The following is a 288358-nucleotide window of genomic DNA, read 5'->3' on the forward strand; positions in this document are numbered from 1 at the left end:
TTCCATATTTACATCTGGAGCCCAAACTGATTCTTTCCAGCAGCTCTTAAAACGATCAGGTTTGACTGTTTGTATATATCTATCTACCCACTTATCTGCTACATGTCTGTTTATCTGATCATTGTTGCTTTGAGTGATCTTATACCTTTTCTACTCACCTGACCAATGGATTCTTCTTTCTTTCAACCTTGTGGCTCCTGGCCCACTGGCTCTCACCAAACTATAAATCTTGCTTTGCTCCCCTACCCCTTCCAGCTTCTATTTATTTCCCTGAGCTGAATGTAGGCCTATTTTATCCTTTAGTTTATTATCACACTACCATGTGGGATAATAAACCAAATTAATAACCTCATTTCTGGTTGATCCCCATTTCTGAGATCCTAATCCTCTGCACCTGTATACATCACAGCTGTTAAAGAAAATGGAACTCCCATCTTGGCAGGTGAACTTAAGGAAAGCCACTTCAGTGTGATCCCAAGGATCCTTAATAACTATGTTTGCACTGTGCTTACACAGTGTGGACCATGTTCTAGGTGCTCCATACATATGAACTCATTGAATTCTCTTCAAGGCAGAAGGCACAGAGCAATGTTATCCCCATTCACAGTTAAGAAGCTGAGGCAAGAAGCATAAGTAACTTGTTGACCATGCAAGTCATCAGTGAGGAGCCAGGTTTGACCCAGGAAATTTGGCTCCAGCGTCCATGATCCAAAATAGTGCTTCAGTATTTATTGTTTCTGCTTTTCATCTCTTCTCCTGGTTTCACAACCTTCTATAGTCCCAGGCTCCTCAATTGTCCACATTCTGAAAAATCAGAGAAAATGAGGATTCCTTCTTTAATGCATGAAATCTCATGACTTCCTCCTATGCTCCATGCTCTAATTTCTTTGGGCAAATTGCACTCTGTTCCTTTATCTTGTGACTACCCTCTAGAGCCTTGCCTATGACTCATTATAACAAATATACACTTGTAACCCTCTTGCTGACATTTCCTGTGTCAAGAGGGACAACCTCAGAGAGAACACGCCCTCTCCAAGGATAGTCACTGCCTCATCTGAGCTTCCAACACTTGAGATCTAGAATGAAAATTCTCAATGCCCTCTTTGAGTCATGTGGCCAGTGCTCACTTGAAGTCATCTTAAAACACACAAGACCATTTGTAACCCCTTGCTTTCTCCATCAGGGGCTGAAAAACAAACACATATGGTAAGATGGCAGCTGGTAAGATGGCAAAGGAAGGTCCCCAGGAAATAGTGTGAATTTAAACATCTTAAGTAGCTAAATAAAATGTTTTCTTTTCAGAAAGTAGACATTTGAACTTGATAATACAGTAGCATATGTTGTGTAAAAGTTTAGTGGCGTGAGATTAAAAGTCTCTTCTTGGCCTGATGTGATGCTACATACTTCCTCTCCATAAGAGAGCAGGAGTCTTTTCCTACTTTTTCTTTGTTTTTGTAATAAAATTGCATGGACTTAGTGACTGAGTATCAATTCTTCTTTTTCCTTTCCTCCTTCTTCCAGTCTATCAACTTTCAAAAACTATACATTTCTCTGGTCTATAAAACCCATGATCCCTTAGTTCCTGACTTATTCTCTGACTTATCTCTCTCCTTTCCCCACACTCTGCTTTCTGTTCTATGACCATTTTCCTCTCTTCATAATGATCTTGCCCCTTATCTTTACAAAGCTCATTATTTCATGTCAGTAGAAGCCTTCTTGGATGACTCAATCTAAAGATTCTGTCCAGGGACTATAGTGAATAATATTTCAATGTCCTTCAACATTCGAAAGTAAGATGCTAGACACCTGTGCAAGACTTGTAAGAAATGACAATCTAATTTTACAGCTCTTAGTTAACCACAACCTATAATCTATAAAAGGAGTCAGGCACCAAGAGAGGCATTGGAGAATAGGAATTATTTTTTTTCAGAGGAATTAATGTTGTACTAAGAGCTCCTGTCCTAGAAACAGACACTAAAGAAGAAAGGTCATGTCAGGGCAAGGGATGGGTCGTCTTTCTGCCCAGCTGGAGAAACTTGAGTAAGACTTGGTGATCTTGACCTATGTCTCCTGGAGTCATGAGACACAAACTGACACCTGGAAATGCTTAAAGGCAAGGGGTAAGATGCTCTGATAGAGGAGCAGAAGTCAGGAATGGACTGGTTCCCAGAATTGATTAGAACAAAGGGCACATGAGTGCTGCCTTTTGACCAGATGATGGTCACAGGGAGAGTGCCAGCCAGGAACCCTTTTAAATCTTACCAAGTGTGCATCTCCATAGGAGGAAGGTAAGCCTAAGGGGAGGTGGGCTTGATTCCCTACAACTGAGAGAAAATGTATGTGGTACTCAGAGCAATTCAGATCACTCACATCAAAAACAGAGCAATGCAATTCTTGCCTTCATCCACTGTGACAACTACAGTCCTGACTGTGATTTCCCCCTGGTTTCTTCATTTCCTTGCTTTTATATAGCCTGTTGCCCACAACTAGGAAATAAACTTGACACAAGTAAAGGACCTTTTGCTATCTTTTTATGATTAGCTTCAGCAGTATGTGGCATATATTTTGAATGGGCAATTAATAAATATTGTTTGACTAAAATAGGTGAAAGACTGGGAAATCATAAACTGCATTCTCTTTCCCCAGTGACAGGCCACTAATTCCTAGTACTGTGAGTGTCCACTAATCTAATTCAGCTCTGACTAACCATTAGAGAGGGGAAGGCAATAGCTGATTAAAAGTCTTACAAGCAGCCCTTTCATTGCTTTCTCCTATATTAATTTTTTTGTTGCTGTTTTTGCTTTTTTAAAGTGGAGGACCTCATGAGAGATCATGTTCTATTACAATGTAACCATTGATTTGGGATATGGTAAATTTCAACCTACTTACAAAGGTCAAATAATTTTAATAGTAAGTTACATTTAATAGTAAGCTACATAGTAAGCTACATTTACATTAACTATATGTAAATATAGTTAACAGAGTGATAAACATCTACATTAAGAGAGAACCTGATTTGATCATTATGCATTGTATACATGTATTGAATTATCACATGATGCCCCAATAATATATACAATTATTTTCTTTCAATTTTTTACATGAAGAAAAATATTACACAACTTTATGTCTCAAGGAACTAGAAGAAAAACAAAGCCCAAAACTTAAATAAAGAAGGAAATAATAAAAACTAGAGCAAAAATAAATGAAATAGGAAAATAAGAGAAAAAAAGCAATGAAATTGAGTTGGTTGGTTGGTTGAAAAGAATAGCAATATTGACAACACTTTAGCTAGATTAAGACAAGAGGAAAGACTCAAAACAGTCAGAAATGAAAAAAGACATTACAACTGTCACCACAGGAAGAAAGAAGATCATGAGACTATTATAAGTCTACTCTGAATAATTTAGAAAAAAAATGGATGAATTTCTAGAAACATACAACCTACCAACACTGAACCATAAAGAAATAGGAAATCTAAAGAGAATTCTTAACTGGAAAGAATATTCAAACAGTAACCCCAAACCTCCTAACATAAAAAGCCAAGGACCAGATGTCTTCCTTGGTGGATTCAACCAAACATTTAAAGATTAATTAATGTAAATTCTTCCCTTTCAAAGATGGAGGAGGATGGAATACCTCTAATTTTATGAAATTGGCTTTACCCCGATACCAAAGTCAGAAAGAGACACAAGTAACAAAAACTACAGGTCAATATTCCTGAAGAATACCCATGGAAAAACTCTCAACAAAATACTAGCATACCTAATTCAACAGACCACTAAAAGGATTATACATTATGACCAAGTGAGATCATCTCTAAGATGCAAGTATTGCTCAATATAGGAAAATGTATGTCTTGCTCATGCTCTTCAGTGATTGACCAGTGAAGGTTCACTGAGTGGATCTTCAACCAATGTTTCATGAATGACTGAATGCTTGTCCCAGTTGATTTATATCAAGAAGTTATCACCAAGTTCACCTTCCTTGACTGAACATTTGTTACTTTGTCATCAGAAAAATGAACTGTATCTTTATTTCCAGCCATAAACCTTCTGTACACTGAATAGTTGTTGCCATCACCTACCTTACTCATTAGTCATGAACGAAAGTGGGCAAGAGAATGATTCTCATTTAATATAATCTATTGCATTTTTAATATATGTTTGGACCTTTATTTTATTCATTTGTTTATATGTGGTGCTGAGAATCAAACCCAGTGCCTCATACATGCCAGGCAAGCGCTTTTACCACTAAGCCACAACCCCAGCCTACAATTTTTCAATAGATGATCACAGTGTCACCTTCATAAACCAAGTCCAGAGTAGCTGTATAAGTATATTTAGCTAGAATGAGATAGACAGATATATAGATAATACATTTGCATAGTGAATACATACATACATATGAATGCTATGTGTCTACAAATTTAAAGATGTGGATCAATATATTATTTGTATAATAAAGTCTTATGATTACATGAGGAAGAGAATTAGGATCCATTATCATAGGCCTGCTATACACTATTGGATTTTGAGTGTGAGTTCCGAAGAGATCCTGCTGAAGAGCCCAATATATTTTAAGGTAACAAAAATAAAGGGTTATTTAAAAAATTGTGTTGAAGATCTTTGCACAACCGCATTTGTCCCACTTTCTGTCAAAACTTTATGTGCTTCCAAGGGAGTACAGCAATGTGTGCATTTTCTATTTTTAATGAATTTTCTATTTTTAAATCATTCATTGTTCTAGTTAAATATTATGAGTGTATGACAATTCCTAAAGGAGTCATGCAGAGATAGTAGGTGCAATTGTGTTGTACTCAAAATAAATTCATGGTTAAAGCAAATATTTAACAACTTTTAAATACTGGATTGCATGTAGAAAAACTAATCCTGTAGAGCTCTGGTAAATTAAAACTTCAATCCAAACCTTCCTTCTGTGCCTGATAATTAGAAAACCAAATGAGGAACTTTTCTGGGCATTCTGGCTAGTTTAAGAAACCCACCTGTTTTCTCCTTTTGAAAATATATTTTTAAGTTAATATGTTTAAATAAAGGAGTTGGATGACTCAAAAACCAGACTGAATTGTAGTGTAAAGAATACCCTCTCATATTTAAATATGACTATATATTTGTGGTACACTACAATTTGATAAGTGGCTTATAAGGAATTATAGACAATATGCACTGAAAATCAGTTGAGCTCAGTGTATGCAAAGAAGCCATCACCTGAGGGAATGGTAACCCATCAAGCGTCATGTCCACCACCCTTACATTTTCTCTATGTTAGTATTCACCATCATACCTTCATCCTGGCCCTTGTGAATATTCAGAAGAACTACACTGAAATGTTATAGTCGTACATTCAGCTCTTCATTCTACTCCATTAGCACCTCCACATCTGTCTTGAGCTTTTCAGAACATTTAGTTCTTTGGATTTAGTCTTCTCTCTTGACTACTACCCTCTTGTGCAAATTAAATTCCATCTTCCATGGTTCCAAATAATTATTTCTTAATTCCTCTACTCTTTTCTCCTATTGTCTTTCAGTCTGAGTGTTTAGAAGAAAAAAAATTCACACTTGGTTCAATTTAATTCTACACCATTTTGATGAAAATATCCACATTGCTTCTCTGCCTCTGGAAGAATTTCATTTGAACTTGAATATTCGTTGCGGACTGAATGCATGATTTTCAAGCTCAATTAGATTTTTAGAGTTCTGGCAATCCTATTTTTTTCTAAAATATTTAGAAAGTTCTCCTTAATTATTAAATATCTAACCCTGGCCAGGTGTGGTGACCCATACCTGTAATCCCAACCTTTCTGGAGACAAAGGCAAAAGGATCACAAGTTCATTTATGAATGCTATAACTCAGTGGTAGAGTACTTGCCTAGCATGTGTGAGGCCAAATTTAGTCTCCAGTACTGCATAAATGAATAGATAAATAAACTTCAACTCCATCAATCATTATCACTTTAATGAAATATCCTTGCTTTCAGCTTCAGGAAGAAAGAGTAGTCTTCCAAGTAGAATAGCCTCATTCACCCATTGAGATTACAGCTTTCCTGCAGTTTCAAACATACTTTCTTCCTGTGACTCAAGAATGAGGTCTCTTCTTTCTAGGACTAGCCTTCTGTTGAGGATCTCATTTTCTCTCACCCCTTAGGGGACCATGCTCCAATTGTAGCCTTATTTTCTGCTGTATCCTCAATCTCCTTTTCTCTACTGTTACTCTCACAACTGTGACCTTAAGTCAAATGATCCATAGCCTGAGACAAATTCAGAGAGAAGAAGCTGGGGGAATGAACATTCGCACTCATTCTCTTCTCTCCTTCTCTCTTCCTCATCTTCTGCCAGTGCTCACCATTGGTCTAACTCAACCAGAAGACAGAATGCAATTGAGTCAGTCAGGCCATCTCAACTTCTTCAACTCCTGGGCCATGGAGCAAGATGAAGGATGGAGGCAAACAAGATAACCAACACAACCTCATTGATAGATCTGTTATGACCTCTGGGTCTTTATTTACTTGGGCTCTTGGTACTATTTAACAGTGTTGGCTACTCCTTGAAACATTCCTTTTTGGGACACTTCTATGGCCATGCAGTCTACTTATTGTCTACTTCAAACTCCTGGCAATTTCTATATTTTATGCCTTTATTGAAATGCTGGTACTCTTCACGGCTGTTATGCTTATTCAATGCCTGATTTTCCTCTCATTGATTCTTGGTGGATGTCACCATTCCTATTGCTTCAGTCACCATCTATTTAGCTTCATAGTTTCTAAGACTATATATTGAACACACGATTTCTTCTGAGCTTCAGGCCTACTTCCTCATCTGTCTATGAGCATTTTCCCTTAGAAGTCTCATAGATGCCTGAAGATTAACATGTCACAAATAGAATCATCATGTAGAACTTGTGTCCATTCTGTTTGCATTTCCTATCTTAGAAAATTATACCGTTACTCTTGCAGTTGTTCAGAACAGAAAATTGGGATTCATCCTTGGTTGTCCCATTTAGAATTAATTAAAATTCCTATCATTTTTTATCTCAAATGTTTCTCAATTTCCTTGATTTATAACCCCATTCTCACTGCCACTACACAAGTCTTGGCCACCATAAATTCACATCTGGGTTCCAGAAGCAGTCTCCAAACTGTCCTCAGCCTTTCTTTGTGGTCCATTTTGTACCCAGTGGCCAGAGTGATAAATTTTCCTTCTTCAAAACTTCCAGTAGCTCTACATTTTCCTTAGAATAAAGTCAAAATTTCTTGTCCTGACTTGGAAGACTTATTCTCAACTTTCTTGGGCACCAGCATATCCGACTGAGCATATTTGCTTTTAATTACATATATTAGCCAAGCTTAGTATAGGCTGTGGATCTGCACACCTATTTTTAAAATATTTTTTTAGTTGTTGATAGACTTTTATATTATTTATTTATATGTGGTGCTGAGAATCGAACCCAGTGCCTCACACATGCCAGGCAAGTGTGATGCCGCTGAGCCACAGCCCCAGCTCCTCTGCACACCTTTTTATTGCATCTACTTGGGATACTGCTGGATGACTCTTCACCTGGAATATTCCTGCTTTGTCTTAATTCCTCAGTATAAATGTCATTTCTTTTCAGAAGTCTTCTTGGACAATCTAAGCCTGAGTGTTATGTACCTCTCCTATCCTATAGTATCTGGTATTTCCCAACATGAGACTTATTTGACTTGTCTGTAGCCACCCCACTTCCCCTGCCCAAGACTCCAAATGACATGTACTCAAGGGTCTGTCATTTTCACTGCTGTATCCCTGGCATTTACCAAAGTTGCAAGAATTTTTAATGAATGAATAAAATCACCTTTGAGGACATGAAGGTACTTTATCGTATCAAAGTACCTAATGGGTGAGGCTTCAAGAGGCTGTGACACACATGGATGGTGTTATAATTCTGTCTCAAGGGTTATGTTTATTCTGAGGGTAGTATTAGAAATAGAGTGATAGGCTGAAGTATTATAGAGAGCAATTTGCTTTCTGAGTGGGGTCGAAACACAAGAGAGAAGAACCAGGAGATTGGGAGAAAAAATTCAGGTAACAAGTGAAACTGGGTAAGACTAAGAAGCAAGATACAGCAATAGGAGCTGTTTGGAAAATATAAAGAGCAGGACTTGTGCACTAAAGGCCTAGTCAAAGGAGAAGTTAAAAAAAAAAACAAAAAACAGCTATGATTTTGGTCCTTAGTAACAAAGAAGAACAGTACTGTCATTTACCGGAATAGGGAAGTTGGAAAGAGGAATTATTTGAAGAAGAAATTTTTAAAAAAAGAATTAGATGCAACAATGAGGTTATATCATCCAAGTAAAAATATTCTGAGAGATGGGATGGATATAGGACAGAACTATGTGTCTCCCAGGGCTTCTCAAGGGAGAACACCATTTTGTGATCCCAAAGTAGAAACACTCTGAGACCAGAGTACTTTTTGTGGGCTGCTACCTATTCTGAGTCCTAGAGAAGGCTATTAATGGTGGTAGCCGAGGACCAGGATGTATGAACAGCCTCATGGATGCATGGCCCTTCTCTAGGAGAGACTTAGCAGAAGAGCAAGAACAATCCAAATCCTTGCTATTTCTACTGTCAGTCTCTACCCAGCTGAAACTCAGGTTTCAATTACAACTGTAGTTCATGGCACACTGCCTTCTCTTAATGCTTATTAATTAGAGAAATTAAAACTAGAAATTAAAACACACAGAGGCATGTTCTTTAATATTTAAATCTTGGTAGCATGTGTACACATACATGGTGCATAGGATGTTTTGGTAAATGACCTCCCGGGGCTCTCTATGTGATAAGAATTAAATCTTTACCTGATAAAAGGATGTCTACTACATGTAAAGAGATTTGTGTTATTTTTTAAAATAAAGTAAAACATATTTACAATTAAGAAAAGAACTTTTTTATATTCCCTTACAGCCACTGGAAGATGTTTTGTAGGGCTAGTGCTTCCTGCCCCCCAAAGGGTCTTGACTTTTCCATTCTTTTAGACAAAATACTGAAAACCACTAGTAATTTGGCAGATGTTTAAAAGGACTCCTTCTCTTGTGGGTATTTTTGAGGACTCTTCTGAGATCCTCATTGCTAGAGGTATCTCCCTTTACTTCTCACCTTCTAACTGGTTCTCTGTCATCTGTCCCTCCATCTCCAGATATCTAGCAAGTCACTTCCAGACTTTTCACTGAGGTCTCTCTGATCTCCAGTCTTCTTGAACAGAACCAGAGGAAACCCCAGATGGCTCTGGGGCATGGTCTCTGCAGGCCATGCAGTAGCTTCTGAGAGCAACACTTTCCTCAGTCATCATGAGTCACTTCAGCCAATGGCCTGTCCTCATAAGACTCTCAGGCATGACTGCAGTCCACCGGTGTTCACAGTTAAGGAGGGACTTATGAAACACTGCATGACCTTCTCTAAGCCCCTTACACTTTAATTGAGGTAACAAGGACACGTCTTTCATTTTTCTCACCTAAAAGAATCATCATCATCATCCAATGACATTTCTCTCCGGAGACTCCTCCTTCCTATAAATGCTTTTCTCCCTCTTGAGCTTTTTAAACTTCTTTACAAGCTAGAATCATGTAGTTAACTAAGGGTAGCAAAGTTCTTTCCTGTGCCAGTCCAACTGAAATCACTCAGCACCTCATTTGGGAGGTGAAGTATGCTTGTCACCACTAGTTTGAGCTCAGCTGAAACCCAAACAGGAAGAGCTCTATTTTATATCCTGTTACAATGAAAAGGACTTACACTTTAGGCACCAATAAAATCATTAAATTAATATTAGACTGTAAGACAGATCTGGGTAAATAATGCCTAGAGAAGGCTAATGAGGAAAACTATAGCCAGTGGGATGACAGATGAAGCCCAAGTGCACAGGACACGCACACCTCATCTAACCAGAGCTGTGGTGCTTGTTTCCATAGAAACTGTATTTTCAAACCCATATTGAACTTCAAAGGGGGAAAGAAACTGCTCTCTACACCTATGAGGCTTAATTGAAAGAGAAAGAAATAAAGCATGTGATTGTACTTGAAAACATTTGTGTGTTTTTCATGGCAAGCTGAAGAACAGATGAGGAATATTTATTCCAAATATATATGAAATATGTTCTAAAAATTATTCAGATATTTTTAAAAATAAAAAAATTTCAGTTTTATTTCTTCTTCTTTTTCTTCTTGGTAGTTTCTTTATACATAGGAGAATTTACATAGTCTGAGAAAAGACCTACACCTGATATTTTTTTCTTTATTACCCAGTATAAGGGATTGAACCCAGGAGTGATTTACCTCCTGGGTACATCCCCAACTATTTTAATTTATTTTTTCATTTGGAGACAGAATCACATTTGCTGAGACTGGCCTTGAACTTGTAGTCCTCCTGCCTTAGCCTCCCAAATAGCTGAGATAACAGGTACATGCCACCATGCCTGGAAAGACTGAGCCCTGAACAGGTGACCTCAGAGGAACTCATTACTCTTTGGAAGTCTTTAGATTTTATAGCAGAGGCTCAAGCATGGAATTAATGACTCCCAAAGATCCACACTATTGTGTGTCAAACTGTGTTTCTTCCACAAGATGTGTCGGATTCCTATCTTCTGCTCTCTGTGAATGTGATCTTAGTTGACAAAAAAAAGTCTTTGCAAATACAGTCAAGTTAAGATAAGGCCACAGGCACACAGGGAGATTGCCATGTGAGGACAGAGACAGAGCCAAATCCAGGAATACCCAGTGTGACAGCCACCCTTGAAACAGGGAAGAAATAAAGGAGGATTTTATCTAGGACCAGAATGGGAGTACAGCCTTGCTAACACCTTGATTTCAGATTTCTAGCCCCCAGAGCAGTGAGAGAATAAATTTCAGTTGTTTTAGACACTCAGCTTTTGGTACTTTGTTAGGGTAACCCTAGAAAATTCATATGTACAGCCAAGAAAAATTCAGTGGCAAATGCAGAAACTGTAGGGAATTTTCTTATGAGATTTGGATCTCCACTAAGTAATTGCCTGATTTGAGAAAGACTCTTGGATTGATGATCTTTTTCTTGAAGGGTGGCATTTCCAATTTTGGTGCTGATATATAGACTGCCATTGCAAATAGTTGTTTCAGTTGAGCAACTGGTCTTGTTCTTTCTGACTTGAGTATTGATCTAAATAGATTCCAAGCCCTGCAGCTCTTCAGTGGTCATAATAAGAAACAATCTCATTTCTCAGAATGATTAAAGATCAACTTGTAATTGGAAGGGAGATGAATTTTAAAATATTTTCTTTTTCTTTTTGTAGGAAAATCTTGCTCAACTTGAGCAAGTTATGCAACATAAAAGTGATTCAGTTAAAATTTCAACCATCTCTATGGTTTAAAAAAAAATCCACAACAACCACATTTTACCCCCAAATTTTTCAATTCAGTGATAACTGATATACCAGGATATTACTCTGACTACAAAAATTACAAGTTAAATCATAGCTTCACATTAGAACATTTTTTTCAATATTGAGAAATCATGCTTATTTTTCATTTATTTCTTATTTCTAATTTACAAATAACATTAGAACATTTATAATAGTGTTTTTACATTATATTCTTAAATAAGAATCATTTATTTATGATTGTGGTTTAACAAATTTAAAAATCTAGGAGTATTTGTGGGGTGATAGAAATGTTCTGTAATCAGAGTGTAGTGATGGTCACATGGCTATAAATTTATGAAAATCATTCTAGTACACACTTAAAACAAGTAGATTTTGTGACATGCAAAGACCTAAATAAAGCTGCTTAAGAAACAAGGATTCTGTTCTCATGGTAAAAAATATCAGTTTCACAGAACTCCTTGCAGATTTAGTGTTTGGTAAATGGCAATTGGTTACTGTGTTCACATCACTCTGGTGTGGGTATGCTGCAATTTTGTCTCAGCCAGAGATGAATGTGGATAAAGCAGGGTTATGTTGGATGAAAGAGATTCCAGAGACAATGACCCTCCAGAGGATAAATGACTGATTCTCCTACCATCTATCTAGAGCCTGAGATTAATCTTTCAAAGACCTTTCCGGGCATTATCTTTACCAGAATTTGTAGAGAGGAAATGTCTCCAAGAAGACTGTTTATGTCAAATACATCAATCCACGTGATACTCAATTTCAAACCAGTTACATATGCCAGCAAAAATGTAAATAAAACTTCACTCTAATGATATGTAGTATTTGAAAATAATTTGCTACTACCTAATAGAAATTGGAAAAGTGAGTATTAACCTGAATGCATTTTTTACTATATTGAGATATAAAAAGCACGTGGATCCTTTTTTAATTGTTTAGCTAAATTATACGAATCTTAAAAATGGCAAATGCTATGAATCCATAATCAGAAGTAAAACTCATCTGATGTAAGGAATCTACACAAATGAGGTTTTCTTTTTAACCAAATCCACTGTGAGTACATTTTCTTACTCTCACAAATGCAGCTGCTTTCACTTTTAAGAATGGGACAGGGATATTGACTTACCTCAGTGAGGTTTGGGGAAGTCCTGATTTTAAAAACCTTCAAAGGTTATAATTCTATGAGAAATACTGTGTATAGGGCAGGTAGAAACCAGATTTTATTTCATACCACATTTAACTTTGATCACTAGTCAGGCATTGAGTTAGGTGAGATGGGACTGTCATTAAGCTCTGTGTGACCCAGTATCCTCATTTGTAAAACTAGACTTAATAAAATTTGGCTAGTCCACCTCATAAGATTGTTATCAGTGTTAAATAAGAAGTTCTATGCAAATGTAGAGCACCCAAAGAGAACTACTGTCAGAATTATTATTAAAGATGATATTACTCTACTAAGATGGGAATGCATTTTTTTAAAGAAGACATTGTATTGACTGGTAAATCCTGGGAGTCAGTATTTAATCCCCTCTTTGAACTGTTCCCAACTTCACTCCCAACCCCAGTTCATGTGAGAAGGGTTTATTTAAGGAAATTATTGAACCTGGAGTCTTGGAGCTGGTGGAATATTTAGGTGAATGAAGGACTCAAATCGGTCTCTGAATGCTAATCAATTGACCTATTTCATGACCAATCTTCTCAGTCATGTTATTATACCTTGAGCAAGTGGGTTGGGAAGAAGGAGAAAGTGAGGTTGATTTTTCAGGGATTAAAATATATTCTATATTTTCAGGATGGTGATGTCCTACCTTTTTAAAGAAATTGGACTAATTGATAAACTAAAAAGATGTCACAAGCACCCCTTCAGAAACACTTGACACTGCCCTCCATAAGCTTTTATTCAGGGCATTTTCTTTTACAAAATGCTCTCAAGTTTAACTTTTAGGAAATGCAAATGTATTGGACAGTCTTTGCTCCTCCAGACCCATCCTGCTTTCACCTCCATTCTACTCTGGCTGTCAAGAGGCCAGCTTCCACAGGCTATCTTAAATGCATCCCCATCTTTAGACTTCTGGTTGAATCTTAGCCATTGGGAGGCCCTGGCAGAAGATTTTCAAGTGGAGAAGAACTGGGGGAGGGCGCGGGGATTTTATCCTCTGGCCGACCTTGGGCTGTGGGGCAGCTTGGTTCCTCAGTAGTTACTGCTCCTGTTGGGTAGCTGTCCAGCAGTGATGTCAACATTCTCTTTGGGACCAGTAACTGCTTCCTTGCCTTGCTCTTTAAATCTGGGGATAATACTGGAGTCTCACCACCCCTTTTTAGCTACCTATAACCCTGACCTCACACCTTTAAATAGTGCTTTGATCAAATTCTCTTCAATTACCCATTTTGAGTGTGCCATGTTGTTTCCTGGCAGGATCTTTATTGATACACTGAAACCTGTCTTTTAATAGAAAATTTTTGTTTGCTAAATATGTTCCTTGGGCTGATGATTGATGTTTCTTGAGCCTTGGAATACTTGGGACTCAGTCTGCTGTCAGATCACCAAGGCTAGTCTTTCCAAGGGGGTAAATTGGCTTTGTTCGAATCTATTTTGGAGAATACGAGAATACCACAAAATTACTGAGCATAACTGAACTGACAGCTCCTGGATATACCACTGCTTACATCTTAAAATAACAAGAAAATGCTAACTCAAAAAAATGTCTTTCAAAGTTCAGAAGCAAACTTAAGAAATGTTTTTAGGGAAAGAAAAAAAAAATCTACATTCTTGGAAATTTCTTCCACTTATCCACCCACCAAACCCTCACCGATTCAATGATCTACCAGGTGGGGAGGCCAATGCACTAAAAATCTCCTTGGTGCTTTGTAAAGAAGGCCAAAGCACTAAAAACCTCCTCTGATCCAAATTTATTAGAAGGAAAGCAGTGTGTGAAAAAGTAGAAGTATTTACTCTATAACCCAGCAGGACCCCAAGGGCTACTGTCTAGAGATCCTGTTTTATTAAAAGATGAAGCGATTTGTGGTTTCCATATCAAAGGGCAGGCAGAGCAAGCAGGGAAGCCTTTGTTTGTGTGACAATTATAGTGTTTGTACACTTATCCAGTGCTTGAAAACAGCCCTCCTCCAGTGTGCTCATTCATTTGCTTAACAAGCTGCTTTCCCTCCAGCCTTGCTTTTCCCCCTCTCTTCCTTTCCATCCCCTCAAAAGGTAATGTGAAAAGATAAACTGCACCCTAGGCCCTATGTGAGAGATCATCAATTTTATATTACAGGAGCCTGAAAAAATATACTCTTTTATATTTGCAAATTTCAAATACTTTTTGTGCCTATTCAGTGTCTTCAACTCATATATATTGTGGTGAAGTTTTAGTGAATATGTAAAGTTTATACATTATTTGAGAACCATTTTTCAATAGTATTATATAGGGAAAAGGGAGAACAGTTCGATAAAACTTTCAAATCCTCAGTAATTAGCTCTCAATTTCAAGAACTAAGATTACGATTTTAGAATAAATTAAATTAACCAATTCTTAAGACTCAAGTTTTGATATTTTATCTTAAATTGCTACTTTTCAGCAAATGAATGAATTTACAGGTTATTCTCAGAGAATGGATTTCTAAAAAAACAAAAAAGAGAGAATATTTGAGAGTTAAAAAGTTAAATCACTTTTCCAAACATTATAAATATTTTCCTCTGTTAATTCAATCATGTTTGTGCTCAGATTTTTCTCCTCATTGTAGAATAGACAGGGATGCAGATTATTAGTTCAGCTACTGGATATGATCATTCATAAGACAAACTAGTGTGTCAGTATTTTTAACTAAGGCAATCAGTCAGGAGTTTCTCCTTTCCTTTGATTTATGTTTTTGAGTGTGTTGGTGAATGTTTTATACATTTTAATATGTATAACAATTAAATAAATGCACCTAGCTATAAGTAATTTCATCTGGAATAAGAACAATACTATGCATGGAAATCTAAAACCTAAATGTAATATGCAAATAATTTTACTCAAGATATTTGAGTTCCAACAAATAAAACCTATTTTTTTTTACTTAGAATAAAGAAAAATTATTTCCTAAACTCTTCCCCCAAAAGATAATCTGTAGCAGAATCTACAAACAGACCCGAAGCTGAAGCTGAGAAAGTTATTTTATTGAAATAAATAATCCTATCTTCTAAGCTGTTAAATTGTATTATCCTTTCCCAGGAAGGATCTGTTTGGTACTTTAAAAAGTTATAGCATGGGATTGTCTATGATTAAGGTGATTTAAAATTAGAGAGCCACATGTTTAATCCATGTGTTAAATTCACTTAGTGACCAAGAACAAACTTACATTGAGGGGACATTTTCTTTTTCTTTGTCAACATAGTGTTCTTATGCAGTCTGCAGCAGTGTTGAGACTTGGGGATTTATTTTTACAAAATCAGAGAGAATTCAGTAATTTTGTAAAAAGAAGGCTTTAGCCCTGAATCCCTGATACATAAATGTATAGTTTATGATTCTATGACATTAAAGGGCTTAGAGATTAAGTCAGGAGACTTGGTTCAATGATGCTAAGACAATGGGCAGTTACCCACAAAGAGGAGCAACCCTGTTTCCAAAATGAGGTGAACTAAAGCAAAGTTTTTCAAGACTTTATTTTTAATAGTAAGACATTTTGTATCAAGAACAACTATTCACACATACTCACATTCATAAACAACTGTAACTAAAGCTTCACAAAACAATACCTACTGAAATTGTAACAAAAGCACTGGTATTCTATTCTTTGAATCCTCTTTGTTTGTTGACCATGACCCAGTAGTTACCTCATGTCCCCCTAAAGAGCTGCATCGGGATGTGGAAAGCTCTAGAGTGCTTCACGCAGGATGACCTGTGGAATGAGCACCTGCTATTCTCTGGTTTATAAGTCAGGAGGTTGAGAGAAAATGAACTTTCTTTGAACAAGCCATCTACAATTTCTTTCATTTCCAAACTCACAAAGACAGATTAAGTTGAAAAATCTAAGGCAGTACTTAGAAACGTTCATCTTCAAATTTGTTGAAATGAATAAATGGAAAACTATAAAACCTAAGGTAAGTTGCAGAATCTCCTTAGTTAAATTTACTTACAGATAGTGGATAGGAACCAATAGGTATTTACTTCATGACTGTTTGAAATGATAAATTAAGCCTATGTTTTTCAGATTAAAAATTGGAATGATCTCATACTTTCTATTAAACCAGAGAAATAATGGCAAAGAAAAAATAAAAAAGCCGAAAACCCTAGTTTCTCTTTTTTTTTTTTTAATTCTTTCTCTTTTAGGGGAGACTGAGCCCTGCTCTAGCCGGGGAATCCGAAAGGAAAAAGGTTCTTTTTCATACAGAAGAGGATGCCTAGCTTTATATAATACATTGGACAGATAGTGTCATGATCTGTGGGCTTCGGCTTCAGCTGCCAATAAAAAAAAAAAAAAAAAAAAAATCCATTCATTTAGATTAAGTCACCACTCTCAGGGGAAATGAGGGCCTGTAGGAGAAGAAGTGGTCTCTAAGCATTTAAAAAAAAAAAAAAAAGACTGAATTAATTGGAGCCATTTGAAAGAGCCAGATAGCTAAATATAAGTGTACTGAGACTTGAGACTTGGGAAAAAAAAAAAAAAAAGAAACAGGCAGAGAACATAAGGAAAAGAATCCAGAACAGACACTCACTCAGGTAGCTTCCCAGGTGCCTAGTGAATGAGCAGGTACCAGGATGGGAGGAGAACGTGAAAGTGGAGTAGGAGTTTACGGAAGAGGCCCAATGCCATTTAATAAAAAGGCAAAGCTGCTAAAATGTGATCCCAGTGAGTCTTAACAATAGAGTAGCTTTAAAATTGATTTACTTCTATTCCACAAATCAATCCAGAACAAGTAGGCAGGCTGCTGTGTTCCACATGGTCATTCAGAAATCCAAGTCTTATCCATTTTCTTTTTCCATCATCATCTGGGTTATTTTTCTTATCTCTGTAAGGAATGTTTTCAAAAGAAGTTCCTTTAAATAGAATTTATTCCAGTTCAGGGGAGGAGGTCAAGAGCATCAAAGAACAAATGCCCAATGTTTTAAGTCCTAGGAGTGGAAGAGGCATGTATCACAGGTATCATTTAACATTCAAATTCTATTTAAATGAAACTTCTTTAGAAATATCATCAATTGTTAGATCATATAAAATCTAACAATATCATCTATACTTAAAATGTTCTTACATATAAGAAAAATTAGTTTGGGTTCTTTATGTGTAAAACAATATACAACCCATACAAAATTTTCAGGTAAGCATGAATAATTTAGAGTTGAATTTTAATTTGTTAGAGGGTATTTCTAAGGAATTTTCCTTTAAATAGAATTTGAATGTTAAATGAGTACCTGGGAGTAATGGAGTGGTGGTAGTACCTGTAGTACCTGGGAATAATGGAGAATCACTGTTGGTTAACAGCCAGCAGCTCCTGCTACAGTCACTTCTTAGCCAGTTCCAGCTTATTAAACATTTCTGTGTCTACTATCCAAAAGAAGACTGTGTGGTGCCCATCCTTGGAATAAAAAAAAAAATATATTGTCTAAACTCTTCCCCCAAAAGATAATCTGTAGCAGAATCTACAAACAGATCTGAACCTGAGACTACAGTGATTACGTATAAAGCATTATTAATGGTGCAAATTTTACTTGAACATTTCTCATCAGGCCACTGACAAAACTACAAAGCATTTTGAAAAATAACCTCTCATTTTAATTTGAATCCAATTTTTCTAGTAGCTCAGAAGGCTTTACATGGCTAATATAAAATTTCTGGGACTAAGGCCATAAGTTAAAACTGAATGTCTTTAATTAGTTCCACGTTTTTAATCTAACTTCTAATATAAATCTTGTTCCTTGAATTTGATATATAGAATAATAGACAAAGTATGATAGATAAGCAATAAGCTTTAAAAACAGAACAGAAATCAGGCTAAGTGTTAAGATCTAATAATATCATCTACACTCAACATGTTCTTACATATAAGAAAAATTAGATTCTTTATATGTAAAACAATATACAACCCATACAAAATTTTATGGTAAGTATGAATAATCTAGAGTTGAATTTTAATTTCTTAGAGGGTATTTCTAAGGAAGTTTCCTTTAAATAGAATTTGAATGCTAAATGATGTATCACTTTTTAGTAAGTGGAAAGAAAACTGGAATTCAAAAACCCAGAAGCTGGAAGGCATCTTAGACTCTGTCTAATCAAGAGGTATTTCTTTGTCCACTTGAATTTGTGATATTCTTTAAGAATTGGTCCTTTCTAATATTTTAAAGTGTGCTATCATTTATATTGATTAAAAAACCCCTCTCTAATTCCAATATCTAACATGATAGTGATATAGATACTGGTGTCAGCAGAGGGCCTAGATAGAGTCTCAAGTAGGTTTGAATGCATAGAACTTTAAAATCAAGCTTTATATAAATGCAATTTATTTAGTTTTGACAATGTTTGATGAATTCAGTCTCATCTTCAGGTTTAAATGAAATGGAACATGTCAATAAGGTTTTATTTTTTGTTTGTTTGTTTTTGGCACTAGGGATTGAACCCAGGGGACTTAACCAATGAGCCACATCCCATCCCTTTTTTATATTTTATTTAGAGACAGGGTATTACTAAGTTGCTTCGGTCTCAGTAAGTTGTTGAGGCTGCTTTAAACTCATGATCCTCCTGCTTCAGCCTCCTGAGCTACTGGGATTATAGGTGTGCCCCATTGTGCCCAGAGCCAAACGAGACCAACTCATGTTTTAATATTTTAGTGCAGGTGACAGAAAAGAAAGTATAAAACTATCTGACAAAAATGAGCATATGATGAAAAGAAAGCAGGTGCCTTAGCCTGATCAGAGAGGTTGTCTATAAGAAGTGGCATGTGCAGGGAATAAAGAGAAAATAATGTGAAAATCTAAAGAAACAAAATTTCTGGACAAAAAAAATGAAAAGTGCTGAGAGCACAAGGTTTAAAAAAAAAAGGAAAAAGAAAAGAAAAGCTTGGTAGTTTGGAGGAACAGAAAGAAACCAGACCTAGAACAAAGCAAATAAGGCATGAGTTGTGGTTGCAAAAATCCACAGAGCCTGTTCCTCATAATAAAGGGGATGGAAGTTATGCTAAATGAAATGGCAAGACATTGGAAGGGCTTGGGTATGGAAGTAACCTAACTTGACTTATGCTTTCAAATGGTTCATCTCAGCAGCTGTGTGGAGGACTGAACAAGAATGAAAGGGGACAAGAATGAAAGCATCAGTAAAATTGGTTTTGCAGAAATTTAATTTCATGACTGAAGCCATACCAAAGTAGTGAAAGCAGTAGATTCCTTCATTTTGCAAGTCTATAGGCACTGTGAGTTGCTTCTCAGAAGCCTTTCCCTCTTTCCTTCTATCATTGTTCCAATATTATCTGGTGCCTCAGCTCCACCAGATAAGGTTCTGCTCCAATTGCATCCTGACTCCCCTTTCTCTTTTTACCCATTCCCCTGCTTGGCATTCCATATAGCTCAGCATGTCCTGATTGTCCAAAAATATGTCTCAGAGAAAGCCAGCTGGGGATACTTTTGCAAAGGTTTTCTTTTTCTGATGATAGGAGGGGAGTCATTCTGTCTATCTCACCGCTAAACCAAAAGCTTGACCAATTTGGAAAAAGCTACCTTCTCCCACAAGTGAAAAAAGCAGACATTCCCCCAAATGTACTCTGTGGACAAACAAATTTGAGAAGTGCTGTGATAAATAGAGTGCAGCACTTTTATTTTCAGAAATTTTCAAATATTAATGTGATCTATGGATGTCCAAGAGAGAACCCAGATACCTAAATTTTTCCAAACTTATATGACCACAGAACTCCCACTTGCAAAATAATAATAACCTGGTTCACAGAACTATCCTCTTCAGAACACCATATGGTAACACTGGACAAAGGAATGGTTTTATAGAATCAAATAATATTCTTCAAAATCATGGTGCATCAGTGATGTGCTTAGAGAGTTCACAGCAGGCTGCCAACATCTAAAGATTTAGGTGATAAAGCTTTCTGTGATGAAAAAAGATCAACTACTTGGGAGAATCCACCAAAGTAAACGTTTGATGTTAAGATTAGAATTATCAGAAATCTTATTCATTATCAAGAATTAGAGGGCTTTTAAAAATCAAAGTCCTAGTAAAGATACAGCTAGAAAATTGCTTCCTGTATTTTCCCCTTTTATTATTAATTAAACTCATTATGAACTTGAGTTACTATGGAAGCTGCTACCCTCTCCTCCTGTCACCTCCTTTTCTCCTTCTCTCCTTCTTCTTCTTTTTCTCCTCAGCCTTCTCCTTCTGGAAGGAAGGAAGGAATAAAAGAAGGAAGGAAGGAAAGAAACAGATAAAAGTCTTCTACAAATAGTTTAGTTTGGTGGTATTAAGAAAAAAGAAGCATTTAATTTAATTTAAAAGTGTGAAACACACTAGAAATTTTACCACGACAATATCCAGACTGAGAGACATGATTTCCAACAATTCATTGATTCCGGTAGTAAAAGATGGCATACTGTGAAATTTTATCTCATCATAAAAAAAAGATTAATATGGCTTATAACTAAATGTCAAAATAGATTTTCATTACATAGTCTAATTTAATTTCTTAACCACAGAAAAGAATGATTTATACTTAGCTGCTCAGTTCAGATTTTTTTTTTCTGGCATTTCTGACAATAGGCTTTATACTTTACTAGGGTAACTGTCTAATGAAACTCAACTAAGAGTGCTGTCTTAAAACTGTACTCTTCAAGTGTGATCCATAGCCTATCAGGTAGGGCATCACCTAGGCACCTGTCAGAAATGCAAAATCACGGCCCCCACCCCAGACCTACTCAGAGTTTGCATTTCAATAAGATCTCCAAATGGTTCATATACATGGTAAAGTTTGAGAAACACTTAGAAGACATCCTCTAGGTGTTTTGCTGTCACTGAGGACTGTTTTGACTCTACCTGGTGGTACCCAGTGGGTTTTCCTAAGAACCTATTCCTGAAATTTCAGCTCACCCCCTTTTACTCAGAACCCACTTAAAATTTATGATCTACAACTAACTAAAAATACTGTTTAGAGTGCAATGCTTGTGTTCTATTTTTTGTGCAAATCTTATATACAAATATTAATAGATAACTAATTCCACAATTTATCTACTTTTTAATCACTTTAAAAGGACACCAGCTTACAAAGCATGTTGTGTGTGCGTGGGTTTGTGTGTGTTTAATAGTCACTCTACATCCTAGTTGACAGCAAAGCTGCCTTGGCTCCAAGTCTGTTTTGCCAATTAACAAAAATGCAAAAAAAGCCATGTCTTTGTCCAGTGGGGTTCTCAAGAACAAGATCCCCACTTTATTAGAAGATTTTAGTTCATCCCTTTGAAATGTTTCTACTATATATTTGAATCAAGTTTCTCAAAAATCCCCAAGTATGTCCAAAACTCACCATGCTCTCAGTGCTCTCAAACATATCAATAGATCACATGGGTGTTGGAAGCGCACTTAAAATTTCCAGACCTTCTGATCTTCTCAGAGATGGACCTTTCCATCCCTTACCTAAAATGTAAGCAACACAATCACATGCTGATTACTCATCCCAGCACCATGACACAGGGACAGTGGCACCAGGAAGATTGAGAGTCTGATTATAGGGGCTGTCATGTTCTGTTCAAATACCACCATCTGCTTGGCTGTCCTCATTCTTTCCCTATTGAGCCTACGACTTGACCTTCCCATGTCTTGCTGACTCTGTTGCTTCCCTGCCTTATCAAATACTCCTTAATATGGGTATCATCTCAATTAACAACAAGATACCTACGTCCATCACCTCCTCTAAAGAATCATCTTTTCCAAAATTCAGAGTCTGAGTAGCAGGAATTTTGGGCAGTGAAACTGTTCATAGTCAGGTGTCATCTAAGGATGAAGCAAGAAGGATCTAAGAAATGACTGAAGCTGGTAGAGAGGGGATTGGTGAGAGGGCTTGGTATTTGGTAGTAATAGGAGAAGAAGAGGAGACATGCTGGTCTTATCTGCTGGCAGAAAAGGGTGAATAAGGAAATGGGGAAAGCAGCTATATGGAGAAATAATCCTTATGGAGAGGAGACTTCCTTTCCCAGGACTTATTTTTGGTTTTAATGTTGGTCCGGAGAATAAGCCTGTGAGATCTGAGAGAGCCCTCCTTCCGGCCCCTCTCTTGGACAGAGCAGACAGGGTCATTGCCAAGACTCATATTTCTTGCTCATTTTCCCTACACACTTTAGGCCTTACATAGCTTATATCCTCAAAGAACCCCTAATTACTAAATTCCTACTATGCTTAGCCTATTAATCACATATTGCATGCAGTCATTTTCTTATTCTGACTCTACTCTTAGTTTTCAGAGACTTTTCCTTGGTTCTCTTACCTCTAATGAGTTTTTCTTGTATCAAATTATGGGTGGCTTTTCCTCTGTCTGAGCCAAACTTTGGTGTCCTTCCAGATTCTCCAGATTCTTTCCCTGGTCCTCTCAATTCTCCTTCCACATGTTTTCTCCCATCCACCTAAATGTTAGTGGAGCTACCAAAATAATATCTTTAGCACATGCCTCCCTCCTGAGTTCTCAGACAGTAAATACTATTGTTTCTGGAACATATGCACATGGATGCCTCCTGGAAAATTCAAACTCAAGCCTATCAACCCCACCTATCTTTCCGTGGATATCTGCTCCTCTTCTTTACAGTTTTTCAATTAAAGGTGTTACTAAATTGCCACCCATAATTTAATGCAAGAAATACATGATCCATGCCAAATGTATACACTTTTCTAAATGTACCATGAGATTTCATGCCCTTTAGTGCTCCACCATGTCTGCTTACCTGTTAAGCACCTATTCATGCTCAAAGATCCAACTTAAGTTTCTCCCCTTGGATAAAACTTTTGGCTCCCATAACTGACCACTGCTTTCTTTATTCCTACATGGAATGTTGTATTTTTTTTAAATGTAACTTTTGTTCATTTTACATGAACTTCATGTATATATGCAGTGATTTCCTTGAGTGTAGGATCCTGTATAGTTTGCATTTATAGCTTGAAGCATGGTGCCCAGGAAAGGATGGGTGTCAGTGGGTAATCACTGAGAGAAAGAATGAACATACAGGCATGGATAAATTCAAAGAAAATGGAACTTAACTGTACTTTACTTGCTGAAGCCTAGAATGTGTTTATGGAGACAAAGCAGTTTAGAAATAAAATACCTCTGGTAGACTGGACAGCACTCACAGCACAGGCAAATGGGAGGATATCAGAGCCATTCTTGTTACAATGGGGGATCCTCCAAGTGACAGATCAGTCCTGAGGTTTCAGGCACTGATAAGTGGTCTGGGAGGTTCCAGAAGAAGAGAGGCCAGATTTTATCTGTTAAAAGGCATCTAAGTTACAAATACAGAAGGACATAAAATACCAAGGCTTACCCTCAGAGAAGTGTTTCTTCAGTTCAATTCCCATACAGGACACCTTTTGATGTCGTTTACAAGTCAGACTATCATCTCACTTCAAACAATATTCTCGGCTTCTTAACTGAGTTCTTTCATGGAAAATAAGGCATTCCTCTTCTTTGGAGTCAAAACACATTTGGGATTTCTGTCTGTGAAAGATTATCAAATAGGGTTATGAAATCTGGGAGGGTTTTTTTTTTTTTTTTTTTTTTTGCTAAAGACAGTTCTGAGGGCTTAAAAAATGCCTGCTCCTTTTGATAGTCTGGTTTAGAAAAGCAGTCCGGACAGTGGGAAAAGTTTAGTCCTGCCCCATCCTCATTCTGCTGTATGGCTTTTATTTTGTATACCATTTAGGGAACTTAAAGTTGCAAAAATGCAAAACTACCCATTGGCACTATCTATTGTCAATACCATCATGGATCTCATAACAAATATTCATTTCATTTAAGCCACCAAAATTTAATTTGATTCCATGAATTTTTTTTTCTATGGAGCTATGAAAACCCTTTTTACCCATTCTTTAAACTATTAACAAGCTGGAAACAAATTGGATTTCATAAAGATTTATGGGCACTTCCAAAATCACTTAACAGTCAAAAGCCATGCAGTAACTTTTTCCATTTAAATAAAATGTGAGGCTTATAAAAATGACAGTTGTGAAAGAGTTGTGAAATTAGATTCAGATGGTTCCCACCCAGACCTTGCTTATCTACTGTAGAGATCATGGCCCTGCTGCTAGTCCATGTCTGTAGGCCCTAAGAAATTACTTGAGGTTGCTGAAGCCTTAGAGCATAGCCATTATAATATTAGCTTATGGACATTCAATTATATTTTACTATAACCCACTTATAATTATTGCTATAATATAGAAAAGGTAATTATGTCTCAAGTGTGAATAACCTGAACATCATCCTGAATAAGTGTGGAAATAGATTTATTTTCTACTTATACTTGAATATGGGTAGGTCAGGTATTCAGGAATTATTTTTAATAAAAGTCTCCTTATTAAAACCAAACTGACATGGATCTAGAAAGCCATTCTGTCTAATTTTGTTTCTCTAGAAATACTGGTTTCTAAAACCAACCCAATAGACAAAAATGATGAAGTTTTTAATTCCTAAGAATTCTTTAATTTATAACAGAAACACTGTGACTCTGAAATAAGCTAAGATAGGAATTAAACAAGTAGGTTCTGTCAATATTTGAAGGCCAGATTTCTTAAGAGTAACGATGGATGATTACTCAATGGACCCTTACTTGGATGTCTTCAGAGCTAAGCTCTTTCTTTCTACAACTACAGATAGATTAAACCTGAGCTATATTGGAATGAGAGAATGAAAAAATAGAAAGTGTAAATTCAGATTAGACATTGAATCTTACTTACTTTTATAACTTATTCATGTTTTAATATTCTCCCCCAAAGAAATCTCTACATCTTTAAGACACCAAAGCCATTCATACTTGATCTCTTCTTACAGCAATTGCCTGGGAACATTGGGCCTGCTCCTGTTTGGTTGGTTTCCTGAGCCTTAGTTTCGTCTTCTCCCTGCCCCACTCCCCCTCCTTATTTCTACTCTTTGGTTGGACTGACTTATCTTGGTTTCTTTAATGCAAATTTGAGAAAGGTCTAGGCTCTTCCTATTTTGGCACCATTTCTGTTCTCAGAGACCTGAGGCCTGGCACCCACGTGATGGCTTTCCCTCTAGAGGGGCCAATTCAGTCTCTTCATAAGGCATTGTGAGAGAGTCAGGAATATGGTTACTGGTCTTGAGCAAGCCAGTTAACATTTTGGAAGTCTTTGTGTCATCTCTAAATGAAATGAAAAATTCTACTTTACTCAATACTTTTAAGTATCAATGAAGTTAGTGTATATAAACACATAATCTGAAATTTACATAAGGAACTAGGAATAAGCCTTGGTAAGATTGCATTATCTGCTGTTTGCCTGGTGTATATTTTGGGTAGCAGAGTATTGATTGCAATTTTTAGTTGAGATGATGATACTTTAAAACAGGTATCTCAATACTACATACTGGCAATAAAAGCAGCATCTAAAATTGACTGTGCTCACAGGGAAATATAAACAGCATATGATTTATATGTCTATTTTAAAAATAAACTTCTGATAATAATTTTACATCTCTTTTCACTGAAGAATCAGTGATAATTTTTACTCTGCTGAAATTGTTGCTAGCATGGTCAATGTTGTTTCATATCTGTCTTCCTGAACTCGTTCCTGTACAGCCTTTTCCTCCATGTGCCAGTTTGTACTTGAATTACATTAATAGTGCCTGGGGTGGTACTTCCTTTTATTAATATAGTTAATCAGAAATACGTAGACTCTGTAATCTTATAATTTATAGAGTCACTTAAAGCTCAATTCTCATTAAAAGGTGCCACTATTCTCCAATTACACTACAGTGTAATCTTTAGTCAATTCTATATAGCTTTAGGAATGTAGAGCTTCTTATAGATTCTCCCAGTCTGCCATCAGTTTTGACTCTTTTGTCTCTTGAGTTTTGTAGTGCTGATATTATTGATCACTTATTGATAAGAACAACAACTTCCAGAACAAGCCTAAAATTAAAGTTCATACATTGTTACATGCAAAGTAGAGGTCTCAGGAAACAGTGTAACATGGTGAAATTTGAATGCCATGGACAGTGAGCAGAGAGGAGACAGGTGGTTGCTGACAAATGGTTCAGGCATGAAGAACAGTTTCAAGGCCTATACTCAGGTAGAAGGACAGGGAAAATGGAAGATTTAATATAATACAATGGAAAAAAATCCTGACATGATATTGTGTAAGTGACATAGAGAAACTAAGTATGATTGGCATTTTTAGGCCAGATGACTGGGATAGTGTTAGCACAATGAAACAAAACAAAAACCAACCAAAAGGAGTTCCAATTGATGAGATCACTTACTGATAAGAACAATTTCCAGGTTAATCCTAAAATGAAAATCATGTCCCCACTTTTTTTTTTAAAATGCTCTTAACTATCATCATGCATTTGGTGTCTGTTCCTTTTGCATCTCTTATCTCAAGCTTGATTTTTTATTTTTTTAGAGAGAACTTTTTTAATGTTTATTTTTCAGTTTTCGGTGGACACAACATCTTTTTTTAATTTTATGTGGTGCTGAGGATCGAACCCAGCGCCCCGCGCATGCCAGGCAAGCGCGTTACTGCTTGAGCCACATCCCCATCCCTCAAGCTTTATTGTTAATAACTTTGTATCTACTTCAAATAGCTTAGTAAAATAGCTTTTTGAAATTGTAAAGATCAAGATCTATGCAATAGCAATTTGTTTTTTTTTTGTTTGTTTGTTTGTTTGTTTTTTTTTTTTTTGTCATTTACCAGAAAGCCACACAATGTGCAAATATATAAGGAAAGGAATCCTAGGAAAGGTGATTGTGAGTCACCAGGAAAGAGTTTTGTCCAACAGTTCTGGGAAGCTAAGTTAAACTTTTCTATTTTGCACATACTTAACTAAGCCAGCACATGAGATGGATGGTTGGGAGAGATACACAGCTGATTACAGACATTGATGTAGACATTTGGACATTGGCTTTCCAGATTCATTTCTTTCTACTCACAATTGCATCATTTCACTTTTTTGAGTAGATTATCAATGAATTGAGTGCCCTTCATCTGTTTATTTTATTTTATTTTTTTATGTGTTGCTTCTTGATTCCTATGTCAGACTGTGAAAGAGCAGGATTCTCCTACTTTCTGTGGAAACCAACAATAATTGGGAAATGGATATAACTTTACTGACAATTTAAGTGAACCCTTCATTTTAATAACAAAGAAATCCAGATCTCTGGAATCTCTTTTTACTTTCTAAAACTGGTTTTAAGCAAGCTTGCAGATATTTATGTAAATCATGAAAGGAGTAAGAAATATCACTAACAATCTATAAGGATGATTTTTATATTATTTTGGTGTTGAATTAGTGTTATCAACCTTTTGGTTAATGATAAAAAGATATCTCTAAAATTATTTTTTTCTAGTCTTGTCCACAATTATAATAAATTCCTTATGAGCAACACACAGTTTTAAAAATAAAGGTTTTTGTTTACTTTCTGTAAACAGAGGAAATTTACTTTACAGGGTTAATATACAATACAACTGTTATAAACAAAGCTGATTTACGATGTGCACCAAAAATAGAACATTCAAGCTTTCTGCTCTTCCAATGCATAGTTATGGGACAAAGCTGATATTGCTTTTTGCCTTTATAATAATATTCATTATATTTTACTAATCCAAATTATAAGTATCTTTTCAAAGCTTCTGCTTGATCTGAAATAGTTTAGGGAACTGCAGTGCATTAAATTATTTCTTTTATTTCCCACTATTGTCCTTACAAAGTGGCATATCCTCATTTTGCTGTTTACATTCTTCCTTTCAACTGCTGATATTTTGGTCTCCCCTGTTCTGTTATCTCTTATCTGGTCCAGAAAGAGTAACCTCATTCTTCCAGTCTGGCATAGAGAAAAAAGAATAGGGGGTGGGAGTGAAGAAACAAAGATTTAGGATTAAGCTAAATTTATTTTCTGAAAATACCACTATATATTGTAAAATTTGTGCTATATTCACAAAATATTTTGCAAGTAGCTTTGAAATGGTTTTCTAGTTTCAAATTTGTATGTGTTGCTTCTCTGGTTAGAATGCCAGCTATTCAAAAACAAGATCATGTTTTTTACCCTTTTTGTGTCTTCAAAGTGCATGGGACATCTACACATAAATGCTTGTGTGATATCACTTTATCCACAATCAACCAAATTTATACCTTTTATACCATATTCTTTTCCAAACTGCCCAGGAACGCTGTTTTGTTTAAAGATGGGGTCTTGAGTACATAAGACCTGAGATAAAAACTTGTATAGCATGTTTGCATGGATTCTAACCTCTGATAAAAGAGAATGATGTTGTAACCCTGTGTCTCCTGAACCTTTGAGATGGTGCAAGAAGCAGTTGTTAAATCACTCCAGTGCATAAATTCAATCTTCCAGGTCAGATTACTTATGAGATACAATGTTGTCACATAATAACTGTGTGCTCTGAGACTAGAATGGCTTTATACAAAGTCCTTCATACATTGTAACAAGAGGAACAATTGTTTTTGCTTCTGAACTGAAGCATGAAATAGATTAGGTTTAAAAAGTTATAAAATATCAATAGCTTCTAGAGTTTTGAAAAGACTGGTAAAAAATGAAATTTATCAACATTGTCCTTATACTGCAGAAAAATTGCCCTAAACACCCCAACCAGAAGAATACTCTTCATGTGTTGAATTTCTCTTGTGCACATCCTCCATGGCATTTGACACTTACATATTGGTGTAGATAGAGGTGATTTCTTGATTAAGGAAAGTAGGCTGTGTTTGGGGTGTGTAGAAAATTATTTTGAGGTCAAGTCTGAAGAGTGTTAAGTCCCAGGCAAGAAATTCAAGTTTAACTGGTTGAGTTGAATTTGGGGAGGAGCCATTCAGAGCCTCAGAGGAAGGAACTAATGTATGGATAGTTGCAGTGTAGGGAAAATATCTGCTTGTATATGTCAATGTACTGGAAAATGACAAAAATTAAGATTTGGAAATATTTATTATTTATCACTGGGTTATCTTACTGAAATGCACATCTAAAGAAGACAAAGATGCCAACTCTTTTTATCATGTTATGTACAGCATCTGTCACTAAATGTGTTGAATGAGTTAATAAATACAAACAAATAAGAATAGTGTCTAATAGTATCATCAGGATAAAAGAACTGGAGGTTCTTATTTCTAGTTGGGAACTTTATTTCTGAGCAATGGGATCTCCTAATTGTTCTAGTTTGGATTCTCTAAGAGCAGACCTTAAGATAAGACTTAGATCAGATAGCTTATCGTGCACACCTTTAAAGTTTGGATTAGAGGAAGGCAGAGAAAAATAATAAATTTTTGTGAATCTCTAATTGCTTTCCATAGTATTTTAAAGATAAATAGCAAAGAAAAAGCTAAAAACATTACTTGCTAGATATCTACATGAATGTTCCACCAGTATCTCAGACATTTCTAGAACCCAGCTAGCATTACCCAAGTACACTCTCCAGTCCTCTACCCTGCACTTTCTTCTATTCCAAGTCTTCCTTTTGGTTATTTTGTTTTTATTTCCTGTTGTTCTGGGTTTTGTCTTGTTTTATTGCTTAAGATTTTGGTGAAGAAGGAGGAAAAAAAAAAGAAAAGAGGTGGGAGCTCAGATCTGCATCTTTGGCTTTACAGGTGTCTGGAGGGTGTGGGAGTGGTTTTAATATCCTTGTTTCCCAAGCCTTAATTGCAGGTTCTGTGACTGCAAAATAAAGACTTACACAATACAGAATAATTACAATGTTATCTAGATATAGTACTGGGTTAAAATCAGCAAGTATGTTTACTCAGAAACAAAATAAAACAAAGCACACTGTACTACTGCACAAAGAGAGCAGGACCAGTGGCTTTCTGGAAGCCACTTCATTTTAATAGTAGATTCACCACATACCATTATTAGCCTTTCCTTTGTTGCAAATAATAAGAGAAAGTTAATATTCCTCTTGTGGGGTTTTTTTTTAAGAGTAAAAATAATTGGGTTGGGTCTGGCCAGAATATCCTAATACTTCACAAACATCTCAAACTCTGCATATCTAAAGTTGAATCCAACAGTGTCCCCCCAACAGTGTGTATGCATACACATCTTGAGGTTTTTATTCCAATATGGTTTTTTCTTCTTGAATGGTAGCACCACACACTTACTTTCCAAATCCAAACCTTTGGCTTCTTCCTGACTTCTTCATCTCAACCTCATACTCATTAATCAATGATGCTACCAAGTTCTATTGATTTCTCTCAGATACCTCTTGAATCTGTTTTTCCCCCCTCTGTCCTTCCAGCTACTTCAGTTTAAGCCACCTCTGCCCTGATTCATTGCTCTAGAAGTCTTCAAAATCAAGCATGTTAAGCAAGTGCTCATGCTGCACACCCAGCCTTTTTTGTAATTGCTGCTGTTGTTTTTAATTTGTAGACAGGATCTCCTTAAATTGTCCAAGTGGGCCTCCTATTCAGTCTTGCTTTCAAATGTCTGAAATTCAAAGCTGACTAAGACAAATCCTTCCACAGCTTCCTCTCAGCCCCACCACAGAGGTTAAAGTTCCTAACCTGCCTTGTGGAGTTCAACAAGTGTACCTGAACCCTAGTCAGTCTCACAGAACTAAACTTGTGTGGGGGCAGCTAAATGCTCCAGCCAGCAAACTCTCCTCAGTTGCTCTGCCTGGCCAGACTGGAGCCCTCCCTTGTCCTCCTAACAAAACCTGACTCAAGCCTCTTTGTCCTTCAACTCTCTCTGCAAGCGTCCTTAACACATCTGAACTTTCTCTGGCTAGTAAAAGTTTGCCTATGTTTGACTGAAAATCTTAAAGGAAACAGGAAAGTCCTACCCTGTTCATGTGGGAATCCTGAGGGTCCAGCAAAGTGTCCAATGAAATATACTGAATCAGCCAGCAGGTGATTTACTTGTGTGTCTGCCATCACAACTTAAGATGTGCTATTTCAGTATAGTTTTACTTGCAGACAAACCCTTTGACGAAGCCTCTTCTTTCTTCATTTGCTTTTTTTTTTTTCATGTAGCAACAGTGAATGACGGGACCTGCCCCTCCTGCAAATATCAGCCTAAGTAACCACCTATGTCTGTCTCTGGTTGGTCGGGCAGGCAACTCAAGGCACATCTGGATTGCGTTAGGATGAGAATTCTCATCCCATACAGGTGTGTTGTTTTATGGGTCTACAGCGGATTCTCGGAGGTTCATTATGACCTTGACCTCACACTAGGTCTACACCCCTAATGGCTTGTGTGTTTCTTGGCAACTGCATGGTTGTGAAGAGATCATGGAGAAGCAGGGGGTGGAATCTGTTAAAGTGAGGCTATTCACAGCGGTTCCTCAACCCAGCCTCTCAATTGGGGTCAGCAACGGCACGAGCTGCTGCTGCTATTTAGATTGAAGCTGCTGCTTCGCCTGCTCACTCAAACGGGGATTAAAAGGAAGTGTGGGGAGGAAGGAAGTGGGCATCAAAGGGTGCAGGGCTGTGAGTTTTGAAGAGACAAGCCATAACGTCTTTGCCGCCATAGAGTTCCCCAGTCCCCCTCAGGGAGTTCTTTTTTGTTATTATTTTGCTTTGAATTTATAGCCCATTGGGTAATTTCTCGGGTGGTGGTGGTGGGGGGGGGGTGGCGATACAGCACTGAACTATCAAAGAAAGATCTGCGGGTTCCTGGTTGTAGTCCCAGGCTCCGGGTTTGAGGCTGGCCGCGGAGGCTGAGAGTTCACAATAGGGGCGTGCACCGGTCGGAGCCACTTGGCGCCGCACGCAGGTCCCAACCACTGTTAAATTGAGAAGCCCTGTGTCACCTCCAGGTCCCTCTTTGCAAAGCCTCAGGAGGCCCCCGGCCATCCCGCGCTTTGTGGGCTGGAAGGCCCAGGCCAGGACGCGCGTCCTGCGTAGCCAAGGTCCCCCAGCGCCCCCTACAGCTGCACGTGGGGGGAGACAGAGCCAGACCCTGCGCCTCCACACCACGCCCAGGACCCCACCCAGAGGCCTGCGCCCCAGGACCGCTCAAGCACCCGCACCTCCAGGCCTCAGAAACCGGGCGTGGGGCCCGGAGGGCGCGCGGCATCCCACGGCGCCCTTGATCACCCCGCCTGTGGCTGGCCAACTCCCTCTCCCTCCCTCTGTGTGGCTGTCCCTCCTTCCCTCTCGCCTGCCGGCTCCGGACACGCTGTGCTTCATCTCTTGGGGCGCTCTTCGCTTGGGCCAACCGTCGCATCCAGTGCAACTTCGGTGAAGTGGCCGTTTGGTGTTGAATGTTCCCCACCGAGAGCGCATGGCTGCGGAAGCGAGGCGCGGACCCGGTCCCCGAGGGGCCGCCGTCGGGGAAGCGGTGATGCTATTGCTGTGCCTGGGGGTCCGGACCGGCCACCCCTACAACGTAGACACTGAGAGCGCCTTGCTTTACCAGGGACCCCCCGGCACGCTGTTCGGCTACTCAGTGGTGCTGCACAGTCACGGGGCGAACCGCTGGTGAGTGGAGTAGGAAGGATTCCAGCGCCCTCAGCATCTAAGAGTGGCAAGAGAAAGGGGGCACCCCGGGAGAGTCTGTCCAGTTCCCCAGTTCAAACTTTCCTCCCTTCTGGAGTAGGCAAGAAGCGAGCGCGGCTCCCGCCAGCTTGCTGGAGATCTGCCGGGGAAAACTTATCTTGGGGTGGCAGCGCCCGTGGTGGCGTTGTGGTTCCAGGCCCTGAAGCCGCGGGTCGGGGGGTGTCTGGCCCCTTGAGCTGGGTGGTGGGCGGAGGAGGCGGGGAAACTGCCCCACTATGTACTGCACCGCCGCTGAAAGCTGGAGTTGGGTAGGTAGCCCCGCTCATGTCTCAGCGCACGTGCACGGTTCTCACTTTAGGCTCGTCGTGGGGGCGCCCACTGCCAACTGGCTTGCCAATTCGTCTGTGGTCAAACCCGGGGCGATTTACAGATGCAAGATCGGAAAGAATCCAAACCGGACTTGCGAACAGCTCCAGCTGGGTGAGTTGGGTCTGGGACTAGGAGTTAGTGACCTCTTTCCCTTATAGACCCCACTGTAGGGCAAATCCTGGCCGAAGTGGAGATGCCCATTACTTCTAATTTTCAGTTTTAACTGCATACCACCCTTCTTTCTTAATATAGAAGTGGTTGCCTTCTTTCTGTCAATATTTTTCTCCTTTTTTTTTTTCTTGCTGATGACAAAAGTACTAAGATAGACTCTGTTGGGGAATGTTTCTTAACTATCTCTTCCTCCCTCGTTGTAAAGCATGTTTTAAAGTCTCTCCACATATTAGGCAAGAACAGGATCCAACTAAGTCAAAACTTAAGATTTTATTTCCATCTTTGACCTATCAACTATGTTAAAGAACAGGCTAAGGGGCAGGTCAGGAATAGTAGTTGGCATTGATCCCATGTCCTGCCTTTTAGCCTAAGGACTTTTTAAAGAAAGCTATATAGTTTTACTTAGAATATACCATGTGAAAGAAGGTCGCAAGGGAAAATTGGCATCTGCATTTGTTAATATAGTTTGCATGAGGTTTAGCATTAATTTGGAGAGGAATTTTTCTCTCCCAAAACTCTCATATTACATAGATATATATTTTTTTGCAGTCATTTCTTAATGTCTTAAGTTTGTGACCACTTAAAAAAAATGTGTACAGATGGGTGGAGGGGAGAAGTTTCATTTTTCAAAGACAAAAGCACATTTACTGCACGTTAGTGCATGGAGAAAGAAAAGGGAACTAATATTAATTTAGACATATCTTGTTCCTAACTCTTATACTGCTGTAGTTGCTTACCCCACCTCCAATCAATCGTGAGATATAGTTGCTATTGCTTCTAATTTACATCTGAGGGCTCTGACTCAGAGAGTTACAAGTACTTTTTCTGAAGTTACTAACCTAGAGAGTGGTAGGTGGGAGCCCTCAAGCCAAAGTCCTGCCTGCTTAGGCACAAGTCTAAGCATTTTCATCCCATGTATGCATCTTCAGTGCAAATTAAACTAAATGAAGTATCCAGTATTTTGTGTGCTGAACTGATGGATCATCTGTAAGTGGTGCATAAAAGTTCACAACTGGTATTTTCTCATATTTATCTGTGCTATAAATGGACTTTTGAGATTAGCTAGTTATTGAATCTTTAACTTTTTATAGTGGTCTTCACTTTTTCTCAAAGTGTAAACCTGGCTTCCTTCATTCAGATGAATTCAAACAGTGCATGGACATAATGGAATTCTTGCTTTTAACTCAGCACCCATAAAAGCCCAGGAGTTGGCAGTAAACATGTATAACAGACCCTAGCCTTTTGTTAAGCATGGTCCACCTCAATGAGCAGACAAGAGATATAAAAAACATTCACAGACTTATATATTTGGAATTATTTTGCAAAACATAATTTGCTAATGAGCTGTGGGATGAAGAATTAGGGAGTGAAGCATACAACCTTGATCTGCCAGGGGATCTTGACAAGGTCTGTAAGGGAACAATTTCTGTTCTGCTGTCCTGCCAGTTTCTGGATCCATGACATTATAACTACTGGTATTTAGCACCTACTTCCTTTCTGGAAGGGGACTGAGCCTATTTCTGGATGTCTGTGTTTAACTGGAAAGCTCATGTCATATATTATATAATTTTAAAAATGGCTGTCAATTGAAGGAAAACTTAACTTCATTGGGCATGTAGAGTATAGTGATTGACTATAGAAATAACCTCAGAAAATGTGAACATGGTAAATATGTGATAAACATAAATTAAATAAAGATTTATTGGATGGATGATTAAAGGTAAATTGAAAGTTTGAATGTCATCAACTTGATGGATGAGTAAAAGAATTAGAAATGATAAGCCAAAGTGATATTTTTGTCTTTGAAAATTTTGGTCAATAAAAATGTATTTACTGAGATAAAAGGCAAAAAGAATACAAGATTGCTAGTTAGTTAACTGGTTAAAACATGAATAGCTTTGAATACTTGTAAAAGTTGACTGAAGTTAGGGGCTGGGGATGTGGCTCAAGCGGTAGCGCACTCGCCTGCCATGCGCGTGGCCTGGGTTCGATCCTCAGCACCACATACAAACAAAGATGTTGTGTCCACCTAAAACTAAAAAAAAAAAAAAAATTTAAAATTCTCTCTCTCTCTCTTCTCTCTCTCTCTCTCTCTAAAAAAATAATAATAATAAAAAAAAGTTGGCTGAAGTTATTTTGCATGTAGCATTTTGAACAATACATGTTGTTGATCGAAAGAAACACTATTCAAAACAAATTCAGAAGAAGTATCTATATACACACATATATAAGAGAGGGGGAAAATGCACACTGTACACATACACACAGAATCTTCCATAGAAGATTGCTTCAATTGTCTCATGTGGAAGAGTGTAATATTTGGAAAACTATGAAATTAGTACTGAGCTAAGGCTCAATACCTGACACTTAGTAAACATTCAAAAATATGTGTTTTTTTTTTAGTTCTATCCCCTACTCAAATCTTTATCTGTAAGTTATCTGTAGTAAGTATGTTGAAGTTAAGAGGATGAATGAATAAACTAAACCAAAAGTTTAAAAAATTTAAAAATTATAAATTAAAAGGTAATAGCTGAAATATAACAGCTCATCAAAAATGTTATGATAGCTAAAGATTGGATTATGAATGTTATGTCAATGAAATATCCTCTTTCATTTGGAATAACTTGTTATTAAGAATCTAAGAGTGCAGGGTCTCTTAAAATAGTGACCATCTCATGTGCATTCAAAATGTCCATATGAACCCTTCTCCAAGTCTCTGCAGCATGTTAGATCAGTAGCTGACTCAGATAGACTCCTCAAAAGAGAAGGTCATTAGCCCTACCATGTTGCCCTATCTCTGTGGATGATATTGCATATGAAGCCATATTCACTGTAGTCATAATTTCAATTGAGCAGCAATGACCATTTATCTAAAATGCTCAGGATGGGAGATGTTTGCCACTCTTTTGGCAAAGTGAATTTATTACAGAGGTGATATCAGAAGAGTTTCCTGGATTGGACCACAGTGTGCTTTTCTTCTTGTGTGTGATCAGCCACCTTCCTCCTCCTTGGCTACCCAAAGAGAGAGTCCTGTTCTCTCACTTCCTTGGTGCTTCCTTCAATGAACCAAAGCAAAGTGGTCTGCCTATCAGGAGGGTCCAAGTCTGGTCTAGCTCCTGGAAACTGTGTCCCAGGAGGCTGTAATGATTTCCAATGTCCACTTACTTTTCCACTCAGGCACTCTGCATCCTCCTTGAGTTTTGTTTAAAGGAAACTTTGATCACAGCTGTTCCTGAATCAGGGAATTACAAATAATGACACCATTAATAGAGTTCAGCATGGTCTATCCATGGACTACCCATATTTAAAGAATTAGAACATAATAAAATATGTGATTATCAAATTATACCAAAAAGATGATCTTTATTTGATTATTCAAAAGATAATCTAAATCTTTCATTACTTCAGGGTTATCAGTAATAACATTATCTCTCTCTCTCTCTCTCTCTCTCTCTCTCTCTCTCTCTCTCTCTCTCACACACACACACACACACACACACACACACACACTTACCTGGATAATAGAGTCTGAAGTTTCACAGTTATAATGTCCAATAAAGTAATCTCTAGCTACAGTTGACTACTGAGCACATAAAATATTTGCAATGAGGAGTGCAGTAAGTTTCACACTAGATTTCAAAAAGAAACTAAAAAGAAAGCATCTTACTAAATTTTAAGGTATTGATTACATATTAAATATTTAAAAATCAATATTGATTACATAATATTTTGGCTTTTTAGGCCAAATAAAGTATTTTACCTGTTTTTCCCTTTATAATGTTGCTATTCTAAAATTTGAAAATATCACACAGGGCTGGGGATGTGGCTCAAGTGGTAGCGAGCTCGCCTGGCATGCGTGCGGCCTGGGTTCGATCCTCAGCACCACATACAAAGATGTGTCCACCGAAAAACTGAAAAATAAATATTAGAAATTCTCTCTCTCTCTCTTTAAAAAATAAATAAATAAATAAAAATATCACCCAGATTTGCATTACTTTTCTATTAGATAGCCCTACTTGAGAGAAACATAATTTCCCTGTGAAATAATACTGCCTTTTTTTTTTTTTTTTGGTACTGGGGATTGAACTCAGGGGCACTCCACCACTGAGCCACATCCCCAGCCCTATTTTGTATTTTAGTTAGAGACAGGGTCTCACTGAGGTGCTTAGCACCTCAATTTTTCTGAGGCTGTCTTTGAACTTGTGATCCTCCTATCTCAGCCTCCAGAATGGATGGCATCACAGGTGTGTGCCACTGTACCCAGCATAACCCTGCCTTTTAAACAGGTGCTTTCCCAGTATTTATGAATAAGTGAATAGGAATTTTACCTTCTTTTCCGGGTTAAGTGGTTTGGTTACTTTTAAGCATTCTGCCTGTGCCTTTTTTTTCCCCCTTACTGGAGAGACCAATGGTCCATTATAAGTTAGTCACTATTATCCCTCTTTGAATTTCTTTCTGGAAGTTATATTGCCTTGGCAACCCTCCTGGTTTATATTCCACAGCCTATTTGGCAGAGGTTAAGCTAATAAGCATTGCATCATTAAGCTAATGATTACCTCACCCCCACTTCTGCCTGATTTACAGGAGTTATTAGCTTAATATTGAAAAGCAAACATCTCAGTGCTGAATATTCAAATACGTTCTTCTTGATAACTTTTCTTTTTTATTCAAAATATGCTTAAAATACAGCTTATGAAGCTATATTGGTCATTTTGAAAAATTGCCCTTGAAGATAGTTTTGCAGTTATGTAGAAAATCAAGACAGAGAGCTTTATTAGTCAATTCTCAGGCTAATGGCTAGAACTTCCCCAATAGCCCAAACTTCACCTCCCAAAGGGTGGTGTTCTTTCCTAATGTGACAAATTAGGCTTTCTAAAGGTATTTATTTTTTGCTTTCAAATTACATGGTCACTGAGTAGCATTCCTGATGAGTATGAAATATCTGTGATTAGCAATAGTTCTGGGACTGCATATGGTAATCCCTTGTACATAATGGTAGTATATTCATTCAACCATTTATTGACAGGTGCATAAGGGCCAGGACCTGGGCACACAAAGAAAGTAAGTTATTATAGGAAAAGAGCAAGTTATTATAGTAACGAGAAGAGCTAAGGCAAGCTAGGAGAACAGGTGACGTCCTGTTCAAGTGAGGAACTGAATAGCAATCAGAAGTGAGACAGAGGAGGAGGTTAGGGAAAAGTGTGCCAGACAGAGCAGTGTGCATGGTGACCCTGAGGTCTTTGAGAGTATGATGTCTTTGAAGACCTGAAAGAAAAATGTGTATGGTTGGGCTGCAGAGTGTGAAGTGAATAGTAGGTTGGAGAGGTAAGCATGAATTATTTCTGGTACAGCCTTGTACATATGAATTTATGATGCTTAAAACTGTGCAGTGACATGATCTGATCTGTGTTTGACAAATTCCTCTAGGTGTAAGGTAGTAAATGCTTTGGAATAAGTGGCTCAAGACTGAAGAAGGCAGTGAGACAATTATAGGACGATGCTGTTATAATTTAGGCTGCAGATGATAGGCGACTATCCTATACTAAGTCCATGGCAGTAAGAATGGAGGTAAAAAGATTATACAGATATTTAGAAGACAGATTCAACAGCCCTTGGTAATTATTGAATGAGAAAGATGAAGGAGAAGTTTTCAAAGATGTTACCCAAGGTTTTGACTTGGGCTATTGGATTACATAGCCATTATGGTGCTATGTACTGAAAAGGGGTTTCACTGGCTCGAGGTTCCTGTGAAACAAAGAAGTAAATGTCAGTGATTGGTTGAGTGAGTGGTTTTAAGGGGCAGGAGAGAGGTCTGTACTGGCAATTCAGAGGTGAAAGTAATTAACATGGAAATTATAATCAGAGCCAGAAAGGTGAAAGAGCTTTACCTGGAACTCTCTAAGTGAATAGATCACAGAGGACCAAGGGTTGATCCCAGAGGAATCCCACAATTTGGGATGTGGCTGGAATAGTGGTGCTCAACTTGGCTGCAAATGAAATTCTTCTGCTGAATTTAAGAATACCAATTCTAGCCGGGCTCAGTGGCACATGCCTGTGATCCCAGTGGCTTGAGAGGCTGAGGCAGAACGATCACTAGTTCAAAGCCAGCCTCAGCAAAATCAAGGTGCTAAGCAACTCAGTGAGACCCTGTGTCTAAATAAAATACAATATAGGGCTGGGGATGTGGCTCAGTGGTCAAGTGCCCCTGAGTTCAATCCCTGGTACCCCTCACCAAAAAAGAATACCAATTCTAGAGGCCCCATCCCAAATTAATAAGATCGCTGGGACTAGGTAGGGCATTGGGTATTTTCTGAGGCTCCCAAATGAATGATTCCATCATTCATCCATGATTGAAAGCCACTGAAGAAGAAAGGAAAAGTCTGAAAATGACAGAGAAGAGGAAGCCATAGAGGCAGCAAGAAAATCAGGTCAATGTAACATTGTGGAAATCAGAGGAGGAGTGTGTTTTGAGAGGAGGTGAGTGGTTTCCAATGTTAAAAGTTGCTAAAACATTACACAAGATAAGAACTTATGTGACTTATTTGGATTTAGAGGGAATCAGTTTATTAATATCCTTGGTAAGACCAGTTCTAAACAGAGAAGGCAGACTGCAGAGAGTTGAGAAGTGAGAAATGAGAACAAGTCGGTGTCTATTTTAACTGGGTTTTCCCTCACTAATTCAGTACATTTTATCAATTATACTGTATATTAGAAACAAAAAGTTAAATAAGCTACAATTACAGGCCTTCACTCAATCTAGAAGACAGAAGAGGCATGTAAACTGATAATTATGAGATAATAATAAGCATGATGATAGAGGCAAGGTAAGCGAGAAGAAATTGTTTGAATAATGAGAGAAGGCTTCCAAGGGGTCTAGGTCTGCCTTGGGTTCCAAAGACTTTACCCACTCCCACCAGGCAGTCCCACAATAACACTGACTCCTGAGAATAGACATTCCTGAGACTCGACCTTGGAAGTGATCATCTTTAGAAACAGTTGGTTTTTGTTTGTTTAAAGAATAACTGGAAACATCAAATAAGAATATAGAAGTGCATTTGCAAGTGACAGGACTGAGCTTAGTAAAGCCAGTGTTCTGATGTCCTCATTTCACTCCCATGAATTTTTATTTTCATGATATGTGATTTTTTTTTCCAACTAAATTGCATGAAATCTAATCATTCACAATGAATATGTTTAGAAACAGTAAAATGGTAAACTTATTTTTCCAATGCCCTGTCCTTGGGACTCCTTGTGTGAAGGGAATTAGCTGTTCTTTTGAACTCATACCCTGTGTAGAAGATTGTTGCCAATGTATACGCATACTGTCTGTGAAACCTTTCTAGTTCTCCCTCACCCTGATACTGTTCTTTGTTTCCTTGTAAAATTTTCCTAGTAGTCATTAGATATGATCATTTTTATCTGCCAATCATAGTCATTTGATATCTTATTCTACCCTTAAAACTGTGAGAAGGCCTCGGTAACTCCTCTTCTTAGCGTGACCCTCCATTGGTCGGGACATTGTGATGGGTCCTTTGTTGATTTTTATTTCTTTCACAATTTTTTAGACCTTGCTATCTTTCTGACCTTCTTCAAGTTTTTGTTTTACATATTTCTTACCCTGTGACTTCCAAAACCAAACACAGGATGTGAATACTGACCACCCTTGCATTAAGTGCAACCTGGTTTCCCTAGAACTCCCCTCCCCCATTTATATTTTTGTGTTATTATTGTTTTGAAGATATTCAAAAGAGTATCCATGTAAGTTTTAAAAATAATATTTCTCTCTTAAAAATGAGTAAATCTTAAGATTCTTTTTTGTTACTATGAATTGACTCTTTGTGACTAATGTCAACACTGTGTCATTTGAATAAATTCTTTAGATTAATTAATCAGTCTCGACTTAGGATGGTAACAAAAATCACTCAACTGAATAAAAATAAGAACATACTATTTTGATTTAAAATGTTATATATTTTGTGTTCAATAAATAGCCAAAAGAAGAAGAGAAATACGTTTTGCTTTTATGTTTAATAGTTTTATGCATGCTATCTGATTTTAGCATGAATTAAAAATGAATAAATTTTATAAATTCTAAAAAAAAAAGAGTATCCATATATTTGTGGTAGCTCTTTCAAATGAACCCTCAAATACAAGAAATTAACTGTAAAGCATGGGTGTAGAGAATTTTTTAAATTTTTCTAACATTTGAAGTTAATGTTATAAAATTTAATTGGCATGGTATAGGATTACTAATATTGTCAATATTTGGATTCTGGGTTTTTTTACTTCTTTTTTTATATTTGACAACTGGATGCATTATAATTCTTCTTACACATATAGAGTACAATTTTTCATATCTCTGGTTGTATACAAAGTATATTCACACGAATTTGTGTCTTCATACATGTACTTTGAATGACAATGATCATCATGTTCCACCATCATTTCTAACCCCATGCTCCCTCCCTTCCCTTTCAACCCCTCTACCCTATCTAGAGTTCATCTAGTCTTCCCATCCCTATCCCACTATGAATCAGCCTCCTTATATCAAAGAAAACATTCAGCACTTGGTTATTTGGGATTGGTTAACTTTACTTAGCATTATCTTCTCTAGCCCAACCATTTACCTGCAAATGGCCATGATTTTATTCTCTTTTATTGCTGAGTAATATTCCATTGTATTTATATGTCACTTTTTTTTTTATCCATTCATCTATTGAAGGGCATCTAGGTTGGTTCCACGTTTAGCTATTGTGAATTGTGCTGCTCTAAACATTAATGTGGCTGTGTCCCTATAAATGCTGTAAATGCTGTTTTTAAGTCCTTTGGGTATAGATAGAGGAGAGGGATAGCTGGGTCAAATGGTGATTCCATTCCCAATTTTCCAAGAAATCTCCATACTGCTTTCCATATTAGCTACAACAGTTTACAGTCCCACCAGCAGTGTGTGAGTGTACCTTTTCCCCTGCATCCTCACCAACATTTATTGCTGTTTGTCTGCATAATAACTGCCATTCTGACTAGAGTGAGATGAAATCTTAGAGCGGTTTTGATTTTCATTTCTCTAATTGTAGCGATGATGAACATTTTTTTCATATATTTGTGAATTGATTGTGTATCATCATCTGAGAAGTGTCTGTTCAGGTACTTGGCCCTTTTATTGATTGGGTTATTTGGTTTTGTGGTGTTTAGTTCTTTGTATACCCTAGAGATTAGTGCTCTATCTGATGTGTGAAAGGTAAAAATTTGCTCCCAAGATGTAGGCTTTCTATTTACCTTACAGATTGTTTCTTTTGCTGAGAAGAAACTTTTTAGTTTGAGTCCATCTCATTTATTGATTCTTGATTTTAATTCTTGCACCAATGAAATCTTATTAAGAAAGTTGGAGCCTAATCCCACATGATGGAGATTGGGGCCTACTTTTTCTTCTATTAGATGCAGGGTCTTTGGTTTTATCATTAAGTCCTTGATCCATTTTGAGTTGAATTTTGTGCATGGTGAGAGAGAGGGGTTTAATTTCATTTTGTTGCATATGGATTTCCAGTTTTCCCAGCACCATTTGTTGAAGAGGCTATATTTTCTCCAATGCATGTTCTTGGCACCTTTGTCTAATATAAGACACTTGTAATTTTGTGGGTTAGTCTCTATGTCCTCTATTCTGTACCATTGGTCTACCAGTCTATTTTGGTGCCAATACCATGCTGGTTTTGTTACTATTGCTCTGTAGTATAGTTTAAGTTATGGCATAGTGATGCCATTTGCTTCACTCTTTCTGCTAAGGATTGCTTTAGCATTTCTGGGTCTCTTGTTTTTCCAGGTGAATTTCATGATTGCTTTTTCTATTTCTATGAGGAATGTCATAAGGATCAAATGTCATTTGATCCTTAACAAGGAGAAATACTAATGAATCATTGTAAGGTGGTGACCGATGTGAATTTTAACTCATCCTTCCCCTACTTGTTAGCTCTGTGACCTTGGACAAGCTGGTCTCCCCTCATTGAAGCTTTTCCATCTGTAAAACTGAGATACTGATGATAATACCTCAGAGGGATGTTACGAAAATTAAAAAATGTGTATTTATATGTGGTGAAACTGTGCTCAGTACATATCAAATATAAGAAAAAATAATTAGAAAATAACTTTCCTTCCTTGAATTATGCTCTCCAAATATATCAGTTGGAGTACATTTTTCTGCTGTAGTTTTTAAAGAGTTGCGTTGGCTTTCTGGAGGATTTTGACGAAGTCTGGGAACAAGGGCTCTGGTAGAGATGCTGAACCTAGAACTGAGCTCATCAGGGACCTTGTTTTTCTAGAGTACTGAGGCCTAGTGATGACTGAGAATCAACCCAGATCTATCAAGTTTAAACCTTAAAGCATGGTGCCACTCCCTGAGTGTATTCACCTCTGTGTTGAGCCCCTTTTCAGAATAGAATAGAATAGAATAGAATAGAATAGAATAGAATAGAATAAAAACAAAAGGACAAAGAACTGAAATACCTGGCCTTTTCAAGTCTATGATTATATGAACTATTGCTCACACAATCTGAACATGACTATTAGCCATTATCAGATTTGGCTTAGTCCATCTGAGGTGATAATTAAAGACCTGATTTTCCTAAAGGAAAAAAATCTTACAAGAATGGTTTCTCATTTGGATGTTTAATGTGGTTTTTGATTCTTGTTTGCCATGAGACTCTCTGACAGTAAAAGTGTTGGAAGTTTAGAACATTTAGGTCCTGTGTCACCGTTAAAACTTGGGTATTTAATTTTTAATTACCCAAAGTTATTTTTATTGCTGTCAAATTCATGAACATCACTGTTATCTCTTAGAAACATCACCGCTGTGTTTAATTAGATTTTTGAGAAAAGTACATAGTTAATAATATAATAGATTTTGTAGTAATTAGGATTTGATAGGAAAAGCTAAATGAAAGAGCCAGACCTGAGGTCTGCTGTTCAAATCTCATAGCACCTTGATCACCCTCTGCTGGCTTAGTCCAAACCAATGGCATGTAGATACCCTGGAGAGCAAGAAACATCTGCCATTTATTGAACACCTACTAGGTACCAGACACACTTGTATGTACAGGGATAAATTTCTGTAATCCTCATAGCCCTGAAGTGGTAGGTTTTATAATGTTATCACGCTTGAATTGATTTGTTCATTTTTAATTCCAGGTATGTTTTTCTAATATTCTGCTTTTAGTAGATAAAGGAATTATAAAAGTATTTCCCTCAATGATTATTACTCCTTTTAAAAAGATAACTGAATGATTCTTCATAAAACATAGAATAGAACAAGAGTCTTTCATTTTTTCAGAATATTTAAAAGAAATGTAGATTGGAAGAGTTGGAAAAACATAGCATACATCTTTCAGTGGCCTAGAACTTCAACTTTTAAAAGAAAGTAATTTCTGGAGGTAAGGGCTTTTGCTGTTTTCCTGAAAATCGTGTCATGGGTTTTGAAAGATCAGAGAAGTTGCACATTGTCTTAGTATAGAGAAATTCAGACTGAGTGCCTCTGACAAGTGTCAGATGGGGAAGCCACGGTGCAGTGGTGCAGGCATTTAGAGCAGACATAAAACTGCATCAAAAAGTCCCAGGCTACCCCACCCACATGGCATGACTGGAACTGTGAGCAAGTATAGAAAGAACTTTGAGACTGACCTTTTCCCTTTGGTCCTTATGTCCTCAGTGGAAATACCAAAATGCTGAGAACTGATCACAATGGAGGAAAAGGGCAGGGCAGGATAAGTGACATATGTCACCATAAGGGACATTTTTATTGAAAAATAGAAAGCTGATTTACAGGCTGGGGGCAGATTTGTGATATTTCACATATTTTCAGATGAAATAAGATATAAGAAATGACATAGAATTCAGTTAATTCATACATCTGAAATATTTGTAGAGCTCTATGGTATATGTTTTAGAATACTGGGAAGTTACTTAAAGATCAAAGATGTTATTTTTATTCTGACCTTTTCCATTTATCAGCCCCATACTATAAGTGCTGGCAGGTTATTTGACTTTTAGAAGTCTTGATTTTCTCATCTGTAAAAATGGGTCGACAATACAGTCCTCTGGTACTACTGAGAGAATAAAAAAATGAGCTACTGTGTATGACAAGGCTTCCCCAACAGATGTGCTACCTGTGTTTTATGGGTGTGGATGTATGCTGTGGTATATGTACAGCTTAATAATGTTTAGCTTTAGCCTTAAAATAATAGTGGTAATGATATCAACATCAATTAAGGTTTTCGTGTTTTCTCTGCCTGGCTCTTGTTCAGGTGTTTCACACATAGCTCATTTACTCCCACCGCCCTTGCAGAAACCTGGAGATAGGCGCATCCTGTGGGCTCTAGCTGATTCTCCATCTTAAATCCTCCTCCTCATAAGTCACACTTGGTAAAGATCTTCAAACTCACACTGTTTCCCTTCAGACCATCTGTTACTATCTTGAAAGTTAAGGAAATTATGTTTTGGTAGACAAGTAGAGAAGAACAGTAGTAAAAGGAAAAGACCTCTTCAAAGTTCTCTTTCCATCCCTGAGAGTTTAGTGACAGTTTTGCAGAAGTACACTGTAGTAAGGAATTTTTCTGGTGATGTAAGGTATTTCCATATTCCCTCCATCAGCAAATACACATTGAGTTCCTGACTCCTTTCTGTAAGACACTGAGTCCTGGGAATGCTACTGTCAGCAAAACAATCTTCCCTCTGTGGAGGCAACACCCAAGGTTGAGTATCTCATCTCTCCTGGTGCCTATCTCAGTTTTTACATTTGGAGCAATGGTGATGTGAATACTAAGAAAAAAAAAATGGGGCTGGGGGTGAGAGTTTACCTAACTGGTCTTGTACTAAGATTCTTTATATTCATTTCTCAAAATTACCATCTATTTACATTTACATATACATTTTCATATACTGATAAAAGTCAGTAGTTGGAAATAAAAAACTGAAGTAGTAAGCATACATTTTTTTTTCTATTTTGTTTCCCATACTGGGAAAAAAAGGGAGGAGGGGAATAGAAGGGTCTTCGTTTTTAGAATAAGGAGAATGGGTTTTATGTGGCTTTGTTATTTTCCAGTCTACTGGGAAAATGCATTGAACTATGCTAGGAATTAGTCACTCTAGTTGTACAGACACATGGAAAATTATCACATGTTAATTTCTGCTGACCTCTTTTATGTTAAACCATGTAAAGTAGTTTTTCAATTATGGAGCTGATTTGATTTACTGTGAGTTTAGATTAGTAATGTATGAGCTGAACTGAAAACCAGATTATAAATCATTGCTGCATGACATTTGGGTAAAATATAGAGATAATCTGAGTTTATTTATGGTGTTCTGTCAGGGAAATTCACGAGAATTAGCTTTCTCATGACAGTTCTAATAATCATCATCTTTGACCAAATTAGAAATACTCTATCTCTACATGAAGAAAGTTTGCTTTACATTTGATATTCTAGTTTAATATCTATCTGAAGCTTAGGGAGATGAAAAGATACTACAATTATTTTTGAAAGAACAGTCTTACTTTCCCAATATTATACAATACAGGAAAAGCCATCATCATCTACATTGCAGAATCATTGCTCAGAAGCCCAACTGCACAGTACAGCTTCCTGGGGAGCGGTTTAAAAAATTGTCCCGTCTGGGTGTTGACCCAGTCACAGGGCATGGGACCCAGGTGTTGGTATTTGTTTAAAACTCCCCCAGGTGTTGCTGAGGTCCAGGCAAGGCTGAGGAGCACGTGAAGAGGGTGGAGTCTGGAGCTCACAGGTTTAAGGGAGAAAAGCATTTCATGATGTGAAGGTCTGACCTGTTCTGCCAAGATTTTGCAGGCATGACCACACAAAAGGGGAAAATGTTCTCAGAGATTAGGAAATACACCTAGAGCAGTAGTGGGGCTTCTAGGTTGTTTTTTGAGCTGATCCTGTCTGGTAACCAGTGCTGAAAGCCTCAGTACTGCCATTGCTGTTGAGGGCTCTCTGTGGTAGAAGCAGAGGAAAAAGAAGGAGACACAGCTACATGTGAGTATGTGGGTTTGATTACTTAGTAGGAATAGTTATTTTTATGTGTGTGTGAAAGAACAGTTGTCTCACAATTTCATTGTTTTCATGAATTTTCTTTTTGCCTTCATAGTCATACTTTTGTATACATATTTTAAATTAACACAAATGGAAAAAGCTTATTCAAACCAGTCTAAGCTATGAATTGTTTCCTGTGACAGACCCTTCTGCTTTCAGCACACACTTCTGGGCTGTGTGTTGGGGGTGAGATAATGATGAACAAGATACAGTCCTGGCCCACATAAAGGAGGTCACTCTTTACTAAAGCTTGGAAGGAGGCCAGAGAAGTTATAAACAAATAAATGTGGCTAACTCCAGCAAAAATGAAAATCGTTCTTCCTACAGGATATTAATTTCATGGAAAGTTCCTGAGTGATCACATCCTGTGTGTCTAAGGGCCCTTGACTGCTGATGCTGGGAGGAATCTCTGTTATCCAAGAGTAGATTAACAATATATGTGACAGCTAATTACCAAATACCAGGAGCTGGGGATATAGCTCAGTTGGTAGAGTGCTTGCCTTGCATGCACAAGGCCCTGGGTTTGATCCCCAAACCAGAAATCTTATCTATGAATTAGAAGTCATTTATTGTTTGGAACCACACCGTAACAAGTACACGTGAGATTACTTCTAGTGCCGTTTAACCCCCCACCCCCTTGTATTCCCTACATGTGAGATTACTATGTACATGTGAGATCACTAGAATTACATGTTACATGTGAGATTACTAGAAGTAATCTCACATGTAACAAGTACACGTGAGATTACTTCTAGTGCCGTTTAACCCCACCCTTGTATTCCCTGAATACACATCTACCACATGTTTTTCTATTTGAAATCTCTTTCCACTCAGGGGTAAATCAGCCTTACCACTAGATTCATGAGAAAGCTTTTACTACATTTATTCTTGGGTAAATAATCTCTTTCTTGTGGCTTCTGGAGGGTTGTTCTTCTGTTCCCCCAAATCATTATTTTTAACTTAGTATCAGGAGGAGGGAAGGGAAAGGGCATGAGCTACTTTGGAAATAAAGACCCAGAACTTCATTATGAGATTCATTCTAGAATAACCCAATGACAGAGCAGCCCTTCTCCCAGAGGTCTGAGGGAGGCTTGGGCATAGAGAGAAAGGGATTGGAGGGGAGCAATGTTAAAGTGGGACAGGGTAGCAGTTAAGTGTGAGACTGTGCAGGAAGGACATTGTAATGTCACTTGGTGAGCAAATTCAAGGAGAAGGTAGCACACAGTATTAAATTAAAAACAGCTCAATGCAAGAGTGTCTCTGGCCTTCATTTTTTAAAAGAGCATTATAGTTATGCATAATAGTTGGGTTCATTTTTGACAAAATCAACAGGCATGGAATTTGATTTACTTTACTACAGTCCCCAGTGACTCCCACTTTCCCTTCTCTTCCCTTTCCCTCTGTTCTCCTTCCTTTACTGGTCTTCCTTTTACTCATTTGTTTTTGGCTAGTGCTATATGTAAAGGTAGAATTCACTTGGTATATTCACACATGCATATGGTGTGATTTTAAGTAAGTTTGTTCCATATTTCCTCCCCCTTTTCCTTCCCTCCTTTATCCCTCTCAGCCTTCACCTACTCCACTGATCTTTCCTGTATTTTTATGATATCTGACCCCAGCCTCTTTTCCCTCGTTTTGCTCTAACATCCATGTGAGAGAAAACAGTTGACCCTTGATTTTTCCGAGTCTGGCTTATTTTACCTTAGCGTGTGTTCTAGTTTCATCCATTTACCAGGAAATTCCATAATTTCATTCTTTATGACTGATTAAAACTTCATTGTGTATACATACACCACATTTTCTTAATCCATCTATTGATGGGCACGGGGTCTAGCCTTCCTTTGAAAACTCAGGAAACAGCTCAGCTATGAAAGGGATGATGACCATACTCTGTTCTTTCACATAAGTACATTTTGGACATTTTCATCAAGTAATTTTCATAGTGTTTTGTTTCTAGACTGTTTGTTTTTAAACTTTTGGGTTGCTATCTGTAGAAGAGTAAATTTGTTACTAGATATTGAATGCAGTCTCAATAATAGCATCCATTATGTTATAGGCCAGGCTAAGTGGGCAATGACCAAACAGATTCCATTTTGCCCTGAGACTCCACATCAGGTAAGAAATGCTTCTTCCATGGGAACACTCCACCTCTGTACCCATCAACAGCATAGCATGTTTGGCAACACAAAATGGCAATTCTTATACAGTGTAAAAGTGTTCTCTCTTTGGTTCCCATTTTTCTTGGACAATGTACCCAATCGAGATTAGATGTTAGTAACCATTCTTTAACTTGTAGTCAACTAGGGACATTTTGAAACACTCCCCCTTCTGCTTAGGATTTTAGATGTCATGACATTTGTTTATGGTTTGAATCATAGCAACAGCCATTTATGAATAATATGGTTTTGGACTATAAAAGGTGTACACAAACCCCAGAGGGGGTTGAAGTGTGTAGACTTGCAGCCTGACCCTTGGCCTGCCAGCTAGTGGATCCAGACCACTGGCTGGTGAATAAAGGTTCAGTCTCCTGCTTTAAGATCAATTCAGTGATTTATTGCAATCTCACCTTAACACTTTGGAGGCCCTAGGAAAATGATCACCTCAGTCAAAGCTGTGGCTCTCAGGCATACCTGAGTCCTAAATCCTCTGAAGCAGACAGAGCTCCCGCCCTCTCTAGTTGTGAGAGCTCTCTGCTTTGTGAGGGTCTGGATCTCCTGTGGTGACCCATTTGAGCCTGCCCATGAAAGCTCTGGTGTGGCCCACATCTGTAAATCCAGAGGCTTTGAAGGAGGATGGAACTGCATGTGTTGGGAACTACCTCATTTCTTCTCTCCCTTTGACTTGATTGTAATTGCTTAGACGTTCTGAGCACCTGATTGTCAGGGGCTCTGCTTTGGGGGTTTATCAATCCACTTGACTGTATCAAGTGCTTGACTGTAATGCCCAAGGTGATCTTGAGCCTGAAGAGGTCTTAGTCAAGGCCCAGAGAACTCTGCTAAATACACCGTGAGGGCAGCCTGAAGATTGGGGTCCAGTCGAAGAAGGAGATAATGTCTGTCCTGTATTTTTGACTTGTCTTGGTTGTTATTTGTTTTTGTTTGTCCCCTTTTTGGTTTGTGTTAATTTCTACCTCAGTTTGCTTTCAGTTTGTTTCTAAGATTATTTTAAGTGTTTGCCCTAGAGAGACACTTTCCTTTTATTTTTACAGACCTGACCCATCAGTGACTTGCCACCACCTTCAGACTTGAGTCACACTCAGTGCCTTGTTAAATTCTTGTCTCTCACCTTCCTTTTATTTCTTTTTTTAAAATTTTTTAATATTCATTTTTTTAGTTGTAGTTGGACACAGTACCTTTATTTAATTAATTAATTTATTTATTATGTGGTTCTAAGGATCAAACTCAGGGCCTCCCAGGTGTTGGGTGAGGGCTCTACCACTGATCCACAACCCCAGCCCTAATTGTTAGCCTTAAACCTAATCCAAACCAACCTGGAAAAAAATGGTTAAAAAGGTTTTAATTGTGCTCTGGAAAGCTTGCATTGAAATGTAAATGGCTGTCAATAGGTGTCCAAAGTAAAAGCTAAAGGTAAAAAAAAGCCTTCTAGAAATTGCTTTCATTTAGGAACTGGGCCAGGTGGCCAGCACAGTAGACAATATCAGTTCCTATAGAGGGCAGATTAGAATTAGAGTTTTATAGGATTATCATTTCTAAGGTATGTAAAAGCATCATTTTGTCTAGGAAATTTGGCTTTTGTCTCTCAATCAGTCCCAGATATTCGCAGAAAACTTCAAAAATAAAAGGGTTTTCAGAATAACTTCCAACTATTGGAGGTGACCCAAAAGTTTTTTAACTGTTGACAGTGTAGCTGATAAATTTTTTTCAGAATTCCAGGCTAAGATTTTGGTGGCCACCATCCAAGAGACCAGAAAAACCGGTTTAGAACAGGACCCCAACTGAGGGGGTTCTCCTTAGGAGACCAATGAAAGCAGGCTCCCTTGCTATCTTCTGAAATTCCTTCAGGGAGGGATAGGGCACTGGCCTTTGTCACTTAACAATTTTCACTTCCCATGAGAGGGACCACATCAGGATGGAGACCAGGAAGGCTTTTAAAGTCTATATTTTTTAAGTTCATAATTTTAATCTGCCACACCTAGATTAATATGTTTTTTCTGATCAGACTTATTTTATCCAACTATGAAGGTTTCTTTTACATTCTGATTCATTCACAGGCCAATTTACAAGGGTTAGCTCTCAATCTAATAGGTTTTGAAAAATAAGCTATGGATGTCTTTGTTTTGTGTATGTATGTACATTGGTGTATTGTCATGACTACATGTGTTTGGTACCAAAATTGACATATAAACTCATAAATTAAAATTAAAAATTTAAAGAAAAGGGAACCAAAAAGAGAACAATTTTACATTGTATAAGAATTGCCATTTTGTGTTGCCAGACATGCTATGCTAAGCAATTATTGATGGGTACAGAGGAGGGAAGTTCTCATGGGAGAAGCATTTATTACATGATGTGGAGTCTCAGGGTAAAATGGAATCTGTTTGGTCATTGCCCATTATAGCCTGGTCCATAACAATTAAATGTACCATATTTGTGACCTCCATCCTTCCCAGTCCTTAACAAAGGCGAATTAGCAGGAGGAAAATCAACTCTGTTGAGTCTGATTTTAGAAATGAATGATATTTTCTGAGAGGAAATTCATGGCTATGTTTATTGGGTTAAATAACAGGAACTTCAACCTCAGGTAGATGGAATTGAGCACAGATGAAATAAAATTGTCAAGAGTCAACTAAGAGGGATGCAATTAAGTAAAAAAAAAAAATCTGGTTCAGGTGGACATAGAGGGTTCTTTGTTAAAATTAGGAAAAGAAGGAAGGTGGGAGAGAGGAGGGGGGAGGAAAGGGAAGCAGGGAGAAAATTAATGAATCTTATTCTTTCCTCAAATTACTTATGACTGTTGATTATATGTCTTTGATAGTAGTAAAAATAAAAACTGGTGATTTTAGTGAAAAGTCAAACTGAAAACTGCATCACGATGAAAACTAAAATTTCTTTTTGCCAACTTTTTTCAGTTGGGTTTTATTGGCTTGGCATCATGTGGACCTAATAACCCCCTATGTTAAACCGTACCCACTCAACATTCTCTTTTTTTCCTCCCTACTTCCCTCTTCCCCACTCTTCACCTCTCTCTTGCTTTCCTTCCTACCTTCCTTCGGTTCCTATATTGACCACAGAAACCTGTGTCCTCCTGGACCCTGTGCTTTATGAAGGCTTGACTTCCTTCCTGTGCTAGAAGCAGACATTGCTAGGTTGCCCAGGGTTCTTTTTCCAGGCCTGTCCTTAGTCTCCATTCCATTTAATCCCCACTAGAAGCCATTACCAATGAGTGGGAGTTGTCATTATTCTCCAGGAAACCTGGCCAGAAAACCATGATCCGCATTCCCTTCTAACAGTGTTCGTGACCATCACAACACCTGGGGCAGCCAGGGCCTCAGCTGGACCCCTGACTCAGCCTCTCTGGAGGAATGGCTGGGAATCTTTCTTCAGTTCAGCTGTGCTTAAGGATAGTATTTCTCCTGAATTATGTTTTGGAGGCACACAAGTGTACTCATAAATATCTTCCCATTGCTTCCCTTGCAAAATCTCTCCTACCCAGGAGATTTAGTGCACATTGTTTCTCTTCCAAAATATTAGCCTTATCTATGTAGATATTCCAAGTGTGCCCTGGATGTTGTAAGTAAGGGTCAAGGTAATAAGGTTAGAGAAAACATTTAATGATATAGAGAAGGATATAAAGAGTTTCACTATAGATGTATAAAACTTGGTACCTGGTAACAGTGTTTAAAATTAAGTAAACAAACACAAGTCCCACATCTGTATTCAAATTTATCCTAATGTATTTACCTGCCATCGGAATTGAGCACAGATGAAATAAAATTGTCAAGAGTCAACTAAGAGAGATGCAATTAAGTAAAAAAAAAAAAAAAAAAAAAAAAAAATCTGGTTCAGGTGGACAAAGAAGGTTCTGTGTTAAAATTAGGAACAGAAGGAAGAAAGATAGGAGAGAGGAGTGGGAGGAAAGGAAAGCAGGGAGAAAATACTATATCTTATTCTTCCCTCAAATTACTTATTTAGAATCAGTTTGATAAAAGTTCTAATAGGATCCAGCTACAAATGAAGTCATGCAAATAAATGAAAAAGATCATCACTGAAAAAGATCACTTTTTATTTATGGTTTAGAAGTAGGAAGCAGCACATGCATATTTTATCTAGATTTGAGCCCCTAGCTATTTATGAATTTGCCTAAATGATGACTTGGGAAGACTTGGGAAGGTGTTTTTTTTTTAATACTTAAAATAATCTAGCTTCCCAAGTCTTTTTATCTTTATTGAAAACATGAGTCACATTCCACTAAATGTGAAACATAGAGCAGTTTGTTTTAAATTGCTATGCGTTATTAGTATGCTAATTGTATGTTCCACTTTGTGCATGCTCAGTCATCACTTTCCGGATTCAATAAACTGTGTCTTAATTGCTGAGGACCATACAGGAAACATTTTACAAAGTGCTCTGGTAATGTTGCTTATTTCACTAGATAAATGATTAAAACTAAAACGCAAAGTCTTTTCCAGGTATCAAACACTGCATTTGTGTTTGTGGTAACTATGCTGGTTTTTAAGTGGGCTTCCCCACAACCCATATCATTGAGGCTGTCTCTCTATCAATTGGAGGTCATTTCTTTTTCTTGTCGTTTCACTTATGTATTTATTTTTTGATTAGTGCTTCATACATATGCATAAATATGGAATTCACTCTAGTATGTTTATATATAAACGTAGCATGATTTTGTTAAGTTCATTTTGCATTTTCTCCCCTTTCCTGTCCCTTCTCCCAATTGGAGGTAATTTTTACAATTCCTTCTCATGAGAAAAGAGGTTATTGTTCTCTTGCTTGAGAGACAATATGTTAGCACAGAGTTGACTCACATTTACCCCCAAACTATGCACTGATTTTAAGATGAGAGAAGCAGTTGAAGGGAAAACATTGGGAATGAGTGTCTACATTTATTGTCTCCGCTCTTGTACAATAACATTGTTTTTAAGACAACTAATGGAAAAACTCCTGTTCAAATGCTCTAGGTAGCCCTCATGGAGAACCTTGTGGAAAGACTTGTTTGGAAGAGAGAGATAATCAGTGGTTGGGTGTCACACTTTCCAGACAACCAGGAGAGAATGGATCCATTGTGGTAGGTATTGAAATTGGCCCACTGATCAATTCTAAAATCAGATATCATGGATGCAATTTTCACATAATTTGTTCTACTTTTATTTTATCAGGCTTGTGGGCATAGATGGAAAAATGTATTTTACATCAGGAATGAAAATAAGCTCCCTACTGGTATTTGCTATGGAATGCCTTCTAATTTACGAACAGAACTGAGTAAGAGAATGGCTCCATGTTACCAAGGTAAGGCATAATTTTGATATCAACTAGATCAAGAGAAATAAGTGAGCAATTTTTTTTTTTTTAATTTTCAGATTTGGAAGTTTAGCAAGGAAGATGGAAGTCTCTGAATTATTTGTTGTATTTTAAACTGTTCAAAGTATTCCTTTACTTTATCCAATAAAAGGTAGCATTAGTCTTCACAATTGCATTTCTTGATTTTAGAAAAAGAAATTCTACAGTTCAATTTGAGAAATGATGGAAGCTAGTTTGTAATTACCCACTTTTGCACTAAATTTATTTTTAATTCATTATAAGTGAGTATGATGCCCAGCAAATATTGAATACTTTAAATTATAAAATTGCATTTTAAAAATCTGGTTGGAAAAAAAGAGTAGTTTCTTGCTTTACCTCTAGCTTCCAGCAGTAATCAAAAGGATCCAAAGCATAAGTGTAAGCATTTCCTTCTCATTCACCATTTCTTTTTTCCCCTCCAGTTCATATGTATTCCTTGAACAGCAGGAGAAAGATCTTAAGTGTGAAAGATCTTTCCTGTGGGATTTCTATCTTATAGGTATTTTACATACAGAACTAGAATATAACAACTGTGGAAAACAAAGTGAGGGGCAAATGTCAACAGACCATTTAAAATGGTATCTGTAGATACCTGGCTAGTTCAGTCAGTCGAGCATTAGACTCTTAAAATGTTATTTGCAACAAAACTAAAACTCTAAAAATACATCCTTACAAAACCAAGAAATACCAGGAAAAACCAAGAAATTTGAATGCCAATTTCCAATTTTTCTAACTGAATAAACAAAACCAAAAACCTAGCATCTAAAGAAAATTGGTATTAACAGGAAAAACTTAGTAGGCCAAGTACTTATTTCAGTTACTGATTCTGAAGCTATTTGAGATCTTTCCTTCCTGGAATTTGATATCATGGAGAAGTTTATATTATAAATATTTCTATTTTACCTGTGGACACAATAAAATAAAAAAGAAATATTCTCTATTATACAACTCAGTCTAAGCATCTGTAACACCTCTGTTGTCTGTTATGATTTAAAAACTTTTAAACATTTTCATGGTAGAATTTTAGTTTTGCTTAGATATATCTAGCCACATTTTACCAAAAAATTCAAGATGGCATAAACCTAAAACCATACCTAAAATTGTAGAGTACAGGATCAGGTAAGATATGAAAAGAGTGATAAAATCATAGCAGCAAAAGGTAATATAAGTGCCATAGCAGCTTCTTTAATTTTTCTGTTATCAAAACTAAAAAGAAGATGTTTCCCTGATCCTTCTTTTCATAGAGAGAGGTTCTTATGTCAGTTCTTCAGAAGAAGCAAAGCTGTGTCTCTTTCGTGAATTCTGAAAGCATTCATTCACGAGGGCTTTGTTAGCTAGACACCTTCCATCTCCCTACAGGTCTTGAATGTTTCAGCTGGGAATAATCTAGGAAACAAAGACAAAGTTGCATTAGTGAGTGAATCCAGATATCTATAATATACAGCATGAGGACTATATTTAATATAGCATAGCATGTCCTATAATTTTGCCAAGAAGAAGGATTTTGGTTGCTTTAGTCACACACACAAAAGGTCCCTATGAGGGAATGGATGTGTTGATTTGATGAAGCACCCATTTTACCATGTATGTGTATGTACATCAGAATATAATGCTCACCTTGAAATTATAAGTGGAATGTGGGCTCATTTACAATGCCTGCTTCTGCCTCAGGTACTTGCTTGACAAATTTTCTAGCATATGCTTCATCTTCTTCCCATGAAGAAGAAGTACCAAGAGATGGGTTTTTATTAACCTTTCATGGTGATATTTTAAAGGTTAATAAAAGATTGTGAGATTTTTAAATTACATTAATTACTATTAGTTTTAATGAAGTAGTATGAAATGTAGAATTTAAAAGGCATATTTGTAAGTATTTCCAAGAAAAAAATTATGGAGGGTTATATTTTTACCTTAAGATGTAATACTGAATTGTTTGTATCTCATTTTAGATTATGTGAAAAAATTTGGAGAAAATTTTGCATCATGTCAAGCTGGAATATCTAGTTTTTATACAGAGGTAATAATTCAAAAATTAACTATTATGAATGATTACTTTTGGACCTTTAATTCTTCAGAAAGTTAGAGGAATGTTAGGCTTTGAAGTAAAAATTCTGTAACATCTTAATAATGTCTCTTAAATTATATTACAACTTGACTTTTACTGCTAAATATTCATACATATTTAGATGGCTATAACACAAAAAACAATTAAGATTTGTATTAAAGAATATTATTTTCATCTAGAATTTAATGAAAATCAAAAGTAGCAAGTTATTTGTTTTATTAACTTAGGTATTGAGTATATCCATGTATTTAAGTTCTAGTTAAGGGGAAAGAAGTGTGATTCCAAGATTTTCAATTAAAATGATAATAGTTAAGAAATTTAAGAGTTTAATAATGTCCTCCTAAATCAGATATATTCCCAAACTCTTATTCTCCTTCTAAAATTTGAGGGTGTACTATGATAGGTCACAGTTATACTTCACCACTAACTCTCTCAGTTTCTTTTAAAAGTCTATTATGCGTGCATAAATGTTTTTTGACTCCATGGAGACCAGGCTGTATCAAGTTTTGGGCTAGCAATTTCTGGACATGTTAACTATTAATAAATGCTTATACTGCTGTCTTTAGTTTATATGTAAGTTGACTTTTTAAACTTCATGATCAATTGTAAAATCTAGAAATATGCTTTATCAGTTTGATCACTGCAGGTTTCAGAATAGAATATACCAGACATAGTCCACCTTCCTTCTGTTGGAATTTGCCTCAATTCCTGTTTAGTCCCAAATTCCAGGGGACTAATTTATTTCCTAAGCCAACATCATGAAGGAAATCATCAGTGGTCTTTTGCAAATTGAAATAAATTAAGTCTTGCTTTTATTCTCTGGCAGCACATGATTATTTTCATAATGAGCATTAATGAATTATGTTCAATTTTCTTTAACAGAAACCACATTACCTTTCTCTCCAAAGCTTACTCTAGTGTTCAGTGATTCTATCTTTGCTTTTTAAAGCCCACTGATAAATGTAAAGTGAGAGTTGCAGTGTTTCTTCTTTGAAATTCTTTTAGGTGGAAATCTGTTAGCTTCTTTGGCTTTCCTCTGATGTTTTTGGTAAAATGTTCATATTTCAGAAATTCATTCTAAAAAATATATTCTCTTCATTCTTATAATCTTGTATATCTGGAGGAGGTTTTGGGTGGTAACATTTAACTTTCAAGTGATGATATTTTTTTTTCTTACAGGATTTAATTGTGATGGGAGCCCCAGGATCATCTTATTGGACTGGCTCTCTTTTTATCTACAATATAACTACAAATAAATACAAGGCATTTTTAGACAAAGGCAATCAAGTAAAATTTGGAAGTTATTTAGGTACTGTGAAAATTGACAAACTCTATCTATGCCTAAAGTTAGTAGTAAGTTCAAATAAGGAAAATTGTTCAAAAACTCTCTGAAGGACACATTCTATGAAACTTTAGTTAACTTGATGTTTTACATTGACATTGGTGACTCCAGTTGTCATGCTAGAGTTCTTAGACTACAATTCCTGGCTCTACATTAAGTGACTTTGCAATTCACTTTTGGAAACAGACTTGTACTTTTATGAGGTAAAGTGATTCGAAAGGTGGTCTCAACTGAGTGCACACTATATCCCAGAAACTTTTTGTAAGACTTGTATCTGAGTAAACTCACTTAAACATATGTATGAAAATGTAAAAGCAGTTTCTTGAAAGACCAAATGAAAGCCAACAGTACTGTCACCAGCATTTTGGATAAGGGGTGACATTATGAAGCATCATGTAAAAATTGCTCCTTAACCTTTGCCTTACGTGAGTTCTTAGATATTTTCCAGAACGTAACTATTTTTATCATTGTTCTCCCAGTGCTCGTTATTATTTCATCAGTCAGTGGTAGAACAGTTTATCATCTGTGTTTCTACAGAAATGCAAAATGTTCTGGTGTTAATTCCCATAACAGTAAAATAAATACTTTTCCTGTAGATTCTTAGAAAATAGATTTGCTTAAATTGTATATGCTTCAAATTTGAGCATTTTATACTTGGAAATAATTACAATAAAACAAGTAGTAACTAACTCTCAAACCCATTCACCAATAATTTGTCATTTTCTTATGATTGAAGGATATTGTGAAGTATTATAAGAAATGCAATTGGATATTACGCCTTTTATCACATAAAAAATCTTACCATTAGTGTTATAAATCACCACAGCAGGAAGATTTCATGGTAAAGGCTGAAATTTAGGAAGATTATTATTCAAAGCTTAAAATGTTTTATATCCTCTCCAGTAATTCAGCTATAATCCCAGAAGTTAATCTCTAAACAGAGACTAACAAACCAAATATGAAGATAATATTTTCAATTTCTAGAACTTGAAAATATAAACCATATTATTAGTTTCATAACACATATATCAAAATTGCTTAAAACATAATAAATGTTTTATTCAGCATTATGCTAAGCCTTCTTAATGTTCTGCTTAATATAGTTGTATTGAATTTGGTCTCATATTTAATTCTCTGAATTAGTGTTTATTTAACTCACTATAAATGATGATCCTCGTACTTTCTCCTGTTTCTTGAAGGATACTCAGTTGGAGCTGGTCACTTTCGGAGTCAGCATACTACTGAGGTAGTTGGAGGAGCCCCTCAACATGAGCAGATTGGTAAAGTAAGAATTCCATTTCTATCTTTATTTCTTCAAAAAGCTTCAACTGAATTGCATGAGGCAATATGATATCAAAGGAGGAATTGCAAAAATTCTAAGGAATAAAAGATTAGAAATGATGAACAGTATATTGCATTAATGGGATTTGGGAAAGAGAGATGGTTTTAGAAGAAATCTAGCAGAAAATCTTTAAAGAAAATTATGTAAGTTAAATGAGGCTTTTCTCATAAGTAAATAGTTTGTAATATAAAGTTCTTGAAAGCTGTCCAGGGAATACATTTACTGGTTAACATTTATCCAAAAGAAATGGGAGTCAGCTACATGTCCTTTGCTAAGACCAGAAGAAAGAAGAAAATGTTATTTTGATTTATTTTTGCTTCATAACTATGTGAACATTGCTCACTCAGTTTTTCTGAGTCTTAGCTTTGAACAATGAGGCAAACAATATTTTCTGTTCCTTCTATGGGATCAGTAAGATAATTTCTGGGGTCACTTTTTTTTAAGTGAGGCACATTAATGTGAAAATGGATTCCTAAACTTTTTCTTGTAGCTAAAATGTTTTTATTTATTTATTTATTTATTTATTTATTTATTTATTTATTTATTTTTATGGGTGCTGAGGATCAAACCCAGGGCCTCACATGTGCTAGGCAAGCACTCCACTCCACTGCTGAGCCACAATCCCAGCCCCTAAAATGTTTTTATAAAAATTTTGAAACTACACTTTTTTATATTTGAACAACTACATGTTATGAAAAATTGCTCTTCAAATAAGTTGCTTTTTTTAAAGAGAAACTTTGATATTAGTATAAACTTCCCTAATTCTTTCTCTAATTTTGCAGGCATATATATTCAGCATTGATGCAAAAGAGCTAAATATCTTACATGAAATGAAAGGTAAAAAGGTAATATATCTCTACCTTTGGTATACCAGGGGCTTTTTTAAGTACTTGCCTTTTTCTCAATGACTGGGTATGATTTACTTTGGGACAGCTTGGCTCATACTTTGGAGCATCTGTCTGTGCTGTGGACCTCAACGCAGATGGCTTCTCAGACCTCCTCGTGGGAGCTCCCATGCAGAGTGCCATCAGGGAGGAAGGAAGGGTGTTCGTGTACCTCAACTCTGGTTTGGTATGTATGATTGCCTGCAACTGGAAGCCACATGTGAATTACCACTGAAACTGAAACTCTTCTTATTCCAAGATTTTGAGACTGTAGATTCTTAGGCTTATTGTATTGACAAAAATAAAAAATTTTAATACTGTCTAAAAGAGAAATGGAACATGGTTCTGAGTGGCCAGCCAATTCATTTGGATACCCCAGAAATATGACATGAATCGGTATGGAATTTTTCCATTCACAGTGAACACACTGTATACTTGAAATTTCATTTAGTTTTATTTTGACACAAATCTAATTCAAAAGAATGATTTTTATATAGCCTTGAGAATGTGGACTTTTAAGTGGTTCTATAGTTAAGGTCTTTTTGATTCAAGAAATTATAAAATATTACCGGAAGTAGAAAATAAAAATTATAAGTTTTTCATGATTTGAAAACAATTAGAAATAAGATGTTTTGATACAATGTTAATGCACAATTTATGTAGATAATGTTCTTGATAAGAATTTGAAATTGTCATGATTTATTCCAAAGTGGGTATATTTTTTAAATAGATGATTAGTGACTATAGTTAAATTTTAAATCATAGGCAGTGTGTTAGAATAGAAATTGATGACTTGATGTTTAAATTTGAAGAGTTCTGCTGGTCTTATCTTGCCAGCCTTGCTTCTTGACATTAAATCAAAACAAAGAATTGATAGGGCCTTAATGGGATCTTCTTGGCCTGTTCCTTTGATTTGAAAACAAGCTCAGACTTGTGAGAAAATTGGTTCATTTCTTAGGGCACATTGTCTTTCAGTAGGATTCAAAAAAGTAAAATCTGTTTCAAGAAGGTACTTGTGCCCTTGTTTAATCAATGGCTTCATAGCACTTAATAAGTTCCTATTCTAAGTGTCAGACAAAGATCTGTGTAATTTGAGTGAAGACACTCAAGCCTTGTAAAGCTGGAGAATCTCAGAGCTCAAGATAAAGAGTAGGGAAGTTACACACTGGGATTTCATAGGCTGTGTTTAAATCTAAATTTAATAGTAAAGGCATGCCATGTATACAGTGATCATTAGAATGCATTAATAGTGACTCCAATTTTTCTTCCATAGACATTTCACATATCAATAAATGGTCTTCCTTATGCCCACTACATGTTCATGCTGCAAATGTCTCTCTTTATGACTATTTGAGGAAAATTTAAACAGTAGCTCAATACTCCTAAAATAAAGTAACATAGGAACTCTTTTCCCATTGAGATTTTAAGCAAAAATCCTTTCCTTAAAGAGCAAGGGAGGACCCGTGCCCACTAGGCCACCCTCTTACCGGAGGTCCCACTCTTGAACAATTAGTAATTGGATTTGGCTTCTAAATCCTCTTATATAGATGAGCCTACCTTTGTTACCGTCTACCCTCCTATGTCTTTGTCTGAAGTGGCACTAACCACTAAGTGGCATAACATATTTATTTATCTGGTTTGCTATTGTCTATTCTCCTGGAGTACAGACACTCTGTAGAGAGGAATTGTCTGTCTTATTTATGTGACTGTTTCCCCGGGTCCTGGAAAACTCCTAGTCAAGTAGGTACTCCAAGATTATTTTTGAAATGAACTGGAGAAAGAATGACACTCGAATGACTCTGTCTTCTACCTACTTCTACTAAAATAGCTCTTGGGTATCCCCAGAGAACTCTTGGTCACTGCTCTCTGTGACTGGAGAATACTTAAGGGTGATAGTTACTTCAGAACTGCACTGTCTTATACATGTATCTTGTCTATCCTCACTGGACCCTGTCTCCCTTCTATATAAGTTAGCATTTCCCAGGAGCAAACAGTTTTACCCCTCCTATGATTTAATCCCTCACTACTTTGATGTCAGTGATTGCATCTACAGAGATCTTTACATCCTCTTGGTTTGCTTAGAATAAAATAAATGACATTTGTGAATACCTGGAATATAACAAAGACCATAAAAAGAGCTGAGAATAATCTTAGTCCTGATGCCAGGACCTCAGGATCTGGTGAGGACATCAAACATTGGATAAACTGAGTTGAATGCAACGTGGCAGATGGCATGTTGTAAGTACAAACAAGGTGGAACAAGCGATTGATTCCCTTTTGGATCTATAATGCTTCACAGAGGAAGTAATATTTGAGCGAGACAAGAAAAGGAATTTTTCACTTAGAAACTGAAAGGTGAAGGACACATCACAAGGGGAAGATTATATGTGTTTAGGGAATGACTAATAATAGATTTGCTTGAGAAGAGGAAAGGATTTATGATGAGTGGTACATTTTTTTTTTTTTCTTGAACACAAGGGACTAGGATGATCAGAGTTTGCAAGAGGACTGGTAGCTGTTCTTACAACAGCTCATTTTTACATGTCTTACTGTAATAACTCATTTTCCAACTTCTGAAGTATCAGTTGACCAATCCATGCTCCATTGCTGCTGGGATCAGGTTCCAAAGGCCAATTTGAATCATGTCACTAAACTCAGAAACCTCCCAGTGGCTTCCTATCATTTGCTACTGTGAGAGTAAATTTTCCAACACAATCAAATTTCTATACTGTAAGGTTGAAATCTGTTGATATTTTGGTCTCATTCATTATACTATTCATTAACCAGTTATTGTAGCCAAATCCTTTGGAATTTGGGTTTTACTCATAGTTTTTTCTATACATCAAGTTTATACCTTTCTTTGGGTAGCTACTTTGCTTGCCATTGTCTTTAGGAAATCTCTTCTAGATCTTCTTTTCTTGCTGCTCATTATTGACATTCTGTGCTTGCTTCAGTTAAATGTTTTTTCTTGACTTCTTGCTATTGCAAAGCAGTTTGTATTTCCAAGTCATTTGCATGCTGCACTAAGCTCTCTGTGTAACTGTGGGTGTCTTAAGGAAAGAGAGAGCCTTTGAAACACACACTGCCTTGTCCTTTTTCACCTGTTCACTCTGTACTGTGCATTGTCTTTAGTAAGAGCTCAATAAATATTTGTTAAATTGAATTATCAAAATGATTTATTGAATTTTTAAAGCGAGGGATCATGAGTTTGACAATTTTTTATGTCCTCTGAGTTCTAATCATACTATTATATGTGTTGACATACTCAATAAATATTTATTGAATTGAACTGAGATGTGTGTACTAAAGCTCTGTCTGTAGTTTGTCCAACTTGTTTGACACATTAGAAAAAAATCCATATCCAATTATAGCAGTAAATCATGTGTTAAGTTGTCAGGGAGTGTTATGATGACACCTTTTCTCTCCCTTCCTATCTAGGGAGCAATAATGAATGAAATGGAAACAGTGCTCATTGGAAGTGACAAATATGCTGCAAGATTTGGAGAATCCATAGTTAATCTTGGCGACATTGATAATGATGGCTTTGAAGGTAATTAAAAGTATCTAATTTGGTATTTGGTTTCTACTTTCAAATAGTTCATGGGCTGGAATATGATTAGAGCATTATAGTGTTTGCCTTTCTCCTGAAAATGGAGCCAGAATGGTATGCTAAGTTTTTTTTTCTTTTCCTTTTTAGTGTTACATATGACTTCCTAATTGTCAGTTATTGATCTTTTGTTTTGGTTTGTTTTTTTTAGGGTAATGGGGATTGAATTCAGGGCGCTCAATCACTAAGCCACATCCCCAGCCCTATTTTGTATTTTATTTAGAAACAGGGTCTCACCGAGTTGCTTAGCGCCTTGCTTTTGCTGAGGCTGGCTTTGAACTTGTGATCCTCCTGCCTCAGCCTCCAGAGCCATTGGGTCAGTTATTGATCTTTACCATTATTAATGATGATATTTAAAATATTTTACTTCACTGATTCTAAGGCACCATTGATTATAAGTTGCATTATTATTTTAGCTGCCCCTGAAAAATGCTGCCTAATAAACTGAGACACCTACTACTTTTTGATTTTAAGAAAAATCTCCTGATTTCAGAAATAAAATGTGGGGGGAAAGTTGCATGATAAATCATTGGACCATGGTATTTAACACTTGGTTCAGTAAAGACACCAACCAAACCCAGCAGAGCCTGGCTGCAGGGCTGGAGCAGATCCCCCAAGGCCCTGCTATGCTGGGAATTTCCTGCTCCACTGCTGCCTTGTGGTAGGATTTGGGGAATTCCAGGAAAATGTCCTGAGCACTGGTGAGGGTCAATTGGGAGGCTTGGGGATGGCTGTTTACCAACTGCTACTGAGGTATCTCCATAATTAATTATACTCTCTTAACTGTCATGTTACTCTGTATGTCAGCCCTGTTATTGAAATATCATATTTGACTGCATAATCATCATAGCACGTTAACATATATTCACAAGTTTCTATGCATCCTAATCTTCACCAAGCACAGTTTAGTAATAAATTATTTTTTATTAAAAATAATTGCTCAGGGTTTTTTTTTTTTTTTTTAAATCACATAATGGTCATACCCCACTCTTTTGCAAAAAAAAAAAAAAAAAAAAATGGCATTAAAATGGCAAAATACAGGTACCTGCCTCCACCAGTGTTCCCTTTGCTTTGCTCTTTTCACTCTAGTACTGAGTGGTGACCAAGTCTGTAAAAATTGTGCATGCAATGATAAATGAGTTTGAAAGGAGAATGCACAGTCTCCAAGCCACTAGGTCTTTTCAGGGCTCAAGATTAAGTCTTCTTGATGTAGTCATTAACATTATTTGGTTATATGAGGCTAAAACTTGGATACTAAAAATAAGTGAGGGAGTTTAGTGTACTTACCTCAATTTTCTCTTATACATAAATGCTACTTTAAATGTTTAAATGCATAATTCTGCAAAAAAAAAAAAAAAACAGTTATTGAATACAGTATTGAGTATGCACCATAATTAATGAAAATGAAGGAAGTACTGGCACCTTTCTTATAGTTATATAATCAAATGAAAATAAGACATAAAAGTAAATCTCATTTGTGGTGGATTTAGGATCTTACTTAATAAAAATCTACAGATGATGCCATGTTAATGCACCTTACTATTTTATATGTATCATGAGATAATGATTCTTTTAAAAACAAAAACTACTTTTTAGTAAATACTAAGTTATGATTCCTCTACAGCTTATTTTAATTGGTACATTCAAGGAAGGCCACTCCCCGTTTGGAATATCCTAAAATACATAAAGAAGAAATTATGTGCATTAAAATTTCAAACCTATATTCTTATCAGAGTTGTAAAGCTATTATGGACAGTAAGCAAGTTTCCTTTTCAAAATCACCCTAGTACCTGGGAAAGTCCCAATTTCCAAGTGGTGTGAAGGACAAAGTGTTCTATTGATGAGACTTAGGAAGAGGATTTTTGAGGGGACCTTCCGAGGATAGTGCAGGTTTTCAATCTGTGTGTGAGAACCAAGGTTTCAGATGGCACTTGTTTCCTAGAGTCATGGGCTCTTTACTCCTTTTTTTTTTTTCTGGTACCAGCAATTGAACTCAGGGTCACTCGATCACTGAGCCTCATCCCCAGCCCTATTTTGTATTTTATTTAGAGACAGGGTCTCATTGAGTTGCTTAGTGCCTCGCCAGTTACTGAGGCTGGCTTTGAACTCACAAATTCTCCTGTCTCAGCTGGGATTACAGGTGTGTGCCACCAGGCCTGGCTCAGCCCTCTACTCCTAAAGGTTCCTTCTATGTCTAGAAGACTATAATTACAGTAGTTGTAATATTTCTATACTTTTTGTGCTATTTATAATCTCATTTATAACCCACAATGTATTTATCCTTACACTTTAGTGAATGTTGATAACACCTCATATCTTTTTCTACTTAGTCCAGTTGTAATTTTATTTTCTATTTTGCCCATAAGTAAGAGTTTTCTACATTTTAAATATTAGCAAGACCATGGTGATTTGGAAGTAGAGCCATTGTGTTCAAGCTCTTCATTAAAGTCTTAATTCCATTTTACCACATCTGCTTGAGAGAGACAGCAGGGAATCTACATGTTATCTTTCTTTAAAAAAAAAAATTTTTTTGTGGGTCCCAGGGATTGAACCTGGGGCCTCAAGCATGCTAGGCAAGCACTCTGCTCTGAGCTAAATCCCCAGCTCTAGACTATTTTTATATTTCCCCATCCTTTCCCCCATCTTCTATCTTACTTTTCTCTGGTAGATGCAGATCCTTTGTGTTCATGGCTGGGATTGTGAGACTGTGTAGACCGGGAATGAATACCCAACCTGTTCTTTTTTCTATCTTCTCCAGTTAAATCATACTCAATGCCCTTTGTGCAAAACTTTGTGATACTTTGCATAGAAAAACTGTTATTTTGACATTTGTCACATCATTTTTGTATTGTTCTTTAAAAGGAAAAATGTTGATGATCCTATTTCCTTAGAAAAGCAAAGCAAGCCATTTTCTAAGGAGATGACTGGTTAATTTGGAAAGTACAGTGTAAAACTTGAATCAAAAATAAAAAGTTGTGGAATAGGCGGGTACATAGATGGACAGACTGACACGACTAATAGGCAAATAGGTAACATTTTGGATCGTATAAGATAGATTTGGCAAAACTACTTATTGGTTTAAGTTTCTTTTTTTCTTTTCCCTTCACCCTGATACTCATCTGGCTTTGAGACTATTATGTTTGAGTATTTTTTAGAGTAGAACCTTATTAATATTCTCTAATTATAAGATATTGTGTTATTATTTTGTGTGCCCCTGAAATCAATATTGGCATATTATCACACCTTTCATTAAGCACTGCTTTGACACCGAGCAGAAACAGGTGCTAAGAGGGGAAACTCTGGGGCTCACCTATGCTGTATATGACCATATTGTGGTGATGGAGAGCAGGTCTCTGGAGCCAGGCTGAAAATTTTGATCCCTACAGCACTTCCTCCTGGCTCTGAACTTGAGCAAGTTATACTTGGTGCCTCAGTGTCTTCACCTGTAAAGTGTGGATTAAAAAGTTCTTATCTGATGTGGTTATTCTGTGAGTTAAATTAGTAAGTATGTATAAATCCCCAGCACCATGTCTGCATTGCAGACACTATGTAAATAGAGATGATTATGTTCATACTATTAATTGCTATGGTTTATACCAACAAAATAACTGTTCAGATGCAAAGCAAAACCAGTTATCAAACATCTCAATGTTCTGTATACTGTGTCCTAAATAGAGTTGCAAAGGCATAAAAAAAAAACATTTTTATTAAAATGTTTTATCATTCCTTAATGAAAGCTAAAACTTTAGTGCATTTTATATCATATCTATGTATAATCCTAGGAAGTAAGAATTTGAATCTGTATTAGCCAGAGATTTCATATCCCCAAATGTCCTCTGCACAGAAAGAAAATTGATCTGGGCCTTTTGTATACCTCAGCTGAAAAGGCTTGTCTGTAATCTTAATTTAGATCACTAGTACTAATAATTGATTCTGAAAGGCTTTTTGTATCACCACTTCATAAAGCAGGCTTGTTATTTTTCCTTGTGTGATGATCATAAATCAAGATATAGAATTTTATTTATGGTCTTAGGCCACATGCTGGATTATAAACCCAACCCTGACTAATGAAACTGCTGTGGCCAGAGGAACTTCTCTCCAGCCCTTCCCTTCACCTCCTTCCATTTTTCCTCCTCTTTCTCTTCCTTTTCTGCCCACTGTGTTCCTGTGTGCATCTAGTCTGTGCTAATGTGACTCCAGCTCTTCCAAACCAATTGCCATTCGTCATGTGTACCATGATGAATGCTGCCCCCCACCTTGTGTGCAGAGGCTTTTCCATCTGTCTAAACTGCATTTCCCCCTTTCTTAGCCTAGCTGTGACCTATCAATACTTAAATCTCATCTCTGGCATCATCTTCAATAAGGAGCCTTCCCTAATGTCCACCACTTTCTTGGTGTATGCTGTGTTATTGCTGTATTTTTACTTCTGTTCTCACCAGTAGACAGAGTTCCTTTTTTTTTTTTTTTTTTTTTTGCAGTTTTGCCCTGTACTGCCTGGAATACAGTAGGTGCTCAATAGTTATCCAATGAATGAATAAATTAATTGGTATATTTGTATATCAAAGTTTAAAATAGTTCATACTCATCAAAAGAGACTGGTTTTAGCATGTCTAAAAAATAAGGATCAGTGTCTACCATTTCTTTTTAGATGAAAATAGAAAAGCTTTTGCATTTAAAAAATGTACAGTATTTAACATAGTTACATATCAAATATGTTTCTATTCCCATTGAAATAGTACAAAATTACCATTCTAGTTGTTAGAAATGTTTTTGATTTGATGAACAGTAAGAAATACCACGAGAACAAGCTTTCTCTACTTTAGGTGTCAATGAAAGCTGTTAAAAACTGCATATAAGTAAATATTTGAATAAATTCAAGCAGACATCAAACTTGAGAAAGTAATGAAATGCTCTTGAAACTGTAGATTAGCATTTTCCCCCTTTCTGCTGTATATTTATAGCATGTAAACAATTGTGTCAATTGTTTGTTATTCTTGGGTCTTTTATCAGTTGACCGAATTTTTGTTCTTGGTGTCATAATCTGATGTGACTCTCAAACTCATAAAGGAGTTGCTGTCATTATTTTATAGCACAAATCCATTTATTGAAATCCTGAATATATACTTTAATCACTTTCATTGGAATTCTAATTAATTTAAAAGTAATGTTACAAATAAAACGTAGAAGCTTGAAATCAAGATTCTAGTGATTACAATATTTATAGGTTATAACAACTTATTACATAGATGCTAGTTTAAGCATTTGACACAAGCTACATACTTTTATAGTGTTGCTTTCATGTTGATCCCATTCTTTAGGTGGGGAGCCAAGACATGGAAGCTGAGAAATGAGCAGAGCTTAGTACAGAAGTGCATTTTTGAATATTTGTTGGACTCCTGGGGTCTGACTATGGGGCAGACATCCTTAGCTTCTTTGTGAAGAGAGTCTCTCAGACCTGTCTCCTCTGCTTTCTTCCATGCAAAGACTATTCTGTGTAACCTTGTACATTATGATGATAATAGGTTTTTTTTTTTTTTTTTTTTTTTTTGAGAAGAGTGTTCTAAGAGAGAGCTTTCTTATGTCACGAATTGGGGATCATGAAGGTTAGTTTTCAAAGATAATTCTTTCTTTCAAGAATTTATTTTCCCACTGCTTCCATCCTTGAATAGATGTTGCTATTGGGGCTCCCCAAGAAGATGACTTGCGAGGTGCTATTTACATTTACAATGGCCGAGTAGACGGGATCTCAGCAAGCTTCTCACAGGTAAGATACTATTCTGTGTTCAAAAGAAGCATCGTGACAAAGGTGCTCTGAACATTTACAGTGTTTTCATAGACTTATTTTTTTTTTTTACTTTCTTTCAAATGCATTTTATTTCATTTTATGTCACCATTTTCTTATAGTAATGATAAAAGGTCTTATTGCAAGGGATTAATAACCCTTTAAAGCCATTTTTTCCCCATAAATAAGAGTTCTAGTTCACTTCCATTCTAGCTTGTCTTTAGTCTATTAAAGATTTATTTCTGCATTTCATCAAGTTTGTGTTGTTCAGGAAATACCACACTATTCTGAAATATGCCCATTTGGGTTTGATTAACTGTCTTTTCCTTGTGACTAACGCCTCATATTTCGTGAAAATTGTGCATGGGGATCAGACATGCATATGATACTGTGTTTCTTTCAGTGTAGAGTAGTAAGATGATAGCATTTTAATGAATGTTCATGGTTGAACTCTGATCTTACTTTTATATCTTGAAAAATCAGGGCACTTCAGTGCATAGAAAAGACTACAATCACAGGCAAAGAAGCAGTTTCTCCAAAGACATTTTATGGAAACATTAGCTAGTACTGTTATGTTTGCTTTGGCAAAAATAGGCATGTACATCTGTATTTTTAACCTGAATGACATGTTCTTGCCCAGGAGCAGATCCTGATTTTGCTTAGTAGGAAGAACAGCCTGATATTTCCAAATACTATCTGAATGTGAATTAGATATGGAATAGAAGGCAGATAACTCACTTGGTCTGTTCTTTTCAAATGCTAGGGAGCAATCTGGCTTCATAAGTAGCCTTTCATCTTATGGCTGAGTAGTAGGGTCCACTATGTGATTATAGATATTTTATTTTCCAAATACGTTGTTTAGCTATTTGTGTTGGTTAAAGAAGTAAATACAGAACCTGAAAAAAAAAATTGAGGAAAAGGAATAAAAATAGTTTTGGAAAAATCTGTGCCATATGATTTTCCCTTTGTTCACCAAGAACTTTAATTTTAAAGTCACAATATAGATGTTAACTGCTTTTTTCAAGGTAGAAAATTTTGCCTCTTTTACAAGCATTTAACTAGAATACATTTGTTAGTCAATGTGCCAGGAATCATCTGGTAAGACTTACGATTTAGCTAAATCATTGCTTCTCTGGAATAGTAGGTATTCAAAAACTATTTCCTATGCAACTTGCCTATTTTTCAGAGAATTGAAGGACTTCAAATCAGTAAATCATTAAGTATGTTTGGACAGTCTATATCAGGACAAATTGATGCAGATAATAATGGATACATGGGTGAGTATAAAATCATCATATTTTATAAACTGGAGTAAACTTTATTGTGGATACTGCTTTGTTGTGGAGAACTATTGTGGGAGATGTCAATTTACTGATTATTTTTTCTTATGTTTTTAAAACTTTCTTAAATTCAAGGTTGGGTCAGAAATAATCAAGTAATTTCTCAGCTTTATACTGTTAGTTCCTTAATATTACATGCCTGTTCTTGAAAAAATGAAGTACCCGTGACAATAAATCAAACATACAATAATGAAAAGAAATTTCTGGATGAATATTTGTAGCCTAAAAATCACATTTTTAGCATGAGTATCTTTATAAGTTTATATTATAAAGTTATATTAGCAAGGAATGAATGCTGTTTTAAGTGAATAGATTCAGACAAATGTACAATGAATCTCAAGGTCTTTTCCAATTAATTTACAGAAGTAAATAGTGTTTTGATAAAGTCCAAAGGTGATGTGCAGTTAAGTATTTATGGCTGAAAAGTAATTCTCTTTGAGTAATGACGATCATTAATCTGGGTGGCTGTTTGTTATCCTCCAGATGTGGCAGTTGGTGCTTTTCGGTCTGATTCTGCTGTGTTGCTAAGGTAAGGTGGATACATTTCATTGCTTAATGACAATTGGGCTTAATTGTAAATGATGGGAGACAGTTTTTAAAAACAGCAGTGATAGTGGCCTCACGATGCTCTTTTTGGTATCCTGAAATTTAATTATTGAACTTTAGTGTATGTTTCCCACCTTGCATAGACATAATTAAACAAATCATTGAAGTCAGTGTTTTTAGACATTTAAATGAAAATTTCTCTTGATCTGTGCACAGACATTGAGTTGAGTACATACACACATACTGGTAACAGAGCAGATTAATGATATTTCTTAGTCAATGAAAACTGACAATAAGTGCAATTATCTTCCTAAGGAAAAATAATTCTGCAACTAAAATTGCTTATTTTATTTCCTCCTTAGGACAAGACCTGTTGTGATTGTTGAAGCATCTTTAAGCCACCCTGAGTCAGTAAACAGAACGAGATTTGACTGTGTTGAAAATGGATTGCCCTCTGTGTGCATGGATCTAACACTTTGTTTCTCATATAAGGGCAAAGAAGTTTCAGGTTACATTGGTAAGTGTAGTCTGCACAAATAATGCCTGACAATATTCAGTTCACTGATTAATATTACAGTCATCTTTTGAGCCCTCACTCTTTGTCACTATGAAGATCTTCTTTAGAGTAGAAAAGAGCAGCAATTGTTGTGCACCTATCTTGCATGATTTTCAAGTTGTTCTAACCAAGGAGTAGGGCACATTGAAAAGCTGTAGTTGTTTAGAAGTTGTGGCACGGATCAGAGCAAGAGTGTTGCTAACTGTACTAGTTAAAAGTAAACCCCCTGAGCTTAATCTGTGAAATCTCTCTAAGATAGAGGGAGAATCATTATAGCTCCTCTGATTTACTGAGCTCCTTATGTTTTGGTACCAGAGATCAAACTCCCTCTCATGGGTGCTAGGCAAGTGCTATCGCTCCCTACTGAACTCTTTAAAACCTGGAGCTGGCTTAAGCTGGAAGGCCCAAGAGGGAGAAGTTTCCTTTTTAAATTTGTCCTGTTAAAGCAGTATGGAGATTTCTTGGAAAGCTGGGAATGGAGCCACCATTTGACCCAGCTATTCCCCTTCTTGGTCTATTCCCTAAAGACCTAAAAAGTGCATGCTACAGGGACACTGCTACATCGATGTTCATAGCAGCTCAATTCACAATAGCAAGACTGTGGAACCAACCCAGATGCCCTTCAATAGACGAATGGATTAAAAAAATGTGGCATTTATACACAATGGAGTATTACTCTGCATTAAAAAATGACAAAATCATAGAATTTGCAGGGAAATGGATGGCACTAGAGCAGATTATGCTAAGTGAAGCTAGCCAATCCCTAAAAAACAAATGCCAAATGTCTTCTTTGATATAAGGAGAGTAACTAAGAACAGAGTAGGGACAAAAGCATGAGAAGAAGATTAACATTAAACAGAGATGAGAGGTGGGAGGGAAAGGGAGAGAAAAGGGAAATTGCATGGAAATGGAAGGAGACCCTCAGGGTTATACAAAAGAACATACAAGAGGAAATGAGGGGAAAGGGAAAAATAATACAAGGGGGAGAAATGAAGGTCAGTAGAGGGGGTAGAGAGAGAAGAGGGGAGGGGAGGGGAGGGGGGATAGTAGAGGATAGGAAAGGTAGCAGAACACGACAGTCACTAGTATGGCAATATGTAAATCAATGGATGTGTAATTGATGTGATTCTGCAATCTGTATATGGGCTAAAAATGGGAGTTCATAACCCACTTGAAGCAAAGTGTGAAAGATGATATATCAAGAACTATGTAATGTTTTGAACAACCAACAATAAAAAAAAATAAATAAAATAAAATAAATTTGTCCTGTTGAAGAAGCTTATCTGGAGTCTAGATTCTGATTGTAATTGATAAATCTATAGATACAGAGATCTTAATGATTTACTAGTGCCATCAGCTTTTGAGAACCATGCACGTTTCCATATATATATATTTCATTTCCATAGCGAAAGTTGCCTCTTTCTATGTATATGTGTATATATAGAAGAGAGAGGCCACTTTTAGTTGTCAGCTCTGAAGAAAGTAGCGCTGATATTCTTCCAGAGCAAGGTTGTCTGTAAACGCCAAAGCAAGTACTGATGGATATCCTCTGTCATCTGTTCTTCACAATCATGCTGGAAGGATTTCATACAAATTGTTTAGAATAGCGGCATGAATTTATTAGAAGGGACAGCAAAAGGGAAAAATTACTCTCAAAGGAAAAAGGGTCCTCTCAGAGGGAAGAGGGTTGGTGGTTTCTCCTGTCCCACTGTTTTATTGGGACTCCCAGGGAAGTTTCCACAGTCTTGCCCAGAGGCACCTTTTGACTTTTGACTGACAGCAGGATTGCAGTAGACTTACTAATAGTCCCCACTGTGTGCGGGCCTACTTCAGGGAGGGGAGATTTTACTGTCATAATGACATGCTAAAGATGCAAGCCTGGGTCACCTGCCCCATGCTGACCAATTCTAATTGAAACTTGTTCTTACAGATTCTATGGTTGTGGGGGCTTTGCTCTTAATTATCTTGTCTCCCCAGTACTGGAATCTGGTCTCTGTGTAGGTACCAAAAGTACCCCCTGCAGAGTACCTTGTGTTCTTATCAGCAGGGAGGAGCCTTTCAGCTTGCATTTCTATGTAGAAAACAGGTGGTTTGCTTAGGAATGTAGCCTATCTTATTGACTTCAGTCAGGCTGGGCAGAGTGGCTTCAGGCAAGTTGCCTTCAAAAGAAAGCATGTGGGGGTTAGTACCATAGGCCCAGTTTACAGAGCCATCCTGCCAACCTCCTGTGCTGATTGCTTATGTCAGCCTGTCACCTATCAATATGATTCATCCAAAATTGTGGTTAATCCATATATATATGTGTGTGTGTATACACACACACACACACACACACACACACACACACACACACATATATATATATATATATATATATATATATATATATATATATATATATATAAAACTTTGTAAGTATCATATTTTTGTCAGCAGATGAATGTCCCTTATTATGTTTTATTTAAGGTAGTATTAGAATAACAGCTAGTGGAAACAACCCATGGTGGAAGATAAGTATTCCTGGGTTGTTCATCATTTGGATATTAACAATTCACAGAAGTTCTGGTCTCCAGGAGACTTATAGTGATTGTACTTATGGCCCTGCAGACCACTCTCATACAAATATCAGCAAGGGCTGCAAACATTTAGTGAGCCAAACTATCAATGTATAATAGAGATCTCCATCTGAATCAGCTTATAATAAGATGTACAGAATAAGCCTGGTATCTCTACTTCATCAGACTCATTTTAAATAGTGGTCTGGAAGATTCTGGCCAAGCTTCACTATCAAGGAGGTGTGCAAAACCTTCATCTGGTTATTGATCGAAGAACTGGCACCTTCAGAGCATGGCCCCAAGTGAACTACACATTAGCATAGACAAATGGATAGATTATCTGAAAGAAGCACATTGAATGGATAGGGTTGTTTCCCTTACACAAAATCAGTGTTCCTGTGCCACCAATTCCGGTGCACTAGGTAGTTTGAAAAAACGGTTGAAAACAAGTACACGAAACTCATAAATAATTATAGCACTGTTGCAGAAGCCTGCTTTATAGTTGTCATAAATGACTCCTTGGGGCAGATAATTCACATTGTAATCATCTTTAATAAAACCAGGACATTTTGCCTCTTACAGGAGTAGGTTTTAATTCTCCCCTTTTTCATTTTTTTCTGAACTCTGGGAGATGAATTTGTAGATGGCTATTTCAATTGCAGCTCTCTTGTTCTTTGAGTTATTGAACCTCAGTTATTGTAATTTTGAAGTCAATTGACTTGTACTTTATTATTTCTTAAGTAAAAGGATGGTTGAAAGATTTATTTGAAATGTGTAAGAGTACTATAGAGTTAATGTTTATGTTTCCTTGAAATAAGTAGGTGCAGTCTTTCTAGAAGAGTAAATTACTCCTAGTAAGTTACTTCTAGAAGAGTAAATAATTCCAGGAAATATATATTTTATAAATGCCACTTGTGAATTATTGTTCCTGTGTAATGAATGACACCTCAGCAGACTACTAGATTTAGCTTAGTTTGTGAAGAATTCACTTATAAGTTCAGGATATGTGAACAAAAGGGAATCCAGAAGTTTTACTCACTTTTACTATTAGTAACAATTTCGGTATTGTACTTTTGAAACTTTTATAAGTAGGAGGAATAAGAAAATAACTAAAGAAGCTGATATTGTTAATAATAGAAACCTAGAAAGAAGTTTACAAAATGTTTTTATGGAATTAATTTTTGAAATTTATATTTTTAGTTGTTCCTTCTTTCATATTTCATTTAGTTTTTAAAAAGCTATCTAATGAAGTGAATTTAAAGTGCTTCCAGTATTTTATATAACTTTTTCCTCAAAAATAAAATAAATGTATTTAGATAGTTCCTTAAATTGATTGCAGTTCTTGACGTGTTTTTCAGTTTTGTTTTATAACATGAGTTTGGATGTGAACAGAAAGGCAGAGACTCCATCCAGATTTTACTTCTCTGCTAATGGAACTTCTGACGTGATCACAGGAAGCATTCAAGTATCGAGCAAAAGAGCTAATTGCAGGACACATCAAGCATTTATGCGGGTAATTATTTTTTATTAATGAAAATGTAAACTTCAGAACTGTCCATAGAGATCTATTGCATTTGGTATCTTCTTATAAAATATAGTTAAAAGTTAATGCTCTCTCCTCCTGAGCTGTGGCCTATTGTTCCAGTTGAAGTATTAGTCCCAACCTGAATGGTTCAAAGTTCACTTTTTGCAGCATCTTTATGTCACATTTCTTACACCGCATTATTATTTCGAAATATATGCCTTTTTCTTTCCACAATTGCTATTTTTCCCATCTCTGTTTATTCACTTGTTCAGAAATGTACAGACCAAGTAGTTTTGCAGAGCCCCAGATCTATTTGGTGGCAGGTTTTTTAGGGGTGGGGGAGGTGGGGAAGTGGTTTGTTTTTCTTATGACTCCAGCAAAGCAGAATCCAACATGACTGCTTTTGGATGATGCGCCTGTTTCCACGCCAGCTTTGTCAGTGGTGTCAGTGGGAACTTGCACAGTTGTGGCACGGTAGGGATCATCTGTGGGCCAGGATGACAGCTCTCATGATGGTTTGGGGTATGTCCTGCCAAAGCACAGCCGATTTCATGTTTCTTTTATTAAAACACTCATTCCCAAACTGATCATCACACTCCTCACATTGGTCAAATTTTAGCATATGAAGCAGTGCCCAGTCTTTTTCATTAGGGAATGGTGTACTTCATCAGAAATCTATTGTCCTCCCCAAAGCCAAACTATTCCCCAGAGCTCTTTCTGGGATTTCAAATAGTAGCCTCAGCTTAGAACTTAATTTTCCCTTGGATACTTATTCCAAGCAAATGCAAACAAGCATCAAGACTCCAATACACTGTTCAGTACTAACAGCAATAATCCCTGTGCTGTTTCCTCATTTCCCTTAACGGTTTTTATTGTTTTACTAGAAAAGAGCTATTAGATGGTTCAGAGCCAGAAGTACAGAATGATATTAATGTAACCATCATTTATATGGTAGGAGAGGTTTTTTTTTCCTTTGGCATCCTTCATAGATGTGATTTTACTTAACATTAGTCAATTGTAGAGACAACTGCTGAGACTATTTTAAAGATGATTAAAGGTCCAACATTAAATGTTCACAAAAATGCACATCGTGCTAAGTTGTAAAAATGGCAGCCAGTTGACTCTGGTTTACTCGGCCCTCGGTTTCTTGGCATCATTCATATGAATAAGGAATAATCCATGTTGTACACATTTTTCATAATAAATTTATAATAGAAATTATAATTTACTTCAAGTTTTTCCATTTTGTGGCACATATACTTATAGTATTATGGGGGGTTCATAGGAGACTGAATCAGTCATTGGGGGCTATGTCGTGAATGTTAGTCAATGGTATTTAGTGCTGGTACTTATAATAAGCAAGGACTTTTTAAAAAAAAGTGTTTCTTCTAGTATCATTTTACCTTCCCACCTTACTTTATCTTTGGTTGAAATACTTTTAAAACTTCCTTATAGAAAGACAAAAAGTCTACTTCAACCCTTTCATCTGCAGCCAGCCAAAGGAGGATGTAGGAACCAGACTTAGTTGCCCCAGTCTTGAGTTCTGTAAGGAGCTCTAGCTGCTACCAGGAAGGTGTGCAACTGTTAAGAGTTATACTTTCCCATCTCCACCAGCATGGCAGAGGCATTAGGAAGCACTCCTGTGCTTCTGTATATGAAAGCACAGGATGGCTACCTGGATTCTTCTATGTTCTTAATAGTAATAGAAAAAGAAGTTGGATAGTGGTCAGTTTATCCGGGTGGTTCCTGTGTTCCATAAAACATGCCCAGTATCAGATGTTAATATGCATATGCATTTTAACTCAGCACCTCTTACAGTGAAATGAGGTGGCACTTGCTAATCATATACTCAGGGCTCCAACCCCCAACTCTCAGCGGAATCCCCTATTTACTGGTTGAGCATGCTTTACTTATGATTGCCCCTACTGTGCATACCAATTAAGCTCAACTTTTATATTCCCCCAATTCTATAGATATTTACTAAAAACTTACGTTGTGTCACAGTCTGAGACATTTACGTATTGCCAATGAATGAAACATAAAAAGATTGTTACCTCCAAGGGGTTTAGTCAGGTGAGATGGGACAATAACATGATAATAAAGGAAATGGAAGTGAAGAGAATGAAACAGAGGAAGAGGGCGTGATGGCATTTTCAGAGATGCTGCTTGGTAGAATAAGATGAGGCCTGAGAACTTATCATTGGGTTTAGCAATGTAGAGGCTCTGGGTGATTATGATAAAAGCATTTCAGAAGGGTAGCAGGGGGAAAGAAGGAAAGGAATGAGAAAAAATTACAAGTTATTCTTTCAAGAAGTTTTGCTCCAAAGGTGACCAAGGAAACCGGTTACATCTTGACCTTTCCAATAGTGGAAAAAAGCAAGTAGAGTGAAAAGCTGTTTTTTCCCCCTTTAAGAGATGAAAAATAACATGTTTGTTCCAATAGGCATGCTCCAATAGAATGAAAATAGTTGGAACAAAATTTTTGAGAACGTAAGAGGGGTGAGGTTAATTGCATAAAATGAGAGACCAGCTATCTACATAGACACATGCGTATTTCTATTTATGTGCCAGCAGATGCTGGGCAGATGTGGAGCTAAGGGCTGGAGGTTCTCATACTCTCATTGAAGTGAGAAGTAAAGGCATCATCTTGTGTAGGGGTGGGGTAATTGGTGTTTGGAGTGTGGGAAGAAGAAATACTCTGGGAGAATGGTATAGTTGTCCGATGGTGCTGAGCTCACAGTCACAGTGGCTAGTCAGTATGGCTGGGGTTTCTTTCCCATTACACAGGAGGTAGATGAAGAGTTTGAATTAGCCAGGGCTGTGGCTTTGCCAGGAGAGTGAAGCAAATGAGAGACAAATGAGTTGAGGGAGTGTGACAGAGAATGGTCATATCTGGGGTCATGACATTTCATCAGGGTAAAAAGGGAAGGAAGACATCAAGAGGCTGAGAAAATAGGAGAATAATTGATTTGGAGAGTCACTCACTGCCTCCCCCCCGCCCCCCAACTCCCAAGGGATCAGCTAATTGTTGGAATTGAGGGAAGTTAGTTGGAAAGATAAATAATACAATACATAAAAAACCTTGGAGACTTGAAAGTGATAAAAAGATTGATTTAAAAAAATGTTTTGTTCATAATTCTTTGATCATTTCATGCAAATGGAAGTCTTTCAACTCACTTATATATTTTTTAAAACCCATTGTATTATTTGATGATGAAGAATTTGGCTGTAGATCTTATTATAAAACTTGAGCTTTTGTTAAATATTTCTTTTAATCACATATTCTCTAGTTTCATGTTAGAATTTCTTGGAAAACAAGTGACAGTTTGAACAATCTAGTAAGTATTTACATCACTAACATGTACATCTTCTGACATGTTATTTTTCAAGGCCTATGTGCTCATTTATCTAGTTGGCAGGCACATTTATTTTCCCATCTACTTTTAATTATAACAGTATCAAATAGGATTATTTTACATGGTCAAAATTTGTTCTTCATAAAGTAGAAGAGAAAGAAGAAATTGTTTTTTTATTGAAAAAGTTTTGCTTAAAAAATACTCCATTGTGGAAGTTTTACATAGCATAATTTCATTCACCTTTATGACTATTTGCCAGTAAATGGATGGAACTGTAGAACATCATGGTAAGTGAATTAAGTAAGACTGAAAATTGAAGGCCATCTATGTGTTTTCTCACATGGAAGGCAGCAAGAGTTAACGTAAAAAAGGAATTTCCATGAAAATGGAAGGAAGACCTAAAGAGTAGAGGATAGAGATTGGGGTGAGGAGAAGGAGGGCAATGGAATTGACCAAATTTCATTATGTGCATGTCTGAATATATCACAATAAATCCCACTACTTTCTATAATTATGCTGCACAAAAAAATTAAAAATTCATCATAGTTTAGTTGCTTACAATTATATTGAGCTTTGAATTTTTAAAAAATTTTATTTGTTCTTTTTAGTTACACATGAAAGTAGTATATTTTTAAATGTATTTATATAAACATGGAGTACATCTTATTCTAATTAGGATCTCAGTCTTGAGACTGAGACTTGTGGATGTACACAATGTTGAGATTCACTCTGGTGTATTCATATATGTACATAGGAAAGTTATGTCAGATTCATCCCACTGCCTTTTCTATTCCCATCTCTCCTCCTTTTCCTTCATTCCCCTTTGTCTAACCCAATGAAGTTCTATTCTTCCCTTACCATCCCTCTTGTTGTGTGTTAGCATCTAACTATCAGAACATTCAGCCTTTGTTTTTTGAAGATTGGTTTATTTCACTTTGCATGATAATCTCCAGCTCCATCCATTTATCAGCAAATGCCATAAAAATTCCATTCTTCTTTATGGCCGAGTAATATTTCACTGTATATATAAACCACATTTTCTTTATCCATTCATCTGTACCTAGGTTGGTTCCATAGCTTAGCTGTTATGAATTGAGCTTTCATAAAAATTGATATGGCCACATTACATTACTGTTGTATGCCAAGTTTTAAGAAGAGCTTCCCTGTCTTGTTCCAATTTTTAGATGAAATGCTTTCAACTTTTTTTCCATTTAGAATGATGATGGCCTTGGGTTTAGCATTTATAGCTTTTAAAATGTTGAGGTATGTTCCTAACTCTGTAGCCTAGTTTTTCTAGTGTTTTGGACATGAATGGATGCTGTATTTTTTCAAATGCTTTTTCTACATCTGTTGAAATAAATCATGTGATTCTTGCCTTGAAGTCTACTAATGTAATGAGTTACATTTATCAATTTCCATATGTTGAACTAAACTTGCATCCTTGGGATGAATCCCACTTGATCATGGTGCTTATTATTATTATTATTGTTATTATTTGTTCTAATAAGTTGTACATGACAGCAGAATGCATTTTGACTCACTGTACACAAATGGAGCACAACTTTCATTTTTCTAGTTGTACACTAGATGCAGAGTCACACCATTTTTGCAGTCATACATGTACATAGGGTAATAATGTCCATCTCATTCTACCATCTTTCCTACTCCATACCCCCTCCTCTCCCCTCACTCCCGTCTTCCCAATCCAAAATTCTTCTATTCTTCCTTTGCCCCCCTGCCACCATTATGGATCAGCATCCACTTATCAGAGGAAAACATTTGGCCTTCGGTTTTTTGGGATTGGCTTATTTTGCTTAGCATGATATTCTCCAGCTCCATCCATTTACCTGCAAATGCCATAATTTCATTCTTTATCAAGATTGAGTATATTCCATTATATATATGTGCCACAGTTTCTTTATCCATTCATCTATTGAAGGGCAGATAGGTTGGTCCCATAGTTTAGCTATTGTGAATTGAGCTGCCATAGCATTGATGTGGCTGCATATGCTGATTTTAAGCCCTTTGGGTATAGACGGAGGAGAGGGATATCTGGGTCAAATGGTGGTCCCATTCCAAGTTTTCTAAGAAATTTTCATACTGCTTTCCACAATGATTGCACCAATTTTCAGCCCCACCAGCAATGTATGAGTGTGCCTTTTCCCTCACATCCTCGCTGACATTTACTGTTACTTGTATTCTTGATCATTGCCATTCTGACTGGAGTGAAATGAAATTTTAGCATAGTTTTGATTTGCATTTATCTAATTGCTGGAGATGTTGAGCATTTTTTTCATATATTTGTTGATTGATTATATTTCTTATTCTGTGAAGTGTTTGCTCAATTCCTTAGCCCATTTATTGATGTTTGGGTTTTTTTTTTTGGGGGGGGGGCGGGATTAAGTTTTTTGAGATCTTTATATGTCCTCAAGATTAGTGCTCTATCTGATGTGCATGTGGTAAAGATTTTCTCCCATTCTGTAGGCCCTGTCTTCATTTTATTGTTTCCTTTGCTGAGAAGTGGCTTTTTAGTTTGAATCCATCCCATTTTCTGATTCTTAATTTTTTTTTTCTTTTTTTTTATTGGTTGTTCAAAACATTACATAGCTCTTGACATATCATATTTCATACTTTAGATTCAAGTGGGTTATGAACTCCCATTTTTTACTCCGTATACGGATGAGTAACCGATGTGATTCTGATTCTTGATTTTATTTCTTGCACTTTAGGAGTCTTGTTAAGGATGTCAGGTCCTAAGCCAACATGATGAAGATTTTAGGCATAGGGTCTCTGGTTTAATTCCTAGGTCCTTGATCCATTTTGAATTGAGTTTTGTGCAGGGTGAGAAATAGAGATTTAATTTTATTTTGCTGCATATGGATTTCCAGTTTTCCCAGCACTATGTGTTGAAGAGGCCATCTTTCCTCCAATGTATGTTTTTGGCTCCTTTGTCTAGTATGAGATAAATGTATTTATGTGGGTTTGTCTCTGTGTCTTCTACTTGGTACCATTGGTCTATATGTCTATTTTGGTGTGCACTATCTTTTTTAGTATGTTCTTGTATGCAATTTGCCAGTATTTTGTGGAGAATTTTTGCATCTATGTTCATCAGGGATATTGGTCTGAAATTTTCTTTCCTTGATATGTGTTTGTCTGGTTTTAGTATCAGGGTAATACTAGCTTCATAGAATGAGTTTGGAAGGGTTCCCTACTTTATTTATTTTATGGAATAATTTAAGAAGGATTGGTGTTAGTTCTTCTTTGAAGCTCCTGTAGAACTTAGCTGGAAAAACCATCTGGTCCTGGAATTTTCTTTGTTTGTAGGGTTCTGATGGCATCTTTGAGGTCACATGTCTCTAGGAATTTGTTGATATCTTCAAGATTTTCTATTTTCTATTAGAGTATAAAATTTCAAAATAGTTTCTTATTATCATCTGTATTTCATTAGTGTCCATTGTGATATTTCCTTTTTCATCACTAATTTTAGTAATTTGAGATTTCTCTCTTTCTCTTCATTAGCTTGACTAAAGGTATATCAATTTTGTTTAATTTTCAAAGAACCAACTTTTTGTCAATTTTTTGTTTCTTTCAATTTCATTTATTTTACTTCTGATTTTAATTATTTTCTGTCTTCTACTGCTTTGGGTATTGATTTGTTCTTCTTTTTCTAGGCCTTTGAGATGTAATGGTTTAGGTGGTTTATTTGGTGACTTCCTGTTCTTTTAATGAAAGAGCTCAATGCACTGAACGTTACTCTTAGCCCTACCTTCATAGTGTCCCAGAGATTTTGGTATGTTATATTGCTGTTTACATTTACCTCTAAGTAATTTTTATTTTCATCCCTGATTTCTTCTGCTATCATTGGTCATTCAATAGCATCCTGTTTAGTCTCCAAGTGTTAGTGTGGTTTCTATTTTTTATTTTATCTGTGGCCTAATATATGGTCTATTTTTGAGAAGGGTCTATGGGCTGCTAAGAAGAAAGTGTATTCAATCATTGATGAAATATTCTATATATGTCTGTTAGTCTAAATTGTTAATTATATTTTTAGTTCTATAGCTTCTTTATTTAGTTTTTGTTTGGAGGATCTATTCAGTGGTGAGAGAGGTGTGTTAAAGTCGCCCAGTATTATTGTGTTGTGTTCTGTTTTATTTTTGAAATTGGGAAGGGTTTGTTTGATGTATGTAGATGGTTCATTATTTGGGGCATAAATCCTTATAATTGTTATGTTTTGTGAATGTATGGTTCCCTTAAGCAGTATGAAATGTCCTTCTTTATCTCTTCTGACTAACTTTGGCTTGAAGTCTACTTTATCTACTATTATGATGGAAATCTCTGCTTGTTTATGTGGCCCATGTGAGTGATATGTTTTTTCCTATCCTTTTACCTTCAGTCTGTGGATGTCTTTGCCTATGAGATGGATCTCTTGGAGACAGCATATTTTTGTTTCTTGTTTTTTAATCCAATCTGCCAGTCTATGTCTTTTGATTAATGAGTTTAAGCCATTTATATTCAATGTAACTATTTTTTAAAAAAATATTTTTATTAGTCGTTGATAAATTTTTAAATTTTATTTATTTATCGGTATGTGGTGCTGAGAATCGAACTCAGTGCCTCACACATGCTAGGCAAGTGCTCTACCACTGAGCCACAATCCCAGACCTCAATGTAACTATTGATAAATGATTTTTATTCCATGTCATTTTTATTTATTTCTGGTTTTTAATTAGAATTAATTTCTCCTTTGATTGACTATTCTTCTAGTGTAATTCCTTCCTTGCTGGTTTTCTCTTTTATTTTTCATTTCTTCTTCATGAAATATCTTATTGAGTATGTTTTATAGTGTAGGCTTTCTAGCTGGGAATTCTTTTGACTTTTGTTTATCATGGAAAGTTTTTATTGTCAATTCTGAAGCTTAATTTTGCTGGATACAGTATTGTTAGCTGGCATCCATTTTCTTTCAGAATTTGGTATATATTATTTCACCACCACCTAGCGTTGAAGGTCTGGGTTGAGAAATCAGCTGAGATCGGTATTGTTTTTCTTCTACTTGTGACCTGTTATTTTTCTCTGTCATCCTTACAATTCTATCTCCATTCTGTATGTTAGGCATTTTTATAATAATGTGCCTTCGTGTTGTCTGTCGTAATTTTGTATATTTGGGGTCCTATAAGCCTCCTCCATTTGATTTTTCATTTCATTCTTTACATTTTGGAAATTTTCTCATATTATCTCATTGAATAGATTGTTCATTCCTTTGGTTTGTATCACCAAGTCTTCATGTATCCTGATACATCTTAAATTTGGTCTTTTCATGTTATCCTATATTTCTTGGAAGTTCTGTTCATGGTCTCTTAACATTGTTTCTCCATGGTCAGCTTATTTTAAAAATTATATATTTTGTCTTCATTCCTGAAAGTGTCTTCCAAGTGATTTAGTCTGTTGGTGATGCTTTTCACTGAATTTTTAATTTAGTTTATTGATTCCTTCATCTCAAGGATTTTTTTTAAGAATCTTTATCTCTTTATTGAAGTGATCTTTTACTTCCTGTATTTTATCGCTAATTGCACTCCTTACATCATCTTTTACCTTGCTAATCAGTTTAACTATGTATATTCTAAACTCCTTTTCTGACATTTCTTCCACGGTGGTATGGATAGATTCTGTCATTGGAGTATTTTGGTTTGTTTGGGGTGATTTGTTCTGTTGCTTTTTCCTGTTATTTGTGTGTCTGCCCATTTGACTGTATGGATCTGTGGCAGTAGAGTTTCTAACCTATGGACTTATAGTGTCCCTGAAGTTTTCCAGTATACCTCACCAATTAGGAGGAAAGAAATAATTACAACAACTAATGAAAATAATATACAGCATTATACCAAATGGTTCCTGCAATGATGTCTACATTGTTAACTGTCATAATAAACAGAAATTATATAATCAGTTATTACTTACAGTAAAAACAGGAAGCTTGCAAAAGGGTTTACAGTTTTGAATGGTGGACAGAGAGAATGGAGAAGTGATTTAGGATGTGATATTTACGAGGGAAGAGGAGAGAAGATATAAGTAATAGAGGAAGGGTGAAATAGAGAACAATAGATATTAGCTCTCAGCAGAAGAAAAGAGAAAGAGAATCAAGGGAAACAGGTGAGAAAAAAATATGTAAAGTAAAAATTTTAAAATAATCCCAAACAAAAGTTTAATATACCAATTAAACATCCTAGTCCTCAAAAAAAATGCTCCATGAAAAATAACTGGTTTCAAAAATACTAGAAATGAGAAAAAAATATGAATATGTATAAGTCTGTATAATCCATTAAGGTCCCAATGAAACAGAGAAAAGAAAAACAAAAACAAAAAAATCTTGGTGAAAGTTAAAGGAATTCTTTCCCTTGGAGTTCAAATGATTCTCAGCTTCTCTTCTCAGCAGTGTTAAGTGGGGTCATCTTCAGCATGATGCTCCACCCTCTGGATTGCTGGAGTAAGAGAGGTAAACTTGTAGGCAGAATTCCTGGAGGTGGGTTTATGGCTTAGGTGGGTTCCAGGCTCTTTGCTGAATGCCATTTGGTCTGGAGACTTTAAATCAATGGTTGCTGGTCCACACTTGAAAACTGTACCCCAATGATCTCCCCTGTGTTCTACTCATGTGGTGGAGGATCCAATACTTAGTCCACTAGGTAACCTGCAGATCACACATTTTCCCAGTCTCGGGTTCAGTCTCCAAATTCAATCTCTCCTGTCCCTCCTTTTTTGAATTCCTGGCCAGGTTCATCTCTCCTAGCAGTTCTGCAAGCAGCTGGATTGGAGGGAGTTGGGTAGAGCTGAGAAGGTTTCTATGACTAGTATTCCCCTGCATAAACCACTCTGCATGTTTTTTTTTTTTTTTTTTTTTGTCTTGTCACTTAGGCTTACTCTATCTTGTGCAGTGTGGGTTTGCGAGGCCTGGATTTCAGGCCAAACTTGGGTTTGCCAGTTATCAGCTCCCCAGGTGCTGGCCCCTGTGCTGCAGCTGCAGAATGGTTCCTTCCTGTGTCCTCTGCTCACAGCTGGGAGAGATTTGGCTTCTTTTCCACACAAGGATGTTGTGCAGCCTGCCTTTTAGTTTAGTTGGACAGTGTATTTGATCTCTAAACTCTCCATACCCAGACATTCCTCAGGCCTCCTAAAAATGCAGGTTCTTTTAATTCCCTTATCCCTCCGCTTTGCTCATGGACTAACTGCTCTGGCTAATACCTTCTGCCATGGCATCAGCTGTTGGCCCTGGGGCTTTCTTCCTTATTTTATTATATTGAACCTCCTGAGTCCCCAATCTGCTTTGAATGTCCAGTTTTAAATTCCAGTAAAGTCCCCCCACCACACACACACACTTTTTTTTTGTTCACCCACCTTACTGAGAAACTGCCTATCTGCTTTCTTGGTTTCATCCTATAGAGCAGACAGGAAAGTGACCTTCTCAATTCCACATCTTGAAATCTCTATCTTAGTATTTTATCTATGGAAATCCTTTTCAATTAGATGCCACACTCTCCTCTATGAGAAACTATTTCCGTGTTCATATAAGTGTATGAAAATGAATCTGCCTTTGCTGTATTCAAATTTACTTTATTAGATCTATCAGATTTATTAAGACAAGATAATTTTGAAGCTATTTTGATTTAAGGAAACCCAAGAAACAATTTGCAACAGTGTTTAGAAATTTTAGAACAGCCATGGTAGGAGATTTCTCTTAATATTTTGGTAGATGATATATCTTGGTTGATCTTGGTGGAATCTCTGCATTAAAATAGTCACTGATATTTGCAGAAGAGAAAGATGCTAGCTTGAAGTACCAAACAACAGACTGCTTGTCTGCAACATTTCCATTAAAGCTAGAAATATTTAACTGAGTTTCTGGTTCAGGATTACCTCTCCCCATCAGTATTCCAAGATCCAGTGAGTTCAGTGGCCTTAGCATGTTAAAACCATGAAATTAAAATCATGAAATCACATGCCTACCTGTGTAGTAGATTGGTTTATTCTTTTCTTCTCTTTCATTTCTTAATTTTCTAAACTTGGAGTTTCTGAAATGCAAATACTTTATTTTTTATATAAGTCTTTAGACAACTTCTAAAACTCATCTTGTCCATAATTTCAAGGAAATGAATGTATATTTAATTAGTAAATGGTATTTTATTTATATTATTACTTGGCCTATTTGCTTGTATTATTGAGCAATATATGCACATAGTTTAATGAAGTACTGTTTGCTGCAAAGCAGTTATTTTTTAATCATAGCACACGATGAATTGATTTATATATGAACATATTCTGCTGAAAATCTAAGTGCAAATAAGCTAAGTAACTACTGATATTATGCTTTTCAAGGAGAGAATTGATTATTCTGGCACATCTGAATATTTTGTTGAATGTTAAGTCTTTGAAGCAGGATTATGTCTTTCACATTTTTGTGTTCTTGTATTCTTGGAGCTAGCACAATTTATTACCAAGGGCAGAAACTTGATAAATAGTTAACAAATTGTGGACTCTGTGTTCTTAGTGCTATTTAAAGAATTCTACAAGGAAAAATCTGAGAGTATTCTATTGGTACAATGTCGGGGCAACTGTCTTCAGAGGGATCTTTTCTCAGGAAGTTGTAGTGCCTAAAGCCCAGTAGCTCTTTAGCATCTGAACCACTTACCAGATAAAATGGTTAGAATTGCATGTGATGGTTCTGGCTTAGATTCCAACCTATGCCTTCGTCTCCCCTTCTCCCTGCTCAGCACCACACTGGCACTAAAGGGGCATTTCATGAATACAAATATAGCCATCTTTTAAAATTAAAAACCATCTATATTTATTAGGTGGCCTTCCTTATTCTGTGCTTGTGCATGCACGTTAGAATATTTATTTCTCACACATCTGGGTTTATGGATTATAGACTGAGATGTGGGTTCTGACTTGTAGTTTTGTAGCTTCAGAACTTTTCTTGCACACAGTAGACCAGTGAATAGATACCTTAAAATATTGGTGCCATGACATCATTTTCCATTTAAAATTTTATAAATACTTTGGCCCCAACCTTTAAATAAATTCCTTCAGTATATAAATACAGAAGGAGATTCTAGGGCCTACAGCTTAGCTTACAAATTGACCAGACATAGAATTCCATGAAAGTCAAGCAAGAAGATAGACTTTGGGTAATTTCAGGCATGTGCTAATTTGCATGCTTGTGGGTGCCCTGCTTTATGTAATTGTCCATAAAAATGTGGCATGGAATTTCCATTATTTTTAATATACTAGCACATGCCTGCCCATATTAGAAAATTTAAGCAAATCTACATATTCCCCTCCCAAATACTTTGTCACTTTGGGACATTTTTGACATTACTGCTTTTGTCCTTAGATATTCACACTTATTTAACTTTAATATCTCCACCTATCAAATACAGTTCTTGCAAGAATGCGCGTACATTTTATATACTGCAAGAAAAGCATAATTAATAGCTAATTAGGATAATGAAAGTAATATACACCAGATGTAGAGAAGACCTTGTGGAAAATTAGTATGAATTAGATAACATGTGATTTGGTCAATGCAAGCTTGTTGAGAAGAATTAAAACAGTGGACATGTGGAGGGAGAATCAGTGGCTGTCTAGCTCCTACACCTGGGGAATAATTTAATCAAGTTTGCTGTTGTAATACTCAGGGCTTCAAGCTGTTCCATTTTCACAAGTGGATAACTTGGGATTTGGGTCTTGATTTGCAGCATTCCTACATGGTCAAGGCTTCGTGTGGAGATGATCACTTATCAAGTAATTTAATAAAAGTATCTCTATGCAGAAGAATGGAAAAGTAATCAGACCTTGAGTACCCTAATTCAGGCTCTGATCTTCCAGATACCATTTAATTAATAGAAGTCTAATACTTGCTATTTAATTTATTTTCTATTTAATGTTCATTGGTTGGCAATAGTCCAGTTTTCTTATTTCCTCCAAATGTTCAGCAGTGTTTCTTATTTTAAGAAATAAATTCAGTAATTCCTTAGTTGGCTTATATAGCTACATTTGGGGCATAATATATGTAATAATTACCATGTCTAACTATTTTGTATACATGGTCATTTAATAGTCACAGCATATAGTGTAGGTATTATTACTATCATTGTTTCCATTTTCAGATGAGATAACCAAGCCACAGATTATGTAACTTGCCCAAAGTTACAAATAAGTAATGGTCTCCAGATTGGAAAACCAGTTCTCTACCTCCAGACCACTTAGTTTCAGCCACTTTATTTATTGATAAGACAAATGTGAAGAGAAGAAAAATTACATCCTTTTTGTGTAGAATTATATAAAGACATGGAATAAGTATAGTCTGTTATGTAGTATGTGTCATCTTTATTAATTTATTTCCTAGATTTTTAATGAAAAGTTACTATAGATATAAATAATACAATAATCTATACCATTGGTATTTTTCCTATCCATTAGGGATTATTGATTGAGGTGTATTTAAAATAATCTATTTTATTTGCTTTTAGGCAGTGATATTTAAGGCGTATTCCAATCTTGAAATGATTGGACATGTGGACCTGAAATCTTGGTCCACTGACATTACTCAGTAAGAAGTTTGTCAGTTATAGCATTATGGGTCTACCCTGAGGAACTCAAGCACAGATGTAAACCTGAAGTGTGGTTTAAGATGATACGTCTAGCCTGGGTGAAAACACTAGGGACTTTTTTTTTTTTTTAATGGCCAAGAAGGACTTTATTGAATCTGTTGTTTGAAAAGAGAAACTGTGAGTTGAAATAGGCATGGGCATTTGAAAATTGGAGTCAAACTGATCTTTAAATGAAAATTGTTAGATAAAAATTAAAGTTTGTATGAAATATATTAAACTCTGACTAGTTCTTCAAATTATCTTCCAAGTATAGTAACAATTATAACAACAAGAAAAATAAAGACTGCACAGAATTTCCACACTAACTCCTGTGTTTGTGGAATGTATTTGCTGGTTGTGACCTGCCCTCTCAAATTCTGAGATCATGTATACTTTCAACTTTCATTGTGCTTTAGATTTTGTTCTATAGATTTGTTGCCATGTCCCATTTCATGTAATTTGTCAATTGAATTGTTATAAATCTTCATGGATTACTTTATTAGTAAAGTTTTATTAGCTTACCCTCTTAGATGAGGAGAAAAAGAAAGTTGCTTTGTTCAATATACTTTGGAAGTTGCATTTCTGTCTAGAGAGGTCTTAGACAAGTGCTAACAGATGCCCTGTCGTACATCTGGATTCTGTATATTTGTTTCCATAGACTGGAAATGCCAGAACACCTTTACTATCTGGTGAAGCGCTTATTTAATTGAATCCTGAATGTTATCAAAGTTATTCTCTAGTGGATTATTTCACTATGCATATGTGTGTTAACAAGTAATTTTGATAGGTATGTTTTCTTTTAGTGCAGAGAATATGGAATAATCAACTGAAAAGAATCATTTTTAAGTTCATGGAAATTATTTTTTAAAAGAGAAATTGTGCTTGCTTATAGAAATACAGATTAAAATAAAAGAATTTTATAATAAACTCAAGAGCTATTTCTTTGAGTACAGCAGACAATACATTTTAGAAATCTAATCATTCGAAAATACTTTGGCCACTTATCAGTAGAAATAGGGATAAGAAATGCTGTATAGAAACTAGTAGATATTAAAGTTAAAAGAATGTCATACAGAGCAGAATAGATTTTGGATGCATTACAATTCTTATATAATTGATAAATATAAATTCAAAACCTCTTTCTGAAGTATAAAAGCACAATAAACCTAAAATGTAACTAATAATGAAATTCAATAAACTGGCTATCATATACAATTAAATATATAAAACTAATAACTTTTATATATAGTAGTCATAATCTATTAGAAAGTATAATGGGAAGACGTTCAGAATGAATGGCAAAAAAGAATGCTTCATCTTAAATATGGAGTCAGATGAGTCAGTTTGAATTCTAATATTACCAAAAGATGTAAAAAAAAAAAAACTTGATTAAAAAAAACTGAGAGTTACATTTTGCTACAAGTTCATTATAGGGTCATGTTAGATGAAATAAATTATTCATTAGAATTTTGAACAATTTACAAAGAGTTTATAAATAAATTATATTTATATTGTTATGCCAAGTTATAAAAAATGTATAGAAAATAGAATGGAATATACTCAAATACAAACTTTTGTGACTATTATTGTATGGTTATAGTTTTTCATTTTATACTCATTTTGTGTTTCTCATAAGAAATATGAATGCTTCTGCTGTGGGAAAAATAGACACATTGCATTTTGTGCATGGTTCTGGGAACTGAAGTCTTAAGCCACACTAGCACGAACGTGTTCTCACCAGAGTCACATTCCTAGCCCTGTGTTCCACTGTTTTTTAAGCAATTTAGATAAAAGACAAGGATTAGCTTTTGCTTCCACGTGTTGTATTTGCTCTTATGCAGGAAAGAAGTTTTATATATCTTTTTATTTCATGGCTATTTTTGTTATGAATTCTCATGGTTTTTAATTTCCTTAGAAAGATGTCCGGGATATCCTCACCCCCATTCAAATCCAAGCTGCTTATCACCTTGGGCATCATGTGATAAGTAAGCGTAGCATGGAGGAATTCCCACCACTTCAGCCAATCCTTCAGCAGAAGAAAGAAAAGGACATGATTAAAAAGACGGTAGGGGTATTTTTCTTTGTTTAAAATGCTGGGTGACCTAATTAAAGAAGTTTTTTAAATGGCATAATTTGGAAGCAATGATCTGGAAGTTTGAATTCTTTGTAAACCTTTTGTGGAGTTTTTTACAAAACAGATTTATGGTGTGTCTTGTTTTCTATGTTTATTTTCTTATATCCTTTTTAGGGTATTGAACTGAATAAATGTGCACTTAGGCACAGCAGTAGTTTCCCCTCTATATAGAAAGTAAATTTTCTCTCCTCGATGCCTTGCCAGTGAGGAAAATATATTACTAGAGAGGAACCCTAATGGAAGTTAAGTTGTAGTTCTGGCTTAGTTATTCCATGTCTTCTGTGTGCTCATTTTCCGTCGTACTTTCTCTCACTATGCCTCCCTTTCTCCCTACCCATGGAGTCCCTTTGTCTTCTTAATCCAATTCCTTTGCTGAGTTTTATTCATTTATAAACACAAATTTGTTAAACAACAATTTCTCCTTTTAAAATTTCAGTATATGTTTTTTTTTAACCACATCCCATGATCAACCGTATTTTAAGATAGATCCTGATTCGAATTAGTGAACTGATTTTTTCGAAGTTGTCTGAAAATATTTCAGTTTCACTGATGATGCATTTATTCTCAGGAATCCTGCTGTTCAGACATTTACTGTCCAGCAGCACAAAGATATTGTCAATTGAGTTTGGGCATGGTAATAGCATTCATTGAAACACAGTGGAACTCAGAATATAAAAGACAACAGGGATGTTTAAAAGTATGATTCATATGCAGTCCAGGGAAAATTGTCCTAAACTACTTTAGATACTCAAGCTAATATTCACCAATGTCTAAAATACTAGATCAAATGAACATAATAATTTAGGAGCAAATTATATTCATCTACACTTTGGTTCTCAGAACATCTTGCTTTACAAATAAGAGTGGCAGGAAAATGTTGCATTTACTTAACCATTTAGAGGAAGATTTATACTTCAGCTCCTGCCACCCCCACCACCAGCCCCACATAGGCAGGTTATGGTCTGGCAGGCCATTGGACGGTCCCCAGTCACTTCCTGCTGCCTCTGCCTGGCTCCTTCTCTGGCCTTCTAGATTTCTCATTCTCTGCACCTTTCCTTTTTTCACCCATTTCTGATGTTTTCCTTTCTTCTGATTTTCTGCTTAATTTTTTATTTAGTCATCTTATCCTTTAGGTCTTCCCTTGTACCTTGTGGATCCTACTGAAATATTCAGAGTTAAATAAATTCAGGCACCTTACCACTGACTACCGTTTAATTTTTTTCAATGTTTCCTCAAAGTAAAATGTCTTAATTTCTACATTTAGTTATTTTCAATGAATATAAAATCACTATCTTGCCATCTGCCAAAATAAACAAGTGTCATGCTTATGTGTAATAAGTGGGATCAAACTATAGCACCAAAAACTGGAAAGGAAACTGAGGAAGAACATCTTGGAAGCTAATTTTCCCCAGTTATCTGTATAGTGTCTTTAACTTTACCCAAACCTTATTTCAGTTAACAAATTTAGGCTTTAAATCTACCTCTGGAAGCACTAAGTTTCTTTAGCACTGCAGTAGTCATTTGAATCTACTGACTTGAGTCTCAAATTGAACCCTCGGGGATAAAAGAGGAAGTTACCAATTGATGTATTAAATTTGTTTTCCTCATGTATCACGGATGCCTTTTTCTTAACTTTGTAGAAATATATCTACTGATTGAACTAAAATTCAAAATGTTGTCAAATTTTATTTCCAGATAAACTTTGCAAGGTTTTGTGCCCATGAAAATTGTTCTGCTGACTTACAGGTTTCGGGAAAAATTGGATATTTGAAGTAAGTTTAGCATTTTCTCTGTTTTTCATGAAGAGGGTGCAATGGGCACATGCATATGGGTTCCAAAGAGAAAGGGATAACCCTTGGGAACTAGCATCCTTTAAATATCTATGAAGGAACAGTGTCTTACTGAGAGAGATTAAATAATCTACTTGTCATTCAAGAGTTACCATTTTTCAAAGAATGAGAATATATTAGCACTGAGGCTTTACGAAGCATGTTTTAATGTTTTATTGATAACTTGGAATGCATTTCAGGATTTAATTGTGCCTTAGGATATTATTATCATACTTGTAGGTATGTTTTAACATTTATAAGTACTGGTTAATAGAGTTTTGGGTGCAAAACAGGGATTTACTACATAATGCTTAGTTTTTTTTATCACCTGGAAAACTGGTCTTATTATTCAAACTTTTATACAAAATGATACATATACAATAAACATGAAAAGACATAACCAACGTGGTCTTCTAAGTTCATAGAAGGGGAACCAGTAAAAAGAAAATACATGTTATATGCTGAGAACCACATCTAGCATGTAATAAGTAAATAAATATTGGTTGCTGGTGTTATTTTATGATAAAGAATGAACGATTGAGGTCTTGTATCATGTCGATAGTTCCTGTATTCAAGTTGTTTTGCACATCAGGCGGAAGATGTGAAAATGAAGACCAGAGAGAGTCCATACTTCAAGTTGAGGGTTGATTTTACATTTATGGAACATAAAAAAATGGAAGGAGATGGAGGGTTAATACAGCAGGAAAACGATAAACTGTTTTTTGGAGGTTGGGATATAAAAGAAGTAGTCCAGTTTGAGACGTGTTGAATTTGGGGAGACTTCTGTATACAACTGTCCACTTAAAATCTACATCAGGATCGTATTTGGAAGTTCCTCTATATATTGGTGACTTGTGAGATTGCCCAGTAGGTGGAAGTGTGAATTTTAAAGAGGAACAAACTAAGGATCAAATCTTGGACTGCAATTTTATTTAAAGAACCTATTAAGCACAGGAACCCTTTTCGGAGATCAAACAGGGATCTTTAGAGAACTAAGAGGAAAACCACATCTGTGGTCAAATAATCAATGGAGATTGTAAAAAGGTGGATTTAGTGCTGCAGCACAAGTTGGAGATCAAATAGCATGTCTCAGAGGGGTCATAGGAGGCAGCATCTGAAAGGTGGGATAAAAGGGGACTCACTGGAAAATTTTAAGATCAAAAAAAATTTCAGCACAGTGGTAGCCAAATGAGAGTTATTGGTTAAGGCAACAAATAGGCTCAACTGAAGAATTTTTGTGTGTTAACGTTTTTTACTTAACCATGGAGAGGGTCAGAGAATACATTGGAGACGAACCTTCAACTTAAAGCCTAGGAGGTGCTTTTCCGTCTTTGCTTGAGTCCCTCGGAAGCGGGAAGCATTGACAGTTTTTTATTTCCTCTTCTCAACACCTTTTCCTTCTGTCTCCAACATGCCATCCTGATCCCTTTCTCCTCCTATCTGTCTGCCACCGCCATTTTCCCCCGTCTGGAAGATCTTTGGCTTTTGGCTCCCCAAATGACCTCCTCCATAGGATGCTGCTGGCTGTGAGGTCCTTGGGCTTAGGAGGGTTGAAGGGGCGCCGGTGCTGGTGTGAATAGCCGGCATCAGGCTTTCTGCATCAATTAGGAAAGTTACAAGCTATTTCTATTTGGTAAATGATAAATGATTTAAGGAAATTTCAAATGAAAACTCTTCTAATTTAAGTTTTCAGACTCACAGTGAAAGCTTCTGACAAACTGCTTTTCATTTTTTTAGTAAATTATACTTTATCAAGCAAAAATATGCCTCTCCTACTTTGGTGTCCTCTGTCCCTTCTCAGTAACAATAAGCTGAGACTATATGCTTTACAGATCTCCTGGCTATAACTCCACTAGCATTAATGTGTTTATGTGCCCCAGATCCATAAAGCTGTTTTAGGTAAATGTATTTACTCTGTAAAGAACATGTGTTTCTTAAGCCCATAATAATAAACTGCCAACAGTACACTAAACGGTACTTATGCACGACATCTCATCTTTTCATTAAGTGAAGGCTTCCTCCTGTGTGTCTAAACTCTCAAGATAACAATCCACATTCAAATGGATTTTCACTGCAAAATAATGATGGACAAATAAGATTTTATGAAGATTACAAACATAACAGCAGATATTAGCCATCATATTGGAAGTTTTAAAATCAAATCTTTCATATAGATTGCTGATATAAATGATAATACTGCTCTTCTGTAGTTCTGTCACACGCCTAGGGTAAGTGATGCCAGTTTTCCCTAAGCGATCACTTTCATATCCATTGAAAACACTTTTAACTGCAAGTAACAGAATCCCTGACTGATAGTGACTTAAACAATAAGGAAATTTATTTTATATAATAAACAGTCTGCAGAGAGGAGATTATTGCGGGTTTGGCAAGTAGCTACCAGAGATTAGACATTGACGGTAATCTTTCCTGTTTCGATTTTTTTTTCCCCTCATGATTACAGAATGGCTGCAGCAGCACACAGGTTCCCAGAAAGAAGAAAAGGTCCAAAACCAAAAGTGCTTTTTTCTTTTTGAGGCTTCTTCCCAAGAAGGAAGGCTTATCAGATGTATTCTAATAACCAGGTCCCTTCATCATGTGCTTTCCCCAGAACGTATCATGATTGAAGGAAAATGGAGTCATCATGGTCATATTAGATCAGCCATGATTCATTCTCTGAAGCTGACCTACAAGCTGTCTTCTGCATTGTCAAGGGAATGCTACCTACTACCTGAATTACCCAGGTTCTATTAGCTGCAATACTGGAAATCACTGTTGTATAGACAATAAGCAACAAATAGTACCTGTCACTATGGTCATAGCACCTATAAAAGCAACTCGAATAAAAACATGCCTCATTCACATCACAGAGCCTTGGCAGGAGTAATCATGTGCTTTTTGCACTAAAATAAGCTCATTGCTAGTCCACTCTTCTAAGCTCTTCTGCTATCCTCCCCTGGACCTCAGTGAGTTTAAATTTTATTCACTAAAATCTTCTTAAATGACAATTAACTGATCTATTCCAGTAGGCAAGAATTTTTTTAGTATTTTATTTTTTTTCTTTATGTTAATAATAAAGCAAAACAGAGGATAAAATTTCACTTAGGACTAAAGGCCCCTGGCAGCAGGCTACTTGGTTAAATGAATGCATCGCATATCTTGACAAAGCAAAGCGAGTGTGATATCAGTTTACATTATATTTCATTCTAGCATCTTTATTAAAAAAACAGTTATCTATGAAGCCCTAATTCATTTCATCAAGGTAAAGTATATTATAGTGACACAAACACTTCCTTCAAAATAAAACTATATCATTCACTCGGGAGAAACATAAAGCCAGGTGCTGCAGTATATCATTTTTCTATTTTTCCTCTTTCATTTATTAAGTTATGATTCCATATGCACACAGTACCTTGATTTGTGGAAGTTATGTGGATTCTAGGCTGCTTTGTAAATTTCAGGTCTGCATTATGCATGTTTTAATGAAGAATGAACTATGAGTCCCCGGGACAGCTCTGGTTCAGTCTTGTCGCACTTCCAGATGTGCACCTGGTCCTTTATTGTGTCTCACATAGAAAGCTGGTGGGCATCTTTCCTGTGGCATCTTGTTAATGAATCAAGATACAGTAAGATGGACGTTTTCAAAAAGTAGAATTGTAATTATGGTAATCTAGCGGAATTGCTTAAAAATGGAAAATAAGACACTTCTCGCTGCAGAAATGTGAACGTGTGTCTCGCTCTAATCTGCTGTTGTCTTGGAACCTGGCTGCTTATGCAGTGCTTTCACCTTCTGTTGCTTGTCGAAGTGCCAACTTCTTTCCCAAAGGTGTTCAGTGACTAATGCTTTGGTTACAAGCCAGAATATTTTATAAACGTCTATTTCTAGGCAGCTCTTCTACAAGTCTTAATTAGACTTTAATGTCAAGCTGAAGTTCACTTTTGGAACCTCTCAGGTTCCGTCAGTTATAACATTTTTACAGGACAGTAGAGGGATATAGGATGGCTGTGTTCCCACACACCTCCCCCCTCCCATTCAACACACACCATCAAGCAGACGTGCACAGGCTTAACCCAAAGGCTGCAACAGGAATGAACAAGTCCCATCCATTGCCCACATCCTGGAGAACACACCCTCGCTCCATCAATGCTTCCTCCCTGAAGTTTAGGATTACTGCTTTATTGGGTATTCCACATTCTTCAGCAGAAGCCAGTTTCTCAAACCCAAGGATCAGAAGCTAGAGATGGTGCTCTTCTTTCCTTTCTCTTCCATGCTTAGAGTGCTGTGGAGTTAAAAAGACCAGGCATCCCCTTCTCTAAAACTGCATGACTTCTGAGGACAGATGGCTACCTTCTATGTCACCCGAAGCTGTGAAGCCTCTATTGTCAGAATAATACAGAGTGACTTTTAATTACTTAGAGTAAATATTATGTTGTATAATATTATGTTTGTATTTAAGTTCTCATCCGTTAGATTGCTCTATAGCAGAAGCTGACCCAATTTTTCCTGTGAAGAGACAGTAAATATCTTAGGCTTTGGGGAACTAAGATCTCAGTCTCTACTACTCAGTTGTCATTGAAGTGCAAGAGCGGAATATGGCGGCGGCGTTGAATAAAATTTTATTTACAAAATCAGGCAGAGGTATGAATTTGACCTTTAGGCAGCAGTTTGCAGGCCACTCACCAGCTCTATGATATTCTTGATTTTTCTATGATAATTATATATCTTTTATTTTCTTATGTTAAAATAGTTCCTTTTAGTATATTTTGTTGCTTAAATCTATTTTGAAAGCTAATCATCAAACCAAGATTCAGATATTTTAAGTAATTAATCCTGGGTTTAAAAAAACAAAACTTTTTCTTAAATATGCTCCAAGGTAGACAGATATACAGAAAGGGAGAGAAGGAGATATGCCTAGTTAATGCCCAGATATGTAAATTAATCTTAAAAAAAATTGAGTTGAAAAAGACACATACAAAAAAAAAGATACATAAAGGATTATTCAGATATCATTTAGATGAAATATAAAAAAATGGACAACACCAGTTTTACTACTAAAAATGAATTCAGTGGCTGGCCAGGAGGAAGGGGACACAGCGGTTTCCTGTGTAGCTAATACATTTTTCTTGCTCTGGGTGCCAGTCTCATGAGTGTATTCAAGTTTATAAAAATTGGGCTGTAGACTTAGGCTATATGCTTTTCTCCGTACACATACTTTAACAAATTGAGTTTCAAGGGGGATAAAATCAAAATAAGAGGGGAAGAACTTTCAAGTATTAAGTGAACTGTTCCGTTTCTTGGAGGTATATTTTTTAGAACTACAGAAGTGGGGGAAAATGTCCAAAATTATAATTTTGTATATACATTCTCAGGTTCATGAGAATTAATAATTCTGAATGAACAATTTCTAGTAGTGGTTTTTGCGAGGGTCACATGATGATACCTTCAGTAGGTTTATCAGGAGTTGTAAAATGTGAAGTTTCGGGGTGGGGCACAGATCACATGAATGTGATAGTGCTAGATATTTACTTTCTTATCTTGGCAAAACATTTGAAATTTATGTACCTCACAGAACAGATAAACATGGCTACCCAGCTATAATTTGACAAAAATTATATTGTTTCATAAACTTAGAAGTCATTAACTTAGTAATTTTCTGGTTTTTTTAAAATACATGTTCTCTGAGTGTAGCCTGACCCATTTGTATGTCCAATGCTTGCATCTGTGCCTACATACATTATACAGTGTTTCTAGGTTCTGAAAAAATTGTGATAATCATGATCTTGTAACTTCTCTTCAAGAAAACAGTCCATGGAGAGGGGAACCAGACAGAGACTTGACATTGGAATGTGACTATGTTATAGAGGCACCCAGGGTGCCTTTGGGTGTGTATGTGTCCAGGGGTGAGGGCGCCATCACCTTGCACCTTGCACCTTGCATGCAGAGCAGGGTGAAGCTGGAGGAACTTCTTAGTGTCATTGGTATTGAAGTTGAATCTTGAAGAACAAGTACAGGTTCTCCAGGTGCATGAAGAGGAGAAGGTGTTAAAGGCAGAAAGAGGGAGGGGGGAGAGGGGGAGGGAGGAAGAGGGAGGGGGGGAGAGGGGGAGAGGGGGAGGGAGAGAGAGAGAAAGGGAATGAATATGAATGATGGGTTTGTACCTGTTTGTAGGTTAATATAACCAAAAAAAGTGCAGTGGAAAGTGAGGCATGGACAGCTTTTGGAGGCTTCACATGTTAAGCTAAGGAGTTAAGATTCATCTCAAAAGCCCTTAGGCTACTCCACATACATTGTCTGGTTTACTTTGTTGAAAACAACCCTCTGACAGTGTGACAATTGAAGAGTTTGAAACAGAGATCTATTAGGGGTATAATCCAGATTAACTCAAGTTAAATCATGACATTTTTCTGAATTTATTTTTAAAAAGATCTTTGGAAGAGCCAATCTAGATGATCATATTAATAGAAAATCAAAGGACAATATCGCTTTACTACTCCCAGGCAAAAGTGGTTTCCTTCCCTGGACTCCCAGAGCCCTTTGTTCATAACTTTCTCTTATATTTATTTACACTTATATACAGACACGTCCTTTGCTGCATCAGAACAGGAGGGAGTGAAATGTGCTCTAGTTATTTTATATAACATCAAATATGACACCTGATTTATTATACATGAACTTTCAATTATAGTCAGTGATTCATGCATCTTCAAATAATAAATAAAAGCAGAAATTTTGAAACATGTTCTTATCCTTATGTATTCTTTGTCTTTAATCATTTCTCAAAACAACTAATAAGTGCTGTTCTGTAATTTATTCAAATTCTAAGCTTTTATATAAACATTGACTAGAACAGCACAATGTTAACATCACTGAAGAAACTTCAAATTTCTAAAATGCTAGATGACTATTTACCTGTTTTATTGTTAGGAATATCTTCACCTGATTATTTACTTTGGGTCAGATCCTTCTCTATTTTGAACTAATTTTTCTAATTTTTAAATTACTGGATAATTAAGAATTTGCCGTCTTTGGGAAAAGCTTATAAAATCATAACATGTTGTAACTGAAAGTTTTCTTTTGCATTAAGCTATTCTGTCTTGCTGGGAAAGAAAATGGGCTGTGTAAAAACCTGCAGTTGCTTTGAGATTTTAGAACTGTGGTCTTTGAATAAATTCCGTAAGCCTAAATTTCCTCATATCTAAGACATTCTGAGGATTTCATGGAAGGTACAAGACCTGAATATTAAATTTTACTGACGGAGTGGCCAACGCTTAGACATGCTGAAGGACACCCCAGTCCAAAGAACAGGAGTAGCGCCAGAATTTGAACTTACCTGTCTGGATTTAAAGCAGTCTTCTCTTCATAATTCCCAGGATGGTGGAGTGTTTCTGTGATTTTATTTCTAATTTGGCCTGGTTCTTGTAGAGGTGCTCGACCATCCTACCTCAGAAATTAATTCTAGTCTAATAGATTTTAGTGACACACCCTTGCTGGGGACAGCTTTTCTTACCATGCCTTCTTTACTTCTACCCAAACATGCCCTCTGTTTTTTCACTCTTCTTTTCTACCATTTCTCTCTTTTTCTTAAGCTTTTGGTTTAACAGCTAGTTCAATGTCTATCCAAAGATTGAAAGAAAAGTAAAAATTGTGTTGCTTTTAGAAAACTTTTCAAAATAATGAGGAATATATTTAAATTATTGAAGAAGTTAGGCAGAAAAATAAACTATAAACACTGTTCCATTGTAATTAAAAAGCAGACTTTTCTTTATTAATAAGCAACTTATATTTTCTGAAACTTGATGAATGGAATTCCTTTTAATATGGATTTAAAACTACTTACGGATTCATTCCCATGGTTGGTATTATTTCTAAATTAATATTGTACGTTCAGCATAAATACTATAGACATAAAGATAGGATCTTTATTTTATAAATAAGAACTAAAGAATATTACTTAATTTTTAGGCCATATGAAAATAAAACCTACCTTGCTGTTGGGGGCATGAAAACGTTAATGTTGAATGTGTCGTTGTTTAATGCTGGAGACGATGCATTTGAGACCACTCTGCATGTCAAGCTACCCACAGGTCTTTATTTCATTAAGATTTTAGAACTGGTAAGTACTAAAAATCACAAGAGTACAAAGCACATGTATTTTATTTAATTTAAAAAAACCATAAGTGGTATTACACCATAACTTTTAATATTTAGACTTATCACTTAGACTCTCAATCATATCAAGACCCCCTCCATGCCCTTGACCAGAAAGGAAAGTTCTATGATCTATAAGTCCAAAGGCATCAGCTTCCCACTCCCAGGTGCTATGGGAGAAGGCCAGTGAGGCGCCCTGACAGTGTTCTTCTTGTCTGGGGTCCTTGCATGAGCAATATTGGTCCTCTATGCCAGGCACCCAGAGTTACTGTGCTGCATTTTAAGTGCCTGCTCTCTGCCTGCTTCCCACAGGACTTTTAATATGTCAGAGGCAGCAGTCCTCCATAGATTCTGAAATCCTGCTGTCAAGCCAGGTTTTAGACAAGTTTTACTTTTCCCACAAGAATTTAGAGTAGTCGGAGACCTTTCCTTACCACTGTGCCTCAGTCACAGGCACTTAAACTCATCAGTGAGATAGTAATAAGGTTGGGTTTCAGAGAAAAGGCTCAATTACTGTCTCCCAATTTCTCTAACCTTTAGCAAATTTACCCACATCATATCCAGGGACCACCTCTTCACACCAACGGCTTTTGCGCCAGGCCTTTGACCTCTCACAAATATCTATTAACCCCTTTTTCTAGAGCATTGGGAACTTATTTCAAAAGAAAGAGCTGAAAAACTTCAGGTATTCAGGGAATATGTTTTTAAAATGTACCAATTGTGATTACAGTTATTGTGCTTAAGTAGCTTCTACATTTTCACATATCAGACACAAACAGGGACCTTATGGATCCCTTTCATTCTGATTGTCCAAGGAATTAGACTGCAGATTAAATGGGAAATATACTAAAGTGAATGAAAACTACATGTCTAGAAGATTTTTATGGATAATTTATCTGAATACTAGGACACACACACACACATACACATACACACACTAACACCATTTATTTGTATTTCTATTTATCCCCAAAGTAAACAGAAAATTGCTTCCTAGGAAAGTAAATACTCCCAGGATGACTTGCTTTTCAAAAACCATCCCTAAACATATGTTATAAATTTATTATTCCCTGCCTACCCAAACCAGTCCTTTTTTTTTTTTTTTTCATTTTAGGAAGAAAAGCAAATAAACTGTGAAGTAACAGATAATTCTGGCATAGTGAAACTTGATTGCAGTGTTGGTTACATATATGTAGATCATCTCTCACGGGTAAGCATGTAACATTAATGGTTTCTGTTTAGTAACATAAATTTGTATTTTTCTATTATGCTGCATATGTGTGTATGTATATTTTTATTTCTTCTTCTTATTTTTTTTATGTAGGGTAGGTAGCTAAGTGATGCAAAGAAAGCAAAACCAACCAGGCCTAAGATCTTTGAGCTTTGTGTTTATATTCTTGGCAATGTGCACTGTTTAGAAAGGGGAGGGGCACATGTTTATGTCAAGATGGGCAAGTGAATATGTCAATCAGAATTCTGTTCCCCACCCCCGTTCCCCCTTCCCCAACACTCCCCCCACCCACCCCAGGTGGCCCTGTCTGCCAGGCATGTTACCTCTGCTGTATGAAAAGGTGTTTTTTGGCAAGAGTCCTCACTCAAGTTGTTAAAGCATTTCTAATTTTGTCCGTCTGGACCAGCCTGTCTTTACATTCAGAGTCGGCTTTGTTTCTGAATGTCACTTATGGAAATGCTTGCACTTGAAAATTGCCATAAAACAGTTTCCCTATATCTTACTTCCAAGTGAGGGTAGTTTATGCCTCTAGAATAGTTTCAATTCTGTGTTCCATAAAAAATAAACTACTAAGAAAAATAAATTCAGATGACAAAAAGATGTATTTTAGATTATTTTAAAATGGCCCTTTTCTGTGTATGTTTTGCAGATAGATATTAGCTTTCTCCTGGATGTGAGCTCACTCAACAGAGCAGAAGAGGATCTCAGCATCACAGTGCATGCCTCCTGGTATATTTGATTATTAAAAAATAAAATAAAATTTAGTAGAGGAAACAAACCCCTGTATTTTGAGAGAAATTTTAGGAGAACCATGGATCTGTGTTCAATTAATTGTAGAACAAACTTTTCTTACATGCTTTGTTTTTAAAAAGCAAACAAAAATCCCTCTAGGATTAGAAGCAAATGGTAGCAGCTTAAATAATGAGAAAAAGTTCTATTAACTCCATCCTAAATTTCTTTTTTTACTACCACATTTTCTTTTATCCCCCAAACTAGTTAAACCTATAAGTTTATTAGGTGTATATAATATGTAATGAGTTCTCTCTGAAGATGATTTTTGTGCTTGATGAATTTAACAAGGTGTTTTTCTGGTTTTTGTAGTGAAAATGAAGACATGGACAGGCTAGAGGATAACAAAGTGACTTTAGCAATACCTGTGAGATATGAGGTTATGCTAACTACTCATGGGTAAGTCGATACAGAGGCCCGTGGAAAGTTTAGAGGGAATTTCAATTCCATTGCTGCTTACATGAATGACAGAATCATATTTAGGAAATTAAAAGGATACTGTGTCCTCAGCAGTTATCTCAGTGTTGCAGTTCCTGGCTTCACTGTTCATTATTTTAATCTATAATCATCACTGATACTGTATCAAACCCCAGCTCAGCTGGTGGAGATTGCTTACTGAAAGAGCCCCCATCAGCTTCTAGCAGGGCACAGTCAGCCTTTCAGTTGTACGCTTTGCAATCTAGGGACATCCAGAGACACGTGGTGTGCAGTTTGCACTAACATTCCCAGTAGCCATGGCAAGTGTGAAGTTTAAAGAAGTGTGAGTTTGGCCAAATCACCACTGTCCACACCCATGTCTACCTGTGTAGCAAATGGACTGAGACATGAGAAAGCTAGCTGCCAGGTGTCCCTAGCCCACCGTTCACACCGGTGAGACTGGAGTTCTGCAGTCAGCCTTCATGCCATCATTCATTGCTTCCTCATGAGTTTACTAATTACAGAGCTGTGGCTGCCCTGATTTAGGAAGGGGTGTGTGGAAAGAAAGAAAGAGGAGATTAAGATACTCTCTAATTGTTTTACTGGACATTATTCAGACTGCCACATATTTAAAGCACTAGAAGAGATGAGATACAGGACAAAATAAATACAGAGCTTTACTTTTTATGTTAAAATATAAACAATCTCCCAATCACTTTAACCACCCATAAAGATGACATCAACTGACATAAGCATAACATGACAGTGTCCAGTGGAATTGAGTACTAAGTTTGTGAGACTGAACAGGAGAAAGAAGGCCATTCACAGGAGAGCAGAACCTCGAGAGTCAGTGGATAAGCTAATGAAAGGTGACTGCATGGCTTCTGGTTTTGAATGTTTATCTCACTGCTCCACTTCAATTTTCTTATATTGAGTACATTCCTATTTTTCTATTATTTATGTCTCATTATTTGGAGCAAGGAATGTTCTATGACTATTGAACTTCATAAGACTATGTCATTTGATTATTTCTCATTTCTTTCCTGTTTAATGGGTCCCTAATTTGGTATTATCTAACTTGCAATGCCAAATAGACTCATGGAGTAGGAAGAGCCTTTGTCAATGTCCTTAGCTAACTATGTACATGTCTAATCACAGGTTTAGATAGGGGGCAACTTGTATTCTGAACAAAAACTTACCGAACCTACCAGTGTTTTTCTTGTTTCCCAGACTTGGGGTTACAAGTAGCCAGCAAGAATTGGGGATGAAAAAAAAAAGAACTCAAAAATAGGTTAGACTTATATATTAAGAGCCCCAGCAGAAAGCTAAAGATTTATCCTATAGTTACCAAAATAGCATGAATCATTAAGGGCTGAAGAGAAAGAATAGTCAATAGAATGAACCAGGCAGGGTTGGGGAAGATAAAAAGAGGATATTGGTGAGAACAAACATTGTCACTCAAGTCAGAGCACATGGCCTTCCAATTCCATTAATTTTTAAATAAAATTATCACCAAGAAACCAGAATTATTCCATAGTATACTTTTACAGCATGTTAATTGTGCTATAACACACCTATAAAGATTATTTACAATGGTTCTTCAAAGAAGACAGTTAATTAACTTTGATTTTATTTCTATCAGGTTTGTGAACCCAAATTCATTTGTGTATGGATCAAGTGAGGAAAATGAGCCTGAAGCATGTATGACAGACAAAATGAACTTCACTTTCCACGTAAGCAAAGTTAATTGTGTGGATATTTGTAGCAACTGTGAAGGATGTTACTGATGAGTTGCTCCAGGGAACGTCTCATCCCCACCATACCCTCCACCATAGCTCACTACAGAGCTACTTCTAGGCTACTGATGCTCTTCTCCCTTTTTTCTTATCCCTGGTACTCAAGTCCTCATGTCCTTCCAGGACACATGGGAGGGCATGCAGGAAAAGAAGTAACACATGGAACAGGCAAAGTTAGGGGGTGAGCCGAATCCATTGGAAATGCATACAAGCGAGTTAGGCTGGGAGAAGACTTCTTTAGGAGGAAATCAGTGAAATCTCTTCTTGATTCAAGCTTTATAATAGCCCTGACATTACCAGTTAAAGCCATATACTGCAGCCCCTTTCCATTTAGGATCAACTTGGTCAGCCTTTTGGGCCACAGGTTTATGACCTGTGATAAGCACTTTATCAATTATTGAATAATCTTTTAAAAAGTAAATATTATCATGATCTATAAATATTAATATACTAATATAAAGCTTTTTAAATAAAATTTCTACTGTCAAACAAGTTTTGGTTGCATCACAGGTGTTGATGAGAAAATATGTCTACAGAAATATTTTTGAATCAAAAGCACTATTCAGACATTCTTAGTTATATAACAACCTGAGGATGTGAGTTTTGTATTAGGTATATTTTATAAAATGTTTTTCAGAATGTTTGAGAATCAATTGTGTTTTTTAACCAAAATGCAGATTACTGTGCAGATCTGTAGAAAGAATGAAATCCTATCAATTCTGTGTCTATTCAAGTTTTTGTTACACTGATATGTAATAATGTCAGAACTGTTCTTCAAAATCCTAAGAAATGCTTGTCAGAAGTCCGTGGGGCTTGCACTTTCATAAAACAGGAACCAAGCTGGATTCTAGAATGACAATTTTGATGTTTAATAAATATTTTCTAATTTACAATGGAGTAAATCAGACTGGAGAAATGCAGTTTGAAGTTGTGGTGAGTCTGTTCAAGTATGTAGATGTTCTTAGAGGTCTGAAGGTTAGTAGCCTAATTACAATTTGCTTTTGTTATTTACTGGCATCAGGAAGACCTGGTCTATAGTCCTGGGTGCTGCTTGGTACCCATTGCTGATGTTTCTTCCTGCAGCAGCTCTGTGGCTTAGCAATTACCACCTGTCCCAAATCTAGGGACAGTCTCTTTATTTTGTCATATGCATTTAGGTCTGTGACTCATCCTTTCTCATGCAGGTATTGCTGCAAATCTTGTTTCTGACTTACAGGTTTTATACTTAAGCTCTCACTAGGCAATATTTTGGCCCAATGTCTTTCTTCAGGGATCTGTAATCCCCAAATTTATCAATAATGATACATTGTCTCCTTTTTATTTTTTTTTGAGAAGTATTCAGAATATTGTATTTTCTTGAAAATTCAGTAGTATACCCATTTCCAGTTTTCTGAATGCATTAGCATTATAATATTCCTGAATAAAAGTACATTTTATTCCTTACTGCCGATATCGTCCTCTTATGATAGTTATTTTGTGAAAACATTATAGGATTTAGAGATAGAATACCGAGATATCAACACTTGCCACTCTTTAGCTTTCATCTTGGGAACATCATATATATCCCTTAGCTGGCGAATAGTAGAATGTTGGCCCACTTCACAGGATAGTCATGAGAACCAGGTGGTCATGTTTTTAAAATATATAATGTGGAATGGAAATATATTGATAAGAATATCTCTTAAGACTTTCTACAATAAACCATCAGCCTGGACTTTTGGGGGAGGGGAGGAGGCTAGGAACAGTGAAGAGAGTTTGAAATCACTAAAAATTTTTAAAATTCTCAATATGAATATTCTGTCTCTTTGCTATGTGGTTACCAACTACAAACCTCCACAACTGTAAATCTGGCATGGTCACCTCAAAGCTCATTGATTTTTGTTCTTCATTCATGAAAAATATTTTTAAATTGCTTGAAATTTTTTCCTTACCAGGTTATCAACACTGGCATTAGCATGGCTCCAAATGCGAGTGTGGAAATAATGGTACCAAATTCTTTTACTCCTCAAACTGATAAACTGTTCAACATTTTGGATGTCCAGGTAAAAATGTATTCCATCTGACCTTTTTGAGGTGTCTTATATATTTAAAAAATGCAAACCACACCTTTATTCTAAGTCATTTTGCTAAGATGAAGATTTCTGTTCTCTTATAGGCACAACTATACATTCACCATGCATTGACTATACTTTGACCATTATACACTGCTTTAGAACTATAGAATAGCAGCAAAATCTTTGGGTTTGACCTACAAATTAATATAACCTTTCCCCCATCTTTATTGAGTAACTATTTGACGATGCATTCTTTGTGATGTGGACCTGTGGAAGAAATTTAGTTAGTAGAATTTTCTATAAAGCTTGAAGCCAACTGTTGGAAAATCAGAAACAGAGCCTTCTATAGGCAGCAATATTTACATCACTACTTTTGAAGCACACACCTGTAATCCCAGCAACTTGCAAGACAGGAAGGAGGATCACAAGTTCAAGGCCAGCCTTAGCAACCTAGTGAAGCTGTAAGCAATTTAGTGATACCCTGTATTAAAAAATAAAAAGGGCTTGGAATGTGACTCAATGTTTAAACACCATTGGGTTAAATACCCAGTACCAAAAAAAAAAAAAAAAAAAAAATCCAGATTTAGATAGTTCATGCTATTGTTTCATGTATAATTTTTAAAGGTCTTTTTTTTTTCACTTCTCACATTTCTATAGGTTAAGGCCATTTTGATCAACTTAGGACCTATCCAACCTTCCATAAGTTTTCTGAGTTTTTGTATGTGCTTTTGCCACAGATCCTCTCTCCCAAATAATTCTATCAAAACTGTTTTTACAATTTCAGATGTACTTAATATATTTTAGAAAGAAAAGCAATTTGAACTATTATAACCACATTTTATTCATTCCAAAGTGAAAGATAATTTCCTTGCTTTCTATGTTTGTAGACAACTATTGGACAATGCCATTTTAAAAATTATGAAAGGCAGTGTGCATCAGAGCTGCAGAAGGGTACACTGGAGACCTTGAGGGGCATATTCAAATTCTTGTCGAAGACTGAAAAGAGGCTATTGGTAAGTTTGTTCTTCAGGGTGTAGTTTTTGCTCCCCAACAGAAGTGAAACACTTAAAACCAGTCAATGGCTGTGAGCTGTCATTCGAGTGGGAGGAGAGGGTCCAACTTTAAGTAATAATCTTGCTTATAAGGTACAGGCACGATTTGGAGGGGTGAGGCAAACATGATTTGGAAGGGGGAGGCAGATTCATTGATAAATATAAACTGTACAGTCTCATTATCTGCCAAGCAGATATTATTCTAATGTACTCAAGACGCCAAATCACCCAGAAGTCTTGTGGCACAAGATTTTCATTCTTTTCATCTTAATTAATGAAAAGAAACTGGGGAAGAAATCATCACCTTCAAATGATCCAGGTTTTACAACAAATGTAGAACATGTAACTTAGCAAGACTCTGGTTAGGCATTGTTTTTTCCATTCTTTTACAGAAGAATGTTACTAAAAAAGATGAGAACACATGCGCCAACGTTAACACTGTATTTCTGTTGTAATTTACAAAACAAACATTTTTGTTTTATTTAAAGCAAGGTAAGTTTTTTAGTGCCCTAGAGAAAGCAGATGTTTAATTCCATGTTTACAGAAAGATAGTTTTCTAAATGCCACTAAAGGGATATTTAATTTTATATAAAATATTTACACAGTCTTTTAAATGTTGAAAATTTTATTCTTTTCAAGTACTGCATGAAAGCTGATCCACATTGTTTAAATTTCTTATGCCATTTTGGAAAAATGGAAAGTGGAAAAGAAGCCAGTGTTCACATCCAGTTGGAAGGCCGGCCATCCATTTTGGAAATGGTAAGTTCCACGTTGAATTTACAAATTCAATCATCTTATAGAAGCAGAATCATATAAAGGCTGTCAACGAATTAAGGCATAAATATTTTGGAATATCTCAATTTTTATTTACCATTCAAGCTATCTAAAACCATGAAATGATTAGAAGGTTTAGTTTAGAAAATGTATAGACCTGCCTATGAACATTTATTGACTATCTTAATATTTCATATAACCTTAAATTATGCTTAAAAATCTCATAGAATTAAGATTTTCATAGAATCAAACATCAAAATTTCCACAACAAAAACAATGAATTTTGAAAAGTTGAATTACATACATCTTGGACTGCTTCCTGTTGAAGTGTGTATTTTCATGAAGAGTACTTAGAGGTAAAACTAGTTTTTTCAGTTTCCTCATCTTTTCAACATCTCTAATCTCAGATTAGAGATTTTTTAAATTTTTAAAAATCTTTGTTTAAAGATTTTTTTTAAATGATACTTGGGATTGAACCATGGGTTGCTTTATTATTGAGCTACATCCCCAGGCCAAAGGAGATGATTTTTGTTCATACTTACAGTATTGCACATAGTAAGCCAAAGGTAATAACAGCTCTTATGTGTTAACTGGAATTTCTGAAATTACCACATAGTGGTCAAGAAGAAGACACATCAAAAAACTATCCATTTTAGTTTCAATTTTGCTAAAAAGTCATAGGACCATCAGCAAGTCTTTTAACCATGTCTAGGTTTCTCAATAGTAGGCACTATTGGCATTTTGAACCATAGGGGGGTTATCCTGTGTATTGTAGTGTATTTAACAGCATCCTCAGCTGCAATACAGTAACAGATGCCCATAGTACCACTACCCTGATGGTCGAAGATGTCTCCAGACATTGCTGGCTATCCCCTAAGGGACAAAATCCTCCCTTATTAAAAATCACTGGTTCTAGATGATTTTATTTCCAGTTTGAAAGTGTAAAGTAACTTTTACACAGCAGTTTATAGCTTTTGAGGGTCATAGACCTCTTTAATATTCTCAGCACACAGGAAAATACCTCTGAATCTAGAAGGTTCATCCAGAGATCCCCAATCTATGAAATCTGGGTTATATAGTACCTGCTTTAGATACTAAAGTTCCTCCACAGATTAAAATTATAATGAAATTAATATAAATTAAGATTAATATAATTTTATAGCAGTAGTCCAAATATATTTCATTCAGAAAAAAAAAATTCCAAAAAAAAAAAAAAATGTTAGTTTGAGGAAATGTTTATCAGGTGAAAAAAGTCTTGTTTGTGGCTAAAAATTTAATCTCTGAAAAATTACATTAATAATGAACTGCTGACAGTCTAACAAATACTATCTCAATCAAGTTATCTGTAGCACAGCCATACTTACCAAAAGTATTTCAATGAAATGATGCCATATGATTACAACTTTAGAATTAAAGGGAAGCACTGCAATTAATTACAATTAAATTCGGGAAGACAAACTGTGGAAATAACTAGATAGTAAAGACCATGAGAAATTAATGTCTTGATGAAATAAAACAGGTGATGATGACTACTTTTTTTAAAACAGGATGCAACGTCAGCACTCAAATTTGAAATAAGAGCAACAGCCTTTACAGAACCACATCCAAGAGTTATTGAGCTAAACAAGGATGAAAATGTTGCACATGTAAGTTCCTCTTTTAATTGGTCCACTGCAGTTAGGGTGTTCATAATTCCTTTTGCATACCTGAGTCAGGAAACCAATGTGTCATAGAGGACCTGGAACATTTCATTGAGAGGTGGCATTTTACACTGCTGTCAGGAGGAAATGACTGAGAGCTCTTTAGGGAATGAATCAGGTAGCAGTTAGAACAGGATGAACTGGAGGAAGAGTCACAAAGCCCATTTCATTTACTATTCCCGCTAGTGTATCTAGGGTTGTGTGGAATCCGCAAGAGAACAAACGAATGGGGTGGCTAGTTTTAATTATTGTAGGTGGTTGGAAGGAGTTTCAAAGTTCCTAACTGGTGTTTCTTTATTTTGCTTAATTCACATAGGTTCTACTAGAAGGAGTACATCATCAAATACCCAAACGTCATTTCACAATAGTGATTATTTCAACTAGTTTGCTACTTGGTCTTATTGTACTTTTATTGATTTCATATGTTATGTGGAAGGTAGGTCTTTAAAAATGCTATTTTTTTCAAAACCAGTATCTCCCAAATTGTTTTTTTTTTTTTAACTATACAGTGTATATATTCTTTATTTAAAAAAAATGTTCAGAACTAATATTATAGTTTGGATACAGAACTAGTATACTAGTTCTGAACATTTTTTTTAAATAAAGACTTGTAAAACATTGTATATTATGTTGAATATCAACTGGGGGAGGGTCTGAGGAGTCCTGTACTAACAGCAAAAATGCTTCCGTAAACCAATATTTTCAACGAATTTTTACTGATTTTATCTGGTAAAAGCCCTCATGTAGAGTGACCTGGGACACAGTTTAAGAGTACTGGTTTGACTGAGTATAGCATGTTCATAACTATTCACAATTATTTAATTTTTTCAGGCTGGCTTCTTTAAAAGACAATACAAATCTATCCTACAAGAAGAAAACAGAAGAGATAGTTGGAGTTATGTCAACAGTAAAAGCAATGATGGTGATTAAAAACAGATTACAAGAAGACATGATTTTTTCTCAGATTCTTCCATATACTCCTTTGCTTTGGACCTGAATTCTGTCTTAATTGGAGGGAATAATTCAAGCAGTGATCACTGAAAGAGAATAACTGCAAAGGCAATACTTAATAGCTGAAAGGTCAACTTTAGATATAATGAGTAGAAAAACACTACAGCCTTTGAATTATTAAAAAAAAAACTAAACCCTTGCAGATATATTAAGTACATCTGAATTAAATCATCTTGAACTTCATATGTGCTCACTTTGGCCAAGGAAATCCACTGAATGGGCATTGGTTCATTTCAAATACATCTTTGAGACTTATATGAAGCATATTTTTAAAAATAATTTATAATTTTAAAGCAGTGTCCCTGAATCTTTTAATGAATAAAAGAGGAAGACCATTACTTCAAAGCATGTTTTATTTTTAAAGATCTGCATTTGTAACACATTTTGTATGGCAACTGTTTTACTCCGAAATGACACACTGGTTTCAGCTTAATGGACTGACTTGTGGAGAATTATACAGCTACGGATTTTTCCCCCCTGTATATATACATTTTTTAAAGAATGTAAACTTTGCTATAGGTATAAATCCACTAGCCTCCTATAATACACTTGTCAAGAGTACCCAGGAGTAAATTTTTTTTAAATCTTCAAACTTTTTTGTTTATAAAACTATTCAAGTATTCTAATTTATATTCTGAAACAGATTGTAAATGTTGCACTTTAGCTGCTATACACTGATATAAGAAATATGAAAACTGTGCCTCCATAGTGATTTATAAAAGCTGTTCCAGGAATGATTAGGGGGCTAACATTTCATCTGTTTGGTACTGTATTAAATAGTCACTGTCCCAAATTAAGCAAACATTTGCCTGGTTGTAATATTTCATTACTCTTTTTGAATATGTTCTTATCAGGTCTATAACAGCATTCACTTCTCCAGGGAAATGGAAAAACAAAATTCATAGTTCACTGAATATTTCCATACAGTGAACATTAATAATGTTTTTTCAGATCTATTTTAAAATGAAATAGCTTTCTGAATTTTAAATATTTATTTTGATGCCTGTGATCTAGATGCTGGTGACTTTGGAATATAATTTCATCTGGATCTCTTTATGTGTATAAGAAACCTGTGGCCAACTTTTGAACATCTGTTCTAGGAAGCAATCAAGTAGATAAATAAGAAACCAGTCTTTACTGTGGGGAATACTGCTTTGCATAAGGGCTCTGCTGCCAGCTGTCCCATTCCTCAGATTTTCTGATTCATGGAAGTTGCTTATTCACAAGCCTGAGACTGGTGGCTGGAGAATGAGAAATGTACTGTGATTTGCCAAGGCATTTATTTGAGCAAAGTTGAACACAAAGCCTCCTTAACTGTGTACAAGCAAAACTAAAATGTATATATTTTAAGAGCGCTTTTTGTCAAAAAGACATTTTTATGCTTTTATCATCATTATAAAAAGCCAAGTAATATTCTACCCAGCTATCCCACTCCTCAGTCTATACCCAAAGGACTTAAAATTAGCATACCATAGTGACACAGCCACATCAATGTTTGTAGCAGCTCAACTACGAACCAACCTAGACGTCCTTCAACAGACGAATGTATAAAGAAACTGTGGTACATATACATAATGGAATATTATTCAGCATTAAAAGAGAATAAAATCATGGCATTTGAAGGTAAATGGATGGAGTTGGAGAATACCAAGCTCAGTGAAGTAAACCAATCCCAAAACACCAAAGGCCAAATGTTCTTTCTGATAAGTGGATGCTGATTCTTAATGGGCAGAAGGGGTGTGGAAGAATGGAGGAACTTTGGGCAAAGGGGAGGGAGGGCAGGAGGCATGGGGGCAGGAATGATGGTGGAATGAGATGAACATTATCCTAGGCACATGTATGACTGCACATATGGTGCAATTCTACATCATGTACAACCAGAGAAATGAAAAGTTGTGCTCCATTTGTGTACAATGAAATGAAATGCATTCTGCTATCACATATAATTAATTAAACTAATTTTTAAAAAGCCAAATAACTTTTAGAAATATATCTAGGATCACTCCCTCATGAAAAAAGTCAAGCACCAATTTAGAACTGTCTTCTCAAGAATGGTCTCTAAAGAAATTACGTTGGAAATCAAGAGCTATGATTTCTGGACCTATGCATCTCAGGTACAAGAGTAACACAGCTACCAATTAGGCTTTTACATAATTCTAAATAAAATGTTATCAACTTTAAGTTTACCTATATGATGAATTTATAAACCTCACCACTGAACAACATTTTCTCAAAGATGGGATTATTCTATTTTGGCAGACAGGCTAAGCATTAGAAAGATTTTCAAAAAACATGGTTCTGTTTCTGGTTACACAACTAAATGTGTCATTTTGGAATTTAACTTCTCTAAATTTGTTGTCTAATTCATAAAATCAGGGAAGTACATGATGGATTCAAATCTTGTAAAATAAAAGAGTCCAAATGAATTATCTTGATTAAATATTGATATCATAAAGGTTAAACATATGAAATGTTTCAGTTCCAATAAACACCTATACAAACCAGAATTTAAATTGTTTTTGATATTTCATATTTTCATCTTGATTTTCAAAAACCTCCTAGAAGCTTTTTAGTATCAAAAATAGCAATTTTACTTTTAAAACATTTTCTTAAGATATCTGTTTAAAGAATGAGCAAATTTCTTCATATTAAAATTCTAATTTGCACATTTCTTTTATAAACAATTACATGTTACTTGGAAATCATTCACTTCTTCCAGGCTTCCTCCATAAAGACTGATAAGTCTTGGATGTAATCTGTAAAGAATATACATAACTTATTATTTAATCAACCTTTGATTTCAAACACATACATAATGATTATGGTACATAGTAATACCACCTAAAAATTACTAATGGCAAAGATGCAAACTTAGAGTGCCTCAAAAAACACTGGTAACTATTTCAAAGCCACCTAGACTAATGCTCCATATTGCCTCTGTGGAACAGTCTGTTGTCCCTCTAGCAACAATACATCTAGTAGGTGCTCCTACACGTTTGCCCATTAAAACGTAACACTTAACCAAGAATTAGCTTGTATATTCCTAAATCTATTTGTATCAATTGCTCTCCTCATGTACCAATATGTAAAAGTGTTCTGTAAAATACGTTGAATATTTTGTAAAGACTTGATAAAAGCAAACTCCTGAACAAGGTGCAATGGTATTAGAAATGGCTGAAACTAAAGACTGTATACACCATTCAGATGACTTCACAAAGCCTTGAGATTTTGAACCATTTTTTAAAAATCTATAAAAGTTATAGACACATTCACTGTAGAGTTTATGCAGAATAATTTGGAATGCCAACATAGAACCCCAACCAAAAAATTGCCATTGCACTATACTATGTAAGAGTTGCTGAATAAATATGAAGTTATACTTTTCTATTGAAAGTTGTGTATGTGTCATTTTTTCCTTCCTTGTTTGACTTTTTGAAATAATGCTTTCCTGCAGTACTAGTGTTGAGTCTACTGGTGACATACAAAACAGTAAAATAGTTAGGCTTACTTGACATGGACCTCAGATGCAACTTCCATTAAGTCCCCATCTACATTCCAAGGAAAACTGTTTTCTAAAGTAGCTTCATGCGGTTTATCCTCCTCTGGGCCACAGCCGCTAGTGGTGTTCCTTGGATGAACTTTTACTTCTCCAACAGTATAAGTCTCAACAAATGGAAAATTGAACTAAATAAAACAAATGCAAATAATCATGATATTGGCTTAATCTCTAACTGCTACTGCAAATCAAGAAGGTCTACTGTGGCCCCTCTCACAGGTAAAAATGATGCAAGATAATATTTTTACATCTTTGAAACTACCACCAGGGATCCTCAGTTTTGTTTTTTGTTTTGGTTGAAAGTCTTTTTCCTGAAGCTGGTTTGATTATTAGGTCCATTGTATAGAACTTGTATGACAAATAGTTCCTATCTATGAAAAATTGCACATAATATTGTATATCTTCCAATAAAAGACTGGATCATTAATATATACCTGTTGATACAAAAGAGTTGTATAATCCATTGACTTATTAACTTGTGAATTCAGCTGGGGTGAATCAAACTCCAATGATGAAGCTTCATACTTAGAATTATGAAATAAAATGTGAAGTATATATTTTCTTCAAAGAGCCAACACAATCTGATTTTCACAGGTGTTACCCTGCCTCCTTCCCACTCTAAAAATGGCATCCGTTTTAAGAAAACTGATTACTGATCACTTGAGAATGTTACAAGGTAACCTTCAACTTGAAACTTTTCTTCTTTGCTTAAGTAAGCTATAAGGAAAAAGTATATGTATTCTCTGAAATAATTAAGAGTCAAATAATTTTAAGAGAACTACAAAATACTCATTTTAGTTTTCAGACAAATGGTAGGAAATTTACCCCTAATAGATTATCTTCATAGTTTCCCCCCTTATTCCACATATAAACCTCAACGAAGCAGAGTTTTAAAAGGCAATAAAAAGTAATATCTTCCACAACATTGTTATATATGTCAAAAGCAAGATCTAACAGATTGTGCAGTTCATATTGCAGAATAAGGAAGCATCAGCTATTCTGATAGAGGTAGAGTGAGAGGCTCCAAGGAGCTTGTTCTCTGTAAGAACTACAGTAGACCTTCTGCATCAGGCAGAAATTACATGACTCATACTTGCAGAGATTTCTACCTAATCACTTATTTTAAGGATTATGTGATTTAAATGAGTCATCAATAACTGGCTGTTATTGGCTAAATTACACCCACCCCCCAAATATCAAGTTCTAATCCCAGTAACTGTGTATGTCACCTTACTTGGAAGTAGTGTCCTCAATTAAAGATGAAGTCGTTAGGGTTTGTCCTAACCCTACATGACTGATGTTCTTAAAGAACACCACAACACCACGTGATGAAAGGCAGGAGTGATCAAGCTGTAAGTTACGAAATGCCAAGAACTGAATCCACCGCCAGTAAGTCTATGATCTTAAATCATCACACCTCTCAGAATGAAGCACCAGTCATCCATTCAAATTCATTAATGATGAAGCCACAGACATTGTTAAATGGGACTTCAGGAAGCCAACAGTACGATGTGTGAGGTATGTTTTGAAGTGAAGGGGAGAAGAGAAGCCATCAAAATTATACAGAGAAGTACTATGACAGTGAGGTCTTGGAGCTCAGCAAGACACGAGGCCAGGAGGCTCTGCATGTGAGGAAAGCTTCCCAAGTGAGCTGAGAACACAGAAGATTTAACCCTGGAGGAGAGGGAAAGGAGCTCTGGAGAGAGGAAATAATATTTACAAAAGCACAGAGAGATGCACATACCCCCAGGAAAGACCACAGGAGGACACAGTGAGAAGGTAGCCATGTGCAAGCTAAAGCACAGCCTCACAGGAAACTAAACCTGCTGACACCTTGAGTTTCTAGCCTCCAGAACTGTGAAACAGAATTTTGTTGTTGTTTAAACCACCTATTCTATGTGTTGTGATAGTCCTAGAAAACTAACACAATGACCAAGACACAGGGAATCTGGTGGCAGATGGGAAGGAGGTTGCCACACAGGCAGGGGCTAGAATACAAAGGGCCATGTATTCCATACTGAGAAAATTAGACCTCAGCCTGATGACGAGGAGAAGCAGAAGAGAAATCAGTTGTGTTTCAGAAAACTCCCTCTCGAAGGAAATACAGAAAACCAGACCAGAGAAACAAAACAAGGAGGCCAATAGGAGGAGCAAGAAGGGATTAGGTTTAAATTCAAATGAAGGAAAAATTTTTAGATGAGATCCAACAGAAGTAGTTGATGGGAGATTGTGAGGAAGGAGTGAAAGAGGAGTCCAGAGTAACTTCAGGGTGGGTGGCAGGTGGTGCCACTGACCTGCACAGGGAATATGGAAGCAGTGGCTAGAGGAAAGTGATAAGGTCGGCTGTGGACATGGGGACTCAGGATGCTGTGGATTCCATAATCATTGCAGCACACAGAAGGCATAGTGACTCTGCTGATCAAAAGAGAAGACAGGACCCTTGGGAGACATGATGCACAGGTGAGCACTTCAAATAGCAGGGGGCAAGGAAATCACCCAGAAGAGGGTATCCTGAGATGTCAAGAGGGCTGCAAGTATATCCTGAGGAAGCACTAACACTTAAGGGTGTTAAATTACTTACCCCAAATGATAAAAAAAAATAATGAGAAATGGGGGAACTTTGATAAGGGGGTCAGCAATAGGATGGAGTTGAAAGGACTTAGGTTATTTTACTCTATATTGTTTAAAGATGGTGAAAGCAACAGTGATTCTCAATCTGTTCCACAACAGATTATATAGTAAAATTCACTTGTTTAACCTGGTAAATGGACTTCAGGGAACCAGATGTTGCTCTCTTTAGATGGAAGAACCATGTTTTTCCTTCCTAAAGACCAGCATTACTATTAATTATACAACAGATTATATAAACCCACATTCATCTGGTCTTTATAATCTTATATAATTTACATTTTTGGGAAAATGTCACTATGAAAGAAAGAGACCAAATACACATGCACACACACACTCCCAATGTTAGTTTGATATGAATCGATAACTTTTAACAAATATATCAAACTAACATTGAGAGCAGTTGCCTTGGGAACCATTCTATTTAATTTTCCTGTATACCATTATATAAGACATTTTGGAATTTGTTTGCAAAAAAATTATAGAGCAATATCATAAACTTTAATTTCTGGAAATAGCAATGTGAATCAGTTAAATCTAATAAAACACACAGGCCATAATTTCTTCCATCAAAAAAAAAATCACTGGCTAAGTACATGGAAAAATACATTATATCTTGCATAACATAATCTAATTTAAAAACATTTTCCTACTGATATAGAACTATTTTCATTATATTCTGTATATCTTATTCTTTTAGGTAAGCTTTGATTTTGAAATCAGAAGACAGTTATTTTCACTGGAGAAAAAAAAATATGTCTATAAAAATTGCCTCAGAAATTTGCTCCTTAGGGAATTCTGTAAGAGATCTTCCATACACAATTTATGCAATAGATGCTCCCCTAAAATAGAGCTTCTCAGGTTCTCATTAATAACTCAATACTCACTTCTCAGGTATTTATTTCATAGTAAAAGATTAGGAAAAAAATCTATACCAAGGTAATGATGTTGATTATCCCTAGGAACAAGGGATGTTGAATGCTGTTCATTTTGTTTTCTTGTTTCTGTTTTCTGACAAAAAACAAAAACAAGGAATATGTTCTGCTTTTGGAGTAAGAAAAATAAAGTTGATTTTAATGTTTAAAATTTAGTAAAATCTTTGTGTGAACATGTTTTCATTTCTCTTGAAGGAATGAATGGGAGTAAAATTGCCAAGTCATATGGTAAAAGAATTTTGAACTTTTAAAGAAACTGCCCAAGTGTTTCCCATTTCCAAACCCAATGTATCATGTCCAAACTGTTCCACATCCTCACTAATCTATGAATCTTTAGTCTTTTGCAGTTATTCTGAGACATGTGTAATCATATCACCCTGTGGTACTAATTTGCATTTCAGTAATGACTACTGATGTTGAGTATCTTCATGTGCTTATCAACTACTCATATCTTTGTTGTTGTTGTTTTGAGATATTTAACTTAAATCCTTTGCATTCCATACTATATTATGAATCATAACATCACTTCTTACCACATAAATATAGACAGCTATACTTTGTCAATTTATAACTTAACAATTAAAATAAACAAATAAAATGATGTAATAAATTAAAAATAAGTAAAATTTAAAAATTAGTAAAATCAGAAAATGCATAAATTCCTTTGAAAAAAATCATTAAATCCACAAATTTCTCCTAGACACACATATATTACTTAGGCTTACAATCACTTGTCTTATATCCACTTGTCTCCTTTGTCTTCTTAGAGATTTATATTTAAGGAAAGTGTGATTATGTCTGAATTTCCTAAAATATCCAGTTGGTAATATGTTTATCAAAAAAATATATAGACGAAAACTCACTGCTTGAGGACTTCCTAAGGAAGTTTGAAATTATGAAGGAAGAATGCGAGCTTCTCAGGTTCTCACTAATAAGTGGCAATGGCTTTTGTCTGGAAGCAAGATTCAGCAGCCGGTCATTGGCTGAATCACTACATCATTCCCATCATTTGTTGTTTTTCCACTACATCTAACACTATTTTATACCTTTAGAATATGCAAGGCTATAGACAGAGTTTTACAACCACACCTGTGTACCTCAAGACTCAGACTGGGTCCAAAAATCTGGCAAAAGAATATAACCACTGTCTCTTCAAAGTTAAATCACTTAAGTGGAAATATATATCTCTATGTGTTCTTGTTTTGAATAAAATAATGTCTGCATAAAAGTGGTGTATTATGAAGCATATTTGGAAATCTTTTTTAACCAGTGAACATAGGCAGACCTGCAAATAAATGTCAGAAAAATCCAAAGTGCATAACTTTGGAGAGCCTGCTACCATAAAATCAAAACTGCTGATACAACTTCAGATTTCATTACTTTTCACTCTGAAGAACAGCCTGAGTGTGTGATTATATTCTTAATTTGCTTCACTTTTCAATATAACACAATATTTTCTATTTGGAAAAAAATGTATAACCCATATCTCATAAAAGTCAGTTTATATTAACACTGGTGGATGTTTTTCAAACTCTGGATAAAATGCAGATTGAAGAAAAAAGATTAATGTATTCAGAAGAAAATAAAGCCTTTTTATGAGGCAAGCCTTGGTGTCAACTCTTGAAGCATCTTTTACTCCATGATTAATAGCTTTGCAAATAAGTAACAAAAAGAAGGCACCATACCTGATTTTTTATACTGGCATATCTTTTCAGGTGTCTTATAAATTGTGGTCGAGAAGTGTTTCGTGCAATTATAAGAGCCATACTTCCATTGTTTATTCTGAAATTAAACATTTGCATTTGACATTAAGAAGTTTATTAAGAGACTTCTTCAGAAGCTACTCCATATCATTTTCTTATAACAAATATACTGTTTACTAGAAATATTGGGCAAGATAGCTTAATCATCACCATATTAAATTTACCTAAAACTCTTAAAGTCATATCTTGCTGTGTTATTGTTTAAATGATGGAGTTTTTCAAATTAGTTTTACTAAACCATTTGTTTCCTTCTCAGCAAGCTCTTACATCAGGGCTCTTTAAAAAGCAAACCATCATGCATCCTATTCACATTATGAAGTCACAATTTAAAATCCACTGTCATTATTTAAAAGATATATTATAAAATAGTTAACATGTACAAATGGTATAATACATAGCTCAACATTTTCTAAAATTTAATGTGTGATTTAAATATTTATTTTATGGGCAGAAGGTCTAAGTGACATAGGAAATGAAATAAATCAAAGTGGTCCTGGGTGGAGGAAATGGAGTGAACAACTGTGCCACACATGTTCAGTTAAATGACTGAGCATTTTAATCTTGCCTAACCATTCCATCCAATATGATAGACTGGAGATTCAGAGGTGTGATTTAGTGCCAGAACAGCCATGCACAAATGCATTCGCTTAAGAAAGCAATTTGCAGAATCCATGCAAACGACTTCAAGCCTGATTTCAGTGCAAACATGAAGTTCTCCCAAGAATATGACATAAAAAACAGCTCTTTAAATCTTACGGGAGCTCAGGTTAGAGCTGTAAGGGACCTTAGAGATTATCTTACTGTTTACTCATTTTATGTAGAAGAAAAAGACCACAAGAGTGTAAATGATGTGCTCAAAGACACAGAGAAAAACAAAATCACCTCCAGCCCCAAAGCTCCTAATTGCCAGGGTCCAGTGTCTCTTCTACTTATCATGCCACCTCTTCCCCTTCGGAAACAGCAAAAAAATGTTCAGGGTAGTGTTATTGTACATCTTTGTTTTTCTAATTGTGTCATTTAATAAACATGAGAAGTATTACCTATGTCTGCTTTTCGATATTTACTAGTAATGGAAATATACTCAGTGTGCCTGGCACTGTTCCAAATGTCTCATATATATATCAATGCATTTACTCTTAGAATATGTAGAAGAAAATTAGTTCCTAACACCAATTTGCACCGAGGTTATTTTGCAGTAAATTATATTTTATTGCAAGTGGAAGAAAAGCTGAAAGTAGGATCTCTGATTATTCTGAATCATTCAGAAGCTATATCTCTGATATCTCTGGTCACCTGAGGCCCGGTCTAAAGGCCTTCACAAAAACTGGAATGTTTTCCCTATAAGCCACAGAAGAAATCCATAATTAGTCATCCTTCTTTGAAAAGCTCAGCAATACTGATTAAACTAGGAGAGTCAGCATTGGATTCCCAGGAAAGCTGAACATTGATGGAGTTGCTTTGAAAGAGGTATGAATCAATTGCTCCCCAAATAGCAGGGCTACCTCCCTTGGAAGTCCTTGAGCAAGCAGGGTTACAAAAACACTGTCTCAAGGACTGCGGGATGCAGCTTCTGGGCCAGCTAGCCACATCTTCATGTCTAGCAGAGGAAACTGCCATTTGGGAAGCATACAACTATCTAGGATTTCTGAGGATGTGGAAAGGAAACAACCAGGCTCCATTTCCAAATCACACAAGCTTCAAAACCCTCCTTCCAACTTTCTGCACTAGACATGCTTAATGTGAACCTTGCCATCTGGGTTTTTATTATTAAAGTTGTTAGTTTCTCTTTTCTTCCCCCTCTATCTTTGGATACATGTTTATTACCTTTATAGCAATTACCAAGAAAGAATTTTAAAATCACTCCCTTTTCTCGATGTTAATTTTTCTGGTTAAATATTTTGCAGGGAAGTTAAAACTAATCATTAGTATGTTATAAACTGCCAAAGTACAGAAGTCATCCTTTCATTCCACTTACAGAGAAAATCTAGAGTTGATGTTGTTACAGTTTGGATGTGAAATGTCTCTCAGAGCCTCCTGTGTCAAAGGCTTGATTCTTAACTCAGCAATGTTCAGAGGCTTTTGAGAAGTGACTGGATCACCAGAGCTCTGATTTCATCTATTGGATTAATCTATTGATGGGTTAATAATTGAATGGACTACTGGGAGATGGAGGAAAATATAGTGTGGCTGAGTTAGAGAAAATAGATCTCTGGGAGCACCCCTTGGAAGGGTATGTATTGTTCCCTACCTATCTCTTCTCTCTCTCCTTCCTGGCCACTATGAAGTGAGAAGCTTTTCTCTACTACACACTCTCCACCACAATTCTCTGCCTTACCACAAGCCTACAGGAATGAAGCCAGCCAGCCAGCTGTGGACTGAAATCATAAGCCGAAATAAATCTTATCTTTTAAGTTGACTTTCTTAGGTATTTTGTAACAGCAATGAAAAGCTAACAAAACCTTATTTTACAATAGTCATGACCCTTTTTTCTATACAGGATTGGAATTTGGGAGAGATATTTTCATACTCATAATGGACAATGATTCAAAAAAATCATTATTGCAAGAGCAATAATGTTTATCTATAGATGAAATTTATAAAATGTCTCATAATGTATTTAACTAAAAGTATGTGTAGTGGAATCCTATGCATCATAGTTCACTTTAAGTGGAACTGAAATGTTTCCTTTAAAGTTTCAAATGAAAACACATGTGCTATCCTTTTCATGTTAAGGATATTTCTGTTTGCTTTAAGAATGAAATAGATATTCACAAGAAACATCAGAATGTAATGTTTTCAACAACCAGTAAAAACGTAAATAAGCAAAGGAAATAAGGTAGGCATGAAATAACAAGATGAAGTCAAGAAAACAAAGGAATGTGATTTTAGCCTTAGTGATACTAAAAGGTCAATGATTATCTGGCAAAATTTCTAGTTCAACAGTTTTTCTCAACCTACTCAGAAAATTTTGTTATCTGAAGGATAATAAATCCTTCAGAAACTCTTACGTGCCAAGAGACACTACCTATTAGGCAGTTTCTAGCTAGCCAAAGGTAAACTGGGCATCATGAAAGAAAAAATTGGGTTTATAAAAAGAATATCAAGAACTCAATAAAAATGCTTACTTACCTGGTATTAGGTGCCAAGCCTCTGGGTGCCACTGAACACAGGCAGGGAATTGCCATAATGCTGACATTCAAGAACTGACCCTGGATCATTTGCCATTGATCATTACAGTCTAAAGGCAATGAACGAGACTAGTTACTTTCCTCACCAGAGCACAATGCCAATACAGCCTGGCTCAGGTCACAAGGAGGTGCTGCTCTTGGACTTACCAGAGTTGAGTAATCCCTGTGCCCTCCTGAAAGAAAGAGAACAAAACAGAGACAAAACATGTCACACACACACATGCACATGGTACCTATTAGGTATGAAGAAATTAGAGAACCCATCCTTGTATATATTAAAGATTTTATTAAATAGTAAGTGAAAATATATGAGAAATTTTGTCCTGCCAACCTGATAATGTGTTAATTCATCTAATGGTAGAACAGTATTATAAGAAACAATGATTTTCAATTACTTTCATGAGTAGAGCCCTTCCTCAGTTTGGCTTTGATTAATATTTGTTTTCCACACTAGACTAAAATTCTCATGAGGGCCAAAATTGCAAGTTTTGTTTGGGTTTGGGCTCATGAATATATCCAAAGTGTCTAGCATGCAGTAGGCACTCAAACAGCTGTTGAATGAATAAATAAATGGATTCGATTGGTTGTATGTGTCCTGAAGACAGAAGCCAAACTATATGCTTACTAGAATGTGCAGGAGTCTGTGATTCTATACTCTTGACTCTTAGTATATAAGAAAATAACCTAAGATCACAAGTCTAGTAAATTATTTCAAAATGTTTTATGCTTTAAAGAAGGATACAGATGTTATTACATTGAGCTTTAACTTACATTTTTGGGTCATCCTGAGAGACATTAAGTGGTAAAAATGATATTTCACAATCCTCTGGCCTAAAATAATAAAATTTATTATTAATAGTCATTGACCCCATGAAACAAAATTCTTGGTTTAAGAAAAATACTTACTCAAGTTTTGCTAGTGCCTTTATTACAGCAAAATCTCTCCGTTGGTTAGGAGACATCCATCGATATTTTTCTGCAAGAGCCAAAGTTCTACCACCAAAGCCAAACATGGCTGAAAACCCAAAGCGAAGAAGCTTGCCAGTGGTACTGAAGGAGCAGACATCAACTGGCTGTATGTGCCCTGAATATTGTATTGAATATTAGTCAGTGAATGAAGTACATCTAGTTATCAAAGCAGCAAACATCAAAGACCACAATTATTTATCTATGGGATAGTATCTCAAGGTACTGTACACCACAATGAATATCCTTGCTTTCTCTTCATCTCTCTTTACCTATAACTATTATAGACATCATTTGTAACTTTTCTAAATTCTAAGTGAAAAACCTAAAGCAGTAAATTTTTCAGCTTATTGCTATTTCATATAAAACACAGCTAAGGAAGTGATGTTGAAGTTGATGCACAAAATAAACTTAGATTTAACTGTAGTTTTGCGTTGTATTTTTCTAAAATAAAATGTTCCAAATTGGGATGATTAATAGACTACAGATGTGTTCTGGTTAAAATAATTTTCTTGTAATTTTTTTTTTATTTTAACATAATCCTAGCCCGAGAGTCTTGGTATACTAAAAAAAAAATGTTTATGTTATATACTAAAATAATATCCATAGATTCTTCTGGATCTGATTATAAAATTGTGGTTTTGAACATCATTAGTATTTTTTTTCTATCAAGATTATAGTAAAGCTTCATTTACTACTCTTTACAAAACAATATTTTGAATAAGTAATCCAAATAGTGAAGCCCTGCCTAATTGACTTCTTGGTTTCAGTCAAACATTTCTCTGATCTCAAGAGACAAAGAACTTGCCATTCCTTAGATACAACTGGCAGAAATAAAACAGTGTTTCTTACATAAATAAAAACTTTCTCACAAAACAAACTTCTTTGGAAGAATTCTTACCCATTATAATGTGCAAAGTTGCAGTTACTACGTGAGGGACCCCATGAAGAGAATGTGCCAATATGTTAGTAGATCCTGCCAAAGCAATTTTTAAAACATGCACTATCAGTATGGCATATGTTTTAAATTAACATCTGCTCTTATTTTATATAAATGTCACTATGTAATGTTCAGACTAAAAAGTAATGAAAATTTATAACATCAGAAAAATTAATGGAAACATCAATGAAAGTACTGCTTTCCCCTGACTGCATAAATGTGCATCAAATATGTACTGTGTTATTTGTTGAACTTTTAAACGATTTGAAAATGAGCAAACAGTATACAGTTCCTATTTAGTTTTTTTTTTAATGAATACCCATTTTTCTACCCTCTCCCAAATGCTTGCTACATCAAAGCCCCAACTTTAATGAAGGTGCTTTAGCTTTTAAACCAAAATGAGCACCAACAGCAGAAGGGTTGCTCTGGAGAGTAGTGACAAATGCATAAATATATAATAAAAATCCAAATAATAAATAAAACAAAAATTTAATATTATAAACTTGAATGGGTAGTCTCTAAGTATATTTAATGAGCCTTAGAGATAAGTCCCAAATGGGACTCCTACCTATTATTTGACCAAAAAAAAAAAAAAAAAAAGATAGTGTCCTATATGAAGGAAGTATTTAGTTTTGGATTATTTTTTAAGGTACAAAAATCTATATCTTAGACAATAAGAAATCAATTTCTCATTGTCAGAGTTACTAGGATAATTTAAGACTCACAAGGATTTTCCCCCCACCAGCCCATAGAAAAAAAGAATTCCCCAAATTAGGCCCCTATAACATCTATGTGGGACTGAAATCAGGTACAAAGGCCTATCTCAGAAGGAGGAATACTAGCTAGCCTTGCTCATTTCCAAGAGGCTCAAAAGGGGTTAAAAGTACTAAAAATAGTGAATTAAGCTACAGATTTTTCTTGCATTAAATAACACAGAAAATAAGTCTAATAATAGCTGAGAGTTTCAAAACCACTGGTATGGTGTGCTAATTACTAATTACAAAACTAGTAATTAGCCTGCTCCTGTGTTGGGTTATTGGATGCTTCCCTGTGCAGTCAGACAGGATCCTACTTGTGCCACTTGAAACTATATTCTTGAATTCTCAGTTGGAGAAACTGAGGCATCTCAGCCATTATCCATCAAGATTTCATTACTATTAATTACTAGGTTTCTATCTAAGCATTAATCATTAATAACCATATTTCAATTACTAATAACAAATATACATAATTAAGACAGACCTCTAGTAATAATTTAAAGAAAAATTTGTCCTAACCAGTTCTTAGATTGGTTCCAAATGATTCACCAAAAGGCAAGCTAGGGTCTGTCTAATCCTTATTATCAAAGTATAGCCCACAGAGAAATGACAACACCCACGTGCTTATTAAAACATTGGTGCCCATCAGAAACAATACAAGGATGCCCACTTGAACCCCTTCTATTCAAAATAATACTGGAAGTTCTAGCGAGAGCAGTTATTTTTAAGAGAAAGAAATTACAAACTGGAAAGGAAGAAGTTAAATTGTCACTGTTGCTAGGAACATGATCTTATACATAGAAAACACTAAAGACTTCACCAAAAATCTAAGAAGTAATGAACAAATTTGGTAAAATTTCAGGATACAAAAATCAACATACAAAAATCAGTAGTGTTTCTATATGCACTTACAACAAACTACGTGAAAAGAAATAAATAATCCCATTTACAATATCTGCCCTCCGAAAGTACTTAGAAATAAATTTAACCAAGGGAGTGAAAAAACTTTACACTGAAAACTACAAAACACTGATGAAAGAAACTAGAGATGGGACAAATAGATAGATACCTCATGTTCATGAACTGGGAGAATGAATATTGCTGAGATGTCCATACTACCCAAAGCGATTTGTAGATTCAATGTAATCCCTATTGAAATTCTAATGGATTTTTTTTTTTTGAGATAGGAAAAATATCTTAAAATTCATATGGAACCACAAAAGACACAAAGTAGCCAAAGTAATATAATGCACCATGAAGACCCATATTTATTATCGTAAACCTTTGGGGGTTTGGATCCATGTTTTCAAACTTTTTCAGAAGCTTATTGAGGTCTGCAAATACTTCCCCCTTTGCTGTGAATTTTCATAGAGGTGGTTCTTTTCGTCTCCTGCAATTTCTTATCTCCTACCTCTCTTTTCAGCTGCATATTCACTAAGTAATAGGAATTTTTCAGCTCCATTATAATAGTAGGGAACTACCATCATATATTTATAAATATAATGCATGTAATCATGTATATAAAGCATGGTATATATAGCACACTGACTACATACAAGGAAGTAAAAATAAGTCAAAGAAAAAAGAAGATTTAAAATGGCTTTAAAATGGGCAAAGATTTAGAATAGTCATTTCTCCACAGAAGACATACAAATAGCCAAAAAGTATATGAAAAACAAGGTTAAGTATCACTAACCAGAAATGAAATTTAAACCACAATGAGATATCACCTCACACCCATCAGGATGGCTGTTATAAAAAGAAAACAAATGTCCAGGACATAAAGAAATTTGAATCTTGTGTACTTTTATTGGAAATGCAAAATGGTATAGTTGCTATGGAGAATATTATGGAGGTTCCTCAAAAAACAGAAAATAGAACTACCATGTGAATCAGCAATCCCACTACTGGATATTTCATTTCATCAGTATGTCAAAGAGATACTGTTCATTGCAGCATTGTTCACAATAGCCAACATATGGGGTCAACCTAAGTGTCCATCAATAAAAAAAAATGGATAAAGAAAGTGGTATAAACATTGCAATGGAATATTATGCAGGCTTTAAAAAGAATAAAATCCTGGACTGAGCGCTCATCTAGCACGTGCGAGGTACTGGGTTTGATCCTCAGCACCGCATAAAAATAAATAAATAAATGTCCAACTACAACTAAAAATAACATTTAAGACCCAGAGAGAGGCCTGCCCCAGCACCTGCATGGGGAGGCACCCTGCCCTGTGTTGGGGTTCCTGATTCACCAAAGTGTGGCTCCACTGCCCAACATCAGGGTACATATAGGCTTGAGGCTGTCGCTGCCATGAAACTAGAATATTGCTGCTTCTATCAAGGGACAACAATAAGGATCTGGTAAGACGTCACCAAGGTCCCTGAGGGTCTGGCTGCAGCAGAGGTATCTTTACTAGGGGTGCTAACAGTTATCCTGTTGCACGGAGTCTTGCGTGGGGTTGCCTCTCTCTTATTTCTCCTACTAACAACCAACTTCTCATGATTACTCTCTCACTAGTCATATAATCTAATTTTCTATAGTCTCACATCCTACCTCATAAACATCTCAGCCAAACCCTCAAAACCCCCTTCTACCATTAGAAACTGCAAACCATTACACAGACCTATTGACTGTATGGTAGAAGACACCTGAACTCATCATTTCTGATTATAGTGATAAAACTGTAAGTGTAAAAATAGAAGCTAACTGATCTATGGCTGCAAATTGGGTACATTGGATGCTATAATACTGATCTCCCACTTAAAGGTGAAGTATTGGTAACCTGTAGGAACACTATAAGACAATAGGGCAGAAGCTGTCATATCTTGGATCTACACTGCAACAGAGAAAGACACATAGACATCATGAAAAACAAATGAGAAAAGTGCCCCAAACAAACCAAGATACTTCAGCAATAGAATCCATAGATAGAGAAGGAGTTCAGAATATACATAACTCAAAAGATTTGGGAATTAAAGAACCACCTAAAAGAGCAGATACAGGCAAAAATTGATCACTCCAACAAAGAGATAAGAGAGCAAATATAGGTAGCAAGAGGTAACTTCAAGAAAGAGATAGAGATTCTTAAAAAAAGAAAAAAAACACAGAAATCATTGAAGTGAAAGAAACAATAGGGAAACCATGAAGAGAATATCCAAGAATTATGGGATACCATCAAAAAACCAAATTTAAAATTTATTGGGATAGTGGAAGGTTCAGAGATTCAAACCAACGGAATGCACAATTTCTTCAATGAAATAATACCAGAAAATTTCCCAAGCATGAAGAATGAATTGGAAAATCAAATGCAAGAGGCCTATAGAGCACCAAATGTACAAAATTACAACAGATCTACTCCAAGACACATTATAATGAAATGCCTAGCATACAGAATTAGGATAGAATTTTGAAGACCGCAAGAGAAAAAAAAAAATCTGCTGAGATCCTAATTCGTCTTCCCATATGAGGGAATTCGTCTTCCCTTATATGGGAAGATGAATTCGGATCTCAGCAAATTTTTTAACTCAGAACCTCAAAGCCAGGAGATCCTAGAACAACATATACCAAACTCTAAAAGATAATGGGTGGCAACCAAGAATGTTATATCCAGCAAAATTAAGCTTCAGATTTGATGATGAAATTAAAACCTTCCATGATAAACATAGCTAAAAGAGTGTACTGCAAGAAATCCTGCACTACAGAACATTCCATGAGAAGGAAATGAAAAATAATAATGAAAATCTACAAAAGGGAAGAACTACAATAAATGAAAAGTCAACCAAAGGAGAAACCAAGTCAAGTTAAATACCAAAAATAAACAAAAATGACCAGAAATATAAATCATGTCCCAATAATAACCCTGAATGTTAATGGCCTAAACTCACCAATCAAAAGATATAGACTGGTAGATTTGATTTTAAAAAAACAACAACAAAATGCTGCCTTCAAGAGACTCATCTCATAGGAAAAGACATAAACAGACTAAAGGTAAAAGGTTGAGATAAAATATACCATTCACATGGTCTGTGTAAATAAGCAGGGGTTTCCATCCTCATATCAAATAAAGTAGACTTCAAGCCAAAGTTACTCAAAAGAGATCAAGATGGATATTTATACTGCTTAAGGGAACCATACATCAACAAGACATAACAGTTATAAATATATATGCCGCAAATAATGGAGCATCTACGTTCATCAATCAAACTCAAGTTCAAGAGTCAAATAGACCACAATACAATGATTCAGGGTGACTTTAACACACCTCTTTCACCACTGGACAGATCTTCCAAACAAAAGCTAAACAAAGAAACTACAGAACTAAAGAATACAATCAATAACTTGTATATAAATATATAATAATAGTATATAAGATATATTATCCATCAACAAGCAAATACACTTTCTTCTCAGCAGCACATGGATCCTTCTCTATATATTATGCCACAAACAACTCATAGTAAATACAAAAAAAGTAGAGATACTACCCTGCATTCTATCAGATCACAATGAAATGAAATTAGAAATCAATGATAAAATAAAAAATAAAAGTTACTCCAACACCTGGAGACAAAATAATATGCTACTGCATGAACAATGGGTTACAGAAGACATCAAGGAAGAGATTAAAAAATTTTTAGAGGTAAATGAAGACACTGATACAACACATCAAAATCTCTGAGACACTATGAAGGCAGTTCTAAGAGGAAAGTTCATTGCATGGAGTTCATTCCTTCAAAGAAGAAAAAGACAACAAATAAATGACCTAACATTACATTTCAAAGCCCTAGAAAAAGAAGAACAAATCAACACCAAAAGCATTAGAAGACAGGAAATAATTAAAATCAGAGCTGAAATCAATGAAATTGAAGCAAAAATTGAAAAATTGACAAAACAAAAAAGTTGGTTCTTTGAAAAAAATAAATAAAATTGATAAACCATTAGCCTTGCTAACAAAGAGAAGGAGAAAGAAAACTCAAATTAAAAACATCTGTGATAAAAAAGGAACTATCACAACGGACACTACAGAAATACAGAAGATAATTAGAAATTATTTTGAAAACTTGTACTTCAATAAAATAGAATATATTGAAGGCATTGACCAGTTTCTGTAGGCATTTGATATGCTCAAACTAAATCAGGATGATATACACAATTTAAACAGGTCAATTTCAAGCAAGGAAATAGAGGATGCCATCAGAAGCCTACCAACCAAGAAAAGCCCAGGACTGGATGGATGCACAACTGAGTTCTACAAGACCTTGAGAGAAGAACTAACATCAATACTACTCAAAAGTATTTCATGAAATAGAAAAAGAAGGAACACTTCCAAACACATTCTATGAGGCCAATATCACCCTGATTCCAAAACCAGACAAAGACACATCAAAAACAAAACAAAACAAAACAAAAAACTTCAGACCAATATCTCTAATAAACACAGATGCAAAAATTCTCAATAAAATTCTAGCAAATCAAATACAAAAACATATCAAAAAGATAGTGCACCGCGATCAAGTAGGGTTCATCCCAGGGATTCAAGGTTGGTTCAACATATAGAAATCAATAAATGTAATTCATCACATCAATAGACTAAAAGATAAAAGTCATATCATCTCAATAGATAGAGAGAGTATTTGACAAAATACAGCACTGCTTCATGTTCAAAACACTAGAAAAACTAGGGATATCAGGAACATATCTCAACATTGTAAAAGTTATCTATGCTAAGCCCAAGGCCAACATCATTCTAAATGGAGAAAAATTGAAAGCATTCCCTCTAAAAACTGGAACAAGACAGGGATGCCCTCTTTCATGGCTTCTATTTAACATAGTTTTGAAATTCTAGCCAGATCAATTAGACAGACAAAAGAAATTAAAGGGATATGGATAGGAAAAGAAGAACTCAAATTATTACTAGTTGCCAATGATATGATTCTGTACCTAAAAGACTCAAAAAGTTCTGCCAGAAAACTTCTAGACACTTCTCAGAAGAGGATATACAATCAATTAACAAACATATGAAAAAATGTTCAACATCTCTAGCAATTAGAGAAATGCAAAATCAAAACTACTCTAAGATATTATCTCACTTTAGTTAGAATGGCAGCCACCAAGAATACAAACAATAATAAGTATTTGTGAGGATCTGGGGGGAAAGGCACACTCATACGTTGCTGGTGGGACTACAAATGATGCAGCCAATCTGGAAAGCAGTATGGAGATTCCTTGGAAAACTTGGAATAGAACCACCATTGACCCACCTATCTCACTCCTCAGTTTACATTCCTCGGTTTACACAAAGGACTTAAAAATAGCATACTACAGGGACACAGCCACCTCAATGTTTACAAGCAGCACAATTCACAGTAGCTAAATTGTGGAACCAACCCAGATACCCTTCAGTAGATGAATGGATAGGGAAACTTTGATATATATACACAATGAAATATTACTCAGCATTAAAAGAGAATAAAATCATGGCATTTTCAGGTAAATGGATGGAGTGGGAGAACATAATGCTAAGTGATGTAAGCCAATCCCAAAAAACCAAAGGCTGAATGTTTTCTTTGATATGAGGATGCTGACTCATAATGGCAATGGTGAGGAGCATGGGAGAAATGGAGGAACTTTATATAGAGCAAAGGGGAGGGAAGGGATATGGGAGTAGGATAAAGGGTGGAATGAGTTAGACATCATTACTCCAAGTACATGTATGAAGACATGAATGGTGTGAAAATACTTTGTATATAACCAGTGACTTGAAAAAATGTACTCTATATGTGTAATATGAAATGAATTGCATTCTGCCATCATGTAATAACAAATTAGAATAAATAATTTAATAAAAAATAATTTAAAAAAAGAAGGAAATTACATATTTTGTGACAACATAGTTAAACTTGGAAGATGATGTTCTAGTGAAATAAGAGCCACAGAGAGACAAATGCTGCCTGATCTCACTTATATGTGGGATCTTGAAACAAAAAAATAAACTAAAAAAAAATAAAGAACTCACAGAAGCACAGAGTTCACAGTACCAAGGCCTGGAGGAAGGGAAGCTCAAAGACATATTTGTCAGATGAGGAAAAATTTAAGTTAGGAAGATTAAGTGCAAGAGGTCTATTGTACAAAATGGTGACTATAGTTAAGAATGTGTTACATACTGGAAAATTGCTGGGTGTAGAGTTGAAGTGTTTTCCCAAAATAAGTGAGGTAATGCATATGTTAATTGTCTCAATTTAGCCATTCTACTATGAATACACATTGCAAAATATCATGCTGTACTTGTTAAATATATACAATTTTATGTCAATTTAAAAGTAGATGAAGATAAGTAGTTTGAGACAGTTATTAATGGAAACAAATTAATTTAAAAAAATATTGACCCTTGGGCCGCACTCCAGGCATACTGAATCAGAGACAGAAGATTTTAAGATCCTCAGGTGATTTGTGTGCATAGTGTCTTGAGGTATGGATAGAACGTGTGGTCTATGTGCAGTATTAAGATTACCTGGGAGCTTGTTAAAAATGCAAATTCCTGTTTCACCTCCAAGGCATGTAGCATGGGTGTTCATGTGTGCCTACACTCTTCAAGTGACTTATACACACTCCAGGTTTGAGAATAAGTGGTTAGAAACCCGTTACTCTATGGATTTTAATCTAGGCCTTTCCAATGACTTTTGACCTTCTACAGCTTGCCTTTTGGTCATCTAATTGCTAATTCATCTGGAATGAAAAAGAAAAATAAAGAAGAAACTAATCAATCTTTTCTTCCCAATCAGATTTATGGTATAGAATTTGGAGGAAGCCATGTAATTAGAAATATTTAGGATTATCGATGGATTATAGTACTCCACTTAATACATTTCCTCCATTGCCACGGTTGATTAGGAGTAAACCATAAAAGCATTCCTCTAGAAAAGCCATTTAAAAACAATGAAATGTTGTCATGTGCAATAGAGAATGACACATATCATGACTCAAGAAAATACTATTTATTCCCTGTGAGTTTGAAGAATGCTGAGTTTGCCCAAGCACAAATCATTTCAGAATGCTAGAGATGGATTTTATTTTTGTGTCCTCTCAGACTTTGCAACATTGCAACTTCTTCCTAATTCTGTAGAATTTAGCAGATACTAGGCATGACCAGAAATCAGAAAATTATTTAGGTCACCTACTCATTAGTGCATACCTTGATCTTTGAATGGGGTGTTTTTTAACATTCTGAAGGAAAAAAAAAAGTTCACGAGAAAGTAAATGTAAAACTCCAAAATTATAGAGGCTTTTAGATTTTTGTTTGAAAAACCTGAAAGATCACATTTTGTTTCAGAAAATTGTACTCTATTTGAAAAGATGTCTACATGCAAAAGAACATGCTGCTCACATAAATAACAATGGTGTAATTTTAACATTCTCACAAAAGCTATAAATGTTCTACCTTAAGGTAAACATTTTAATTAGCCTAAAGAGTTATTTTTCTTAACACTACCAGCAACTTTGCCCACCGTCCCTCTCCCCAGACCTGCTAAAATGTGCCAAATACAAAGTGTAAGGACAGAAGTAGCAGTTCATGTAAAGCAAGATAGATGTTTACCAGGCAGACACTACAGAGGTTTGGGGGAAAAAAAAAAAAAGGAAAAGAAAAGAGAAAAAAAAATTGTCCTTGGAAGTGCAAGCACTTCTGCAGAACAATTAACTTAATTAACCAGACATCATGAATATTCATAAGGCTGTTAATGTCTCCCACATCCAAACAGATAAATGTGATGTAATGACTTCCTAGTCAAGCATATCTAAAATTCTCATGAAAACAGCACCTACACTTTGGTTCTTTGCCTGAAATATCATAGAAATTAACAGTCCCTCGGCAATATTTTATTCTCCTCAAATTAATTGGAAAGCATGAATTTATTTATGCAAACTCTATAGGAATATATGGTTCACAGCCATCAGTATGTGGATTGAGCCTTGTTTTACAACAACTGGATTGCTTTTTTATTTTTATGTCCTCTCAGGCTTTTTCCTCTATCCACCCCCCTCCCCAGTTTTAATCGGAATCTCTCTGTATAGTTCCTTAGCACCAGTTCCCATAGCAACAAACACCATTCCTAATGGCCAGCAGTTCAAATACAGGCTTCCCCACATCTGATCCATTTGAGTCTGACCATAATTCAGCGGCTTAGTCTGTTGGCTCAGTGGAGTAATTTACTAAACACTCTCCCTCTGGGTGTCTCTCTCCAGGAGGCAAATGGCTTCAAAGGCAGACTGTCTCCTCATGTTCAGCTTGGAAACTTCCTGCCTAGCTCTTGTTTCCATTCTCTATCAAAAGCCCTGACTAGGCATAGCGTCCTCATATTAAATACAGCCCACACATGACTTTCTCCTCCTATTAGATGGAATTAGTAAGCTGGAACTCCTATCCAACAACCAGAATTTTGGCAGCATGCTGTCATCTTTTAAACAAAAAGCATTACAATGGTGTTTCCACAGATACCCACTGAATACAGTTTATTTTTGAAATTAGAAATTTGCTTTAAAATATAAAAATGTAATGCTATTTCTTTATTAAATCATAGTTGCATATTAAAAACATAAGCATAGCTAGCGTAGCTAAGTGCCCACTTTATGCCAAATGCATACTTCTTGGGACACCCTTTTCCACTTTTGATGCATGGCAGCTCATGACCTCAGGAATTTAGGCTCTAATGAAGAAAAACAGTGACTTACTAAACACATCCATTTTTCATGGAGGGACATGTTGGAAGGGTTACACTAACTGCATTCAGAACTACAAAAATGATAACAACAACAAAAGACATTTAAAAAATCCCCAAATAATTCATCTTTTTCCTCCTTTGAATTGAGGTTATTTGTTATCTTCCACTTATGGACCATTATAGATTTTTCTACTTTTTCTAACTTACAATTATATCATAATTTATCCTAATAATCTCCATTTTTACATTCTTGTTTTTATGATTTTATACTCTCAAAAGACATTTGGCCATCTTTGGTCCTTGGTCAATTTAGCAGCAATATTAAATATTCTAAAAGTCATGGCTATCAATAGAATAAATTTTCTTCTAACCATGTGCATTATTTTCAGAATGAAAAATTTTTCCTCCTTTTAAAAACAGGGCATGATGTTTTAAGAATGAAAAAAAAATCAATTTCCTTCATTGTTGTTTATTTAAATAATAATTTAGGGTGAAGCTTGCAGAAAGTGTTTTCTTTTCTGGACCAGGGTTTGGCTCTAGCAGTTCTCCCTGGCTTCCACCTCCTCATGCCCACTTCCAGTAATGATTCCAAGTCTTGCTACAAAATGAATTCTCCTAGAACAAACTCCATCAGGTTGCTCCCTTGATCTGGAGCAACCCATTGTTCCCTACTGCTTCTTAAATACAATTCAGACCCTGTGGCTTCAGTCTGGCCCATTTTGACACTATTATCTCCCATCCAATGGCCTGTTTTCCATTTCATAAGCACTTCTGGGTTTTGCTGTTATTATTTTTTGTAGCTAAAAAAATAAATAGCTTACTGATCTTTTTAGGCCAGAGAGCCTACCCACTTTAAGGCCTGATTCAATTGCTATTTGCTCTAGAAAGTCATCTTTATATTCATTCACTTGAGAAACTATCCTGCACTGTGTTATATTCTCTTCCAGGCATTGGAAATATGGTAGTGGATGGAAAGATAACCAGTCTGGCCTTGATGGAGCTCACCCTCTAGGGCTTGGATCCTCGTTCTAGTTGGAAGGAATCTTTGGATATTCAAGGTTTTCTGATTAGTTCAATTGCACGAGTTCCACATATTACCTTGTATGAAATTTAAAACTATTTGACTGATGGGTGTCCCATTTTGAAACTTCCTATCTAGTACTACGTAACCATTAGACTTGTCTATGGAAGGCAGAATATATTAATTTCATCTATTGATTGTTTAAACTATGTTTTTAACCCATAGTACATGCCATCTTATTTAGTACTACAACAAATCTGTAATGAAGTAAATATTATGAGTTATCCCCACTTTATAGATAGAAAAACTAGGCTCAAAGAGATTGCATTGTTCAAAGACTCACATTTGCTCGTGGAGATGCCAGAAGTCAATCTTGGGTCTTTCAGACTCAAGGTTTATACATACTGACTAGGTTAGGAAGTAGGAAAGGGAATGATGGAGGAGAGTCAATTTAACATATACATGGCCACCCACTTGCCTGCTGGTATTAAGCCGAGTGGAAGCTGTGCTCTGACAGGAGTTAGGATTTGGTCTGTTTCTATCCCAGCACTCTTCTGGGCTCTGAGAAGCAAAGCATGGACTACTTCACTAGCAGATCCATCCCCACCAACACATACAACACTAGAAAAAAGAAATTAATCAAAAACAAGAATTTCAAAATAATTGGTAATTACTCACAAAATCTAGACTTCTGAATATTTTACTAATCTTACATAGTCATATGCAAGACTCATACTCACCTTCTATTTGTAGTATAATCAATGGCTAAGAAGACACAAGCACTGAAAAGGTAAAGTTACTCTAAGTAGAAAACCTGGATAGTCCCCACAGACAAAATATTTTTATGTGCATTGAGGCATTAAAACTTTTGAACATGTTAATTCACATCTTTCAAAAGCATACAATTCTCATTCTGTTTGTTAATAATACTGTCACCTACAATTCCTTTCACACCAACCAAAGTCATAAAATTCAGCTAATTCTCAATAAAACTCTGAAATGACAGCAATAAAAAAAATCATGTAAAATATGAAGCTTTCATTGAAGGAACTGCTAATTATCACTAGTACATGAATATACTAATTGCAAACCTGACCTGGTTTTCATTGACATTCCTGCTATATGCACTTCTAAATGTACTGTCACTACCCTTTGATTATAGATAGTACTGCTGATTTTTATTTATTTATTTATTTATTTATTTTGAAGTCTTATGGTAAGTAGATTTGGGGAGAGAAAGATACACAAAACTGATATCTGATTTTTTTTCATAGTACTTCTATTTAAAAGATGCAAAATAATCTTCACTATCAAAATGTTATCAATTTACCCAAAAGGAGGAAGATTTCTCATTATGGAAAGTAGGTGTCAAAACTTAAGGTCTTCAAGGGCCAGTAAGAAAACGTGATCATTCTGAAGAGGTGGCAGCTTTTCTACTACAGTCCCTTCATATCATGTGGGAGGCTGAGCAAAAGCAGATAGGATTTTTCTAGAAAAACCAAAGATTCTGATTTTAGGGTAAGTCTCCTAATTTATAAATACCAGCAACTAGCCTTTGTTACATTTTTAAAAACCAAGTGCCAAACAAAACAGCCTATGGGGTATAATCAGAGAGAGGTTCTTAAAGATACTGAAAGCATCATTTCCTTCTACCTTCCAGTCCCCTCTCCTAATTGAGGTCAACACCCACAAGGGCTAGGCAATCCCGGTCCACTGTGGTTATAAGAAAGATTCAGCTCTTCTTTCTTTTTTTTTTTTCTTCATGGCATTGTCCTTACTGTTTTATGTTTGAATGAATTCCAGGTTTTTACAATGTGTTGACTGATTCAGAGAAAGGGGATACTATCTGTTATGACTTAAATGTGAGATGCCTCCCAAAAGCTCCTGTGAGAGACAATGAAAGAAGGTTCAAAGGTTAAACAATTAGATAAAGTGAGTTATAATGAAATCAGTAGATTAATACCCTGATAGGAATTAACTGGGTGGTAACTCAAGGCAGGTAGGGTATGGCTGGAGGAGGTAGTTTATGGAAGTCATGCCTTTGGGATATATATTTTATCCTTGATGAACTGAGCACTCTGCTTGTCATTGTTACCATATCCTGAGCTGCTTTCCTCCTCCACACTCTTCCACCGTGATATTCTGCTTCACCTTGGGCCCAGAAAAATAGAGTTGGTCAATCTTGGACTGAGACCTCTGAAACTGTGAGCACCCATAAACTTTTCCTCCTTTAAAATTGTTCTTTTGGGGACTTATGTTCACAGCAACAAAAAAAAGCTGACTAAAATAATTACCTACTAGGGACAAACTATATGTCAGATATGCTTATCCTTTACTATTAAATCCTCATAATTCTGTGCATTAGCCATTGACTCCATCTTTATAAATGTAGAAACCAAAGTGTGGTTTGAATATTTCCCATTGATTTTAAAAATCTCCATTAGATTTCCAAACATTTTATGAATTTAGTATAGTCCATATGATCCATACCAGTATACATGCTGATATTTATGTGTGATCTAAAAGGACAACATAAAGTCATCCAAAAAGCATTTAATTTTGCACTAAAGAACTTGACTCCTATGTACACAGGATGGCAATACTCAACTCCTGGAATCTTGCATACAGTTATACCATTGGGCATCTGTTAACTCATTGCTGGAGTTAGCAGAGATGGCCTTTCCATAATATGCTCTCCTACAAAAATCTTTGAAATTTTGTCATAACATGCACTGTTAAATATTTTGAAACTAATAGTGAATCATCACTATATAAAATTAGGCACTGTTCTCAGCACTCTCCATGTGTTACCTCATTTAACTTGAGCCATAGATGTATACAAGAAATGCTATGGCCTCCAATTACAGATTAGGAAACTAAGCATAGAAAGATTAAGTACTTTTTCCATGGTCATATCACTAGTAAGTGGTAGAACAGGGATTTGAAACAAGAAAATTTGCCCTTAAAGACAGCACTATTATTCACTATATTCTTTTCTACATAGAAAAAACAATGAAAGCAGCCTCAGGAGAATTTTTGTTACTCTGAAAATTAGTTTGAAAACCCATAAAACCAGATCAAAATTGAATGACTCAGGAAGATATATATTTATTTATGTCAACCACTACTAGAACATTAAGGTTATGTTCAGGTATAGTTCTTCAACCTAAGGGATAGACTTAATTAAGGCTTAATACAAAAATATCACAAGAGGTTGCATACCCTAAGGGAAAAAAATATTCAACTTTCTATATAAATTTAATTTAATCACACTTAAAAGTTACTCTAAAACATAAACCCTATAGTAATTATTCCTTTCCATATGGAATATCTTCTTGTTTTTAGAATAAGTAAACTCCTTATTGCCATGGTTCCATGTGGAATGATTTAGTCTAGAAAAGTAAAATTGAAGGTTAATATTTTATTTCCCTTTTGAAATGGTGACAAGGAAAAAATTTCAATAGCAGTTTATAAATTGATCTATCAACTGACATCTTTGAAATGTTGAGTATAGTATTGATTTTTGATTCAATGTTTTTCATTTTTCTGAAAGATGTATTTCTACTTAAGTAGTACAGATATCATGGTTGATCTGATAAAATGTAAACATTAGCCAAATAAAATCTAGATTATGTGGGTCTAGTTAATAGTAGAAGGAACCAAAGAAAAAACTAATTCAACAAACTCAATACACTGAAACAAATAGTAAATGCTTAGTAAATTTATAATTGTCCATGGTTGTAAAATCTACAGATTGGTTTAAGTATATTCGCATTTGTAAATGTAACTGTTAGTGCTCCAAGTATGTGCAGTTGATATTACTTCCTCTTCATGACCAACAAACACGGGCAATATGGAATATGAAGTTCCTCCAAGTTTTAGCAGTGGATCTAAGTGTTTGCTAGAACACACCAAAGTGGGCACTAGCTGTCACGCATGCTGATGTGCTGTTTCTGTGGGCTTTAGAAACATGTCACAATTTCATAGAAATATATATATAACTCATTAAAAGTACCCTAAAATCTTGGGAAATAAATAGCATTTCTTAAACATTATTCATTAAATCATTTTTCTTTTTTTTTCCTTTTATGAAGGAATTTTTTTTAATTTTTATTGTTGGTTGTTCAAAACATTACATAGTTCTTGACATAACATATTTCACACATTTGATTCAAGTGGGTTATGAACTCCCATTTTTACCCCATATACAGATTGCAGAATCACATCGGTTACACATCCACTGTTTTACATATTGCCATACTAGTGTCTGTTGTATTCTGCGGCCTTTCCTATCCTCTACTATCCCCCCTCCCCTCCCCTCCCCTCCCATCTTCTCTCTCTACCCCATCTACTGTAATTCATTTCTCCCCCTTGTTTTTTTCCCTTTCCCCTCACTTCCTCTTGTATGTAATTTTGTATAACAATGAGGGTCTCCTTCCATTTCCATGCAATTTCCCTTTGAGGATAATATCCATTGAATTTTTCTTGGCTCTCTCTAGCCTGTCTAGAAGCCATTTATTGACTTCCTAATCACTTCGTATCAATAGCTCCACTAGAGTAAGGAAGAGATGCTTCAGGGCAAATTTCTTAAGATAATGTGAGTTGATCTCCTATCAAAATGAAATAGCATCGTGGGTTACCTTATCCCATCCTTAAACTAAATTGTTTGAAAAGTGCTTTTATGACCACTCTTAGAACACAGTCAAGGACAGGGAACTCGCCGATGCAGAACACTCAGTTTCAGAAAATTCTACTTGCTAGAGACTAATCCTTTTGAAGTGCATAGTGAATAAAATTATGTTTTTATTCTTCTCCCCATATACCTCTCTACATATTTCTAAGTATGGGGACTTAAAAATTACCATTTTATTAAGATAATTATCCCGATCACCAGCTCCTACTGGAAAAACTAAACCCATGAAAACAAATGAACTATTTGAAGCATTTAGGAACATAGATTTCCAGTAAAAAATTATAAGTCCAAAGTGTATTTGCATATTATAGGGTTTGGAAATAGTTAAATCACCAAACTCATTTCATTTATTGGTCAGGTCACACACCTTTGGCTGAAGAATATACAAGTAATAACTAAGGATCTAAGTATCTCTTAGCACCACAATTCAAAACTGCATGGGAAATAAAGAATTGAATATGTTCATGTAAAGAGAAAAATATTCCTAAACCACATTTGAGCAATAGTTTTTCTTCAGATTCAGCAAAGTTCTTCTTAATCCTTGCCATACCAATAGAACACATTTATAGATACCACATTGGACAGAATATTCCATGTCACTCGTGGACAGCTCCAGGGTTAGTATCTGTGATACCTGTTACTCTTATCATTCACATATTCAAGTTTTAAAGTAAAGACTCTTTTTGTAATGCAGCTACCCTCATGTATTCCTGGCTCAGGACTATGCAGCATATTGAGGGAGATGGTGGGCATGATTCTCCCAATTACTTTCCTTTAAACTGTTTTAAGAAACAGTTTAAAGATAATTAGCTTAAATAGCTTTTAAGATAATTTCCTAAATGTAGCTTATTGCTCCTTCTGTTTGCTTCTAAGTACAAAGTTCTAAAGTAACTGCCTATCTCATACTCTTGATCTTATGTGATATTGCCATCTAGATTTAGTCTTCTCCACTGTCTTTGTGCTAAATCATATTTTATTTACCAAACTTTCTTCTTCATCAGCTTGTTTTCTCATCAAACTATATTAAGCATTTCTGAAAACAACACTGTCAATGCTTCATTTTGAGCACATCTCTTCCCTCTACAAATACGAATATTTCTTTAGGAAGATTAGTCTTTCACATTCATAAAAACGGAGTCCCAAATGCCTTTCCTGACCTTGTGGATCCTTTGTCAACCCCTGCTCATCACAATGTGACACAATTAAGTCACACACCACCCTTTTAAACTCTCAGATAGTCCCTCCTGTAAAAAATAAATAATTCTCCCCTGAAGTAATATGTTTTAGTCTTATTCATCAATCTAACACTTTCGCAAATCAATTTACCTGATTTTTAAAAAGGGTGTGTTGTTTGCCTTGTTCCAATGTTCTAATATTTCTAAGGTTGACATACCAATGAGAAACCCTGCATACTCCCACAATGCATTGGAAACTTGGAAATACATCATTCTGGAAATAATTTATTTGTTTTTCCAAAATATTTACCTCAACCAGTCATAGCAAAATCAATTACTAGGTAGATATTAAAACTATTAATAAATTTACAGGAGAGAGCCATAGCACTAATAACATATAATCAGTATGATATCATCTTTCAATGTTTTTCTAGATACTCACATGGTAAAAGCACAGAATTAAGTATTATATATTCAAATGTATGCACATTAAATAAGTATAGGGCAGTACACTGTGATTTTTTCAAACTTAAAATGAGATTTCTTTTTGCTTTTCTATGCTAGATCCTGAGAGGTGGAATGACCATGACATATCACCATAAATTTTTATGTAGATATGAGTAAAATAGAGCCTGATTATATATACATACATATCAGAAATGTTTAAAAATTATGGGTCCCAAGTATGCAGCTAAAACCTAACAAAAGTATGGAATAACATAAGCTATATGATATATATATTAAAATTAATAATATAACATACCCATCAAATCCCTGGAGTTCACATTCCTTAAGCAGGGACAGAGCATGTCCTTTATATTCCGTTACTATTAAAAAAAACACACACACACACAAAAAAAAAAATAAATAAATAAAAGCTTTAAATAATGTTCTGCACTTTTTTTAACTTGGTTTGGCAAAATAATATGATTAACATATGGTTGGGTCATAAAACAACACTTATTCTTGAATATTTATATTTTAATCATAGAAAAGAGGCTTACATGTTAGTTGCCTGGTGTATTTTATAGCTTTATGCAAAAGAGGGTCACATATTTGTTCCAACTACATAAGTCATTTGGTGATATCCAACACAGAGTAGTTAGAGAATTTATCTTGGTGCCTGTCTGTTTAGTGTTCCCCAAATAAGACACATTTCCTTTAAATCAGAAGCTTACGAGCAGGAGTATTTTGAAAATACAGCATATTAGCTGGCACTGAACAGTCAATGTAAAATCACTTTGGCAACCTTACATGAATAAATTAGTTGAAAGGTTAGTGTAAGATTTACATACCAGAAGAATGTGTATCTGGAACTGCTAGACTGAAAAAAGGAGGAGTTGGATGTGAAAATATGAAGTCAAGCCAACACCAGTGATAAGAGACCCAGTCCAGGAGGAGGGTGGCACACAGGCCCACCAGAGCCCGGATCCTCCAAGGAAATGAGTCTGTCACACTGTATCGCTGTCTCCACAGTCACTGATGCCCTGTGCAGTATTGTAAATGCCAGTGAAGACAGGATAAACGGGCACACTGCAGATGGCACCAAGCATCACAACCACATTTAGCATTTTCTAGGGGAGCTCTGCCAGAAGAGACAGCCCAGCTGTATCCACCCATCAAAGATTTCTGCTGACTGACATGACATTGCAGATGGATTTTTTGTGTAAGAATGTGCATCATTATATGCAAGATTACATTAATCTTTCATGCCTGTCTGTCCCTGGTGCCAGCATGGTTCAAGCTTCTCCTGCGATGATTTTAGATATTGTTAAAAATTATTAGTCTTGGTGTCTAAGAGAATCATTCTGTATCCAGCAGTGTTACATTATAATTCTCCCACAGCTTATTCAAAATGCTGCTAACATTCACATGAATAAAACCTCTCTATATTAAATTCTAATAAGATGAAAACTATAATAAAGCTAAATATAAAATATTAATATTAATAAAGTTGGAAGGTTAAGTTATCACAAAAGACGTGTGCTGATAATTCATTTATAACCACAGTAAGTAGTTGAAACCTAACAATGGGAAATAATGTCTGACATACACACATTAAAAATAATTAAGGATATTATGAAGAAATATTTATATTGAAAATCAGTTTATCAAGTCTTTCTTGGTCTGGTGATGAATCGGTTTATCAAGTTTACTTTTGGTAATACTATTCAAATCCAATACAAAATTAGCCTAAAATTATGTTATAGTTATATGTCATTTTTTGTTTGGGAACAATTTTAAATAATTTCCTTTGGTCTTACAGGTGATAGCTGACTATATACCATGCAACCTCTTTAAAAATAAGTTTTAAGAGATATTGCATAAGTTAAATAAAATAATTTATCTGGACTAATTTTTTAAAAATCAAAGAAAGCTGACTACAAGAAAATATATTAGCAGAAGGTACAAAATGAAGAGTCTTTGGCCTCAGGGAGTTTACACTCTGGAGATAAACAGTATACACTAGTTATAAAACAAATATATGGAGTAGAAATAAGTAATTATAAAGAAAATAAATGTAGTGCAGAAGAATAATGCATGATTTGGACTACTATTTGAAGTTAAAAGAACAAAAATCTATGTTTAGACAGGCTGTTATGGACTGTTGAATCAGAGAGCTGAATTCAAATCATTCCACACCAAATAAATATAAAGAGTAGATGGCTAGGAAAATAAATTTCAAAAATGTATATATTCTAATCTCTTTTTTTTTTCAGATCCTTTCCCTTCCCTATTGGCACTCTGGGCTCTTTTTACATGTGGATTTGGAGTCTTCATAATTGACTGGGTTTTTAACACAGACCCCTACTGGGACCTGTTTTCTTCAGTGTAGGTATTACTCCTACAGGAAGACAGAGGAGAGTGGTGTCTTGAGGTTGACATCAAGTTCTTAAACTGAATTTGAAAATAAAATCAGATGTGATCTGATATGGACATCAGGAAACATTTCTTGTTCTGGATATAAAATTCTATTGTGGAATAGGATACTGAGATGTCAATGTCTTTTCTGTCCTACAAGTATTTCAAACTCACTTAAGAAGTGAACTCAACATGTCCTCCTTAAGTATACCATTCTTTTTGTGTCCTGTCATCTACCCCCAAGGCAGGAAACAACTCCTCCTTGGTTATCCCTCCTCTCTCTTGGACCACTCCGTGGCCAACACTGTCTTTTAACCATGCTCCCTTCTCCCTCATAGTTGATGCCGTCTGTCTGGGCATTATCAGTTCATGTGTGTACTGCAACAGCCTCTTCTCTCTAACTTCTGTCCCACTCTAGTCATAATGGCCTCATTGAACATATTTTAATCAAATCACTCATGGCATAAATGTCACTGGTGACTCTTTATATTCCAAATTTTCAAATCTTTGAAATATTCCATATTTCAAACTTCCAACTTTCTAACCCACACAAGTGTTAGAAACAGGATTGGACATATGCACTCACAATTATTTAAGTTGATAAAGAACAACTTTTCACTCAGAATTCTCTTTCTCTAGCTGGATATGGTGCATGAACACCTACTATGTGTACTTTTATTATGCTGGTCAAAGGAAAAGAAGTAAGTTTCCAGGCCTCTAGCACCTTTTATTTAACTCGGTTTCTTCAGACTGCTTAGCATTCTGCTATGTGTCATCAGGAATGACAAGAGGTATCTCCAAGGAATGAAAGGATTCAAGTACAGTCATTAAGAACCCAAGAGAAACAACACAAAGAGTCTCAGTGAAAGGGTTAAAGGTTAGAAGCATGATGCTAGAAGGAGAAAGAAGAAGAAAATGAGAGAAAGAAAGGAGGGTAGGAAGGAAGAGAGGTGAAGAAAAGGGAACACCTCTTAGCCACTTTCTGGACAATTCTTTCCAAGAGGTAAAATTATCTGAGGCCAGACACTCCCATGGGCACTGAGCTGGCAGAGGTCATGTTTGCAGTCAGAGAAGTGACTTGACCACAATAAGTTCTGTCATCTGTTAATACAGAGTGAAGAAGATGGATGTGCCTGTCAAGAACGAGAGAGATCAAGGGCAGACAGATATCTGTCTTATATTTCAATGACACTTATACAGCAGGTAGGATATAATTATGCTGCAAAAGATAACATTAACTCTAGTAGATGATAGAAGGAGGGGGATGTCAGCTCTCAAGTTCCCCATAGTGTGCAGTGTGCAGTTTACACCTCCAACAAGGGAACATGGCTGTAGAGGCAGGTGACTTGCAACACAGTCAGTGCTCCTAATGGACAAGCCAGGTGAATGTGGGCTAAATTAGCCCAGAAAAAAAAAAAGTACCTTTTAGTAAGTCAGTTCAGAGGAGTGGCTTTTCTACTGCATTCAAAGGCACAGTATATGTGAACACATGAACATCAAACAAAACTGTCCAGTAACAGTATACTCTGACTTTAGCATAGGGTACAAAGTCAAGCTAAATCATAATCCACAAGAAGTGCCACACACCTGCACTCCACTACATGGGGAAGCTGAGCTGTGTGGCCGCTATAGTTTTCTTTACTCTTGGTTTTTTCTGCTGCCTTGACTTATGCACTGTATTGTTCTGTGGATTCTCCTATAGCTCATGACACCTCAGCTATTATTAGATAAGATACTACATTGGGGATATGGGGTATCGGGGAGGGGCGATCATTTTCACTCGAATATTTCAAAAGACATCCATCTATATTCAGAAGCATTTAGGGTTTTAGCATAAGTCAAAATAAAAGGAATAAGTATATTTTTATTAATGCGATAAGATTCATTTCAAAAAGAAATTTATGGGAAAAAAAGACTTTTTAATGTATATATCTAGCAGCAATTTTTCTAACCATGCCACCTATTTATATAGTACTATTTCTTTATGAATTAATTACCACACAAAAAATTTTTTAATGTTAATTAATATTCCATTTGGATTTACCAGTGCCCCAAAAGGATATGTTAAAACAATGAACATGAAGATATGCATTCTTTTGCATTACTTTTCATATGTTTTTCTTTCAAATAAAGTGAATTAAATATTACACAATTTTATGAAAATGAAACTAATAATCTTGCAACCATTATTTCTATAGCATTTTATAATACATAAAGTAGTTCTACCAAATAACATTTTAAGGTAGGAAGACTTAACAAAATAGGAATAATTTTTATGTAAATATTTAGCCAATATTCATGCTAACATGGCTTAATAAGCAAAGGATGCAATTTTATAATTTTGCCTGTAGGAGGAGTGTTAGGCAGCTAATAATTAGACATTCTATATGAATATAAAAATAAATTCTAAATTTCCATTATGCAAAAAATCTAATTTTGTGTTGAACTGAATTTAATGTTTGGCAATACTTTGAAATTTTTAAGGGAGAAAAAAACAGAACATGGTATATTCTCTCCAATACAACTGGTAAGAAGCACATTCCTTTTATTTCCTCTTCCTTGGTTCAGACTTCACATACTGGTTTCCTTTTCTCCCAGAGCTCTTTTCCTTTCTAATCTTTATTCTGCTAGTGGAGTCATCATTGGCAAACCTGATTACAACTCTGTGATTAAAGACACTTGATACCAAATGTGGATGGATGCGTGAACAAACCACCAACTGTAGCACCCCGACCCAGTCACAGTCTGGACTAGCCTCCCATGGGACACATGGTTGGGAGTCTTCCCAGGAGCCATCATGCCTTGTGTTTCCCCAGAAGAACCCAAATTCCCTTTAGTCATCAGCAGTCTTTTGGAAAAGTCTACACTTAGTCCCTGCGAGAGTCTTGATAGTTAGAAGAACGAGTGTTCCAGGTTGGGTGCAGATACTATATTAGTTCAACCAACCCTGAAGAACAACGTGTTAATCCATCTTTAGGATTGAAGCATGTTGGGTCTCCCTCTCTCACGTACACTTACTTCTCCCTATCCTGAGAGGTATGAATAAGGAATGATCCAATTCACTGGCAGTTATTTTAGGATGGTTGAAAGAACTAGATTTAAGATCAAAACTAGGAAGGTAGAGCAAACTTATAAAACATGTTCTCTCTCTCCCCTGCCTTCCCTTTCTACACTTTTTGCCTCCTTTGTCTCTCAAGAGCTGTCTAGTGAACATGATTTTCTTGAGTTCTCTGATCAAAATTAATATCACCCTGAGATACTATAGTTCTCTTATATATACCACAATTATAATATCTGGTTTTAATTGTCTTTTTAAATCCCTATAAGAGTAACTCAAGAAGGGACATGACAGCTTTATTTCTCTTACATCTTTCAGTGTTTAACACAGAGCAAACATTCAATGAGAGATTTTTTTGTTGTTGTTTTCTGAGATGGAGTCTCTGTTGCCCAGGCTGAACTTGAACTCCTGGGTTCAAGTGATCCTCCTGCCTTAGACTTCTGAGCATCTTGACTGTGGACGTGCACCCTCAATGAGAGATTCTTGAACTGTATGTAATATCCATGTCAAATTGTATTTTAGTGTTCACATAGAAACATACAAGATAATGTTATTGAGTTAATAATGAGTTTACTCAACTTTTAATACAGTCTCATTCCAGTTGGAATCTTCAAATTTTTCTTTTGTCTAATACCTGAAAATTTTTCAGTAAAAAGGATAGATCTCCGAATTTTCTCTTTTCCTCATATATCATTTCTAAGTGAGCCTCAAATCACAAACACAAAAGGTTAACTTTTATGACAACTTTAATTCAGAAATTTTCCACTCCAGGTTTTCATGACAGTTTCTCTTTAACCTCCATTGAAGCACATGTTTTCTGGGGTGACTGAACTTTCCCCAAAGTTTGCCCCTTTTCACGAACTTCCTTCTACCCAATCCATCAAGTCACTGGGCTTCACTGACCTTATTTACATCGTGCAACCCATCTCCCTTGGTTACAGCTGAGCACAGCCCTGTCATTCTGAATCCCTTCCTCAGGAACTCAGAATTAGGAGTAGGAGACTCCAATTGTGCTCTGGAGTTATCTCTTGGGAGGTTTATTGTGCAATATTCTTCATCAATAAAAAATTATTGCAAATTTCCATTGTGTTAATGAAGCTACACAGAAATAAAGCTAGAAAAAATTGTGATTCTTGATAGTATCAAACACTTATTCTCAGGCTCCAGCGGTAGGAAAAATTCGAGTCTTAAGGAAACAAAAGAATTTGGTCATCACCTATAAAAACTCGAAGAGTATTACTAATCTCCTTTCTATTAATTTTAACATTAGAAAATTTCTATTTCCCTTAGTATAAAGCTAAGAGAACATTCTTATTTTAGACAATGAATTTAAGCTTCTGGTTTCTCCAAGTTTGACTAAAACCAGCAACTACTTGCTTAGTTTTGACCTAACCAGCAGGGGTCAGAGTCAGAACAAAAACAACCTACGGAAAGATTCCATGGAAAGACATCAGCTATAGAAGGCAGCAAAAATCAATTGCTTGCCAAACTGCAGAGATCATGTATAAATAGTAAATGTCTCATTGAAGACAACAAAAAGTATACAGTTTTCTTTAAAATCAATCCTAATAATTGTTGGAAGGCTGGAAACATTCTAAAGAAAAGACATTGATATCTTAATAAAAATAGCTCAATAAATAAGGAAACATAACCGCTTATACTTCTGGAACTGACCAGAGTTATAGGAACAACTTCAAAAGATTTAGATATTACAAACAGCTCTGCAAGTTTGGATTAAAAACAAATCAGATTATCTGGCTTTCATAAGTGAGATTTTCAATGATAAAATTCCACAATGACAGTGACTCACTTGTGACATCAGTCTTTATCCCTGCAAGCTTTAGCAGAGGTTCCACCTTCTCATAATAGACCTGGGTAGCTTCTTTTTTGTGACTTTGGGGGTTAAGGAGTATTTTTAATGACTTTGGCCTGTTTGAAAAACCTGAGAAGAAAAAGATAAAGTTAGATTGTCAACAATTTTTCCTTCCATTTAAAATGACAATGTTAAAGTCCATTAGAATGTTATACACATATCTAAATGGTATTTGCTATTTTTATTCAAAATGCTTATAAATGTATTCCTGGATATGACTATCTTCAAACATTTATGTCTTCCTAATAACAAAGTAGGTTTATTTCTCTTGAAATACATCATGAGATATCACAAAGTACTTAATCTATAAAGGAAGGTGTAAGTAAATGCAACTCTGTGAACATTAGGCAATGTTTATGTACATTTACCAAATCACAGATATCAAATGATAGCATTTTTTTTTCCTGGAGAAAAGTGATGAACTGTAACAAAGAGAAAGGTGCATCTCCTCTCCTTAGATAAATATACTCATTATTGGAATTGGGTAGCCCTGGTGACCCCAGGGCTACCAATGTCTGACCTACTGATGGGCCTCAGGCAGAGCAGGGTGAGCAGAGATGGGACATGGTTGGCACCCACAGCACTGCATACTGGTAGCTAAAAGGAGGGGTTTAGGTCAGAGTTCAAGCCCAAAAAGCAGCCAAGGGAGGAAAAAAAATCTTCTCCAGGGAATTGGGAAAGCAACGCCTCTCAGCGGGGAGTCGCTGATGGTGCTGCCTCACAGTTGGGGCTGAGATTTGATACTACAATTTTCTGGGCTTGCAAGATGCTTATCACTGAGAACCCAGTTGGAGCAGGTGCAAAGCAAATTTTCTGTTGTTAGGAAGGGGCAGGAGCCAAAAGAAAGCTGACAACCGTTTCTTTGATGGTAAGCTGTTCTCAGAGGGCCATGATTCAAGGCTGCAAAAACAGTTATTAACATCTGGTTTTAACAAAGAGAAGGGAAAAATATCACAAATGCAAAGTTAGTGCTTCCTACCTCAAGTAGAATAATATTTTATTAGTTATATTTTATAAAATAAAAATCTTTTGACAGCACATATTGTTTTGAGTTTAGGGAGCATTTGAGAGGAAAAACTAGATAGAGCTATGCTGAACTTCTTAAACATTTCCATAAAACTGCCCAGGGCCTCTACTGTGATAGGAAGCCTCTGTCAGGCTTCCATTCACCTAGGCTGAAAACCTCAAAACCACTCTCACTTTCTTTTCCAAGTTCCTGCATTCGAATGAGTGCTCAGATTCACAGGGAACTACTTGCTTTCATGCCTTCTGCACTTTCTCACTGCCATCCTCTAATTCAGGGGTCACAGCCCGGGCACCCTGGCTATTCTCCCCTCGCTGCATCCTTCAGCATCACAGCTCTGATCAGGGCCTCACAGGGCAAAAGCTGACACAGCTCATCACAGCCTGCAGAGCACACCAAACCCTTAAAACAGTCCTTTGAGTCCTCTTTTCCCCAATCCCAACCTTTCTCTTTTCCTTTCTCTCTCAGGCATATTCAAAAAACACTGAGCATCCATGCTGGGGAGATGGGGAAGGTGATTAAGACCTGGTTCACACTTCAGAGGAAGAAGACATATCCACAAATGCAAACAGCTCAAGACAGTATTGACTGCTAACAGAACGGCATGCGTACAGTGGGCCTGTGTGAGAGCAAGATTCATAGTTCTCATTAGGCATCTGGAAAAGGTTTCCAGAAGAAAGGAGTATTGAGTGGGGCTTTGGTTCATGCAGTTTCTACAGCCTAGAATTCCTTCCTTTATTACCTTTCATCCCACTCCTCAGCAAAAGGGAAAAGGTAGAAATTCTAGGCAATGAGACTGGCCTGAGCAAATGCGTGAAGTTAAGTTAATCTAAAGGGTTTCTATGTTTCATTTTAATTTCCTTATCATGGTCCAGACCCACTGTATTTTTCATCAAATACCAAGTCTACTAGGCCTTCCCTTAGATGTTACCCTTTCCATTCTACCCCATTCCTATTTTTAATCAAAATCTTTCAAAGCTTGTTCCAAATGCCACTTCCTCACTGAAGCCTCTACTAATCACCAACTGAATTCAGTCCTCTCGGTTCTTGGCTCCCAAGAACTATTTCTTATATCATGTGGAGTTACACTGGTCATGTATTCATTTGTGAACACATGAAAGTAATTTCCAATTCATTTTACTGCCTTTCCTATTCCCGTTTCCCCTCCCTCCCCTTTATTCCACTTCAGACATTGAATTTCTTGACCACCCAATTCCACGAGTAACTCTCACATCAAACAAATAAAGGGCAAAAATGGAAAAGCTGTTTTGTAGAATAATTAGTAATATGCAATACATTGTAAAGGAAGAGAAAAATCACTATTTTAAGTAATTAGAGTAATAACCAATTGAGACAGGAAGCAAGTAATGGATGCTAAAACCATCCTGTGATGATCATTTGGGACAAAATATTTATGTATTACTCTTAAACTGTGTCCCTTGTCATTAGTTGTTATTCTCTTTAAAGAAAACTAAAGAGAGTTTATCATTGCACTGATAAATAAATGCAATGTATGATTCTAGACAAGGTTAAAAAAATTGTTGTCAAGATAATATTGTCGGGCTGGGGATGTGGCTCAAGCAGTAGCTCGCTCGCCTGGCATGCAGGGGGTGCTGGGTTCGATCCTTAGCACCACATACAAATAAAATAAAGAAGTTGTGTCCACCGAAAACTAAAAACTAAATATTAAAAATCTCTCTCTCTCTCTCTCTCTCTCTCTAAAAAAGAAGATAATATTGTCATCCTATAAGAAAGAGGAACTAAGCAGATAAATCCAGAATTGCTTTTATTAAGATGACAGGGAAGAGAAACTTACTCTAACCCCCGCCACCAAGGATCAGATAAAATATCCAGATGACATTTGTTTTACCCAGAAAATTTGTCAGAATACTTTACTTCATTTCTCAAGCAAAAGTAGTCCTAGTAAGGATTGTTGTTATCATAAAAACAAACTATATTTATCCTTTCTATATTCATTCATTTATCCATTCACAAATAACTACATGCCTGCTACATACCACACAGGAGCCCAGGAACTGAGCCCAATCAGTTGAACCAGAAAAGCCTCTGTCTTTATGAAGCTTCCATTGTAACAGTAAGAAACAGAAACAAATCAGAATTTAGAGCATGTCAGGTGGTCATAATTTCCAAGGACGAAAAATGAAGAAAGGAAAGGAGGAAGGCAAACATATAAGGGACTTTCCGGGAAAGGTCAGATCACCCAGAATTTGGAGGCATTTCCAAGGACTTGGTTTTTTGTTGGGTAGGAAAACAAGCATGGTGAATTTTGAGCAATGTAGCAACATAGCCTTGGGTGTTCAAAGGACCCCTCTGGCTGCTGTGTGGGAATTAGACACAACAGAATCAAGTATCACAAAGTGAGAAGAGTTGTGTCATTCCAGTTGGCAGATACTGCTCTTGGACTGGAATGGGTGCAGTGGCAGTTTCAAGAATAATAAAGAACCTGGAGCTGACTGGTTTCGTTGACCCTTTCAATATGGTATTTGAAAGACAAGTGTCAAGAAGTAGTCAGATAGTGGCTGGATTAGGGGAAACTGAGGACATAAGATGAGTAAGACCTAGTAACAAAGCAGCGGGATCCTTAAATTGTAGTATCGGTGGGGTTGAAGGATTTCAAGAATTGAGGGAGTAGATCAGGGATCTAGGAAGACCAAAGAAAGGCAGCAGGGATGGGGAGGATACTTGAAATTGAGACACACAGAAAGAGATTGGTACTGACAATAAGACCTGATGGGCTGGCACATTCATCAGAATTGCCTTGGATTCTGAGCCTCAGTCTCAGAGTTTGGGGCTCAGTAGCCTGAGGTGGGGCCTATTTACAACAGATGGCAGATGATGCTGGTCATGTTGGTCTGGGGGTTACACTTTAAGAACCAGTACTTTGGGAGTATGGTCATAAGAGAAGGGGGGCTAAACTAAAATGCAAGTTAGGATCTCTGACAGAAACCAGAGTATCAACTGAACATTTACAAAAACACCTAAGATTCTAACAAGTAGTGTTAAAGTGATGGTGAGACGGGCTTAGGTCTTCAAGGAGTAAAAGGAAGGATCTAGTAGTCTGTATAGGGCTGCACAAGTAGTACTAAATGGAGGTGTCCAATGGATTGAGCATCAATGTGGAGAATTTTTAAGGGATAAAGGAGAGAAAATGCCATATTTTACTTCATAATTGTGACCATGGTACTGCACATCCATGAATCTGCTGTGCATCCCAATCTTACATCAAAGAATGTTTAGTAATAAAGGTTTTTAATAATGGCATAATTTTTAAAAATTTCACATAATGATTACATCCTACTTTTTGCAAGAAAAAAATTGGCATAAAATATACAATGATGATGGGGTGAAATATAGGTGGCCCCCAAACAGCAGATAAATAGAAGGAAGATGTCAGCAGCACCTTGAGGACCAGTGTTAGAAAGGTATGGCACAGAAAACAGCCAGCACTTGAGATGAGAAGCTATGAGCCCTTGGCAGACCTGGGTTTCTCTATTAAAGCAAGAAAGCAGTGTTAATATTTGGGAAAGTGGTTGAAAACATAGATTTTGCTAATAATGGATCATTCATTCAGAGGGTAAAGTAAAATGGTGTTTGCAGCTGAAGACAGCAGGGGATGATGTCAGTTGAGCCTTAGGGGAATTGGGAACCAGGTGATAAAGAGACTTTGGCGGTGATATGGTGTGCAGGGAATAAGAGTGGTTTGTAGTAGTTAATATTGGAGAGGGTGGGGGAGGATGGGATCTTGCCCCAGGCACATAGAGCTCTAAGAACTTGTCTTACGCCTGGGGAAGGAGCATATTACCCAGAGCTGGAGGATTTTCAAAGACAGTTCCCTTCTCAGCCTGGGCAATGTCTGAATTTGAAGTCAGATCGGTATGAGGTCCTAGGTTTCCCTCAAATTTCACCAGGTGACCTTTAGTGCAAATGTTCTGTATCTGAGAACCACATGCTTGGCTGTTTGCTATGCAGGTTAAAGCATAAACAAGTTACAGAACCCCAAATCTCCTTAATCAGCCCATTCTCTGATACCCAGTTTCCTTCACAGAAACAACCAATGATGATACTATGTAACTTCTTCCAGAAATATTCTACACATATACCAACATGCATACATATATTCTGTTTTTTCACACAGCCACATCTCTATATATTATTCTATTTTCTGCTTCTTTCTTTTACAAAGCAATATCATAAAGGATGTAAATCTATTGAAATGGGCCTTCAGTAAGGAAGGGTAAAGAGGGTAGAGATGACAGAACATGGTGGATGGGGAATGCAAATCCATACCTAGATTAAGAAGTCATAACAGCAAGAACAAACCACCGACCTTCCATAATAGAGAGGACCCAATGCAATCAGCCTGCCACCAAGTGACTGGCTGGTTACCTTGGACTGGGTTGTCATATCCAGGGCTCAAGTTTGATCTGTTTGTGGGTAAACATAGTAATCCAATCAATCCTGGTGAGCAGAAACACTTATTGTGAAAACCACATATTTCTTCTATCCCTTCACCAGTGCCACTTTGTTCACTGTGCAACCCCAACCCCCCCCGCCAGGGATGCTCTGCAATGACACTAGCTGACATTTTTACAATGTGATATCTTGTGAATTCCTTCCTCTGAATGAAATCTCCTTGGTAATCTTTTACATAAAATATACATCTCCTCATAGTCTATTATTTTCTGCAAAAAGTATATTTTCTACCTCTATATCCTTGTCACCAACCTTTTTCTTCCAAGATCCTGACTGGCCAAGCTCTTAACCACTATCCAGACATCAACATACATCAAACCTTCTGCCCATTACTCCTTGACAACTATCATCAACTGTGTGAAGTCCTGCCCCACAGAAAGATTTCCTTTCCCTATTTTTTAGGAATATTCTTGAGTAGGAATGCAATGTTTCAGTAGCTCATTTTTGGTTTTTTATGGAGAACTGTCTCTAACCTAGGTCCCTTTTGTTTCCTTCAGAAGACTGGTAATAGGACGTTTCCATGAGACTGTGTATATGGGGTAAAGACAAAGTAAAACCACAATGATTATAGGCTACCAGTATATTTGATGTATTATTCGCTCTCATTTTTATTACCTGCATGAAACTCTCCTCTACCTAAAATAGCCAGAACATTTTATGTTCTATTCAACTGAAATCTGACCAACTCATACGAATAATGGACATCTCAAACTTAACATATTCAAAAGTGAAATTCTGATTTTTCTCATTAAACCTGACCTCTCTTATCCAAAGTCACTCAATGATAACTTCTTACCTTCCACTTGTTCCAGTCAGAAACATTGGTTCCTTACCTTAAAAATAATAATTAAAGCTAACAAATTAAGCAGTTATCCTTTTTTTTTCTAATATGTATCTGGATAGCCAAATAGCCCCAGTTGCAGAAGCCACATGCTTTTTTCATAGAAAATATCACTAATTTAGATGAAAAAAATCAAACCAGAAATCTCCATATTGTAGCCCCTAATTAGATAGTTATTTCAGGCAAAGATAATCAATGAATCTTAAAACCATTAACTGAGGAATATTTATTGAGAACTAGATACTCTGTGAATCCTAAGTACTGCTCGATAGCTACTAGTTTTAAATGTAAACATTACAATGGAAGGATCAATTTTAGGAATCAGGAATCAATTTTAGTCTCATTAATAATGGGATACTTACCATTATGTGTCACTTGACACAATGAAAAATGAAGTACACAGTACTACTTATGATGTATTCTATCACAAAATATCCCACATGAATCTTATTAAGGCTTTAGGTTGAAAATTCAGTTTGTAGGAAATACAGGAAATAGAACAAGTTAAATGATACCATAAATAAGTAATCAGATAGTGATACAGAAGTACTGCTTTAAGTATGGTGTTCAGAATGACAACCCAGCATCACCCAGCACCTCCTTAGAAAAAGCTATGCTGCACACAATGAATTGGACTTTTAGATTGGGGAGCAGCAGTTCATGTTTAAATAAGATTTCCAAGTGACCTTCGCGTACACTAAGGCATGCATAACAATCTGGTCTCTTCTGTAAGTCAATGTCAGAATAAGACAAATGAGGAAGGAAATGTTGTAATGTTGTAGTTTAAGCGTATTCAATTAAATGATTCCTTTAGTTGGTACAAATTTGTTCTAAAAGACATTGTAGAAACCCTAGGAGATTTGAGTATGAACCAGGGATTAGATGATAGGCAATTTTTGTTCATTCATTTGGTAGGATAATGATAGTTATTTGTAAAATGTTTTTAAAGAAGCATATTGAAATATTTCTGGAAGAAGTGTCTCCAATTTACTTTTGAACACTGACATAATGTATAAAGCAAATATGAAAAAAATTATGTTAAGACCTATAGAATCAAGGTGACAAATATAGGTACCTATTATAACATTATGCATTTTCTATGTTTGACATTTTTCATTACAAAACAAAAAATATCTTGACACTGTCCTTGACTTTTTTGCTCTTAGCAGCCTCCATATGAGTAAATGCAGCTGATTGTATCTTTAAAAACCAATGCAGAATCTAGCCACTTCTCACCAACCTCTCCTACTCCCATCATGATTTAAACCACCATTTCTTACCTGGATTATTCCAGTTTCCCCTTAACTTCCCTCCTACTTCAATCTTGTCCTTTACTCACTTGTTCTACTCTACACTTAGCAGCCAGAATATCCATTTGAAAATGGACTTATGTTACTCTTCTGTTTAAAACCTCCAAGTGGCTTCCTATTTTTCTCAGAATAAAAGTCAAGAACCAAACAAAGCTTGCAAGGCCCTTTATGACCTACTCTGAGCCATCTCTGTAAGCTCTCTGCCCAGTGCTGACTCCACTCTGAACCTGAACTTCTTGCTCAATTCTATATACTTCCTGTTTACTCTGCTTGGAACATTTTGCCCTCAGATATCCATAGAACTCCCTTTTCCTATTACTCTCAGCTTTCTTCTAAAATTTTGCATTCAGTGAAGACTTCCTTGTCCATTCTGTCCACAACAGCAAATATCACTGCATGGTCTGGTAGTACACGCCATCACTTGACAGATACATTTTATTTGCTCCTCCTTAATTCTTCTAGATCTAGGGCACAGGCTCCTTGCAATCAAGAACTTTATGATTTTGCTCTCTGCCATCTTTACTAGCATAGCATCTCACATATGGTAGATGCCCAATAAATATACATACTAAACTAGTATTATTTTAAAGAATAAAATTTAAAGAAAAAATATGAAACTGCATTGAGAATTGCATTAGAGAAACCAAGAACTAAATGCTGAAAAAACAATTTAGTTCAGAAAGAAGTTTTTATCTTTAAGTCGCCATAATATGAAATAAATCCAAAGTTATAAAGCATTTACATTAATTCCTAAAATTAAAAAAAGTCTAAGGAAAATAATGAAGAATAAAAGATTTATCAAAAATAGATTTGTGATAGACATCTAAATCCTCTGGAAGAAACATTTAGCATGGAAAAGATAACTACCTATTTTAGCTACTATGTTAAGCTTTTATGAAAGTAATTTGATCCCTATCTCCTACCTACTGCCTGCATTTACAATCTTAAAGTGAATACAAAACATTATAATTAAGACCTGGCAAAATCTTTTCTAAGTTAAATTTGTAAATGAAATTTAGAGCAGCACTGAAAATATATACTGAGCCTCTTGCTTAGAACTTAAATCAGTTCGCCTTCCAGAAACAAATTATCAGTTACAATAAAACTCAGTCAACCCGAAAACAACAGCATTTAGTCTACAGGACACTAGCTGGTTTTTAAAGCAACCCCAATTTTCTTGTCCTGGTCTAAGACTCAGAGTGTTGTCCTGCACTCAAACTTCCTTAACTCAGAAGAGAAAGGAAAATGCAAAGAAGCAGGTGTCCAAGGGTTGATGGGCCATAGATGAAGCCAAGATAGCCCTCAACACCAGAAAGCACCAGGTGATTCTATAAACCTCTCTCTCATGAAGAGAGCTAAAACCATAAGAAAAGCATTCAGAGAGTTTGAAAACCAGGTCAGGAGGGTTAGAAAGAGGAGAAAGTTCTTACAATTTTAAGAAAATGAATTTATAGTTAGCCAAACAAGCACTTTTTTATGAGAAAATTGACATGTACATCCCAGTCCCTGATTGAACAGAAACATTTCCATGTGATATAGAAATACAGTACACTGTGAGGACTTATATAAAACCATCAGCTGCAAAAAACTTTAAAAATATTTTTAGAATGCAGCAATACCAGCCATCTGATCACCGTGACCTTGGTCTCCTCGCATCCAATTATGACAAACTGTTTAATACAAAAGCTATAGTGAGACACATAAATCCCCAAACTTCTTGAAAAATACATTTTAAAGTGGCAATGATCATTTATTCATAAGTTTACAACAGTATAATCACCTCCCAAATAGATAATCCAAGATTTAAATACAAGTACGATTCAACATTAATATGCAACTGACTCAGTTCTCAGTCCTTTGGTAACCTCTTGATTCATACTCTGGAGTAGAGACCTTTTTATCACGCCAGTTTGCAATGAACCAGCAAAGTAAAACAGAATGGCCAACTGTTCCTCGGTTAGTAACAAATGTGCTAATATGTACTAGTTTAAACTTGATTTATCAGTGAGTCAATGAACCATGAAGGGTGGGGGTTAATCGGGGTGTTCTCCAAACAAAGGCTCACAGGAGAGGTAGGGACGCCACTCCCAGACTCACATCTGTGCTGTTCTGAGTGCAGCACGAGAGAAATGGCTTGGTGTTCATCAAAGTTAAGAGCCCAGAACCTTGCCACAGCCTTGTGGGCATTCACAACTATTTCACACAGAAAAGCAACTAAGGGTTGCAAAGATAAAACCTGAACACAAGAAAGTCCTCACTTAACCATAACTCTCAGTAGCTATTAATATTAAACTATGCCCTGTTAATGTGTAACAGTGATGGTAAAAGCCTTTCACACATAAGATTTGACAACTTTCCAGAAAAGGTCAGACTTGCAGATATTTTATCTTGGGAAACTTATACTAAAATGCATCAGTTTTGCTTTATTGCCAACAAAAGTTTATGTGTGCTGATCTTTACATGTACAGATGGAAATAATCTTAATGCCACAGTCTACATAAAATGTAAACAAAACCTTATAACTTCTAAATTCACATTCAGTCTGCCAACGTAAACAAGTCTTCATTTCTAACAGCTAAAACTGACCAAAAAGCAATTAGTAGGAAGAATCACCTGCTACCAAAATAATCACTTCAATACTTCAACATTTAAAAAATAAAGGAGCAAAGACTAGTTTCAGGGAGCAAGAGTGAAAAAGCAGTAGAGAACAAAGAGAAAATTCCTCCAAACACACCATTCACTTATTTTTATCATTTTAAAAAAATATCATGAATTTTTGCTGCTTTTGGAAGTTGTTATTGAGTAGACATGTTTTAAGTATATCATTTTTCCCAAAACAAAATTCAGAATGAAAAGAAATTTATGCTGCTGGATTTAAGGAGACTTTTCCTCCCTACTCAAAAGTCAACTAGAATAATGAACATTTAAATATGATTAGCTTCACAACAATCTAATTTGATGGCATAATTGTATATTTAATCTCCCACAAACTAGGAAAATATAAAAATATTAGCAATCAATTCCATGAGTATGTTTTAATAATGATTTTATTCAGTAAGAAAGCTTTTTCAACATATCCTCTCAGGATCGTATATAAGTAACTAAACTTTTACAACAGAAGGTTTTAGTTATCTGCAAGACCTGGAGAAAAAACTAAGTCACATTGTTGTTAGCATATCAAGAACATATGTTCCATCTAAAAAATAAAGATTCTTGGAAAGACTTGTGTACCATAATATATGCTAAAGATTAATTACTGATAATTTTAAGTTAATTGTTCAATTAAAGAGGTGTACATTCTCATATGACAAGTCACACTTGAATGAACATTAATGTATTTTGTGTAATATGTATCAAAATCTACATTGCAGCACTCACTGTGATTGAAATAGCATCATCAACAAAGAACCCTAAGCCACAGAAGTACATTTTTAATATTTTGACATTATTACTGTATCTCTAAAATATATTATGTTGCTATTACATTGTTTTCCAGGCTCCATGACGATTTTTAAAACTATTTCATATGAAAGAATATGAATTAACAGGTCATGTTGCCATGTTTTTAAAAGTAGCTTTATATATTTTTGATATTCCACTTCTAAATTATAAATGTACAAAACCACCTTGATTCAAGTGATAGTTTTACATATCCTAAGCATAACATGCAGTAGAAATTAGATGTGAATGATTATTTAATAAAGAAAGAAAAAATGGAACTAAAAAAGAATATACCCTTTTTCATGCACTCATGGTATATTCACAAAATAATTGGTAATTTATTCGGTCATACTAACCACAAGGCAATAAATATAGAAATTAGAGGTGAAAAAGTGGGGAAGGGGAAGGTAATATCCTTGGAATCTTAAACTGGGTGTATGGTGAAATACAAACAAAACCACAGAATTTCTAAGATTTTAATGAAAACTGCTCAGTTTGAAATCTATGAAATACATTTGAAATAAAGATCAGAAGAAAAAAGGTCTTCAATATCTGTGTCAGTGAAAATAAATTTCCAAATACAAAAGCTAGACAAACAACAGCAAAATAAACCCAAAGTAGAAGAACAACATAAAAATGAAAGAAGAAATTAACAACAGGTTTTATATCCTGCCACTTTGCTGAATTCATTTATTAGCTCTAGTAGTTTCTTTGTAGACCCTTTTGGGTCTGCTAGGTATAGAATCATGTCATCTGCAAATAGTGATAATTTAAGTTCTTCTTTTCCAACACACATAAATCAAAGGCATTCCTGTATATCAGCTACAAATCTTCTAAAATGGAAATGAGGACAACCACTCCATTCACAATATCCTCAAAAAAAATAAAATACTTAGGAATCAACCTAACAAGAGAGGTGAAAGACTTATACAATGAAAACTACAGAACCCTAAAGAGAGAAATAGAAGAAGATCTTAGAAGATGGAAAAATATACCCTGTTCATGAATAGGCAGAACTAACATCATCAAAATGGCGATATTACCAAAAGTTCTCTATAGGTTCAATGCAATGCCAATCAAAATCCCAACGGCATTTCTTGTAGAAATAGGTAAAGAAATTATGAAATTCATATGGAAAAATAAAAGACCCAGAATAGCAAAAACAACTCTAAGCAAGAAGTGTGAATCAGGCGGTATAGCGATACCAGACTTCAAACTATACTACAGAGCAATAGTAACAAAAACAGCATGGTACTGGTACCAAAACAGGCGGGTGGACCAATGGTACAGAATAGAGGACACAGAAACCAATCCACAAAACTACAACTACCTTATATTTGATAAAGGGGCTAAAAGCATGCAATGGAGGAAGGATAGCATCTTCAACAAATGGTGCTGGGAAAACTGGAAATCCATATGCAACAAAATGAAACTGAATCCCTTTCTCTTGCCATGCACAAGAGTGAATTCAAAATGGATCAAGGAGCTTGATATCAAATCAGAGACACGCCGTCTGATAGAAGAAAAAGTTGGCTATGATCTACATTCGGTGGGGTCGGGCTCCAAATTCTTCAATAGGACACCCATAGCACAAAAGTTAATAACTAGAATCAACAAATGGGACTTACTCAAACTAAAAAGTTTTTTCTCAGCAAAAGAAACAATAAGAGAGGTAAATAGGGAGCCTACACCCTGGGAACAAATCTTTACTCCTCACACTTCAGATAGAGCCCTAATATCCAGAGTATACAAAGAACTCAAAAAATTAGACAATAAGAGAACAAACAACCCAATCAACAAATGGGCCAAGGACCTGAACAGACACTTCTCAGAGGAGGACATACAGTCAATCAACAAGTATATGAAAAAATGCTCACCATCTCTAGCTGTCAGAGAAATGCAAATCAAAACCACCCTAAGATACCATCTCACTCCAGTAAGATTGGCAGCCATTATGAAGTCAAACAACAACAAGTGCTGGCGAGGATGTGGGGAAAAGGGTACTCTTGTACATTGCTGGTGGGACTGCAAATTGGTGCAGCCAATTTGGAAAGCAGTATGGAGATTTCTTGGAAAGCTGGGAATGGAACCACCATTCGACCCAGCTATTCCCCTTCTCGAACTATTCCCTAAAGACCTAAAAAGAGCATGCTACAGGGACACTGCTACATCGATGTTCATAGCAGCACAATTCACAATAACTAGACTGTGGAACCAACCTAGATGCCCTTCAATAGATGAATGGATAAAAAAATGTGGCATTTATACACAATGGAGTATTACTCTGCATTAAAAAATGACAAAATCATAGAATTTGCAGGGAAATGGATGGCATTAGAGCAGATTATGCTAAGTGAAGCTAGCCAATCCCTAAAAAACAAATGCCAAATGTCTTCTTTGATATAAGGAGAGCAACTAAGAACAGAGTAGGGAGGAAGAGCATGAGAAGATTAACATTAAACAGGGACGAGAGGTGGGAGGGAAAGGGAGACAGAAGGGTAATTGCATGGAAATAGAAGGAGACCCTCATTGTTATACAAAATTACATACAAGAGGAAGTGAAAGGAAAGGGAAAAAAACAAGGGGGAGAAATGAATTATAGTAGATGGGGTAGAGAGAGAAGATGGGAGGGGAGGGGAAGGGAGGGGAGGGGGAATAGTAGAGGATAGGAAAGGCAGCAGAATACAACAGACACTAGTATGGCAATATGTAAAACAGTGGATGTGTAACCGATGTGATTCTGCAATCTGTATATGGGGTAAAAATGGGAGTTCATAACCCACTTGAATCAAATATGTGAAATATGATATGTCAAGAACTATGTAATGTTTTGAACAACCAACAATAAAAATTTTTTAAAAATCTGAAACAAGAAAAAAAAAGAAATTAACAACAGGTTATCCATTCATTAATAACTAAAAAGTTCTAGTATTGGAGGAAAAATAGATAAGCCATTAACTCAGTTGATCAATAAAAAAGGGAGAAGAACAAACATGCAACATAATAATTGATAAGGGGAAATTTCTATTGATAAGGGAAACTTAAAACAAAAAAAAATTAAGGTTCTATAACTTATATGAGTTGACAAGGTACCTTAAAAAGATCAGTTTTCATAAAACAAACTGAATAAGTTAAAAAAAAAATCTACCGTATACAGAAAGAACCTGGCAGAGATGGTTCTGCAGGAGTACTGTGGTGAACCTTGGGAACACGGATTTCCTCAAGGTTATAAAAACTGATCCAGAGCATAAAAACAAAGGAGAACTTCCAAGCACTTATTAGCGAAGCAAGTACAGAATTGATACCTAACCCTGAGGAAGAGAACCAAAGCACACACATTTGACAAATTCAACATCCACTGCTGGAGCAGGTGGTCAACTCTCAAGATAACAGGAAGGAACAGATTACAGTAGTGTGAATGGAAATGCAGTTTGTTCTGCAGCCCACACCACACAAACTCAATGCAGAAACACTAGCAGTATTACCACTTACTTGTTCACAAGAAGAAGGCAAGGATTTTTATTATCCTCAAAGATACTTCTTATGCCACTGAAGGTTTGGCAAACCCATGTGTTAAAGGACTAGTGTTCAGGGTGGCACTATTGGGAGGTGGGGGAACCTTTAAGAGGATGGGTCTTTTAAGAGGTCTTTAGGTCATTGGGGGAGTGCCCTTCAAGGGGATTTTAAGACTCCAGAAACCTCCTTTCTCCCTTTTTTGCTCCCTCTCCAGGAGATGAGCAATTTTGCTCTGCTACATGCTCCCCCTGATGCCTCGCTATGGATTGGTGATGGAGCCAACTGATCATAGGCTGAAACCTCCAAAACAGTGAACCAGAATAAATTTTTTTCTTTATTTTTATCTTTGATTACCTCAGGTGTTCTGTTATAGTGACAGCTGTAAGAGCTTAAAAGAAGTAAGGCATTCCTATGTATAAATGACAACGGTATACCTGGAAAATCTTAGAGACCAATGATGATATCAAATTATTAAGCAACTTTATAGCATATAACATAGGAAATTCAATTGCCTTCATCTATACATAATGACCAACTAGAAAGTACGATGAAAGAGAAAACTCCATTTACAAAGTAAAATGCTAAAAAACATAAAATATTTGTGGATAAGCCTAACAATATACAATTATACATGAGGAAAATTATAAAACACCATGAGTATGCAAAAGTAGAATTGTACAAAAAGGAAAGATAGCTATTGACTTTGGCAAGATAGTCTCAACATTAAGAAATTGGTTCTTCCTAAGTTTCCAAGTGTGATGTGCTCTCAATTAAAATATCAAGTTTTGTTTCTAGATCTAGATAAGTTGATACTGAAGTATATAAAAAATTAACTGTATAGATATGAAGAAATGAATTGGTGTGAATATACTATGTATACCAGAGATATGAAAAATTGTGCTCTATGTGTGTAATAAGAATCATAATACATTTCACTGTCATATATAAGTAAAATAAATAAATAAAATTAACCTGCAAAAATGAGCATAAAGCACTAAAAAAACTGAGAGGAACTATTTCTACCAAATATTACAATGCTACACAGTCTCTCTAAACATTGGTACATGAATAGACTATTATTGAGACTGTGAATAAAGACACTTTCAAATATTGCTAATAAACATGTAAAATAAATCCCTCAGAAGAGAATTTGTCAATATTTAATATATATCCAATGTATTTAACATTTAACCCAGAAAGTCACTTTCAGAATAGTACAGAAATTAGAGATATCAATGTAAACTCATGATTTCTAATAATTATTTCCTAATTCTATCTGCTGCAAGAACATAAAATTTATGACATTCTAAGAAAATGAGCATACCTAACTCACAAATATTGATTTCCCAATACCATTCCCCACCAAAAGAAACTCCTTAGGGAGTAATAATGGATTCTGGGGCTGGGGTAGGGAAGATTTATTTTGGCTCATGATTTTGGAGTTTTTGGTTCATGACCAATTGACCTTTCTTCTTTGGGCCTCCGGTAGCATAGTCTATCATGTCAGTGCTGGCATTGAACATTGGGCCTTGCACATGCTTGGCAAGTACAATGAGCTACATCCTCAGTTTCCAAAGAATATTTTATTTTATCTACATTTATATTATATATATATATATATATATATATATATATATATATATATATATATATATATTAATTACACATCAAATTCTTCACCAATTCATCTCATGGCCAGGTGTGAAAAAAAAGAAAGTGGAAAAGAACATGTTCCCATAATCCTCTTTGAGGGCATCCCTGAAATGACTTAAAACCTCCCATTAGGCTCTATCTCTTAAATTTCCACCATCTTCCAATAGCCTTCTGGGGACCAAGGACTTAACTCATAGGCTTTTGGGAGACATTCTAGAGCCAAAATATAGCATTTCACATGGTCCCCAAGAATCATGTCCATTTCACTATGCAAAATACATCCATCCCCAACAGTCCCAAAGTCTTCACTATCCAAATGAAGACTAAAGTCCTAGTTCAAAGAGTCCTCTGAGATTCATGGCAAATTTAGTTGTGAGCCCCTGCAAATATCAAAAAGAAAGTCATAAACATTCAAGAAATTATGGCACCATAAATATTCCTATTCCAAAAAGGTGAAACAGGAAGTAATGAGGAATCAGACCAAAAATTAAAATCCAGCAGGGAAAACATTAAATCCTTAGTCTCCAGTTCTGGCAGTTGGGGCACACTGTGGCAACATGTGGGCTTCCAAAGGCTTGGGTAGCCCCCACCCTACTACTTCACTGCAGCAGGCCTGAAGGCCTTTCTCTCCATCAGGTTTTACCTTTATCTGAAGCTTCCCTTGGACATATTCCATGTTTCTGGCAGCTCCAGCTTCTTGGGGTCTCCACTACAGCTTTACTCTTACAGCTCTATGCATCACCCTGTTAAGGTCTGACCCTGTCACACATCTCCTGGCCTCCTAGGCTTTCTGCTGAAATCTTGGTGGAAGCCTCTTGCATTCTGTGAGTTTGCAAACCAGCAGCAGCACATAAACAGTGCAAAGGTCTACCATCAGCACAGAGCCATAACTGGGTCCATTTGAACCATGACTACAGTGACCTCAGTGTATTGCTTGCTTCAGCAGTCCTGGGCAAGAAGGGAACCATAAGGCTCACTTCTCAAAAGATTCTGCCCAAAAGTTCTCTGAGCCTGTGATGGCTGTGGTCTTTATGATTCCTGATTCTAAAGGCTTTTCCTCACCATCATGTATACTTACAGCAACAATTCTACCCTCTGTACCAATTTTCTCTGTTAGTCAGATTTTTGTCACTGAAACAAAATACCAAAGATAAGAAACTTGTAAATTAGATGAATTTATTCCAGGATAGTTTTGGAAGTTTCAGTCCATGACCAATTGACCCGGTTGTTTTGTATGTGTGGGGGCACAATATATCATGGCAGAAATGTGTGGCAGAAGAAGCCCATTTATTTCATGGCCCAATGCAAAAAGAAGAGAGCAAAAGATCAAGATCTCATATTTCCCTGAGGCAATGCCCCCAATGACCTAAAAGCTCCCACTAGGCTCCACCTTTTACAGTTTTGACACCTTCCCATGGCACCAAGCTGCCAACCAAATCTCTAACACATGGACTCTGGGGAGCTATTCAAGATGCAAACTTTAACAGTCTGGAGAAATATCCCCAAATTACTGGAAATAGGTTGAAAGAATGTAGTAGCCAGCTAGAGCAGGTTTATGTGCTTCTCAAAATTTCCTTTATAACCCCAAGGAAACACTAACTCATATAAGAGGAGAACTCCTCATCTTCCTTCCTAAAACTACTCTTTTATTTTAGTTCCAGATACTCCCATCCACAAATGCAGGATATTAGAGTCATCTTTGTGGTCTCTCTCTCTCCAGTCAGCTGACTTCATGATATGAACTGAATTAACATATAGGAAGGTATTGAGGAACCAGAGAACACAGCCTGGCATTAGAAACTGCAAAGGGCCCTGGAACCTGACCACACAAACAGGCTTTATCTGTCTTTCCTCTTTTCTTTGGAAAAAACAAAACAAAACTGTGGTGTATGACTAGTAGAAACAAAATTAGCATTTTCAAAATGCACAATTTTCCACTTAAGGTTTTTTTTAACAAAATGAAGATGGTTTTTGTCTTTGATGATAAAGAAAAAAAATTGCTGAAAATCACTATTATAACAGTACTACAATGTGTAGCCATTGCAAATATTCAACTACCTACCTAGGACACCAATAAATAAGTGTAATAAAATTCCTGAAGTTACATACAATATCTACATAAACACCACACAATTGTATTACCATTAATGGTAGTCTAATGATGTCAGGGGGCTTAATAATTTGATATTTAATATGAAATATGTATTTCCTACTTACATACAGGGAAAATGCTGCTTTATTACTTTTCATTTATTTGCAGTGAAAAGTGAGGATGCATTATACTCTCATGTAAGGATTGATTCATGTTTTAATCTCTCCTATCAACTTATAGCATTTGTATTTTGTTTTGGAAACTCTGATAAATATAAAACCAGTCATAAACCAGTGTTTTTACATGGCTTTTAAAATTCCTTTAGGTTAACAAAGAAATGTCTGTCATCTCTTACATAATGCCCAAGACATTCATGCAAGGGGTTTGAGAAATCTTAACAGTGACAGTCATGGTGAGACATTTGTATAAGTACCTAGAAACACACTATGCTACTTATTGCCCACATGTTGCCTGCTCCAAGTTCTAAATCACAATGTTGGGAAAAGAACATGAGAGGAATACTCTTCAAACAGGATGAGGTACATGCTACCTGACAAGTTCATGAAGTCTATTTTTTAGGGTAGAATCTAAATAGTACCATGAATGTGATGGAACTGTTGTAGAGTAGACCACCACCCTGGCAGGAATGACACATTGGTTAAGTGTGCTCTGGATTTTTATATATATATGGATTTGCACCAAGTTCCTACACCACCTACTAGCTGTTAAACCTTAGATTAACAATTTTTAAACTATTTTAGACTTTAGTTTTTAAAAAATTATTGTAGTTTTCTTATCAAATAAGAAAATTATTCTTATGAGATAATTATAATTTAATTTCACTATTACCAGTCATGCATTATTTCAATTTCTCAAACTCCACAACAAAACTCATAAAGTAAGTAATTTTGTTCCCATTTTTATATGAGAACATATTTGTAATTCTTGATGCTATTATGAGGATTTAATGAGATAATTCATAAAAGTTGCTTACGGAAGTGTCTGGCACATAGTAAACGCTTAATAAATGTCAGCCATTATCATTAGGATTTAAATTTTTAAAATGATGACTTCTTTAATATTCGGTAAAAGAAGAAATTATAACTAATTTATTTAACAGCATGAAAACTTAATTCAACACTCTACTGGAAACATTTAGAGAATCTTCATTTAGCACTTTGAATATAATCGCATGACAAGATCTGAGAAAGTCTACTAAATTAGTACTTCAAAGAAGTTCAGTTATACAAAAAACATAGTCAAAAGGGCCTCTTTCTAGGAAAAGATTTGAAAATAACATATTTGAGAATGAACGCACTCCACTTCTATTCTCAAGATACTCTGTTAATGACTGAAGCAGGAATATTTTTTCTTGTATGACATATCCATTATTCTTTTCAATATAATTATAATCAATTACATACAAAAATATAGTCCTTTATCAGGATAAAAATGCTACAGAGGCTGGTGAGAAGCCCTTGGCAAAACTGCCCAGTGTCACTAATCCCAAGTATCAATAAAATGTGTAGCTTCTAGAGGACAAATTAGAGCTTGCTACCCACTAAAAGGGTAGTAGCTGTGAGTCAGAGCTGATGCTGGGGTGGGGGGGGGGATAAGGAAACCCCTGGTGAGCTCTTTCAGCCTCTACCAGAATCTTCTTAAACAGACAAATAGGAAAGTCTTGGGAAACAAGTGACAACCTTATATGACTCTGTCAGGAATGGGTACTGGTTGACCTTTAAAAACATGTCAAATGATGAGGAAATAAAATGTTCTACAACCTACCAGCAAGTGTCTTTGGTGACTGAGGCATGCAGGTTTCTACATGTTTGTTAAATCAAAATGTGTTGGCTCAAACAATCAATCTCCGTGGCTCATGGCCCTGCAACACTTCACACTCACTGAGGGGTCTTCTAAAGGAATCAATGACTGGTGCCCTCCCAGACCTATATCAGTCAGAACCTCTCAAAACTGTCAGGAATGGCAAAGTCCTGAGAAGGAAGAATTTTTAATAAAAGTAATTCATATGTATGTCACAGTAAAAGAAAAAAAAATTTCAATAGTACCCTATTTTATATTTTCAATTTCTCTTTTTGTTTGATCATTTAAAAATGTACTTATTTCATATTCTCTTCTTGTCCCCTTTTCCTATTACATGAAGTTCTCAGGGAACTAATGCTACTGTTTGCTGTGTCTGCAGATTCTTCATTTGGTGAATTTCTCATACTGCTAATTGCTGAAATGGAAATGGGTCACAGTGTCAAACTAGCATGCTCCAGGTTCATCAGAAAGAGAAATTTCTTCCTTATTCCTTTATTAAGCAAATTTCACATGACAACTATGTTTCCATATTTTTATACTTTAGATAAGTATATGTTATGCTACAAATTTTATAATATTAGAGGTTTTTAATATTTTGATAACTTTGGAAAAGTTAAGTGGTGCTAGTAGTCAGAATTTAATAGAAACTAGTTTAATTTCACTGTTTTTTTCTGTCCAGTTCAGAAAGCGATGGAAAATTCAAAGGAAAAAAAAAATACTGAATAAAATTTTTAAACTCAATTTCAGTAGTGGTTTAAGGAAATGTAGGTTTCTTATTTGCAAATTGGTTTATAAGCAATATTTTGTAAAATTATAGAAAAAACACATTTAAACATATATTTATAAGAATAAATTTATAAGAATAAACATATATTGAAAAGAATAAAATTATATAGACATTCTCTGCTGGTGTCAATGATGGAGTTGCCAAAAGTGTGCATTTGGGTAATTAGAAGACTTGGAGGTCTCTATATGCCTACTGGTAAATAAAAAGGCTTAACAGGTTATAATAAGCCAACAGGTTGGCATTCTTAGGATGACTTAATCTGAGATTTTCAAGTGCTTCAGTTTGGGGGAGGTGTATTCAAATAAAGCCACATTCAAACTCCTCTAAATAGGAAATATGAATCAATTAGCTCAAGAGTGAGTGGTAGATGAACAGCCTACACTGCAAAAGCAAGTCCTGGGAGGTCCAGTGGTCACACTCCACAGACTCCTGTTTTGAGTTACTGCAAGAGGTGGACATCACATGATCAAAGAAATATTTACTCAGTTTCCACATTAATAAACATATATGTATACTTATCATAAAAACATATTTAAAAATGAAACATGTCACTTAAATGTCCAACTCAGCTGGTAAAATACCAGAGTCATAAATTTCATTTTCAAATCTTCAAAAGAAAAACTACTTGTAGTTCAAATATAACATCCTTGCAGAAAATAACTTGTCCCTAAGAGACAAGCCCTGACAATTCAAATAAGGTACAACCAAATGTCTGAAGCTACCATTCTTTTGACATATAACAACTGCTCATTTAAAAATAATCATTACAATATTGATTTCCAGTTTATTTTTTCCTGTAAGCACATCGCTTGGCAGCATATTTAAGTCAGAGTGTCACATTATTCCATTGTCCTGCTAAGAAAAATTCTTCCTTGTTCATTTAATCAATGATATAACTTTGACAAAAACAAAAAAAATTACCATAATTTTCTTGTACATTACAATGTAAGTATTAAACAAAATCAATGTTTTAAGAAGCCGTGATCTTTGTTCTCAAGGAGAGAGCATCCTATTGAGTCCGACATCATAGAACACAGATTTGACATCTAATGACAAGCTAGAGAAACATCTTTGGAAAGAAAAACAAATAACTTTCCCATTTCCTTTATGCTTTATATTTCAAAGCTGATTGAGCTTTTTGATATAGAAGAGTAAGCTACATTACAAGAACAAGATGAATTAAATACATCTGGCTTGCATTACCCTCTATGCATGTATGATTACACTATTGGTGTGACTCTGCACCATGTATAGCCAGAGGAATGAGAAGTTACCTTCTATTTGTGTACAATGTGTCAAAATGAATTCTACTGTCATGTATAACTAATTAGAACAAGTTAAAAAAAAAGAAAAAGAAATTAGCATTTAGAAATGAAACAAAAATATGATATCAGAAATAACTCTTCCAAATGTGTATTAAAAATACTTTTGTTACTTGTCTCTGGGTAACTATTACATTTAGTTAAAATTAGAAAAATCTAAACAAAACTCAACATTTTTTTTTTAATGTACATATATACTCTATTGCTCAATACTCACTTGGCTACTAGGAACCAACACAGCAGTCTTGTAATGTCACTCTTGACCAATGAATTTAACACATTATATTGCAAATACACTCAATCAATGAGGATTCTTCTATAATACACTATGGTGATTTTATTCTAGAACATGGCTGTTTTCTCAGCTGTGGCTTTAAAAATTTGTTCTTTTTAGATATGCATGACAGTAGAGTGTATTTTGACATATTATATATACATGGCGTATACCTCCTCCCTCCCCCCTTTTTTATGGTACCAGGATACTTTCCAGCCCTATTATGTATTTTATTTAGAGACAGGGTCTCACTGAGTTGCTAAGCGCCGCGCCATTGCTGAGGCTGGCTTTGAACTCGTGATCCTCCTGTCTCAGCCTCCAGAACCACTGGGATTATAGGTGTGTGCCACCCCGCTTGGCTAACTTCCCCTTCCTGTGGTCGTACATGATGTGGAATTACACTGGTCATGTATTCATATGTGAACATAGGAAAGTTATCTCTGATTCATTCTACTGTCTTTCGTATTCTCATTCCCCTTCCTTCCCTTCATTCCCATAGGTCTAATCCAATGAACTTCTATTCTCCCTCTCTTTCCTTGTTGTGTGTAGCATCCACATATTAAAGACATTCAACTTTTTTTTTTTTTAGGATTGGCTTATTTTACTTAGCATAATAGTCACCCGATCCATCCATATACCAGAAAAACGTCATTCTTTTTATGGATAAATAATATTCCATTGTGTATATAAACCACATTTTCTTTATCTACTCATCTGTTGAAGGGTACCTAGGTTGGTTCCAGAGGTTAGTTATTGTGAATTGTGCTGGTATAAACATTAATGTGGCTGAGTCACTGTAGTATGCTTATTTTTTTTTAGTATTTATTTTTATTTTTTAGTTGTAGTTGGACACAATACCTTTATTTTACTTATTTATTATTTTTATGTGGTGCTGAGGATCAAACCCAGGGCCTCACCTGTGCTACGAAATTGCTCTACCACTGAACCACAACCCCAGCCCCTGTAGTATGCTGATTTTAAACTCCTTTGGATATATATCAAGGAGTGGGATAACTGGGTGAAACAGTGGTTTCATTCCAAGTTTTCTGAGGAATCTCCATACTACTTTCCAGAGTTGTTGCACAGTTTGCAATCCCACCAGCAATATATGAGTGTATCATTTTCCTCACATCCTTGACAACATTTATTGTCTCTAATATTCTTAATAAATGCCATTATGACTAGAATGCAAAGAAATCTCAGTGTAGTTTTAATTTGCATTTCTCTAATTGCTAGAGATCTTGAACATTTTAAAAAAATATTTATTTATTGATATATCTTTAGTTTTAGGTAGATACATTAATTTGTTTTTATGTGGTGCCGAGGATCGAACCCAGTGCCTCATGCATGCTAGGTGAGCACTCCACCACTGAGCCATCACTCCAGCCCCTGAATATTTTTTTCATATTTTTTTTTGATCATTTGTATTTCTTCTTGAAACACCTGTTCAGTTGCTTTGCCCATTTATTGATTGGGTTACTTGGGGTTTTGATGTTAAGTTTTTTGAGTTATTTATATATCCTGGAGATAAATGCTCTGAAGTATGGGTTTGAAAGATTTTCTCCCATTCTGTAATCTCTTTGTTCAGGTTCTTGATTTTTCCCTTTGCTGTGAAGCTTTTTAGTTTATTGATTCCTGATTTTGCTTCATGCGCTTTAGGAATCTTGTTGAGGTAATTGGTTCCTAAGCTGACATGATGGAGAATTGGGCGTACATTTTCTTCTAGTAGGTATAGAATCTCTGGTCTAATTCCTAGGTCCTTCATCCATTTTGAAAAACTCAACAGTCTTATGCTAAAAGGGTTCTTCAATGTTTTTTTTTACCATTTTTTTCAGTTTTTTCCTCTTTTTTCTTTTGTATTTTAATATATAAGCATGTCCCCAAGATTTTGTATGTAATACTCTGCTTTAAAAAAAATCTATACTACTTGCTTTTGTGATTTCATCTATTTCCATCAACTCTTCTCCCCTTCTTCATAAATTCCTCTCAAAGTGCTCCATGGTTCATCATCCCCAGTTGCATCATGTAGTACATCCCATTGGGCCAAGACTAGAATATTTTTCTTTTGAATCAACTGTGTTTTACAATAAACTTCATCTTTATTCTCCAAGTCATTTGAGCAAATCCTTTAGAGCTCTTGTTTTCTTTTGCCATTGTTTTGTTTCATTTCTCTCTTCGACTTCTGCCAAGTTCTGAGGACCCTAAATATCACCTGCAGGATACTGTGTTCTTTATTCCCATACAGGGTGCCTGCCAGAAAGCCTATGAATATCCATTAACATTTAGGTAATTGTTTCTAAGGAAAAGCTTGGTTCAGTGTTCAGAGGAGCTCATAAGTCACCATTTCTAGGAAACTCAAATATGCAGAAACTGGCTCATACGCTAAATGGATAAAAGTCAACCTACCTACTGTACACTCTTGCTATATTTAAAATCTTTGCATCACAGGTATATAAAAAAGTAGAAAGACTATGTTCAATTGCTTTCACCACACAACTACATAATCTAAACTACTTAAAAAATTTTTGAATCTCTAAATCAATAATCAATTGTTGTGGTCCCTATTCAATTGTTCATATCATCATTGTTGCCCTTAATACATTTTTAAATACAATGAATTGTCTATTCTGTATCCAGGGCAAAAGAGTTCTATACAGGAGTATAGAATTAGAGTTCTATATAGGAGTACATCTTCATTTTTGTATTTCCAACTCTTAACACAGAGTCTAATACAAAATGTGTGTTGGATGAATGAACCTCTATTGCCCACCTGTCATAAAGTTATGATGACTTTTCTATTATTAAGAATAAAAAAAAGATGCTGTACTCAATTGCACTCAGAATTGTTGAACATGAAAGGAGCCAACTTGTTTTCTGGTAAAAATAGACTTCTAAGATTGTTTTATATTTATAAACCTACAATTATCTGGTCACCTTTTGTCAATTAAGTCTTAAAATCACAAGTGTTTGAGAGTTGTTTTGTCGCCCCCCCCCAGTACCGCCAGTCTGTTTTCTTAAAAATTCATCACATCCTATTCATTGCTCTGATTCAAAGAGAAAATGTGCATATTTGAAAATGACTCATAATATCTAAATTATGCTAAAATTAGTGTTACACTAATTAGACTAAAAGACCAACCCCTTGAGGTTTGAAGGCCTTCCTTCTTCATGTTTTTCATATTTGGAGTAAAAAAGGGACAAGATATAAAGGCTGGAAGGAAAAAAAATCTCTTTGCTACATAAAGATAAAAACCAAAATAAGTCAATGCAATTTTTAAAAACAACCTGTTGATTTCATCAGAAAAAACAGTTAAAAACAAGGTCTTTGTACCTAAAATAGAATTGCCTAATATTTCACTGTGAATCAAATATATTTTTTTGTGGTATAAAATTCATCATCTCCTAAATTTAAGTTAGCTCTAAACACTAATTATTTAGATGAGGAATTCTTTCAGGGGGCAGGGATGGCTAAACACTGATCAATCACCATTTGCTAAATCTGATGCACTGTTATCAAATAACAGGGACAGTGGATATAAGAGGGGGAGATAATACAACGGAGACCCAACTCCTTGGAAAGCAGAGCCAGAGAAGACCAGGTAAATGTACGCAATAGCCCTATCTCAGACTGAGAAGGACTCAGGGCTTCCTTCGCTAAGGGAAAGAGGTTTGATCCAGTTATATTTGACTGTCAGATGATAGGCACTTTAATAAACACCTGGAGTTCATGGATCTGAACATGAAAGAAATAGCAAGAAAAACTGAGGATAAAATCTTAAAAAGGAAGTACCAATATAATATAATGAGTGGCAGAGAGTCTTGGTGCTTCAGCTGTTCACTTGTGCACAACGAAGTTGACCCAGAACTGCTTTTGAATGGAGATGAGAAGTTGACCCCTCCTATAAGGACTCCCTGTCCCTTGGATGTAGAGATGAGACAGTCATTTATTCAGATAGTCTTGGTTTTCATTTTCATTAGAATATTTCAATCCTGTGTTGTTTGTTTGCACTGCTTGGTTTTAAAAGTCAGTCTATTTGCTTTTAATCAGCAAATTAACTCTACTCCAGGACCAATGCAGAGATTATGACCTTATATATTTTACTGTCTCCAACTCTTATCAAAATCAAAAGTACAAGAAGTAATATCCCCAAAGGATGATAGCCTAGATAATAAGTTGTTTAGTGATCTCTGTAATCTGTCTAGATTTTAACATTAAATTAAACCAAAACATCATTAAGCTGAATATCTGGACAGTGTATCGGGGGCTGTTTTGTTTGCTTATAGCTAGGCACACTCCTATAAAATTGCTTTTACTGAATTGAGCTTTGTTGTGATATCTTCTGCTACTTGCTTTTGGCTTTATTGGTGAGATATGTTAAAGAAGTTGCTTTAGCCATCTTTTTATAAGCTCCCTGGGAGATTTATCAGGATTTCAGAGTGAGGAAGAGTTTGATGCTTCTTTTACAGACCATGCAAGTCCAATGAATACTTAGTCATGTTAATAAATGTAATTGAAATGATTCATTTTCATTTTTAACCTTTTATCTTTTCACATGAATTTGAAATAACAGTGTAAAAGTCCCACAGTTAAAGTGGAATGCTTTTAGTTAATTACACTGATTTTTCTCCATTTTCAGGAACGAACTAAATTATGGCCTCTGTGGGTTCCTGCCCTCTTGAAAGAATCAGGTCTCTTTGAAGATCCCAAAGGGGATAATGAGGAAGGATGGGGCTACTTAGCAGCAAAGTTTCCCAGTTTTAATGCAGTCATGTCAGCTTATTGGTATCTTCTATGGGTATAACCTTAGCAGTGGCCTGCCAGTGACCAACATGGGTCCTCATCATGTTGATCATAGATGTTGGACCTGAATATTTCTGACATCTCTGTGTGCATGCTCGTTATCTGGCACCCATCTTTCTCCTGAGTCATCCAAGCCCAAACTAAACCATCAGCAATACCAGCTGCCACTACCCTGGTCAATCTGTCAAAAAGGAAAAAAGTGGGCTAAAAGGAAATTAAGCAATATTTTCAAACCTATGAGGACAAAAAAAAAATAAATCAACCCTAAAAATCAGATTATATTTTAACTAGATAATATTTAAAAATCCAAAATTAAAAAACCCAAATTGCATTGTATTTATTATTTTGTTTAGTGTGCAAAATATAAAAGTGTCATTTAGAAATTTCAGATACAGAGTCCATCTATGAGATATATTCTAATAAGCAATGTCTTAGATGTTCACCTTCAGAAAAATCTACCCTAAGATAGACACGTCTCAATTGACACAGTAAAAAGTAAAGTCCCTTAAAGATTATCTTCAAAACATTCTTATTTTCAAATGCCCAAGGCATCAATACAAACTATGCTATCAACATGTGCCTAGAAGAAAAAAGTTCTAAAATAAGCTGAAAGATGTGAATATAAAAATATGCTTCTAAAAGTAACTTGAAAGTGAACAAAATTATTTAAAAACTGTTATTTCAGATTATAGAAGCTTCTTTGTGAATGTGGTCACTCAAGAGCCAATGCCTAGCTCATTCCATTGGGCCAGCATTAACCTGATGCCAAATCCAGACAAAGATACTAAAAAAGAACTACATATCAATATCCTTTATGAACGTTGATGTAAAAATCCTTAATAAAATTTGAACGAAAAAAATTCAAAGCACATTAAAAGCTTATTCACTAAGACAAATTGGGATTTGTTCCTAGAATGCAAGGATGGTTAAATACATGAAAAATCAGTGTAATATACCACATGAACAGAATAAAGGGGAAAAAGATAATCATCTCAGTTGATGTAGAAATAAACACTTGACAAAATTCAATGCCCTCTTATGATAAACACACTCAACATACTAGGAATGGTAAGATGCCATCAACAGAATCAAGTGTTGTTTGTACCCATAAATATAACATGTGTATATTCATAATCTACATCAAATAGACAAAACTCCCAGGATGGGGTTGGAGTTGTGGCTCAGTGGTAGAACATTCATTTGGCATATGTGAGGCACTGGATTCAATCCTCAGCACCATTTATAAATAAATAAAATAAAGGTATTATGTCCATCTACAACTAAAAAAAACCCAAACAAACAAACAAAAAAACAACTCCCAGGAGTACTTACCTGCCAAAATTTTCTTGAACTGTCTAAACCATACATCGCAGTGGTCTTCACTTAAATTAATAAGATCAAGGGTGGAATCTTTTAATTTGTTCTGTTCCTTTTTCAGGCAGAAGAAAAGTGTGATGCCTAGTAAAGTCCCACTTCTTGGCTGCTTAGCAGAGCAACGCCGCTTCAGCTTCACGGAGAATATGTTTTTGAGCTCAAGGGATTCTTCTTTACATAGCAAATCAAATTTATAATTACCTGAAAAGAAAATTTATTTTCTTCAATCAAAACCATTACATCCATATCTTCTATGTATGCACAATAGTTAAGACCCAGAAAATCTTTATCATTTTTAATTATGTGGTTTCCCTTTGCATCTGTCCCTGCATGAGACAGGAAGGGAAGAAAAGAAAAATGGATCTATTTTCCAAAATGAGGGGGAAAAATAGGATGAATGAAGGGCATTTCTGCCACACGAGGCCTACAATATTCAGAATCAGAACATTTAATGTATGAAGAATTTTGAGCAACACTGTAGTAATAAATTAATATCATGCAAGGGGCTCTTATGTGACAAACTAATGCAAAAAAAACCCACAGAATTCACTCACAGAAGTGAGTTATGCCAACTTATTGAAGGCAATCTTAAAGAAAAGGAAATGTACCCTCCTGGAAAAGTAACACATGTGCAAAAAGGATGAACATGTATGATTATTGTCAATAGAAAACATAGGAATTCCTGCCAATCTAGAAAAGCACTCAAAAAACTTAACCACAATCAGACTTTATTTTTAAAGTGGTGTGTGTGTGTGTGTGTGTGAGCAACTTTCAAAACTTTTGCTTCTGATCAACATGGAATGACATGGACTGTTTATAACTTCTACCTGAAACACCACAAAACCACACAGGATACCTGAAGAAGCAGTGTTCAAGACACTGGACCTCAGGTGACAAAGGAGGACAGTGGTCCCTAAGAGAAGACAAACAAAATGCACCACATGATTGCCCCAACCTACTACAGGAGAGTTTGTCCAGGACACAATGGAGGCAGGGGAACCCTAGTGGTCTTTCTTGGTTGAGAGGGAATTAGGGGTCCAAGATGTCAAGGTGACAAGGATTCATAAGGCTAATTACCAGAAAGGAAAAGGCTTCACAGAGAGCACTTAAGATCTGTAGAGGTGTCAAGTCTTCAGCAAGTATTGGTCAACACGTGAGGCCAGGGAAAGAACCACTCACAGGACTATGAGAACAGTGTTCAGATCACATAGGCATCCAACCAGCCAAAGTGGAAAATCACAGAAATTCACGAGAGATTGGGGAGAATATTTAGAAGAATATTGTCCCATCAGTGAGTTGGCCAAAGGCTGCCACCTAACAAGCCTAAAAAACAAGCTGCAAAAGCATTACTCTGCTTCCAAGTAACTTACAAAGCACTAGAATATTCATAGAAATGTAACAATGTCCCGCAAGTTTTGTAATATCTTTCATCCAACTTCACATAACTAGGTATGCAAAATATGTGTCCCACAATAGAAAAAGTAATGAATAAAAAATAAAAACCAGATAAAACAATAGAAAGTAGAGGCTTTGTCTCAGCTTCTTCATTCCTTGAAGTATGCAATTGTCCTCAGACTGGAGTGAGGACTTTGAGGCACTCCAAGATACTCATTGTCTGCATATTTCTGGGAGTTTTTGGCCTTCTCTAATCATTCTGTAAATCATAGCCTGATTGATAATGAAGCACAGGTACCACTAAAATAGAAAGGAATAGAAAAACCTTCACTCAAAGATTATCCTATTGTTTAGTAGGATAGGGGGAACTCAAAGTCCATTTTTCAGGCCTGACATTCTCTAGAAAGTTCAGGTTTCAGCTCTGATTATAATCCACTTCCATCCTTCGGTGACACAAGACCCCCAACATATTAATTCAGCAGGCTTTTCTTTGTGTAGCAAAACATTTCGTAATCTCAGAAAATAATCATCACTATTATTATAATCACTTTATCCAAAGGAGTGCACGTATTTGAGCCAAAACCTTTTTATACCTTTATGAATTGAATGATTCACCCTGACTTTCCTTTTCTATAAATACTAATCAATTAATCTGTATTGTAAGATTGACTTTTCTCTAGTACAGTTCTCAAGCTATCAGTCTCAGAAGCCCTTTGTACTCTTAAAGAATGAAGAACCCCAGATAACTTGTTTGTGTAGGTTATAAGTATCTGTATTTGTTGTACCAGAAATTGAAATTGAGATTTTTTTTCAAAGAACAAGAAAACAATTCATACACTCCTACAGGGCAACGATGTTAGACATATTCATCTCTGCAGAATTCTACTGTACCCTTGGGAGACAATGAGTGACTATTGCAAACATATTCTTAGTAATATGATAAAAACAGCTTTGACTTTACTAATCCCCGAAAAAGTCCCTGGAACACACTTTGAAAACACTGCTTTAGCATATTTTAGATCATTTGTGCCCTTTAATCATATTATGAAGTTAAGTCCTTTTTCAGATAATGTTCCAATTAACTAAAATTTTTGGTTCCCTCTTAATATCACCCACTGATCAGTGTTAAGTCTCTCCAGTTGAGCACCTTGGTAACCTATCTCTGAAAATAGCCTCTTATAACAGCATAGGGTTTCAAGTTCATCTGAGTTTTTTAAGGAGTCCCAGTTCTAATAAGGAAGAATATATTAGAAAAGCTGGCCAGAGGAGTATGATACCTAACTCATTCACGAAAGTCAGTAATATTGCTATGATTTGAATGTGAGGTGTCCCCAAAAGCTCATCTGTGAGACAATGAAAGAATATTTAGAAGTGAAATGATTGGTTTATGATAGCATTAACACAAATCAGTGATCAACTGAGTGGTAACTGAAGGTGAGTAGGATGTGGCTGGAGGAGGTAGGTCATTAGGGGTGTGCCTTTGGGGTATATATTTTATATATGCAAGCAGAGTAAGTCTCTCTCTCTCTCTCTCTCTCTCTCTCTCTCTCTCTCTCTCTCTCTCTCTCTCTCTCCATTCTGATCATCATGTGAGATGCTTCCAAACCGGTAGGCCTGTGGCCTCCCTCACAGAACACTTGAGAAAGTCCAGTGATATCTTACCCGCTTCCAGTACTCTCAACAATGAATGGAGCAGGTTTGTCCAAGGTCCTGGAAACTCCTCACTCTGTAGTATATAAAGAAGTATGTGGTAAACAGTGTCCTGTGAAGCTGGGGAAGTTTGTCTGAGTATGGGGGTGTTGCTGGGTGTCTGCTTCACACAGCTGGATGTGTAGATAAGCTGCACCATATTCCTGCCTAAATAAACTTGATTTTGGCTATATCTGTGGATATTCTTTAAAAAAAAATCAAGCAATTAGCAAAGCTGAACATCTTTTCATGTGCTTTCCATTTTAGTTTCTCAAGAGTTGCCTCTATATGTGCTTTGCCCTGCTTCTATTTGTCTATTTTTTAGTCACTTGCAGAAATCCTTTAAATAATCTCAAAATTAAACCCTTTATACACATTATTTTGGTAATAACTTCTAGGCTAATTTTACAACAATTTGTGTCACATATAAATTTCATTTTATGTGGGAAAACATACAACAAGTAAGAACACAGAGGAAGGAAAGAAGGAAGAAAAGTAAAAGAAAAAGCAGCCATTGAGGGAAAGAAAAATTGGGGCAAAATAAACTCTTTACTTTTAATTTGAAGTTCTGTAGTGTAGTCTGTAATTATTTCATATGCATGTGCTTCATTTTGGCTAACAAATAATTCAATAACTATTCCAATTTAAAACCTCTTAGAAAATTGAAAATTTAAAGATATTGACCAACAGCCAATATCACATGACAATAAAAAACAGAGGAATTTCCAGAAATAAGAATACCTAATAGAATACCTATAGAATCATCTTCACTGTTCCCAATTACTCTAGACATTCTAGCCAATGCCATAAGGAAAATGAAATAAAAGACAATAATTGGTGGTAGAGGGAGAGGAAGCTGAAATTGTAACTATATCACAATATATTTGTAAAAACCAAAAGAGTCAACTTAATCATTAGACCTAATAAAAATATTCAGTAAGGAAGCTCGTTACAAATGTGTCTATACTCAAGGAGACATAATGGATATAAAGAGATACCATATCCATTAGCATATCATACTTAGGAATAAATTGGCAAAATGATGCTGGACTTGAATGGGGGAAAAGCCATTTATAATTTACTAAGAATAAAGAATTAAATGGAGATGTATTAAGTTCCAAGATTACATGTTTTATATGACAGAAATCTCATTATTAACTATAATACAACTTCAATCAAAATCTTAATGGTATATTCTTTGATGTAAGGAGGAACAAGGAACCTGATCAAGTGATTTGCAAATTCTCTTGGAATAAATGTCTTACATTAACTAAAAAAAAAAATGTTGTAAAAATAATGAATGGAAGATCATGCCCTGTCAAGTATATTTTATAAAGTTATGATAATTAAAAACATCTTTAAGTAGAGAAATGAATGGACCAGAGAAACATTTATATGATTTTTAAAATTCTCTAATGTGTTATGGTAGAATCTAAGCTCACTGGGAAAAAGTGAAAGGTGCTTTAAAACTGATTTAATTTTTTGAAAAGAAAAAATAGAGCCCCATCTCATAATATGCACCAATATTTCCAGAATAGAAATTTATATAACCATAATAAAAAAGCCCTAAGCATAACAGCAAAGGCAGACATTCCAAGATCAAGATAATTAACATAAAAATTATTCAATGCCTACAAAGTCCTAAAGACCCATAAAAGGGAGTCACAAGCAAAGGCCAAATGAACAGAAATACTTGCAACACATGATGATTATATAATCTATTTAATCAAGAAAAGAACACTTTAATGGAGAAGCACATAAAAGACCCAGGCAGGCATTTCACAAAAGAAGAAATGCAAATTGACCAATGAACATATGAAAAAGTTCAACCTAATTAGTAATCAAAGAAATGCAAATTAAAACAACAAGATACCACTTTTTGCCTTTTAGATTGGCATGAGATCAAAAATAAGGCTCAATGATGGTACAGCTAAAGGGAAGCAGTCCCAGTGCTGCTAGGAATGAAAAATGGTAACTGCTGAATAACAAGTTGGGAATATGTATCAAAAGATTTCAAAATGTTAATTGCAGCAACATTTATGATAGCAAAAATATTTAAAGAAACATTTGTGTCCTTCAATGGGAGGATGGTTGAAGAAATCATAGTCGTCTTCTGTAAATCAAATGAGCCAGTGTGAGCTCTGTATGCTGATCTGGAAAAGCATTCATGCTAAGAGAAATGACTAAATGGAATAAAAGTTATAAAAGCAGTCTGAGGGATTTGATCACACTCTCATTCGAGAGATTTTTAAAAAGAAATCTAAGCAAAATTACACAACAAATTTAACATTGACAACCTATTAAAAGAGAGAAATGTAGCTTTTAAGCAATGTAGCTCAGTGATGGAGCTTTTCCTATCATGTATCAGACACTGCATTCAAATCCCAGTGGGAGACATGGGGAGGGAGAGGGAGAGGAGAAGGGGGAGAAAGGAATACAAAGTTAGATTTCTTATAAACCTCTATAATTTTCTTTTGAGAGACAGTGAGAGAGCGAGAAAGAAGGTGGGAGGGAGATATGAGATAGAGAATGTGAGGTTAGATTTTTCTTATAAACTTCTATAATTTTCTCTTCCAATAATCAACATAACATATTTGAATATAGAAAATAAAAAATGCTTTAAAATGCATGGTTTTGGTCCAGCAATTTACTTCGAGGAATTTACCACAAGGGAATAAGTAATACGCACAATTAGCTAAAAGAAAGCTCACCCAAGCATTATTTGGGCAAAATTTGGAAACAACCTAAATGTGCCGTAAGTACTGGTTCTATAAAATATATTTATATAACGGAATGCTACAGATCAATTAAAATGCATTACTTGTAGAAAAGTATCCAAAATAGCATAACACATTTCCATTACTATTCTATATATTGAATACAAAACATAAGAGTAATACATTTTATATGCATATAAATATTAATGTGCATGAGAGAACTTGATAAACTAATGAGACTGTGTTTAATTTTGCTGACGTAAATTTATTTTTACAATGAAGTAGTTATGATTAGTTGTAATTGCTCATCCTAAAATTGTTTCTGATCATTTTGTTTTTATCTAAAAAATCCCATTCCCTAGGAAGGGTAGCTGATATTTAATGAGCACATGCTATTAGCCAGACAATACCCTAAGTACTTTACATGCATCATCTCCTTTAAACCTTATAGCAATCCTATTAAGTATTTATATTTTCCTGAAAAGGAAGAAACTCAAGATGGAATTGAAGTAACTGTCCAAGGCTATACTTATGACAGGGGCAGGGCCAAGATTTGAACCCAGGCATTTTGGCTGACCTTACAAGTTTTCTACAATGCTGGGCTGACAATAGGGACTTTCTTCAAGGAAACACTCATGGGCCCTTTCATCATTCCTGCTGGTTATTAAGGCACAAGTTCATTACAATCAAATGCAGATATTTTAAGGTTATAGTTTGAATTTTGTCAAATATATACACTTACAATCATTATCTCAATAAAATTAATTTTTTCATTATTCTAGAAAGTTCCCTCAAGCCACTATCCAGCTAATCCCTCACTATCACCATTTAGATTATTACTGACTTATTTTTGCTTTTTTCTAGAACTTTGTAGAAAGTGTTTATTTTGCATCTGTTTCACTTCACTCTAATATTTGGATTGATGGGAACAATAATTATAAAAATTAAAAATAAGATTAATAAGGAAGGACCATGTTATTAAAACAAAACTATTTATGCCTCTCCTTCAAGAATTTATTGATCTGATCTAGACCAATATCCAACTGTTGCTTTTAGAGTGCTTTTCATTAGATTTCTTTTTTTCCTGCTTTTACTAATGTATGAATGACAGATTAAAAAAATGTATATATTCATGGTATACAATGTGATATTCTGAAACATGTGTAAGAAGTAAAATGATTAAATCAAGCTGAATTATTTCTGTTGTTGTGAGAACATTTCAAATCTAATCTTGTGGCAATTTTCAGGAATACAATACATTAACTACAGTCAACTTTTTATACCATAGACCCAGAACTCATTCATCCTCAGTGAAGCTTATATACCCTTTAACCAACATCTCCCCAGTGCCTCTCCTTCTCCCAGGTCCTGGTAATGCCATTCCAACTCTTTCCTTCTATGAGTTAGACTTTACTTAGAGTCTACTTACAAGTGAAATTATCCCTTTTTAAATCTACTCAAACAGTAGGTCAGTCAGTCCTTAAGAAAACAGCAAGGCACCAAATGTATAAATTAACTGAGTAGAGTTTCATCAGACACTGAATTATATCCCTCAAGGAAAAAGTGGGTTAGACTATAGCAACCAGGAGCAGCCAGCCGTGAACTTCTAAAAATCCCTGCATGGATCTGAGTGGCACTTCCTCTTTTCTCTGCTGAGACTTCTAATCTATTCCCTTGCATTTGCTTGCAGATTAAAATCTGAATTTTTCACATAATTGGTCTTTTACCAATGTGAAAAGAAGAAACTAAGGGGAAGAACTACAGATTGAGAAGGTTTAGTTTTTGTCTGAAATGAAAATAAGTATAAATGACTTGCGAAGGAAAAAGGTTTTACAAATGTCTAGCAATAGACAAATGTTCCTTGGTACTCTTTTTCTCAGCAGCTATGTAAATTTCTCAGGTGTAAATATCTTCCATATAAATTTTGATCTCTTACTCATTTCAGTAATGTTAATCATTTATGTTCTATCACTAAATCTATCCTTTTCTACTCACAGGATTCACTTGATTTTTTAATATAATTATGGCCTAAAGTGAAGGTGCATATAACATTATTTTTAAGGAAAATTTTTCTCACTTCAGAGACAAAAACTTGTTAGAATTATGTGAACTTCAACTAAAAATGGTTTCACTTAAAGGTCTGGACCTAAATATTGTTTAATCAGTCATCAGACTAGAAGGTGCTTTGCTGTGTTTGTGTCTCTGTTTTTGAAGTTCCTAGGCTATTTGAACTCTGTGGGGGTAGCAGAACAACTGGCTTCCTAGGCTTGAAAGAGGTTCTTCTGGTTTCTTGGTGGAAGCCACAGGCCAACCTCTGCAAAGGATGAAGGTTTTGGAGAGCATCGGATAAGATAAACTAAAAATCTAAGGAGGCCATTATTTCTCTCCAACCCTCACTTCAAAACACTTACTCTATGGACACTCCTAAAATACATAAATATTTAGGACAAAATAATTAGAGGTGGGGGGGAAAGAAACCATAAGAGAAGTCTTTGTTCTGGGTCTATAAAAATTGGCCACTTATCTATGCCCGTTTTCAGTATTACTTTAAGAATAAGTAAGACTCATTCTGTGCTCCAAATGAATTTAAAACCCACCTTTTACAAATAAAACTATTTCTAAATACTGAAAAAAATGTTAGGTCTTCTACCTCTGCTTAAATTTCCTTCCACAGGATAACTGCTATCTCATGCCAGCCAACTCTGTTATAGTACTGGTTTCTGCCACTAGCAAATGCTCTCATAATTGTAGGCAGAAGATACATTTCCATGTATGACTTCACATACACAGACTGCAGATTAAAAGCCAAGTTAAAAAAAACACTTATTTTAAGGCATACATTTTAAATATCACTTTACTTTTATCTTAATGCTAAAACCCACCTTTCCTGGTAAGAAGTATGGAATAAAATTTGATGAGTAGATAAAAATATGGAAATCTATAGACACTTTTTTGCAGATTTTGAAAATTAAATCTTTATCAATGCTATATAACTTTTGCTTGGTGGCATGTGGTTTATTATTTGAAATCTATTGGTTCATTAGTATCATATTGGTTATTGCTAGTTGTTTCAGAACATTAACTGTCCTCTCACATTACTTACACAGATACTGGGGACCATCTGTTCTTGCAAGGGATTTAAGTATACGTCTATTGGATATCATGCTATTTATTTAATTCAGCACCCACTTCCTATTGTTGTATTTTCTTGGGGGAAAAAGTCAATTTAATTACAGGGAATAAAGATAACCTCTCCTGGCAGGTTACCCTGTCACCATGAGAGCAAAGCAGGACCTGCTTAAAGTAGGTTACAGTGACTAACAAGAAGAGTAAAACCAACAACACTTAAGAATATTTAGCAAAGGTTTAACAAAAATAGAACAGTGAATGGCACTTTTAAAAATATTACTGTAAGCCTAGGGCTTGTCTAAATCAATCTTGGCACATCTGTCTGATGCAGACCGTAAACAGGATTAGAGCTGGATTTATCTGCTTGGTGCTAATTGTGCTCACAGTTTCTGCACATGTCCACTTTTTAAAATACTGCCTGAAAAACAGGACTGCCTGATAGATGGCTTCCACAACACCGTGTATACACACACTTATGGTATATTAGATGGTTAAGCAATGTGATGTCTAACAATTTTTTTGGCTCTTCAGAATTACTTATCTAATCCCCTAATTAAAAATACAAAATTCTGTTTGAATACACCACATACTGAGATAAATCTGTGAAGCAAGGGACCAATAAATTTGAATACACTTTAATTGTAAGAAGAAAACACAATTTAATTGTTAATAATCAGGTTAAACTAGGGTTTAAACAAATAGGGCTGCTTCTGTAGTGTACTGAAAATCCATCACAATGTATTACTATCCTTGAGAATTATGACATGACATTTGTTAGCAGAAAAGCTTAAGTTCCTAAATATGTACATATATCAAGAATGACAATGAGTAAATAGCATTCTTATCTAGTAAAAAAAATGAGTGAACATTCATATTTTTAGAGAAAAATAGAAATTGGCAATCCATATACAAATGTTGTATTTTACCAGATCAGATTAAAATTAATGTTGAATTTCTATCTGTAATTTTTCCATTTATTTCTGTCAGGTATAAACTGTTAAGATATTCCTTTTAAGAATTCAAGTACTTGAGGATATGCAGGTGTTTCTGAGGTCCAAAATGATCTAATGAAATGATCAAGAACATGTAAATATTATTCTCTGGGTTTTGAAATATAGAATGATAATTCTTTATTCAGAACAATTAATGCCTACATTATAAGAAGTGCTATTAGCAATTTAAAAATACATGGTCTATTCAATTGCAAATATCACATATGAAATAATATTTTGTAGTATAAGTGAAAATTTAAGCTACCTGACTTGCAATCATAAATGACCTTGTGTTCTAAAGCTTTTTTTTCTTGATATGTTCCAAGTAGCTCTGAGATAATTTTTTTTTCTAAATATCTACCACTACAAAAAGGTATGTCTATGCCTACAGTGCTATTTATATATATATATATATATATATATATATATATATTATATATATATATATTTATATATATATATATATTATATATTTTTATATATTTGGGAAACTGACAAATCATTTTGTTTAACACAAAGTAAACCATCTCTAGTTCTCAGTGTGTAGTCTCACAAGGTACGTACGGGCAAGACAATTTTTATGGCACTGAAGATGGTATTTGTCTTTTCTACCATGTTGACATTTGTACTGATGGTGCAAAAGCCATGGTGTGTAAAACCAATAAAATCACTAACATCAACTTTTACTAATAATCGCTGCATTCATTTCCTCAACTCAGTTTTTTTTTAAGAATTAATTTCACGTACTTGTCCTTGATGAAGCAGTAACACCACTGTAGTTTGTAAAAATCTCTACTTTGCCTGCATTTCTTTTAAATATAATTGCAAAGTATATAGATAGCATCTATGCCATGGGTGGAAGTGGTAGCTTTTTCCAGGATAAGCACAGGGACCATCTAATTTGCAGCTACCTACCTGTTTTTCACGGAACATTGTTTTACTCAGAATATCCACTGGCAAGACTGATTACGATATTCAGACATTACTATTTGGCAAATATTCTCTAAAGAATGAACAAAAGGAGCCAAAGAAAGCAACTAGGAGTATTATCAATGAGAAAATACAAGATTGAGCAAAATTTCAATTTTGTAAATCTTGTGCATGCCACAATGAGCTCAAAAGCTTCTCTGTCTTAGAGAATTTCCCAGTAAAATTGGCAGTGATATTATATTTGACTTTAAAATACTGTACAATAAAACAATTTAAAGCTATGTACAATTCAGTAAAGCAAATTTTCAAATGGCTAATGCAGGATGTTTTAAGATTGTGCATGGTCAAGACAGATCATTTTTCAAATACTAAACTACAAAAATTTGAAATATTTTCAGATTCTGCATTATATATCTAGACTTTAAGATATTAGTACTTGATTTGACTGATTTATCTGTTCATAATGGGGAATCTGTTTCCTACCTGTTTAACTATGCTCCTTTGTAAGATAATAACTTCTGAAATTAAAAAAAACAAAAACCTGCCACTTTAAAAAAAAAAGTCTTACTTGACAAGTACAATTACAAAACCAAAAGAAAAAAAATCATGTTGCATAACTTAAACCTATGTAATTTATATTTAAAACCTGAAAAATAATAGACATGCTTATGCAAAACAAAAGTAAATTACCTGATAAGTTTTGCTATAGTATCAAAGGAGAATATCAATAATTATATAAAAACCTATTTAAAAAACTTTCCATTTTCTAATTGTACATCTATGTGAAACTAGATTTTTCCTTGTATACTTTGACCAAAACAAAATAGTCACAAAATAGTAAATGCAGAAGCAATTTAAAAAGTCAGCTCTTCTATTAAGCCATCCATTAAAGAGATTTTCAAAAATAGAAAATAGTGAGATGAGTGGCACTTGCTTTCTTTTATAGATAGTTTTGGAAAAACAGTTATTTTAATAAAAATGTTATTTATATTAACTTATTTTTATTTTTGCTTTTTGCATGCTAGTATTGCACCCAGAAACTTGTGCATGCCAGACAAAAGCTCCATCACTGAGCCACATTCCAGCCTTTTAACATTTTTAAATGCCTTTAATTTCTAACATAATAAATATCAATTTAAATAACTTATATAAAATCTCTTGGTATTTTTCAATAATTTAAGAGTTTAAGGGGGTCCCAAGACCCAAAAGTGTGAAAACTCCTAGTATATAATGTGGTAAAGACAGGCATAACCTTAAGAAAGTACAGCCGAAAAATGGCATGAGTTTATCTTTTGTCACTTTTGATCAATAACTGTAAGGTTTTATTTATTTTTTGGATGATTGGTGCAGAAAATCCCTATTATAGCTGAAATATAATGAAATAGAAGATCAAAATATCTCATATTCCATACATGATTTTATCATTGAATTGATTTGTTTTGTCATTTTCGCTTGAGGAAAGATACTAATGTGCTATTTCTTTTGGAACCACTTATTATTTAGCTATTATGTGCTTACATATTTATTTATGCCTGCTCTTTTATATATCTAATTCCTTCATAAAAACACTTCTAAATGGAAGGGTGGGAAGGCTCTGAGAATGGTACCAACAGTAAACATGACCTTGAAGGATTCATCCTAATCTTAAAATGTGGTCATTTGATATTTTCAGATGTGTATATCAGTTTGTACAGGTAGCTCATGCATATCACACCAGATGACCATTATAGATTCATGAAGAATGGTAACTGGTCTTCCTTTCACCAAGTTTCTCAACAATTTCCTTTAACAATGGAGTTATCATTATTCTCACCTCTCACTTCTGTATCCCAGCACCTAGCACTATTTTCAAACACAGAATAGGCTTCCAACAAAAGTTTGGTAGTAAACAGTTAAGAACAGATGATATTTTAATCACACTATGTGTACTTCTAGCTCCGAACCTTTGCTCCGTCATTTACTGGCAAATGAAAGGACTTCTCGATTCCAGTCTTTTCAAACATTAACAAAATGTCAAAGCATATTAAGCCATTCTCCCAAAAATATCTTTCATTTATGAATCCCTTCAAATCTCACCACCAAGTACTGCTCAGTTGACACAATAGTCACATATCAGAAGTTACCAACTGCTTAGCCAATTAGGGCACACAAATCTTCGAAAGCCATACACATAACACACAACACAAACACTCTACACACTAATTTGTGGTGGTTAAAAGTGGTGGTAGAGGTGTAGAGCCTAGTAGATTAAGGTGAGATCAAAAGTTTATTTAATTTAACATACTTGAACACCTGCTATATTCCAGGCACTTTTGGGTATACTTTTAAATGTTCATATTATTGTAATTGAATACCCATTGGCAACTGTCTATATGAGAACAACAAATAAAGAGTTATTGATTTTTTTGTGTGGCCTAGAACTTGCCTAACTGTAACCTAAGCCACAATGATAGCTTCTAGAAATAGGGTCCAAGGACAAAGTCTGAGCATGGGCTTCCTGCTAGGTAAAGTCACTTACATCTCAGTCTAAGCTCATTGATGTGCTTTCTTTCTGAGGTCAAGAATGGTAACAGCTTCTTTGCTATTACTTCTGCCCATTCCTGCCAACCAATGCAGTACCTATGCTGATACTAGCAGTAGTGAGTACCTTACAGTAGTCACAGCGAGTATATCCTAGTATATCATATAGTCCTTTAGATTACCCAGAGGGTTTTGTTACTTAGAGACACCAAAAGGCTCACTTTTAAAACACTTTCCTTCAGCTCTCCCATTAATTTGATCTTAAGGTAAAAAGTATTACAAATAGTCCAGGGATTTTTGAACTCAGCAGAGGCAGATCCAGATCAGTGTTGCTGGAGGGAGCAGAACCAATACCAGACATATTAAAGAAGTAGTTTATTTTCCCTGATGCAAATTGGTTCTAGTACCAGAATGAAGTTCCTTTGAGAAGCCAAAACAGCTAGGAACAGAATGCCAAAATCCCAACAATACAGAAAAGAACTGGAAAAGATTCACCTCATCAGCATCCAGGGCACATGACCTCAGTAGTCCACCTTCCTGACACCAGGGCAGAGCAACTGTGACAAGAGATCACTGTAGGGATCCGGTGGCAGGAGAAGAGGGAGGATAAAGAGAAGATTAAAGAGAAATTGCCAGAGGCTGTATATACTAAAAATTAAAAGTAAATGTCAAACAAATACGTGTAATTCAAGATGTTTTTAAAAAGTATTGTAAGCATTTATTTATTTGATGAGTATTTTCAGGCCTAGACTTGCTGGAGACAAGGGCAAAGAGATAAGCAATTTTAATATAGCTTATCATGGTTTTATTTTAAAAACCCAACTTAATAACATTCAAGACAAAGTTCATGTTTATTTTTAATATGCTAGGCACATGGGCGATGATCCTTTGTTTCACTTCCATTATTTAAAACGTTGACAAATATGTTTGGGTTTTGGTTTGTTTTTGACATTGGAAAAAGTAAATGCAGTAAGAATGCTTCACTAAGAAAAAGCATAAGGAAATTATTTATAAAGTGTAATCAAATTTTCTGTAAATTAATTTCAATTGGACTTCAGCAAATGTGAGCAAAAAATTTTCTTAATAAAGTAATGTTTTTGTCTTATTAAAACTTGTTTTAATAAACATATACTTCATAAATTATGCTACTTGTCCCTTGATAGATACAATTTAGGCTCCTAGCCACACACAATATTTTACCCTACATACATACATATTTGAAAAAAAATGAAAGAAAAAAATTTTTTAGAGTAAAAGTTGGGAGACATTTTTTTTTCTTTCAAAAAATATGCCTATTAGTTGCCCCTGCCGTGGGACAGTCTATAATTTAGTAAAGAGTAAGAAATAAAACATTAAAAAATGAGTTAATCGATGGAATTGTGATAATTTTCTATAAAAGTATGAAGTGTAATATTAATAATTAAAATGAAAATTTTAAAGCCATTTTGGAGAAGACATTAGAGGGGGTCATTTTTTTTCCCTGTGAAAAGGTCTTAAATTGATTAGAAGGGTCTAGTTATTCAAAGAAATTGAATGTTTAAAATTTGGCTTTTCTATATATATGGTACTCATACAAGTATGTTCCAAATTAAAAATGGTTTTAAAATAGTTTATTCTCCATGACTTTCATCATGATTTATACCACATAGTCCTATGATAAGAAGCCAAATTTAAAGATGAAGGTAAGAAGTATCACCTGATGATGTGAAAATTTTAGAGAAAACTTAAAACAATCTAGATCAAGTCCTGTATATATTTAGCTACACCATGTAGCATGTAATCAACATAAAATAGCTTAGAGGATTACAGCAAGCCATCTTCTCCACTGTGCTGTAATACTACTGTCACTTTTTTTAGAAAGATAAATTTGATATCAATACGATGTGACACAACTGCATCAAACCTTAATTTCACTCACAGTAAGAAGTCACAGGATTAAATAACACTGTGCAGTCTTTTAGAAAAGTTTATTGCTTCCAGATGGATTCAAGTTTCCTTTCAGCCCTGATTACATCTAATATGCACAGGGTGCCAACATTATAAAGGACAGAGTCAAAAATATCATTTATATAGATAGCAAGGGGTGGGGTGGAGGAACTTTGGTTTCTAAATAGAGTCTATTAATCATGTCTTGACTATTTTATGGAATTAAAATAAAAACACATTTAATTTAAAAAAATGCAATATAAATTAAAAAAAAGAGTAAAGTAGCCATAAAATGACTCCTAGCTCAAGCTGCATGCTCTTTGCCCCCATGTGGGGTTGTGCCATGTGTCACACTGCATGGGGCTTGCTACCAAGATGCCCACCTGTGCCTCTGTGGCTGAAGAGGCTTCCATTTGTATTTCACTAATACGAGCACCATTGAATATAATCCACACAATCAGAAATAAAGCCCTTCAAAAAATATTGACTACTTAAAGGCATGTGTTCTAACTTTAGAGATTCAAGAAAATTAACACATATTTAAAATTCAGTCATATTTTCTTATGCAACCAAAGTATAACTGCCATCATAAAATACTTTTCATAAAGCCCCACAAAACAAAGTTCTTTCCATACTGTGAATTAAAAAACAAAATCACACCTGTTCTATCTAGTCTTTGGGAGAAAGACAACAAAAATATTATGAAGAGGATTTTTGTCAGTAGATCAGGTGCCAAGGTTTTAGAATACAGGAAAGCTATATTTCCATTTTCCTTATTCTATTGAATTTAGTTTTTAAAGTGTTATGAAAAAATAATACTAGTGATAGTTGATTGAATACAAATGGTAAATGATTTATTATGTACCCTTAAAACAGATTAGCAATTTAAATACAATTATGGCCCCAAAGCTCTAAAAAAGAAAAAAATATATTAATTTCTGGAGGCACTTAAAATCCTTCTTGCCAAAGAATTTTCAAAAAAGTGGTATTACAAAAATTACTACTCAGATCTAAATTCTTCTATGGATTCTTAACCAAAACAAGACATATATCATTATAGCACTTTATTTTTTTAGAGAGAAATAAGTTCCTTTATAAGGGATATAGATGAATGTTAAAATTTCACATAATCTTTACAAATAATTATTGTACTATCCTTTATTTTCAATTAATGACATAAGTAATACTTAAAATAAATCTAAGCATTATAAATTTTAATTATTTTTGATTATCATGAGAACTTTTCTTAAAGTGTTTGAAAATGCTTTAAACCACAGTAATCAGAAAAGCATCAAGTTCCACTAAAATGAAACTTAAAGTTTCATGTCAAATCAATAACAGATCAATGAAACAGTCCAACTGGTTAGGCTACTAGGCACTGAAGGAGATAATGGATGAGTCATCTATGGACTAAGAGCCCATTAAGTATTTCTGATATTCCTAGTACTGATATAACTATCACTAATCAAACAGTAATTTGTTTCCCAAAAGGGTTACCTATCTTGAAATAGGTCGCAATGTTTTCTAAATAACACATTTGGGTGAAAACTGATTTAAGCTCTATTCCTTCTTTCAAAAACTGTTAATTGGACACTTTGCACACACCAGAGAGAAGTCTTTTAGTTAAAGATCTCCCCTAACTACTCAAATAATCACTGAGCAAAGATCAGAAAAAAATAAAGAAACAAGCCATGTGGAAGGTCTTTCTATGTAATTACAAAGTTCCCAAAACTCTGAAAACTGTCCATATTTTTCTTAAATCATTTGGCAGCAAAAATCCTAAATTGACCCCATTCTGTAGCAAAAACTGGACCTGAACAGACTATGAGATTGTAAGTCTTCATTAATCCCACTTGGCCTGAGTATTCTCAATATTTCATTCAAAAAATAGTGCTATTTGATTATGAGATGCTACCCAGGCCAGTTGTGTTATGGAGTACATCACATATACCCCATATTTAGCTTTCTAAAATCAGTAAATATCTGAATTTTAACACACAGCTGGTTCCAAGGTTTTGGGGTAAAGGGAACAATAAGATTGTCCTGTGCCAAGAGCATACTGTAATGTTCAAGGAAGAGCAAGATGTGACTGGTGCTAGTTTAAAAGAGATAGAGACACACAAAGAGAAGAGTTTCAAGACATGAGATTAGAAAGGTTGGAATTAAGTAGATACATAGGAGTATGTAGACTATCATAAAGACATGTATATTACCCTGAACAAACAGAAGAATAATGCAATCTGATATCAGGTTTAAAAGAAACATCTAGTTGCTACATAGAGAATGGACAGGTAGGGACATGGTTGGAGAGAGACTAGTAAAAAGATAGCATGATATTCCAGGTGAGAAATGATGGTATCTAATATCAAGATGCCCAATGTTGGATATGTCTCAAAGGAAGAAGCAACAGGATTTTGCTGATGGATTGGATGTAGAAGAAAGAAAGAGTAGAATCTAGCAGGTTTTCAAGTGTTTTGCTTGGACAATTAGAAGAATGAAGTCCCATTTACTGAGATGGGAAAATTGACAGGAGGTGCATACTTGGAGGCTGCACGAGGAAATGTCAGTATTTAAGAAAGCAGTTAGGGCTGGGGATGTGGCTCAAGCAGTAGCGCGCTCGCCTGGCATGCGTGGGGCCCAGGTTCGATCCTCAGCACCACATACAAACAAAGATGTTGTGTCTGCCGAAAACTAGAAAATAAATATTAAAAAAATTCTCTCTCTCTCTCTCTCTCTCTCTCTCTCTCTCTCTCTCACACACACACACACACACACACACACACTCTTTCTAAAAAACAAAAAAAGGAAGCAGTTAGATTTATACACCTGGAATTCAGAGGAGAAGTATAAACTAGATATATAAATTAGAAAGTCATCAGTATTTAGATAGTATTAGAAGCCAAAAACTAAAGGAGGTTCAAACAGAGAGAATTGGGAAAAGACAATAAGAGGTCAAAGGGCAGACATGAGAAAAAGAGGCTAGCCAAGAGAAGAGATTGGGAAGGAGTAGCTCAGTGAGATAGAAGAACTAAAAAATGCCATGTTAGGAGGTAAGTGAAGAAAGTTTTATCAGAAGAGTACAGAGTGACTGCCAAATTCTGAACAGGTCAAGTCAAATGGAGATTGACCTTGACAAGAAAGCTAAGGAATATCATAGAAAATTTAAGAAAGAATGAGACAAAGCACATGTAAAATAAATCTAGCTAGTGGCAAAGAAATGGGAGCAAGTGTTCTACAAAGATTTACCTCAATTTATTCTCATAAATATCATAATCTCATAAATATCATAAATATCATAAATATCAGGTAGAAACTGTCTTACTTCCCAGATGGGAATGTGGAAATTATAAGGAGTGTATGAATAATTTTAAAGAAAAAGCTAGAATTTTATTCCAAATATATCTGATTATCAGTTTATCCTCTTATACGACCACATAACTTCCTATCAATTTTACATAAAAAAAAACAATTATTGAGAAAACAGCATGTGTTCCCAGAAAGGACAATAGCGTGGAACTAGGCGACCTTATATGTAGTACCCTTCTCTGTTACCAATTTTCAGGGAAACGCCCTAACATTTTAGCTTGCTTGATAGCTTATCCTTAAAATAAGGGGATTAGAATGGATTAATTTATTCTTTTGGCAAATTTTATTGAGTCCCTATTTTCTGTAAAATGTTCTAGGATTTAGAGAAATAGTGATGAACAAAGCAGAAATTTGCCCTTTAATAAGAAAGATGACAAAATATTAAATTTGATCTGAAGATTCTTTCAGCTTTATAATGCTATAGTGGTTGTTTATTAAATATTAATAGACAAAAATTCTGTTCTATGTAATACAAAGAGGTTTAGATTCATAGTGTCCCCGGATGCTTACTATACCATAAAATGGGTGCCATTGCACCTCCCATTTTATAGACTGGAGGGGAGAGGCAGATGATCTGAGCTCAAATAGCTTTCTGCACTTTCAAATAGAGGAAGACAAAGCTTACATTCTAAGAGTCAAACTTCACAAAACAATCCTTCAATGGTTCTCAACAGTACAGAGTACACTATCATCACACCTTGTTGTACTCATGTGTAACTCCCCCATCTGTTTTTTTTCCCCCTCCGTGGGTCTCTATTTAAAATGGGAAACAAGAGAAAAAAGAATAATGAAAGAGAAATTGCAGAAGTAAAGAGCCATATAAAGAAAAAAAAATTAAACATCGTTGTGGAGTAACATGAACAAAAAAGAGGCTGGGCGGTGGGGGTGGGGGCACAGCAGGGAAAGCAATATCCCTGTGGATGGCAACTGTGGTGAGTGACCCACTGCATACCACATGCCTGTCAGGTATGTTTAATATGCCCCCTAAACATTCAGAGAGGAGATCTAGATGTTTTGCCCATACATGTTGGTACAACCTGTTAAAAAGGAAAGCAGTTTTTAAGGGTGGGAAAAAGAGGTGAAATTCTTAAGAACAGAGAGGAGAAATGATTCAGAGATGAGTTGCCTGAACTTAATGCCATTGAAGTCACCCTGAGCCAATGGTATCTGGCATTTCCCTTTGCATTAGTACCTCCAGCCAGGACTGGGCACTTGTGGACCCTCTTTGGATGGGTGATGGTTTATCTTTCCTCCTTTTCAACAGAGAATGGTGATATTATAGTAACTGGACTCCTCAGTGTGAGGAATTGTGCATATAGCTAGTATTTCTCCCAGTATTCTGAAGATTTAGAGATCGTACTGCTTTATAAATTATAAAGACAAGAAATGCATCTTCTATAGATAATCTAGTTTCAAGATTTTAGTATCTATTATATGCTAGGTGTTTTGTGACCTAAACATTGATGATTTTAGGATGATTAGATATGTTTCTTTCCCTGGAACAGTTCTGGGTATAGAAGTACCATAGGTAGCTGACCATCATGTGAAACTCCAGACTCTTATCTCTACAAAAAAAAGGGTGGTGGGCATCTAGCAGACTAGAAAATTCCCTTGGTAAAAGGATTCTAAGAAATTCATTGAGTGGAGTTTATATTCATAAAAAAAAGAGGGGGCATGTCACACCCTACCCACAATGAAAAGTTTTTCATGAATCCCAACCCAGTTGGGATGGCTAGCTTTTTGACAAACACTAATGATCATGTGATTGGAATAGAAACTTGCTTACAATCACCTGGTTTTGTCATCTCGATGTCCTCCTGTGGATTCTAGGTTCTGTGTAGAAATACACTGTGCTTCAGAATATTTTCATAATGCAAACAAATCTATGTCTGAAAGGTTTCATTTTTTAAAATCTTTTTTTTCCATTTTTATTGGTACATTATAACTACACATCACAGTGGGATTCATCGTTACATATTTGTACATGCATATGAGTATTCAAAATCTGTAAGAAAAAAATCTAAACAATTCTATATTTATATGATCTTGGTGCTAAGTGGCTATGCAGACCATGACCATTGAGAAATATAATTATTTAAATTTCAGATTTCAAAAACTGACACTATCAACTTTGGAAATTTGTAAGGGCCTTCACAGCTCTATACCTACCTATTTAAGAAATGGTTGACACAGTGTTTCTCAGATTATTCTTCCATAACAGATCTAAGCGGTTCTACTTTGCTTTATCTATTGGAGATGAAAAATAGGGTGTCACTGGAATGAAGAGACCAAAACTTAGAGAAATCATTGCTCTAGTACAGCCATTGGTACAAATAACTGTGGATCTCATAGTGCCAAATTTGTTTCAGAGTTACTGGGATGTTTGAAGATCAGAGATTAGGTGCATACCTGTAATCCCATTGTCTCAGGTGATATCAAGTTCAAAGCCAGCCTCAGCAATTTAGTGAGGCCCTAAGCTATTTGTGGGGAGGGGGGAGCTATTTTTCCCCAGTGGATAAAGGTTTTATTCCTTGTATTTTTGTTTTATTTATGTATGTATGTATGTATGTATGCATGTATTGGAAGCAGTGACCTACAGGGGATATAGTCAAAAGCCACAATATCACTACATTAGGATTTGGAATCCTGGAAACCTCTTCAAAAAGGCTGTCAAAAGAACTTTGAAGAAATAAAAGTGAGAGCTTTTTCTGGTCTTTCGGGGGATAAGTGAGCTGAAGTTTATTTGAGTTCATTTTCCTTTTAATGTGTTTTAGAGTATGTTTCCAACACATGCACGCAGTTGCCACCTACACAAGATTATTATAATCTATCCCAAGTAATTACTGCTGAGATCAGCAAGTTAATACCCTTTGTTTGCCAAATTTTTGTTTTCCCAAGAACCAATCCCACTCTATATAGATGTGTTTCCAGGATACATATAATTACACTGGGTATAACATCTGTTGCTTTGCATTTTCAGAGCCTTAAAAAACCAAGATAAGCACACACGCTTCGATGTCTACTTTAGGGAGAATGGCTGAAGCAGTAAAAGCTTAAATACTCAGAAGATTAAAAAACAAAACAAAACAAAAAAAAAAGCAGTGTTCATCAATATTAGAAGCTAACTTTATTTCCAAATAGAAATAACTCATTTGAATCCCTATTTAGATCACTTTTTGACATGGCTCTTCTATTATTTTTCAATACTCTGACTTGATTCTGAAACTTATCTTTGCTATGATTTCATATAAGAATTTGAGTAAATTTTCTATTTTAGTTATCTTTCAGAAACAGAGCACCTCATAGGTTGCTCTTTTATGGAGCACCTTTAATAGGCAATCACTTATGATCAAGGGCAACAGAAAAAAACACTAGTGGCCTCTTTTCTATATTTCACCCCACAAAAGCACAGTGGCTTTAGATAACGATAGCACATGGCTGTTAGTGTGAATATAGGTCAGTGTTCTGATTGCACTAGAAAAATGAATGGCTCAGATTTGAATAAAGAAGAGCATTATCTACCGAAGTCACTTCTCTGCATGGCCTTTTCAGGTTGCCCCCAACAACTTGGTGGTCCTAAGCATGTCCTAATACACACGGTAAATATTGGCAAGATTTATGAAAGATATGAACATTGATTTTAGTACCAAAATATGAAATTAGTAATGAATTGGGGGAGATCAGAGAATAATCTGTCCCCAGATGTTAATAATCATAGGCAAAGAATTGCAGTTATGAATTAATTGGTCCTTCAGAACACTTTATGAGGATAAGAAAACTCATGAATATGTCAGTGGTATTCACTGTATTTCACTACCATTGAAAGTTGTTACTGCTTCTGTTTCTCCAGCCTGTATAACTAAAAGGTCTTGTTTGTGCTACATTTAGACTGATTGACCAAGTTCCACAGAAATTTAGAGTTAAGTAGACCCACTTAAAATAAAAAATATAACCCTACTTTCCAACCCATCTTAGTGTTTTATCTCATTTAACAATTCTAGTGATTATTTCTTGGTGTTTTACATATTTTTAAAGTAATTGGCCCAGAAAAATAATGTAAACCTTTCACCCCAGCAGCTCAGAAGACCAAGATAGGAAGACGGCAAGTTCAAGACCAGCTTTAGTATCTTAGTGAGACCCTCAGCAACTTAGCAAGATCCTGTCTGAATAAAAAATAAATAAAAAGGACTGGGGATATAGCTCAGTGGTAAAGCACACCTGGGTTCTATTCCGCGTACCAAAACATAAAGCAACTGTACATTGACCATTATGTTAAAAATCAAAAGAAAAAAAAAGCATCACTTCATAGTTAACAGAAATTTGAGGGGGGAATAAAAACCACTTTTAGGATTGGCAAAAGATTGAGGTAAAGCAGTACTATAACAAATTCACCTGTTATGAACCGAATTGCATCCCCCAATTCATACATGAAAGTCCTAACCCCCTATGTGACTATTTACATACAGACCCTTTAACACAGTAATTAATGTTAAGTGAAATCTTAAGAACAGGATCCTCATCTGATGAACTGGTGTCCTTATAAGAGGCAGAGACATCAGATCTAGCTGAACACTGGGAAAAAGCTGCATAGGACACCACAAGAAGCAGCCTTCTGAGGGTCAGGAAGACAGGACTCACTGGAAACCACCCAATAGCACCCTGACATTAGACTTTCAGTCTCCCAAAGCATGAGAAAGTAAATCAACTTCTGTTTAAACCATCCAGTCTATGGTGTTTTGTTATGGCAGCCCAAGCAGACTCATACACCATCCTTCCTCTACTTGTCTTCAGTTTCAATTTCTTCTTTGGCATTTTTGAATTTTCTTCCCTGGGTGATCTACTGTCTTAGTATTGTATCAAGAAAAAAAAATCTAACAAAGAAATTCATCATTTCCCTTTTTCACATCTATGTTCCAATATTTCCAAATGTGACATTGAAGAATATTTAATACCAAAGGGAGAAAAAATATTTAAGTAATCAATTTATGATTGATTAAAATACTGGAGTTGTTTTGGGAGGCCACCAAATTATTTTAGGTAGCAATTCATCAAGATAGCAAGGGATGCAATATAGTTTGAGGGAAGGAGAGACAGACAAAAGTAACGGAGAGAAACTTGGGGAAGACTTGAAGTATCAGTTACAATGTTTCTCACATTGCTCACCTGAAGGGTCAAGTTGAAAATCTGTCAAAAGTCTCTATATTTTCCTCTCAGGTTTCCAGTGATTCTTTAATAAAAGTCTTGCACTAGAACTAAAACCAGTACTTTTTTGAGCTTACAAACCCAGAAGCAGCTATGATAGTTACACCTGAAAAGTTGTAAGTCAAGACTAGTTCCAGACTAAGTAGAGAAACGGGTCAGTTTGAAAAGATACACAAAAGCCCAGAAGGGACAAACTAGAAAATTGAAGTTCAGCCACCACAACTCATTCCCCCTCCCCTGATAATGCTGCTCCTGGCATTGCCTTTTTCCTGGGAGCTCAAGTTCTGATTTAAGGGGCTGAAGGGAAGGTTTTAAGAAGGTCCCATATGGAGGGAGACTTTGCCTCAAGCAAAGCATTCTCCCCTCTTCTTACCACTCGCCCTAACAGGCTCACACAAGGTTGAAGAGTCTAATAAAGGCTCCAGCATGGAAAGAAGAAAAGGGGAAGGCACTGGAGCTTATGTTGCAACTTCTTCCTTAAAGCAACAGCACTAGATTCATAGTTTGCTTCTTCCTATATCCTCTTAGCACTAATCGTTTTTAAATTAAACCATCTTCAGACATTAAAATCCCATTTCAAGAAAGCATTTATCTGAAATGAAGAATATGAAGTACTAAATTTAGTATTTTGAGGAATATGAATAAAGAGTTTTCATATTTTTAAAAATGTATTGCAAAAATAAATTACCATTTTAGATATATTTCCACATCTCTGTTGTTCTCAACCAATTTCTGCATCTTTGCCTTTCCCAAACCTAAAGTAAATTCCTGACCTTATCCTACTTCTATATCATCATCCATAAACTATGAGCACCATTATTAAAATGCAGTGGTTAAGAGAACTTTTAATTTGGAAATATTTATTATCCTAAGTCACTATTGTTCTCATATATAGGGATCAGAGAAACAAAGGAAAGAAATCCAATTATTTAAAACAGTAATCCCTTAACACTGGGATTTTGTTTTAATTATAAAGAGTGTGTCTTATTAAAAACAAAACAAAGCCTTGTCCTTTCAGAGAGAAGCTCAATGTTTCTCTAGTGAACACGCATGTGAGATTTCCTAAAGAATGTTAAACAAATTAATTTTGCCATTTTCTCAATTTCCCATGATAAAATTGACTTTTTAGAAAGAGCCTCAAGTAAACAATTATGGGCCCAACTGTTCAGGGTGTCATAAGAGGCACAACACAAAGTCAATGGAAATATATTTCTATTTCCCCCACCCTTCGATAGCACAAACAAAATTCACTCTACTAAAAACCAGCACCAAATAGTATACAGAGTAATAGACATTGAATGAAAATGGCTAAATAGTCATTCAAATAATAATTCCAAATATTACTCCAGATGCACCCAGTACCTAATGTGTCTTTTCAAAAATGTCCTTCCACATCCTGTGGCTCCTCAATTGCTTTGAATAGGGGAGAGAGAACAGAGAGGTGGGAAGCCCTGATGAAGTAAATGACCTGCTCTACAAGAGACAAAAGTCACTGGGGACTTCCCTTATTTGGTCCTACTTCAGTTGTACACAGAGGGAAACTAAACCACAATTTGGGGAAATTGCATTCCCCTTTGGATCCAGTCTACTTAAATGGCTGAGGGTTGGGCCCAGAGGGCTGAAGCAAATCCCTCTTTCTCAAGGGACATAGAGGCCCCTCGCTCTCCTATTTCAGGCCTGAGTGAAAAGCTTCTTAGGTACTTGGCACAACCTTGCTTGGTTTTATCATCAGTAATCATTTATCATTCAGTAATCCTGTCATCCCTGGTAAAACTGAGTGTTGGAGTAGAAGGCACACACAGAGAGGCCAAAACGGAGCCACAAGAGGCACAGCACTTAAGATAACTGGCAAAGACCTCAGCTCAGTTTCAGCCAAGTGGTGGCAAGCAGGGGACAGAAGGTTGTCTTAATGACATAAGTCACCCAAGGGACAGAGGAGGACTGAGAGCAGCCAGGATGAATGAATGAGCATGGAGATGTAAATGATGACATGATTAGAGTCTTGGGCAGGGGGGCAATGGCTAGTGCATAGAAAAGAGATGAGGAGAAAATGAAAGTATACTGTTCTAGTTAACCCAGGGAGAGACTGGATTGTAGACTGTAGATTAAGATCTATACCTTTGATGTATATTCACTAGATTTAAGTCTGGTATTAAGTGTGTAGGTAATACAAAATTTTATTGAGCATGTCTTGTCATAAAGGAAGGTAGAAAGAATCTATTCACATGCACTGGAAAACATGGATACATACTGCTAATCAAAGAAAGTTTTTGTTTTCATTTAATTAATATCCCAGATTTAATTGATTACAATAAAGTTCAAAAATACTTTCTTTGAATAAACAGCTATTTTTACAAAGAGGGAAGTAGAACAGAAAATGTCAGACAACTAAAACCCTTGATTGTCACTGTTCTCAATCAAGATCATACCAAAGTGAGTTAAAGAAGGGATTCCAACTGTAGTACAATAATGGTTTCTGCTCTCATAGAGCAAAGATTTCAGAAACTTTATTTCCATTTTCTTTTCCCTTTTACCTATCAAAGACACTAAGAAAGAGTATAAACCAACCAATGATACATCTCAATTATAACGCACTTTGTCAAATTCAAAGAATAATTTCAGGTCCAATAGAAATCTATTTGGGGCTCAACATTTTGGATCCTTTAAGATGCATAAAAAGGGAACTTTTTAAAGTATCCCCAATGACAAAAAATAAACATACTGTCATGAAAATGTATTTTTTAAATGAAATGCACAGGTTTGACAGCTTTGGTTGCTCTCTGAATTATGTCATAAAAGTACTGACTCAATATTATTAATTAAAATCAATAACATAAAAACAAGAAAAGGAATTTAACCTAATGAAATATTGTGGATTCACATTTAAAAAGCAACTGACAAGTCAAATTTTAAAAATGAAACAGTAGATACCACCACAAAACTAGCAGATGTTTCTTGGGGTCATTTGTACAAAAACAAAAGCATATGTTAAAGAAATCTGACACTATCATGGAATCAGTTGGTGTCTAAAATAATAGCAGCTCCTTATGGCAATATGGTAATATCCGTATCAAATGCACAACACATTATGTTGCAACAGTATGTGCACACAAAAGAGCAGCCCGAGCAGCAGAAATGACCAGTGCTTTCAGCTGAAAAAATAGAATTAGGCTCTATCCAGGCCATAATATCACTAACAATAAATTGAACATTGAATATGATAGATATTCTGAATGTTTAGAGTTTGCATTAAAGCAATCTGATTGAGACTATTACAAAGATAGATCACTAACCAAATAAAAATAGTTCTTTTTTTAAATAGAAACTTCCAACAAGGTCCTCTCCCCCTTCAGTTTACCCAAGAATGGTGAAGCTAGTTGCATTCTCAAAGCCAATAATAATACTTGGTTAGTTTAGAATATGAAAATGAATAGAATTCTTTGTTTCAACATCAATGGTTTCAACCTAGTGTCCTATATTTACTAGTTAATCATTATTTTACCTTACAATAGCACATGACTTAGTAAGCATACTGTCGTCTTTAATCTCACATGGTGGAGATCATCTACATTTTTCCTTTGGATCTATCTAGTCACATCACCCAAAAGATGGCAGTGTACACAATGACTACTAACTAAATGTTATTGACTAAGGGTCTTTAAAACGTCAAAGCCAAAAGGCATTCTATAGCTTTCCACACTAATTGTTGGGATTCTTATTATACACACAGAATTTCAATGCACCTATTTTCCATGCAGAAGAAGTGAATGAAAGAAGATTTTGGCATGCACATAAAAAGGTACTCAAATACCAAGAGGCTCTTAGAAAATAAAGTTCACTTATGAGAGATATTCTTGTTTCCAAGATATTTCCAATGAAAGTAGCTTTTGGTCTAGCTCCACTCAACTGGAAGCTAGGGTTCCAAGACATAAGTTATTTTCCTGAATACAAAAGTTCTAAATTTAATAAAAATTATTTTTACAGAAAATTTTATTTCTACCTAAACCAGAAGAAGAAGAAGAAGAACAACAACAACAACAACAACAACTTGCCATACTTAGAAGACTCAAGCAAGAGATCATAATTTAGCTTCAGCAACTTAGCAAGACTCTGTCTCAAAAATATAAAGAACTGGGGATGTAATCCAGTGGTAAAGTGTTCAATCCCCAAAACACACACCCCTACTGAAAGTATTCAAATAAAATATTACCTAAGTATTTTAATGAAATATTAAATACAAGTGGGTTATTAATGGACCTTTTTTAATATATTTCATTTACCAAGATTTTAACTCTAGTAAAGTTTTTATCTATATAGTGAAAACAACAAAACATACTATCATTCCTTCACATTTTCAAAACATGAAAATAGATTTAAAATATAAGAAAACCAATATATACTAACATTTGTCCAATTTTATTGATTTTATTTTTCCATTCTGCCTGCACAAATGGACACTAAAAATACTTTGAATCATGTTTGTAACATTTAGTAAACTTAAAAACTCAATTGGGGGAGGCTGGGGCTGTAGCTCAGGGGCAGAGCACTGCCTAGCATGTATGTGTGAGGCACTGGGTTTGATCCTTAGCACCACATAAAAATAAATAAAGGCATTCTGCCCATATACAATTACAAAAAAAATTAAACTAAACTCAGTCGGGGTAAATATTAATAATTTGCATCAGACCAAATAAATACCAATGGAGATTTTAAGAATGAAGAATTATTTTTAAGTCTAAAATGTTAGCTATTTTCTACATGTAGAAATTGGCATTATAATTTGCTATTTTACTTTTCAATAATTCCAAAATATTGAAAATGTACAAAGATCACACCTTTTTTTTACCAATATCTAATGAATATTGTCTGAAAAAAAAGTCTTAAGCTATGATTATTCTTAATTAGCCTCTATTCTACTAAGAAACAGGCTATGGAAGGATGGAAGGAGAAAGTCAGAGCCTTGTAGAAAATCATAGCTGTTAGTCCAATGGGTTCAACATTAGGAGCTTTTTAAGCATTTTCAGTTTATGCATTTTTTAAAACAATTTCCTCTGTTGGACATTATGGCAGTCACTGGCACATTTGAGGCTAAACCTTGGTAGAAAATATTTCAACTAAGATGCTTCTTATTCTGCAGATTTGAGAGCTGATAGTGTCCATTATTCATTCCATTGTCCAGGCTGCAAAGCTCAGCATCACTGGTGTTTCATCCCTTTTGCTTCAGCCCCACATCCTCAAACTCTCTTGGACAATATCCCTTCCTCCTACTCTCACCTCTCTATTCCCCCTGTCGTGTACACATTGCCTTCTGATCTTCTGTATGTTGGTCATCGCATTGGCCTCTTCATTGTGAAACTCATGGATCATCTATCCTGCTACCACAGTTGCCTTTCTAAAACACAAACTCACCTAAAAAATAACAACAAAAATTTATATCCCTTAACACCTAGACTTTGTTATCCTTTATTTGACTCACAAGTTAAGAATTTCCTATCATGGTATTCGAGGTCCTGAATACTACTGACTAATCACAAAGCACCTGGCCCTCCACAAACATATTCCCTCCCCCTCACACTATGCTATTTTTCAAATAGACCAAAACATACTCAGTGAGATTATTTTTTCCAAGTGTTATTCCTAGAATAGTTTCTCACTCCTTTGTCTATGTTGCTGTCTACTACTCAGGAGCCAGGGTTCACAATCAAATTTTCCTTCAAACTCTTCTGTTGTTTGTCCTGAAATCCCTTTCTGCCCACTTAATACAATGATTTTTTTTTTCTTTCTTTCCTTCTGTTTGTAGTACTGGGGCCAAACTGTCTCATGCATGCCAGGAAAGAGCTCTACACTGACCCACATCCCCCTTTTCCCCCTTTAGCCAATTTCCCATGGTCTTTTGCAATGCCCTATAAGTTATAGCTCAATTGCACATAAAATAGATCACATAGTTATTCTTTGGCTGAATGTCCTTCTGGACATTACAAATATCTTGAGGGAGAAATTATGTCATATTGATTATGGCACCCTAGAATCTGCCAGACACCAAACATATAGCAGGTGCTCCCTAAATGTTAGCAGGAGTAAACTAAAAACAAATGATTTAATAAGAATAACACAATGCTATGCTGATAAAGCATTTCTTGCTTATTGGAATTTTTTTTAAGTTTGACAATATATTCTTTTGCAAAAACTTTCAGCATACATGCCCTAACACATGATGATAGAAAAGCAAAATAGCAAGATCCTTTTGAGGGAATTTGACAATTTTGATCAAAATTACATAGGCATTTATTTTTTGATTCCTCAGGTGACACCTTTCCAGGCCATGGGTTAATACAGCTGAAGTTTGGCCAATTGTGACCAAGATGAGTCTCCTAATGGGCAGGCTTTTCTGGAAAGCTCTCTCCACAGGTAAGCCAAGACTTTGTCAGATCTGCATCTTGGGCTGAGGCTCTCCCTTCCCCAGTCTGCTTCCTCTCTCTTGATAGGTATCAGGTTGCCAATGGTCTGAAAGGTACCCCTGACCAATTGGCTTCCCCCTTATTTTCTCTTTTATAGGCATTTGCTACCAATAAACATTTCATATTCCTTCAGAAAACTATGTGCCAGACAATTCTTTTGATAGGAATCTACCTTAAAAGCACACTGAAAAAAAATGAAAAGGACACATGAAGTTTTTCATTACACCACTATTTGCAATAGCAAAAATGACTGTAAACAACCCAACCCCTTCAGCAGAGAGCTGCTTCAGTAAACTAAAGTACACACTGGACTATTGTGCAGTTATAAAAGGAAATGGGAAATCTGTGTATAGTGCAAAAGAGTGATCATCTGGGTATATTTTTAATTAAGGAAAAAAACAAGGTAGAAAAGTCATGTACTCTGTCATGTATTTAAGGAGGTCAGTGGGGGTGGGTAATAAAAAGAATATATACATGTCTATATTTTAAAATTTTAAGAATAAACCAAATACTTGACAAAACAAATAAGCTTACCTATTACAAGAAGGAAGGAAAAGAGTAAAAAGGGCATGGATGAAAGTTATACTTTCTAGAATCTAAATAAATTCAACTTTGGAATAATAAAATCTTTTACACATAGTTATAAAATAAAACTGGATTTTAAGAAAAGCAATGTGTAAAACTCAAAAGCAAAGTGAAACAATTATACCTTCAGATAGGAATTATTCCAACTGTCTTCAGTAACTTGACTACACCTCTGAACAACAACAAAAATTGCAGAACTTAAATGGTTTTCAGTAATTACATTATTGTATAACACTGATATAACAATATGCTATTAGGTATATATGTTTGTTAGGCAGGATAAACAAATGAGTATTGTCATTAGGAGTTAGGATTTTAATAGAGGAAAGGACACACAGTAAGAAACACTTTAGTCTTGAACTAGAATTCGAAGTATCACCATAATCTCATGAGGTATTTTCTGTTTAAAAACAAAACAACTGGGTTCAATCCCTAGTACCTTTCACACGCCAACACATACACACATACACACACACACACACACCCCAACACAACTCTAACACTTTTCCTAGCTCTGTTCTCTGTAAAACCTGGTAACAAGACTCATACATGGAAGGTTTTAGCAATGAGCATATTTAGTACTCAAACTGTGTACTTAGTACTCAAACTTAGTACTCAAAACACTACCCAAAAAGTCTTCTATGATAGGGCAACTCCCTGTCTGAGGCTTGAAATATCCCATATGAGCCTGGAATATCTTACCACTCCAGAAAGCAAAGAGACGGCTGAGAGAAGGTCAAAATGAAACAGAAGTTGAAGAGGCTCCCTTTGAATCAAAAAATCTAAAGTTGGATACATCTGAGAACCAGTCAGAATAGTCATTGCTGTGAACTGAAATATAGTACATTTAAAATGTCTAACTCCCTGTGTTCATGATAATGATAATGGTAATGAACCTCCTTGGTCACTGTGGCTGCTGGAATCTTCTTTGAGGAGAGACTCCCTGTTCCACTGCAAGGAGTACAGTTAGCTGCTGCCAACTTGAGCTCCAGAGCCTCAGGCGACACCTTTCCAGGCCATGGGTTAATACAGCTAAAGTTTGGCCATTTCTGACCAAGATGAGTCTCCTAATGGGCAGGCTTTTCTGGAAAGCTCTCTCCACAGGTAAGCCAAGACTTTGTCAGATCTGCATCTTGGCCTGAGGCTCTCTCTTCCCCAGTCTGATAGGTATCAGGTTGCCAATGGTCTGAATGGTATCCCTGACCAATTGGCTTCCCCATCGTTTTCTCTTTTGTAGATATTTGCTGCCAATAAACATTTCATATTCCTTCAGAAAACTATGGGCCAGATAACCCCACTTGTTCAAAAAATAAATTGCAAGGAAAAAAAAGAAAGAGCAATCTGAATTAAAAGATTTAAAACACACAGCAAACAACTATAATATAAACCTTTTTTCAATGGTAACGTAAAAATAAGAAGTATCAGTGGAATCTGAATAGTAGCTGAATATTTAAAGATATAAAAGATTATATAAACTAGAAGAATGGCATTGTAGTTACATTTTTAAATCCTTATCTCCTAGAAATACATGATGAAATGTATACAGATGAAATTTTATGATGCTTTGTAATAGCTTCCAATGATTCCAGGGAAAGAAGAGATATGGATAGGGCATAAATGAAGCAAAGTAGCCATAAATTGAAAATTGTTTAAACTCCATAGTGTGCTACATAAATCCCCACCCCTCTTAGAGTTGTATGTGGGGAAAACATGATGGTTTCTATAATGAAATATTTGGTTTGGGGGCTGATGTTGTGGCTCAATGATAGAGTGCTCATCTCACAAGTGTGAACAGAGGGTTCAATTCTTAGCACCACATAAATATAGATAAGTAAAATAAAGGTATTGTGTCTATCTACAACTAAAAAATTATTTCAAAAAACATTTGTTTTTTTTTAATCTTGTTAAAAAATACCATCTATTGTTCCTTTTTTTGTTTGTTTGTTTACTCAGAAATTTTCAGAGACCAGAGAATTGGAATTATCTATTTTTGGCGGAACTGTCTCAGAGGCTGCAGGAAATCAGATGACTCTATTTTAAAGGTTTTTTAAAAATTTTGTTTTTGTTTTTTAATTTTAGTTTAGACCATGATGCTTCACTATTACTAACTGGGATGAAGGATAGGCTCCTGGAGGTAGTAGGAGAATTTCATCTTGAGGAAGCAGCATAACCTAATAGGTACTGGGCAGGCTCTCTGGTCAGACTACTAGAATTTGAATCCCAGCTATTCCATTACAAGTATAACCCTGGACAAGTTACTTAATACCCCAGGGCTCTAGGGATAAAAATCCTATCTGAACTAGAGTAGAATATACATAAAAATATATAAATATAAATACAAATAGAATATACATAAAATGCTTAACATAGGACCTAGCAGAAAAAACACCAATACATGTTCAGTATTTTCAGTCAGCACTGGGCACTGTTGTGTAGCAGCAGTGGTAGTTTCCATGATACTGTTTCTGATGAAAATCTTGGAATATACATAGGAATTCCCTGATGCCAGCTGGTACATTATTTTAGACTTTATCTTTAGGCTTACCATAAGTCCGTAGCACCATGCCAGTTATACCAAAAAAAAAAAGAAAAGAAAGGCTTACCAACTGTGCCTTTTTTCCTTGTTTTAGTTTTATATGTATATTACCTACTTGCCTGCTATCTCTGGATTCAGTCATTTATTACTCTAAGGATCTTAACTGCTGGTTGGTATGGCAAAAATTTGTATAGTAATTTCCCAATGCTCTGTTCCCTTCCTTCTTTCTTTTACTTCCTCCAGCCCATACTTATTTTGAAAAACACAAGAGCTACTGTGAGCTCCTTCCCTTTGCTTAACACAGGAGCACACACCTGCATGTACACACACATACAGATACATATATACATGCACGGAACTCACTTGCTTAGCAAGTACAGTCCCCATCACCAGCCCAGCTCCTCCAAAATGGGGGCAGAAATTCAGTCATATGGAAGGCCTTCGAGAGGTTTGTATGTATGAGTTTGATGATACATGTAGAGTTGTAGTTGTCACTGTCTGAAATGTAATCTAACAACCTAGTTAAGTAATACACTAACCTGGTTAAGAACAATAAAGTTCTGATGAATAGTCTGATACTGAGATGACACAACTGCAGTGAGGTGTACCTACCACATTCTTCGTGCGTTACACAAGAGTGGTCCACTTTCCCAAATTACAAAAGTGGCCAGAGTAGGCAACAGTATCTTCCTGCATACTCAGTTGCTCTGTTCTCCACATCCCATGCCCTGCCTCTTTGATCATGTTTATATTTCTGCAGTTCACTCCAGGACCTCCTGCTTTGGACAGTCCCATCTGGATCACCCTCTCTGGTTTAATGACCTTGGCCCAGCCTATCAGAGTCTCATTTGCTTGTCCCTTGGCTTCAGTGAAAGTGCTATTCCCTACTCCTAGTGGGATACTTCTGTACCAATTCCAGGCCCACAGGGCCCTGTGGGGTAGGAAGAGGGGAGAGACAAAAGGAAAACAAAAGTGGTAATACATTTTTAGAAGTACTATTCTATATATGGTGCCACATGGATGTGGCCCAGTTAGTAATAACATTAGTCTGCAACTTCTATGGAGTCAGAGTGTACCGGCTAAGATAGTAATTATTTCAAATGAACAATCCTTGAAAGAGATTGCATCTGCCATATTTCAGCTTAAAACAATAAATCTCAATGATTGTGAAAAATACAGTGATTTTTTGTACAGAAAACCAACTTTACTACTAATTCACAAATAATATTTTGTGTACATACAAAATATGTTGAAGGGCTCTATCTCTTTGATAGCTCTTGAACTCATTTGCTTGTCTATAAATAGTTTGCTCAAATTGTACAACTTCATCAGTTCTACACTGGGGTTAATTTTTTTGAAAATTATATCTTCTATTCTATATAGAAATAAAGATTAAAACTAAAACCTTAGAATAAAGGAAAATGAACTTGTTTTCTTTTTGCCATGATGAGGATTGAACCTAGGGCCTCCTGCATGCTGGTCGAGTGCACTACCATTAAGTTACAACCTCAGTCCAGAAATAAACACTTTCAGTTTTTCATGTATTAGAGCTGTGTTGTTTAAAGCAGTTTCCACTAGCTGCATGTAGCTATTAGATTTAATTAAATTAAATATTGTTTAAAAATACAGTTCATCAGTCACACTAGCCATATATTTGCTGCTCAACTAGCCACGAGTGGCTGGTGGCACCTATACTGACCAATTCAGACGCAAGCACTGCTATAATTATAGGAAGCCTAACCAGCAGGCCTGCTTGAGAAAAGTCACTCTACGTTTGCTTTTCTGTGAAAAATTTACCTAAATAAAAAGTAAAACCTTTGAGCATAGACCTTTCTAACATTTTAAAACTATTAATAATTTTAAAACTTTGTAAGCATACAGTGTATGCAGTTATTAGGTAAACTTGAATCTTCACATCATCTTTTAAAAATTCCTTCAAATTTGACAGCTTTGGAATACACTAATAATTTTTAAGTAGGTACTTTCTTATTAATGTGTGGACTGATGAATCAAAGCATCAAGTCTTACTGAATAATTAGTTCTTCAATAATTCACATGAGTAATAGGTCATTTGGGGGGTTAACCCCTGCTTCCATTATTTCTGACCACAGGGTCTACCGACAGATGTCTCACTTTGGATGTACACAACAGAACACCGGGTATCTGTTTCACGTACATCTGTTCCCAAACAGCTTAGGCAGATTAATACTTAGAATATACCCTGCTCTGCTAAGTCCCACATAATCACTAACTCTTGTTGTTCTCAAATTGATTTTTTTCTCATTTTCACATTTTTCCACATTACCTTTCATGTTGCAATTTTTCAGAAAGTAAATATGTTTGTATAAACCCAAAGCTCAAGAAACTAATTTTGACTCATAGCAGTAAGAAATCAAGACCATATTTTGAAGCCTAGATTTCTCAGATTTTCTGGTCACTCCTCCAATTCAGCTGAACTCAAAGTTGTGGTGGTAATAATTATTTTAAAATTACATCATGAAGTTGTGCACCTTGTTAAAAAATAGAGTTGTAAACTATAATAGTGATTTGAAACTCTCATTTAAAAATGAAATATTTGAAACAATATTCTAATATTAAACAAAAAATTTGCTCAGAAATTATAAGATTACAGGAAAATTAAATGGAACGCAAAAACAGATGACCTAGTCCTTTTTGTTGTTCATGAAAAAAAAAAAATCTGCTTACAACTTGCCTTGACCAGCTCTTTGCTTCCAGAAAGTGGTTTCTTTGCTCCAAAGACCAGACCTGTTAAGAAGCCATTGCCCACTTCTCATCAGAAGGCCCTGAAGCTGAGGCAGAGAAGTAAAGGGCCCATATTTCCCATGGGGTTCTTCTAATTAGAAACTCATTAGGGCTGAGAAGTTCCTGCTGTAAAATACAACACCCCTGCACACACACCAGACGGTTGACCCCATTGACCATTCAAACCTTGCTCAGATTACTCTTATTTGACAACATGCCCAGTTTTTTTTCTTTAAAATGCAACTTAACAGGTGGTCAAAATTGATAATGTTTAGACACAATATAATACAAATCCCTCATTTTTTCTGGTGAATAAATTCAGAGGGTCATTTGCCTGAGTCAGTTACACACCTTGCTATTTGCAGAGACATGATCTCAGGGCCTTTGCCAACTCCTGAAATCTGTCCTACACCACAGATGGGAGCAGACTACAGACAGCTGGGGGAGAGAGGCTATAAAACACCCAGAAGCACTTTTTCATACTTCAAGGTGCTGTCTTTTATGAAATTATGATGTTAATTTAGTGAGTCATAATCAGCATGTTTATAATGAAAACAGAGCATTAGAGTGACTCACGTAGCAATGGTGAGAATTGTTTTGTGAAACTTTTGTTTTGGAAAATCACATGCTGGCACAGAAATATATACAGTACTTTTTAGTCCCTACAGAGCTCTCACTTCAGAGGACTGTGTGGAGACACATGTTACCATCGTGAGATAACATTGTAGACATTTGACATGTGTCACAGAGATCCCTAAGTGGATCATTCTTAAATGTACTAAAATATAAGCTTAACATCTAATCCCACCCATTCCTTCCTCTCTCCATCAATAGCTTTGGCTTTATGGGACCTAGGTAAAATCATTCAGTCACATAAGACAGTAAACACATGCAGCTTTGAGGATGCTATATTCTGCTTCAATCTTACATTTCAAATAAAAGCTTACTACCTAATAAGGACATATTTCAGAAGATTGTCCTTGGTTGAGATTGAGAACAATGCAATAGACAACCACTGGTGGTTTTTAAAATATTGAACTCTGAAAACATTGGATCCAGTAACAGCACAGGCTAACAGTTACATCATGAAATATACAAATTAATTTGTGGCATCTGCCCATGTCCCCTGTCCAAACGTTCTTCTTGTTTTTTGGTACCTTATATCCAATCTTGGCACAACATGGGGAGCTTTGCACCCTGGGCCCTGTACTTGACCTGCTTTGCCTTAGAATCCCATGACCCAGGTTGATTTGATCTTTCATGTTTGGCCTCAAAAACATCACCAGATGCTTCTTTCATCTCTTCAGAACTTTTCTCCCTCCTAGGTCACAGACAGCTTGACAACTACCTTATATTACTGCGAATAAAATCATGTAAGATCCACAAGCAAAATGGCCATAATTGTGAATTCTAATAGATCATCAGGCACAATTGCAGACAATTAAATAAAAGAATTTGGTAGACAATTTCTATTATAGTGGTGGCATTCTTGTATATTTCCTGCTCCTTGCTTTCTACCCCGTAGCTGAGCAAAATGGAACATTCCTGCTCTGTCCCTCACAGTAGAGAATGGACCAACATTAACTCCTACAATAGAAATACAAGAATAATACAAATTTGAAAGACCCTCAAGGAGCTTATCATCTAATTGAAAATACAACAAAGTTTTATTCAGTGTCTGTGTATGAGATCCAGTTATGCCTAAAGAGAAAAAGAAATATATAATAAACCTTTACTTATTGGTTTTAATGAATTTAAACTTGTAAGCATCAAAAAAGCAGCACAAAGGAAGCCAATTCCCTGTAGCTATAAAAGCTAAGAAAAGACAGTATATGGAGAACTATTTTTGTAATCCTTTCTATTACGGGGTGGTACAATGAGAAAAGTACTAGAGAATAAAGATGCAGAGATAGGCAGGTGCCAAGCATTAAGATCACATGCAAAATATCTCTCATCCCACTCCCTCCCTCAACAGAGATCATATCTCCACTAGGAGAAGAGGAAATCCACTGCTATCAAGGGACCTCTGCCTTCATGTGCTATATACTAGAGATCCATGTTTTGTTCCTATGCTTAGTAAAAATTGGGAGGAGGGAAAGGATATTGCTCCCATAGGTGATGAGGGGTCAGTATTAAGTAGGAGTGTAGTAATCAAGTCACAAAGCAATTAGCAAAACTAAAGTTCAGGAGACCAGTAAGTCAATCACAAATTCATTCATTCAACAAATATTGCTTATGTGCCAAGCACTCTTCAAGGTACCAACAATAAACATAACAGATGTTCTGAATATATATATATATATATATATTTTTTTTTTTCCAGCCAGACTGTCTCCACACTTTTTCACCTGTTTTGTGTCCTGGCAAGCCACTCTATATAGTCATCAAGTGTTCCCCTGTGCGCTGCCTTCTAGTTGGCTTATGGACTGTGGTATGGGATAGAAGAGAAGAAGCTTGGGAATTTAGTTCCTATCTCCCTTCCTGCAGGATTGACTCAGGAAATTTGTCAACCTGAGGCAAAAGCCAAAAGGAGCTATCTGGTAACTTCTTCCACATGGTCTCTGAATCCAGGCTCAAGCACCTTCTCCCTCAGTTTACAATTTTGTGCCTACAAATGGTATTACTTGCCCATTTATCACTAATCCCAAGAGTATTTCAAGATTCTTACATTCTTCCTACACCTTTAAAAATACAGTCATTCCCCTTTACCCATGGGGAATATGTTCCAAGATCCCCAGCAAATACCTAAAACTGCAGATAATCCTGAACCCTATGTACAAGCACTGCAATACTACTATTCAATACTACTAGTCAATACTACTAATAACCAAGACAGCTACTGAATGACTGCTGGCTAAACAGCATGCACAGCAGGAATATGCTGCACAGAGGGATGATCCATGTCCCAGGGAAGATGGAGCTGGTGTCACGTGATTTATCACACTCCTCAAAACAGCACACAATTTAAAACTTATGAATCTTTTATGGAATTCTCCATTTAGTATTTTTGTGAGTAACTGAAGCCATGAAAAAAAACTCAGATAAGGGAAGAATAAATACTGAACTACCTTTTAAAAACTCTTCAAGTCACCCTAATATGAAATGCCATTTGTTTCTTATTAGGATAGTCAATAATAGACAAAAAATCCTGTCCTCTTGAAGTGGGTGGTCATGGGGAGGACAGACAACAGAAATCATATCATATATGAGGGTATAAATGTCATCAAAATAATGTAAGGCAGTAAAAGGAACCAGGAACATATAAGCACAAGCTCAAGGGAGGTAAAGGAAGAGGTCAAGTGAGATCATAAGGCCTGAGCTAAGGTTATGATTGACTGGACAGAAAAGGAAGGTATATGTGAGAAACACTTAGCAAACAGAAGAAGCAGGATTGGTGATTGATTGAAGTAGTAAGTGAGGGACATCCAAGCTGGTGTTACCTTTGAAATCCTCATTTAGATTCTAGGTGGCTGCCTAATCAGTCCTTTACATATTAAGCCAAAGTATTTATTACTTCTATATGGAATCCCATGATTCCAATGTAAGGTATAAGAAATTCTAGTTCTCCATCTAAACATTCCACCACAACTTACATACACCTGAGAAACAAAGTTAAATATACTGGCGATTACTGACTTCCATATTCTTGATACAGAACAAGACCAAGAGCAAGAAAAGTTGTTTTTCTTATGGATATACAAAATTTATAGTGTTTCTGATGATAATTAATGGTAGTTGAGAATTTTGGGCAACACAAATCAGAAAGTACACAATTAACCAGATCGGACCAAATTCATTGGTAATGCCACATTTGACAAGCAGACAGAAAGAAATCCCATCTGAAACCAATAAGTGAGGTGCTCCTGGTGTCACAGATCTGAGAGAGCCGAGTCAAAGTTAAATGAAGTAAAAATCCAAATAGGTGGAACCTGAAATTTCCCATTTTATTGAAGGAGACCAGGTCTCAGATGGTAGAGGAATAGGTAAGAGGCAGTGAGAATAAACCATTTTTTTTCAAAGCAAGTGAGAAGGGGCAGAGCATCAGCTAGAGGAATTTAGAAGATCAAGGTAGGGAACATCAAAATGGGAGGTAAAAGAGCTAGAGGAGAAAAAAGGCTGCAGACCTAAGAAGGAGGGCACAAGACAGGAGACAACTGCCTAGAAAAGGTGGGAGAGATGGGATGGACTGGCTTTGAAGAGAGATGACAATCACCCATGCCTACTAGGTTGACTAGTGGTATTGCTGCACAGAGGGCTGATCCATGTCCCAGGGAAGATGGAGCCAGGTGGCAAACTGGATTGAAGGTGAAAGTCACCAAAAGGGAAGAGATCTAGAAGGTCAGAGAGCAATGGCCATCAGCAATGGCAGGAATTGGGATAAAGACTCAGATAAAAGTTTTTGATAAACATAGAAGAAAAACTAGGAGAAAACTTCACACTTCGAACTAAATAAAACTCAAACTTCTTACCTGTGTCTTCAGGCGTCTATTTGCCCGTGAAATATTCTCTTACTCCTATACTTTGACAGGCTCTATCAGTCACTATTCCCAGAAGACAGCCATTTATTTTCTTCCTTTATTACTTCAACCTAAAATTTTTCTCCCACACCCTTTACATATTTTTACTACATTGAAAAGTGTTCCCCAAAACTCCAATGCAGTTGGACCTCAGGATATGACCATATTGGGAAAGAAAGTCTTTGCCATGTAGTCAAGGATTTTAAGATGAGATCACTGTGGGTTTAGGGTAATCTTAAATTCAATAATTTCTGCCTTTACAAATAGGGCATGCAGAGAAGGAGGGGAAGGCCTTGTGAAGACACAGCCAACAGTTCTGCTGCCACAAGCTGAGGAATACCAGAAGCCACCAGAACTGAAGGAGGCAAAGGAGGACCCACTCAAGCTTTCAGAAGGAGGGTGGACATGGAAACCAGGCCTCACACACGCCAAACAAGCACTTAACCCAAGCTGCACCCAGCTCCCTAATGACATCTTAAATGACTTGTAGCCTCCAAAACTATGAAAAAAAATACAGTCCTGCATTTTAAGCCACCAAATTTGTACTGATTTGTTACTACAACCCTAGGAAAATAATACAAAATCACAACCCTTCATGAAACAGTTTTCAGCTATTTTTTTGAGGGGGAGAGTAGTGACTTAAACAGCAAATTGTTTCTGCACGATCAGAGTCCTGTCAAAAACATATTCCTCCCCTCTAAACACATTGAAATACTTAGAGGCAGGGCCCACAACTTACGGATCTTTATATCACTTAACAAAAAAAGTTATTAGTTTCCTAATGTTTGGTGACACAGGGTTTTATTGGAGTCACATGTCTTTCCTGAAAAGTACAATTTCCTGAAGGAAAATATACCAGATCATTTTTCATCTTCACAGCATCTAGCAAAGCACCTTAGCATAAGTACCAAATATACATTAATAGAGTAACTGCTGATTAGGTTAACATATTCATTGACTAGAACTAATATACTAAAAACATTGCTTCCATTAAAAAATAATACCAAAGATGAGTGCTAATGCTTCTGAACCTCCCACCTTGACTTATGCTCTCCACACAAGCCTCACTTCTGTGAGGAAGGGTAACAGTCATTATTCCAAGTTACCCTTGAACCCAATAAAGAGCACATAAATCACTATAGTTATCCTCATTTACTCTGCCAGCAAGACCATCAATTAGTCACAATTTTGGCCGTGATAGCCCTCATAAAACACTTCAGTGTCTTTGCTCACATTGCTCAAGATAGGAAATCAGGAAAAGATTGCATGGTATCTTATCTCAGTGAAAACAACTAAGACACTATGAGGTTTAAAACTGGGTGGACTTAAAATATTTCATATGTTTGATCTAATAATGCCCAGAGACCTTTCTACATCTTCATCCTATCCTTTCCTGGGACAGCAAGTCACCCATCAACCATCAATGCACATGGTCTCCTGCACCTTATCCTATCATTCCATGTCCTCCCAAGTACCATAACTTTGATATGTTTTCTCTTCCATTTTATGACCAAATTCACCAGTTCCAATCAAATTCATTCATTAGTTTTCATTGTTCAGTTTAAATTAATTCAACTTCTGTGGCTCCAAATTTAGAGGCCCAAAGTGGTTTAAAAGCCAGGCATTAATTACAAAGAAAAAGTAGTACACTCATATAAAGGAAAGAAAACCAAAAGGTTTTCAGGTGAAACTAAAGAATCAGTATTGGAACCTTTAGAGTTATGAAACTGTCAAGTTGTCTTTTTAAACTCCATTACCAGGAGAACTAATTAAACCTATTTTTCCTCAGTCACCACTCAATATAAAATGACATTTCTTTTTTCATGTCATTATTTGCTTTTCCATGTACCAGCACTGAAACATTGATTTGTATGGTTTCTCATCACACAATGTCTAATTCTAATTCTATAGTATTTCAGCTTTACTGTAGGTTAAATTGGCTCTTAGGGTTCTGATTATAAACTTCTATATCACATAACTTAAGCTAACTTAAAGACTCACAGAATAATTCCATAGTCATCCAGCTGGCTTTTAACTTCAAAGGTTGGAGAAAATAAATCACTTTGGTTTTCAAAACACCTGAAAACATTTTAATCAAAGTCAAAGATAGATTTAGTTCAGTAAGGGGCATGACAGACAGCACATACAGAATTCCCACCCACAACCCATGCTGGGTTCCAACTAGAGGGTTTCATTTTGTTAGACTTTTGAACAAGAAACTTTAGAACAGTGACTGCTGCTTTCTATAACATAAACAGCCCATGATGTCTAGTTTACCAATAGGGAAAGGCAATTTTTAAAAATTTTTGTAGTGTTGTACTTAACTTAAACAGGCTTATGTGTCGAATTCCAACGTTTTCTACTGAGTCATCTCTGGGTTAAGACTTGAAATATTTCTATTGTAAACTGCAGTATTATAGCACTAAAATTTTAAATGAGTAAGGGCAAATCCAAGGAAACCAGATTTTGAGTTAACACCCAAAATCGAGTTTCTAGACAGCCTGAACAAGCTCCACAGTGGCAACGAATGTGAGGGTGGGCAAATCCCGGAACCCCAAAATATTGGGGTTATGAGACATTAAAATGAGAGTTGGACTCAGAACCCATGTATTAGACACTTTGTGAACGGTTTATACTATTAGTGTACCTTCAGAAGTTGGACTGAAGCGTCAATTTGGTGGGGTGGAGTAGATGGCGTCCTCCCCCCTTGTAAATCACCTCCCCCCACCACTTGTAAATCACTTCCCCTTGCGGGTTCAAGTTTCTCTGCGCTCTGCAGGAACTGAGCATGACGTCTGTCGGGAAGTGGCCTGGGAAGGGAAAGCCTGGCTGGTGGAGACAGGGGAGTTGCACACATTTCCCCAGTTGGGAGGGAGGAAGCGCTGTGGAGGACACTGTAGCCTACCGGGGCACAGCAGGAGGAAGGAGGCAAGAGGAGTGAAGAGGAGGCGGGGCAGAAGCACCCGAGACTACGCCGCCTGGGAGACTGTGGCACCGGGACTGGCACTCACCCGCCGGGCGCTCGGGCTGAATGGGCCACCACTTCAGGGCCCGTTGGCTCAGTACCACGTCGCAGCTGCCCCTCCCGATCTCGAAGATGCCCCGGAGCAAAACCGGATCGGCGGTCTCTTGGAACTTCTGTGGGGGCTGCGACTGCGCTGAGGGCAAGGTTGACACCTCCGGGGGCGCCTCTTCCTCCCGGCCGCCCTCCTGGGCGCTCACCCGGCTCTGACGTCTCCTCCGTGGCATGGAGGAGCCGAGGCTGGGCCCGAGTTTGGGGTCCAGGGAGGCCTTTGGAGTAAGAGGAGGAGGCCACAGCAGCCACTGCTCTTGCTGTGTCCGGGCGCTGCCACAGCAACAGCGCGTCCCGCTGAGACCCAGGAGTGAGGCGTGGCGCGGGAGGAACCGCCCTGGACCTAGTCTGCACCTTGTCCTGCCAAGCTTCTCCACCACTCACCACAAGACTATCCACTCCGGGAGGAGAAATAAGTGACTGCCTCCATTTGGGCCTCGGGTGTTCGAAAGAGTTAGGCGCGTTGCATTACCTGGAGTCCTATGAACCAATGCTCGTCGAACTTTGAATTGCATATTGCATGGGCATCTTCTTAAAATGCAGATTCTTACTGAATAGGTCTGGAAGGGGGCCCCAAATACTAAATTTCTAGGCGAGCACTCTACCACTGAGCCACAACCCCAACCCCAGCAAATACTAAATTTCTAAGAAGCTACTAGACGAAGTTGAAGGCTGCTGGCCATAGAGCACATTTTGAGTTGCAAGTGTGGAAGGTTCTGTCCACCTCCTTTCCAGTGAGCTTCCTGAAGAGCAGAGGTGCTACGTGATGGCTCCTTTTGCATGCCTAGGAGAGATAATCTGTAGACAGTTAGGACAGAGTGGGAACTCACCTCCTGAAACTTCTGCTTTGCATACACAAATTTGCTTCTGACAAATTTAGTTTTAAAGGAAGGTGTCCCCATGCTGTTAGCATATAGGGTCCTACCTTTCCCAAGATATTACCTTCTCTGCTCTCTTGCCTTTGTTTGGATCTGGCAGTATTGTAGAGATGACAAGCAGCAGCATTTGTTCTTCAAAAGGCTACTGCTGTTCAGTAATGTCACCTGTAAAAGAAGAGAAGCCCTGGGGCCTTCACTTTTAACCTTCATAGTTTGGGTTCCTAAAATTCGATTTTTGTTGTTGTGATGGTGGTGGTTGTTGTTAATCTGGAAAACAGAGTCTGGAGGCCTGTGGTTCTCAATCCTGGCTATATGTGGGTCACCTAGGGAGCTTTTAAGAATCCAATTGTCTGGGCCACACTGGAAGACAATTAAGTTGGAATCTCTGGGGATAGGACCCGGACTTCAGGATTTTTTAAAGTTCCCCAGGTGATTCCAGTGTTTAGCAAAGGCTGAGAATAACTGCATTAAGAAATGTAACAACACAGGGAGCAATTTGTGGTGGGGAAGCATGCAGGGAGAAAGTTAGTCCCCAGTTAGGACTGGGAGGTAAAGCAGGAGGCTTTATATAGGGTCATTATAATTCTAGGAAAAATTCAGGAGTTAAAGAGAGTTGTGAATCTAGTACTGGTGTGCTAGTGCCAAAATAATTCCATTAGATAGGCAGCCACTTCTCTTCTTGTCCTCACCGTCACACTGCAAATTCAGAAAGACAACCTAACTGTAACAGGAGTTTTTCCAGTCATTCTGGTAAGACATAGGCCTGGCCAAATCCTTTTCAAACATAAAGCACTTGTGTGTCAGTTAAGCGAGGATTCTTACTGTTCAGTGTTCTAAAAACAAATACCCAGGGTTCCTCGGGAAGCAAAAAAGAACTTCAGTTTGATCTGATTGAGTAGAAGTGCAGCTGCTGCTAAGCCTATGCAGACTTCAGGTGGCTCTCTCAGCAGTCCTTAGTGGGAAAGGGATGGTGCCCTTTCCAGAATGAGTTGCACTTCTGGAGTCAGCATCTTGTATTCACAGCTGTGGGTCAATCAACAGGATTATAGCTCACTGGCATTTTAAAAGCTCACTGAGAGCCAGGGCAAATAGGCCAAGGCAATGACTACTTCTTAAGACCTTTGCACAGGGCCAAGTTGCCATTTTTCAAGCTTCAGTCAGGCCAGAAGTCAAAAACATTGGCATGGAATTGCCTTAAATATGGAAGTAATAAGGACCATGTTCCATTTTTTCCCCAATAGATGAGATGCCCTCTTCCAGGGAACTAAAGTGCAATGCCCCAGAGCCCTGTGCTCAAGATTGACACACGTCAGTTCCATGCTTTATACACTACCTATGCTGCAAAAGAGATGGCATCCATCCAATTTAATCTCCTGAACTCTAGATATTATGTCCAACTGCCAAACTGACACCTCTACTGACTTATCCAATAGCATCTAAAACAAAATTCATGATTTTTCGTCATAGTCCCAGAATATTTTGAATCAGCAAATAGTGTTATCAGACTCTCTGATATCATTCTTATCTCCCACTTTGTCTTATATTTCACTTCCAATCAACTAGCAAATCTGGTCCACTTCATCTTCAATATATACTCTTTTCAGCCTCCTCTCATCTTAGCCTATGGTTCTGCACCTCTCAGGTGTATTGATACTTCCAGCTCAGAATCTATTTTCCACTTAGCATTTGTATCATGTCTTTAAAAGTGACAAGAGCATGTCACTCCCTGCTTATAACCTTCCAGTGACTTCTCATCACTCTTGGAATATAATCAAAATGCTTAGCAAAGCTACAAAGTTCTACATAATCTGGCCTCCATCTACCTCCCTAAGGTATCTACTAACTTCTTCCTCTTGTTCATTCTGGTACTCAGACACACTGAGCATACTTCCTTCTTGGAGCATTATCTCTTGCTGTTCCTGTTGGCTAGAATGCTCCCCCTGCCCACTCCCATAGCCAGCCAAATGTCTTACTCCCCACTTTGCACACTTTTCTGCTTAATGTCACCTCCTCAAGAGGCCATTTCTGAGTAACCCCAATAATCTACCTTCTCTAACACTGTGTATTGGTTTTCTGCTGCTGTAAATGGATTACAACAAACTCAGTGCTTAAAAAAAATCACACACACATAATATTATCTTATATTCCTGGAGGTCAGAAATCCAAATCAACTTCACTGGAGTAAAATCAAGGTGTCAGCCAAGAGGCATTCCTTCTGGAGGCTCCAGGGGAGAATGCACTCCTTCCAGCTTCTAGAGATCATCTGTGTTTCTTTGCTCATAGCCCCTTTCTCCATCTTCAAAGCCACCTGTTAGGTACCTTCTGCCCTCTTTGTTTCTGTCCTTAGTTCTCTTTTTCTTTGACTTTTGACTTTGTTCATTCTCTCTCCTTCTGATATCCTATGATTGATTACATTAGGTCTACATGAATATCCTTAACTCAATTACATTTTCAAAGTCCCTTTTGCCATATAAAATAACATATCACAGGATCTGAGGATTGGAACATAAACATGTTCAGGTTGTATTCATTTCTGTACCATGCCCTTCTTTATTTTTCTTTACAGCAATTATTATTATCTCTTGTATGTTAACTTCTTTATTGGTCCAGCTTCCCTACTGAAAGAGTCAATGTGCCGGGTATTGAATATAAGCATCGAATGTTGTTATTGTTAGAGTATAAACTCCTTATTAGCACAGAGTTTATCTTATTTACTGTTAAATTCCCAGAATCTAGTACAGATCCTAATACATAGAGAGTGCTAAAAAAAAATCTGAAAGAATGAATGAACTCTTTCAACATTTATATATAACAAACCCAAGCTACCTCAATTTTTCCCCTTAGTTCCTGAAGATCAGTTGTCCCATAAGCGATCCATGCTGGTGCCAATCATAATGCCAAAAGATAGAATCCCAAATGCCATAATCCTAAATGTTGAAATCCTGAAAGATCAAAATCTATAAAGTCTAAAATCCCTAAAGACTAAAATCCCAAAAATCACAATCCTGAAAGATTAAAATCCCAAATGATAAATCCTGAAAGCCCCAAATCCCCAAGACCATAATTTCCATGGGGAAAAAAATGTGTGTGTGGGGGGGGGGGGGCGGGGAGCTGCATAAAAAGGGATAGAAAGCCAAACTCTGAGAACGGGATTGTCCATTCATTTCTTGCCTATGTCAATAACAAAGTTTGGTTTTAGAATTTGTCATTTGTCTGCATTGGCATTTCTTCTATCTGAGGAAATTCCAGGAAGTTTTAATGAATTAAAGCCACATTTGCCTGAAAAAGCTAGCAAAATTATTGTTTCAAAAATAATGCATGCAGTAAGATGAAAAGTTAATTATATAATTTACTGGAAAAGTGTACCAGGCAGAGTAAACAGCAACAGCAAAGACCCCGAATGAGAAATGGCTTAGCTATTTGAAGAGCATAAGGGCCAATGATGTAGGACACATGGGTAAGAATGGAAGAAACATAACAGAAGATAGGTTTGAGCAGGTGGGCAGGAAGTAAAGCACATGTGGTCGCACAGGTCATGGTGTGAGCTTGGATTTTATTCCACCTCCAGTGACCACTCCTTAATAAAATACATACTGTAGACTAGAGTTTGAAAAGGATTTATGTTGATGGTAATTTGATAACCATAAGCATTCAATTGTTTGCCTTACAAACTCCAAACCTGGAAGCCAGCAGACTTGGGAAACCAAAGGGAGTGACATAGGATTGAATATCCACTGGCCAAAGTGCAGATCTATACCAGTAGGTCTGGACCAGAACTACACCTACTTCCCCCATTGCACTATCTCTGTTGGGTACAGACTCATCAGCCTCCATCTGTGGCACTGAGAAGGTGGCTTCAAGAGGCTGACTCATGGTGTAAGGTCCCTGAGCTTTGCCTTGCTTCTCCTGGAAACTTCGGTGTTTTGTTTGCAGAGCATACTTAATGGCCTACTAAAAATGTTAAAATAGCAGAGATTTTCATGATCTTCCTTTTAGACTTGGATTTCTAAAAAACAGGGATGGAGACACTGTCTCTTGACTTCACCAAATCCCTAAACATAAAGTGACTATTTGACTGTTAACCTGGACCCTTGCTGTTTAATACTCTGGAAACAAATACTCAAGCTACACCAGTGCAAGAAAAACAATGTTCATAAAGCTCCCTGAAAGATTTTTTGAAAGTAATTTTATGCATTCACGTGTTTATTTATAGGAATCAGTTTTGGACCAAAATCCCAAAAGACAAAGAACTAAATGTTGACATTCCTAAAAGATGAAAATTCCTAAAGGCTTAAATCCTAAAAGATCCCCAAAGTATAATTTTGGAAAAAATAATTTCAAGAATTTTAAATATATTTATTTACATTTTTAAAAGGGATGTATTTGAGAAACATGAAGATATGAGTGAATACTTCATAGGCCACTCTATAATAAAATAGGTAATAATAACACACTTTGGCAAGCATAAACAGGTGTACTAAAAATAGTTGCACAGTTACAGCACTTATGAGTAAACAAACCATATTCATAATAAAATATATGAAAAAAGTGAAATGTACAAATGTCCAGCACTATAACTCGTAATTGTGTGCACCTAGATTTGTGACTGCAGTCATTTGAAATACTGTGACAGACAATCTAAGTCTTTCGATGATGTCAGTTGAAAACTACAATGGGTCCCTTCACATATATAGTTGCCCAAAGAGCTGAGATCTTAGGAAAATCTTTCCCAAATGCAGATGTACAAAACAGAGAGCTGTTCATTTTTTGAGGAAGTTTCAATGTTTTTAGGTGCACATTGTTTACACACAAAGTCAACATTATGATAACTGTAGTCAATTTTTTAAAAATGTGTAAACAAACTAGAAGTCTGTAAAAATCTTTACAAAATGGATTACGTATGGCAATGAAAATGACGTGAAGACAAAACATGCAGCGGAGAAAATTACAAAGAGTAATACTAGAAATTTAAAATAGGTGAAAAAAACTAAAAAAGGGGAGGAAACCAAAATGAAAATTCAACATTTGGAAAACTGTATCATAGTGATAGATTATGGGCAATTGCAGATAGTCCAAAAGAGATGACCAACTTCCACAGTCCATCATTAACTTTATTCTGAAATCTTTAATTGTTATGGAAAGCTGTTTTTTTAAATTCCTTTTCCTTTTAGGGCATGGTTCTTCTCAGAGGATACAGTCCCATTCATTTTCTATGTTGCATTGCTCTTTTTGAAATTATTTTATGACTCAGTATATACTGACATGAGCATATGCACCAGGTAGTGCCTTCAACACACATCAGTCTGGCCTGGCTTTGCTCAGTATCTGATGTCACCTTATCCACTCAGAATATCTTTCCTGTCCAACCAAGTAAAAGCTGATCCCTACTTAATGTTTTTTCCTTCATTTCACTTTTTGCTACATAAAAGTATGCAGTTGATTTATTTGTTTACTTATTTCTGTCTTCCCTCTTCCATCAAATTGGCAGTAACTCTGTGAAAGCAATGACCTCGTCTGCTTATTTATGGCTCTATCTCTTGTGTTCAGAACAATGCTTTTGATATAACAGATGCTCAATAAATGTGTTGAATTCGTGATGAATAAATTAACTTTTCAAATTGAACTCCTGTATTGATTTTTGATATCGCTGAGCCCATTATGCCTTATGGGTGAGAATAAAAATCCACAACAGCAGGCCATATTTATTTTTTCCATGTCAACATCTATTTTGAGTGAGGTGAGTTTTAGTTGTGTCCGCCTCTTGGCTATTTCTGATGCTAAATGGGCATGTTGTCAAGGTATCAAGGGGACTGCTTCCTTCTCATGCTGAGTGGAGATTTTGTCAGAATGTTCCTGCTTCTCTGGTTCCTGCTGCCTAAAGGTAGAGGTCCATATGTCCCTGCAACAATGGCAGGAAAAAAAAATAGAACAAATCCTAGAATCACACAGTCATAATATCAAAATTTTTGCATGTGCCGGTTTTTTGTACTTAGACTGAAACTCTGTTTAAAACAAATTGCTCAGCAACGTTCTAGAATATACCTCACTCACCCAATGTGATCTTTAGCATTTCAATGAGCAACAATGAAATAGGCTCTCTCCCTTTCTTGAGTGTTTAAAAAGCCCCCCTCTTAGGTGGGTTCTGATGTTCATAAACTTGTAGTCAAAATTTCAAATGTATTTTCACCAAATAGACAACTCAAAGCATTTGACAATAACTGCTAGCAATACTGTACTGTAGAATCTTAAATTAGGTATAACCAGGCACACAAATGAAATCAGAAATTTAAATAAGAGATCTATCTTCAAATTCCACACTATGTGTACAGTTTATATTATAGCTATCAAAATGCATTATAGAGAAGATGCAATGCCCCTACTCACTATTGAAAATGGATCATTGCTTTCAGCCTTCTCACTCCTGGGCATCTAAGAGTTTATCCTGGATTCACTGTCTTTGATGATTACTTCATTAATCTGTCACCATTTTGGGTGAATCTGTCTACCACTTATATACATAGCAGTGGTTTTTAAATAATATTTTATTTCTCACATAAAAAGATATTAGTTGGACATAGTGTTGCATGCCTGTAATCCCAGCTACTTGGGAGAGCTGAGACAAGAGGATCCCAAGTTCCAGGCCAATCTGAGTAACTTAGCAAGACCCTATCTTAAATAAAAAGTAAAAAGGGCTGGGGATGTGGTTCGTTGCTTTCCTAGCATGTGTGAGGCTCTGGGTTCAATCTCTAATGCAAAAAAAAAAAAAAAAACCTATTTATCAAGAAGTCTGGAGTCAGACTGTTCCTGGGTTTGCTCATCCCATGTGATGTCATTAAGATATCAGGGGTTTTTCAACTGTCTACTTTAAAATCCCCATGTGGTAAAAAGGATTCCACATATTTCTGGTGGCTTCCAGAAATATGCTAGGGTACTAGGATATCATCTCTATAAAAGTGTTTAAAGCAAAAATGGGAACTTTTCTTTAAGAGGTTGTTTTATTTCTTACTTTCTTTTCTTTCTTTATTTCCTTTGTGTGCCTGGTTATACCTAACTTAAGATTCTACAGTACAAGGCTGGGGTTGCAGCTCACTGGTAGAGCACATGCCTAGCACATGTGAGGCACTGGATTCGATACTCAGCACCATACACACACACACACACACACACACACACACAAATACAGGTATTGTGTCCATCTACAACTAAAAACAATATTTTAAAAAGAGTTTCTACAGTACAGCATTGTTAGCAGTTATTGTCAAATGCTTTGAGCTCTCTATTTGGTTAGACTTTTATATCTGGCTCCTGATGTAGCTTCACAAAGATAAAGGTTAAAGGGATGTCTTTTGTTATTTATAGCAAACCTCTGTCCACCATAACTGAGTTTATGTTAATGAGATGACTTTTGGAAAACCCCTAAGAACAGTGCACCCAAAAAGCTAATCATGTGATTAGAGGGTTGGAACTTTTCAGCCTCATCCCTGACCTCTGAGAGAGGACAGGGGATAATATTAATCATCATTGGCTAGTGATTTAGTTAATCATGCCTACATGATAAAGCCTCCATAAAACCCCTAAAAGACGGAGTTCAGAGAGCTAGTGACACATGGAGGTGCTGAGAGGGCCATGTACCTGGAAAAGATGTGGAAACTCCCCTAACACATACACTATGTGTCTCTTCCTGAATTGTATCCTTTATGGTAAATTGGTAAACATAAGTAAACTTTCCCCTGAGTCTTGTAAGCAATTCCAGCAAATTATTGAACTAAGGAGGACATTCCTTCAATTTGTAGCCAGTCAGTTTAGAGTACAGGAAACCTGGACTTGCAAATGACATCTGCAGAGGAGGGCAGTCTGGTGGGACTGAACCATTAGACTGTGGTTCTGCACTGATTCTGAGTAGTGCCAGAATTAAGTTAAATTGTAGGACATCCAGTCAGTGTCCACCAAAAATTGGAAAACTGGTTGGTATGAAAGTACCCAGACATTTGGTATCAGATTATTGTATGAGAGAACTGAAGACAAACATATACAATGTGGCATTTAAATATATAAAGTATCATATCATACGAAAGTTATTCCTACAAATCTCTTCAAGACTGGTTTCTGTCTACTTTGGGTTCAAGTCAGGTTATTGTGGTATATGTTCATAGGAATTCACAGGAATATTTTTGAATAGGTAAGCTGTGTGTTCTATCTGCACCCTTGATTGGAGCTTGATTGGACACATATTTATCGGTAAGCACCCTGCTTTTCATCTTTGGGGTCATTTCTTGCTTTTAGAATATTTTTCTATCCAGGGAGTCCATCCTGTGCTCTCTACATCTTTATTATGCTTGCTCATTTCTCTCTTGAAAAACTTTCTTTTGTGGCTAAAAGAAACTGTTTAGCAGTTGCAATATTCTGCTGAAAATATCTGTAGCTGGATATAGAAGCTCCTTAGGTATATTTTGTCTTCCAAGTTACTACAGAATTGTTGGGGCCATCTTTGTCCATATACCAGATGGATTCACTTCTCCTTTACCGGGTCCTGTGTCATATCACTTCAGCTTCTCTCTCAGCAGCACTTTCATCTCTCTTGTCCAAACCCCATAAAATACTGCATCTATCTGCTTTTCTCACACTGAAATATGGGCCACTGAAAGCTATTATTGTAGAAGATAGACTGAGGTTATGACAAACTACTGTAATATCATGGTCTCTGAACTTTGCTTGGCCCTAAGCCCTATTGTACTAATATTGATTAGTCTTAATGGAGCCTCCCCTTCTGATCCCCAGAGAAGATAATCTAAACCTCTGGTGTTCTCCTTCAACCCCATTATGGTTTTGGTATGAAGTGTCCCCCTAAAGCTACTGTGCTAATGCAGGAGGTGAAATGATTAGATTATGAGAGCTGTGACCTAATCAATGGATTTATCCTTATGAGGGGGGGTTAATAATTTGAATGGATTAACTGGGTGATTACTAGAGGTATAGGCAGGCGGGATATGGCTGGAGGAAGTAGGTCACCAGGGGTGCTTGGGAGTTTACATTTTGTCCCTGCCACCCTCTGCTCTCTCACTACTTCCTTGTTGCCATGAGCTGAGTAGCTCTCCTGTGCCATGATGTTCTGCTTCACTTGGACCCAGAACAATGAAGTCAGTTGAGCACGTATTCAGAACTCTGAAGCCATGGTCTAAAATAAGCTTTTCCTCCTCCAACTTATTCTCTTTAGTTATTTTGGTCACAGTAATGAAAAGTTGACAAACTCCATCTCAGTTAGAGGATGAACATGCCTCTATCTTCATGAAATTCCATTATAAAATTCTTCAGAAGCATAAATTCCCACTACTTTCTTACCTTTTCTCCTAAACTTCTCTTTCCCATCCTGACTTGTCTCTTGAAAGAAGTATTCTTCTTATTCCATGTAATTGTTTGCCTATGGCCTGTCCTTTACATTACCCAACACTTTTCTCAATCAATCATACCCACACCTTAACTCAATTTCATCTTCCCTAGATCCAGTGTTTTCTTCATCTTAGTGTACAAAGATGACCAACCAACAACAAAATTACAGTCTCTCTTTTATCAGGCAATTCTCATTGTGTGTGGCAAAAAAAGTCCAACTCAAAGTGGCTTAAAAAATAAAACTAAATTGGATAAAGACGAGACTCAGCAGCTCAAATCATATAAAGCAAGAAGCAGCTCCTCCCCCTTGTTCATGTTCTTACTCGTGTTTGAGTAAGAGTGAGCAAGAAACTAGAAAGAAAGCAAATGAGAGACAGAAGCAACACTTTTGATTAAGTGAATGTCTTCAGAGAAAATAAAAACCAACTTGTGTTTAGACCAATGGGAACAGTCAAATAATCATATGTAGAGCCCCCAACTGAGGATGGAGTCTTAGCCTCTGAATTTTAAGCTTATGAGGTGAGTACTGACTCGAGGTCCTAAAAGACCTGAAAACGGGAATACAACTTTTAGAAGTGGTGGCACTTTAAATTTACTTGTAAACAATTATATAATTTTGCATGTTGTCAAAATTTTGTTTTTTCAGAGGCTCTATTTATTTATATACATGCTGTCCCACAAATCAAATATATGTGGCATTTTTCATATGAAGATTAAATGAAAAATGATATTTGGTATGTTTTTTTAAATATTTTTTTAAAAAGAGAGAGAGAGACGGGGGGGGGAATTTTTTTAATATTTATTTTTTAGTTCTCGGTGGACACAACATCTTTGTATGTGGTGCTGAGGATTGAACCCGGGCTGCACGCATGCCCGGCGAGTGCGCTACCGCTTGAGCCACATCCCCAGCCCTTGGTATGTTTTAAAAATACAGAATAGGGATTTTTTAGGTCACCCTTGGTTAAATATAGATGTCAGTTTAAGTTTATTCATATGAATAAAAATACTTATATGTAATTTGGATGTTTATTAAATAGCTATTATTGGCCAACTTGTTCAAATATCAAACCTAGTACTCACTCAAATATGATGGTAGTTATCTCTCATGTCATTAAATGTTCCCAGTGATATTTTTAAAAGAATTTGAACAAATTTTCCTACTTATAATATCAGTTTATGGTAGACTTAACATATATACTAACTTGCAAGGGCTGACATAACAAGTTACCACAAAATGAGTGGCCTAAAACAACATAAATGCATTGTATCATAGGTTTAGACCAGAAGTCCAACATAAGGGTGAGTTCTTCTTGGAAACTGAGAGTGGGAGTCTGTTCATTCCTGTCTCCTAGTTTTTGGTGGTCACCCACAATCCCTGAAGTCTTTTGGTCTATAGACAGTTGCTCCAATTTCTTTCTTCATCTCCACATGCCACTCTTTCTTCAAACTATGCATTTACATATCCTGTCCTCTTATAATGACATCAATGACTGGATTTAATATCCACCTTAATCCAACATGACTTCATCCTAATTTTCATCTTACATCTTAATTACATCTAGAAAGATAATATTTCTCAAAAAGTTCACATTCTGAGGTTCTGGATTTTTAGGTAGAAGAGGGGTGAGAAGAGTCATAATATTCTTTTCTATATAATATATATTATATATATTCCCCCACTGGCAATATATATTTATTTTTTTCAAAGAATTCATATTTAAATTTTAATAGAGTTGATATGATTTTATGTAAAACAAAGATTTACATTTCAAAATCCAATATCGGTCATATTCAACCATCAGTATTGTTTGCAAAGAACTGTCAGTTTCTACTTCACTATTGAAATTTCATTACTTTCTGTCTAAACCAGATTCACCTAATACTTTATTTTTTTTATTTTTTTTAATATGGTTGTTCAAAACATTACAAAGCTCATGATATATCATCTTTCATACATTTGATTCAAGTGAGTTATGAACTCCCATTTTTACCCCAAATACAAATTGCAGAATCACATCAGTTACATATTCACATTTGGCAATATATATTTTACTAAGATAAATGCACCAAAACCTAGAAGACATGAGCAGACTCCTGCCCTGAGAAGGCATGAGCAGACTGCTACCCCAAGTTTCCAAGCTAATTAGGCAAAAATAAAACCCTGGGAAGTAAAAGATCCCTTTACTTCATTTTAATATACTAGTTTAAGTTAAAAAAACATTAAAATAGAATTCCTTTGTCCGAAAACCTCATGTTGGCATTTTAAAATATACAAACAAATAGTAACTAAGAAACTCTTTTAGTAAAGAAATATGTAAGACCAGGCGAGCACACCTGAAATCCCTGACTTGGATGCTGAGGCAGGAGTATTGCAAGTTCAAGGATAGTCTGTCTCAAAAAAATAAAAAAAAAAAAAACCTGTCTCAAAAAAAAAAAAAATTGTGTGGGGCTGGGGATGTGTCTCAAGCGGTAACATGCTCACCTGGCATGCGAAGGGCGCTGGGTTCGATCCTCAGCACCACATAAAAATAAAATAAAGATGTTGTGTCCACCGAAAATTGAAAAATAAATATTAAAAAATTCTCTGTCTCTCTCTCCTTTCTCTCTCTCTTTCTTTTTCTCTCTTTCTCTCTCTCTCTCTTTAAAAAAATAGTGGTAATTAATATTACTACTTAGATTTAGTTATAATTTATATTCATTTGTTACTGTTTACTATATATTTTGTCTTTGGCTGAAATAAAGATTATTCAGTTATCTGTTAACAATAAGTAATCTTCTCCCCCATCTTTTTAGAACATTCTATTATCTTCTTTGTTCTTGATGTAGACCTTATTTGGTCTTGTATTTGCAACTTACAACAGATTATGACTTTATATTCCCTAGTATGAGTTGAGCAGCCCTACAACTGTTAATGCCAGTGGAAAGCAATTAACAGCTCTCTTAAGCATTGTAATATCCCTTCATTGACGTCACTGAAACCCCAACTGACATCATTGAGAGAGAACACGGAAAAAATAGTATTAATGTGCTAAGTTTATACATTGAACACTTAAAAGCACAGGCAGGGTAATTTTATACACCACTAAAAATAAAACAAGAGCAATTGCTGAAAGAGTGATGAACAGAAAGGAAAAGGGTAGCATGCACTCAAGAGAATTCTTAATGAATGGGGAAAAGGAGACACGGTCTAGGAAAAGCCTATAGTATTTGAGTTCTTTTATTTTGATTCGAAATTATATTTAACCAATTGGTATCAAATAAAGAAAAGATAACGGATAATTCATGATTACTGATTCTGAAAAGGGAGGAGGGAGTTCAATGCCAGGCAGCATGATAAGAAATTAGTTTCAATGGTTCTTTTTTTATAGAATTAATGTATACAACATTCATGAAACTGAAAATCTGTGATACTCCTTCAGTGATTTGATTTATACCATAGTGGTTAAGGCAACAGGCTTTGGCATCAGATTAAAATTATCTGATTCTCTTAGAAATTAATATTTATTGCAGATCTCCTAGATCTTCTAAGCACCAGATTCTTATCATTGTGAAGCCCACATCCTACTATGAGAGATAGATTAAAAATGAACTGAATAAATAAATACACAAAATAACACTGGATAGATAAATGCTCTGAAAAAAAAGGAAGGGTGATATTTTGGTGATGTGAGTGGGGTTGAAGGTGGTTGCTACATTAGATGGAGATCAGAAAAGGCTTCTTTGAGGAAGCAGCATTGGAAAAAGAATCTATTTGTAGAAAGAAAGCCAGAATACAAATATCTGGGTATCCCAGCTTCCTGCAATCTCCCCATTTGTAAAATAAGGCACAAGGCAGTTTTGGTGATGTCATGTGTAAATGACATGACACTTAATACAGACCTAGTAAGTGTGTGAGGCCATCTTTCTGATTAGGTATCCTTACACATAAAAATCAAAAGCAGGGTTAATTTGTTAAGAGTAAATTGCCCCAAATCCTATATATATGTTAGATTATTCTAGATTATATATATGTTAGATTATACTTATTCTCTTATTTCTCAATGTAATTTCATAACCAAATCCATCCTTTTGGATTGCTCCAAACCTGGAGATCTATGAAGATGGATGTTGTCACTGTTTTTCTACCTCTGAGTTAGCTGGATAAATAGCACAATAATATCTGGATGGCCAAATCCACATATATGAAGATTTAGTCCAGCATTAACATAATACTCTGCATTTTAAGGCATTTTAAAATTAGCAATTTAACCAGAAGTCCCCAGAGTCGGTGGCCTTGTCAACGCCACTAGTTTGGTTACACAGTTAATTCCATCAGAGCCATTGAACCAAGTGTTGGTGTGTGTGAAGAGAGTCCATGAGTCAATTGCCAGCACAGAATTCTTCCTGACATAGAAAGGCAGATGATCTCAACTTTTGAGTGCATACAGTGCAGATTTCTAGTTGAATGGTTCTTGACAATAGTGTCCTCAGAAACATAATGCCTGGCTAGGAGCCAGTGATTATGCCACCATACAAATCACTGTGCATCTGACGCCAGAACTCCTCTTTGCAATGGTAACAAGAGTTTTCAGTCCTGGTGTTCCACAAGATGTTGCATTGGCTCTTTTATGTTTTCATCAGACCCTGGAATTAAAGATTTTATTCAGATTGTTTTCAGGAAATAAATGTTACTAGATAAAGAGAAGACAGGAGGTTTTAGTATAATTTAAGAAACAGCTTTGCTATTTTATATGTCCCATCAGGACAAAATCAGCCTATGATTTGAAATCTAGTTTTATTAATTGTTCAATAGATTTTTCACTTTAAATTTCTTGTATAATTATAGAACTAAAACAGCTTGTTTCAAACTGTTAGCTAATGATCCATATATTATTTTAGTAATTGCTAGCTTCTATCAGAAAATGCATTAATTTTCTGAAAATGCATATAGACTTTCAAATGTTGAAAACAATAGGATATCTTTTTTAAATCAATAAATTGCAACACCTAAAATTTGCTTCAAATATTATCTTACTGGAACATATTATAAACCTAAAATTAGTAGTGTATTCCAAACATATTATGAATCTCCATTTAAATTTGCATATAACTGTCTTTTTAAGGACTTAAAGTAGATGATGTTATATAATTGCAATTGATGATATAAATGAAATTTAAGTTATGCAGAGTGTTCCTATTCAACACCAGAAATGATGCACCAGTTAAAATATTCACCCAGATTTCTTCTCCTATTATGAAATTGTCTACAGGTTTTAAATGCCACTTTCTTCTGGAACTAACTCAGGATTTAACATTAAATATATAGGTCTAAGTATCTTATTTTACTGAAATAGTAATTGTTAAAGATGAAGGAAGGAGAGACACTACATATTACTTGTAACAAGTATTATATAGCAAAACTAAAAACAATATTTTTCCTAATAAAGTCAAAGTTGCCAGCATTTTCTTTTTGGTTGGTTTTCAGTAAGCAAAACATTTTCTTATTAGCTAGATAAAAGCATTAGCCAATTGTAAAAACTATAAAAGTCTCTTTTAAATATAGGTAGTAATTCATAAAAGGAAAGAAGATCATTTAAAAGGTTTCTTGTGGTTTGAAAATGCCTTCCAAATATTCATTAAACATTTAAGTGAGTAAATTTGTAGAATATGTTTCTGACATTGGCACTGGTTCTGTGGTATTTCTCTGATCAGATGGAAGTGCTATGTGTTATGCAGAGTGCATGCAGTTTATTCATGCATAAACAATATCATTTTCATAAATTAAAACCTCCCCTGCAGAAGGAACATCTGTGCCTGCCTTTGAATAAAAGATGGTGGCATGTGAGTTACTTCTTGACTGACTGAAAGAATCCCCATATTTTAGAATGAAATTGCGCAGGCAATATAGGGGGAAAAATCACTTAAAACTGACTTTCAGTCATCATTTCTACCTTGGAAGGAAGGAAGGAAGGAAGGAAGGAAGGAAGGAAGGAAGGAAGGAAGGAAGGAAGGAAGGAAGGAATTAATTCAGGGTCTAGATTTCTCCACTTGCTGTTTTAGAAGCTGGAATTTCTGAAATGTCATTCTCTCATTATTTCTTCTGTTCACTACACCAACAATTTTTAACTTGCAGGAATACATCTACTTTTAATTACAGGTGAAATTGAGCTGCTTAATAGATCAGATCAAATCTGAATGTTCACTTTGTGATCTATGCTGGAAGACTGGCATTGTTTAAATATCAGTGTTATGTCTCTTAAAGTAAGATTAGTGAGAACAATCCGGGATAGTGGAAGCAACAGCTTGATTCCAAAATAACAACTCTGATTCACTTGGAATGAGATTGCTGCATTTGGGATAAAGTTGGGACTAACTTAAATGTATTTCTGTCATGTGATGAAGGCTGATGGAAAACATGTTAAAATGATATATTTTAAATTGCACTCAAACATTTTTTTAATGTTGAAATATTCCTTACTGCTACTGTCACAGCTTGATGCAGCCCCATTGGCAATGTTATTAGTATGGCTAATTGTTCCTGTCCATTAGATTACTCACATTTTTCTGGAGCAGCTTGCTAAATGAGGTCAGCTTTCTGGAACCCTTAAATCACCAATGAGAAGAAGATTAAAGGAACAAGCTTGGGAAGGGAGGTAGTCATCCAATGTGGCATCCAAATCCGAGGAGGAACAATGGAGTTACTAATGACAGTAATCAGAGCACCGCGGTAGAGCCAGACCACAATTGCCAAAATGTTATTCCCTAGGAATCATGACTGTCAGTCATTTCTCAAAGAGGAAATGCCAAACTATTTTTTTAAGTGGACTTAACAATTAACAAAATTATCTGTAAGTTTTTCCAGTGAGTTGTGTTTATAAAACAAGAGCATAGTGCCCCATTGGGGGATGGGAAACAATTACACCTTCCTAAAACATAGTACAAACAATATCTTCCTAAATACATATAAATCATTGACCCTTTTTCTTGAGAAATTATTGAAATATTGCAAGATGTTTATACAACAATTATAAAATTCTATTTCCTCTTAGAGTCTTTCAATTAATTAAACAATTTCCCCCTGGTATTTTCTAAGGTGTAACTTTCTGTTTGGGACAGTATCTTTTGCAAAACATCCTGAGCTGATCAATTCAGGAAAATGTACAGGTAACAGAGCATTAATAAAATAGTTAAGATTTTAATGTTTTAAGTGTGTAGACAAACTAACTTTGGGCACTTATTTATGTATTGCTTGTTAATAATTAACTAATTCACCTTTTTAAAAGAGAAGGAAAGAGTAACACAATCATTTAAAAGAATAAGAACCAACCCCACCAAAGGTGAAGGTGCTTAAACAAAGAAAAGCAAAAATACATTGTTCATCCCCCTCATCCTGCAACCCTATAATCCAAATCATGAAACATTAGTTAGGTCTTTTCATTACCTACAAAGAACTGGTGACTCTTTAATGGGGATAAAAAGACTAGAAAATATACCAAAGTATTTTTTCTTTTTACTTTATTCTACAAATAGTGTTTATTATTTTTTAATTCAGCAAATAAAACAATTATTTCCCCTAAGAATAATTTTATACTGTAAAAATTACTTTAGGAAGAAATATAACAATTGGTCTGATTTTCAATTCTATTTTATTGCAACTGGATGAGTGTTTTCTAAATTGTGCATTACACCATAATATACAGGATTACAAACAAGATTACAGTACAGATCAATTCCAGTGGTATCAGCATCACATCTCAAACAGCACTTATTCTGAACTGCATTTTACATGCAATAGCTATTGTTCTAATTATGAATTAAATGGTTTGAATTTTATTTAAGCTACTGTACTAATTGACTACAATAGGTATAAATCCCAACATTAACAACCTGAATAGATTTAGGCTCAGATTTATTACATGAATATATGACAAATCACCATTTGTGTGACAATGTATAAAATCATGCATTTATATTTTCTGGAAACATCAATAGCTTCAGATGCTCTGTAAAATCATGGAATGCAAAGGAGTAAAAGACTAAAAAGAAACAGTGCAAATTGTATGTGATAGTCAAGCAGCTTTTGATTTAAAGAAGTGTATGTTGGCATTTATTCATAATATGTATATACAAGCTTGTGCAAGTAATTGTTGAATTGATATGTTTTGATAAGGAATGCATCTCTTGTTTCTTTTTTCCATCCTCTTGAAAATTATGGATCTGTGATTTATTTTAGGGAAAGGGAAAAACTTTAAAGTGAAATGAATTGCTCAAATTGTGCAATTTTTTGTTTGTTTTTACAATTAGAGAAGAAAGAAGTGCTAAGGCAACGCAATAACTTTCTAAGCACTTTCCTGCTGGTTTAAATTAGTTAAATTATTTTGTATAAATTAGATATAATTCTACTTTTCTGATATGTATAAAAATTGATGAAGCTGCATGGTGTTAAAATAGGAAATCCACATTATAAAAAGTCATTAAAAATTCTGTACAAAATCACAACAAAATAATTCAGCATGGGAAAGGTAACAAGTAGTAAAATGCTGATTGAAAAATATATATTTATATATATTTTAATTGGCCCATTACTAGTTTAAAAATTGCATAGATCCTAATTATTGCTTGTGATTTTGTTATCCCGATCAGATAATTAATACGATCTGAATACAGCTACACCAAATTCTAGGTGCATTTTTTAACTTTACTGTATTATTATTATTTTTTAAAATAGAAGAGCTATAGAAAATAATACATAAGGTGAACAGGAACTTTGATCCCCTGTTTCTTCCAAAGGCAGTAACAATAAATACATATATCACTTGAAGCTTGGAGTATTTGCACTTTGCAGCAGTAGTACCAAAAGGGCTGCCTTTTGTAAACACGACAGTCACTGTAAGCACAGTGGGTTCGTTTCCCAGGAATGGTGAAACTGACGTGTCTCTAATCGTGAAAGATGGCATTGAGCTGGGCACTCATGACTCGCTCATGATGTGAATGGCTATCGAAGGACATAATATTGTCTATGGGGATCTCGCAGCGAGGGGCAGCAGCTCCCGAGAAGATTGATCCGTGGCTTTGGGCCCCTGCCAGGGTCGCTGCAGGATAGTGCATGGTAAAGGCATAATTTTTTTCAAACTCGGCGGATGGTTCGTGTTTGAAAGAGAAGTTGCCATTGATGCTGAGCGGCGGACTGAGGGGTCCATCAAAGGAAGGGCTGGTGCAATCAGTCAGGGGGCTTTCAAAGAAGGGCTCCAGCGCTGCGCTGTAGGCGTGCGGTGGAGGTTTGACGTGGAAGACATGGGAGCTGTCCATGGTACCGTAGGGCGGACTGGGCAACCCCGGAGACTGGTAGGAGTAGGGGTGCACTGGGAAGGAAGCGCTGGCCGTCGGCAGGTGCGGAGGCATATCCTGGTTCTGTTCTGGCAGAAAAGTCCGAGGGTTGAGCTGCAGGCAGCCTGCAACCAGGTTGGTTGTGGGCTGGGACAGGCCTTTGCAGAGAGTCTGTACGAAGGAGACCAGGTCAGGGCTTTTGCCTGAGCGCAGGATCTCTGACAGAGCCCAAATGTAGTTTTTGGCCAAGCGCAATGTCTCGATTTTGGAGAGCTTCTGCGTCTTGGAGTAGCAGGGCACCACCTTGCGCAGGTTGTCCAGCGCCGCGTTCAGCCCATGCATGCGGTTCCGCTCCCGGGCGTTGGCCTTCATGCGCCTCAGTTTAAAACGCTCCAGGCGCGCCTTGGTCATCTTCTTCTTTTTGGGACCGCGTCTCTTGGGCTTTTGATCATCATCTTCCTCTTCCTCTTCTTCCTCCTCTTCCAGGTCTTCATCTTCCTCCTCCTCCTCTCCCCCGTTCCTCAGGGAATCCTCCTCGGCATTCATGGCTTCCAGGTCGTCCTCCTTCTTGTCTGCCTCGTGTTCCTCCTCTTGAGAACTGAGACATTCATCTGTCCAGCTTGGAGGACCTTGGGGCTGAGGCTCGCCCATCAGCCCGCTCTCGCTGTAAGATTTGGTCATGTTTCAGTTTCCTATATTCAACAGGGGAGAGAGGCAAGTAGAAAGAAAAGGAGAAAAATGCCACACTCAAAAGCCAGATAAAGAAGCCTTCAGCTTCCACTCCCTAATCCTGCACAAATACAAGTGAACAGAAGTACACTCCATTACAAAATGGATGACTCTGAGGAAAAGTTAAGTGCTGTGTTTCATAATGGCTTGTGTGTGCCCCGCTGGTACGTAGAACACAGGACTGGGCATGGGTGGTGATAGTGCTGGATACATATATGTGAGTATTATTCATGCATTTATGTTTTCTAGTGATTTATTCAACTGTTTATGGGGATTTCTCGGCAGCATAATGTGTGTGGAAATGAGCATATATTTCAGTAACTTCATGTTTATCTGCAGGTGTCCAAAATCACTCATAACTCTACAAAAAATGGCGAGTCTGAAAATCGCACTTTCTGTTCCCATCTCTATTCTGGCTTCTGGGTACTTGGTGGTTTAAGTTGAAGAGCGATTACATAATTTGCTAACACTGGCAGTGTTTTTAAAGAAGATTATATCGAATAGAGATTGAAGAGCAAATGCACGGAAGAGGAAAAGTAGTTTCTACAAAATTATTCCACCACTAACGAAAGATTTACAACAAACGTGGACAGGAGTCATCCCTCCCTCCCTCGCCTTTCTGTTCTCGCCTCCCATCCCTCACCCTCCGCTAAATTTCCACCTTGTACAAAAGCTCTCCCAACTAGGCGATGGCTGGGGGAGCGGCGCAGAGCGCTCTCCCACGCGCTGGGGATCAGGTGCGGAAGGCTCCTCTCTAATAAACAGCCCATTGAAAGGGCCGCCCGCTCTTTATTGGGGCTTTTCAAAGTTCGCCTCAAACCTGCCTTTAAAAGATTGAGTAATTACAATGGTCAGCGATTGGCAAAGACGAAGTTGCCGCTTCTGATACGGAATATAAAGAGCCTTTAGTAAAACAACTGAATTTTTGGCTCCAGCAGTGGATGATAGTGACTTGACCGCCTCTGGAGCAGTAACAGGTAGCAGTAGTGGTTTCTTTCCCTTTCTCCACTCCACCCTTCAACTAAACTTAACTCGGACCCAGCTTTATTTTCAAGACTGTGTATACGAAAGGTGCCCACATCCTTTTCATTCACTGAAAAGACAGGCTGACCCTCCCGATGTGCATAAGATATATAAGCACAAATCTTGGGAGCAGTTGCCTTTTCTTTTTCTTTTCCTTCCCCCCCCCCTTTTTTCTTACTAAAAGAAGTGAGCAAGTGAAATAATTATTTGTTTCTAGGACTTTAAAAAAATCACCGCCAGCAAATAATCAGTTACTGTTTATTTTTTTTAATCCACGAAACTCCTGTACTATTAAAAAATTTAAATTTAATTAGAAAGCCTGCAGGGGGTACTTAAACACAGATTCATTATTAGTGAGTACTTGTGGGCAATTGAGGGATACTGGTCTCAATACACATACACACACTCTCAAATGCGCACATACACAGTACGTAGGTACATCAGGTCTTCAATTACTGCTTTATTCTCGAGGAAAAAAAAAGGAAAAAGAAAGGGTTGTAATTACCTGTTGTTGTTAGTAGGTCCTGAGCAGTGATGATCTCATAACCCTGGGGCCTCCTGACGCCGTGTCTTCTGCGTAGGCGAATTCCTCGTGTCCCGGCTGCGGTGGTGCTCAGGTTATATAGGCGAGGTAGTGATGCTGAGAGCGGGCGGGGCCAGGAGCTGAGCAGCGAGCAGGTCCTTGCGCCTGGCACTTGCGCACGCGTCCAAGCTGCACGCTCCCTGCCCCCGCCCCCACCTCCCCCCTCAGCCTTGCTCTTCTCCCGCCCTTCTCCGACAACCGCTCCCCTCACCCTCTACCCCTAACCCCCTCCCCTTCTTCTTCCTCCCCGGCATGCGCCATATGGTCTTCCCAGTCCAGCCAAGAGCCGGGAACCACGTGACCTGCCTATTTGTATGCCGCAGAGCGCTCCATTCCGGCCCCTTTGTGGCCAGAAGAAAGTGGCCCATCTGTCGCCAGTTAGAGACTCCGCGGACCTGTTTTTACCCGCAGGAGAGATTAACCCTTTCTGGCAGCAGAAGGAAGAGGGCATAGAGAGGGGAGGGATGTGAGGGAAGGGAGCGGGAAAGCTAAAGATGACTGGGTCTAGGTCAGAAAGAGAAGCCTGCGTTCGCGGGAACTAAGGCACAAGTGAAAAGGTCAGAAAGTTGGGAGACTGAGGCTCGCAGTGAAGAGTCTTCGCCCTGGCACTGGCCTCCTGGGCAGCATGACTCTGCGCTCTCCGAGAAGCCCATTTCTTAGTTTCTGCCCTTTGGCCAACATTTTGCTCATTGGCACCAAAGATTGGCTTTTCCTAATGTCCATCAGCTCCCTCCGGGCAAATGCGTACTCCATATAAAAATGACTTCATTTGTAAAAAAGCAGCTTTGAGACTAGTTCGCTAGCCAGATCACCCCAACCTAACCCCTACAGGCATAGAAATTTTGTACCTTCCACTTTACTCCCACTATATATGCTACTCTGTGTGCCCTGACCCGCAGCTAGCTATCCTCTCTGGAGACCCCTCTCTACTTCAGTTCCCCCTTCCACCTACTAGGATTTTGTGCTCAAAGCAAGCTAGTTCGTTCTGTCAGGTCTTGAGTTCCCTGTCATCAAGCAGTCAAGTGTGGGAATTGGGCTTCTCTGATGCTTGGATTTTACCTTTTTACAGGGGACACTAGGTCGCTGCAAAGAAGCCAGTCCTGGGGGAAGTTGTGGTTGACAGGGGAGCAGACTTCCCATGGCTCAACTTTATTGCCCAACACTGACCACTAGTGAGATGATAGGCACCCTATCACAGCCCAGCCAGTGCTCTTGGTATCTAATCTCTGGTCTGTAAGTAGGTACTTGGATCAGTAGAGCTTTCCCCCCCCCCAAAAAAAAAAAATTGCAACTGGCCTATGTTAAACAGGTCTTTCCCCTCTTTCCAAAAAGGCCATTAGAACATTAGAACAACCCTTGGAATGGCTCTGTAGCATCCAAGCCTCCATTTGACATGGCCTCCACTTCCCCTTCAAGCAAAGACTACTGGACTTCCTGATAAATTTGATTAATTCTGAAGAAGTCATGTTTGTTCCTAAACAACATTTATTTAATGTTTCTGACCATGACATGTTCCAGAATGATAGTTTTTTTTTTTTTTTTTCTTGGAAGGGAGGAGAGAGGAAGGAAAGAAGACAGGCAAGGGAAAGGAAAGAAAAGGAAGAAAAAGGGAAGAAGAGCTCGACTAATCCCGGTTTACTCTTTCTCCCCTAGGTTCTCTTTTAATCCTCCATTAACTTCTTACTCCCTCGCAAACCTGAAGCCCTTCTCAATGAATGCATCTGACTTGAATTGCTTATTAAAGGCAATTGCCCTAAATGTCCCTCGAGTTTGCAAACAATGTCAGGGTTGAGCTGCTGAAGTGGGGTACATCTGGGAAAGGGTGAGGATGGGGGAAGAGGGTCCTAACGAGATTGCATGTGTAAGGATGGTGGGGGCTCGCAACCATTCCTGTCCAGCACAAATCCAAAAGAAGAGAGCAGTTGTACATTCTGACCAGTGGCCACAAGCATAAAATGAATCTTTCTGAGGTTCTGGAGAAGAATTGTATGGACTTTTGCTTTTCTACCTTGATTCCTCAGCTGACAAAGAGCACACAGAAAGATAAAATAATTCACTAAGGAGCATGGAATCCATATTTACTCTGATACCATCTGTGCCTTCAGTGCTGGGTTTAAACTCAAGGGATGTCAAGAGTGACGACTTGCAAAGGCTGGTCCACAACCCGGAGGTCTGAGGAGGTGCGCTGCAGTGCCTAGGAGCTGCCACTTTCCCTATAATCTATTTTTGGGGAGCTCGAGAGGAGATGTTGTGGGAGGAGTGGGAAAGAGGATTCCAGGTGACCCGGAGGCCCAGAGATGACTTACAGACCTCCCCACCCCCAGAAGTAAAAAATTCTCCAGTTCGAGGCATTCTGTGGAATACAGGAAAATCTTAGTGGAGTCAGATATTCCTGGCCAAGAAAGAGACCCGGGTGTTTCCCTTACAAGATTCAAATGTAAGTGCGGGAGATGCTAGACCCGTTTCTTCCCTCTGCCAATGATCAAATCCATCTGGAATCCCACTATGCGTCGTTACACCGAGGCCTGGGTTTTTGTACAAAAGAAGAGTCACTCCGGGAAGTTCTGGAGATCTGGCCAATGTCTGGTGTTACGATGACTCTTATTGGGCTTCCCGGCCTGCAGCCACTGCTTTGCACCAGCTTCTGCGCAGAGAACATCTATCCGAAGCGCCAGTACCATGGCATTCAGCAAGTGCTTGCAAAGCCGGGGAGACTGCCGCCCAGCGATAGGCCGGTAAGGGAGGAGCCCAAAAGAACTTGGATCAAGGTGCTTTCTGTATGGGGAAGGGGCAAGAAAGTAGAATAGAGGTGGCTAGGATGCTTAGTTGGAGAAGACTGAACCTAGGTTCCGCAGAGCTCAGCGCTGAAGATGAGACTAGTTCGCTAGCCAGATCACCCCAACCTAACCCCTACAGGCATAGAAATTTTGTACCTTCCACTTTACTCCCACTATATATGGTCCCGCCACGCCTCCTAAATTTCCTCCTCTTTGGACTTGTTTGGACGGTTCCACACTTTTCACCCTCCTGATTTCCCAAGTTCTCTTCCTTTCTCCACGCTGTTGGTTAGCTGTACTCCCCCAGCTCCCGCCCCATGGACGCTGTAGGCTGCCGAGAGGCACGCGAACCGCACGCGCAGGCAACAAAAGCCGCTTTCATGACTCACTGCCCTTGAGCAATGCCCTAAATCTGCCGCCCCCCGGGTCCCTGCACTGACCGCGCGGCGCAGGACAGGCGTCGGGGCCGTTAGAGCGGCAGCCGGAGCGCCCGCGGGAAGGGGGGCGGGAGGAGGCGTGTGGCCCGGGATGTGTTGAGGCGAGTGCGTCCTGGGTGGGGCGGAGGGGAAGGGAGGGGGTCGCTTGCAGGGATGGGGGAAGAAAGGGGACTGAGGCGTGTGGCCCCGACATAGGGGGTGGGAAGCGTGTGGCTGGCGGCTAGGGGTGGGGGTGGGGTAGGGACGACGCATTCGCAGAGCTAAGATAAAGAGCAGAGGCCGGGCCGACGTACCCGGCGGTGACCTGTTTCCCAGGGAAACAGATGCTTGCTCTTGCGAATAGAGGTTTGCATTCAAAGAAAGGACCTAGTGTGACCAGGGTGGCCCCTAGGATCTCGAGCGGCGCCCGCGTCCGCTCCCGGCCTCTCGCAGCAGGGGATACGTCCCAGCTCCACGCATTCCAGGGGCAGGAGGCCAGGGCTGCAGGGCACTGAGGGTATTTGGAAATCATGGGGCTCAGAGGCCGCAGGAGCTGAGAGCTGAGAGCTATAGGGAACGTTCCCTCTCAGGCCCACTATCTCGAAGGTTCTTGGGAGCGAGAGAAGGACGATGCTGGTAAGGACTAGATAGCTGGCGCCGAGTGGGCTTTGCTCCTTCGCCTCCAGGGAGACGGTTGGGCTCCCGAGTCCCAAGTCCCGGCCAGAGGCTAGAGCTACCCCAGCTCGACAGGCAGGCGGCGGGGGAGAGCCAGGAGCAAAAGAGACGCTATTAAAATGCCTCTCCATAGCCCCGAGCGCAAAACCCGTCCTCCCCAAATCTCCTGGGCTTGCGGCATAATCTTAATTAAGATAATTGATTCATATTGCACCTGCGAGAACGGAAAAAAAATTGATTCCAACCCCCAACCCCACAAATTGCTTAGAGCTATTGGATGGAGCACGACGCGGCTGTGATTTGGAGAGTGATTTAGTGCCGGGCTTCCCCAGCTCCGCCTGCTTGGGCCCTTTTATTTATTATTTACATCCTCTCTTTCCCACCAGGGCCTTGGTGGCTCCCCTCCTGGTGTCCAGAGACCTGGAAGGGACTTCATCTCTGCTTCCCTGTCAGAATCGAGGGGGTTTTCCTTAAACCGTTCAACACACAGAATCAACAACATTCAATAATCACAGAAGGAGCAAGCAGATGTGGGTCTGGAGCAGGATTGTCTAAGGCCTTGTGCATCAGGAAGTCTGTGTATGCAAATGTATGTTCGCGTGTGATTGTAATTGAGTGTAAAAGTGTGTGAATCTGTGAGTATAATCCAGTGTCAAATTGTGTGTGGATGTAAGCATGGGTGTATGTGAATATATACATGTGATTGTTAGTGTGTATGTGAACATTTGAGTGGGTGAATGCTATATTATATTAGTGACTATTTGTGTTCGTGGGAACTTGTGTAAGTGTGTGGGTTTAAGTGTGCACTAGTAAGTGTGTGCTCATGGCCAAACCTACTCACCAGTGAGGAACGTGAACAGAGGGCCCGCACCTGTTTCTCGGGAAATGAGAAACAGCTTGTGGTCCAAAGGGGACTTGCCAAGCACCCAATGTTTGCCAGCCTTTGCCTTAACAGAAAAAAAAAAAAAAAAAAAGCTAAGCAAACAAAAATCCCCCGTAGTTGGGCATAGGTTCAGGAGTCAAGTCACACTGACGGAGTCTGGGCGCCCCCTAAACAATAACTATCACCGTGGGCTGGGAAAGGAAACCTGGACAAGTTCCTAAAGGCACGAGAAGAACGCAGGCAAGCCACTTAGAGCAGCTTGGAGGGCAAATGACTTCCTGAAAGAATCAGCACCGTGGACAATTCCCACACACTGGCCCTGAAATTCGTCATATTGAGAAGGAGCAACAGCTCCCCTTGGAGCTGTCTTTCGCTTTTTCCAGTTCACTTTCTTTCAACATGTCAGAATTTTTAGTCAGAGAGCCCTTGTAAGTCTGTATCTAATTAGCCACCTTATCAGAATAAGTTTCCCATAACACTAGATATCTGGTTTTAGGGGCGTGGGTTAAACTATAATTAAAGCTGATGAAGTCTGAAACAAAGAAATCACAAATTGAATAATTTTTAAAATGTCATTATTATAACATTTGTGCTCATTTTCCATAAAGCTTTAAAAGTGAAATAAATCTATTTTTGCTATCCATAGAAATAGCAAAATATCTCTAGAATGATTTTTAAAAATTTTGCTTTTGTTTTATGGAGTATACATTTTATTAATACAAATCTTTCCCTATCACTATCATTCTATCACCTCTCTAGTCATTTTATATTATAAATACTTTCTTTTAAGTTAACAGGGAAAATAAACTTACAGAAGCTAAATGTCATTATTTCCCCAGTGAACCACACAATTATCTAAATCATGCCAAATTTAAATATTGTACATTAGTACATATGACTTATCCAGAATACACAGGAAGTCTAGTAGAGATCTGACTCTGAGAAGAGCAAATACCTTTAGAAATTTAAATATCTTGTAAATATATTCCATTTTCCCCCCAACACACACACACACACACACACACACACACAATTTATGTAATTTTCAAAATGTCATCATTAGCAAACAAAATTCTTAGATTATTCAGACTTCACTGTAATGGAAAATATAATTATTTTTGATTAAAAAATTCACCCCTAGAGTCTCACCTTCTTTAAATAAAATGTTTTCTTTCCTTTTAACAAATGCATTTCTACTTGAATTAAATATTGATAATTTGACCTTTTATGTCTTTAACTAATCAAAGTGGGAAAATTCCAAATGTAGATCTTGGAGTTTGGCCCTGGTGGGTCTTTCCGCTTGAGTAGGCACTGAGATTAAAGGAGTTGAACTTCCTCTTTCACTGCTCTCTCCTTGCACTAATTGCTTATGCAAAAAATGCAGATTTGTATTAATTAGTAACTCCACTGATTAGTTCTGTGGTATTTTCACATAATAAATCATGCCGCAGACATGAATTTTGGCATATCACCCGGTGGTGGCTCAGGCTGCAATACAGATTTCATATTAAAATAAAATATCTGACTAAATCTACCTTTCCAATGCAGGTACCATGAGCAGCCACCTGCTGGGAGCACCTGCCATGGGAAATTATTTTTAGTCAGTGACAAGTTGCTTTGGGGCCTAAACAGAACAATCTGATTATGAGGTTAGGTTCTAATAATAAATAAACAGATAAATAGTTAAACACATACATATATACTTGACATAAATGTACCTAAGCTTACTCATTTTGTAGACAAAAATGTTATAACAGAGAATCTGTTTGTAATAAGACTAGATATTTAAAAACAACTTCCCAATTTATTGATAAACACCATTGTCCATTTTCTTCCTGTGATATTTTTACTCCTGATATTCAGAGACTCATAACTCAAACTCACTGGTTTATCCTGTCCCTGAACACTCAAGCTAGTTCTAAAAAATAAAAGGTCCATTAAAGCTGGAGGAAGAGAAATATAAATGTCAGAAGCCATCACAGAGGGAATTGGCTACTCCTGCCATCTTAGCATAGGGTGAGAAGCTGTGAACCAGGCACTCACAGTTGCCTGGTGTCAGGCAAATTCTCCTCTCCCCATTGGTTTCTGTGTGAGCATCTATACAACTCCTTTCCTTTCCCTTGAAAGCTGTTTAATTTGATGAGGCAGATTACAACCAGTGTTGCCAAGATTATGAATTGAACCCAGGTGTTTTCTGTGCTCCCCAACTGTTTACATGCCCTTGTAAATCCTACTATTGGTGACACTGTCCCAAGACCTCTCAGGTGCTCTCAACTCCTTTATGCTCTTTCTGTTCCCTGCCCATTTACCTGTTGCAAGGAACCCATAAATTCATGCATTTTAAGAGGTTGGGATAGGGTGGAAGAGGGTGATGTTTAATCTGATGTCTCTATCTGGAGTGCTTGCACAGAGCACAAAGAAAAAATAATAAACATGTAATATTGACATTCAACATAATGAAGGCTAAAGGAGATATATTTTTTTGGTGGAAGCTGGGGCATGATACTCCATTCTAGTGTTACAAAGGTCACAACCTCTGTCTACCTTCAAGACCTGTCTTTGGGTGACTAAGTATGTGGTTGGGGTGATGATAGGCAGCCTTTTAGGGAGGTTCTCTTCCCACCCTTCTCTCTCCCTAATCTTTCAGATGATTTGATGGTGAAAGGTAATGTTTATGCATTTTGTGATCCTTTAATTTATTTATCTTAGAGGTGGAGGGTGGAGCTTTTTCTTTTTTTCTTTTTTTTTTCTTTCTTTCTTCTTCTTTTTTTTTTTTTTTTTTGGTACTGGGGATTGAACTCAGGAGCACTCAACCACTGTTCCACATTCCCAGCCTCCCCAGCCCTATTTTGTATTTTAGAGACAGAGTCTCACTAAGCCACTTAGTGCTCGCTGAGCCTTGCTGGCTTTGAACTCCTCCTATCTCAGCCTCCTGAGCTGATAGGCTTACAGGCATGTGCCATTGTGCCCCCCTAGCAAGGTGGAGACTTTTTTAAGGAATAAATTTTCCAAAAGTTGAAAAAAGAGATTATAAGTAAAATCAGTTAAGTTGAATATGCTTTTCTCTCTCCTTTGAGTTGATTCCTGAATCCTATTTTTTAGGCTTCACATGGACAAGATTGATCATCTCTGATGAGAAAAAATAGCCTAGATTTTCATACTTGTCCACAATGCAGGAATATAGTAGTTACATAGAAAGCCAGGGTTGATTTCAATTAAGGTTCCTTTCTTTTCTTTCTAGAATTTGTCTTCTCAGTCACCTCCTTTTATAAACAGCTGCTTCACTAGGTTGCAAGTAACTCAGCAAATCTGTATTGCATGCTTCTATGTGCCAGGCACTATGCTGCTAGTTGTTAGGAGCACAGGGGCAAATTCGGACATTAGACCTTGCTTTCTTAAAGCTTTCCATCTAGTGTGAGAAAGATTTAATAAGGTTCACTCTCTACTGAGAGCATACCCACCCAAATTGAAGCAAATGCAGAAAAGAAAAACAAACTCACCAGTACACAAAAGCAGAGAAGAAAGGAACCTGGCCAAGACTGCTGGCAGTGGAGCTTTAAGGAAAGGGGAGGGGTATTACCCAGGTGAAGGGGGCTGAGCTGGGGTGCAAGACCTCCCTCAATCAAAACACACTGTAAAGGCTTTGAGCCAGAGGAGCCTAGGGAGTTTGAGAACCTGATACTTACCCAGTATAGCATTAGGAAGAGGAAGGATAATGGGAAGAGAAGAGATGACCAGGGAAGACAGGGACCTGCTTCCCACTGAAGAGATTTGAGCTATTCAACTGGGTGTGGCTGAGACTTTGGAAAGATTTATATTTTTATAAAAGTTTTTTTTTTTAAACCCAAGTGTAGAAAACTGATTACAGGGCTGGTTTGGGGAAGCTACTGCAGTAGCAAGAGGTGATGGTACTTGGACTGAGCTGGTTGTAGAGGAGATGGACAAAGTTAGAGAATGTAGTTCTAAGATATTTAGAAAGATGATCCTGAAAGCACAGTTTAATTTTGTACAAGTTACCCAAATGGCCTCCCAAAAATCTATGATTATTTATAATCTTGGGTGAATGTTATTATTTCCTCAGAAATCACATACCAAATTTTATTTAGATCACCAATAATTACCCACAACATAACCACTTTGCACAATAGGAAATAACAACAGCAACAGCACACATCTATATACATTTAAGACATTCTAGGAACACTGAATTAACAGTTATGATTATTCTCATTTGAAAGTTGAAAAAAAATTAGGTTTACACCAGTAAAGTAACATGCCCAATGCCACCTAGCTAATCTGTGCAGAGGTATACTCTGCTAAACTCCAAAGCTTCTGCCTTTGAGGTTTTATGTCAGACCAGGGAAAGGATCTGACCAGGATTTACTGACAAGTTATGTTTTGTAAAAATCATTTTGTTTGTTTCTAAGAAATAGTTTTAAGCTTGATGTTTTGTGGTCATTAATCTAAAAATACACACAACTGTGATATCAGTTGCCGAGTCTTTCTGAAAATAAAAATGGGGAAATGGTAATGGAAAAGTGAGTCAATTACATCTGTTCATGTTTTGTAGTAAATTAGTTTAATTGTTGAGAAATTATCATGTTGGATGATACAACACAGTAAATTATTCTACATTATAACCTTTCTACTAAAAGTTCATTATTCAAGAATTTTCTAAACCCAGCTATCTGGAAGATGAAGGATCACAAATTCTAGGCCACCCTAGGCAACTTAGCAAGACCTTGTTTCAAAATAAATGTTAAAAAGGATCAGGATGTAGCTCAGTGGTAGTGGGCCTCTGGCTTTAATCTCTAGTACTAAAAAAGAAAAAAAAATTACTCAAACTTGTTATTCTGGTAGGGTTCAGATTGTTTTGGCTCTGGTCATATCTGGTTCAAAATAAAAAATATTCAATTAGTATATCCTTTAATAAGGAACCGAATATTTTTTTAGTAAAATAAATCTTATTTAATTACAACCCAACACTTATTAAAAGGCATATTTGTTGCCTAAAAGCTTACAAAGGAACATTCACCTGGAATGTGGAAAGAGAAAGGCTCTTATCAGTATTATTAATTTATTGCTTATCTTCTTAGTTTTTAAACATGTGAAACATTGGAAATAAGCAATAATGCATGCATTTAAATATGGGTAGTTGATAAATAGGGTATCAAATACATAGTTTGGGGTTTTTTTTTATACTGGGGGTTAAACTCAGGGGAACTCAACCATTGAACCACATCTCCAGCCCTGTTTTGTATTTTATTTAGAGACAGGGTCTTACTGAGTTGCTTTAGTGCCTTGCTTTTGCTGAGGCTGGCTTTCAGCAGCCTCCTGCCTCATCCTCTGAAGCAACTGGGATTACAATTGTGCGCCACTGCACCCAGCTCAAATAAATCATTTTAAAAGAAGAAAACTAAAGCTTATCTTTACTGCTCTGAAGATAGTCATTTTCAGTTTTATGGAAACCATTTTGTAAAAGTTGTCTATCTCAGAAAGCCGACTGAATGTGACCTTCAGGGTCATATTGTACATTAAGTACCAGTTTATCTTATCTCCACACATTTATGGTATATATATATATATATATAATTTTGGATCTTTTCACATTCATTCCATGATCTTTTCAGGAAAGGCTAGCCTTTCAATACATGTATAACTTTTATTCTTAAATATTTGAATAAACCACCACTTCAGAAAAAGTTTTGCTTAACTACAGTATATACTATATGAGGACTTACTGTTTTTTCACATTCATGATTGAACTAAAAAATTATTTCTGTATGCAATGTAGTAAAATTCTTTAATTGTAAATAAACATATTTTACATGTATATTTTTCTATTTAAAAGGATTAACCCATGCTAATAAATATTTTGAATGAATATTAAGATTAAAATTTGATAGTTGTGGCTATTTTAACTTATTTGGATTATATGAGTAAACACAAACTACTGCATATAATCAAACATTAATATTAGTAAACAAAGGAAGAGAGTCCTTCAGACAATTAATTTTGAAGTCCTGTGAAATTAAGTATACCAGGGAACATAAAAACAGAGAAGAAACAGAAGAGAATGCTGCAAATGCAGCCCAACCCTGCAGAAGCATTAAGTTGACCATAGATGGATGGGAAATAATAAATATTTGTGCTTTAATCCACTAGTTTTGAGGTGGTTTACCAAGAACAATAGATACATGATATGCTATTATTAAAAAAATTCATGTTTTTCCAGATTGCTTTGAGAGTTTGATGTTTGATTAATTTAAAAAATCTTTACAAGTGAGACTTTTTATCAATATCCCATACATACAGTGTTTCAACAAGTTTAACATGAACTATGCCTCACAGTAAACATTAAACTGGGATTCATCTGTTAGGGATTACACTAAATACTATAGAAAAGCTTATCTCATTTAAACTTCAAAACAGTTCTATGAATAGGTATTGTTGCTGTCTTTGTCATTACACAGAGAAGGAATAAGTTACTTGTCCAAAGTTACATATCTAGAAGAGTGTGGAGCATTTTTAACTTTTTACTTTTATTCTATTTAGATGAAGTGACTACCAATCTAATTAAGAGTGAAGACTAATATGCATATTGGGAAACTGTAATGCACTATATTCTGGATCCTCCTTCCTTTTCTCTTTACAATCCTGTACTTTCATTCAGACATACACAGTCACACAAAATACATGCTGTACTTTCCATCTATGGATTGGTTCACTCAACACCCATACTAACATTCTTGCATACTTTACTAGAATGTATAGGCTGGAAAACTAAAACAAACAAATTAATATAAAACATCTCCTATGCTCCCTAGATTTATGGCATACATTTTGCAATCAAATGTGATATACTTTAGATTAGAACCAGTTTACATGGGGGAGTAATAGAACAGATTTATTTGGCTGGCTCAGGTATGCATACAAAGTACTGAAGCCAGAATGTGTGGTGCTGGCTTTTGGAAATGTCAGTTCCTTGACTCTAGCAAAGGCAGATACTTTATTAACAGCCTAGTTTTATGATATGGTTTTAGATACTACCATACCTGGAATCTCAGTCTAAAGCCTGTTTCTTCAAGTCTTCTAATGTTTCTATGAGTTATCTATACCTATCATGAAATATATTTGTATGGATTTCAGATGGAGTTATATAGTCTGCAATTAAGAAATTTTTCCTGTTTGGTAATTGGGACCAGAAGTGCTATAGGTAACAGAACAGTAAGAACATGGGAATATATGATCAACTGATGAAGGAAATGAATTAGGTTCAACAGTGTTAAAGGAGAAGTTGATATTAATCTATGGCACCCAGCAACTAGTTGATTAATTTATCACCCATGGTTATCTGGGACAAAGTGCCATACTGAGTGGCTACTGCGATGGGCAAGGACTATGTAAGGAACATAGAGGTGGGCTACCGGCTTTCAACTACTCAGAATAACTTCAGGTAAATACACATCTCACTCAAGCATGATTAAAAAAAAGAAAGAAAAGAAAAGAAAAAAACCTGGGAAATTTTTATAAATTCTCTAAAGTAAATTCTAATCATTTTATAGAACTGATGTAGTCTGTTATCAAACAGGTGGTTGAATTACAGAGTAGTCGGCTGATGCTCAAATTGTGGTCCCTGGATTGGCAGCATAAGTAACAACTGGAAACTTGTTAAAAGAGGAAATTCTTTAGCCTCATTCCAGAACTAAAGAAATAGATATTCTGGGGTTGGAGCCCAGAAATCCACAGTTTCAAGACATCCAGGTGATTCTGATACACACTAGAGTTTGAGAAACACTAATGATTTCCAAGGCCCCACCACATCCTCCTGCTGATGGGAAATAGATAAAAACTGAGAAATTTAGGGACAACATTTGGGAGGATTAAAATGGCTGCAACTACTTTAAATTCCTAAATTCCATTGGGAATTTTTCTTTTCAAAATAAACACTCCCTTGTCCTATATCTTTACAGTCAGGGTCTGGGTTTCTTCTAAAGTACTCAACATGCAAGAGGATGTGAATTCTATTCATATCCCTCCCTTCCTCTTTCTCATTTTCTCTAACCTATGACTAGTGTCAGATCCTACCCAGGCTCAGCTAGGACAAGAACAATTTCATCCTGAGGAGAAGGCTAATAAGTAATTTCAAGGTCTTATTCATTTTTACTGCCCTAAATGGTGGGAGCAAATGTAAAACTAGCTTTTGAAGAGGCTAGCCTAGGGAGAATCAGGTTAAATTTATGAACATAGCTATAATCATTAGTAATTCTGGATTCAAAGTGCTGATGAAACCTCTGTGTATAGTTCCCAGTGTTTGCACATAAAATTAATGTACTATGAGCAAAAGATGACCTATATTGCATGGCACTCAAGTACCAAAAAATTATTGATATGATGTGAAAAAAGCAATTCAAAGTTTAAAGCAGAAAAGTGAATTACTTTTGCACAAACTTCTCACTCACCCCCCTAACAATGCCTAATGTGTGCTTTGGAAATGACAGCATCTTTGAAAAATCTCTTCAGGAAGAGAAGGGATAAAGGCAATGTTATTTCTACATAGGAATCTTAATAGTAATTATGGTCATGGGTTTTTAGGAAGCATCACATAAGAGTCAGAGGCAAGTTGGTAATTTTACCCTAACACACACCACAGAAAAATACTGGTGATTAGAATGATTTAACACAGGAAAAGCAATATCGTAAGCTTTCATGGGATCTCTGCAATTAAATTAGATCTAAACAATAATAACACATGAATGGTTAAAACCTTGGTTGTCACAAATAACCATGATGTCTTAATGGCTGCTCACCCAATTCTCAGACTTAAGTCCATTCCTAAGTCTAAGCCTTGAATATAAAGGAAGCCAGGAAATCTGAAGAACCTTGTGATGTCATCACAAGCACATGCCATAAATCTGTCTACCAGCCCCCTCTAAAAGTAACTTTGACCATTTGCCAAGGTAACAATATGGTGGGGAAAGGAAAATAGGCAGGTCTTTCATGGAGTATTGACTCCTAACTATGAACTAATATGTAAAGAATGTCAGCATGATCTACCTGAAAGAATGGCAATATATGAAGGTTAGGAGATGATTAGATTCAGCAGGTTCTAATTCTGTCACAACAGTACCTATGGGTTTGCAAATCTATACTGTGATTTCTTTCACATTTCCCACATATAGAAATGACTGAATACCCATGTTTACTCCCTGACCCTCAAATGTGGGTTATGACGCAACCAAGGGCCAAATATTGAGCTTACCAAAAGTAAAACTGCCTACTAGAGAAAGTGATCAGCCCATCATCAAAGATTCAAAAGATACTAGGTGACATGGCAGAAGCTACTAATTGTCTACCAAGAACTCTGCTTCCCTTTTATCTCATAACAATATATCTTCAAATTTTAGCTAGGAAAATAGGCATTCTGAAAAAGAGACTACATTTTCCTGCCAAATGAAACTACATGGGGCTATATCACTAAGTTGTGACTCAGGGAATGTGAGTGACAGTGATGAGAGAAATTTCTGGATCTTGTCAATCAAGTGGATTGATGTGCCTACTCCTTCCTTTTGTGCTGATTGAAATATAGACCAAAGCACCACTGTAGGGACGATGTGTCAACAACATAGGAGAATTTGAGCCATCATAGAGCCCCTAAGCTCTAGTGTGCATACACAAGAACTTTCACTTGAGTGAGAGATAAGTCTTTATTTATTTATTTATTTTTTATATCTGTACCATTTTGGATCTCTCTGCAGGAATTGAATTCATATGTTAACAAGTAGAGGTGGCAATTCCTCTCATAGCCCCATTAAAAGCCTGCATCCCCTTTCCTTGCCTAATGCAAAAGACAAATGGCTCTTGGAGAATGTAAGTTGAATGCTATAAACTTAATCAAGTGGTGATTGTAAAAGTCGGTGTTATTCCTATGATCTCTCTAGTTGAGTAAATTCCTGACTCTTGGTATTCAGCTATTGTTCTTGACAAATGTTTTTTTTTTCCCAGTAAGCAGAGAGTACCGGAACAACATGATTCAATGCATTAAACTTTAGTTATACCAATTCTTCCACTCTATGTAATAATTTGCCTTAAAATTTTGGTCATCTCACCAGTCCATAAAACATTATGCTTGTCCATTATATAAATGACCATTGATGTTCTATCATTATACCAATGATGTTATAGTGATAGATATGGGATGTAGAAAGTAGCAGATACTCTGGTTCCATCAAAAAAAGTTTCATGATGGCTAGTGGGTGAGAAGTGAATCTGAGGAACATTTGGAGTTGAATGGGGTGAGAAGTGAATCTGAGGAACATTTGGAGTTGAATGGGGCAAACCGATATTTCTTCCAAAGTAAAAGGCAATTTGTTTCACTTTGTACCTCCGATGGCTAAGATTAAGAGTTTTCATCCAAAAATTATCAAATTGTAATAATTAAATTTAATTTAAAAAGGGAGGAAGGTAAATATAGGCATTTTTCCTATTCATATTTACTTGGATTTTTAAATATAAATAGCTTGAAAAAATGATTTGAAATAAGAGATGTCTATATAGAATTCATTCAAATTATCTAATGGATAATTTGAATGAATTCTATATAATGTAGGATAAGGAGACCATAATGATTTATAGTAAAAGAAAATGAATTATTTGCATGGTTAGAATACAGCTTTGGCATATGAAAGATACAAGGAAAAATGTGCTCTGTCAAATAGACTGAGACTGGATAAGTAAAATAAAACAAAAGGCTGTGGTTGGGTTACATCCTTGTCTTCCAGTATTAAACTCATATGACATTTTACAAAAATGAGTAATAGAGAAATTGGTGAGGAAAAGTGAAAGTGCAGTGAAGAAGTTTGAAGTGATAGTGCTCAAAGTGAAACTGGATGTGATTAGATTTGAGAAAACAGATAAGAAAGTAAAGATAGGACAAGACCTAGCGCTGCACGAAGCTGCTGAACCAATGATAATGAGAAAGTCAGATAAATTAAAAATATAGTAAAGAAGCCTCAATATAGTTTAGGTTAAGTTGTATTAGAAGAGAAACCCACTTATGGTGAAAATGAAACATTTACATCTATTTTGGATTAAAGATTCTAATGTAAGTAAAAACCAATCAGTATGACGACCATGTAGGCCAAGCACTGAATTTAGATGCTGCATTGAAAGAAAACAGTAATTACAAGAAGATTAAAGAGAGACATTTCACTGTTAGTAAAGGCTGGTTTCAGTGTTTCAGAAATTGACAAGACTTTACAGAATTCAAATTGAATATAAATGAAGTTACAGTAGATTTTTCTTACCAGGAGGATGTCGATATTATCATATTATCACTATTGGAAAGACTAGACATGCAGTCACAGGAACTCAATGAAGACAAATACATTAACAAAAGTGAGGAAGTGGTTTAACAAAAAAGAAGATGTGCTTGAAGAAGTGACCCAGCCAAGTCAAAACCCTTCAAATTAAAGGAAATATCAGGGATATTTCATGGCATTGAATGTGGAAAAATGCAAAATGTCAGAAGCTGATACAAATTTATAAGAGTTACAATAATTCAACAAGGCATAGAAAAGATGCTTCATCTCTGTATTAAGTTGTATAATGAGAAGATTTGGCCCAAAGTATTTAAACTACTTTTGGTAAGTTGTCTTTGTTTGTTTGTTTGTTTGTTTGTTTGTTTTACAAAGAAATCAAATATTTTAATCCTCTGTATCTAATGTTCTAAATTTCAGTGTACTAAATATACTAAATATTAGCTGTATATATTTTTTTAATTTCCAACATTAAGATAGTTTTCAATGCCTTGTCAAAAAATATTCGAAGGTCATAGACTAATTGTAACTTCCAGTTGATTATTAAAATTACTTCATATGTTTCAGCTTGCAAAGTCACTTTTATAGTTCCGAGCTACCACGCAAAGCTAGGATTGCCTGTATTGATTATGATGCAAATACAAAAAAACTAGTGCTGGCATTTAAAAAAGGAAAAAAAAAAGGCACTTAATTGGCTTACATACTTGAAATGTCAAATGTTTTGTCTTGGTCCAGACATGGCTGGATTCAGGGTTGAAATGAAATAAAATGAACTCAGTTTTTCTTCATCTTAAATTTATGTACGGAATTCCTTTTTGGGTTCCGTGTGATGGCCTCCAGTGACCTCACCCCACAGTAGCAAAATGACTTCAAGAATTCTGTGTTCATACTTCCCCAGGTTCTAGTCCAGTGAAGTTGAATTCAGTAGAACTTTTATTTTAAAATCAGTACTCATGTACATGTCTTCAGACTTGCACTTATTCTACCAGCTCACGTTGCTCTTCCTTATACCCCAATGACTATAGCCAGGCATATGGGATCTGATAGTTGTCTTCTAATCACACAAGCTATTGGTGAAGAACTGCAAAGTACTCAGCAGAAAAGCAGAGGAAATGTGTGGCAGACAAACTACAGATGTCCATGGCATATCCTTAGTGGCCATCCACTCCTACAGCTTTAATTATTCTCCACATGAGAGTAGCTCTCAGATCTGGCTTTAGAAAATGACCTGTTTCCCAACTCCTTTCTAGCCAATTCCTCTTCAACTCCCAGCAAGCACCTCACAATAAACATATCTGAGGGTGAACCCCTTATTCCTCCATCCCCAACCTCAGCCAAACTGATTTCTCTACTTTGTTTCCTCTCTCAACAAATATCATCACTGCCCTGGTGGACCCCATTGTTTAAACTAGAAAGCTGGGAAATAGATTAAATTCTGACTCTTCCTCTTCTCATACGTTGCTAATTATACCCCTAATATCACTGAAATAAACCCATTTCTCTCCTACACCATTTCAGCCCCCATCTTTATCTTTTGCCTATATCATAGCAATAACCTCTTTTAACTTGATAAATAGCCATTGTTTTTGATTTTCAAAAAGTTTGTTAAAATACACAAAACATTACATTTGCCATATTTGCCATTTTTAAGTGTACAGTTCAATAATATTAACTTCATTCATACCATGTTCAACAATCACCACCATCCATCTCTGAACTCTTTTCATCTTGCAAAACTGAAACTCTGTAACCATTAAACAATAACTTCTTTTTTACTTTTCCCCCTGGTCTCTGGAAATCATCACTCTACTTTGTTTCTACAAATTTTCCTACTCTAGATACCTCATGTAAGCGAAGTTAAGTGGTACTTGCATTTTAGTGATTGGCTTAGTTCCCTGAGCACAATATTCATAAGATGCATCTATGTTGGAACATATGTTATTTCCTTCCTTTTTTAAAGGTGGAATAATGTTTTATTGTGGACAGACATCATATTTTGCTTATCTGTTTACCTGTCAATAAACACCTGGGTTGTTTCTTCATTTTAGCTTAGCATTAGGACTACCGTGGATTGAACATGCCTGTACAGGTATCTCTTCAAGATCTTGCTTTCCATTATTTTTGGTATATGCCCAGAAGTGACATTGGTGAATTATTTAGTAATTATATTTGTAATTTTTTGAGCAACTGCTATACTATTTTCCAGTGATTAGACTGTTTTACACTCCCATTTCTTCACATCCTAATTATATTTTTTATAGTACCCATCTTAATGGGTGTGGGATTCTAAACTTTGTTTTCCACTTTCTGATCTGTCTCCATAGTATAGCTTCAATGATCATTAATAAAATATATTAGGATCATGAAATTACCCTTTTCCAATACTTCATGGCTCCTCCATTGCCTTCAGGATGGTCTGACTTTCTTCATATGTCTTATGAAAACTTTCTTCATTTTCTCCCTTGCTTAACTTTCCTAGTCTCTCAACAGCTGCTTTTCCTACTCCTCCTCTCTAATCCCTCCTCTACTAAGTACACACACATGTGCACTCTACGCATCAGTCACTCTTAAACTTGCTCATGTCTGTGGAAATGCTATATTTCTTTCTTATTTGCAACATGATTTCTTCTGATAGATGCTCTTTCTTTCTTATCACCTGGCTAGCTCTGGCTCGCCTTTGGGGTCTCAGGATAGACAGCATTTTCTCAAAAATTGGTAAATTTCCTCTGCCAAGCTGCATCAGTAGCCCTAACATGCTCCCAGAGCACTTTATCCTCACCCTGACATGGCACTTAATTTATAGTTATCTGTGTACTTATCACATTTCCTCTGCTCTGGAAGTGTCCACTCAATAGCTCTTTTTAAATTTTTATTTATGTATTTATTTTGGTCCTGGCATTGAAACAATGGGTGCTTTACCACTGAGTTACATCCCCAGACCTTTTATTTCTTGTTTTGAGACATGGTCTTGCTAAGTTGCCCAGGCTGGCTTGAACTTGCCTCTGTTTCTGCAGTTGCTAGAATTATAGGTATACATCATTATAAATGCCAAGCTCACTGTGTGACTCTTTAACACTAAAATATAATTAGTGTGTCTGAGGGATTGAATTCTTGATTTTACTTAGTTGTAGAAAGTTTAAGTTTAAAACTGATAACTGAATCACATTGTAAAATTTTAAAGTACATATGTAAGAACTTAGGTATGTGAGTATGCTTTTTTCAACTGTAAGTTTATGAAATGTAAATACAAATGAAATTAAGTGAGGTGAACTTAGATATCATAAGTATAAAATACAGACTGAATTTTTAATAGAAAATATGCTTATTGACCTTGAGTCTTTACAAATTGTCTACCTACATTATTTTTTTTCATAGTCTGAATTTTGAGGACAGTACAAAATAAAGAATGCAAAGTATCTCAATAACTTTTTAGGTTGATTATATGCTGAAACAATACTATTTCAATATGTTGGATTAAATAAATCATTAAAATTAATTTCATTTATAATTAGATTTTTTTAAGTGTAACTACTAGGAAATTTTAATGAAATATGTGGCTAAACTTATACATCATTAGAAAGCCCTGATCTAGACTACAAATTCTGTTGGTACAGGAATCATAACTGTTTTATTTACCTATTGAAAAAACGTTTATTATATTTTACTGTGCCAGGTTTTAATCTATGTATTAACTTGGAATTACAAGCATTAAATATTTTGATACTTATAACAAACTTTTAAGTATCATTGGCCACAGTTTATATATATATATATATATATATATATATATATATATATATATATATACACACACACACACACACACACACACATGGAAATTTGCACAAAGAGATTAGCTTAACTAGCTCAAAGTCACAGGACTGATCTTGTCTAGTAAACCTACAGGGGAATCAGAGAGTCCATACTCTCAATAACTTGTTATGCTGTCTCTTGTTCATTCTCATATCACAGGGATTAGGAAAATAATCAACACATGAATTTTACAATCAGCAACAGTATGAAAATGTTCTTTAATTTATCAATCTGTTTATTCAATGAGTTTTAATTACACCCTCAGTGAAGAGGAGTCTGATGTGAATGAAACAAATGCTTTTCTTTTAAAGCAACACTCCGATGGTGGGACATCTTTATAATGAGATAGTGATGATAGAATATTGTATTACACAGTACAAATGTACACTTAAGAAGGCTTAAGGGAGCACCTTTCTCAACCTAGAGTTGAAGGGTGAGGCAAAGAATGAAAGCCTCATGAGGGGTGAGTAGGAATCAGCTGCATGTGGGTAAGTGGGAGTAGGAGAAGGAATGTAGCAGGAACTAAGTAGTGGAGAGAAGATGGGCAGAGGTAAAGAATAGCCTGGTGTTTGTCACCGAATGGGCTTAGGGCAATAAATAACAAGTTCAAGTTTACCTACAAGAAACATCATTCTACATGAAGTTGGAGGGAAATAATTAGGACATCAAGCAGAGCATCCATTAACAGCAGTCTTCTGTAGTCCTGAACATGGATGATAGTAGTTTACACTAAAGTGGGTTCAGTATGATGAAATAGACACACTTCAGAGGTATTCATAGGTAAGAGTGGAACTGACTTAGTGGGTAGTAGGAAGATGGGGCTTGTTGCAGATGCTATAAATTATTAATGAGTATCTCTTTTCACTTTTTTCCCTATTAAAGAGACCCTAATTTTGGGGGAAGTCAATGGATCTTGGTTGTGGTAATTCTATCATGATAATTCTGTTTCTCAGTCTCCCTTGCAGCTGGGGCAGTTACTAGCCTGTGCTGAAAAATGAGCTGCAAAAAATAGTCTGCCAGGAGGTTCTGTGGGCACAGCTGTCATTCCTGGTAAAAGAGACTCACCTGGGTGCTGTAATTTCTTTCTGCTTCCATTTTCCTTGAGGGTGAAATTGATGTAGTTCTGTTTTGATTCCATTGGGAGCACCATCTGAGTTATGGAAATATGGCTGGACATTTTTAGGTTATTGAATCAATACCACAGCCACCTTCTCTGAACCTACAGGTTATGTGAGAAAAAGAAAGTAATATCATTTAAGCTATTGCAAATTGAATTTTCTATTACTTCAGACCAGCATGCCTATCTGACATTGGGTAGAATGAAAGTGCTCAAGTGTTTTTTCTCTCTGACTTGAAAATTTGGTCAATGGTACAGGGAAGCCTAGAAGTAGAGTAGGGTTAACAGGAAATATGTTGGGCTGAAGGATGTTTATGCCAAGTTTAATGGACATAGATATATCCAGATGACACGTGGACCATATAATATACATGTTCAAAATTTGACAAAGAGTTCTGGCCTGGGGACACAGATTTGGGAGTCTTTAGCACATTAGTACACTTTATCTAGAGAGATAAAGACATAATAAAAGCAAAGAATATAGCATATAGAATTATACCTTTCAAGTACAAATGTGACAATGCAACTCCCAGTCTCACCCCAAGATAAGTAGAGCAGGTAAGTTATCTGGCTGCCCAGCTTAACCATAGGGTATGTCATCACTTGAATGTAGGCTGAAATCATGCAATAATCTAGGAAATCTAGTGTCAGTATCTTGGTTTGCATTCCCTTTGAAAGCATACCATGAGACAAAATTTTAGTTAATTGGGAAGTACTCTTAGGAAATATGCAGTGGTGGTAGGGGAAGAAAAATGATGTAGGAAAATAAAGAAAGTTAATAAAGGATGTGTTATCAGGCAGTCAGTACTGTGGATAACTGGAGCTTCATACTGCTGGGGAAACCAGGGAGCCATTATAAAATTAATACCTCAGAGTTACTCTACGTGAGTGTGAGAGAACTGGGGCATGTGGACCCCAAGTTCTGTCAGTCATTGCTGAAGACTGCCCCATGCACGTGGGCAGAGCAGACTCTGCAATGAGGTACAAGCACTGGCAGTGGGAAATCTGGCCAGCACACACTGTAATAATAAGGTGCAAGATATGGGTGAAGCATCAACGGCCTCTGCATGGAGTTTAATTGAAGCCAGGAAGACTATGGGATAAAAATGGGGGTCTCAAGAAAAGAGTAAGAAGAAACAGGAGAGGAAACAGAACTGAGGGATGATTCTGAATCAAACAAGATGTTTGCAGTGACTTACAACACTCCAGCAGCCTTAGACGTCAGTCATACTGGATTTTGAGGTCTTAACCTGTCCTCAAAGTCAGTAACATCATGCTGTAGAATTGAAACTTCAGTGGCATTTGAAAAGCAGCTCTTGCTTTCATTACTAACTCAATTCTGAATAGACCTAAACTATTGTTAAAAAAAATAGTCCTTGAGAGAAAATGAAACAAAGCAACAAAAACTCTATCCACTGTTTAAATTCGTTGTTGCATTTGCTTCAGCAGAAGAAAGATTTTCAATGAAAATTCTCTTGAGATTTTGAAGGGTAAAGTGAAAGTACTTATATTTGGTAATAATTTGTCAGTGGATGATTTATCATAGATTCAATGCCAACATCATATGGCATTCCAGTGTCAGAAAATGCAGTTAAATTCCTGTAAGGGTTAGTACATTGCCATGTGAATTACACGAATTCAAAGGAGTGCCACCTGCAATGGAAAATGAAAATACCTTGCAGATATTCTTAACTTTCACAATTTGCTCATGAGGTTTGCTTTGATAACCAGCTAGCCCATGTGCAGTCATATTTACTTCTCATTGTGTTTGAAATTTTAACCTGTAGGAATTCAAAAGAGGATTTATGATGATAGATGCTGATGTGTATTGATGAGTTGGAATACATCAGAGTCCAGTGACCCCAGTATTGGCTATTCTGTCCGTCCCAAGGGTCATGCTTTCTTGCTGAATTTTCAGAGGTTTCCTGTGAATGAAAATGACCCTGACATGACAGAAAAACTGAAAGCTGGTTGATCCAAAGATACCTCCTTCAGCAGAAAATACATTATGTTAGATTTGACTATAAAACACAAAGAATGTTAATTGGCTATTCTGAAACATCTTACATATTTCTTGTGACAGCCCATCTGGCATGGTAATGTTTAAGATACCATTGTCAGATCAGTACCGTGTTGGACCTTGCTCTGATATAAAACCTGATGTGTATAGAGCAGGGAAAGACTTTTTAAATGGAAAAAATCTCAGTTCCTTGTAGCACAATGCCCTGCATGTTGATTATGCACAAGTTTTTTTTTTTTTTAAAAGGGAGCAAATACAAAAACTCGTAGCGCATTCGCTCTGAATAACTTTTCCAAAATGGTGATGAGAACATAGCAAAATCATGTGCAAGTTAAGTAACTGTGATAAACAGCTTCTAGAAAATTGTGAGTCTAGTAAGAACATTAGAATATGCAGTTTTCAAGCAGAAATGGTCATAATTAAAAGCAGTATCAAGTTGTACCTACTGTAAATCTCCAAGTTTCTATTTTAAGATCAAAAAAACCCAATATAATGAAGCAAACATCAATTAAACACACACACACACACACACACACACACCACCAGGCCTGGCATCAGGCAGAGTCAGGAAATATAATCCTGAAGTCAGCGTCCTATTTGTCCTGCATTGGCACCTCCAAAGGTGTCCTCATGGAAATATCTGTCATACAGTCTCTCCATCCTTTCTCCTGTTCCCCAAAATGATGCTGGTTCAAGCATCCCTTTAAAAAACTATATTCAATTCTTTACCTACCCACTTGGTAACAATGACAAATTTACATTTCATTTTAAGCACAAAGAGAAAATTAATAAAGCAGGAAGAAAAGAACAACACAGCATTTTGCAATTTATTTTAAACATGAGTCTTGACCCAAAGTACTGTATTTGAGAGGAGATGGGAGGAAAAGGTGGACTCATCTCCACAGTGCTTCTATTTTGCCTTGTCTGTGACCCAGACATAAATTTCAGGACGTCTCCTAACCTACTGCCCACCTTCCATTTTCCCACAGAGTCCACCTCTAACCATGTTGATATATTCCTGTACTGCACCTCCAGGTACCATGTTTGCATTTTAATAGGGGCCTTTGGAAATAACACATAGTGAGAATCATGGGTAGCATAGCAGTCCTTAGAAAGATGTATTTGGGAAGGCAGTTTTTTTCCAAATTCTGTCCTTAGTCCACCCAGATCCGAACCAGTCTTCTCAGGCTAGGATTCCCTGAGGTATGTGTTGCAAAATCTTAGCTTTTTTGTCATACAGAACAAATTTGCTTGATCAAATAAATTTGGGAAATGGTTTGTGCCATGCCATTCCTTCGAGGGTCCTAATGGCTTGAATAGAGAAGGCCTAGGAAACCCTGTAGTTACTACCAGGGTCAGAGACTTAACTCACTTTCAGCTAACAAGATGTTCTGTCACCTTTTCATGAATGCTGGCAGAAAACATGAGAATACTGAGTCAGAGACAAAGACTTTTATTATAGCACAGCAATAAGTATAAATGTCACATTCACCTTCGTTTCCCCTGCCTCTAAAGACCCATAAGGTGCAGAGGGCACCTAAAGGATGCTGTTTGTACAGTAGGTTTGCATTTGAGCTGAGAAATTTTTCACCTCTTTTCTTACAAGATTGCTCTTGTCCCACAGGAAGACTTTACCTCATTCCTCAAGATTGCCTATTGCTATGTTGCTCATGGAAAATACAACCATAAGAGAAAGTGGGTGAAAATGTAATCAGGATCTTGCAATGTCAGCATAGCCCCCCAAAACATACAGGCATGCTCCAGGACTGTATTCTTCTAATAGTAATAAAACCTTTTAAATTTTATTTAATTCAGAATTCCTCAATATGTTTGACCGGACAATAAAATGCAGTGGTACATATTTTGGTAAAGTTGATTTCTATTTGGTCACATTTTTGGACTCCACGTTGTGGAAAGGGTCAGAGTGTTTCATTTTAGCTTTTACTATGGATTTAAAAAAACAGTATCAATACAAGTTTTCCCATCACGAGCCAGCCAGGCGATATTTTCCAAGACTTAACACACTCCTCCGGTTGGTTTGTCTTTGGACCAAGTCTGGGACTCATATATTTTCCCCCTTGCATAATTACTTTCAAGACCAAATAGGAATGATTAGATTTCCTGGCCATTAATTATAATTCTAGTTTTATCATTTGGGTGTCTGTTAAGTGGAATCTCCATTAGAATTTTAAGGTACATTTATTTTCCAGAAGCTCTGCCCCATTCTGCCTTGTCTTCATCTTTCTCTGTGTATAAAGAATCTTTGAAAGTATATTCCTTTTAACCAATTCCAGAGATCAGTCCTTTGGAATGAAGAAGAAAATTATATAAATTTACATAATTTGGGGCACTCCTTGACCACCCTTTTCATTGTTCTCTTGAACTCTGACCACAATCTTTCCCTTCTGATCTGATCTCTCCAATTTATGGGGGATTATTCTGGATGTCATCCTTTTTAATCCCACAGTTCTCTTTTCCTCCATTTTTGCATGTCTGGATGCTCATTTTAATGAAATTACCATATAGACTTTGAATTTCACAGTCCAGAAATACCCAATTGATAACTACTGTTCTCTTGTTTCGTTCCTCAAACTTTGTCTTAACTCTTTATAGCCCAAATATCACCCATCAGAATACCTCTCAGTAGCAACCTCTTCAGCTCTTTTTTTTTTCTCACCATATCTACATGGCATCCTTTTTTGTTAGTAAATCTTATGTTATTTTGTAATGATTAAATGGCATGAGTTGGTCATTTAGACCTTGCATCCAATTTTCCCTCTTCCTTTTGGCTTTAATAAACTAGGATATTTATCTTCTACCAAAGAAAGAATTTTGAGTGTTTTCACCAAAAAGAAATGATATATGTGTGAGCAGCTGGAGATACTTACCCTAACTTGAATATTATACTATGTATGCATGTATGGAAACATCACATGGTACCCCATCAATATGTAGAATTGTATGTTTTTATGCATTAGTTAAAAGAATACATTTTTTTAAAAAATCCCTATTATAAATGATCATTCTGTTTCTCTGTAAAATACTTTGCATATTCATATAGAAACTGTACTTAATTGCAATTGCGATGATATTCTCTTGAAATTAAGAGTCCTGAGCATCTGTTTGCTTATCTTATAACTCTGAAAGTGGAAGTTGAATCAAACATCCTTGATAAATCATTAGCCATGAATCAGCCTTACATATTGTGAGACCGAATGCTGTTTTCCTCTGGATTTGATCATTGCAGGCTGTTGGAGTTTTAGAAAATGACTGTATACCCATTTTGTAGTCATTAAACCTGAATCTTCTTTGTCATTTCCTTGTTAGGAAATTGGGCTTTGTCCAAATGCACATCTGGTTTGGTTTTAGAAACCTCACATTTCTACCCAAACGATCAAGCTGGTCATAGAGCCAGGCAACTATGCTTGCTTCAATACAAAAGCTGCTCCAGTGACTTGAGGGAATCCATTTCCTGAGATGTAAGGAACCATTGCTCTAGGAGCTGTCCAGGTTATAACATTTTTAAACAAGACTGGTAGCTCTGACCTCACATCAAATGTTCTCTCGGTTTTCAGAAAATATTTTTTGAAAGAAAATGAAACTTCAAGAGCACTGGAAATTTTCCACTTTTATACTTTCACAGGAAGATTTATTTTTAGTTCTGATTTCTCCAAACCTTTTCTGCTTCCTGTCCCCCCAAAGATAGATTAGTTTCATAGGCAGGAAATTAATCAGGGAGAGAGAAGACTCTCCAGCTGAACTTAACTTCTCCTAACCCAAATATTAGAATGATTTAGTACCAAAAAAGATGAAAAGAATTAGTCTGTGAAATCTCTAGGGTGAGACTGGGCTGCACAATTCCACTGACTACTTCATGTTACTCTGGTGGAGGAAATACAGTGACAAATCCAAAGGACAAAAGTCCCTGTCCCAATGGGCTTACATTCCAGTAGAGAGAGACCAATAATAAACCATGAAAGAATATTAAACAACCATAAGAGCTAAGGAGAATACAACAGACACTAGTATGGCAGTATGTAAAAAAGTGGATGTGTAAGCGATGTGATTCTGCAATCTGTATACGGGGTAAAATGGGAGTTCATAATCTGCTTGAATCAAATGTATGAAATATAATATGTCAAGAGCTTTGTAATGTTTTGAACAACTAATAAAAAAATTCATTAGGGAAAAAAAGAGCTAAGGAGAAAAATAAAGCAGGGAGAGGAATAGAATTGGGTTAGAAAAGACTCCACTGAGAATCTAGTATGTGAATTAAAAATTTGAAGCAGGTTGGGGGAGAGACATACAGAAAGCTAGGAGAGGTACATTTTAGGCAGAAGGAAGAGCAAGCGCAAAGTCTCTGAGACAGGACTGTGACTGAAAGCCAGAGGAGCAGTGAAGAGGCCAAGTCAGAGGTAGCAGTGTAGAGTAAGGATCAAGGAGGTTGAAGCAAAGGGATGAGAAATATATGCAGGTGATAAAGTCAGAAAGGTTAAGATGAGAGACAGATGGTATAAGGCATTATAGGTGAGAATGTTGCATAGGACACTTTTCCTAATTTCAGAGTTTATAATATAGCAAGGTAAAAAATAAACAAATAATTATGATGAAATGATTTAAAATCAGGAAAGTACAGGATGCTATGAAATCCTAGAATGACAGGTCCTAATGCACTGGATGGATCTCCTTCCATGAAGAAATAACATTTCTATTGAGATCTATAGGACGAACGTGAGTTAGGTGGATGCAGGTGTGGTGCTGGTCATGTAGGCAAGCAGTGGGTTGCAGCTGCTGCTGGGTGCACACCCAGGCAGGAAGAATAAACAGCCATGCTGGGAACATACTAGGAATTGAAAAGGAGTCTTGTGGCTAAGGTAAAAGAGTAGTGTTGAAGATGAAACTGGGAAGTGGAGGGTAGCTATATTATAAAATAAGGGTTTGGATTTTATACCTGGGAGCACTAGAGAGCTATGGATAATGATGAACCAAGCCTGTCTCTTTGATAGGTCACTCTAGATGGAGAGTGGGGGGGGCAGATTGAGAGGAGCATGCTGTGATCCGGAGAACAGCACATTTCTGCAGGGGTGCAGGAGCAGGTGACTGGGCTTTTGGACTTCACTGGTGGCAGTGGAATGGAGAGATACAGACATGTTTAAGACACTTGGGGGTTATCGTTTAGGGGCTACTGGATGTGGAGTTGCTGATGGAGAAGGTTAAAGTGAAAGAAAGATCAAAGACGTATGTTATTCAAATTTCTGGCTGGGACAACTTGATGGATGGTGGTGCCATTGACTGCAAGTAGGGAACAAAGGAGAAGCAACAAGGTCAGAGATGGCTTTGACTTTCAGAACATGCCATTTATTTAACTCAAAATAGCATTCCTTGTATTATTTTCTGTAATTCTTTCTCCTAGCTGAAAAAAAATTTAGATACGATATAATCATATTGTTCTGTGGGTGACTTCTTTTCGTCTTTATATTTCCATACAGGAATATCATTTTAAGGGAGCATTCCCTACAGGTCTCTGCAAATCTGTCCTGTTACTTACTAGCTTTAGAGAGATCAGGAAGCTACAGGCTGTCGCATAGCTAAGCACGTGGCGCCATCTTCAGGACAGTTTGTTAAAAGCTCATCTTGGACTGAACGGCAAGCTTGTCTCACCAGAGCACTTTCTACCCAGTGAGCCTGACTCCATCTTGTTTGGTAATTAAGAGGCTGAAAACAATGTTTCTGCCAACTGTGATGGTGTGAGCAGGTCCTTTGTCTTCATGAGGACTGAATTTTATCACAGAATACAGGAAAGATTTTCTTTCAGAATCATTCCAGTTTGAAAGTGCCTGAGAACTGTAAAATTAGCCTTGCTGTGGAAAAGACTGGAAAAGGAAATTAAGGCAGCAATGCAAGGTTTCTGCCTTAGTGTTCAGATTCTCAGGGGCTCTCCCAGTTTCATATCCAGTATTTATGTTCTTCACCAGGTGCTTCATGAAATGCATAACCAAGTGGAATTTGACTCTGATACATTTAGCATGCTTTACAAAAATGCATAATATAAAAATTAGAAAATGAATCCCAATTCAGACTATTCTCATATTTTTGGTTCAGCAGAGGTTGTATCACAGATTGTACAATCTCCACTTTAAAAATAAAAGATTGTAAATAAGAAAACATTAGTATACTCAGAACTAACCACGTAAGAAGGAATAATAGAGCTCACTAAATGGCTTTTATTTTTAAAAAATCCTCTCAGATTTTAATTACTATGTTTTAATAAACTTCACCCTTTCTTTGCGCTTACCAATGTATCTACCAAAATGTGTGAATATGTGTGCTTATCACAACGTACCTGCCACCTCCAGGTGCAGGATGTGGTATTTAACCTACACAAAGCATTCAGCACACTCTCATGAATCACTGAGAAGTAAACAGCTTGGCTTTTACATGGAGGCAAGTGGTTTCTACCATTTTACGGTAGCGTACTGTACTTGTAAACAGGCTTTCTTCTTGGATTGCTCTCGTTAGAAATATTTGCCAGTTATCCAGGAATCTTAAATATTGGAGTTTCTCTTAATCCCCAAAGAGATAGCACATTAATCTAAATTCTATTTCTAAATAAATGGGGTCTCAGGCCACTCTATCAATAATGAATTGGATTTCCTGGAGTCTACATTGGGTTTATGGGGGCTAGGTGGGCAGCATACAAAATGTATAGCCAGTCGTAGTTTCTAGTAGTAATTATGCATTTACAGTGGGCCAGGTGCTCCATTCTCATAACTAGTGGGTACTTTGTTATGGATGGGTACTTTCAGTATTTGTATTCTACAGATTGGAAACTAAAATATAGAGAACTGAAAATAATTTTGCCACAGTGTCACACCCTTCTTCTAGTAAAGCTGCGGCACCCTCTCCTTAGAGTCAACTGACTTACTTAAAGGAAACTGTCCATTGTGCACAGACCTGAAATAAAGACCCAATCAACAACCAGGATAATAGTCAACAGAAGATTTGAAATTAAAAGCAGAACCTGGGGAGTGATCCCTGAGTGTGGAAGTTTCTTCTCTCACCTCTCAATTATTTCAGTCTTGGTGCTGGCTGGGCTGGGAATTCTGGGCAGGATGTGTTGATGTAGGTGCTTGAGACTGAAAGGGTAAGAGCGGGGAGAGGTTGGGACTCGGGTATGGGGAGCAAAGGAATTCACTGCTGCTCCTTCACAATTTGGTCTAGAATCAAGCACATAGATAAGGAGCCATGTTCCCTGAAAATGAAGTTAACAACACACACTTAGAACACTGAGTGTTCTTCACCCCATTCAGTCAGGCAGGAGTGGATACACAGAGCATGGCACCTAGGCACACCTGATGGGGGCATATTCAGGCCAGTCATGCTTTTCCTCCACTAAGAGCCCAGCAGGCCACCACGCCAGCAGCACCAGTGACAGGGACAAACACAGGCTGGACACGAAGCCCTGACTGCAGGTACAGCCTGGCCAAAGACTGGGTGACTTTGGGCTATTCATTTCAATCCTTTGGTCTTTCATTTCCTAAGCGGAAAAATGACTGTAATAGCTACAAGATAAGATTATTGGGATATCAAAGAAATAACATGTGTGAAACATTATCAGCCTTAATACTCACCAAGGGCTTTGTGTATTAGGTACAGAAATACAACCTTTGCTGTCAAGGAGTTCACCATCTAATGATACATAATCTTAGTTATCTTCTTGTAAGCCTCTCCCATTTCTAATTCATCTGCTCACTCTTCAGTTTGGATTTTGTCTTAGTTTAGGTTTCCTCAGAAGTAGACCTTGAGACAAGGATGTGTATGCAGGGTTTATTTGGAGGTGCCACCACCAAGGGACACTCTGGAAAATGCTATGAAACACAACTCAGAGGCTTCTCTACTGAGCAGTGGGACTTTTTTTACTCTGTGTTACTCCTTGGTACTTGTGGTCAATTCTGCCATCAGAAAGCATTGGTCACCTACAGGAACTGGCCATCCACTTGCCTCCTCATGCCTTTCCTCTTCAGTGGTGGTGGTGCAGAAAGATTCTCCAATCCCGGCTTGGTTTGGCTTTGGGTGCTAGGCAGAGTGATCTCACTCACACATGGACCAACTTCTGCAGACATTGCCAGTACCCTACCCACAGCCTTGATATTTATGACTTCAATGTGCTCTGGTCATCTTCTAGGTGCCAACACCTCCATTTCTTTGCCCAAGTCCTTTTTCAGAAGCTGCTTCCACACACTCTGCCTATGCACCTGGGAGGCCACACAAGCCAGAGCCGAAGGTCAATAGAACTATTACTTAACTGTTGAACTTTCTGAGATGATGGAAATATTCTGTATGTCTACTGTTTGACACAGTAGCTGCTAGATACATATGGAGACCAAGCACCTGATAGATATCTATGATAGATATGACTCAGGAACTGCATTTGACTTCCATTAAATTTTAATTCATCTAAAAAATTACAGATGGCTAGTGACTACCTTATTAAACACCATAACTTTAGACTATTTAAAATTATGCCTTATTATTCATAAGAAATGATTTTAGTACATGTATGATTACACTACTGGAGTGACTCTGCATCATGTATACACTGAGGAATGAGGAGTTGTGCTCCATTTGTATACAATGTGTCAAAATGTGTTCTACTGCCATGTATAACTAATTAGAACAAATAAAAAATTTAAGGAAAAAGAAATTATTTTAGATAATTTTCTTCATTAAAAGGTAGAAGTAATTTCAATATGTTACATGGCCAAGTGTTAAAATCCATATTATGTTAGATCTGAGGTCACAACCAAATATCACTATCCTAATAGAAACTCCTGGGATGTAGAAATAAATATGAACTCTTATCAACATTTATTATAAAAACCTATTATAAAATTATTACTCATTGAATTTCTAAAGCGTGACATAGTAGTGTAGGAATGATGATATCTCAGCAGTTCTATTGCATACTGATGTTTGTAAATAAATTATTACTTTGGAGCAATCACTGTTGATGGAGGAGCATTTTGGGGGTACACTATTTTTCTTTATGTCTTCATAGTCTTACTAATTATATCTCATGTGATTATTTCTATAAATATTTCTATAAATTTCTATAAATACTTGTTGACTCCAAATAAATATAGTGTGCTTTAGGACTAGCTAACATATTCTCTTACATAATGTATAATATAGTTTCCACTGTAATTATTTGAAAGTTTTTAATAGTTACTTTATTACGTAATAAATAGTTTTCAGAATTGTCATTATCACCATCCTTTACTCTTCCAGTTGGTTCTGACATTATATGTGTTTCTGTGGTGTGAATCAACTCCTGTGCAGTGGGGATCTGGGATTGATATCATCTAGAATCTCACTTGTTCATGGGAAATTTCCCACAGAATGTTGGTATGTGGGTCTCTGTGTGACAGCCCCTGAATGCAAGGTGCACTAACACAGCTGTGGGACTCAGGCTGGACTGCATGGTGCCTGTTCACCATCCGTCTCTTGGCTCCCTCTGGAGGTGCTCATGGTGGGGTTCTCCTTGATCTTTGTGTACTTGGCCTTTGTGTCCATAACTCAGCAGCTTTAAGCCTTTTTTTAAAATTTCATGTAAGGAAAGTACTTTTGAAAAAATTTAATTAAAGCACATATTAATTGTAAAAATCATGTGTTTCATTGTGATATTTTCATATATGCATATAATGTACTTTGATAGTATCTGCCTTCCCTCTTACCCTCTTATCCTCCCTCCTTCCCCTGAGTCCCCCCCCCTTTCTACTTTCATGTGATCTTTTTTTTTTAAGATTCCACATAGAGGAAAACAAGTGATAGTGTTTTTTTTTTTCTGAGTCTGATATATTTAGCTTAACACGAGAATCTCCAGTTCCATTCATTGCTTATAAAGAGCATGATTTTATTCTTATTTATGGCTGAACAATGCTCCACTGTTTATATACCATATTTTCCTTATCCATTCTTCTGTTGATAAGTATCCAGGCTTATTCCATAATGTGGCTATTGTAAATAGTGCCGAGAGAAATACGGGTATGCATGTTTCCTTGTTGTATGCTGATTTTGATTTCTTTGGGTATATTCCATGACCCAAGCCCTTCCTTTACACCCCTTTCCACAAGTCAGTCTTGGGGTTTTGTTGTTGTTGTTTTTATAAGGTTCTATTTATGGAGGAGTATTTATTTATTAGTCATTTAACTTTTAAAAATGGTTCTGATATTTTTATGAGGAATACTGTTGTTTTTCTAAGCAGACCAGTTAATATGTTTTGAGTAAAAATTGCATATTTAAATGACTTTATCATGATATTGTTTTGCCAATATAAACCCTATTGTTTTTAGTGTATGATTCTGTAATATTTAGTTGATTTTTTTCAGGAATATATTTGTTGCCTTAAGGCAAATGACTGTACATTGATTCTTCAAGTGAAAGAATAGTAATAACAACAAACATAAAGAGACCTAAACTCCAAATAGCATTTAGAAAAACTTCTTACTTTTGAAGTGAATATTCAGATATGAACAATATTCCAAACTATATGGCCTGGTAACATTAATGGTTTTGCTGAATTAGTTAGATATGATGGTAACTTACCAATAATCACTGGTCAGACATAAGTCCTGGTTGCCAGAAATGGTATTGAAAATGGTTATTTGTCTTTCTTAATACAAACCAATAAAAATTCATAATCTAACTAGGAACAAAAGAAAATTGAATTTATCTGACTCAACTGGATTCAATCTATTGCATAACTACACAATAAAGATATATATATTATTTATTTTGCAAATCAAAACTCATCTTCAGAAAGCCCTTCTATGATCACTTATATACAATAACTAACAGTGAGCTCTTCATTTTAATGGTAAGTAAGTTGGGTTGCTATGAAACCCAACTTACTTACCATTATTCTACCTATGTAAAGTTGGAATCATTATTTTTATTTTGTAGATTAAGAAATTGCATACCAAGAAAGCTCTTGCCAAAGGTCAGAGAGACAAGAAATGATGGGATAGAGATTCAGGTTAGAGATTCAAACTTAAGTTTGAGACCCGAAGCCATCAGATTGTATTGTGTCCTGTGATTTCCGAGTACAATTAAGAATTCCTTGTATATACCCTTTGTATCTCTCTGCAAATTTGAGATGTTAGTAGCTTTGTAACCTGTAATCATTGACCAATTTTTGTTACATTCCTTTATCAGTTCCCTGATTTTGTGCTTGCCTAATTTCAGAAAATTATACATAAAAATGCAGGGGCTTTAAACAAGAACATATTTCTCAAGATTCTATAGGTTGATGGCATGGTTTTTCTGTTTCGCTTTCTTTTAGCAGGAGTCGTTCATTCCTGTTAGCATCAAATGGGGCTGGCAGGGTGAGAGGTCCTAGACGTCCTCTCTCACATGCCTGAATCCTGTTGCTGACAGATATGGGGTCTCAATTCTCCATGTGCTCATTCTCTCCCCCTTATATTCTCCTCTACAACTTTTCATGGAGCATCTTTTTACATGATAGTCTGGACTTCCTTAGAGAAAGGGGCTGCCCTCCAAAAGGGGAAAACAGGCTGTTGCCAGAACTGGATTTGCATTACTTGTGAGCATTCTATTTGCCAAAGAAGTCAGTGAGGGCAGCTTAGGTTAAAAGACTGAGGAAAGAGGCTTTCCTTATTTCTTACCATCCTTTGTTCTACTACATTGCATTTTTGTAGGAGTGGCATTGTTCTCCCAGTACAATTCCTTAAGGCAGGATGGGGCCTTTCTTAGTGTTTCAATTGGCTCTTAACACCCAGGACTCTGCTGTGCATACAATGGGTCTCCAAAATGTTGATCGACTGGCAGTAGAGAAACCAAACCATTTGGTGGGAACAAAAGCAATCTGGGAATACTCTTTTAATAGGTCTGGTGGGCTCCCCCTCCTCTTGTGAAATTTGGTAAATACCTCTTTTTTGGCAGGGGACTCAGGAATGGGGGATATGGAGGAATTGAACCCAGGGACTCTTAACCATTGAACCATGTCCCCAACCCTTTTACAATTTTTTGTTTTGAGACAGCATCTCGCTAAGTTACCTAGGGCCTCCCTAAATTGCTGAGGCTGGCTTTTAACTTGAAATCCTCCTGCCTCAGCCTCTGGAGAAGCTGGGATTACAGGCATATGCCACCATGCCTGGCTGATTAACAATGCTTGCCAATTATTGTCTTTCCAAGGAAACTGTGACAATTCACCGACTCCTTTATCAGTTCCCTGATTTTGTGCTTGCCTAATTTCAGATTCTTACCTATCTGTTTGAGCCACAGTATGGAAGCTTTCTGCTGATGGGGTCTGAAAATCATGACAAGTGGTACATTTGGAGTATAGGAAAAATGAAAATTTAACAATATACAATGAATGAGTAATCATATGGAAAGACTACTAGAATAAAGTCTTTGCCCATTTTTTGTTAGCGCTTATACGAAATGAAATTGGCCTAATTATCTACATTAAAAAAACATTTTAGGGCTGGGGTTGTGGCTCAGTGTTAGAGTGCTTGCCTAGCATGCATGAGGCACTGGGTTCGATCCCCGGAACCACATAAAAATAAAGGTATTGTGTCCATCTACAATTTAAAAAAAAAACATTTTAGCTCTTATATTATCTATTTTGAAGTATAGGTAGCTATAAACCTTACACTAGGTATGATAATCTCGGCTAACCAGTGTGGCATCAATCCTAAACTGGTTACTACTTTATCAGAGATTTTTGGTAGGTTAAACCAATAAATAGGATGGAAAATAAAAGAGGATAAAACTGTACATGCATAAAAGAATAAAACGGAATAGAAATCATAAATTGGGCGATCTTATCAGTAAAACACAGGGGTGACTCTTGGGAAAGTGAAATAGATTTGTTAGATTCACCCTGCCTTTCTTTGTATTAGATATATGGAATCATGCTCGAATGGTTTTATGTACGAGAAGTAACACCTTTTCTTCCATTCAGGCCTCTTTCTTTGCCAAGATCTCTGTAAGGAGATAGAAACAACAATTTATGAGGGGTAGATCCAAAAGCAAAGGCCTGGGGCATATTGTTGGAAAGATAAAGACTGTTCATTTGGGAGTTCTCTATCCCTTTATTACCTGAGAAAAGATGGAGTAGTAATTGACATGTGGTTCTTGACAGATGTTGACAAGGGAAAAACATGTAACTAAGCCCCTTGGAGTTTTTGCAAAGGAAGATTATGATGTCTGTCTCCATGTTCTATAACCTCAAGGGTACAATCAAATATCCCCCCTTACCCCAAGTGGCAAACAGACATCCATGCAGATGCTATAGGACCATATCAGCATCTGGTCAAAGAATAGAATTCTCTCATGCCACATAAAGGGCACATACAATAGAGACCACTAAATGTGGAGTTGCTTTGATATATTCTATTGTTAATCTCTATTGAAATAGATTGATTGCTATAAAGAAAGAATTTACCAATGTTTTCCTTTTCAACTCTCAGAGCTTGTATCTTGGAATGCTTTATAAAATTAAACAATTTATTGTTTGGCTTCAGAATGATACCCATATTTTATTTGATAAAATAGCAGGATAATAGAAATATTAACAAACATGCTATCAGAATAGCACTGCATAAGAATAAGAATTAGATTTAGAAAGAAAACACTTTGTCCTTATTTGACAAACATACAGATGAAAAGTTGGAAAACTGTCAGTCATGCAGATGTTTTTAATATCCAGATGTTATGTACTGAATATACTTGGCAACAAACAAAACTTTCTTTATTCATCCATCTGTTTCATTCTAGATTCATTTGGTAGAAAATTGAAGAATAATGGAAATTACAAGCATATTTCAGTTGTTTTCAATTAAAGTCAAGCAAAATGCAGTAACACTATTTTTACATTTCTGATCAGTGTGTCTACAGTAGTAGGCTAAGAATTCCTAGGATCTTAATGAAAGAACAATTGTTCATGATAGATAAAATACTACATTGATTTGATTTCGGTATATCCTGCCTTCTTTTCTCACATTATATTACAAATAGTTTACTAATATAGCTAAATAATAATTTGAAAATTTAGTTTGTTTTCCCCTTTTATTTTCAAATTTATCTGCTCATCCAATATTCCTCCAAGAGACTCTGTGGGTCATTATCAGAGAGGAGATGCATATCAGAGTGAAAAGCACAAATAGCTATAAATCTCCCTTAATTTGGTTTCCAAATGCATAAGCTTCAAATAAAAGGGTCCAGCTAGGATATAAAATAAAAATAGACATTTTTTTGTGCATTCCCCCATTTATGGCTTGATGTGCACACTAAAATCAAACACTGTAGATAGACATGATGCTATCATGATCAAGTCAGTCAGCTTAGGTGAGTCTATATATACTTTAGGAACAATCAAGTCCAAAAGTTATTCTTTATTAAACCCAGGCCATGGGTCATTTCCCACTGGCAGCCCTTATTTGGGACACCAGCTTCTTTTACGGGGGAAAAAAAAGAGTAACAGTGGACCACAGGATCGCTTCTCTGCAGTTTCTGCTGGGAGTGGCCAATATCATTTGTACTCACAAAGACTTCAACAAAGCAAGTGATATGACTAAGCCTGACACTTTCCTATAGAAAATATTATCCAGTCACTGGACAGGGCCTCATAAGGGGAGGCCCAGGAGGAAGGGAGGGACAGCAAATATTTTTACCTCAATGTCACTTACCACAGTTATCATTTTAAATGTGCATCATGTGCTTAATTGTCCAGTTTACTGGGTTAGATGTGTCAAAGTAGATATCATTTATGCTATTTTTCCTTTGGGAGACTGCAAAAATGAGAGAAAACACTAATTCAGATATAGGAAACAGAATGAGAATAGTGAAGTAGTTTTGGATGTTTCCAGTACTGTGTAAACAGTACTGTGTTTATAAATCATATATAGGATTACAGTAAATTTGGGTTCAGAGTGGAGAAAATAGAGGAAACTGATATTCATTTTGTCAAACTGGAAACAAATTTTTGAAAGGTTCATATTTTAGAAGCTCTTTGATTAGGAGATAAAAGTAATAAATAATGATGACAAATACTTGAGTGCCCTTTTACAATTTATAACTGGTCTTTAATACTTTTAGCAACCACCTACAGGAGATAGCACCACTTCCATTTAGAGATGAGAACAATTTGATATTTAACTTGGGTTAAATGAGTGGCCCAAGTCTCCAGAACACATGTCAGAACCAGGATTCAAGCAATCCCCTTCACCTCTACTTCTTACATTTTACGCTGACATGCTGAAATTTGGGGTGGGGGCACTAATCTAGAAAAATGTCACCTGGGTGAGGTGTTGGATCCTATTGATGAAATTTTCCTATGCAATAAAATGAAAGCAAGTGAAGCTATATGGTAAGTATTGTGAAGTGCTTAACTGGTGATATGTGAAGGACAAAGATTTACTCAAGAAATATTTGTTGAGGACCCATAAGTAGGATGGCAGGTAATGAGGAACACTACTGATACTGATTGGGGATATGGAAGAATTTGGTTGGGCCTAAAAGTTAAATATAAACCATCTTAACTATTTAATGGTACTTTCATCCTACTCGGTCATTGGCTGAGAAACCCAGTGGAAGGTGTGACCTCCATGTAAACACAGTTATGAGTCCAGAGGAGAAGAAATTGAGGCCATCAGTCAATTATACTCCCCATAGCAGTAGGTCAGTGCCACCAAGTTTCACCCTTACACTGCACAAATCTACTTCTTTTTTTTTAATTTTTTATTGTTGGTTGTTCAAAACATTACAAATTTCTTGACATATCATATTCCACACTTTGATTCAAGTGGGTTATGAACTCCCACCTTCACCCCATACACAGATTGCAGAATCACATCAGTTACACATCCATTGATTTACATATTGCCATACTAGTGTCTGTTGTGCTCCGCTGCCTTTCCCATCCTCTCATTTAGGTTTGAAGAAGAGTTCCTCCAGGGCTCCCATTGGCCCTTCTTCGAGGGGAATTTTAGAGGGAAGTTGGTGGGACAAATAAGGTCCTTGTCATGCAGTTGGTCTCAAAGCTGTGAGTGGTACTCACTATGTGTCATTAATTCCTCTCACTCTCAGATACCACTACCTTGGCATGCCTAAGTGCCTTACCTGGTAGTGTTTACTGAATTTTTATTCCTAGATGCCTGGGCCTTTGACAATCAAATTTCTTAGGCCAGGTTGCTTCACTTATTTATTAACTGTTATGGTGGAGCAAGAAGGTGCCCAAGTGGATCACCTAAGTTCCACACATATTTTTTTCCTTCTTTTTTGTACCAGAGATTGAACTCAGGGCCACTTAACCACTGAGCCACATCCAAATCCCTATTTCATATTTTATTTAGAGACGGGTCTCATTGAGTTGCTTAGTGCTTCCCTGTTGCTGAGGCTGGTTTTGAACTTGTGATTCTCTACCTCAGCCTCCCGAGCCACTGGGGTTACAGGCATGCACAATGGTGCCTGGATCCTGGCTCTATTTCTTTTTGTTGATCAAGGCAAATTATCCGGACAGAACACTTTTTCTGTCCTGCTGGTTCGTGGACACAAGAAATCCAATAGTTCCATGGAATTATTTCTTTAGTTCTTATAAAACATCTTCTCTCTTTAGGGACCAATAACTTCTAATCTTGCAGAGTTCATAGTTACAGAAAGCACAAAATCCCTCAGTATGTCATTGCAGGGGGATAGTAAGTGGGAACAATCCTGCTTCCACTCCTTATTTCCCAGATACAAGAAGTTTTCCAGATTAAGTGAGGAACATAGAACCATGTAGCAGTCTCTGAATATTGCCATGCTGTGGTGAAATGGGCACTCTGATTTAATGGACACTCTGCAACATGAAGGGTGGTAGTCTATCCTTGTAGAGGATCCTGGCTTGAAGCTTCAGCTATGCTTTTAAGAGGTTGTTCCAGCACTATCTGAGGCTAGATCCTTCAAAATGGTCTATATATCAGTTTAAAGGATCCATAGCCATGGGTCTACTTTCCTGGATGGTATGGATATCATCAGTAGATGCCATTGTCAGGGATCCATTTCTGAACCTCCTTTGCAATAAAGTGGTTTCCTTGGTTGGATGTTATGTTGTCTAGGATCCATGCCTGTGAATCCAGGCATTCCATAAGTCCCAAGACAGCAGAGCTGGGTGAGAGTCCGTAGGAAGACTAGGTAAACCTCTACTTGGAATAGGTATCTATTTATTCCTGTGGTGGTGAATCACTGGCTATTTTATTATAGAAGAGGCTCAGTGTAGCCAATTTTCCAGGAAGCTGCCAGTTGATGTCATCAAGGAATATTGCCATGCTGTGCTGAAATTCAGAGGCAGAAATAGTCATATTGACTTCATAAATAGGTGTCCCTGCTGATGGACCCATATATAGCTTCATTCACTGTCATCATGGCTGTTCCATTCAGATACTCAACATGCTGTTTCTGGGGTGGTTAATAACAAAGAATAGCTAACATCAACAAAGCAAGTCATTTTGTGGACTTGGTCATTCAGTACCTCTTCAGTGGTAGATGCTTTTGTGTGTGTGTGTGTGTGTGTGTGTGTGTGTGTGTTATAGAATACAAAAACTTCAACCCTGCCAGAGAGTCAGGCTCAGCCCAGATCCACCTCAATGACCTTTGCAGGAGCTCGGGCCCAAGGTAGGCCCAAGTTCATCCTGTCACTGTCAGACACCTGCTGGAGCACAGGCTCAACCCAGACCCACCTCACTGACCCAGAACCCAGGGTAGGCCTGGGTCCACCCAGCCATTAGAAGACACCCACGTGAGCTCAGGCTGGGCCCAGACCTGCCTCACTGACCTGTGCAGAAGCAGGGCCCAGGGTAGGCATGGAACCACCCCCCCACCACCACCTGGGAGCCCAGGTCTAACCCACTTCCATCTTGAGACACTGTAGCCATCCCCATAGCCTTCCCCCATGCAGTAGCCTCTACCTTGGGGCAACAGATAGGGACTAGAAGCAGCTGCATCTTAGACCAGTGTAAGCCACCTTTTCAACCCCATCTCTGAAAGATGTTGCTTCCATCATGGAGCACCTCCACTGCTATCT

The 288358-nt window shown here is 36.4% G+C and overlaps 3 protein-coding genes and 1 long non-coding RNA gene across 7 annotated transcripts; 1 reads left to right on the plus strand and 3 right to left on the minus strand.

Annotated features, from left to right (window-relative positions):
- Positions 1 to 17253: 17253 nt before the first annotated feature.
- On the minus strand, positions 17254 to 32280 carry LOC124094488 (uncharacterized). 4 transcript variants are annotated; one of them, XR_006852261.2, is made up of 5 exons: positions 31371 to 32280; positions 23894 to 24066; positions 21892 to 22001; positions 17831 to 17958; positions 17254 to 17394 (listed from the first exon to the last, which is right to left on the minus strand). It is a non-coding gene; the product is annotated as an uncharacterized LOC124094488 (long non-coding RNA). The 4 variants fall into 4 exon arrangements; XR_006852257.2 differs by having other exon boundaries at positions 28289 to 32280; XR_006852258.2 differs by having other exon boundaries at positions 17822 to 17958; positions 28289 to 32280.
- Positions 32281 to 32812: 532 nt separating this feature from the next.
- Itga4 (integrin subunit alpha 4) lies at positions 32813 to 117055 on the plus strand. The gene is made up of 28 exons (XM_046447237.2): positions 32813 to 33009; positions 33386 to 33507; positions 54814 to 54920; positions 55012 to 55141; positions 57142 to 57209; positions 58437 to 58566; positions 59799 to 59884; positions 60724 to 60786; positions 60875 to 61012; positions 64264 to 64375; positions 70102 to 70196; positions 71401 to 71491; positions 72038 to 72083; positions 72463 to 72617; positions 76570 to 76724; positions 92645 to 92794; positions 94559 to 94635; positions 102653 to 102803; positions 103953 to 104048; positions 104719 to 104798; positions 105171 to 105257; positions 106918 to 107008; positions 109006 to 109113; positions 110013 to 110138; positions 110817 to 110936; positions 112499 to 112597; positions 112968 to 113087; positions 113483 to 117055. The coding sequence occupies exons 1-28, from the start codon at positions 32813 to 32815 to the stop codon at positions 113579 to 113581; spliced, it is 3099 nt and encodes a 1032-aa protein (XP_046303193.1). The 3' UTR covers positions 113582 to 117055.
- Cerkl (ceramide kinase like) lies at positions 113998 to 226158 on the minus strand. The gene is made up of 13 exons (XM_046447387.2): positions 225287 to 226158; positions 181509 to 181751; positions 152738 to 152869; positions 145771 to 145834; positions 139618 to 139760; positions 127600 to 127674; positions 126639 to 126816; positions 126504 to 126563; positions 125880 to 125905; positions 125674 to 125782; positions 122467 to 122563; positions 117171 to 117346; positions 113998 to 116418 (listed from the first exon to the last, which is right to left on the minus strand). The coding sequence occupies exons 1-13, from the start codon at positions 225522 to 225524 to the stop codon at positions 116337 to 116339; spliced, it is 1623 nt and encodes a 540-aa protein (XP_046303343.1). The 5' UTR covers positions 225525 to 226158; the 3' UTR covers positions 113998 to 116336.
- A 16996-nt stretch (positions 226159 to 243154) lies between these two features.
- On the minus strand, positions 243155 to 247344 carry Neurod1 (neuronal differentiation 1). Its single transcript, XM_046447498.2, has 2 exons — positions 247177 to 247344; positions 243155 to 245611 (listed from the first exon to the last, which is right to left on the minus strand). Exon 2 carries the CDS (start codon positions 245598 to 245600, stop codon positions 244530 to 244532), a length of 1071 nt encoding a protein of 356 aa, XP_046303454.1. The 5' UTR covers positions 245601 to 245611; positions 247177 to 247344; the 3' UTR covers positions 243155 to 244529.
- Positions 247345 to 288358: the final 41014 nt, after the last annotated feature.

This window comes from Marmota monax, unplaced genomic scaffold (assembly GCF_021218885.2).
Source record: "Marmota monax isolate L192 unplaced genomic scaffold, Marmota_monax_Labrador192_F-V1.1 WCK01_AAM20220418_F8-fsc00007, whole genome shotgun sequence".
NCBI lineage: Eukaryota > Metazoa > Chordata > Mammalia > Rodentia > Sciuridae > Marmota > Marmota monax.

Bases quoted from the DNA above. Each gene is read 5' to 3' on its own strand.
- Itga4 (XM_046447237.2), top strand. From the start codon at position 32,813: ATGGCTGCGGAAGCGAGGCGCGGACCCGGTCCCCGAGGGGCCGCCGTC. The intron at 60,787-60,874 runs GTAATATATCTC...ACTTTGGGACAG, and splicing joins ATGAAATGAAAGGTAAAAAG to CTTGGCTCATACTTTGGAGC. The intron at 104,049-104,718 runs GTAAGCATGTAA...TATGTTTTGCAG, and splicing joins ATGTAGATCATCTCTCACGG to ATAGATATTAGCTTTCTCCT.
- Cerkl (XM_046447387.2), bottom strand. From the start codon at position 225,524: ATGCCACGGAGGAGACGTCAGAGCCGGGTGAGCGCCCAGGAGGGCGGC. The intron at 127,675-139,617 runs GCAAGTGGGTGG...TTGCTTTGGCAG, and splicing joins ACTCGGCTTAATACCAGCAG to GATCTACTAACATATTGGCA. The intron at 126,817-127,599 runs GTAAGAATTCTT...TACAATATTCAG, and splicing joins AACTTTGCACATTATAATGG to GGCACATACAGCCAGTTGAT.
- Neurod1 (XM_046447498.2), bottom strand. From the start codon at position 245,600: ATGACCAAATCTTACAGCGAGAGCGGGCTGATGGGCGAGCCTCAGCCC.